General features: G+C 36.6%; 1 pseudogene; it reads right to left on the bottom strand.

The window, feature by feature from the left end:
• Positions 1 to 115,630: 115,630 nt before the first annotated feature.
• Positions 115,631 to 116,514, bottom strand: LOC118594572 (annotated as a pseudogene).
• Between the last annotated feature and the right edge of the window lie 171,844 nt (positions 116,515 to 288,358).

Here is a 288,358-nt window from a genome sequence, read left to right as displayed (position 1 = left end):
TATTAATAGGCCCACCATGCCAGGCTCAAGAGGTCCTTTAAAATCGGTGTCCACCAGCAGGACCCCCTTTTGTGGAGTCAGTACAAATCTGGTGGTGGCACGGAGGTCTAATCCTGCTGAGCCCACAGTGGCTCTCCGCGGTCCCTGGGGTGTCGAAGGGTTGGCCATTGCTCCTGGCTCTATTCCCTGTCCTGGTTCTCGACTACCCCATATATTTGTGGGCCCTAAGGATGGGGGGCCCCCCGCTGTCTGTTTTTTGGACGCGCTCCTGATTGGCCTTGAACCAACGGTTGACCGTTTATGTCCTTTACTGACCAACATTCATTTGCCCAGTGCTTCCCCTTTTTACATCTAGGACACACCCTGGGTTGTGTAGGGCGTTGTCCTTTTTTCGCTTTAGTGGTATTTCCTCTCTCAGGGCATTGTCGCTTTAGATGTCCCATTCTTCCGCATTTAAAACAAGCACCCGAGCTTCCTTTTTTATTTTGAGTCATCTGGACTACAGCCGCTGTCAGACCAGCATTGGTCAGGGGCCCTCCCAGTTCTCTGTAAACCTTCATCTATGCTTCTAGCCCTCTGGTCTTATACGGGGTTCTAGCCCTACATTCCTTAGTACATTGCTCATAGACAAGTTGTTTAATAAGAGGCATAGCTGCATCTGGGTCCCCAAAAATTCTGCCGGCAGCCTCAACCATGCGAGCGACAAAGTCTGAGAATGGCTCCATGGAACCCTACAAAATCTTAGTAAGGTTGCCGCTCACCTCGCCCTTATTGGGCAAGGCCTTCCATGCCTTAATGTCTATCTTATTGATCTGTTCATAGACTTGAACTGGGTACACCGTCTGTTGATTAGCAGATCGGCCCTGACCAAGCAGCATATCTCTGTCCCAAACGGGATTTCCAGCAGCCTGATTGGCTGCAGCCTCTTCGCTGGCAAACTCAAAGAGGCCTTCCAGTCTAGGTACTGTCCTGGGCTCAAGCATGCTCGTGCAAGCCCACTCCAATCACTGGGTGTCATGCAGTGCCTGTTTAAAGCCTGCACCTGGGCTACAGTGAAAGAGGCCTTGATCCCGTAGGTCCGCACAGACTCAGCCAGAGATTTTATCACCTTAAAATCTAAGGGCTTCTCATGTCGGTTTCCTTGTGGATCTTGGAACATTGGGTAAGCCAGACATAATTTCGTTTTGACTGCCTTCCAAACCCCTGGACTGAAAGTGTGCCCTGAACTGCCACCCCCACCCTCCACATAGGGAGGGGGAGCCGAGAGTGCAGCTTGACATGCGGAGGGCGCGCAGCATCCTTCTCTGTCTGGGTCTCCCCCCCTTTTTTTTCTCTGCCTTTTATCCTCGTCTCTTTCATCTGTTCTACAAGTGACCTTATCTCTTCCTCCGAGTCTGTAGACTCCAGACTCTCTATATTAGAAAGGTCGGGGTACAACTTTTCTTTTTCACCCTGTCCCTTCTCATTGCCTGCCTTTTCTGATCTCTCCTCCTGTAATATTTCTAATGCAGCCTGTCCATTCTCCACAGCTTCATTGTATCTATGGTCTTTTATGCACCCACATACTAACTTCCATACAGGACATACGCCTGCCTTAAGTGTCCCTTGCTCATGGGCGAAATCTAGATCTCAACTCAACTTATCCCAAGAGGCAATGGTAAGACTGCCGGAAACAGCAAACCAGGGAGCAACATCACACTCCTCCAAAAATCTCTCTAAGGTGCTTTTCTTAACCTTCAGGTCTCTAGATCTGGCAGCTCATTAAGAGCCAAAAAAATTGGGTGTGAAGTAGAAGCGCCCATGTCTAAAACTTTTTAACCTTTTAAACAATGTTTCACTTTCACTCTAGGCAACCTTTTAAACAATGTTTCACTTTCACTCTCTCTTTGCCTACAGAGAAGAGCAAAAACCTCCTAGCTTTCATTTTCACTTTTGGCTCGTCCCGCTCTCTTTGTCTACAGAGAAGGGCAAAGACCTCCCCGCTTTTGTCGCCGGTTCCCAATTCACCCGGGAATTCCTTTAACCCGGCTTTTGTCGCGGATTCCCACCTTACCTGGGAACTTACCAGTGCACTGCCCTGACTGCAGAAAGTTCTGAGCCCTCCTTGAAAGTAATGAAGTTCCCCATATGGGCCACCACTTGTCACCACCCCCTGGACCAGCAAGGAAGACGCAACACCGAGCTCTTCTTTCAGCAGTTTACTCAGGAACCTTGAACAATCTTCTGACCCTGGGAAAGGCTGGCTCACGACCTAAATAGTCCCTGGGTGGCCAACCCCAGCCTGCCACATGGGCACTGCACATAGGTCCAGGTTCATGGAAGCAAGCCAGATCCTAGGACTAAGCCAAATATGGAGTTGTTTACTCCCGAGAGCACTCACCATCGGGAAGGTGGGGGTGAAAGCCAGCACCATCTTATGGGTGTGGCTGTGCACAGCTCTCTACAATATACTGATATAGCTATAATTACAATATGAAACCATATTAATATATCAATTATAATATTGTTTTTGTTATTACTAATTGTTAATGATAGAACTTCACTGATATTTAAGAGAAAGGGATTTCTGATCCTGAACTCTTATACTAAGATCTTGACTTCTTTACCATAGGCAAACTGCAATGGAATAAACTTTGCTTTTATTTAATTAATTTATTTTTTGTGGGGTAGAGGATCCCACCACTCCACATTATCTATTCTTTCTTTGTTTATCTTTTTTTTTATTATTATGTGTTTTAATTTTATACATCAGCCATAGGTTCCCCTGTCCTCCTCCCTCCCGCACCCACCTCCACCTTCCCCCAGCCCCTCCCACCCATTCCAATGTCCTCCAGGACCAAGACACCCCTGGAGACTCATTTAAACCTGGTGAATTCAGTACAGGCAGGTCCAGTCCCCTCCTTCCAGGCTGAGCATGTGTCTCTGTGTAAGCCCAATGTTCCAAACAGCCAGCTCATGCACCAAGGGCAGGTCCTGGTCCCACAGCCTGGGAGCCTCCCAGACAGTTCAATCTATTCAATTGTCTCACTTATCCAGAGGGCCTGATCCAGCTGGGGGTCCACAGCCGTTGTTTCATAATTCATGTGCTTCCATTTGTTTGGCTATTTGTCCCTGTGCTTTTTCCAATCTTGGTCTCAACAATTCACGCTCTTGCAGACCCTCCTCCTTCTTGACAGTTGGACACCTGGAGCTCCACCTAGGGCCTGGCTGAGGATCTCTGCATCCACTTCCATCAGTTATTGGATGAGAATTCCAGGACGACTGCTAGGGTGTTCAGTCATCTAATCACCAGACTAGGTCAGATCAGGCCCTCCCTCGACCACTGCAAGCAGTCTTCTATAGTGATATTTTATTTGTATTGAAATGTGATTTTATTTGTATGTCAATAAAGTTGCCTTGAGGTCAGAGCAAGCCAGAGCAGAAGCCGAGCAGTAGTGGGGCACGCCCTTAATCCCAGCACTTGGGAGGCAGAGCTAGGCGGATCTCTGTGTGTTCAAGGACACAGCCAGCATAGCAGACACACGCCTTTAATTTCAATACCAACCATAGAAGACCTGGAGGTCTGTACAAACAGGCAGTGACGAGGAGGTCATGTGGCTGGGTTACAACCAATGAGGGAGGAGAACAGAAAGTCTTTAAATAGACAGGACGCACAGAAGTAGGTCTCTTGCGGAGAGGAGGAACCACAGAAGCAGTGAAGGGTAAGGTTTTCTGCTTTGGCTCTGACCTCGTGGTTTTTAACTCTGCAACTGGCTCTGTGTTTCTTATTTAACAAGCAGGATACATCTACAGTCTACAGAGGATGTATCATTGTGGATTTCTGGGGAGCTCTCCAGCACTCTGCCTATTCCTGTTCTCATGTGGTCTTCATTTATCATGGTCTGTTATTCCTTGTTCTCCCTTTCTGTTCTTGATCCAGCTGGGATCTCCTGCTCCCCTAAGCTTTCTTTCCCTCAAATATTGCACTTCATTACTCCCACTGTTGTCCAGGTTGTTTATGTAGATCTCATCCATTTCTCTGTCATTGGGTGATCCCTGGGTCTTTCCTAGGGTCCCGTTTTCTAGGTAGCCTCCCTGGAGTTGTGTAGCAGTCTAGTCATCTTTGTTTTACATCTCCTATGTAAGTGAGTACATACCATGTTTGTCCTTCTGAGTCTGGGTTACCTCACTCAGGATGATTTTTTTCTAGATCCATCCATTTGCCTGCAAACCTCATGATGTCATTGTTTTTCTCTGCTGAGTAGTACTCCATTGTATATGTACCATATTTTCTTTATCCATTCTTCAGTTGCAGGGCATCTAGGTTGTTTCCAGGTTCTGGCTATTACAAACAATGCTAATATGAACATAGCTGAGCAAATGCCCTTGTGGTATGATTGAGCATTCCTTGGGTATATGCCCAAGAGTGCTACAGCTGGGTCTTGGGGGAGATGGATTCCCAATTTTCTCTGTCTACCCTACAAGACTCCCAAAAGTTGCTTGCATACTTCTCCCAGTTCTCAGGTAATAATATATCCTTCTGAGGTCTTTGATGTGGTTGAAGACTAGATAGTTATAATTTCCTCAATTATGATAAAAGCATAAGTTAGATATAAAACCTTAGACTCACAAATATAAGATAGATAGGATATCTTCTTTAATATTGTAACTGTAATTCTTGCTTGATAATTGTTTTGTTATATGTAATTTTACTATGTAAAAGTTAAAACCTTCCTTTAAAAAAAAGAAAAGGGGAAGTGCTGTGGGATGTTCTGTATGTCAAATGTGTTGCTCTGCTTGGTTAAAATAAATAAAGTGCTGATTGGCCAGTAGCCAGGGAAGAAGGATAGGGTAGGTGGGACAAGGAGAAGAGAATTCTGGGAAGTGAAGGCGGGCGCAGGAGAGACACTGCCAGCCACTGCCATGAGAAGCAACGTGTAAAAACACCGGTAAGCCACAAGCCATGTGGCAAAGTATAGATTAATAGAAATGGGCTAAATATAAGAGTAAGAACTAGACAATGGTAGGCCTGAGCTAATGGCCAAGCAGTTTAAATAATATAAATGTCCTTATGATTATTTTATACATGGGTTGTGGGACCACAGGGGCTTGGTGGCACCTGGAGAGAAGCTCTCCAACTACAAATGGCACCCAACATGGGGCGCCATTTGAAAGAGTTAGAGAAATGGCTAGGTGATTAAGTTCTATAAGTGCAAGGATCAGGACCTGGGTTCTGATCCCCAGTACCCATGTGAAAACTAAACACAATGTATGCTTGTGATCTCAGTACTGGGGCAGGTGGAAAGACAAAAGACATAGTTCTTGGATATCATTTGTTAGCTTAACTGAATTGATGAACTCATGTTCAGTGAGAAACATTGTCTTGAAAAATATAAGGTTGGAAATGACCCAAAAACGCACCCAATGTCTACCACTGACATCATACACATGGTAATCTGCACAGAATTGTGTATGCACCCACATGAACAAACAAATATATCATCCTACACAGAGAGAGTGAGAAACAGGGAGATAGGTAGATAGATAGATAGATAGATAGATAGATAGAAAGATAGTGATTGTGGAATCTGTGATTCTTGCAGACCCATCTTTCTTCAAGAACTGGGATGAGAGGAAAGAAGGAAAAGAGCTTTATATGTCCAATATCCTCTTTTAAATCTCCTACCAGATAATGCAACCTTGGTGGAAGAATCAATAGTTAGAGATGAGGAAGGAGAGCAGGCTGGATTGTAATGTCTGAAATGCTTTGCCCCAAACCTCATAAAATTGGCATATGCTAAAACTCAGATCAGCTAAACCCCATCACTGATGGGAGTGTAGAGGCAGTGTAGAGAGAAAAAAAAAGTGACTTATGGCTCATCCTAATACTAAAACACCTGGCCCCTCAGTGGTGATTTAAGATGCTAATTAAATGTATAATGTTTCAACTTTTATTAGTAATTACATGTAATAGAGAGAAAACCCACATTATGCAAAGAGCCACAAAACACATTCTATGTGATACTAAAACGTCCTCTATTCTTTATGCAGTGAGCTACTGATCTTTGTTTTTCTTTGTTTTGTTTTGTTTTGTTTTGGTTTTTTTTTCTGAGCTGAGAATCGAACCCAGGGCCTTGTGCTTGCTAGGCAAGTGCTCTACCACTAGGCTAAATCCCCAACCCCTGATCTTTGTTTTTGCTCCAGCCCACTTCTCAGGAGTGGCTATAACTGTGGAATGAACAGAGCACTTGAAACCCTAGATGTGTCTCATTAGTTGGTGATTCCACCTCTCGCAACATGTAAAGCTTTTAGATTTGCCAGCAGAGGGGAATGAGCCTTCATCCCTGAAGTCCTATCCATCATGAAAACCTGTTCACCTTGATCTTTGAATGACATAAATTAGCATATCAAACTACTAGTAAGGCAGATAAAACATCATATTAAAATTCTATGGATGTAAAAGATAAATGAAACATAAGGGACCCACTTTAGTGATATAAGTACCTTCAAGCCCTTTAAAATAAAGGTAATTAAGATGAATATAAACACTAAATTATGTAAGTCGGAATTAATTAAACTACTAGAGGATAGGCATTGCCAAGGTAACCCTAAGCACAGGGAAATGACTTTCTTAACTCTACAATTATTGTGGGGACCATGAATGCTGTTTAGGATCTACAGAGTCTACATTCTTATAGAAACATAATAAGAGAAAGAAAAAATGGGTTAAGTTCAGAACTTGTATGTGTTAAGCAAATATATTTTAAAATATATGCAATAAAACTAAGTCAGCTAATAATTAATCTGTGTAAACTGATAGATTTAGAAAAATGATAGAATTAGTCTAAAAAAAGAGCATATACTGCTTTTGCAGAGAATCTATGTTCTGTTTCCAATGTATACATCAGGTGGCTCATAAACACCTGTACTTCCAGCACTAGAGGATTCCATACCCTATTTTGACATCCACTTTCACTCATGTATACACTGTGCATATAATCCCTTTACCAAATACATATAATTAAACAAATAAAATAATTGATTTTGCAGGTGACTTTGCTGCTCTTTCAGAAGACCTGAGTTCAGTTCCTAGGACCTATGTTGGGCAGCTCACCACTTCCTATAACTTCCTCTCTAGGCAACCTAACACCTCCTGGCTCCTGAGGCACCTAAACATGTAGCACGTGCACACACACACACACACACACACACACACACACACACACCATAAAAATAAACCTTGGAAAATAAATCTAAAAGGATCAACACTATCTCTAAGTGACTTATATAGTTATTAGATTGCCAATATGCTGACAGTGTCTTGATGTGGAGACCAACAAGCTCATGAAATATCTCTACTTTGCATAGATATCTTAGTTGTCAATTTATCAACCCAGAGATTTCCTTCCTCCCTCTCTTCCTCTCTTCCTTCCTTCCTTCCTTCCTTCCTTCCTTCCTTCTTCTGTCTCTGTCTCTCTCTCTTTCATTTTATCTTTATATTTTAAATAGGAAATTCCTATATAAGATCAGGCCATACATAAGGATTTCCCTTTCAGTAAATGCCATTATTCTTTTACAAAAAGTATCTTTTAGTTGAAAGAGAATTACATTATTTCCCCCACTCCCTTTACTACTCTAGCCTGTTTCAGGAGCCCTCACTCCAAATCCTCCCATGTTCTCCCCCCAACTCTCAAGCAGATAGCCTCTTTTTCTTTGATTGTTATTATAACACACATATTTTATCTCCATATATGTATGTATGTATATGCTCTAGCATCTGCGGTTAACATACTGACATATTTTTGTTGCTTATATGTATATAGTTTCATTATTCTCTTCCTTTTAGAGATGAATTGACATGTTGAAAGGGAGACTGGATCCTGGTTTTGACAGACAGCAATATGTAAAACTGAGCATGGTAGTGTATGCCTATAGTCCTAACACTCCAGAAATAGAACTAGGAAGCCCAGATGATCAAAATTGTTCTCAGCTACATAGACAGTCTGAGGCTAGTCTTTGGGACATAAGATCCTGTCCCTAATACATGCATACACACACACACACACACACACACACACACACACACACACACATATTCACATACAAAAGTATTTATATCCACACATATATATTTGATGTATCTGTAACTTTACATCCTGCTTTGGGTATTTTTTTTATTTTATCTATTACTGATTTTTTTTCTCAAATAACTATAGTTTATAAAACCATATATTGCTCCATATCCTGTCCCCACATCCATCTGCCTGAGACCCCAGCCACTTCCTGAGATTCAGAGACCAGCCTCCAGCTCCCATCTGCCCCAGAACTCCCATCTGGACCAGAGGTGAGTGCCTGGGGTCACACCCAGAGATGCCTGCACCTAGGTCCTGGCCCTGGGCACCAGCCATTCTGGGGAAGACCTGCCAAACTTGGCCCCAGGTTCTGGACATAGGGCAAGTACCCCCAATCCCCACCTGGAAGGTTCCTCCTCTCCAAGACCCTCCTGTGGACCCTACAACCTCCATGCCCTGCTCCCACATCCATTTCCTGGAGACCCCAGCCACTTCCGGAGACTTAGAAATCAGCCTCCAGCTTCCATCCTGCCCTGGAAGTCCCATCTGGACCAGAGGTGAGTGCCTGGTGTTATAGTCAGAGAGCCCCCCTCTCCTGCATCTAGGTCCAACCCCTGGGCACCAGTCATCCCAGAGGAGCTGCCCAACTTGGCCTCAGTTTCTGGCCATTCAGCTGGCCCTGCAGGAAGGCTCCCCTTTTCCAAGACTGCAGGCAGACCCTGCAATCTCCACACCCTGCCTCCACACCCATCTACCCCAGAACCCAGCCACTTCCTGAGACTCAGAGACCAGCCCCCAGCTCCCATCCTGCCCCAGAACTCCCATCTGGACTAGAGCCCCCAGCTACCATCTGTCCCAGAACTCCCATCTGGACCAAAGCTTCCATGCTGCCCCAGAACTCCCATCTGGACAAGAGGAGCTCCCATCTGGACAAGGTAAGGAGACCCCAGGGACATCCTGAGACTCAAAGTCCAGCCCCCCCCCCCCCCCCCCGCTCCCATCCAGCCTGCACTCTCATCTGGACCAGAGCTCCCATCCAGCCCAGAGCTTCTGTCTGGACCACAGAAAGGCTCCCCAAATCTGTCAGCTCTGTCTGGACCAAGTGCACTGATAAGACCAAAAATGGATCCATGAGGAGATGGGCAGATGTCAAAGCAGAAGTACATACAACAAAATAAAGAGCAATACAGCATCACCAGAACCAGGCCTTCTCCAACAGCTGGACCTGAAAATCACAGAATGGAAGAAGCAGAAGGAAACAACCTTATAAGTAACATAATGAAGAGGATAGAGCCTTATATAGAAGAAATCAAAAATAAAGTAGAGGAACAGACAAACAAAAAATGGGAGGAATGCTATAAAAAACTACAGGAAAGGACAATTAAAGCAGAAGAAAACAAGAAGTCCCTGAAAGAAAATCATGAAAAAGCAAGGGAAACAGTTGAAGACCAGAAGAGGGAAAGAGAAAAAAATGAACAAGACACTAGCAGAAGGAATGATGGAAATAGAAAATCTGAGTAAACAAACAGGAACTTCAGATGCAAGTATAACCAACAGAATGCAAGAGATGGAAGAAAAGATCTCTGGTGTTGAAGATATGTTAGAAGAAATAGATTCATTAGTCAAAGAAAACACTAAAGCCAACAAAGTCATGACCCAAAATGTCCAAAAAATTTGGGACACCATGAAAAGACCAAACCTATGAATAATAGGGATAGAGGAAGGAGAAGAATACCAACTGAAAGGCACAGAAAATATATTTAACAAGACCATAGAAGAAAACTTTCCCAACTTAAAGAAGGAAATGCCTATGAAGATACAAGAAGCCTATAGATACCAAACAGACTAGACCCCCCCCCCCCAAAAAGTCCCCTCGCCACATAATAATGAAACAACTAAATGTATAGAATAAAGAAAGAATATTAAGGGCAGCAAAGGAAAAAGGCCAAGTGACTTATAAAGGCAAACCAATCAGAATAACACCTGATTTCTCAATGGAGACTTTGAAAGCCAGAAGGAACTGGACAGATATAATGCAGAAACTAAGACACCTTGGATGCCAGCCTAGACTAATACACCCAGAAAAACTTTCAATCATCATACATGGAGTGAACAAGACCTTCCAAGACAAAACCAGATTTAAACAATACTTATCCACAAACCCAGCCCTACAGAAAGCACTAGAAGGAAAATTCCAACCTTAGGAAGTCAGATTCACCCTTGAAAACACAGGCAATAGATAACACCACAGCAGTAACCAAAACAAGAGAAGTACACACACACTACCACCAAAAAATAAAAATAATAACAGGAACGAATAATAGCTGGTCATTAATATCCCTTAATATCAATGGACTTAATTCACCTATAAAAAGACACTGACAAACAGAATGGATACAAAAGCAGGACCCATCTTTCTGCTGCATATAAGAAACACACCTCAAATTCAAAGATAGACACTTCCTAAGAAAAAAAGACTGGGAAAAGACTTTCCAATCAAATGGTCTTAAGAAGCAAGCTGGGATAGCCATACTAATATCCAGAAAAATACACTTCAAACTAAAATCAATCAAAAGAGATGAGGAAGGACATTACATACACATCGCAAGAAAGATGCACCAAGATGAAGTGTCAATTCTGAACATTTATGCCCCAAACACAAGGGCACCCACATATGTAAAAGAAACATTACTAAAGCTTAAATCACATATAAAACCCCACACATTAATAGTGGGAGACTTCATCACCCCACTTTCACCTCTGGACAGATCTGCCAAATTTAAACTTAATAGAGAAATAATGTACTTAACTGATGCTCTGACTCAAATGGACTTAATCGATATCTACAGAACATTCCACCCAAACAAAAAAGAATATACCTTCTCAGCACCCCATGGAACCTTCTCTAAAATCGACCACATACTTGGCCACAAAGCAAATCTCAACAGATACAAAACAATTGGAATAACCTCCTGTGTTCTATCAGACCACCATAATTTAAAGTTAGATTTCAACAACAGAAATAACTACAGAAATCCTACAATTTCATGGAAACTGAATAATGCTCAACTGAATCACCAATGGGTTAAGGAAGACATAAAGAAAGAAATTAAAGACTTCCTAGACATCAATGAAAATGAATACACCACATACCCAAACTTATGGGATACCATGAAAGCATGCTAAGAGGGAAATTCGTAGCACTGAATGCCCACATAAAGAAGCTGGAGAAATCTCATGCTAATGACTTGACAGCATACCTGAAAGCCCTTGAACAGGAAGAAGCAAAGTCCCCCAGGAGAAACAGACGCCAGGAAATTATCAAATTGAGAGCTGAAATCAATAAAATAGAAATAAAGAGAACAATACAAAGGATTAATGAAACAAAGAGTTGGTTCTTTGAGAAGATCAACAAGATAGACAAGCCCTTATCCAAACTAACCAAAAGACACAGAGAGAGCATCCAAATTAATAAAATCAGAAATGAAAAAGGGGACATAACAACAGACAATGAGGAAATCCAGAGAATATTCAGATCATGCTTCAAAAACCTCTACACCACAAAACTGGAAAATCTAAAAGAAATGGATAATTTTCTGGATAGGTACCACATAATTAAGTTAAATCAAGACCAGATAAACCTTTTAAATAATCCAATAACCCCTAAGGAAATAGAATCAGTCATTAAAAGTCTCCCAACCAAAACAAGCCCTGGACCTGATGGTTTCACTGCAGAATTCTACAAGATCTTCAAAGAAGACTTAATACCAATACTCATTAAATTGTTCCACACAATAGAAGTAGAAGGAATATTACCAAACTCCTTCTATGAAGCTACAATTACCCTGATTCCTAAACCAAACTAAGATGTAATAAAGAAAGATAACTATAGACCAATCTCCCTCATGAACATTGATGCACAAATACTCAATAAAATACTGGCAAACAGACTCCAAGAACACATCAAAACAATTATCCACCATGATCAAGTAGGCTTCATCCCAGGGATGCAAGGGTGGTTCAACATGTGAAAGTCCATCAATGTAATACACCATATAAACAAACTCAAAGAAAAAATCCACATGATCATCTCACTAGATGCAGAAAAGGCATTTGACAAAATCCAACACCCCTTCATGATAAAGGTCTTGGTGTGATCAGGAATGCAGAGAACATACCTAAACATAATAAAGGCAATCTACAGCAACCCAACAGCCAACATCAAATTAAATGGAGAGAAACTCAAAGCAATACCACTAAAATCAGGAACAAGGCAAGGCTGTCCCCTCTCCCCACACTTATTCAATATAGTACTTGAAGTTCTAGCCAGAGGTATTAGACAACATAAGGAGATTAAAGGGATACAAATTGGAATGGAAGAAGTCAAGCTTTCCCTATTTGCAGATGACATGGTAGTATACATGAGTGACTCCAAAAATTCAACCAAGGAACTGATACTGCTTATAAACACCTTCAGCAACATAGCTAGATATAAGATCAACTCAAAAAAATCAGTAGCCCTCCTATATACAATAGACAAACAGGCTGAGAAGGAAATCAGAGATACATCACCCTTTACAATAGTCACAAATGATATAAAATTCCTTGGGGTTACTCTAACTAAGCATGTGAAGGACCTATATGACAAGAACTTTAAGTCCCTGGAAAAAGAAATTTAAGAAGATGTCAGAAAATGGAAAGATCTCCCATGCTCATGTATAGGCATGATTAACATAGTAAAAATGGCGATCTTACCAAAAGCAATCTACAGATTCAACACAATCCCCATCACATTACCAACACAATTCTTCACAGATCCGGAAAGAATAATACTCAACTTCATATGGAAAAAAAAGCAGGATAGCCAAAAGAATCCTGTACAATAAAACAACCTCTGGAGGCATCTCGATCCCTGATCTCATGCTCTACTATAGAGCTATCATAGTAAAAACAGCTTGGTACTGGCATAAAAACTGACATGTGGACTAATGGAATCAAATTGAAGACCCTGACATTAACCTGCACACCTATGAACACATAATTTTTGACAAAGAAGCCAAAAATGTACAATGGAAAAAAGAAAGAATCTTCAACAAATGGTGCTGGCATAACTGGATATCAATGTGTAGAAGGCTGAAAATAGATCCATATCTGTCACCGTGCACAAAACTTAAGTCCAAGTGGATCAAAGACCTCAACATAAATCCAGTTACTCTGAATCTGAAAGAAGAGAAAGTAGGAAGTAGTCTTGAACGCATTGGCACTGGAGTTCACTTTCTAAATATAACACCAGTAGCACAGACACTGAGAGAAACACTCAGTCAATGGGACCTGTTGAAACTGAGAAGCTTTTGTAAAGCAAAGGACACAGTCAACAAGACAAAGTGACAGCCTATAGAATGGGAAAAGGTCTTCACCAACCTCACATCTGACAGAGGGCTGAATATATAAAGAACTCAAGAAATTAGACATCAAAATGCCCAACAGTCCAATTAAGAAATGGTCTATAGAACTAAACAGAGAATTCTCAACAGAGGAGGCTCAAAGGGCTGAAAGACATTTAAGGAATTGCTCAACATCCCTAGTTATCTGGGAAATGCAAATCAAAACGACTCTGAGATACCACCTTACACCTGTCAGAATTGCTAAGATAAAAAACACAGAAGACAGGTTATGCTGGAGAGGATATGGAGCAAAGGGAACTCTCCTCCACTGCTTGTGGGAATGCAAGCTTGTACAGCCACTTTGGAAATCAATATGGTGCTTCCTTAGAAATTGGGAATCCTTCTCCCCCAAGACCCAGCTATAGCACTCTTGGGCATATACCCAAAGAATGTTCAATCATATCACAAGGGCACATGCTCAGCTATGTTCATATCAGCATTGTTTGTAATAGCCAGAACCTGGAAACAACCTAGATGCCCTGCAACTGAAGAATGGGTATAGAAAATATGGTACATATACACAATGGAGTACTACTCAGCAGAGAAAAACAATGACATCATGAGGTTTGCAGGCAAATGGATGGATCTAGAAAAAATCATCTTGAGTGAGGTAACCCAGGCTCAGAATGACTAACATGGTGTGTACTCACTCATAGTAGGATATTAGATGTAGAACAAAGATGACTGCTACACAACTCCAGGGATGCTACCCAGAAAACAGGACCCTAGGAAAGACAAAGGGATTGCCCAATGACAGAGAAATTGATGAGATCTACATGAACAACCTGGACAACTGTGAGAGTAATGAAGGGCAAGTTTAGATGGAAATAGAGCTTAGGGGAGCAGGAGATCCCAGCTGGATCAAGAACAGAGAACAAGGAATAACAGACCATCATAAATGAAGACCACACGAGAACAGGAAGAAGTAAAGTCCTAGAGAGTTCCCCAGAAATCCACAATTATACATCCACTCTAGACTACTGGCAATGTTGGAGAGAAAGCCTGATCTGACCTAGTCTGGTAATCAGATGGCCAAACACCCTAATGGTCGTGCTGGAACTCTCATCCAAAAACTGATGGAAATGGATGCAGATAATCTTGGCCAGGTCCCTGGTAGAGCTCCAGGAGTCCAATTGTTGAGAAAGCGAGGGATTGTAAGTGTGTGAATTGTTGAGACCAAGATTGGAAAAGCACAAGGACAAATAGCCAAAGTTATGGAAACACATGAATTATGAACCAAAAGCTGTGGAGCCCCCAACTGGATCAGGCCCTCTGGATAAATGAGACAATTGAATAGCTTGAACTGTTTGGGAGCTACCCAGGCAGTGGGACCCAGACCTATCCTTAGTGCATGAGCTGGCTGTTTGGAACCTTGGGCTTACACAGGGACACTTTGCTCAGCCTGGAAGGAGGGGACTGGAGCTGCCTATACTGCATCCTTAGGTTGAATTGAATCCTCATGGTCATCTTGGCCCTGGAGGAGATGGGAATGGAGGGGTTGGGCTGTGCGGAAGTTGGGGGGTGGGTGCGGGAGGGGGAAGGACAGGGGAACCCATGGCTGATGTTAAAAAAAAAAAAAAAACCAAACATATATTAAATTCAGACCTGCTACTTTAAACTACCAGATCACAAAGCTAAGAGAAATCCTGGACACGCTGCAGATTATCTGTTTTGTAATGTTAGACGTCAACTTGATGACTGCCCACTTACTTGTTCAAATATGATCAGTGTGAATGTCAATGCATTTTTGATGATGCTGACATTCCGGCCTGTAGACTGAGTAATGTAAAAGACCCTTCCCAAGGTGAGCAGCTCTGTTCCAGTAAAATTAAGGACTAGATATAACAAATCCTGCCTGTTCCATGAGAGATACAGGATTCTTCCACCTGACTACTTCCTGATAGGAACTGTTTCCTGATGTTAGATCGTCTTCTCCCTTCCTGTGTCTCCAACACAACCAAGTGCACTCCTCTACAAATGTGATTTTCTCTGTGTGTGTGTGTCTCTCTCTCCTCTCTCCCTGTGTGTGTGTGTGTGTGTGTGTGTGTGTGTGTGTGTGTTAGTATCTACATATGTATGTGAACACCTATGCACACATCCAGTTAGTTTTGTTTTGTGACTAGACAGTTGTTTGATGGCCATCAAAGAGTCATCTGTGTTGCTAGTCATTAACTTCTACTTTTAGATGAAAAATATACTTGAATTAAAGTACTAGTTATTTTGATTATATTTTTAAAAAGATTGTACCTGTTAGCATAATAACTATTATTTATTCATTTTTTTCCATGAAACTACTCAGAATATTGTTAAGTTAATGCTGTGACAAGATATACATGGTTTATCTATACTGGAATAAGTTTTGAGATATTTTTCTTGTAGGAAGTCAACATGGAAGTTCCTACAAAATATTTGATGAATCACTGAACTTTTAAATGAAGTTGCACAAAACACTAATTTTAAGATACCCATGGTTATGAGATACAAGCTTTAAAAACAGAATATTCCAAACACCAAATAGGTTTGCATGTCAACATTATGAGCTCATTTACTTTAATCTCATTCATGAACGTCAAACTATTATGAAAGAATGATTAAACCCTATATATTAAAAAGCATAATTTCAAGCTATTCTCATATCAAGAGCTAATCGAGATATATAAAGCTGTGAAAAAGTATTATTACATGTATTCATCATGTTTATTTTGAATTAATGACATTTTTGTGTTTTTTTAGCTTTTTGAAATTTTTGAAGTTTGGTCTTTCTCATTCTGAATAAATATTCGTGTTCTTTCCCAAAGTTTCTGTTCCCAAACTGTGAAATCCGAGTTTTTTCCTTTACTTCCTCTAGAGTCCACTAGGTGGCGACCTTTGTCAGCGCACAGTTACTGAAGGGACTTGATAGTGAGAAAATGCATTTTGGTATGAAGGCCATGATTTCACTTGTTTGTCTGCACAGCATAGTCACCCCGACGGTAGAAACAATCTCTGTTTCTCTTGTGGGCTTCTGTGCTATCTGAGGCTATGACACTTGGAAATGATCAGTAGTTACACACATACGGGCTCAATCAGGGTGGGAAATGAAGGCTGTGGGCCTAAGAAGAAATAGTTCAAAAAGCAAATTCACTGACTTTTGGCTTATTTACAAGCACATCCTCCAACCCCACGACATATGCAGCTTTTGCTGATTCTAGATCTCTGCATCGCTCACCCGAAACGGCACAAAGTCCCAAAGAAGAAAGTGGTTTGTTTTGTCAGCTATTACGGCAACAACTACAAAGGTCAAAGGTCAATCTCCTCTTCAAAGATTCTAAGAATATTATATATTAAATGAAGAGTTACAGGTAGCATTAACAAAGTTTAAGCTGCCAAATTAGTGAAAATCTTGTAAAATTGAGCATATCAGGAGTAATTTATTTATATAAAATGCAAGCAGGATTATGGCTACACCTTCAAGTGCACATTTCCACATTAAGAATTTGAGAACTGTGAAATTCCCGGACTCTGAACCTCATTGTCAGGGTTAAATTTTACAACACATGAAGAAGTGAGTGAGTTTTGCATGCTTACTAAAATAGGATGTCAATGGTATGCCTAAGGGTGTAGTGGCTTATGACTATAACTCCAGCATTTGGAGCTGGAGGCTGGAGGAAAAGGAGGTCAAGTCATCCTCTCTTAGTTGAGCTCCAGGCTGTGAGACTATTTCAAGTTCTTCAGTGAGTTCTTTGGGATTTTAGGAAAATTAGCAGGCATATTAACTGCTACAATATTTTTGACTAAAGTAGTCATTGCCTCATAAATACTCTAGTACTCCCACTGAAATACAGTCCACATCTCATAGAATTCACTCACTGAAATCATGTAACCCACTGGCTTGTAACACATGCAGTGTAACATCACTATAGTCGTTGTTAGAGCATTTTTATCAAGTGAAAAGAAACCCAGTATGCATTGGAAGTCATTCTTTTCTCCTCTCTAAGGTTACAGCTTCAGACTAAATTTCAGTCAGTGTGCTAGAATACTTAAGGAGCAAGATTGTTTTAATCATGAAGACTACAGCAGTCACACTCTCTAACTTTGTTGAAAATGATAAAGAACTTCTGTTTGAAGGTTTGCAAGATTTATTTTGTTACTCATTCATTTACTTATTTACTTAGATTACTGTTAGGTAAATTTGAGCTATAGGTTTGCCTGTTTTGAACATATCAGATAATAGAAAGATGGACAGGTTTCTTTATGTATGTTTCTAATTACAGTTTCTGTAATCTGCTATATAGTACCTTTTTCTGTACAGAAGAAAAAAGGAACATGTGATTATGTTTTTAAATGAAAAAAAATTAATTTTTTTTGGAAATTTCTTTAGAAAATGAATATTAGAAAGTCTTTACCATAACAATTGCTAATATTCAAGTGTCTTATTTATGTCTTGTGCAACGGATAATATTTACAAATATGTTTATTAATAGTTGACATTGTGCTTTGACAAAAGTATAGATCATGGAAGCACATTTGTCAGAGGAGGAAGGAGTGAGTGGAAAGCAGAGACACTGTTCTGCATCTAAAGCCACACTCAAGCATCTGTAGGATACTCTTTTATTATGAATGAAACTTAGATTATTTTTTTTGTGGAAGTTAAATGATATACTTCAGCATTAATAAAATACATTCAAACATAAACATTTGATTTTCTCAGCTTTTGTATTATAGTTACAATGGGTCACTTAAGGAAATAATTAAGAATTAAATAGCCCTATCTTTTAGAAAAAGTTGGTTTATCCATAAGCAAACATAAAAGTTTTTCCTGCAATAAAATTTGCTATATTGAAACCTTAGCAACTATTTCAGCTGTACAATATAGTGCTATGGATAAGGGGGTGTCTTAAGGAATAGTCTTCAATGTTTAATAAGTTTATAAGTAATAAGTTAAAATTGAATCACTTAAATGCATAGAAGATGCTGATACATGTCATTTTCCTAAATTCACAATATTGTTTTATTATTTTATAGGTATAATTAATTAAAATAATTAGATAAAATTAGATAATATAACAATTTGATAAAAATGTTTAGAAGGCTTACAAAGTAGCATACTTACTCCTGGTTACTTGAGAGATTAATGAATATCAATCTCTTTGTAAGCAGAAAATAAATGGCAGCTGAAAGAACTCTTTCCTTTGATCAGGAAGAACAAGGAAGCTTCGGGCTGTATTCATAGGGGCATTGCTTCATGTTACAGACAATTATATTGAGAAATAACACAAGGATTAAGATAAAATTAGCAGATAATTATAAATTAATTGTATTTTTTGCCTTTTGTTAAGATCCATTTTTACGTCTACTTTATTTTTAAAATACAAATATTTTCATTTATATACACATTATAAATATATACAGATATTCTTACAGTGTTTTAAATATTAATGTAGAATTTATGTTTCCACAGACATCACTTTCTATGTTCTAGACTATTTGTCCTACATCACTTATTTCCAAGGTTTATCTTACTGCATGTTTTTAAATAGATCCATTTACAGAGCTTGACATGGTTGTAGCCCTTGGAGACTAAGTCAGAAGGAAACATGGGTTTAAGACAACCAGCTCACAAACAATAATAACGACCTCCAAACAATATATAGGATACAAAGTATGTATATATGTATGCTAACCATATTTTTAAAGCACTTGTGGCTTAAACTCTGGGTCACATTATAAATGCTTACTCTTAACTTTCAGTGCTTACTCAACACCTTATGGACAAAACATTAAATCAACTGGGTGCAGAGAAAATTCAAGTTCCTAAAGGCTGCAGAAAGTTTCAAAGTGCGATGGTTCCATAGTTTAATTAGTTCTGTAATGATACACATTATCTCTTTTCAGTCTTTGCTCTTCTGAATAGTGCTGCAATGAAAAACCTTTCCTTATACTATTATCTACTGATGCTTTGATGTTTAGCCTGTTAATTTGATTAATACACTTATGCTGATCTGGTTCAGGAAATGTAATCTTTTCAGGTTTCAATTTAATCCAGTTGTGATCTTTGTCCTATTTTTCCACTTCTGGGTAATTTCTTAAATTTGAGAGCTATATTACTATAGCTTTGTCCGTTTCTAGTTCACATATTTCCTGCAATGTCTGCACTGGTGTGGTCCTTCAGGCCACTACTGAATAACAGCCTGGCACCTTGGTTTAGTTTACACAGAGCTGAACATAAGAGGAGCCCCACAGATTTCACTCTATTGTCAATCACCCTTTGTTCAGTTTACATATTTGGACAACCATCCTTGGTGTGTTTCTCAATGTTTCTTTTCTCTGGCTATGTTAAAGGGTTTTATTTTGTTTTAATAACTGGTTTTTAAACTTCTTGTTATGATGTGTGTTAGGATAGTCTTCATTTTTTGTGTTCTTGGGGCTTGCTTAAATTCTAGAATCTGCAGTGTATACTTTATACTATATTTGGAAATTTTCTGATAATTACTTACTTGTTTTTCAAATAGATCTTACCTTTGCTTAGAGATTTATTTGCAGATAGATCACATATTGCCATGCTATTGACTTATATGTAACTTAACCAGGTGAGCCATTGGAACATAGTGGGAGAATTTAGGAAGGTAGTTTGGTCAATGGAGTTTTTGATCAATGTGAGATATACTTGGGTTTTCTAATGTCATTTTCTTTGGGTAGGCCAGCTCTGTTTGCTAACTGGGGCTCTGCCGCGGACTGGATCTCAGCTAGACCACCAGACCGAGGGAGAACGGGGTGAAGGTACTCAGGATAAGTGGGATTCGGCGAATGACAGACAGCCACAGACACGAGAGTATGTTGTGAAGCTGCTGCAATTTTACTCAGACCAAGTAGTGAATTTTATACAGTTACTTGAGGAAACATGGCAATCGGCTAGTAGGGTGATAGACATAGAATCAACAATGTAGTTACACACTTTTCTCAGAATGATTAACAGATCTCATGAGTACAGCCTTTACTTTTTCTTTTGTGGTTCCTCATCCGGACAGAGAACATTACGGCCCTAGCTGTAGTTTTTCTTCTACACCTTTGTTCTGTATCAAAATTAAACCCTTTCCATCATTGTTTTAACCATGGTTTCATTTGTGTGAAAATATTTTAACCTTTACCTGTGGGTGAGAAGGCACCAGGGGGGTCGGTACCTAGCTAATCTTTCCATGAACTGTAACTTATGCCATTCTGTTTTCATACCATTATGATTCACACATCGGTTCCCATGTACGTCATAAGCTCCCGTAAAAGGTAATGGCTCTAAATAATTATTATATCTAAGATTAAAGTTAGGGGGTTGCCACCATCGACCTTTGATGAGAAACTCTATTTGTCCCTGAATAATTCTTATAGGAATGGCTAATTCCTGTAACTGCTTCCTCGCAGCTGCTGTCGGCTGCGCTGTGAATTGCCTATGAGTGCCTGTACCTTTACTTTCATTCTCTCTTCGCTAGAGTCTTCGTCCTTCTGAATCATAAGTTTTTTCTGCTCTAAATCATTCATGAATTCCTCCAAACTTTAGGGACCCTCTTGAACTGTTGGCCTAAGAGCTCGAATCATAGGTGGGGGTATTGAAGCCACTTTTGAGGAATCATTACTCTCTTTATGGGGCACATCAGGAACATTAAGAGTTAACTTCTTGGAATTAATACACAAGGAAACAACAATAATTACAGCTGCAAAGAGAAGAAGGCAGAGTGCCAGCCAGCCTCTGCAAGCAGATCTGCGTGGTTCCGTGTAGCCTGGCACCTTGATTCGGGCAGATTGATGAGGGGTCGCCGTGGGCATAGACCCGAGGGCCGCGAGCCCCCCTTTCCCACGTAACTACCTCATCCAAGGCATTTGTCATGCGGGCGACACCGTCGTGGGCATGGCAGGGCTCAATGAAGTTAAGTCTACCTTCTCAAGGACAGCTGAGAATTGACCCATTCAGTGTTTGTTTCAAGGAGATGGCTTCTAGGCTTTGAGAAGATTTTTATGACCAGCAAAAGATTATGTTTCACAGGATCAGAGATAAATTTTACAAATACCAGTTTATTGAAAGTTATTTTTCCAAGAAAAATGAAGTCAAGTTTCTATAATTACAAAGCCTTCTAAAGTTTCATCTAGCTAAGGGGAAAATGAAAGCCCTCTTGGTCACTGCTTTTTTTTGGGGGGGGGTGTTTCCTGGATCTCACTCTGTAGACCAGGCTGGTCTCGAACTCACAAAGATCCACCTGCCCCTGCCTCCCAAGTGCTGGGATTAAAGCATGCACCACCACCACCTGGCATCACTGCTTATTATACATTATTATTCAGGGTGAATTTAAAGAACCTAATTTTACCCTTCCTATGGGTCATATTTTCTTATTTGTTTGCATGTCATACAATTCTTAGGGAATTCCTCCTATTAACTATATGTTGTTGCATGATGAATGTTTTCATAATTCTATTAAAGATTCTTTCATTTTAAGTGAGTGTTTCTGTGTGTGTGTGTGTGTGTGTGTGTGTGTGTGTGTGTGTGTGTGTAACACATGTATGTATGCCTGGTGTTAGCTAGCAGATGGCAGAAGAGGCCATTGAAAGCCCTGGAACTGGAGTTAGAGGTTGTGAGTAGCCAATAAGGTACTGGGAAATGAACCTGGATCATCTGTAAGAGCAGCAAGTTCTCCTAACTGCCAAGCCATCTTTTCTAGCTCAAATTCTTTTTGTAATTTTATAATTATCTTCAAGCTTTGCTGTTATGTCTAATTTTATTATTGTAGTAATGATGACACAGAAGTAGGTAACATAAATGGCCACCTATTGCTGTATATCCTGAAGCCTCAGGGTTCTCTTTGTGAAGATCTCCTGCCTTGTAGGAGCTATGCTTTGATATACCCCACCCTCACAGATTCTGAGTTTCACCACTTGGAGAAATCACTGACTGCCTGCTTGCTTTGCTCTGTGCATGCTATAGATTGAAAACACCCTACAAGTGGAGGCTGAGTTATTTCACATCTATTTTGATTTGTTTCTACATGCCCAAATATGGCCCAATAGTCAGTGTATTCTCAAAGGTTTCCTGTATTTTTCCTGTCTTTTGGAAAATTGGTCTCTTGTGACTTTATTCTGGCTAGCAGTTATTGTCATTTGATCATATATTTTTCTTTTCTTTTGTGTTTCCTTTAAAATATGACTTTAAAAACCCTAAAACTTAGGCAGTATTACATATCATGTATTTTATATGTAATATGTATTGTGAATGTTTTGAAGAGCTATGAAAATATCTTTGCATTTTCAAAATATTGATTGGTTGATTAAGATGAAGTTTCAGGTTGCCCAGTCTGACCTTGAACTCATTATGTAGCTGTGAATGACCTTAAGTTCCTGATTTCCATGATACCTCTACTTGTTCCCCTCCATTAAGTGTTAGGATTACTGACAAACACCACCATACCAGGCTCCAGAAGGCATTTTAATTTTTCTCTAGTTAGCAAAGTGTATTACTTTCTTTCATTCAAAATTTTACATTTTCCTTTGTTCTATGACACTGCTCAGTCTTCTGACAATTATTGCCAGGTGTAATTTCAACTCCTCTTTCCTTGGTAAGTTTCTTAGGAGAAAATGGCAAATGTCTTTCTTATTTTGTGGGAAATTTAAAACATCTGACATATTCAAATGTGGTTGAGAGTTTTATTAGGAGCACAGCTAGAGAACAACTCTGATTTGTTTCCAGGGTCCTATTGGGCTGTTCTGCAGTTATATTTAAGGCCAAAATGGTAAAATTTTATCAGGAGCCTACAGAAAAGATACTTATTTTTGTTTGTTAGTATCAAAAGTTATTAGAAATAAACATCATAAATCTTAATGAAATGTTTCTTTATTAAAAATTGGATAAAAGAAAGTACTCAACTTAAAAAAGAATTATATTATCAATAATTTTACAAAGTAACACTTTGAGACTGGTTCTTGTTACAGAGTCCAAACTTGAGTTCATGATTCTTCTCTTCTGCCTCCCAGGTGTTGTGATTAAAAGTGTTGTACAGCATACAAGACTGCCAAGCAACTTCTTTTGTACTAATCAAAGAAGTCTGTTCTTTCAAATAAATATTACATAATTGACAAAATAAGCACACCATGTATTCACTTGTCAGAAGTTATATTTAAAATATATCGGAGATTCTTAAAAACATATAAATTAAAATTCTCAGATCAAAGTTGTTTGCCTGTCATGATTAACCCTCTTTTGACCATGATATCCTTTTTAAACATTTAGATAAGTCTCTTAAGGGCTATAAATAATTCTTCAGTACACTAATTGGTTTTTCTCTGGCTTTTGAGTGACTCTGGATAAAAATGAGCCATCAGCTAAAGTGGATAGTCCTGGGTTATTGAAAGAGCTACTGGACCTTTACCTTTATTATAACCAGGAATCTAGTAATACTAAAAAAATAACTGCACTAAGCAAGGTGCGGGGACCATTTCTTCCACTTTCACATCCTCAGAATCCACTCTTCCACATCTACACCTTCAGAGCCAGCTCTGCTCTGTTGCCCAGGCAAGATGTAGGGACCCCTCTCTCCAGTGCTGCAGCTAATGAGGGGTAGGAACAGCTGTCTCGCTCTTACGACCTCAGGGCCAGCTCTTCCACCTACCTCAGGCATTGATGGGCAGAGGAGAGGAGGTTATTATACGCATCCTATTACATGCATTTTACATGGTTCTATGTTGAAACTCTATCTTTAATAATTTCCAGGGTATTTTAGTGGATTAAAGATATGTGGATTCATAGACAGAAATAAAGGGTGAATCTTTACTCTGGAATTTATAGAGAGATAGAGCACAGACTTTATATGTGAGTATTACAATCTTTAATTTTTTAATATGGAAGATTCCAATAATGTATAAAATTAACAGACTAGTCTGACAAGTCATATATTTTCATTGGTCATTAATAATAATAATTATTAATCCAGAGGTGATCTTTTCTAACCATTCCATCTCCTCCAGGGCCAAGACTCCCCTGGGGATTCATTTAAACCTAGTGGATTCAGTACAGGAAGGTCCAGTCCCCTCCTTCCAGGCTGAGCAAAGTGTCCCTGTGTAAGCCCAAGGTTCCAAACAGCCAGCTCATGCACTAAGGACAGATCCCAGTCCCACTGCCTGGGTGCATCCTAAACAGTTCAAGCTATTCAACTGTCTTAATTACCCAGAGGGTCTGATCCAGTTGGGGGCTCCACAGCCTTTGGTTCATAATTCATGTGCTTCCATTCATTTGGCTATTTGTCCCTGGGCCTCTCCAATCTTGGTATCAACAATTCACACTCTTACAGTCCCTCCTCTTTCTTGACAAGTGGACTCCTGGAGCTCCACCTGGGGCCTGGCTAAGGATCTCTGCATCCACTTCCATCAGTTATTGGATGAGAGTTCCAGCACGACCATTAGGGTGTTTGGCCATCTGATCACCAGACTAGGTCAGATCAGGCTTTTTCTCGACCACTGCCTGCAGTCTTCAGAGGATATATCCTTGTGGATATCTGGGGACCTCTCCAGTACTCTGCTTCTTCTTGTTCTCGTGTGGTCATCATTTATCATGGCCTATTAATCCTGGTTCTCCTTTTCTGTTGTTGATCCAGCTGGGATCTCCTGCTCCCCTAAGCTTTCTTTCCATCAAACCTTGCCCTTCATTACTCCCACTGTCATCCAGGTTGGTCATGTAGATCTCATCCATTTCTCTGTCATTGGGCAATCCCTGTGTCTTTCCTAGGGTCCTGTTTTCTAGGTAGCCTCCCTGGAGTTGTGAGTAGCAGTCTAGTCATCTTTGTTTTACATCTAGTATCCTACTATGAGTGAGTACATACCATGTTAGTCATTCTGAGTCTAGGTTACCTCACTCAGGATGATTTTTTCTAGATCCATCCATTTGCCTGCAAACTTCATGATGTCATTGTTTTTCTCTGCTGAGTAGTACTCCATTGTGTATATGTACCATATTTTCTTTATCCATTCTGCAGTTGCAGGGCATCTAGGTTGTTTCCAGGTTCTGGCTATTACAAACAATGCTGATATGAACATTGCTGAGCAAATGCCCTCTTGGTATGATTGAGCATTCCTTGGGTATATGCCTAAGAGTGCTATAGCTGGGTCTTGGGGGAGATAGATTCCCAATTTCTAAGGAAGCACCATATTGATTTTCAAAGTGGCTGTACAAGCTTGCAATCCCAAAAGAAAAAGAGGAGAGTTCCCCTTGCTCCACATCTTCTCCAGCATAAGCTGTCTTCTGTGTTTTTGATCTTAGCCATTCTGACAGGTGTAAGGTGGTATCTCAGAGTCATTTTGATTTGCATTTCCCAGATAACTAGGGATGTTGAGCAATTCCTTAAATGTCTTTCAGCCATTTGAGCTTCCTCTGGTGAGAATTGTCTGTTTAGTTCTATAGACCATTTCTTAGTTGGACTGTTGGGCATTTTGATGTCTAATTTCTTGAGTTCTTTATATATTCTGGATATCAGCCCTCTGTCAGATGTGGGGTTGGTGAAGACCTTTTCCCATTCTGTAGGCTGTTGCTTTGTCTTGTTGACCATGACCTTTGCTCTACAAAAGTTTCCCAGTTTCAACAGGTCCCATTGACTGAGTGTTTCTCTCAGTGTCTGTGCTACTGGTGTTATATTTAGAAAGTGATCTCCTGTGCCAATGTGTTCAAGACTACTTCCTACTTTCTCTTCTATCAGGTTCAGAGTACCTGAATTTATGTTAAGGTCTTTGATCCACTTGGACTTAAGTTTTGTGCACGGTGACAGATATGGATCTATTTTCAGCCATCTACATGTTGATATCCAGTTATGCCAGCACTGTTTGTTGAAGATGCTTTCTTTTCTTTCATTGTACATTTTTGGTTCTTTGTCTAAAATATGTGTTCATAGGTGTGTGGGTTAATGTCAGGGTCTTCAATGTGATTCCTTCTGTAAACCCAGGCATATTGCTAAAAGAAAAGGTTAAGAGATTCTTGTGTCCAAAATCAGAAGAGCCCTCTGGTGTGGGACAGAGAAACACCAATATTTTTATTTAAAACAGGTTGATTATAAATGTGATCTCTTTCTAAAGAAAAAAAAGGGGGATATGATATAATAGGATGAAAGAGTAGATTAATGAACTTACTTTTAAAAAGCAACAATTTGTTTAAAATGTTTTACATTGGTATTGATTTTAGTTTATTAATACAAACTTGAAGTTTATTTTATTATATTGTGTTTATATTTCTACTCTGCTTAAGGTATTATGTTTGTACAGCACATATAAATTGTAATGGATAATTAAAAATAGAGTAATAATTAGTCATCTATGATTATCATACTCGTAGCCATGTTAGTTAAGTCTTCTAGGTATGCATAGATATATTTCAGATAGATACATAATCTTCAAATACTTCAAAGATTTTCAGAACATGGCATTAAAATATTTTTAATAATTTAGGCTTTCTGGACAGTGAGACATGTCTGCTCCTGGCAGCACCAATTTACTTTAGAGAGGAGAATGGGCATCAAAGACACTCCATATGGAGTTTATCTTCATGTTAGCAAAAATGGCCATTTGGGCATGAAACTGTCTTTGCCTGGACTGCTCGATCAACTGAACATGCAGGACCCATAGAAAGGTGACCACTGAACTTTGCTTGACAAAATGGTCCTTCAGGTCCCTGCTTCACAGAAGAAACTGCCAGACATTCTACAGGACACTAAGAAAAGTGACCAAGAGACTCTAGTCCTGTGGGCTGAAGATAGATGCCCCAACTTTACCAAGGAACATTAGGTGACTATTCAGTCTGCCAGCTGTCTCTGTCTACCCTGCAAGACTCCCAAAAGTTGCTTGCATCCTTCTCCCAGTTCTCAGGTAATATTATATCCTTTTGAGGTCTTTGATGTAGTTGAAGCTAGATAGTTACAATTTTCCTTAGTTATGATAAAAGATAAGTTAGATATAAAAACCTTAGACTCACAAATATAAGATAGATAGGATATCTTCCTTAATATTGTAACTGTAATTCTTGCTTAATAATTGTTTTTTTGTATGTAATTTTACTATGTAAAAGTTAAACTTTCCTTTAAAAAAAAACAAGAAAAGGGGAAGCGCCATGGATATTGCTCTATGTAAATAAAATGCTGATTGGCCAAGTAGCCAGGCAAGAAGTATTGGCGGGACAAGCAGAGAAGGGAATTCTGGGAACAGGAAGGCTGAGGCAGAGAGAGCTGCCAGCCAGCCTCCATGACAAGTGAGATGTAAGGTACAGGTAAGCCATGAGCCACGTGGCAAGTTATAGATTAATAGAAATGGGTTAATTTAAGATAGAAGAAGTAGATAACAAGAAGCCTACCATGGCCATACAGTTCATAAGTAATAGAAGCGTCTGAGTGATTATTTTATACGTGGGTTGTAGGACTGCAGGGACTTGGTGGCACCTGGCAGAAGATCTCCAACTACACTTGTTGAATCTTCAATGTACTGAGCACCAGCTGTTCTAAGGCCTGTAGTTTCTCTGTTGTTAAAGGCCTTTGCTCAACTCATACAAATTTGTCCATTAACCATTTTAAAGGTAGGACTGTTGGTAACTTTGAAAGATCAACAGCTGTTGTGTACTGTTTTTGTAAACCTAAATGGTCTCTGGCTGTTCTTTATAATACCTTTTAATATTTTTCCCAGAAACACACGTTAGTTTATGGTTTGTTCCTGAGAGTGAAGGACTGTTAATCTGTATTCCATTGCTGTACCAAATCATATCACCATACATTCATTGCCATGTTAGCTACATATGGCTTTAATTTTCCCCTCTGTCCTTCTGGCCCTATACATTCAACTCATGTCATGCTCTGTTTTGCCTGAGATAATGTTCCAATCCCTAAAAGCTGAACAATTGCCTCCTGAAGAGGCCAATTTGGATGCCAAGGTTCTGGTGCAATTATTGTTGCATCCACCCATGTGTCTACAAACCTTCAATGACAATGTTGTTTATTTGTATTTTTAATTTTGGTCTTTGTTCATTTATAGAAGTTTGCCAAATTATTTGCTTTATGGTTTATGCTCAATATTTTGTTCTCTCTCTTATAGCTGTTCTATTATCCAGAGCAGTATTTTTTTTTTACAATAGTCATTAGGTTCTTTAGTTGCTCTGAGAAGGAGTTTCCTCCACTGTGGCAGGGAATGACTGAACCTTATTTGACATGGGAACCTACAAGAGGCTCCTTGGGATGTTTCCTGATGGCAGAGGTTTACCTAGATTGTTCCTTGTTGATCTAGAGTCATTAGTTCAGTGTTTGCCTTTACCACACCTTCTGCAAACTCCAGAAGTGAGGGGAGTTCTGTTTGGATTATTCTTAGAAAAATGTATTGTTTCTAGGATCACCCTGTTTACAATCCTTTTTCAGTTGTCCTTGTTTACTGCAGTTGAAACATTTGACATTCCAATTTTTCTTCAAACCTCTGGAAATCATCTCTCCTATCCAAGCATCATAATGGTTATGAGATTCAATATTAACTGTATCTCAGATCCATTCATTCAAGGGTGCTGATCTTGCCTCTAACAGTCTAATTACCCTTTTGCATTGTGTACTAGTATTTTCAAAAGCCAGATATTCAACTACTATTTTTCTAGCTTCTGAATTTGGTATCATTCTATTTATTGCTAAAGTTAATCTTTGTAAGAAATCAGTGAATGTTTCTTTTGAGCCTTTTATAACGTTAGTACATAAATCAGTTTTCTTTCCTGCTTCTTCAATTCTTCCCAAGCATTCAAGGCTGCTATATGGAATAAAGCCAGGGTATGGTCATCATATAGAGATTGCCTTTATACATTAGCATAATCTGCTTATATAAAAAGCTAGTCCTGGAATATTTCCATACCTCTAGCCCTACTTCATTGTTCAAAGGTCTTAGCCTCATGTTTCCACCAGATCATTCACTGTAATTGAGGACCAGGCTCCGAGATTGTTGTAACCAAGTCTCTTCAGTCTTGAGGGATAATTCTCTTACAAGTTGACTATGAGTTTAACATCTGCTTTACAAAAGCTGACTGCATGGCATATGAGACTATCACTTACTTGAATCTCCTTAAATGTAACATTTCCAAGGGAGTCCATTCAGCTCTTACAGAGCCTTGGTTATATCTATCATTTGAGAATTCTTGTAAGGCCACTGGATAAATTAAAGTTGATTGTTTTAAAACTTTAGGCTGTTCCTTTCTAACTTTATAATGAAATGATGAGATTGGTTCTCCTTTAAGTTCCTCTGCCTGGGTCTGAATATCTCTATGATCTGTTTTAATAAGTTTTTTTTAAACTTGTATCCTTAGCATTCATATTAATCAACTTTTTCAATGGTAAAACAAAAATGATAAAACTGATAATGTTTATAATTGGCATTAAATAAATCCCATCTAAATTAATTATTATCATTTAATTGTTCCATTTTCAAACCATCTAGAGTATTATCATACAGAGACCTAACCCCCTCCATTGTAATAGTGCTTCCCATTGTTTAATGTGGGAAAAAAACTCTCTTTTAACTAATTCCTCCCATTAAGAATTCCCAAGTGTCTCACTAAATCTTCTGAAGATGACAATTCATGTGATGCTGAAATGTGAGGCTAACTGCTGCTATATGGAACAGTAGAAGCCTGAGCAGGTGTAAAGGCAGCTACCTAGTATGCAGCCTGAGGAGGGAGTCCAGGGAAAACCCACAACCCATCAAGAGAGGGAACCTGCTGTTTGGGAAACACACAAAGGTGATCATGAGGAAGAAACACATGCAGCAGGAATTGCCTAAAAGCAGAGGTGGCTGGTAGTGAGGGCCTAACTCTGGCAGTATATTGAACCCATGCACCTGTGGAGTTTGGTGCCAAACTTGCTCAGAAGCTTAGGGAAAAAAGAGAGGAAAATGTAGCAAGAATCTTAAAAGGTCTTATTAGTAGAAACAAACCTAGAGCCAGTCATTGGGGTGAATGCTGGAAGATCAGAGAAGTAGAACAAGCTACAGCTACTCACCTCACCAATTCCTCAGCTGATTCTGTTTCCTCAGACTGGAAGCCTCTGTGTCCTCATTCAGAATGAATCTCAGCTGAACTGCTGCTCCAAAGCCTGAATACCTTTCTGCTTTTTGCCATTGCTTCCTGGGATTAAAGGTATGTGTCACCAAGCCTGGCTGTTTTCAGTGTGGCCTTGAACTTACAGAGACCCAGACAGATTTCTGCCTCTGGAATGCGAGAATTAAAGGCATGTGTGCCACTATTTTCTTGCCTCTATATCTAGTGGCTGTTCTGTTCTCTGACTCCAGATAAGTTTATGAGGGTGCACAATATTTTGGGGAACACAATACCACCACAGGAAAATCTAGCCAGCAGGGTAGTGACTCCAGCCACATGCAGCTACATGTGTCTGCAAGCCACAGGCAAGTGGCTTTTTTATGAATTTAGTTGGAAACCAGATGTAGCATGAATTCTAATTGGTTGTAATAATAAAAACCCAGAGTTAGATATGAGTGTAAATTCAAAAAGATCAGAGAAGTAAAGGAGTAGCCACCGTTACTTCTTACCTTCACAATTTCTCAGACCCAAAAGGGCCTGTCTCCACCCATCCTATATTCCTCTCTCCACCCAGCCATATCACTTCCTGTTTCCTGTCTATACGGACTTCCAGACATCTATGGTTTACTCTCCACCCTCTGATTGTCAGGCAAGCTTAAATTGTTAGAGCATAAACAAAATATCACATTTCTCTTTTTTAAATAGTGAAAGCATAACCATATATTAATAGATATTTTAAGGCTAAATTTTGATTCTACTTTTTTGATCTTGTAATTTGAGAAATCCATGGAAGTCTGCTTAAGGGGCAAAAGGAATTTATTAGGAAAGAACACTCATTAAAACAAAATAGGGGGTTGGGGATTGAGCTCAGTGGTAGAGCACTTGCCTAGCAAGCACAAGGCCCTGGGTTTGATCCTCAGCTCAAAAAAAAAAAAAAAAAAAAGAATTATCACAGGGTCCATGGAGGCAGAGGTACTGTCCCATGCCATTCTAACACCTGAGTCAATCCCTACTATCCAAGCCCGTGTGGGAGAGAAGCGAGCAGTGTAGTGTATCTTGGGTCTTAAGCCCCAGGGGCAAGCACTTTAAGGTTATAGGTAGAACAGTTATCCACTATAACCTTGGGCTCACTGTGTTCATTTAGCTATATCATCTAATACATAAAAATATATACAATACAGTATTTTATGATCATACAGAATACTACATCCTGAATTCATAGATCAGTTCTCTAAAGAAACCAGTGTGTGTGTGTGTCTGTGTGTGTGTGTGTGTGTGTGTGTGTGTGTGTGTGTGTGTGTCTGTGTCTGTGTCTGTGTATGTGTTAGAGAAAGTGAGAGGGAGACTGAAAGAACACTAAGGAATTGGCTCATATAAGTATGGAGGCTAAGATCCACTTTTACACCCAGCAAGATGAAATTAAAAAAATATCTGTTCTCTACTCCAATCTGAATAGAGATCTGATATCTCTCTTTTAATTTACTCATATCTTCATTTTATTCAAAAGGGTACATTTACATTAGCATGGAACTTCAGTACTATTTAGTTCACCAACTCAATTATTCATCTTCTTCAGAAATACCTTCAAAGACACACCCAATAGAATGTTCATTCAAACACCTAGGTAAATTATATCTCAGTCAAGTTTACACAAAAAATTAACCATAACACTTAACTTGTATAAGTGTGATGCTATGTTTATATGACACTCAACGTACTGTCCATTTAAAAGGTGTGCAATGACTACAAATAATTAATAAACATTGGACATAAATGTCTATACATAATCAATTTGCATGAAAATGAAGTGTTATATTTGTACACCATTTATTTATTTTTTATTAATTTGTATGTAGGGAGATTTTTTTCCTTTTATTGAAAATAGATTCTTTTCCCACATAATGTATTTTGATTACAATTTCCCTTCCCTCTACTCCTCCCATTTCTTCCCTACTTCCTTGCCCATTCAGAAACACCCCCTTTCTGTCTCTCATCAGAAAATAATATTTCTAAGGGATAATAATAAAATGTAGTAAAATATAATATAATAAGATAAAAACAAAAACTGTCACATCAAACTTGGACAAACCAAACAAACATAAGGAAAAGATCCCAGGAGAAGGCATAAAAATTAGAGACTCATTTGTTCACACACTCAGGAATACCATAAAAACACTAAACTGTAAGTCATAATTATTCACAGAGGACCTGGTACAGACCCATGGAGGCCTTGTACATTCTACTACAGTCTGTGAGTTCATATGAGCTTTGACCATATTTATTTAGAAAGCTTTGCTTTCTTGGTGCCCTCCTTGCCCTCTGGCTTCTGTTTCTGCCTTCTCTTCCTCAGGGTTCCCTGAACCCTGAGGGAATGAATTTGATGGTGATATTCCATATGGCTGAATGTTGCAAGGTCTCTCACTCGCTGCATAATGTCTGGATTTCAGTCTCTCTATTTGTTCCCATCTGCTGCAGGATGAAGCTTCTCTAATGATGGCTGACAACATGTATGCACCTTTCAATATTGACCAATATGTAAAGATTTAAGGCAAATATGTATTTGTTAAACACTATTCTTTTTGGTCTAGTTTTCTATCCATTCTTAATCATGCCCAAATTATATTATTTTATTGTTGATTGATAAAATATTACAAATAATATTTGCCTTGATTTAAAAATCTTCTGCTTCATTTTTCATGCATGCATGTATTTGTGTGTATGTGTTCATGTTTAAGTGCACTAGTTGTGCATGTACATTTTTGTTGCTTGAATGTGGAGACCATACCTAGGGTGTAATACTTAGAAACACTGTCTATCTCCTTTGTGACAGAATCTTTAGTTTCCTAGAGCTCATCAATTAGCTGAGATTTAATGGTCTGTGACCAGGGTGCCACTATCTCTGCATCCATCACACTAGGATTGTAAGTGCACACAACCATGCCTGGCATTACATAGATGTTGGAGAACAAATTCAGATTCTCATGGTTTTGAAGCAAGTGCTTTAACAACTGGGCTATCTCTCCAACCCAGAGTCATTTATATTTAAAGCAATTACTTTTGCAGCCATTTCTGAAAGACCTAAAACCATAAATTCAAAGAAATAGCTAGGTCCAATAGGAAGCTCAGAAATCCCTGGGTTTCTTCAATAATATTTTATTGAGATCAATATTTGGTCACTAATATAAGAATTATTTTACATGAAACTGGGGCATATATATGATGTGTCTCCTTAGCCCTTAGTTTGAAATAAGGTTTCTTGACACTAACATATGAATAATTTTCTGGTTAGACTAATCCTCAGCATCCAGCATTTAAGTTTGAATTAATAGGCCCCATTCTGTTCCTACCTTCACCACAATCTTACCACTATCTTTCATTTAATACAAGTCAGTAAAAAACTCATTGCTACTCAGATAGTAATGAAACAACTATAAATACCACATAACTAGAAATTTTTCTAGAGGTCTGACTGACCATGAGCACTGTTTTCTTATAGTACATCTGAGTGAAGCTGATTTAAATATATTATTCCACCCTCCATAACCTAAAACTTTTTTGAAAGAAATGTGTTGTTCAAGGCACTAACAATTTCCTGGATAAATGATCATGGGCTCCCAGAAGTCATTAAGTTTCCTTATGTTTTAATAAATATAGCTTACATGATAATTTTTATCTTGGGTAATTGGAGTATTCTACATGTGTTTGTCTCAATGATAAACAAGCACAGCCTTCTGTGACTAGTTCTCTCTTCCACTTTTATGGACTCAAATCTATGGCCCTCTCTTATTTCTCTTCTGGTCCTATTCCTTCTTTCTCCTACACTTCTATCTTCATGTCTCACCCTTCCACACATGTATGAATCTATATAAATTTATATTTGCATTCTGAATATGATAGAAAATATGAACACATTTGTTCTGAGTCTCTCTTAACCATTCTGCTTAGCAAAACGAGTCAATCTATCTTCCTCCAAACATTACTTTATATTTTAATGCAGAATAAAATTTCAATGTATATATTAAAAAAAAAGAATGTTAGAAGCTACACCCATAAAGTCATGCCAGCGTGACTGCCTAAACAGGAGCTGAACAAGGACAACACCAATGTACATGATGACTTGGAAATGAGAAACTCTTGGGTCCTCAACTCTAACAAGAACTATAGGAAACCAAAAATCCCAATAGCAAGAGAAATAGTCTTCTCTAAGGAAGAGAACAAAAATTGCTTATACAATACTAAATGGCCAGTCCTGAAAACAGTACATAGAATATATAACATACATATATAACATTATGCAGAATGAGCAGGTTATATTTATGTATTTAGGCATACACACTCTCACACAGAACAAAATTAATATGGAGAAAAAGGCCATCAATTCAGAAAAGAACAAGGGGAGGTTCTGGAAGGAAGAAAGGGGAAATGATGTAAATATATTATAATCTCAAGAAAATAAAATAAATATTGTGAGGAGTCATTTTATTGCTATGATCCTTAAACAAAGCAATTGTAATTCATTTTCCCTTAGGCCCATGGCTTACTTGTGAACCTGAGCAGTGTCAGGCATGGGCTCCATCTGGTGGAGTGGGCCTTGTTCCAATCAGATACTCCTGGATTACTCACACAGGGTCTGGGCCACCATTGCACCAGGATATCATGCAGGCAGACCATCATTTTAGATTACAAGATTTGAACTAGGTTGATGATTATCTTTCTTCTCTTGGAGTGTGCAGAGTACCTTTCCATACTATGAACACTAGTCAGTAGGGGTAAAGGCTCTAGTTAGGAACCAGATTGACTTCTCTGTGTATGATGAGATATATAAATGCTGTGTACTCAATGGTAGTTTTATAGACATTTAGTCTCACATTGCTTTGCTTTGGCATTTTTTTGTCTTACTGGCTTTTTCCTTGTATAGTTTTCTGATTTTGTGTTTTTATGCACTTTGTTTTGTTGTGTTTTTTATTTGTTATAGTTTGTTTGATTTGTTTTACTGTTTCCTAAAGAGAGAGAGAAATAAAGTACATGCAGTTCAGTGGATGAATTGGAGAGGACCTAGGAGGAGTTGGGGGATGGGAAACCATGATTAGAATATATCATCTGAGGAAAAAAGTAATAAAAATTAAAGAGTTAAAAAGCAATAGTAATAATATCTAATAGCCCAGAAGGAGTAATGGGTTTACCTCTTTTGTAGATACTGACTATTGGGATCTGATAGACCCCATACATTACAAGCTATTGCCATTTGCTCTTGATTACCCACCAGAATTTAATGATAAGGACTTGATGGCTAGGACACCACTTGTTTTAGTTGTAGGGCTGGATAAATCAAGCTGGCACTGACCTGGAAGTTCCATACAAACTGGATAGCTTTCATAGTTCTAGAAAGTCCCACACACACTATTGATATAGTCGATATAATAGATAGAAAAATAATCAACTAAAAATGACTAATTTTGGATTGTAATTAAGGCCTCACTATAATCAGGGCAAAGAACCTGTGGTTAACAGGTCAGATATGGAAGAACCAAATAGCAGACTGTAGCATGAGCCAGATCATTCTGATGCATTTCATATATAAATGGATTACCTTATGAGCAGCATTCACCTTCATCATCTGCCAAAACTATTCCCGATATAATTTCATAATTCCAGGTCCTTTTAATATTGTTACATACTCTATCTTTTTAAAAAATTATCTCAAGTTTTTATACAATGTACATTAATCATGTTTGTTCTCTTTTCCCAGCTTCTCCTCACTTTCCTACCCTCCAACTTCATGCCCTTTCATCCTCTGCTCTTAGCTCCTAGACAACTCTACCTTGGCTACTTTGAAATTTAGATTCCTCTTATGTATTTCCTGAAATCTCCTCCTTTTTATTTTTCTGTTGACCATTAATGTCAAACTGTAAAATAAAAGTTTAGACTGCAACCACAGGGCAACAGAAAGGCTGATTCCAGAATATTCTATGTCATATATTATGTTGTTTTAGGTCTTTTTTGGCTGTGTTGATTTTTTTTATGCTACTGTAATAATTGTTGTTGAACCACTTATTAGAAAACTTGTAGGTAAAAATATTTGTTGGTTTTTAGCAAAAGGTCTGCTAAAATCCAAATATCCTATCCATCAGTTGTAAAATTGGCTACAATTACCCACTGCTTAACAGTGGATATCTGATTTCCAGACCAATATTATTCTTGATCTTTTACTACTAAATCTTAGCAACTCAGAATATCCTATAATACTAGATATGTTTATTTTCTGTTAATGATATGTAGTAAATTGATGATAATAGAGACAAAAGCGGTAATAGAACAATACATAGACAGTTCTTGAGCTGTTAAAGTATATGCAGGACATCTACTAACAATACCAGTAAGTTGTCAGAGAATACAACTGTATAAATTTTAGGAGAGTTTAAAAAATACTGGAGGTGCAGAGAGATTATTTACCCAAAGCTATTCTTGTACTTAGTAGAATAATGGACTTTGACAAATATGGGTAAGATGGAGGTGTATTTACATATGCTATTTTTATTAATAGATTATTTGCTAGATTATGTATTGTTTATAGCACTAGAATATATAATATTATTTAATTGTATGATATATGAAAACAAATACCATAGTTCTTAAAAGTACAAATACCACATTGTTGATGATAATTTTATTAATATCAGCAATGTTTTATTACCTAGGAACTAAAGTTAAACATACATATGTATGTATGTGTATATGTTTTTACATGATATGTATGTATGTTGTAGAGGTTTGAATGTGGAGGTTCCAACTAAAACTAACCTGCAAGTGTCCTCTCTCTGGACTAGCTCTTGTAGTAACAGAAGGAGTTATACAAACTTCCAAGTGAGAAAAGTAATCAGCAGACCTACCCATCTGTAAAGTCTGTACTATGCACAAAAATGACCAGCCTGCCAATTCATCCTCAATGGTAAAATAGTGGCAGTTTTAGCTTGAGGGTAAACAACAGGTATATAATTGAACTTAATGCTCACTCAATAAGAAAGAATACATGCCTGGCAATGTAAGCCCAACCAACTTCTCATGGCTGGAGGAGTCATGGACCCTAGAGGATAATCTACTCTCCCCACTTTCCTAAACCAGTATAATTTCTAACTATATTCTAAATAATTACCTTATTAACCACTAAAAATGAAGCTCTTACCTCTCATCTCAGAGACTTCTTTTTATAGTAGACAGACACTACTACAGATATGTACACCTGGTCTAAATACAAAGGATAAGTGACCATGTGATAATCAGTCTCATTTAGTACATCTATAACACAACCTCTACAAATATGACTCAGAGAACATGATAGAAGGGGTGTGGTGTGTGTAGAAATGTTATAAGAGGCAAAAGCCAAGATTTCTGCTTTGAAATACGGTAATCTTAATGTGACAGGAAATTAGTGCACATGAAATCTTAACAATGTAGCTGTCTAAAGGGGACCCACATAATGATCACACCAACATGGATATGGAAAACTTTTACAAAGCCTCACCCCTAAATAGAGCATGGCATTCAATGACTGCTGAGAAATTCATATGTGTGTGTGCATGTATGTTTGTATATGTATACACAAAGAGAAGGAGTATAGAAACAGAAGTGGGAAGAGGGAAGAATGGGAAATTTTTTGAGATTAGAATATAATTATAACATTTCTCCTGTCCCTTTCCTCCCTCCAAACCATCCCATATTCTCTTTGTTGCTCTCTCCCAAATGTATGGCTTCCTTTTACATACATTATTATTACATGTATATGTGTATATGAATATACATACATACTCTAATATAATATATTCTGTTTGTATAATGTTACTTGTATGTTTTTGACCATTTGGTATTGGACAACCAGTTGATATACTCTTCCCTATAGTGGACTATTTTCCTGTTTTTAGCATTTCTTAGTTGCCAGCAGTTCTTTGTGTATTGTTGAGCTCTCATGATTTCTACTCAGCCATGTTAGCATGTATATTGGTGATGCCCTTGTTCAGCTCATGTTTAGATAGTCATGTTGGTGGGACATTTGGGGTATAGCTTCTACCATTCTTGGGAGACACAATTTGACTGCCAACTCCCCAGTCTTCTAGCTCTTACAATCTTTCTGCCTTCTTATCCTCAATGTTCCCTGAAACTTAGTTTGTAAGTTTTTAATAAAAGAAATTAAAGCAATGGTGAAAGCCAATGTTAAGAAATTGAATATGCAGCAGTGGAAAACAGAAAATATTTTTTTTAAAGTGTACAATGTATGGAATAAAAGAGTACATAATTTTAATGTCCATTTATTTTTATTTTATGACTATGAGTGTTATGCCTGCATGTTTGCATGTGTGCCACAGGTATACTGATATCCATGGAAGTTAGAAGAGGGTACCAAATTTCCTGGAACTGGAATTATGGACAGTTGTGACACACTGTGTAAGTGCTAGGAAGTAAACCAGGATCTTCTACAAGAGCATTAGGTGCTATTAACCTCTGAGCCATCACTGTGCCCTGATGTTATGTTTTATTATGATGTTATGTTTTATGTTATGTTTCTTAGTACTTATTGTCTCTTGAAAAAATACAAATATATTATTCTCCTAAATTTCAAATTCTAAATAATATGTACTAATAATTGTAATAACTTGTAATAGAGAAAGTTCAAATTTTCAAATGTAATAATAATCTCAGAAGAAAATAAATGTGATTCCACCTCTTTAAATTTTTATTTGAAGATCAAGTAGATGGAGTAAAATGTTTGAGTTTCCCAAAATTGTCCTGTGCCCCTTTTGCCTTTAGTATTGAATGGTTAATGTGAACTTGGGAAATTTAATGTTACCTAAAATGCTGATAATCTCCACATATTTATCTTCTCATGTATTTTTCCTCCTCGTATTGGATACTCCTATCCTGCTCTGACTTTTCACCTCTGTAGACATTCTAGACTCAGAACTCAGGAAAGTCATGTTCAGAACTTCCCTCAAACTTGTTTTCAGTCTTTGCCATCTCAAGAAACATCGGGTCCATCATTCCTGGTGATGAGGCCAGTATCAGTCTATAACAAGGGACATTTAACTCTATTCTTTCTCATGCTGTTCACACTAAAATCACCCTAGTTTGCTTTCTATTGTTGTGATAAAGAACATTAAATTCAACTTGGAGTAAAGGATTTCTTTAAGTTTAGAGCTTTTTATAGTCCATCATGAAGGGAGCTCAGGGAAGGAACTCAAGTCAGAAACCTGGAAGTAGGATCTGAAGAAAAGACCATAGAGGGATGCTTCTTACTGGATTGCTCCTCATGCTCTTGTTCATTTACCTTTGTTGTACTTTCCAGGACTTCCTGCCCAAAGATGGCACCTCCACAGCATCCTGAGGACTCACACATTAATCATTAATTAATAAAATGACACATTGTCTTACCTACATGCCAACTTGATGGAATTCTTTTTTTTTAATTGAAGTCTCCTCTTCCATGATGATAATAGCTTTTGTAAAATTGATGAAAAACTAACCAGTTACAAATCAATTCAACTTATCCTTAATAGCATATTATCAAGCATATTACTTCTTCCCACTTCCACCACTGCTATTCTTAGCCAAGTTATCATGATGCCTTAGGTCACACATCATATAATAACCTCCATCGTTTCTGTTTCCAAATGAAGCTACCAACCCACTTGTTGAAGACAGTGAGTGTAGAGAACATTTTTTAATTTATCCTTCTCTCATATATTAATTACATACTGATCATAGTTTCCCCTCCCTCTACTCCTCTCAGTACCCCCTACACATACACACACACACACACACACACACACACACACACACACACACATGTCTTCCCTCTCACCCAGATCCACTCCTTCTTCATTTTGCTTCAGAAAATATCAACCAAACATGGCACATAAGAAGAGGCTCACACCATGAGAGGCAGAGGACATTTTAATAAGTAAATCAGATTATGCTAGTTTCCTGTTCAAATCCCTTCAGCAGCTTCCAATCTATTCACAGTGTAAGTGAACATACTTCAGTTCTCTTGGTCCTACAACCCCTCATACTACATTTTCTACCTTAGTCTCTATTCTTCCCTAGCTCTTCTGCCCTGGATAATGTTCTTTGTAGACTCCAGGCACACAACAGCAAAATTACTAAAATTAATGACATGATGCACAGCATATCCTATTGAAACAATGCAATAGAGGAAACTGACATACAAATTAAAGAAAGAATTTACTCCTTTAATAGCTGAACTACTTTTATAATATTCTTAAAATCAACCTTAACTTTTATACTTACCTCTTGAAATTTAGGTTAAAATTAATGGAGTTGTAACAAAATCTATTTGGCAGACAAAAAGTTGCTGACAATAAAATGTAGATGCAAAAGATGATTCACTAGAAGAATCATGAAAACTATCCACAAATGGTAGCTGACACGATTTGACAGGCAATGTAAAAAAACCTAAAGATATTATCTATATACTGATAATAATGTACAACCTGTAAACATAAAAATTTACATGATCAACTATAATACAGAAATGAAATTTCATTTCTAAATTGTAATTGTGTAGCACACAGTATACTTACACAACTTCATGTTTTCATTCTGCCTTTTTTCATCTATCAGGATCATCTGAAACCATTCAGTGATTAATGCAGACAATAAAGTTCAACTCCTTGTGAAATAATATGTGGTATATCTGTGTCACTGCTATTAAAAATGCACATAATTCAGTCTCCTCTGAATGTAAAATTCTCCATTTCTCCCAGAAGGAGTCAATAAATTATTTTGCAGGTTTCTTCTTGGAGAAAGAGCTGTGAATAGTAAAAATCTTCATATGCCTATAACAAATCTATAAATTTGCACACTTCTATGCAAATTTCTTCTTTCCTTAAATCAAAAATTTAAGTAATCCTCTTGGAGCCAAAAGTTAATCATTCTTCTTACATTTGGTTTTATAAAGTTAGAATGTTTGTCACACTAAGAAGTGTTTCTCTTCTGTATCTTCACACCCTTATTTCTCCCATGAAAATGTAGCTGTTCATTTAGGTTATGGAGTAGGACGTAAATGTAGGAGATTTGCTTGTTTTCTGTTTTGGAAACTCTGATACGTTCTTTATTTCCTCCACCAATAGCATGGAGGTATTCACTCAGACCATCACTGACTTCTTCACAATGTCTGACTTTGTAGTTCATGATGATACTTCAATGTTTGGATAAAGTAAAGACTGTTTTGACAAAGTATTTGTTCAAAGACTCTCTGTCTCAGTCTTATGGGAAGAAAGTAATTTTTCATCCATCTTTCACAGTTTTTTTTTTTAATATTTCCCTTTTCTATCTGCTCTAGTTGGGAATAATCCTCCACTCTTTATTTCTTTATTGAATACTCAATATCAGATCACTTATACCTGTAGCTTCATCCATAATCTTTCTACATGTACCTCAGATTTCTCTTTACTAACTGTCTGAAGTCAAGTTTTTATTTAGTGTATAAAATATTGGGCTTCAACAATAAGGACTTACTTTCAACTTCTGAGAGGCAACAAAAGGCAGCTACAATAATCTATATTGCCTTGGGAATCTCTTGGACTTCCCTGACCAACCACTCAAAGTGTTTCTCATGCTTGGAACTTGAATCTATTTCTGAAAACACTATATACTTTGGACACAAAATTCAAAGGATTTTAGCTAGATCTTACACAAAAGACTCCTCTGTGAGGAATAGCTGTTTTACTACCAGAAAGTGAAATGCAAGTTGGCAAGGGATGAAATAAATCAATAGTCCTGGGCTGCTGTGACATCTATAAACCATAATAATGACCATCAAGGCAAGATATCCCTAGTTGTGCAACAGTGGCACTTATATCCTGGTGGTAACCAGTATTTGTCTGATTTGGACTGAAGGTCTGCTCAACAAGAGAGAAATCATGCCTAGTACTAGAAACCTGGCTAACTACCTGGGGCTAGTCCCAGGTCATGGATTTAAGAGAAGAACATAATACTGCTATTTTACTAACTACCATAATTCCTTATTACATTGTAAATGCATATCCTATACCCACATGTGTTGGCTAGTTTTGTGTCAGCTTGACACAAGCTGAAGTCATCTGAGAGGATGGAATCTCAATTAAGAAAATGTCTCCAGAAGATCAGGCTGTAGATAAGTCTGTAGGGCATTTTCTTAATTTGTGATTGATGGGGAGGATGCCTCCCCTGGGTTGATGGTTCTGGATTCTATAAGAAAACAACAGGATAACCAATCCATGAGGAATAAGCCAGTAAGCAGCACTCCTCCATGGACTCTGCATCAGCTCCTGCCTCCTAGTTCCTGCCCTGCCTGAGTTGCTAACTTGACTTCCTCTAATGATGAACAGTGATGTGAAAGTGGAAATAGAAGCCAAAGGAACCCTTTCTTCTCCAAGTTGTTTTTGGTAATGGTGTTTCATCACAGCAATGAAAACCCTAAGACACCACAAAAACATTTTGTTATCACCTCTCACCCAAAAAACCCTTCTTTTTTCTGTAGAAGGAGACCACAACAGAAAGATACAATCAATAAAAATGCAAAGAAAAATCCAATCCATTTGTACATTTTGTGTGAATTTTTTTTGTACACTGTGTGAAAATGTATTGAAGAGTTCGGTGTAATAAAATGCTGAATGGGCAATAGCTAGGCAGGAGGTATAGATGGGACTTCAGAGGAAAGAGGGAACTCTGGAAGGAATCAAGGACAAAGGCCAATTAAGATGTGCAAGAGGAGAATAATAGATATGAGTCACATGAAAGACATAGATTAATATAAATTGATTAATTTAAGTTATAAGAGCTAGTTGGGAACAAGCCTAAGCTATAGGCTGAACTTTCATAAATATGAAAAAGCTTCCATGTCATTATTTGTGAGCTGCTGTGGCAGAGAAAGACTCATTACATATGATGCCCAATGTGGCCCATGTATTTCCACCACATAAGGCCTGAGAAAGATTTTTAAAAGTTTCAAACACACAAACACAGAGACAGACACAGCTTCTAAGTCCTGCAGTCTCTCAGGCAGGTTACAGCACACAGAGACACAGCTCCCAACTTCTGTCTGTGGGCTTAAGCCAGCCTTTGCCATGAGTGGAGCCACATAGTGAGTTTATGGTTCATGTGGTTAGAGAAGGCTGTAGGCATGCAGTAAAGTGGTCCAGACCTAGAAAACCTTTAAATAGATACAATAAAAAATGAGTATAGACAGTCATAGAAAAAATAGTTTAAAAATAATAAAATGAAGTCTTTAAAGAGAGAGTAAAATAACATAAAAAAAGCCACCTAAGGATGGTAAATACTATAACACAGGGAGTTTGGACCTTATATGGTGCTTTGTTAATTTTGCATTTTTAAAATGCTGATGAGTGCTGGGCGGTGGTGGTGCACGCCTTTAATCCCAGCACTTGGGAGACAAAGGCAGGTGGATCTCTATGAGTTTGAGGCCAGCCTGCGCTACCAAGTGAGTTCCAGGAAAGGCACAAAGCTACACAGAGAAACCCTGTCTCAAAAAACCAAAAAAAAAAAAAAAATTGCTGATGAGTGAGTGGCAACTGCTGAGAGACACTGGATTATGGAAAGAACTGCTGAATTATGCCAGCCTGTATACTTTACAGATATCTTGTCTTCATAATGGAAGTTTAAAAATATGTTGCATTGGAGGAAAGGTTATGTCTTTATTTCCACAGGAATGAAAAGCAATGGATCTCTTCAAAATTAATAAAGACCAGATTTGATCAGGGAGACCTCCTAAGGACCTTGGCTGCAGACATGTGGGAAAAAGCCAAGAAAGGCTGCAAGACAGGTGACATATAAGCTATTCCTTTGACATGAAAATAACTCTGAGAGTATATGAGACATGATAAATCTTATTGGCTATTGAGTCCTCATGACTTATTATTATATGCCATCTTTCATATGGAATGGACAGAAGTTTGATTATACAGTCCAAATAGATTTATAAATTTGATAGATGCCTTATACCTGCTCAAACATAAAACAAAAAAATCTTTAACAGATGTGCATACCATACATTCCATACTTGTGTTAATGCAGATGTATATATATATATATATATATATATATATATATATATATGTTACTTTTAAAAGTTTGTGTGTTTTCAGAAAGAAAAAAAGAAAGGATCAAATACCAATAAAGACAAATAGCCCAGGTAATCCAGCTTCTCAGAATGCCTCTGTTACAGTTTCTTCAAAACTCTGAATACATAACAACTTTAAAGCTGCTAGCTGAGATGGTCCAGCCTTGCAAACTACTCTTGCCAGAACTTCAGATAAGCTCTACACTTTTTCCATCACACAGAGACTGGACAATAAATGATTAGTTAGCTCTCCTATGACTTGACCATTATCCCAATATTCTCAGGTCCCCTAAAGAGATCATTGTCCCCAGACAACAGGAAGTAGTCTAGAGAACCCAATGCCTACATTCCTAAGAGGTAGTGTGGGTTGTTTTTGGTCATTCAGTGGGTTATGGATGTCTGTTATCATTTAGTTGTTATTGGTAATGGTTAAAAAAACAAAACAAAGGAGATTAGATGCAGGGATCTCTTTCTGAATGGAAAAAAGGAAGAGATAGAATAGATATGATGACATAAAAGGGTGGATTGTTGAGTCTATTTTTGAACAACTACTAGTTTCAAATATTTTACATTGGTATGGATTTTTGTATATTAGTACAAATTTAAGGTTGTTTTGGTTATACCGTATAGATGTTTCTACTCTTGTTTCAGATATTTTACCTATGCAGCTCATTTAAAAATGTATTGTAAAATTCTAGTCCTTGAAAGCTAATTAGTATAATTAAGAAATACTGGTTAGTAGTTAGTCAACTATAATAATCAAACTTGCAGTTATGTTATGTATGTTTTCAAGGTTAGACAGAGATATATTTTAGATAGATAGGTGGTCTTCCAACATTTCAGAGACCTACAAAACATGGAACTTAAGATGTTTTAATAATATAAGGCTTTTTATGGCCATGAGACATGTCTGCTTCTATTAGCACCAGTTTACTTCAAAAAAGGAATGATGAGTATTGAAGAACCTCCATATGGAGTTGCCTTTGGTGCAAAGCTAGCTACAGGGTAAGAAACTTCCCTTGCCTTGACTGCTGACAGTATGATGTCCAAACTGGACAAGATGAACACAAAAGAAGGAGACTATCAAACTTCGCAAAGACAAGGTCGTAGAGTACTTCAAAATTCCTGCTTCACAGAAAAGTCTGTCAGATATTCTAGGTCTGTAGGCCAAAGATGGATGCTCCAACATTGCAGAGGAAACTTGGCTGACTATCTAGGCATCCAGCTGCTTTTGTCATTTCTATAGTTTTGGAAGTTGTTTGTTCTGTATTTCATGTTTATTCAGTCAATATATCCTTCTTGGGTCTCTGATGGACTTGAAAATGAGATAGATATAGTTACAGTTTTCCTTGTTGCCATATTCAGAAAAGAAACTCACAAAAGAGGTATAAATTGTATAAGGCTGAGAGACATAAGAGCTTAAGTTGTTTATTTAAGAAAATGTTTGAGGTCTATAAAGATAGTTTTGGGTTGGTCATATGAGTTATGATAAAAGGTGGTTTAGGTATAAAACTTTAGATTCATCTCAAAGATAGATAAGATAATAGAGTATGTTTTCTGAAATTGCCAAATACAAATGGATTGGACATTGCAAATGTAATTCTTACCTGGTAATTATTCTTACTATATATAGTTTTACTATGTTAGAGTTAAAACTGTTCCTTTTTATTTAGACAAAAAGGGGGAAATGATGTGAGATATTTGTACATTGTGTGAAAATGTATTGAAGTTACTGGTGTAATAAAAAACTGAATGGCCAATAGCTAGGCAGGAGTTGTAGGTTGGGTATGATATGATGTGGGGTAGAGCTCATGATGTCACTGCTATATCTATACAGTTAAGGGCTTCCTCACTGACATATGGACAATCTTTTGTATGTTGTACTTCAAAGAAATGTCTCACTTAGTAAAGAAAATTATTCAGAAGATTATTTTTTTGTGTGTGATTGTTTTCCAATATGATTCCATTACCAATAAATGGTACAGTTAACTTAAAAAAAATGTTGTACCTAATTAAAATTCCATCCTAACTTGTATTACAAACCCAAAACTATCTTTTGATTTCATTCAAACTTACACACTTTATACTACTTTAGTTAGTATCTTTTCTGAATTTGTTAACAAGGAAAACTATAACTCTAACTATCCAGTCTTCAACTCCATCAGAGACCTTAGAAGGAAATAATATTAACTGTGTAAGCAGGAAGTGCAAACAAGTGACTTCCAAAAAATGTGAGCATTGACAGGTTTTTATTATAAGACCATTAGGATTTGTACAACATCCATATCATAGTCTCAGAGCTGGAGGGACAGAGAAAGATTCATTTGACACATCACAACACAATCCCAATACTGAAGGCTCAGTAGGCAACATGGAGGAGGACAGGGTGATTGTAACAGTCAGAGAACCCAAGAGTCCATGTAAAATTGTGTGTCCTATCTATGACAGGGAAAAATGCAACCATGAAATCTTAGCAATGTAGCTGCTTAAATGAGACTTAAATATGACCACTTTGCATAGCAATGTGAATGGGGACAATCTCAAGGGACTCCATTCCTATTGTCATCTTTCCTTTATATTTTTAAAGTTTGTCTTGAAATAGTTTATTTAGATTAAAATAGAATATTTTAAAATGAAGATGACATACCACATTTTTCTATTAACAATGTTAAAAATTGTAAAGATCTATACTGTCATCTACTAAAAAAGCATATTTTCAGCTATTTCTTGAAATTATATATCAATTTCATTTTCTCCATTTTATCAGGTTATAATATAGTTTCATACTTCAAATTATATAATACAATTAATATATATCTAATAAATACAGAAAACAAAATAATGTTTGTGCTCTTACAAAATATTTTCCATTCATAACTTGTAAAATAAACTTTTCACTGCCTACACTAATAAATGTATAACAAACAGAGACAATTCATATCTCATTCTATCAATAAACAATTTCATCCTTGGATACACAAATTAATTGAAAAGAATCTATTCATCCATCTTATTAAGAGATGCATTTCCTGTAAATGATGAGTTCATATTTAATAGACACCTACCCAAATATGCACTAGTTTTCCAATAACTGCATAGCATTGTAATTATTAATAGCACATTCTAAAAGAAATCTTGATATTTAGAGTGCTATATTATTTTGCAAGCTATGAAGAAATGGAAAATATTTTGAAAGAGCACAGTCATTGTTTTGTTTTTAATCTCCTAGACAAATGCCAAAGCCACATTGCAATGTAATAACAAAATTTATTATTCTCATCTTTAGGACTATTGATTCAGATGGTCTTGTTCCAAGTATTATTGTGAAAAGAAAAATTAGAAACTACCTAAATGCCAAATATTTTGTGACTTATGTTGAATTTGTTTCTCAAAATCAATATTTCAAAATACATCCTTGGTACTCTCATCATTTCCCTTGGCTGACAACATGTATCAAAATAACCCTGGAGTTGGAGATACTTACACCATCCTTATAAAAAGCAAATGGAAATCGACACGGGAAAGGCAAGTATGCTTGAAAACCTCTGTTCTCAAACAGATTGATTTGTAAAAGACCATATATGGGATGTGTAAATATTGGTTTGGAAGTCCTGTGACTATTCCTGTGAAGAACAGAGGCTGTGGTGTGATTGTGGTGATCACTTTGTCCTGTTTGCAGAACTCTCCATAAACAATAAGGCTTACAAAACTTTTAAAACCCTATGGCTATCTAAGGAATTGTGGGACAATTTGTTTTTATGAATCTTAAGCTAAAAGTAAGCAAAAACAATGAAATGACACCACGAATTTCAGTGCATTAACATCTACTTAACACAATTAATGGAATACAACCTGATCTGGTAAAATCCTAAAATTTTTGAATCAACATCCTGGAAAATCTGTATTGAGAAGTCTCAGAAATGATAAATCCAGACAAAAGTGAGGCATGAGTCAGAACCTACACACTTTACAGATTAGTATGGGAAGACCTAGATAAGCTAGTCCATACATTGTTTCATGTTCTACTAAATTTTTATTTCAAGTAAAATTTTATGGAATAGTATTGTTATAAAAGGAAATATAGTAGTCTTCTTATACACAATGAAAATGCAAGGCAACCTAAATTTTTAATATACTGTGATCAGAATTAATGAAATGATAAATAGTCAAAAAATAAGACTAATTTTCATGGAACAACTAGAAGTAAAAGGAAAATCACTTAACCTTTTATTCTAATGAAAATTGTAAAAATGTGGATTAGAACTTAAACATAAATATACCAGTGAACCAAGTTTCTATAAAAACCATATAGCAGTTGTCTCTAGGTGACTTATACTTATCTGTATTTAATGTGTTAAAAAAAATTATAATTGACCTACCTCTGGGTACCACCACTGGGCACCAGCCATCCCAGGGGGACCTGCCCAACTTAGCCCCAGTTTCCAGCCATTCTGTGGGCCCTGTGGGAAGTCTCCCCTTTTCCAAGACTGCAGGCAGACCCTGCATTCTCCACACCCTGCCCCCACATCCATTTGCCCGAGACTCCAGTCACTTCCTCAGACTCAGAGACCAGCCCCCAGCTCCCATCTGCCCCTGAACTCCCATCTGGACCAGAGCCCCCAGGATACATCCTGCCCTGGAACTCCCACATGGACCAGAAAGACCCCAGCCACTTCCAAAGACTTAGAAAGCAGACCCCAGCTTCCATCATGCCCCGGAACTCCCATCTGGACAAGAGGTGAGTGCCTGGGGTTATAGTCAGAGAGGCCCTCCGCATCTAGGTCCAAACCCTGGGCACCAGCCATCGTGGGAGGAGCTGCCCAACTTGGCCTCAATTTCTGGCTATTCAGCTGACCCTGCAGCAAGTCTTCCCTTTTCTAAGACTGTAGGCAGACCCTGAAATCTCCACACCCTGGCACCACACCCATTTGCACATGTCCCAAGCCACTTCCTGAGACTCAGAGACCAGCCCCCAGCTCCCATCTGCCCCAGAACTCCCATCTAGACCAGAAAGACACAACAGTGGACACTACAACCTCACCGACTTGCCCCCACACCCATCTGCCTGAGACCCCAGCCACTTCCGGAGACTTAGAAACCAGCCTCCAGCATTCCAGCCTGCCCCAGAACTCCCATCTAGACCAGAGAGCCCCCAGCTACCATCTGCACCTGAATTCCCATCTGGATCAGAGCTTCCATCTTGCCCCGGAACTTCCATCTGGACAAGAGGAGCTCCCATTTGGACAAGATAAGGAGACCCCAGGGACTTCCTGAGACTCAGACCCCCCAGCTCCTATCCAGCCAGCAATGTCATCTGGACCAGAACTCCCATCTGGCCCAGAGCTTCCATCTGGACCAGAGAGAGGCTCCCTATATCTGTCAGCTCTGTCTGGACCAAGGACACTGAAAAGACCAAGAACATATCCAAGAGGAGATGGGCACACTTCAAGGCAGAGGTACATACAACAAAATAAAGAACAATACACCATCACCAGAACCTACCCTTCTCCAACAGCTAGACCAGAACATCACAGAAAGAAGCAGAAGGAAACAACCTTATAAGTAATATCATGAAGAGGCTAGAGCATTACATAGAAGAAATAAAAAATAAAGTAGAGGAACAAACAAAAAATGGGAAGGATGCTATAAAAAACTAGAAGAAAGGACAATTAAAGCAAAAGAAAAGAATAAGTCCCTGAAAGAAAATCATAAAAAAGCAATGAAACAGATGAGGGAAATAGTACAAGACCTGAAGAGGGAAATGGAAAAATTGAAGAAGACACTAGCAGAAGGAATGCTGGAAATAGAAAATCTGAGTAAACAAACAAAAACTTCAGATGCAAGCATAACCAACAGAATGCAAGAGATAGAAGAGAGGATCTCTGCTGTTGAAGATAAGTTAAAAGAAATAGATTCATCAGTCAAAGAAAATGCTAAAACAAACAAAGTCATGACCCAAAATATCCAAGAAATTTGGGACACCATGAAAAGACCAAACCTATGAATAATAGGGATAGAGAAAGGAGAATACCAACTCAAAGGCACAGAAAATATATTTAACAAGACCATAGAAGAAAACTTCCCCAACTTAAAGAAGGAAATACCTATGAAGATACAAGAAGCCTATAGACCCCTCCAAAAAGTCCCCTCTCCACATAATAAATAAACAACTAAATGTACAGAATAAAGAAAGAATATTAAGGGCAGCAAAGGAAAAAGGCCAAGTGACTTATAAAGGCAAAGCCATCAGAATAACACCCGATTTCTTAATGGAGACTTTGAAAGCCAGAAATACTTGGATATACTGCAGACACTAAGACACCTTGGATGCCAGCCTAGACTAATACACCCAGAAAAACTTTCAATCATCATACATGGAGTGAACAAGACCTTCCAAGACAAAACCAGATTTAAACAATACTTATCCACAAACCCAGCCCTACAGAAAGCACTAGAAGGAAAATTCCAACCTTAGGAAGTCAGATACACCCTCAAAAACACAGGCAATAGATAACACCACAGCAGTAAACCCCAAAGAAGAGAAGTACACACACACTACCACCAAAAAATAAAAGTAATAACAGGAATGAATAATTGCTGGTCATTAATATCCCTTAATATCAATGGACTTAATTCACCTATGGAAAGACACAGACTAACAGAATAGATATAAAAGCAGGACCCATCTTTCTGCTGCATACAAGAAACACACCTCAAATTCAAAGATAGACACCTCCAATCAAATGGTCTTAAGAAGCAAGCTGGTGTAGCCATCATAATATCCAGCAAAATAGACTTCAAACTAAAATCAATCAAAAGAGATGAGGAAGGACATTACATACTAATCACAAGAAAGATCCACCAAGATGAAGTTTCAATTCTGAACATTTATGCCCCAAACACAAGGGCACCCACACATGTAAAAGAAACATTACTAAAGCTTAAATCACATATAAAACCCCACACATTAATAGTGGGAGACTTCATCACCCCACTTTCACCTCTGGACAGATAAGCCAAATTGAAACTTAACAGAGAAATAATGGTCTTAACTGAAGTTATGACTCAAATGGACTTAATTGATATCTACAGAACATTCCACCCAAACAAGTAAGAATATACCTTCTTCTCAGCAACCTGTGGAAACTTCTCTAAAATTGACCACATACTTGGCCACAAAGCAAATCTCAACAGATACAAAACAATTGGAATAACCTCCTGTGTTCTGTTGGACCACCATGGCTTAAAGTTAGATTTCAACAACAACAAAAACTACAGAAATCCTACAATCTCATGGAAACTGAATAATGCTCAACTGAATCACCAATGGGTTAAGGAAGAAATGAAGAAAGAAATTAAAGACTTCCTAGAGATCAATGAAAATGAAAATGCCATATTCCCAAACTTATGGGACACTATGAAAGCAGTGCTAAGAGGGAAATTCATAGCACTAAATGCCCACATAAAGAAGTTGGAGAAATCTCACACTAGTGACTTGACAGAACACCTGAAAGCTCTTGAACAGGAATAAGCAAAGTCTCCCAGGAGGAACAGACACCAGGAAATTATCAAATTGAGAGCTGAAATCACTAAAATAGAAATAAAGAAAATAATTCAAAGGATTAATGAAACAAAGAGTTGGTTCTTTGAAAAGATCAACAAGATGGACAAGGCTTTATCCAAACTAACCAAAAGACAGAGAGAGAGCATCCAAATTAACAAAGTCAGAAATGAAAAGGGGGGCATAACAACAGACAATAGGGAAATCCAGAGAATCATCAGGTCATACTTCAAAAACCTATACTCCACAAAACTGGAAAATCTAAAAAAAATGGATAATTTTCTGGATAGGTACCACATAACTAAGTTAAATCAAGACCAGTTAAAACATTTAAATAGTCCAATAACCCCTAAGGAAATAGAATCAGTCATTAAAATCTCCCAACCAAAAAAAAGGCCAGGACCAGAAGTTTTCAGTGCAGAATTCAACCAGATCTTCAAAGAAGACTTAATATCAATACTCTTTAAATTGTTCCACACAATAGAAGCAGAAGGAATATTACCAAACTCCTTCTATGAGGCTACAGTTACCCTGATTCATAAACCAAACAAAGATGCAACAAAGAAACAGAACTACAAACCGATCTCCCTCATGAACATTGATGCACAAATACTCAATAAAATACTGGCAAACAGACTCCAAGAACACATCAAAACAATTATCCACCATGATCAAGTAGGCCTCATCCCAAAGATGCAAGGGTGGTTAAACATATGAAAGTCCATCCATGTAATACACCATATAAACAAACTCAAAGAAAAAAACCACATGATCATCTCACTAGATGCAGAAAAGGCATTTGACAAAATCCAACACCCCTTCATGATAAAGGTCTTGGAGTGATCAGGAATGCAGAGAACATACCTAAACATAATAAAGGCAATCTACAGCAACCCAACAGCCAACATCAAATTAAATGGAGAGAAACTCAAAGCAATACCACTAAAATCAGGAACAAGGCAAGGCTGTCCCCTCTCCCCATACTTATTAAATATAGTACTTGAAGTTCTAGCCAGAGCTATAAGACAACATAAGGAGATTAAGGGGATACAATTTGGAAAGTAAGAAGTCAATCTTTCCCTGTTTGCAGATGACATGATAGTATACATGAATGACCCCAAAAATTCAACCAAGGAACTTATATAGCTTATAAACCCCTTCAGCAACATAGCAGGATACAAGATCAACTCAAAAAAAGTCAGTAGCCCTCCTATATACAATAGACAAACAGGCTGAGAAGGAAATTAGAGATATATCACCCTTTACAATAGCCACAAATGATATAAAATTCCTTGGGGTTACTCTAACTAAGCATGTGAAGGACCTATATGACAAGAACTTTAAGTCCCTGGAAAAGGAAATTAAGAAGATGTCAGAAAATGGAAAGATCTCCCATGCTCATGTATAGGCATGATTAACATAGTAAAAATGGCGATCTTACCAAAAGCAATCTACAGATTCAACACAATCCCCATCAAATTACCAACACAATTCTTCACAGATCCGGAAAGAATAATACTCAACTTCATATGGAAAAAAAAAAAAAAAAAACAGGATAGCCAAAAGAATCCTGTACAATAAAACAACCTCCGGAGGCATCTCGATCCCTGATCTCATGCTCTACTATAGAGCTATCATAGTAAAAACAGCTTGGTACTGGCATAAAAACTGACATGTGGACTAATGGAATCAAATTGAAGACCCTGACATTAACCCGCACACCTATGAACACATAATTTTTGACAAAGAAGCCAAAAATGTACAATGGAAAAAAGAAAGCATCTTCAACAAATGGTGCTGGCATAACTGGATGTCAACATGTAGAAGGCTGAAAATAGATCCATATCTGTCACCGTGCACAAAACTTAAGTCTAAGTGGATCTAAGACCTCAACATAAATCCCGTTACTCTGAACCTGATAGAAGAGAAAGTAGGAAGTAGTCTTGAATGCATTAGCACAGGAGATCACTTCCTAAAAATAACTCCAGTAGCACAGACACTGAGAGAAACACTCAGTCAATGGGACCTGTTGAAACTGAGAAGATTTTGTAGAGCAAAGGACATGGTCAACAAGACAAAGCAACAGCCTACAGAATGGGAAAAGGTCTTCACCAACCTCACATCTGACAGAGGGCTGATATCCAGAATATATAAAGAACTCAAGAAATTAGACATCAAAATGCCCAACAGTCCAATTAAGAAATGGGCTATAGAACTAAACAGAGAATTCTCAACAGAGGAAGCTCAAATGGCTGAAAGACATTTAAGGAATTGCTCAACATCCCTAATTATCTGGGAAATGCACATCAAAACAACTCTGAGATACCACCTTACACCTGTCAGAATTGCTAAGATCAAAAACCACAGAAGACAGCTTATGCTGGAGAGGATGTGGAGTAAGGGGAACTCTCCTCTTCTTCTTTTGGGATTGCAAGCTTGTACAGCCACTTTGAAAATCAATATGGTGCTTCCTTAGAAATTGGGAATCTATCTCCCCCAAGACCCAGCTATAGCACTCTTAGGCATATACCCAAGGAATGCTCAATCATACCAAGAGGGCATTTGCTCAACAATGTTCATATCAGCATTGTTTGTAATGGCCAGAACCTGGAAACAACCTAGATGCCCTTCAGCTGAAGAATGGATAAACAAAATATGGTACATATACACAATGGAGTACTACTCAGCAGAGAAAAACAAAACAATGACATAAAGTTTGCAGGCAAATGGATGGATGTAGAAAACATCATCCTGAGTGAGGTAACCCAGACTCAGAAGGACAAACATGGTATGTACTCACTCATAGTAGGATACTAAATGTAAAACAAAGATGACTAGACTGCTACTCAGAACTCCAGGGAGGCTACCTTGAAAACAGGACCCTAGGAAAGACACAGGGATCACCCAATGACAAAGAAATGGAAGAGATCTACATGACCAACCTGGATGACAGTGGGAGTAATGAAGGGCAAGGTTTGATGGAAAGAAAGCTTAGGGGAGCAGGAGATCCCTGCTGGATCAACAAAAGAAAAGGAGAACAAGGAATAATAGACCACGATAAATGATGACCACATGAGAACAGGAATAGGCAGTGTGCTGGAGAGGTCCCCAGAAATCCACAATGATACATCCTTTATAGACTGCTGGCAATGTTGGAGAGAAAGCCTGATCTGACCTAGTCTGGTGACCAGATGGCGAAACACCCTAATGGTTTTTGTTAGATTTTTGTCTCTCTTACCCTGCCAGAAAATGTCCCGAACACGACAAGACCACAGAAGTTATTATTAAAAGAGGATAGAAGATGTGACAGTCCTATGTGAAACACACACATGGTTAAGGAGACAAGAAGAGCGTCATGCAAGATGGCGCCAGTTTTATAAAGGTTGGGCTGCACATGCATACAGGAACTCGTGTGGCTACTCCAGGCATGCGTGTAGATTACATGGTTTCTTGCACTTTATGCAACCATGTGAAGCCGTCCTAGCCACTCGAGATGTTTGACCCGGAAATGGCTATTTTGAAGTGGAAATAACTAGGAGGTCTGCAGGGCAATCCAAACCGTGTGGACACGGTGTGATACCCTATCAGTCATGCTGGAACTCTCATCCAATTACTGATGGAAATGGATGCAGAGATCCTCAGCCAGGCTCCAGGTGGAGCTCCACAAGTCCAATTTTCAAGAAAGAGGAGCGACTGTAAGAGTGTGAATTGTTGATACCAAGATTGGATAGGCACAGGGACAAATAGCCAAATGAATGGAAGCACATGATTTATGAACCAAAGGCTATGGAGCCCCCAGCTGGATAAGGCCCTCTGGATAAGTGAGACAATTGAATAGCTTGAACTATTTGGGAGGCATCCAGGCTGTGGGACCAGGACCTGTCCTTAGTGCATGAGCTGGCTGTTTGGAACCTTGGACTTACACAGGGACATTTTTCTCAGCCTGGAAGGAGGGCAATGTCCCTTCCTGTACTGAATCCACCAGGTTTAAATGAATTCCCAGGGGAGTCTTGGCCCTGGAGGAGATGGGAATGGAGGGAAGGGACTAGGGGCAAGGTGGGGCCGGGGGCGGGAGTCAGGAGGACAGGGAAACCCATGGCTGATGTGTAAATTTAAAACACAAATGTAAGAAATATAAATAGAAAAAAAAAAGGAAAAAAAAAAAAACAACTTCCAAAGTCAACACAATCCAGATTCTCTGTGTTTACCATTTCTTTAACGACTTTATTTTTAAAAACTATTTTTTACATAACTGTATATATTCCTTTTTTTTCTCTTCAAGCCTACGTACATTTTTTACACACATTGTAAAGCATTAAAGTCTTGTTCCTTTTGAATTTGTCTTATTGTGAATCAGTTGCTTTAAACTGTAGCATTTCTAAGACTGAAACAGTGCCATGGCTGCTGGCTCTGCCCCTGTTAGCTTCCTAACAAGATGGTGGTATAGTTTACTGCCAGCTCTGGGTCTGGAGCTATGTGTACCATCAGCTATCAAGCAGTTCTATCAAAGCAGCTCATAGCCCAGAAAACTTTTTTTTTAACTTGCAAATGAAAAATCCTCCATGCAGCAGAGTTAAGTGCCTCTTGTAGACTCCTCATTTCTGCCACACTGCAGGTCAGACACAAGGCCAGAAACCCACCATAGTAGGTCAAACTGATAGGCTGCTGCTAACTTGAGAGTGACAACTAGGAAGCTATTTTTAGCTCTGTTTCACAATCTTTTTTTCTCAGGTTTTAGTTGGAAACTCTTGCCAACACATTGGGCGCCATTTGTAGCTGGAGAGCTTTTCTCCAGGTCTCATTAAGCCCCAGCAACCTGGTAGCCCACTGATAAAATGAACACACAGATGTTTTTATTATTTAAACTGTTTGGGCATTAGCTCAGGCCTACCATTGTCACCCTTGGAATTCTCCTGTATTTGTTATTAAAAAGAAATCTGGAAAATTGAGAATGGTAATTAAAGTAAGAGCTGCTAATAAGGTGATTTAGTCAATGGGCTCTCTACAGTCTGTAATTACTTTGCCTTCACTAGTGCCTAAAGGATGGCCTCTTACAGTTATTGATTTAAAAGATTATTTCTTCACTATACCTTTCCAAGAAAAAGACAGAAAAATGTGTGTTCATGGTGCCTACTTATAATAATTCTCAGCCTGTTAAGAGAGATCAATGTAAGATTCTCCTACAGGGAATGTTAAATTGCCCCACCTGTGGTTGGAGACCTACTCTCCTATCCACAGCACCCACCCTCTGCCAATACTTTGTTAAACAGCCATTGGAAATGATAATAAGCAATTTCCTCAGTCTATAGTTTACCATTACATGGATGACATCTTACTAGTTGACTGAAATGTAGATACTTCAGAAAGAATGTTTGAAGAAGTAAAGAAAGTTTTACCTTGTTGGGGATTACAAATTACTCCTGAAAAAATACAAAGAGGAGATTCTATTAATTACTTAGGATATAAAATAGGTATATAAAAAATTGAACCCCAAAAAGTGCAAATTAGAAGAGATCAGTTGTGGACTCTTAATGACTTTCAGAAATTGCTAGGGGATATTGCCCATCTATGGTCCACTGTTGGAGTAACAAATACAGTACTCAGTAATTTGTTCCAAACCTTAAAAGGAGACAAGAACTTAAATAGTCCAAGGAATTATGAGTTGAAGATGAGAGAGAATAGGCTTTGGTGGAAAAGAAGTTACAGGATGCACATGCTGATTGTTTGGATCCAGAGCTTGATTGTATCCTGGTTATTTTGCCCTGAATGCATTCTCCCACAGGAATATTAATGGAGAGAGAAGATATTATCTTAGAATGGATAGTTTTATCACATGAACAGAGTAAAATATTAAAAACTTACATGGAAAAGACCTGTGAGTTGATTCTAAAAGGAAAATTGAGACTTCATCAATTAGCAGGAGTAGATCCAACAGAAATTATAGTAGCTATTACTAATGCTGAAATTGACTCATTATGGGCAGAAAATGAACACTGGTAAAGAGTTTGCAATAATTTTTTGAGAAAGATTAACAACAAATATCCTAAAAGCAAGAGAATTCAATTCAATTTATAAAGAGAACTGACTAGATTCTTTTTCATATTGTACAGGGAACACCAATTTTTTGAACCCCTACATTCTGTACTGGTGCAAAGAAATCAGGAAAGGCAGGTTATAAAGCAGGAAATTTGAATAAAGCACTTATGATTCTGTTCAAAAGTCAGAATTATATGATATTCTCATGGCATAAATGGATTCTATAGAACCTCTTAACATAGTTACTAACTCTCAGTATGCAGAAACAGTTGTTTTACATATTGAAACTGCTAAATTTATTCCTGATGTGTCAGAATTAACTATTAGTTATACAATTACAAGAAATAATCAGGAAAGTTCCAAAATTTTGTAAGACATAGAAAAGAACACTAAATGAAATAAAAAAACAAGCAAACAAAAGAAGTTATGCTATATCTGTGCCATGAGTCTTTTCAGAATATTCCTGGTATCACTTAAAAATAATAATTAACAATCAGTTCAGAAAGGAAGTTGAGGACAATTTATGGTAGTCAGAGAGAAAAGTCAGCAGGGCAGGCAAATAGTGGATCTTAGGAGTTTTAGGGGGAAGGAAGATGGAAGGAATACAGGAAAAGAAAGAATAGCATGAAGATGAACAAGATGGGCACAGCAGGAAAAACAAAACACTGTGATCAAAGCCACAGTTTCTTATAGTTTTATTGAAGGACACACAATTGCCCTCTTCTCAAAGTGTTGGATATTAATAGTTTGAGTATGGGTATAAAAGTAGAATTGAGTAGCTGGTTATGAAAACAATGCCTTATCTTTTGCAGCAAAGGAAAGAAATAATGAACATTATTTGGTTTAGTCTTGAAGTTATCTAAAATTGTTCCAGGTAGCACATAAATCAGGATTTGTCAATTATAATAAAGAGTAATGGCCAACCACTTTTACTAGTGTTGGCTTAACTTCAAGTTTTATTAGCCTTGGATGCCAGCAATGAATAAATAACAATACCTGTTGCTGTCAGTTTTCTTTTTAGTTTTGTTAAATTAGTGTCAGGTAAGTTTAAAGATTCTGCCAATAGTTAATCAGTAAATTTAGGGTTATAACCAGCCTGTGTATTGTTAAGTTTAGAAAGCCCATGCTTGAAAATGAGTTGGAAATAGATTAGAGATTGTTCATTGTAGTATTCTAAATCTGTCTCATTAAAATAAAAGTCAGCCCTTTAGTACAAGGGTATTACTAACAAGCCTGCCATTTTTTCTCAAAGGAAGTTGCTATACCATATCCATGTGCTTCAAATTGTATTTGGGAGTAGATGGATGTTGAGATGCCTTTCTATCTCTTTCTTTATGCTTTGTTTCCCCTATCAATGGCATGCTCTTTAATATGATGTGACTAAATAGTATACTATTCAGTTAAAAATAACATTTTTTTCTAAAAAAAAATACATTAACCATGTTTTTCTTTTTCATGATTTTAAATAATCATGAAACGTTTTAAAGTGTGATTCACAATTTGCATTACAAGAATAGACACTGCATGATGTGTTTCAGGAAATGTGAATTTGAGTTATGTGAGTAGGATGACAGTCAATATCATTGTAAAACAAATACCCAAACTTCAAGCCACACAGCTCGAAGAAAGAATGACCAGTATTAGAATATCCAGTGTCTTTCTTCCCATGGTTTTCCCTCTTATCACCTTTTCTTTTTTCATTTTTTCTTTATGTGTATCATGTGCATGCATGTGTGTTTGGAGGTGTACCGGGGTACGTGTGAGTGTGTGTGTGTGTGTGTGTGTGTGTGTGTGTGTGTGTGTGTGTGTGTGTGTGTGTGTGTGTGTGTGTTTTGTGTTTGTGTGTATGCGTGCATGTGGAAGCCTAAACTTGATATCAGGAGTCATCTTTAATTGTTCTTCCACTTTACTTTGAGACAGGACCTTTCATCCAAATCTGTCTCTCTTTGATATGGCTAATATTGCTAGTCAGCTTGCTCTGAGAATCCCCTATCTCTGCCTTGAGAGACTGGAGTCATAGGCAGGCCAGCCACCATGCCCATCTGACATTTACTTGGCTTCTGGGGATCTAAACACTTATATTTAGTCTTGCACAGCAAGTGATTCAACCACTGAGCCATCTCCCTTTGACCTAAGATGAGCAAGTCTCATTTTATCATTTAATTAATCATAAACTGCAAACACTGACAGTAAATGAAGAAATTTTATAAGAAATAGCAATAAAATATCCCAATATTCTTATTTTTTTTAAACCACAAGTGTTACTTTTAAGAAGACTGTCCATATTGTGCTTCATTCATTAATTTACTTCTAGAATCTATAATGGTTTATGGTGAACTTTGACATAAAGCAGATCAGTAAATGACACATTTAACCCATTTATTCAATTTATTTTCTCAATAAACTCATAATGGAACCAATATATCAATATATATTTCATTTTTAGTATTTTTCTCTTTAAACTGTGTCCATTATATAAAATTACTTATTAATTTAAAAACACAGTATCTTCACAATGAAGAGATTCACACATTTTTCAAGATAAGCCAAGAAGAAGATTACTTCTTTATATGATTACATTACATCAACATAGATATCATCCTTGGCTTTCTTCTCAAAGCCTACTGACAGTTTAGAACAAGTAACTCTGAAAATAGGAGTGTGTTTGTGTATATGAGGGGTGGAACTTGAGCATAGATGGACATACATGTAAAAAGATTTCCAATCATAGATTTCCCTTTTATCCTACAGTCAGGCAACAATTATATGTAGCCCATCAAGGAAAAACAAATACTTGGAAATGTATTCTCTGGGAAAGATTAAACAGATCTCTCCATTGAAAAGTAACATGTAACTTAGTAGTTGGAATATGTGACTCAAAATGTTGATATTTAAGGAAGTTGTGATTACTCAGAAGGAAACAATGGTGTGATTAAGTCATTGAGCTCCAAGAAATTTTGTGTCACAGAGGAACTAAGAATTCCTCTGTGATGACAATGTCTTTTTCAAAGAAAAGTATCTAGAGACATTGCCAGTTACAATATCTTCAGCCCACTGGCTACCTAGCCCTTTCCTTTCTGAACTAATCTTCCATGGAGTGTGATTCATACTTAAATAAGATCTAGCATATAAGATTTCAGTATATAAGACTTTAAAGACGAACATAGAAAATGAAAACTACAGAATGTGAAAAAAACTTTAACGGTAATATCTCTAATAAACAGTATCTAGAATACAAAAGTGAACTCAGCAAATGAACCATCGGGAAAACAAGCTTGAACCAAGTTGAAAATTGAGGAGTAACAAAATATTCTCAAAGAAGAAATATAAATGGCTAAAAATTATTTTAAAAATGCTTAGCATTCTTGGCAATCAGGGAAATGCAATCTAAAACCACTTTGAGATTTCATTTTGCATAAGTCAGAACTGATAAAAAATTATGACAACAAATGCAGGCATGGATGTTGAGGAAGGGAAATACTTACTCACTGTTGATATGAGTGTAAACTGGTACAGTCAGCATGAAAATCAACATGAAGATTTCTTAAAAATCTAGAAATAGATCTGCCATAGGTTTTATTTATTCTGTTCCTGGGTATATGCATAAAATGATTATCTGTGTTACTTTGAAGATATTTGCATATCCCTGTACATTGATGCTTTATTTACAATAGCCAGAGAATTAAAAGAGCATAGATATTTATGAACTGATGCAGGCAAATGGATGTAGCTAAAAATAATCATCCTGAGAGAGGTAAGCCAGATATAGAAAGACTAACAAGTTATATTCTCTCTCATATGTAAATATTGCATTGGATCTTAGATAAGTTTGTTTAAATTTGGTAGACCTACAAGGGTTGTAAAACTAATAAGGACCATCGAAGAATTTCAAGAGAAGAGATGTAGAACAGATAGCAATGAATAAATAATGGTGGTATCAACTAGGAAGCTTCACCACTACTTACTAGTTTTCACAGTGCTGGAGGGGATTATGTACAATACAAGATAAAAAAAATAGCCTTCTTCCCCAGCTTTGAATCCTTTGAGCTATAATAGTGATTGGCTTGGCAAGATTTCCCTATTGGTACAGTAATGGCACAAATGTTATGGAAGTAATGAATCACTTTTTGAAGTGATTTTTGAGGTGTCCCACTTGACAAGACAGAACCAATTCCTGGCATTATTGTCAGGTCAAACCCCCTTGCTAGCCAGATCCTAAGTACTAGCAGGGAACCCTACACTATTAATCTGATAAATGGACATAATAATAAACTACTCTCTAATTTTTTTAATCTGTATACTGCCAGATTAGGGCATATCTCAACCATAAAAGAGAAGTGTATTTGTGAAGTAGATGGCTAAATACAGAGAGTCACCAGTAGTAAATGTGCAGAGAATAAAGTTCATCTCTGAATGGGAAAATTATATCATTCTTCATTTTCCAAGGATCATGGAGTCTCATGGAAGAAGATGCAAAAATGTGTAAGGGCTAGAGATAGTGGAAGTCTGTAGTAAAGCAGTGTTTTTTGAATATGACTGCACTATTCTACACATGGCCACAAGACCAGCCTAAAAGCTAGTCAACTACTGGTAAATGGTAGCTTTTGGGGCAGTTCTGTTGAATTCAGTGCTGTGGTCCTTGAGAGGCTTCCCAAGTTCCAGTAGATGGCCCTATACCCAAGCAAATGCCGGCAGTACTAAGTAGATTCTTTGGATTCAGTAAAAAGCCGGTAAAATTGTAAGGAAGTGGTAGGGAGCGTGGGGAAAATTGCAAGGGAGACACTGGGGACTGGATTTGATTAAAATATGTTAGGTGAATACATGAAATTCTCAAACAATAAGGAATGAATAAAATGGTAAAAGTAGCAATATTGGTGAAATATTGGAGAAATCATGAACACTCTTGATTGATATATAGAATTATGCATCCATGGAAAGAGGGAGTATAGAAGGTCAGAGGGAAAAAAGGGAAGGAGATAAGTTATACAATTGTATTTTAGTTAAAATTTATTTTAAAAAGGAAAGACACAGCTATGAAATGACCCCAGAATACTTCTGAATACATACACAAAGAGAATGAACCTCTCATTATGTAAAGACCTAAGAATGCCTGTGTTCTTTATACACAATGGCTAAGGCCTGGATATAATTTAAGTATGTATTGATGAATAAATGAGTAAAGAAACTGGTGCATCTATGAATCAGAATACGGTGCAGCCCTAAACAGAATGAGAATGTTCTCTGTCAGAGCATAAAGGAGACTGGGAAACTCAAGCTATATGAAATCATCTAGAAAAAAATTATCCATGGTCTTATTTATGCATATAATCTTGAAAAAACTAAGTATGCAGAGACAGAAAACAGACAAGTGGTTGCCATCAGTGAGGGAGGGAAGAAATGAATGTATATACAAGTCAGAATTCACAGATATGACAGTAGACACATGAGTTTAATGGGAATGCTTTGTGCGGTGTAACAACTTGTAGGTACAGTGTGCTTCAGCTCATGACCCTTCATTCCATATACATCCTTTAATGTTACATAACACACACATATAATCATATTTTAAAACCAAGACTACTTATAGTACATGGAAAACTCTAATTTAATAACTTAAAAAGAAAAATGAAATTTAACAAAATTGACAGTTGTATAAGTATATAATAGAGAAATGACAAAAAATTGCTCTTAGAAAATAAAAATACTACATTTATGTACATGTGTTTAACTGTATGTATACTTATTTGAAGTGGAGAGAAATATCTCCTAAAAAGAAAACCACAGAAAAGAGATATTTTATTCCTTATTTTCTATATTCTTAATATTGTTTTAATTTATTTAAGACAGCATTCTACTGATATCACACTGATTTTAATATTATTTTATTTTGTTTACGACGACATCCTGCTATTGATACCACACTGATCTTTAACTCATAGTGCTTCTGATTTAACCTTTCAAGTGCTGAAATTACAAGTGTGAATTACCACATCTAGCTTCAAAAAAATCTTAAAAATATTTATTTAATTAGTCAAAATAAAAGTTAAACAGCAGAATAAATTAAATGGGAGGAAATCAGAAAACAAAATAAAAAAAATCCAATTTAAGAGTTGTTCGTTTTCAGATGAAAATTCACAGTCCATGAGTTAGCATAGTGGTACTCCATTCCATTCAGAAGCGTAGAATAAAGCAGCCAGGCAGACATTAAGAACACATTTAGAATATCAGAATACAGAATGTAATCAAGCTTTTTAACATATAATTGCATATTAACATATAATCCCTGTTTAGCAGATTACTAGGGAAAACTTACCCCACAGCAGAACTTTGAAATGTGTGCTTTGGAGGCTTAGGTCACTGGGCACCACAGGGAGCTCTGACTGCTTAATGGGAAGTAACTACCTGAAGGGACTGAGCAACCAACCACCTTTCTTACCTTTCTTCCTTTTTCTGTCTTCCTACTGCCATTATTAATTTTACTCCTTGAAGAATAGCTTTAATATAAGTGGTACCTTGTGGTTTGTGTGTAAACTTACCAACAAAAAAAAAAAAAGAGGAAAATAATTTTTAGCTATTGGGACATTGAGCTCGAGAGGAGGCTGACCATAAACTTTAATGTGTTTTAGTGCTCACTGAAATTATATCAAGCATATTTTTAATTTTTAAAATTTGTTTCTAAAATTTTTCGTGACATGTATTTTGGTTATATGCTTTTTATTACCCAAACAATCATATATTTTATTCAAAACAAAGTTTCTCTGCTTTGTTTTCATCTAAATGGCCTGCCTAAAGTGGGGTTTTGAAGTCACGTGCCATGGCTGTGTTAGGATTAGTACATGATTTCAGATGTAGTATTTTTTCTTTATGAAATTGCCCTTGTATTTGGTGCATAAATGTTTAAAATTGTAATATTACCCTGGTGGACTTTTTCATTTGATGAGTATGTAGTGTCTTTCCCCATATTTTTCTCAAACCAATTAATTGTGGTTTGAAGCCTGTTTTGTCCATTATTAAGCATCTATGCCTACTTACTTCTTGTTTCTGTCTGCTTGAAATATGTTTTTCTTTTTTTTCAGAATCAAGACCTGAAGTTGTTGTGCCTATAAGTAATTAAACTGACAATCATCACAGGATTCATTTCTAAAAACATGAAAACACTCAATGTTACTGTTTTCTTGGTTAAATCAAATGAAATGATGAATGTGAATGGGTTTTAGAATAGTACCTCCCCCATTAGATACATTTTATTTATTTGAATGTGTGTGTGTGTGTGTGTATGTGTGTATGTGTGCATGTGTATACATGTGTGTATGTGAGAACTTGTCACAGCATACACTCTTGTGGAAGTCAGAAGACAATTTGTCAGGGTCAGTTTTCTGATTTCATCATGTGAATTATAGTACTCAGGTAGTCAGCTTAATGGCAAGTTCATGTACTTACCTCTGGACAGTATTAATAAATATTAGACATTAAAATAGTTTGGTGTATAATAGCCTGTAGAGAGCTGCGCACAGCCGCACCCATAAGATGGTGCTGGCTTCTGCCCCCACCTTCCCGATGGTGAGTGCTCAGGAGTAAATAACTCTGTATTTGGCTTAGTCCTAGGATCTGGCTTGCTTCTGTGAACCTGGACCTATCCGCAGTGTCCACGTGGCAGGCTGGGGTTGGACACCCAGGGTCTATTTAGGTCGTGGGCGGGCTTTCCCCAGGGTCAGAAGATTGTTCAAGGTTCCTGAGTAAACTGCTGAAAGAAGAGCTCGGTGTTGCATCTTCCTTGCTGGTCAAGGCGTCGTGACAATAGCCTACTGAGTGTAACTTTTTTTTGTTCTATCAATGCATATATATGATGAATTCTCACATTAAGTCCAGGATTCTAGAGTTCATACAGAAACATTACAGCTTCAACTGATTGCTATTTATTTTACAAACAAGTTATATTTTAGTATTTGGGGAATATGATGTAAATAATTTGTAATTAATTGTAACAAGGTACTACAAACCCTAGAGGAGTAAAAATTTTGATCAGAGTCTATAATGTGCATATAAGTGACTAGAAATTTTTTATTTAAAATGGATATATAAGATGTATCATTAATATATATTCTTTCGGTAAGTATGAGAAACAGTGTGCTGAAAATAACATAAATGTGATTTGACATTATTGACAAAACTAATTTTAAATGGAAGAAAGTCTTCAACGGAATTTTGTTGACTTGAAGCCTAAATACTTTATAGGCTTAAAAATATCCCCAATGCATTTTAGAATATGTGAGTCATTTTACCTATTTAGCTCTAGTTTTTCTATTGAAATGAACCCACTCAAACTTATCTTTTCCAGAGTCTGTAGAAATTCTTTTTTTTTGTTGTTTCTGAGATTTCATGAGGCTCATTACATACCTCAAATATTATTCCTGTCTTGCCTCTTGTGATGTTGCCACATTAAATGTCATGCATTTTCTATTTTCCTCTTCATATTTATAACTTTATTATTATTATTATTATTATTATTATTATTATTATTATTAGGTTCTTTTGACTTTTACAAAGTTATAGTAGAGTCCTTTGTTGTTTTTTTAATCTTTAAACTTTTCTGTGCTTGTTCTTTCATTCTACCCTTCATCTCTTTAGAGTAAAATGTCCTAGCTTCCATAAAGACGTTTTCCTCCTGTAGCCACTAATCCAAACTGAATTAAAGAAAAATGCTGTACAGAATTTAAAAGGACTTTTCCCTAACTTTAGATGAGTACTGACTATGATTTTCCTTTACAAATTTACAAATTTGTTTAAATTCTGGTCATAAATAATCATTGAAAACTAAATTTGAAAAAGCACTCAAGCATATCCTTGACATTTATCAAATCTTTTGGGGGAATTCCTTCTTCTATCTTAAATGTCTAGGAACTTTTCTCTGAAAGGTCAGGTGAGTTGAAGATTCTTACATAATCGATCCATACACATTGACATTTGTTTTTGAATTTCAACAGATGTTCAGCGTGGACTATGGCTCACTGATATATTTAACTAATCGATCTTTTTAACTGACTTACATCTGAGAAATATTATTTTTCTCCTAGCAGAAAGAATTCAAACCACACTTGAAAAACCCCACACCTTTAATACTGTTTCAAAATTAAAACAATATGTTTGCCAAACATTCCAAGATTCTAATATGCCAGTCAATAAATACTTTAAACACATAAACATGATTAAAATATTATTATGTATAGTGGGGTGGCATATTTTATTTATAATTTGATTTATTTAAGTAGGAATATAAGTTAAATTTTACAAGCAGAATGCAGATAATAGTAGGAGGGCCCTCCTTACTGGTTTCTGGACATATAGCAAATATACTGGGGCAACACCTTTATTGACTTTGGGCCTGATGCAAATATTGGAATTAGAAATACATCACTACACACCTGAAGAATATTCTCCCCTAAACTTGAAAAACCCTGGAGGCTACCAGGCTCAAGTGGATTGTCTGAAACTCATAGTCTAACAGATCATCTTGGATAAACTCAGTGGGACTAAAGAAATCAATGACAACATCAATAACTATACATAGGAACTGTGGAAGAAGACTTGTAGGGAGCAGGGGGAACAAGAGAGGTGAGGAGTTAAAGAGAAGGGGTGATAATGATCAGAATGTTCATTATACATGTATGTATGAAACTGTCAATGAACAATCTCTATACAAATTCTAAAAAAGAAACAGTTCTGAGGCTATCAAGCTAGCCAGTAACATGTAATGTGATATTTGGAAGACTGGCACATCCCTTCACAATATACTCAGTATTCTACTTCATTTCAAATGTGTCCTGGCTTTAGATGATGTTTTACAAGAGTATGGATTCATGGAAAATATCCTTTACGTGTGTTTTTTATTTCTACTTCTCCTTATCCTTCTTTCTTATTTATTATTATTATATTAGATGCCTGATTCTGTTTTAGTGAGAGATAAAGAAAGGGTATGGATTTGACTGGATGGGGAGATGGGAAGGTTCTGGGAAGAGCTAAAGGAGAGGAAACTGTAATTAGACTATATTATATGAAAAAAAAATCTATTTTCAGTAAAAATAATATACTTGACAATCCTATCATGGTGCTAATTGTGATAAGAAAAGAGAAGACAAGCTTAACATTTAGAATAACATAATTCTAGGGAGAGTTAATGATGAAAAGATGATGTTTTAAATCAACTGCTCAACAGAGCAGTTAGATCAGCTTTGTTGAAGAAAGACCACAGCATTGGATCCTGGTGTGACCTTCAACTCAGAAACTCTAATAACTACATGACATGTTATTTAAGTTCCAGCCTTGGCATGAACAAGGCTGGCTAGCAGTCAGTGCGCAGTTCTATTCATATTCTTGACTCTTTGGTTATGAAATATTTTCAGCAAATTTGACATGGAAGTCAAAGGTCCACCCATGTCAAGAACTACACGTGCATATCTATGCCATTGAAAAGATAGCATTTTCCTTCGGCTCCCAGTTTTCTTCTATTAAAGACCCTAGTAGTAGCTAATTGATCACCAGTCCTTGTGTTTTCTGTCTACCTTTATCCCAGGATAATTTTCTCTTCAGTTTACTTCTTGGATTTCTGGAAATATTGTTCCCATTACTGCTTTTCAGTGTCATTACTAAGAAACCACATAATATAACCATCATCTTCACCACATGCTACCCTGTCAAAGTGTCATACTTTAATATTTTCTCAAAATATGATAAGTGTAGATACCACCCACCCACACCTTTAGGGGCTCTCCTGTGAACACAGAAATTAGGCGGTACTGTGTTCTTTACCTGTTTGATGCCAGAAGCACTCTTTAAATATGATTACCAAAAAAAAAAAACCCTCCATATTTTACTAAATATCTCTTTGGGAAAAAATAAATATAGCAGAGTGCCACTCAGTGACACATTATACTTAGGTGAAAATTATTAATGAGAAAAATGAAGACTATTCCAAGCTTTCTTACCATCTCATATTAAGAGAACCATAGTGTCATGTTTTCCCAATATTGGTGATGTCAAAATGTGATCACTTGGTTAAGATATGTAACCAGCTTCCCCCAGTAGAATATTATGCAAAAAAGAAAATGGTAAATTATTTGTGAGATAAATCTATAGCACCTGAAAATTGTGTTCTCTAACATCCTGTAATGAATGAGTTAGCTTCTTTTGTTAACCTTTATGTGAGCTGAGTGTAATCATTGCAGTCCATAGTTGGAAAATTCTGGTTCATATCAATTTCAATTCACTATCTAGCATTCACCTATCTCACCAAAAATAGTTCTACTACTTTATGTGTCTTCTTCATTTTGAATAATATTATGAACCTATCAATTAATTTATGGTACTGCAATGATTATAATATGGATAAAAGTAATTACTGTTCAAAAGGAGAGGCAGAGTGCCAGCTGGGTTCATCTAATATATGAGAATTCAGGCAGAAAATGCCACCTGTGAGCAAGAAGGCAGACCTTCACTATTTACTCAACTTACTAACTTTGCTTTTAGATTTATCTTAATTATTCAACTCATTTGCTATAATACAGTTGCTACAGAATAATTCCCAGATACTGAATAACACTTGATGGTGTATCTTTGGATAAATAAGCCCCTGCTGAATGTACAAGTTACATGCAGAGTACTTCTTCCTAAAGGGTTCTTTACTTATGAATTTTCTCTGAAGATTTCCTCCCTCAGAGAAACCTGGGATTTTTTTTCCATTTCAAAATATCCTATATGTGGAATCATACCATTAAGAGTTGATCCTGCAAGATATTTGTTGATTACATTGGTTTTGGACTCATGCATTTGTTTTATGTATTAATCATTTGCTCTGGTATATTCTGTATGTCAAATGTGTTGATCTGATTGGTTAAAATAAATAAAGTGCTGATTGGCCAGTAGCCAGGCAGGAAGGATAGGGTAGGTGGAACAAGGAGGAGGAGCATTCTGGAAAGTGAAGGCTGGGGCAGTGAGAGACTGCCAGTTACTGCCATTACAAGAAAGAGATAAAGTAATGGTAAGTCACGAGCCACATGGCAAAGTATAGATTAATAAAAATGGGCTAAATATAAGAGTAAGAGCTACTAAATGGTAGGCCTGAGCTAATGGTCAAGCAGTTTAAATAATGTGAATGTCTGTGTGTTTATTTTATAAGTGGGTTGTTGGACTAACAGGACTTGGTGGGAGCTGGAGAGAAGCTCTCCAACTACAAATGGCACAACGTTGGTATAGATTTTAGTCTATTGATACAAACGTAAAGTTAATTTTGTTATACTGTGTGTATATTTTTACTCTTGTTTAAGGAATTATGTTTGTATAGCTCATTTAAAATTGTAATGGATAATTAAAAATAGATTAATAATTAATCATCTGTGATAATCATACTCGTAGCCATGTTAGTTAAGTCTTCTAGGTGTACATAAAGATATTTCAGATACATAGGTAATCTTCAAATACTTCAAAGACTTTTAGAATATGGCAGTTAAAATATTTTTAAAATTTAGACTTTCTGGACAGTGAGACATGTCTGCTCCTGGCAACACTGATTTACTTCAGAGAGGAGGATGGTCATTAAAGACACTTCATATCTTATCTTCACCTTGGCAAAAATAGCCATTTAGGCAAGAAACTGTTCTTGCCTAGACTGCTTGATCGACTGGACATGCAGGACCCATAGAAAGGTGACCACTAAACTTTGCTTGACAAAATGGTCCTTCAGGTACCTGCTTCGCAGAGGAAACTGCCAGACATTCTACAGGACACTGTGAGAAGTGACCAAGAGACTCTAGCCCTGTGGGCTAAAGACAAATGCCCCAACTTTACAAAGGAACATTAGGTAACTGTCCACGCTGCCAGCTGTTGCTGTCTATCCTGCAAGACTCAAGAAAGTTCCTTGCATCCTTCTCCTGGTCCTCAGGTAATATTATATCCTTCTGAGGTCTTTGATGTGGTTGAAGACTATATAGTTATAATTTCCTCAGATATGCTAAAAGATAAGTTATATATAAAACTTTAGACTCACAAATATAAGATAGATAGGATATCTTCTTTAATAATGTAACTGTAATTCTTGCTTGATAATTGTTTTGTTATCTGAAAATTTTACTATATAAAAATTAAAACCTTGCTTTTTGAAAAAAAAGGGGAAGTGCTGTAGGATGTTCTGTATCTGATTGGTTAAAATAAATAAAGTGCTGATTGGCTAGTAGCCAGGCAGGAAGGATAGTAGGTGGAACAAGGAGGAGGAGAATTCTGGAAAGTGAAGGCTGGGGCAGAGAGAGACTGCTAGCCACTGCCATGGCAAGAGAGAGATAAGGTAATGGTAAGCCATGAGCCATGTGGCAAAGTATAGATTAATAGAAATGGGCTAAATATAAGAGTAAGAGCTACAAAATGGTAGGCCTGAGCTAATGGCCAAGCAGTTTAAATAATGTGAATGTCTGTGTGTTTATTTTATAAGTGCGTTGTTGGACTAACAGGGCTTGGTGGGGGCTGGAGAGAAGCTCTCCAACTACAATTATCTGTCAATTTATTTTTAGAACAAGGAATTAGCACCTGATTGTTTTAGTATACTCACATTCATTTATTCATTCTCCTGATTCAAGAACAATGATCTTTCTAATATAGTAACACTATAATACATAACACTGTTATTAAATGTATAATTTTTGTGTGTATGCCTTTATTAATCATGGTAGTGGGACCTCTATCTTATTTGAAAATTTAGTTCATGCTGCAGCTATGAATCTAATGTTTACAGAAAATAATGAAGTCATTTTATGTCATCCATTTTTTACATTTTTATGCATCTATTTTTCTCATAATAAATTTTGTTTTCTAATGATGTTGGTACAATAGTTATTATTTCCTCTTACAATATAAATAGCTTATTAGTACATATGTGCCACACTATTACATATAATAATTCTGATTTGTGAGGTTGCTTTTATTCTGAAAATTTACCCATTGGCTACTATATCAGGGTGTCTGTACAACACCTACTTGACTTATCTGTATATTGTACTTTTGTACTTAAAATTTAACTGTTCCTTGATGTTTAGCCAATCTGGATTTCTTCATTTTTGTCATTTTTTCTGTCTTAATCCAATTTATGTTGGCATGTAGCAATATTTTCTTTCTCTGTCATATGAAGATACTATGAGAAGTAGCTTCAGAAGCTGGACAATTTTTACTCTTATTTTGTTTTTTCACTTTAATGGCTCTGTCTGGATGCTGAATTTCCTTTTCTGTCCATGATAAAGTGGTCCATTAATTTGCTCAGTTTCCATAACAAAACACAGTAGACTAGGTGGCTTTGAAAACAAACATTTTTTTGAGTGATAAGAGATGGAAATGCATGATCCAGATGCCAGCAAATCAATTTCCCTTGTGCTTTCAAAGCTCCCTCATCACAGTTCTTATAGTTGCTTGGGCACTGATGCTCCAGGTTTCAGGTATGTTTAGTATTCTCCACTGTGGAGTGCTTTGGATTTTCCTGTAAGGCATCCACCTTGTCTGTGTTTTTCCCCTTGGACCCTTCTTATTGATTGTTCCCACACTGTAGCCAGAAAATGCTCTGTTGCTCAGTATTTATTGCTCTACTTATGTATAAACCCAAATACATGTTAGTGTGTGTCTGTTCACTGTGAGTTTATGTGTGTGTGCAGAGTGACTTTATCTTTTCCCAGTTTCTGTCTTCAGAGACTTGATAAAAGATTGTGGTTGTGCTCTAAACTATGTAATTACAAGAGGATGATATCTTTTGACCATAGTTGCCATCTGTTATTACATTCATTAAAAATATTGTTTATGTAACTGATTTATTTGTACACTAGAAAACATGAATGTAAGTGACTTATAGGTTAATAAAGGAGTTTAATGGAACTAAAGCCTGAAAGATAAAGTCACTGGAATCTCTAGGGATCCTGCAAAGCCCATGGTTATTTATAACATCAAAGTGTACAGGAGGAAATAGCTGTGTCTGGAATGAGGAAATGCCTTATATATCCTACTTACAAGGAGTGTATTGAAGAAAAAAAATTCTAGCTCCTTCATTCTAAACCAGGCAATAAGACTGTTTTGTACACACATTAATTACTTTTCTTGTTGCTTTGACAAAATGCCTGACATATATACTTAAGGAAGGAAATTTTTAATTTTATTTCTCAGTTTGAAGGTACAGTCCATTATGGTATAGAAAAGCACAGGTGTGAGACAACTGGTCATGTTGCATTTAAGTCAAGAATCAGAGAGATAAATGCTGATGCATAAATAGCTTTCTTGCTCCTTTTTGTTCATTTCTAGAATCCAGCCTTGGAATGGCACCTCTCAGATTCATAGTGGATCTTTCTACCTCAGTTAATTATGTCTAGAAACTCTTGTACAAATGTACCCAGAGGTTTGCCTTTAAGATGATCCTAGATCTGGTTTAGCTGACAATCAGTACTAACCACCACAACAGGCTATTTCTTACTCAAATCAAGCCTTTGTTTCTAGGTATATAATGTGCTTCTGACAGTTCAGTTTGACTCAAGAGCCCCACAGCCTTATCTAACTCTGACTATCCTGCAATGAGCTAGTGAAGAATTCCATTTTCCTTCCTTTTCTGCCTTCCTCCTTCCCCATCTCCTATCCTTTCTTCTACCTTTATTTTTACTTTTCTCCCACTCTCACACATTTCTGAAACAGTTTGACTTCTTCCTATTTATCATATACCTTTCATTTTCACTTGTGAGCATCTTCCTCTAATAAATTTATTTACATTTTTCTTTCACTATATAGTAGAGTTGCTTCTCAGATTACTCAGAAAAACAAAATAAAATATTTTGAGATGTGTAGTGGCTTACACTAGTAAAACTAGTACTTGAAAAATAGAGGAAGATGAATGATATGTTCAGAGTAATAAATAGCTACATAATGTGCTCAGACTCATCTTGGGCTATTTAAAATTTTGACTCAAAACTGAAATAACATAAAATACTAAAATTAATAAATTAACAGTATACTTTGAGAAGCTAATAAGATATTGGCAAGAGAGAAATATAAAGTATTTAGAAAGAGAAAAATAAAGACAATGCTTCCATGGCTGCTCCATGCTGAGAATAAGCTAGCAGAGAACTCTCATCCACCTCACCCCACCCAGCAAGGTGGGAGAAGAATTCCTCTTTCTTGGGGAAGTTAGTTTTTATAGGCAAAACCCACAAAATTCCTTGGAGGGGAGGGGGTTAGTACGGGTCCATCCTTGATTGGTCCAGTTTTTCCCAGGCCTGGACTTTGTCTTATTTCAGCTTATCTGTTTGCCCTGTCAGGAGTTTTACAACCCATCTCTGGGGTCTGGTCATGTTATCTCTGGAGAGGGGCATCTCGTGGTTAATCGGTCACCACCAGACATCCTGTCTTTGTTCTTTTGAAAACTCTTGACTTTACCCTCTCCAGGAAGGGGGAACTGACTCAGTTCTGTTTATTTAAAGATATCTCTTCCCTCAGCTCTTCTGGGTTTCTGTGTCTGGGCCTTTGGTGGGGCTCTTTCAGATACAGTTCTAGTTTCAGTCTTCTATGTTTGGATATCCAGTTTTACCAGAACAATCTGTTAAAAATGCTGTCTTTCTTCAGTGTATGCTTTGGCATCTTTTTTTTTTTTAATTCTTCTCTCATATATTGTATCCTGACCAGAGTTGTTCCTGCCTCTTCTGCCGCCAGTCCTTTCCCCTAGCAACCCTTCTACCCCATATTAAGGGTGGATGAGGCAACCCAGGAGGAAAAGGATCCCAAAAGCAGGCAAAAGAGTCAGAACAACCCTGCTTGCTCCTACAGTTAGGAGTCCCACAGGAATACCAAGCTACACAACCATAAAATATATGCAGAGGATGTAAGTCCAATCCATACAGGCTCCCTAATTGTCCACTGAGTCTCCATGAGACCCTATAACTCCAGGTTAGTTGATTCTGTGGGCTGTTTTCTTATGGTGTCTTGACCCCTCTTGTTGCTACACATCTTCCTCCTTTTTTTTTCTGCAGAATTCCCCCAAGCTCTGCCTAAGGTTTGGCTGTGGGTTTCTGCATCTGTGCCCACCAATTGCTGGATGAATCCTCTACCATGATGATTGTACTAGGCTAGGGTCTACAAGTGTACTAGAGTGTCATTAAAATAATTTCATCAACTTAAAAAAATCTATCACCTGGAACAAAATTCAAGCATTGTTCTTTTTGCTCAGGATTATTTTGGCTCTCTGGGGTCTTTTGTAGTTACATATGAATTTTAGAATATATTTTCTTCCACATCTGTGAAGAATACACTGGGTTTTTGATTGGGATGGCATAAAATATACTAATAATTTCTGGTTAAATGGACATTTTCAGAATATCAGTTCTATAAATTCATAAGCATGGGATGAGTTTATTTTAACTTTTACTGTCTTTCTCATGATTTCCTTAAAAGATTTAATGTTTTCATTGTAGCTGTCCATCATCTCCTTGTTTAGGTTTATTCCTATAAATTTTGTCCTCTTTGAGTCTATTGTAAATGAGAGTATGATCTCTTTATCTGTTTGTTTGTTATTAGTGTATAGAAAAGCTATTTATTTGTCCAAGTTGATTCTCTATTTTGTCACACTGATGAAATTGTTCATCATTTCTAGATGTAGTCTGGTAGAATTTTTTGGGCTCTGTAATGTATAGTGTTCATCAGCAGATAGAGATAATTTGACTTATTTTCTTCTATTTGCATCCATTTAATTTCATTCTATTATCTTATTATTCTAGCTAATATTTTGAGTATAATATTGTAAAGGTATGTGGATATTGGTCATTCCTATTCATTTTTTACTTCAGTGAGATTTCTTTAAGCTTTTCTCTATTTTGGATGGTGTTGGCTGTGAATTTCTCATTTATAGATTTTGTTATGTTGAGGTATGTTTCTTCTAGTCCTACATTCTTTAGGACTTTCATCACAAAGGCATGTTGGAATTTTACAGAAAATTTTCTTCATCTGTAGAGATGATTAATGTATATTTGATTTTAAGGCAATTGATGTGACTTTTTTGTTGTTTAATATTTACTGACTTGGGTATGCTGAACCATCCCTGCATCTTTGGGATAAATCTAATTGGGTCATGGTGGACAACCTTTTTGATATATTTCTGGTTTCATCTTGCAAGTATTTTATTGTGAATTTTTGAATGTAATTCATCAGGGATAGTGGCTTGAGTTTTCTTTGTTAAATCTTTACACAGATTTTGTATTATGGTGGCTTCTGGTTTCATAGAAGAAGTTTGGGAATGTTCCTTCTGTTTCTATTTTCTTTAAATTGTTCTAAGAAGGGCTGACTACAGATCTTATCTGAAAGGCTGATGAAATTCTTCTGTGAACCCATCTGGATCTAGATACTTTTATTTTGGGGGAAGTCTTTATTACTAATTCAGTATCATTATTTGTTATGGGTGTATTTAGGTTTTTGACTTCTTGGTTTAATTTTTGTAGTTTGGATAATTTAGAAACATGTTAATTTTTTCAATTTTCCAGGTTAACAGAGAACAGACTTTTAAAAGCATCCCTTATAATTCTGAATTTCTTTTGTATTTGTTGTAATATTTCCCTGCTCATTTCTGATTTGTGGTGGTATTGTATTCCCCAAAATATTATGCACTCTAATAAACTTATCTGGGGTCAGGAAAAGAACAGCCATAATATTAAACATAGAGGTTGTTAGGCAGTGGTAGCACACGCCTTTGATCCTAGCATTCCAAAGGCAGAAATCTCTCTGGATCTCTGTGAGTTCAAGGCCACATTGAAAACAGCTGGGCATGATGACACACACATTTAATCCCAAGAAGTGAGCCTTTAATCCCAGGGAGTAATGACAGAAAGCAGAAAGATATATAAGGCGTGAAGACCAGAAACTAGAAGCATTTGGTGGTTAAACTTTTAGGCTTTTGAGCAGCAGTTGAACAGAGATCCATTCTGAATGAGGACTCAGAGGCTTCCAGTCTGAGGAAACAGGATCAGCTGAGGAACTGTCAAGGTGAGGAAGCTGTGGCTTGTTCTGCTTCTCCGATCTTCCAGAATTCACCCAATAACTGGCCTCAGGTTTGATTTTATTAATAAATTGATTCCTGCTACACTGATTCTCTTCATTTTGGGTCCTCCATTTATTTTGATTACACAGAGCAGTAGTTGGTCAATCATTTTTATCTCCTCAGAGAATCATCCATTAGATTCAATGCTCATTTGTATTGCTTTTTCTGTTTCTATCTCATTAAATTAATGCTTGATTTTTTATTACTTCTTATCGTCTATTTGATTTAGATTTGGTTTGTTCTTGTCTTCCCACATTTAAAATTTGTATTAGTAAGTCATTTATTTATGATCTTTCTGAAGTTTTTTAATGCATCTCCCCATTTTGCTACATAAGAAGGTTCTAACCTAATACAAGACTATATACAAAGAAATAGTTATCAAATATTGTCCAGGAATAATGAGGAATAATGGTGCTCACATGGGGCAAATTCCAAAGGCCTTGGCGGCTTCCACCCTCAATTATCTTCCCTGGCTGGTGGGTACCTAAACTCGCCTGCAAAGTTCCATTTAACCAGGGAACACCTACATGGTTCCATTCCCCCAAAAGGGAGCAGCTATTCCTGGCTCAGTTCCCTAGTTTCACCCACAGACCAGTGAAAACCACTGTGAGTGAGGCCTTCCCACTCCTCCCTGAGTGCTGACTCCTGGCCATCTTGGCTCCTGCCTTCAGCTGCAGCCAGGCCAAGGTCACCAGCAGGCCCTGCCTTGGAGCTATACCAACACCTCCTGCTGGCTGAAAAGTGCTACTGCACCCCCAAAACCACGGAAAGGTAAGCTTATTTCAAGTAAAAGGACTTGATAATTTTACACCTTAAAACTGACTAACAAATTTTGAATCATTCTTGTAATATGGCAGACAACATTACCTCACAAGAATTTAAAAACCTTTTTGCCTGGATGATGAATGACATTTTCCTGGAAATATACAACTTCCCTAAGGCATATCTGGCCTGTACCATTTTGGCCTTCATCACAATAATTCACACAGTGTTCAAACACTGGTTTAATAATAAGAACAAAGATGAGTCATTATTGGGACTGATACAGGCTTTAAAAGATAGCAATGAAGGTTTACAGAAAAAGAATCTCTCTCTGGAATCTACTAACCAGGATTCACAGGTTTTAAAAGATAGCAATGAAGGCTTACAGAACAAGAATCTCTCTCTGGAATCTGCTAACCAGAATTTACAAAACAGGCTTGTACTCAAAATTGATTTTATGGATAATAAATATGAATATTTAATGGATAGAACACTAACTCTCCAGAATGAAGTTGGAGCTACTCAGACACTATATAAGGAAGAAAAATTATCATTAATTGATAAGATAAAGTCCATGGAATTATGTGTTTCAGAAGAAAATAAAAACTTCCATGATTCCATGAGAAATCTAGAATCCCTTACAAGAGAGGAGGTTTACTCTCTGGAATAGACCCTAGGTGCTTGTTTACAAGCCCTGGAGGAAACTCTCAATAAGCATGACAAGGGACCTGATAAGTAGAAGGGCAAGACCATACAGGTTGTAACATCTCCAAATGGCTCTCATACAATGGCTTATCCTGTTATCATCCATGAGAAGCCATCAGATGACACACACTCTGAGCCATGTACATTACAACCAATTTCAACAAGGGACTTTAAAAATATAAAGGAAGCAGTAGTTACATATGGGATACACTCCGCATACATAAAACAGATGTTAAATTTGTGGTCTACCTCACATAGAATCATTCCAGATGACTGGCATCAATTAATTTCAGCTGTTCTAGAATGTAGCCAGTAGTTACAGTGGAAAAGTTGGTTGAGAGAAGGGGCAAGAAATTTAGAACAACAAGGTAAACTCAGAGGTTTTGTGATCTCCCAAGATCAAATACTTGGTGAGGGATGTTTTGCTGACAGGAATGTACAAGGCACTTATGATGAGCATACAATATCCCTATGCCATACAGGAGCTCTAAATGCTTGGGAAAAAATTCCAGAACCTGGAAAAGCAACTGAGGTATACACAAAGATATTTCAGGGACTGCATGAACCCTTCACTGATTTTTTTTTTTTTTACAAAGGCTGAACACAGCTATAACAAAAGCTGTGTCAGAGTAAGAATTAAGAAAAGTATTAACTGAGTCCTTGGCATTCGACAATGCTAATGCAGAATGCAAAAGAATACTTACACCATTAAAGATCAGATCAGCTCCTTTGGAAGAATGGATTCAGTATACTAATGGTGTTGAGTCTCTTAACTACAGTAATGAAGCTTGGATAGGAGAGACAAATACCAGAGATGAAAGAAGGCTCCATGCTACCAAATGTTTTAAATATGGTACACCAGGTCATATAAGTAAAAACTGTACATGGGGTCATTCTAGAAGTAATACTCCTTCTAGGAATAGCCTAAACAGGAGACCCCAACCACCTCCTGGATTATGTAGAAGATGTGGCAAAGGCTGACATTGGACCAGTGAGTGCAGATCAAAAATAGATATATGAGGCAACCCTTTACTGGAGGTAAATGCCTCAGGGTGCCTCTTGCAGGCCCCCAAATTAAATGTGGTAAGGACATTCCTAGCCACTGTGGAAGACATTCCTCTCCAGGATAACTGAATAAACCAATGCCTAATGTAAAAACCGATACCAATATTGCTATGGATGATAAAACAGCTCTGATAAATGACTCACAGTTTACAAAGAACACAATAAAACAAATATTTTGGCAGACTTCCATAAATGAACAAAGACCAAAGCTTAGAATTCAAATTAATGGCTTGGTTCTGGAAGGCCTGGTAGACACAGGTGCAGATGTGACTATAATTACACCAAAATCATGGCATCCAAATTGGTCTCTTCAAGAGGTAGATGTCCAACTTTTTGGAATTGGCACCCTATCTCAGGTAAAACAGAGTTCGAGATGGGTTGAATGCATAGGGCCAGAAGGATAGAGAGGAAGGCTGAAGCCATATGCAGCAAACATAGCAGTACATCTTTGGGGCCGAGATCTGTTACAACAGTGGAATACCTAGATTAAAATTCCTACATTCTCAGAAAAGGAATACAGGCCAATGCATGTTTCTAGGAATGATATCATAACATGCTATAAAAAACAGTCACCAACCACTCAGGCTGTACACAAACAGAGCACAACTGCTGTTGAACTCTCAGAAATACCAACTGCGTTACCTTTAAAATCGCTAACTAATAAACCTGTCTGGGTTGGACAGTGGCCTTTGACAAAAGAGAAGCTACAAGCTTTAGAACAGCTGGTTCACAAGCAGTTAAATGCTCAACACATTGAAGAATCTACCAGCCCTTGGGATTCTCCTGCATTTGTTATTAAAAAAGTCTGGAGGGCCAAAAAAAAAAATTCTGGTAATTGGAGAATGCTGACAGATCTGAGAGCTATTAGTAAAGTAATTCCACCGATGGGCTCCCTACAGACTGGGATGCCCTTGCCCTCTCTGCTACCCAAAGAATGGCCTATAATAGTTATTGACTTAAAAGACTTTTTCTTTACCATACCCTTACAAGAAAATGATAGAGAAAAATTTGCTTTCACAGTTCCTAATTATAACAATTCTCAGCCAGTCAAGAGATATCAATGGAAGGTCCTCCCACAGGGAATGTTAAACAGCCCTACCTTATGCCGATACTTTGTGCAAAAACCATTGGAGATAATTCGTGTAAAGTTTCCACAATCCATAATTTATCACTATATGGATGATATCCTATTAGCTGTTCCAAAGTTAGACACATCAGAAAGCATGTTTGAAAAAGTAAAAGAAGTTTTGCCTCGCTGGGGACTGCAAATTGCATCTGAAAAAATACAAAGAGAATATTTTATTAATTACTTAGGATATAAGATAGAGTTACAAAAAATTAGACCCCAAAAGGTACAACTGAGGAGAGATTGATTGAAGACTCTTAATGATTTTCAAAAGTTGTTAGGAAGCATTTCCAACTTATTGGCTATCATGGTAATACCCAAAGATGGACTACAAAATTTGGCTAATACTCTAGAAGGGGACAGAGAATTAAATAGTCCAAGAGAATTATCAGCTGAAGCTGAGAAGGAATTGGCTCTAGTAGAAAAGACAATTCCAAAAGCACATGTGGATCATGTGGATCCTGAACTTAAATGCATTCTTGTCATATTCCCCTCCAGACACTCCATCATAGGTATTTTGATGCAGAGGGAAGATATTATATTGGAATGGATATTCCTACCATGTAATCCAAATAAGAAATTAAAGACTTATATAGAAAAGATCTCTGATTTGCTTCAAAAAGGAAAATTAAGACTTTGCCAGTTGACAGGGATGGACCCAGCAGAAATTGTAGTACCTATGACTAATGAGGAAATTTCGTCACTATGGAAAGATAATGAATACAGACAGAGAGCCTGCAGTAACTTTTTGGGATGGATTAACAACAATTATCCCAAAAGCAAGAGGATAGAATTCATAAAGAAGACTGAATGGGTCCTTCCTCACATTGTATGACAAGAGCCAATTTCTGGAGTCCTCGCATTCTATACGGATACAAGTAAATCAAGGAAAGCAGGATACATATCAGGAGACTTAAGTAAAGTGGTACAAAGTCCATACAGCTCTGTACAAAAGGCAGAACTGTATGCCATTTTTATGGTACTGATGGATTTTATGGAACCCCTCAATATGTCTTACTCTCAATATGCTTAGAGAATTTTTTTACATATTGAAACTGCTGAATTTATTCCTGATAATACAGAATTAACTTCATTATTCATACAATTGCAGGAAATCATCAGAAAAAGAGAACATCCTTTTTATATAACATATCAGATCCCATAGAGGTCTGCCAGGACCTCTAGCACAAGGTAATGATGAGATTTATCAGTTACTAATAGGTAATGTGCTAGTAGCCTCAGAATTTCATAAGAAACACCATGTAAATAGGAAAGGTTTGAAGAAGGATTTCTCCATTACTTGGCAACAAGCTAAGGATATTGTGAAAAAAATGTCCTACTTGTTCCTTCTATAACCAAACTCTATTACCTTCAGGGAGCAATCCAAAAGGTATACAAAGAAATGAAATTTGGCAGATGGATGTGTTTCATTTTTCAGAATTTGGAAGATTAAAGTATGTATACCATACCATTGACACCTATTCAGGATTTCAGTGGGCAACTCCTGTGAGTTCTGAAAAGGCTGATTCTGTGATTACACACCTATTAGAAGTTATGGCCATCATGGGAATACCTGTACAACTTAAGACAGACAATGCCCCAGCATATGTCTCCAATAAAATGAGACAGTTCTTTGCTTATTACAATATAAAGCATGTTATAGGAATACCACATAATTCCACAGGCAAAGCAGTCATAGAAAGATCCAATCGAACTTTAAAGGATATGCTAAATAAACAGCAACAGGTAACAATGTCTCCTAGAAATAGATTGCATGGTGCTTTATTAACCTTGAATTTTCTCAGTGCTGATGAGAAAGGAACAACAGCTGTGGAGAGACACTGGATGGCAGAAAAAACTCCTGAGCTAAACCAACTGGTTTATTTCAAAGATGTGTTGACCTCAGACTGGAAACCTGGATATGTCCTACATTGGGGAAGGGGTTTTGCTTTTGTTTCCACAGGAGAAGAAAAGCTATGGATACCAACAAAATTAATAAAAATTCGATTCAAACAGGAGAAACTCCTAGATGATGAGAAGTAAAAGATCATCCACCAATGTGACATCTCTTCAAGTTGTAAGAAAAATTTATCAATCAAATTGGGGTAGGTTGGGGTAGGGTTCTGTTTTTGTCTTTCCAGGATAATGGAAATACCCATCTTCCAGAAATCATAAGGCCTTGGATATCTGGATGTTTACAGCAGAAAGAAAGAATCTATTGGTACCAATCTACACAGGGTAAAATATCACTGTCTAACATCTATATCTCTATCAATCTAGAATAATTGTGGTTCCAATTCAATAATAAACCAAGCTGGCTTTGGAGATGGAAATGGCTCACTCCTTCTCTAAACCCAAGCATATTGATAAAAGAAAGGGTTGAGAGATTCTTCAGTCCCATATCAGGAGAGCCCTCAGGTGTGAGACAGAAGGAAACCAATTATAAGGGACCATTGTCTTCAAGATTTGAATTCTCTCCATGCTTTCTCTTGATTTCTTGGAATCCTTTCTTACATGTCATGTCATCTTTAAATCCAAACCTTCCATTCTGATAAAAAATAAGTTTTTTTCCAATAGCAATCTCTGAAGTCTCCAGAAGGAAGATGGGGCCCCAACAACTACAACTCTACTCAATCCAGAATGATGCCATAGTAATGATCATCATACTATACTTCTTGCCAGAATTTCAGACAATCTTACCCATTACTCTGGGAGTTGCTGCAGAATCTATGGTTAGTGTAACTGTGATTTAACTATCTGAGCTTTCTCATAATACCCAACAGAGATACCATCACCCCTGAAACAGCAGGAAGCAATTCTAAGAAAATGATGTCCCTTCTTCCCAAGGTTTCATATTTCTGAGTTATGGATGATGGTTGTAGGGTTGGGGGTGGAAGAAACTGTTAAAATCAGTACTCTCCTTAAGGAAAGAAAATATGTCTCAAAAAAAGGGAAAAGAAGAAATGGAATAGATAGGTATAAGATATTATGGTAGATTATCATATACATTAGTAAACAAATTTAGTAAAATATCCGCCTTAGATAATTTGCACTGTTATGAATTCTTATATGTTGATACAAATATAAACTTTTTATATTCCTATTTAAGATAATTTGTATATTGATACAAATACAGAACTTTGTTTGTTATAATGTACACATATTTTTACTCTTATTTGAAATATTTGTATATTGATACAAATATAAATTTTTATCTGTCATACTGTATGTATGTTCTACTTCTGTTTAAGATATTCTGTATACTGATATATATTTAGGATTATAATATTACATATTACACTATACATTCCTATCTCTGTTAAAGATATTTTGCATATTGTCACAATTTAAAGTCATTGTCCTTTTATTGTACATTTGTTTACAGACTGTTTGCCTTATTTATATGAAGCCTTAGTCCTTAGGTTGTTTAGGTAGATAAGACTTATAGATTTATTTTCACCTATGCTTGTCATCTCTATAATTATGTTAGTTAGGTTATCCAGATTTATAATACATAGGTCAGATGGACAGGTAATCTTCAAACACTTCATAGACCTAGAGAATATGGCATTTAAATAACTTAGATTTCTGTTGACATGAGACACAATTGCTCCTGGCAGCACCAATTTGATCCCAAGATAATGCTGGGTTTCTAAGACATTTCCATTTGGAAGTTTGTCTTCTTGGCACAAAATGGCCTACTGGGCAAAGAACTGCCCTTGCCTCAACTGCTGACAGTTCAAATGCTGTCCTTTCTGGACAAGCGGGACACAAGGAGAGCAACTGTTGTACTTTGCCAAGACAAGGTAAGATGGTCTTTCAGAATTCTTGCTTCTGAAAATGGTCTGTCAGATACTCTAGGCCTCTAGCCAATTTGAACGCACCAATGATGTTGAGAAACATTTGGTGACTGTCCAGGCTGCCAGCTGTCTCTGTCTACTCTTGCAAGACTCCCAAAAGTTGCTTGTGTCCTTCTCCCATTTCTCAGGTATTATTATATTCCTTCTCAGGCCTTTGATGAGGTTGAAGACTAGTAGTCATAGTTCCAACTTAGTATATATACTATATAATATCTTAGATAGGATATATTAATTATTAGATTCAGGTTTTTTAGGATAGGACACCTTTTGGAATGATCTTTGTAACATGCCACCTACCCACACTCTAGAGTTCCCTGGATTTTAGTATGTGTTTTTTTCTGCTTGATATTGTTTGCATTGATTGTAATTCCAACTTATCTAGGTCATTATCCCTCATTACTCATGGACAATATTTGATAACCATTTCTTTGTATATAGTCTTGTATTAGGTTAGAACCTTCTTATTTAGACAAAAGGGGGAGATGTAGTGGGTAGCCATTCCAGCCTTGGCCTGGAAATTCCAACCCCCATTGAAGCTTCGGTAATGGTCATGCCTACAAGGCAGGGCAGAGAGAGGATGCTGAAGACCTGGAACCAAGAGAAGCCTCTCCTCTTGATCCTGGGTCTTCAGCATCCTCTCTCTGCCCCGCCTTGTAGGCGTGACCATTACCAAAGCCTCATTGGGGCTTGGAACTTCCAGGCCAAGGCTGGAGTGGCTACCCACTATAGATGGGGGAATGGCTTTGTGGTTAAGAGCACTCATTGCCTATAGAGGACCCATATTTGGTTCCCAACACCCACATGTATTGGGGCTTGCCCAACTATAGAATAGTCTTGATGGAGAAATGAGGTTAAGAAATAATACATATGAAAAATAGAGATGCAGACATAAAAGAAAAAAAAAAGTAGAGACACAGAATAGCATTGGGAAGGCTCTGAGTCAATACCACAGTCACTCTGAGTTTATTTCCTAAGGCATTTGTATATCCAAAGCAAGGGGAGGCAAAAGACCACCCCACTCAATGTCATCATGGTTTAAAGTACAAATAAGTGTAAACACTTCCTTAATTCTCAAGACATCTGGTAATCACAACTTTGGCAAAATATCCTGTTATTTATCCTTGAAAGGCAAACAAGCTTGGACTCTCTAAACGAGTCAAGATGGAATAAAAACACACTATAGAGTCTCTGTGGGCCACCCCACACTCCCCCCCATCCCTCACTCTTCACCCCCCACCCCCCACTCCCCCCCCACCCCACCAACACCCTCCCCACTACATGGCACCTTCTGAATGTCTGTAACTCCAATTTTGGGGGATTTGATGTTTCTTGTTACGTCTGTGGCTTCTTGAACATATGTGGTGTATTTATGTATACCTAAATATACAGATACATATAAAATAAAACAAATAAATATTAAAAAGAAAAATATATGCTAACACCAACATATAGTTTAATGATGCATTTTTAAAACATAAAATCCCCAAGCCTATTAACAATCATAAGTTTTAATGATCATCCAATATGTTTGAACATTTAAATACTATTTCTTTGACCATAAAGCCTAAATATTATTTTATAGATGTTGATATTTTAAAATATTAATCGATTGCTATACTATCCTAAACATACCTGATCTCTAATGATGTATTTATTTTCCTACTACAGATTTGGTTCAATATTAAGTATTTGTATATTTTTTCTGGTAGTGTTGCACACTTGGGAAAGTACTGTTGAGTAAAGTTACGTCCTGTTATACAGACCTTGTATAAGCATTTGTTTCCTAAATTCACAGTAACTAGATGTACATTTTAAAGGCCCCATTGTGTCACTGTATTCTGCTTTGAAATTCTGTAACACAATGTATAACATTTCATAGTTTTCTGAGTTTAACAGAAAGTCACTGTAGGACCAGTATCTGCTGTTAGATTTGCAATGAGTCTGTCTTCTGTTTAGTTTCAGGTTTTGACACTTCTCTCTTGTTCTAGGGTGGTCTTTTGGTATAATATTGGCATACTTGTTTGCATTTTTCATTATAATCTTTGTTAGGTTAGGTGTGAATGGTAATTATTTTCTTAAATGAAATTGGGGGTAGTATTGGTGCATTAAATTTTATAGCACCATTAATGTTTTTATAGATCAGTACCAAGTTGTTGCAAATTCAAGGGTACAAAAACACCTATACATACCTTTTTTCTTTGTGCATGTGAATACATTTTTCTACCAGAGCATTAAGTATTTAACTATGCCTTATTTTTCTTATCATTAAATATATATACTTAGCCTTAGACACACTTAGAAATTGCTGACATTGCTTGTGATACATGTGCAGTCTGAAATGCCTTTGTTATTTCTGTTCATATTTAAGTTTGGCATATATTTTGCTTCACAAATGTGAAGCAACTTTTGCTTTCAGAAATTCTCTCATGATTTAAACCTAAACTAAAGCAAGGAAAATAAATGTGACAAATAACTATTACAAAAATACTTTATTGAACTTTTGGTAAAATATGGAGAAAGATGTTATTGGTTGAATTAAATATAGAGTGTTTGGATTAGATATTTTGGTTCTAAAGCATGGATAAAGACCATTGAAATGTGTCAATAGCCACACTGTAAGCTGAGTTAAATTTGAATTGCTAAACTTTAATATGTTTCAAGAGAAATTACTTTTTTCAACAACTTATTTGTTTATATACACAATGAAGAGAATAAACCAAACCAAACAAAAATATAAGCATGGTCTTTTATGTTGCAGGTGATGGGTTTAGAAAATAGTAGGACTATTGCAAGTTTATGTGGTTATTTTCAGTTCTTCTGATACTGTTGAATCAATAACATGAGTTAGGAATAGAATAAGGAAATTTATGGATTCCTTGAGAATTTATTCTTCTTGGCTGTCCAATTTCTTCATATATAACACATCAAATTTTGTAGGATTATTGCGAAGAAGAATTAATACCTACATACCTCTCTACCAGGACTCCATTATGTACTCCAAAGAGGGTAATTACCACAGACTATTTATGTCTTATTGCTAAAAATCAGTCAAGCATCCTTACCTTTTCTTTGCCATGAATCATGAAATATAATGTAATTTTATGGCTGCCTTGGCCAAAATGAAAATTCTAAATATTTGTGCTTTCATGATGGGAGCATCCTTACTGGGCCTAAGTGGTATCTTTCTGCAATTTCATACACTGTATTTTCTTATTTTCTCAGTGATGAAGGACTTTTAGAAGTTATCGTAGTCTTGAGAAAAACAACAAAAATTGAGATGACATTTTGATCTATCAGTCCAGAATGATTGAATTGGGTGTCTATATATTCTTTTCCTTAGGAAAAAAGTTTATGATAGGAAATGCTTATGTTATGTTAAAAAGTTTAATAACCAATTTTTCTTAATGGTTTAATTGTCCCTTATAACACTTCATGCAAAACACTGACCTTGCTTTATTAAAGAAAAATGAAGCCTATTCAGATAGAGAATTTGAACACAAATGTAACTGACTTATTGGAAACAACTGTCATTGAAATATAAATTTTTTTCTAGAGACTGTCTTTGTATTCATTTTACATTTGACAGGTATTTTTGGAACAATGACACTGTATGGAATTGAAATGCAATGTACTCTGCCCAGCTCTCATAAAGTATCCATGCTCACAATGGTATTGATTGCGTTTGGTGATCTGCTTTTCAATAATAGCTGATGAAGGCAGAGTAGATAGAGGAATATTCTTTTTAAATTTTTATATTCATTTATTTTATTTATATGTATGGTTTTTGCCTGTATGTGTTTTATTTGTAGCAAGGTATGTGATGATCACAGAAGTAAAAAGAGAGCATCTGATCCCTTGGAACTGGAGATGGTTATGAGCCACCATATGTGTGCTGCAAATGAAACCCGGGAGAAAGAACAACAAGTGCCCCTAACTGCTGAACCATCTCCCCAGCTTATAGGGATGTTTTTTTAAAAATCACCTAACATTATTTTCCTTAAAAATAATCACATTTTTTCCCAAGACACTCACATAATTTTTACATATATCTTCGCTTTGGCCTGCTTGTCCAATTTCCATTATTGCCACAAATTCTAACAACCCTCCACTAGACACACTGCAAAACATGGATGCTTCTAAGTATATTTTTTTCTCTTTGGATGCTTTTCCTCTTAATATGCTTTTATTCTCTGAAACTTGAAGACATAGCTGGAATACTTTAACTGTTCCATTGACATTTCTAGTTACTCAGTTTAATGTATTTTTGCATCATAAAACATTTTATACACAAAATATGTGTATTTATTTTTATTTTGGCCAGAAGAATAGTATGAGAAAATAACCTATTTTCTTTGTTATTGTTGTTTTTTGTTTTTTTGGAGACAGGGTTTCTCGGTGTTGCTTTGTGCCTTTCCTGGAACTTGCTTTGTAGACCAGGCTGGCCTCAAACTCACAGAGATCCGCCATCCTCTGCCTCCTGAGTGCTGGGATTAAAGGCGTGTGCCACCACCACCTGGCTAAAATAACCAATTTTCAATAAAGAAAAATAATTAACTATAATAAAGTAAAGATGATTAAAACAGAAAATATCCTCAGCATTTCTTTGTTTTCTGATATGTAAAATACATCCAAAAATATTAGCCAAATTAATGAATGATTAGATGTTTATGTATACTTTCTTAATGTTTAGTGTGTATAACATCAAACATCATTAAATTAACATAAATTTAGTATTTAATCTGATCAAAGCATAAATTTCAATTAAAATATTCAGAAAAATATTTTCAGTAATTTCTATTTCAACTGATAGTCAATAGATTATTAAAGTTAGATTTAAAATACTTTTGGGTATTTTCATGATCATCAAAAGAAAATCAATTGAATTTCATTATAGTTTGATAAATTACTCAAAATTTTCACAATAAACTCTGAAAGCTTAAAATAGTATGATTTTTTTTCTTTTACCAATTTAACTTCCATTCTGTTGCTTTTTAAGTAATAGGTTTTCATATAAGTCTTTGGAAAGAATTATCTAACTGATAATTTTATAAAATGATGGCTAAACTAAAACCACTTGTACTTTCATTATGCTCTTATTTTTTTTAACCAGACATTTAATCCTTTTATCTTTGATAAGTAAAATAAATATATATCAAATATTCTGTGCCTTAATTATGTACAAACAAAAATGTCATTATTTGAGGCTTGACATTCCTTTTGTTGAAATAGCTTCTGATTAAATTCTACTTCTAAGATGAAGAGCTTACTTATATAGACTATTATTTATTATTAATAATTTTATGTATCACTTATATATATTATTACTTGTTGAATGATTTGATTTATCTCTAGCAATTTTTCAAATGCCTATAGTTTAACAAAGCTTTTTGCATCAATCATTTTTGCTGTCTTCCCCCAGTACATTTACTCTGTTAACATTAATTTTTCTTCACTAAGTTTATGTTTTTTTGTGGCAGCTTTATAACATTCATTCTGGTAAGTGGTGTAATGATAAAATGTTGAAGCATTGATCCCAATAATTAAGGTAATGTTGTATTGAAAGTGGATTGTGAATTACTATTTACACCTCAAAGCTCCAGACACCCATAAGTTTCAAACATTAAAATTTTATTCTTTATTTATTATAATTAATTTGTAAATAAGATAGAGTGCCAGTAATGTGATTTGACATCCCAGTTTTAGATCTCACCAAACATGAAATAATGATTGCTAAATATGATTGCTTAAACCAGAATATTTATATGACTAATGTTAAAATGTTGTTTTGTCCCATTTTTGTGTTACCTGTTTTAGCCATTCATGTTGGAACAAAATACCTTACAGAAGCTACTTAAAGAAATAAGATTTCATTTGGCATTACATTAAAAAATAAGATACATTTGATCATGGTAAAACATAATGATGGGAATATGAGACATCTGTCTGAATTATGTATGAAGTAAAAAAGCAGATAGAGAGAATGAGAGAGAGGATGAGAGGAGTGGATGAGAGGAAATGAGGGGAAGAGAATGCTGTTGGGGTTCAGCATATAAAACTACAGGCTATGAAATTGTGCTGCTGCCATTTATGGCAGGTTTTCTCTTCTCATTTTAAACTCTCTGGGAAAACCCTTACAGACACGGACAGAAATGTGTCACCTAGATGATTTTCAAGTCCAGATAAATACTATTAATAATCATAAAAGACATTCTCTTCAAATTGACACTCAAACATATGATTTTTTCTTTAGCATAAAAACCTATCCCCAGTCTTCAATCCTCCCAAGATCATGTAGTTCCCTCAGTGTTCAATTCTTTTTATCTGTTATTGACCCCAAAGCTTTATTTCTGTCAACTGTTCAAATTCCAAAGTCTCTTCTGAGACTCATGGTAATATATGAACTGTGAATCCAATGAAATAATTAAAATGTTACACCATGGCACAGAGGAACATTGACATCCTAAAAAGGAGGAATGAAGGATAGCATGGAAATGAGAATCAGAGAATGACCAAAACAAACAAACACCAACAAAACAATAGAACAAATCCAAATGTAGAAATGAAAATAGCAAACTATAAAGTTCTAAGTCAATCCTGGACCCTACAGATTATAATGGTACCATCTGGGTTCCAACAAATGTGAGTAGCCCTGGCCCTCCAGTTCTGCTTTCTGTCACACTTTCAAGCTCTCTTCTGAGTCAGGTTAAAACAGTGCAATTAACTCTTTTAAGCAGTTTTCATATTTTACTGCCCTGGCATATTGAATATCCTGTGGCCCCATTGTAAATTAGGCTCTATTTTCACAGCTTTACACAATGGTCTTTCAGGATCTCCTTCTATGGAATCTGATTCTGTTTCAATTGCTTAATGGAACATTTGTACAAACTTCCATGGTCCCATAATGTTCACATTTTGCATTATTATGAAATCACATATATGATACTACCAAGTTCTACTGCTTGTTCAAGATATAGTCTGACTCCTGTACTACAGCTATACTAGTCTATGGGTACCTTGGCAGCTAAACAGGGAAGATTTTTTTCAGAGGTAGTTGTTTGTGAGCAGGAACATATATCTAGGAGCTTGCCAATTTCAGGCTCGTTCTTTTCAAATGAATTTGCATTTTCACAAGTTATACTATTTGAAGACAGTGTTCTTGTCCTCAGGATACCATCCTCATGACTCAGTGTGCAGAATCAGTTTTCACATTATGACATTATTCTTTTTGACAATTGCAGCTACTTCCTGCCTTGTCTTCCCCTTTAAAATTCCTTCATACTTTTTTCTCCAGCAAACAATACAAATTTAAAGTTTCATTCCTTTCCTTCTCACTATAGATGTGTCTAAGAGCAGTGATGGGTAGACCTGTGACAGATGGGACGTTATTCTATCTTAAAATTTCTTCTGCCAAACAGAAGAATTAATTTTGAGTCTATTAATTTTGAATCCAGAATCACTCACATTTTCATGACAAGGCAGAATGAAACCAGATTCTTTGCCAGAATGTAACATAATTGGTTTCTATCCTAATTCCTGATAGAGTTCTTAATAGTCTCTGAAATTTTATGAGCCTGGTTTATACCATTTACAGTACTGTCAGCACTCTGATCATCCAAACTCCCACAAGAACAATCCATTAAGTTCTATTTACAGAATTTTAGAGCTTATTTATCCAACATCTAAAGTCTCTTTCATATTCCTCCAACAAACCCATTTCAAAGACCTACACATCATTGACTAATGTTTATCAAAGCAATTACCCCAATCCTGACATCAACTTTTGTTATTAGTTACTTTAAAATATTGTGAAAACATACTTGAAGGAAGAAACTTAAGGAAGAAAAGGCTTATTTTGGCACCAAGTTTAGAAGGAGATACAACTATGACCACAATGTCAACACAATAAGCATGAGAAAGTTTGTCACATTGTCCCTGCAATGTAGTTGCAGGTCATAATGAATGCTGATGTTCAGCTTTCTTCCTTCAATCCCCCTTTATTTACTCTGGACTCTAGTTCATGTGATGGCATTATTTATATTTGGGGCATATCTCTCTAGAATCATTTTATATACAAGCTGTAATTGTTATACTTCAAAAAATTATACTCCACAAAATTGGAAAATCTAAAAGAAATAGACAATTTTCTTGATAGATACCACTTACTAAAATTAAATAAAGATCAGAAAACAATTTAAATAGACCTATGACTCCCAAGGAAATAGAAGTAGTCATTAAGTCTCCCCCACCAAAAAAAAAAAAAAAAAACCCATCCCCTAGGACCAGATGGGTTTAGTATAAAATTCAATATGTCTTTCAAAGAAGACCTATTACCAATACTCCTCAAACTATTCCACAGAATAGAAACAGAAAGATCATTGCCAAATTATTTTTTATGAGGCCACAGTTACCCTGATATCCAAACCAAACAAAGATTCAACAAAGAAAGAGAATTATAGACCAATCTCCCACATGAACATTGGCGTAAAAATACTTAATAAAATGCTAGCACATGAATGAGTCCAAGAACATGTCAAAAAGGTCATCTATCATGAGTAAGTAGGCATTATCCCAGAGATGGTGGGATGGTTCAAAATACAAAAATCTGTCAATATAATCCACCACACAAACAAACTGAAAGAAAAAAATGCTGTGGGATAATGCTTTTGTACACTGGTTTAATAAAATGCTGATTGGCCAGTAGCCAGACAGGAAGTATAGGCAGGATAAGCAGACAAGAAACATTCTGGGAAGAGGAAGGCTGACTGAGGAGATGCCAGCCTGCCATCCAGGGAGCAGCATGTAATGACACACAGGTAAAGCCTTGAAAACATAGCAATATATAGATTAACAAACAATGGGCTGAGTTTAAGTGTAAGAGCTAGTCAGTAGGAAGCCTGAGCTAGTGGCCTCTGTGTGTTTATTTGGGTCTGAGCAGCTGCAGACTGGATGGGACACAGGAAAACTTCCAGCTACAGGTGGGAGTGCAAAGTTGTACAGCCACTTTGGAAATGTGTATGGTGACTTCTTAGAAAATTGGGAATCAGTCTACCTCAAGACCCAGTGATATCACACTTGGGCGTGTACCCAAGGAATGCTCAGTCATAACACAAGGATACTTGCTCAACTATGTTCATAGCAGCATTTGTAATAGTCAGAACCTAGAAACAATCTAGATACCCCTCAACTGAAGAATGGATTAAAAAAATGTGGTACATATACACAGCAAAGTATTACTCAGCTTATAAAAAACAATGACATCATGAAATTTGCAGACAGATGGATGAAACTAGAAAAATCAACCTGAGTGAGGTAACCCAGACCCAGAAAGACAAGCATGGTATGTACTCACTCTTAAGTGGATACTTGTTGTAAAGCAAAGGGTCACAAGATCACAGCCCATGGCTCCAGAGAAGCTAGATAACAAGGAAGAACCTAAGAGGGATGCATGGATTGCTCTGGGAAGGGGAAAGAGATGAAATCTTTGAGGAAAACTGGGAGTGGAAGACAGTAAGAGGAGGAGAGGGGGATGAAAACATGAGGGATTGGAATGGTTGGGGGAGGGATGGAGTGGAAGAGCAATGAAAGAGATATCTTGATATAGGGATCCATTAAGAGGTGATGAAGAAATCTGACGCTAGGGAAATTCTCGGGTACACAAGGATGACCCCAACTAATACCCCTAGCAATAGTGGAAAGGGTGTCTGAACTTGCCTTCCCCTGCCATCAGATTGGTGAATACCCTAACTATAATCATAGAACCTTCATCTAGTAACTGATAGAAGCAGATACAGAGACCAACATCCAAGCACCAGGCTGAGCTACAGGAGTCTAATAGAAGAGAGGGAAGAGGGATCATAGGAGCTAGGAGGGTCAAGATCCTGAAGGGGAAACCCACAGAAGCAGATGACCCAAACTTGTGGGAGCAAATGGACACTAGACTGACAGCTAATGAGGCTGCATGGTGCTGAACTAGGACCTCTGCTTGTGGGCAACAGTTTTATAACCTGGTCTGTTTGTGGGACCCCTGGCAGTAGGACCAGGATCTGTCCTTGGTGCATGAGCTGGCATTTTTAGGCCATTCAATCTGTTTGGATGCTTTACTCAGCCTTGATACATGGGGCTGGGAGGTTGGTCCTGCCTCAACTGAAGTTATCAGGCCTTATTGATTCCTCATGGGAGGCCTTACCCTTTTTAAGTAGTAGATGGGGGTGGGTTGGAGAAGTTGGCAGGGAGTGAGTGGAAGGAAGGGAGGGAGAACTGTGAAAGAGAATAAAAACAGGAGAAACAACAATAAAAAGAATCCAATTAAAAATAAAAATAAACTTTAGCTGCAAAAAAAAAGTGGATATTAGCTATAAAGGATAACCATGCTACACTCCACATTCCCAGAGAGACTAGGTTATAACAAGTGCTCAAGGGGAATACTTAGATCTCCATGGAAGAGGAAATAAAAGCAGTGAATTAAAGATGGATTAGAATGGGAACATGAGGTGTGGTTGAATTGGTGGGGGAATACTGAAAGAGCCAACTGGAAAGTGGGTCAAATCCTGGTGCAAGAAAAACTCCCAGAAATCCAGAAGGATTACTCCAGCTAAGACTCCTAGCAATAGGAAATTTATAGCCTGAATTGGCCATCTTCTGTGACCAGGCAAGGCTTCTAGTGGAGGGATTGCAACACTAACACAGTCACATAACCTTCAGTCTTTAGGCCTATGGATGCTGGGATAAGGGTGACACAGAGATTGTGGGAGTGGGTAATCAATGACTGGTCCAGCCTATTACCACAGAGGTAGCCCATCCTGACACTGCCTGGAGCACCAGGACCCAAAGGGTGAATAGTCTAGAGTCATAGGATAGAACCAAATAGGACTGGAGAAAAAAATGTCAATGTAATGATGCCTAATGATACTCTGCTATACTCATTGATGGGTGCCTAACTCAATAGTCGTCAGAGAGACTTCATCCAGCAACTGGTAGAAACAGATGCCAAGAACCACAGCCAAACATTAGGCTGAACTCAGAAAATCCTGCTGAAGAGATGGAGGAATGGTTGTAGGAGCCAGAAGGGTCAAGGACATCACAAGGAAACCCACAGGATCACTATCTTGGGCTCTTAGGTACTCACAGAGACAGAATCAACAACCAGGGAGCCTGCAAGGGACTGACCTAGGCCTTCTTCATTTATGTTACAGTTGTGTAGCTTGTTCTTCTTGTGGGACTCCTAACAGTGGAAGCAATGGCTGTCTCTGACTCTTTTTGCTGGCTTTTGGGACCCTATTCCTCATACTTGGTTGACTTACCCAGACTTAATATAAGGCAAAGTTCTTAGTCCTCCTGCAACCTGATACACCATGTTTTGTTGATACCCTTTAGAGGCCTTCTTTCTTCTAAATAGAAGTGGAGGAGGAGGTGTGGATGTGGGGTAGATGGGCAGAAGGGAGTTGGGGGAGAAACTGGGAAGAGAAGGGGGAGGGGAAACTGGTGGGGATGTAAGATAAATAAATTTAAAAAATTTAAAAACACACATAAACAAAATAATAAAGATAATTTTAATAATTGCTAAACATTACACTCTAAATATTAGTTTAAACAGTTAAATATGAAGGAAAATATACATAGAAACATTTAAATTCACAGTCTAGCACTGTGGTTATCCAAGTGCTGCAGCAAAACCTCCATCCCAGACCTGCTGAATGAGAAACACTATAGGCATAGGATCAGAAATATGTTTGAGAAGTCCTTCAGGTGAAACTAAGGCAATCCTCATATTCACATCCAACTTATTGATGTGTTGGCATATTCTTCTTATTATTATTAAGAAATTTTCTATTCATTTTACATATCAACCATAGATCCCCCTCTTCTCCCTCCTTCCCCCAGCTTCCTCCCTCAACCCACTCCATATTTCTACCTCCTCCAAGGCAAGGCCTCCCATGTGGAGTCAGCAGAGCCTGGTGCACTCAGTTGAGAGAGGTCCAAGCTCCTCCCCCTGCTCTAAGGCTGTGTAAGTTATTCCACCATAGGCAGTGGGCTCCAAAAAGCCTGCTCATGCACCAGGGATGGATCCTGATCCCACTGTTAGGGGATACTTAAAGCAGATCAAACTACACAATTGTCTTGCCTATGCAGAGGACCTAGTAGTCATGGTTTGCAGGGAACCATGGAGTTGGCCTGCCTACTGTGAGAGGCATGTGTCATAGGCTTTTAAGTTTAGAGTCCATGGCTCCTGTGACACAACATGCCTTTCAGTTCCTGAGAGACTGATGTACTTCCTCCCTTGGACAGTAAATTGTTCAGGCCATTGTGTTTCTCTGTATGTTCCCATAGTAGTCAAACAAGCATGGAAACTTGATGAGACAATTAGTCTTAGACATTAATCTTGTGTTCTCTGTATAGCTTGCACACTTCATTGTTTCCTGGCAACTACAACTGTATTGATCTTGGCAATTGCCATTATATTCTGTTTCTGATAAAAGTATAACAAGTCTGATTGCTCTCAATAAAATTGTCACAGTCTCAGTTATGCTGTGGCCCCTTCAACCGGAGCCTGATTTAATTTCTTGTGCTATATCAGGCGACTTTGACCCAGTAAGTAAGCATGGGTACTTAAAAGGGTTCACCATAGAACAGAACTAATAGATCAAATAGAGATACATTCAAAGAGGATTTATTACAGTGGCTTACAGGCTGAGTTCCATCTGGTCAAACAATAGCTGTTCGCTGACCGAAAAGCTTAATGTCTCTGTTGGTCTTCAGTCTATGTTGGAATCTCAAAAGAATGTGTTCTAATACCAGCAAATTAATGCTTCAGAAATGGGATAGATGAACTTGCCAATGAGAGTGAGGGCAAGGAGGCCAAAAAAGCTTCCTTCTTTTGTATCTTTTTATGTGGACTGCCACCAGAAGATGTGGCCAAGATTTAGAGTACGTCTTCCAAACTCAAATGATACAGATTTAGGGTAGATCTTCCCAAATGTAATTATATAATCAAGAAAATCCCACATAGGCATACCTCTTAGGTTTTACATGATTCCAGATACAGTTAAGCTGATAACCAAGATTATTAGCCATTGCAAATCCACACCTTGTCAAGTTGACACATAATCACATCTCCTTACATCATGCTTAGTTTCCAAAATGAAAACAAAATCAAGTCATAATCCCACCTAACATGATATAACTGTCCCACATATAACTGCAAAAGTATGATACATTTCAGAATAGATGGTAATGTACTTTGAGGAATGCTTAGTATTCAGTGTATTATAACTTAACTGTGATAATAACTATGGATATTTTTCAGTTGATGTTATATTACATGACAAAAAATTTAAAAACATAAATATTAATATATATGTACATATATATTCTTAGCAAAATAGTACAGAGACACTTATGTCTATTATGAGCCATATTTCTGCATGAGGTCATGAGGCCTTAGCCGGTATTTATAACTTACTCTGCTATTGTTTTACTATATTACACAATGAACATGGTGACCAATTAACTTGTGATTCAATTTATATTCAGTAGAAAGTTGCACATAATATAAAATTGAAGATGGGAGTTTGAATTAGTAACTAATTCTGTCTGTTGTTGTGACAAAATACTTGACAATGGAAACTTAAGGATAAAAGATTGTTTTGCTCACATATTGACAGTACAGGTCACTATCATGGGACAGTCATACCAATAGGAGGGAAAGGCTGCTCATCACATTGTATGCAAAATTACAAAGCACACAGACTTGAATGCTGTGGCTCAGGTCTTTTCCATATTTTCATAAGACCCCAGTCCAGGGGATGATTCTGTCCACACTTAAGGTGGATCATCCCACCACAGTAAACCCACTTTAGAAGCTCCTTCACAGGCATGCTGAAGTGATTTTTACCATGGTCGTTCTAATTCTGATCAATTTGCCAATCAAGATGAACCATTTTAACATTCTGGTTCTGGAATTATGGTTTATGTTTGACTTATTTGTATCCAGATATATTCTTCACAGTATAGTAAACTTCCATAATTTTTAATGAAAAGTTTGAAATAAATTGCTGAGAGACTTTCCAGTGTCAAGTCTCATGATCTTATTACACTTGCCAAATTTAGCTAGTGAGTTTAAATAAATGACATTAATTTAGTAAAAGAAGACAGTGGGCTATTTCCTTGGAATTTCAGCTTTTTACTAAAATGACTGTTGGCTTATGATATAACTGGGTGTTCTCTTTCCACTTGCTGGATTTTATTTCTTTTTAACCCACACAGTTAAATTTAATATGTTTGTTGACATAATTGAGAGATATTTCATTTCATATTTCTTTGTTGTGGCCATCCGTTTCTGTTTTTCTATCATTTTATTAGGCTTATTTAATGATATTTAAATCTCTATAGCATTTGGCAGCCTCTCTAGTCCTCTAAATTATACAAAACAGAGAAGAGAAACATCATTATATCTGTAACTAGTAAAAACATTTCTTTTCTTTTAACTGATTTGGATTTAATTTTCCATTTCATAGTTTTGTTTCTTTTTCTTTTCAATTTGGTGAGGATGATTTTACTTTAATGCAGTGAATAGGAAGTCAATGATGTTAAAGGAGTAATTTTAGATCACATTCAAATTTTACAATCAGTTCCTTTTCCATCATGTTAAGATAATATTACTGTATAGAGGTCCAATAGATGTTATGGAGTGAAGAAGACAAAACTATAGATAAAGGCAGTGAGTTTTTATTAGGCTTGCCCAGTAGTATTGTAACAACATTTCATAAATTTAGAATTAATAGTTATTTAATTTGGAACCTAATAATATATGTATTTTTAATACCTAGGTAATTTTTATGTACATTAAATGCTAGAGGACACACAAATCAATTCCTTTGTTCTCCAAAAACATTGCAATAGGCTTTGTGAAAAATTAAATTATTTGAGGTTAATCTGCTTTATAATTCTTGAGTGTGTGTGTGTGTGTGTGTGTGTGTGTGTGTGTGTGTGTGTATACTGTAGGGGATATCTTTTTTTAGGAGTAATTTTAAATAAAATATTTTCAAGAATGTGCTATATATCTTAAGATTATATTTAAACAAGTATCACATACAAAGTATATTTCCTAATTCCATGATTGAATTTCTGGATCCCCTTTCTTTGCAGGAAGCTTGGCAGTACCTGCCAGTGGTTCTGTCCTTGGTAAAGTCTAGAAAGATCAGGAAAATGTGAGGAGACTGCCATGCCAAGGTGAGACAGGTGCGGGAATCAGAAGCATATGGGCAAATAATTTCCTCACTGAGTCTGTAGAACAAATTAATGCTACCTAAAGCCTCTTAATTAATTATTTGCCTTATGCCACATAGAAATAACCCCTAAAATGTTTGTTTGGAAAATTTTAGAATTAATGTATGTGGAGTGTGGTTTTCTTACCAGAAATAATCATCAGTCCATATGTTGCCTGCCCTTTGGCTGTATTTATAATACAGATTTAATGAAAATTGAATTTAAAAACTTTGAAAAGTAGAACCAGGAAGCCTGATTGCAGATCTTCATCTCACCTTCTGTTTTCTATTTCCAACTCACCCCTAGTCTCATTCTCATCTTTGAAGCAGAACACGTGTGACAGCCTTCTCTGTCTTCTACTCCCATATCCTGTGAATCCCACAGACTTTTCTTTTCCAAATTCCCTGCTGACACTTCTTAATTTGTACCAGCCCCCAAACCCAGCTAACCTCTTGCTAACCTAAGGGCCACTCCTACCTGGGAGGCAGGTAGGCTGACTGCTTGTCTTTACTTCTCTTTCTGCCCCTCCAGACCCATCAGTTCTGTAGCAGAATACTTACTGTGTTCTTCCTTTCCTTTCTGACCTCATCCCCAATGGAACACAAGATTTTCCTCTCTAACATATCTTCCTTCAACTCATCACATTATACCAGCATATAATACCAGCAGCCATACCCTTGGAAACACCAGCTAAGCAGGCTAGAGAAACAGGTCCACAGAAAATTTCATGCCAGACAGCACACAACCTTCACACTCTCCTAATCCAGGGAGGAAGCAGAAACCAAGGAGCAAAACACTCATCCAATAGACACAAAATGAAAGATGCTTAGATGCCAGTGTAAAAATGCAATCAATAACAGCTAGGAAAATATGTTTCCACTGGAGCCCAGCAACTCTACCACAGCAGGCTTTGAAAATCTCAACATAGTTGAGAACCAAGGGGATAAAACCTTAAAACAGCCCATATGAAGATGATAGAGATCCTTAAAGAGGACATTAATAAATCCCTCAAAGAAACACATGATAAAACAAATAGACAGTAGAAGGACATGAACAAAACTGTTCAAGACCTGAAAATAGAAATAGAATAAAGAAAACACAAACTGTGGGAATTATGAAAATGAAAAATTTAGGAATTTGAATGGGAGCTACAGAGGCAAGCTTCAACAACAGAATACAAGAGATGGAAGAGAGTGTTGTAGCCAATTTTCTGGTTTCCTAGTGGCTTTACCCAGCAGGTCTACATAGAGAGGATGATTGGACCACAGGCCTGACTGAGTACAGGCATTTTGGAACTAGCAAGGGGGAGGTGTTTTGCTCCACCTCTTGGCATTGCTATAAATAGACCTTTGGAATAATGTTCTGGGTCAATGGATAAGGATCCAGGCCAACCTGAGTCTATCCTGTGTTTTCTCTTCCCTCTTTGTTTCTAACTAAGTATCTTATGCTTCATTCCTTAAGAGTTCCTGGGGTATATAAGTGTGGAGGCTGGTCCCCCATAAGAGAGAATCTCAGGCCTTCTATCAGATATGATAGAAGAAATGGATGTATTGGTCAAAGAAAATGATAAATCTAAAAAACTTCTGACATAAAACATCCAGGAAAACTGAGACACTACAAAAAGACCCAAACTAAGAATAATGTGATAAAAGAAGGTGAAGAATTCCAACTCAAAGTCCCAGAAAAATATCTTCAACAAAATCACAGGGAAATTTTCTTTCTTCTTCTTTTTTTTTTTCAGAAATTCAATAAGATAACAAACCCTTATCCAAATTAACTAAAAGGCAAAGAGAGAATGTCCAAATCATCAAAGTCAGAAATAGAAAGGGGTGACATAATAAGAGACACCAAGAAACTCAGAGAATCAGAAGACATACTTTAAACATTTGTACTCCACCAAATTCTAAAATATAAAAGAAATGGATACCACTTAACAAAATTAAATCAAGATCAAATAAGCAGTTTAGCAGACCTATAATCTCATATAAAATAGAAGCAGCCATTAAAAGTTTCCCAACCAAAACCAAAACCAAAACTAAAACAAAACAAAAAAACAAACAAAAACAAAACCAAGACCAGATGGTTTTAGCCCAGAATTCTATCACATTTCAAAGAAAATTAATGCCACTACTCCTTAAATCATTCCACAAAATAGGAATAGACACCTTTAATCCCAGGGAGTGAGGGTAGAAAGAAGAAAGATTATATAAGGCCTGAAGAAGACCAGAAACTAGCAGCATTTGGCTGGTTAAGCATTTGGCTGGTTAAGCTTTTAGGCTTTGGAGAAGCACAGTTCAGCTGAGATCCATTCTGGATGAGGACTCAGAGGCTTCCAGACTGAGGAAACAGGATCAGCTGAGGAACTGGCAAGGTGAGGTAGCTGTAGCTTGTTCTGCTTCTGTGATCTTCCAGCTTTCACTCCAATAATTGGCCTCAGGTTTGATTTTATTAATGACTCTTTAAGATAACTGCTACATCTGGCATCCCACATTCATGGTATGAATTTGCAAAAAAGTTGCTTGCCTGTGGCCTTGCGGGCCCCAGCTCAGACCCAAGCTACCTTCAGCCAGTTGTGGTGATACACGCTGGTAGGATTTACTGAAGAAGGCAGAGGCAGGAGGATCCCAAGTTTGAGGCCAACCCAGGAGAAGCTTCGGCCGGGGGCGGAGCCACAAGCAGTGGTGGGACCATGGAGGCAGCAGCTGCTGGTCCGAGTTGCTGGCTTCTTCACTTTGTGTTGGTGACTGCAGTGGTGCTGCTACCTGGGACAAATGGTTTACTGCTGCTTGTTCAGAGAATTGCCAGGACCATTGTGTTACAAGAGAGCATTGGCAAAGGTCAGTTTGGAAACGTTTGGCAAGACAAATGGTGGGGAGAAATTGCTGTGAAGATATTCTCTTCTAGGGAAGAATGTTTGTGGTTCTGAGAGACAGACATTTATCAGACTGTGATTGCTCCAAACCACAGAGTAGGAAAAAAAAAAATCTACAGGGAACCATGATCACTCCTAACAGTGACTTTGAAATCTTCAAAAGGATGATGATTCCAGATGGACTATGATAAAGCCATTAAGCTGATTAACACCATGGAAAGATCGACTTTGGACTACAAACTACTCAGGACAATTTTGATGGCTAGCTGGGATGATCCAGCCTGACAGACTACTTGAACAAGGACTTGAAACAAGCCCTGCACTTTCTCATTATGCAGCAGCTGGACAAATGATACAGGACTTGACAATTAACCCCAAAATAGAGTTTTTGTTTAAAAAAGAAAAAGGAGAATATAGATATGAGGTAGATCACTGAATCTACCCTGAGAAAAAAGATAAAGAAATAATAGGATAAATGGGTAGATCATTGAATCTACACTAAAAAGAAAAAGGGGAAGATATAAAAAGACAAAAGGTAGATTATTGAAACTTTTATGAAAAGAAAAAAGAGATAATATGAATATGATAAGAAAAAAGATCAGTTTTTGAATCTACTTTTAAAAAGGAGCTACTTGTTTTAAATAGGATAAGTAATGAAAATTTTTTGTCTGAGTTTATCAAATGTTACTGGACTCAACATTGTTATTTATAATGGAGTTTTTCACCTGAATGTGTCAAATGTTAATGGACTAGACATCATTAATGTAATCTTGACTGTGTATATCGTATATACTTAATGGATATGATTTTTCTTGTATTAGTTATAAGCTTTATTAAATTTTAGACAAAAACAGGGGAAATGTGGTGGTATTGTATTCCCAGAAATATTGTGTATTCACCGAAATAAACTTATCTGGGGTCAGAGAACAGGACGGCCACAATATTAAACATGAGGATAGGCAGTGGTAGCACACACCTTTAATCCTAGCATTTCAGAGACAGAAATACCTCTGGATCTCTGAGTTCAAGGCCACATTAGAAACAGCTAGGCATGCTGACACACGCCTTTAATCCCAGAAATCCAGCCTTTAATCCCAGGGAGTGAGGGTAGAAAGTAGAAAGATTATATAAGGCCTGAAGAAGACCAGAAACTAGCAGCATTTGGCTGGTTAAGCATTTGGCTGGTTAAGCTTTTAGGCTTTGGAGAAGCACAGTTCAGCTGAGATCCATTCTGGATGAGGACTCAGAGGCTTCCAGACTGAGGAAACAGGATCAGCTGAGGAACTGGCAAGGTGAGGTAGCTGTGGCTTGTTCTGCTTCTCTGATCTTCCAGCTTTCACTCCAATAATTGGCCTCAGGTTTGTTTTTATTAATAAGACTCTTTAAGATTCCTGATACATCATTGTCCAAATCATTTTATGAGGCCACAATTACCCTGATACCCAAACCACATAAATATCCAACAATGAAAGAGAATTTCACTCCAATTTCCTTTATGAACATAAACCCAAAAGCACTCAATAAAATACTTGCAAACTAAATACACAAATACACAAAATGGTCACCCACCATGCTCATGTATGCTTCATCCCAGAGATCAGGGATGGTTCAATATGTAAAAGCCAATAAATATAATCCATCATATAAACAAACTGAAAGGAAAAAGAAAACATGATCATCTCATTACAGGTAGATTCTGACAAAATCTAACACTTCTCCATGACAAACATTCTGGAAAAATTAATGACACAAAGGTCAGACCTAACCATAATAAAGAAAATTTACACCATACCTATAGCCAATATTTAGTGGAAAGAAATTCAATAAAATTCCACTTAAATGAGGAACAACACAAGGCTGTCCACTCTCTACATACCTATTCAGTTTAGTACATGAAGTCTTAGCTAGCACAATAAGACAAATGAAGGAGATCAAGGGGATACAAATTGGAAAGGAAGAAGTCAAAGTATCTTTATTAGCAAACAACACCTTTCATGATAGCCTCAAATATTTTGGGGTGATTCTAATCAAGCAAGTGAAAGACATGTATAATAAAAATCTCATCTCTGAGGAAATAAATTGGAAAAGATATTAGAAGATGGAAAAATCTCCCATGCTCATAGATTGGTAGGCTTGACATAGTAAAAGTGGTCAAAAGCAATCTACAGGGTCAATGCAATCCCCATGAAATTCCAACACATTCTTCACAGACCTTGAAAGACAATTCTAAATTTCATATGGAAAACCAAAAATCCCAGGACAGTTTAAACAACCATGTACAATAAAAGAACTGCTGGAGGGCTCACCATTCCCAATTTCTAGTTGTAATACAGAGCTATAATAATAAAAACACTGTGGTATTGACATAAATACAGACAGATTGATAAATCGAATCAAATTGAAGGCCTAAGTATAAATTAATTTACCTATGGACACCTGATTATTTTAAATAAAGAAGCCAGAAATGCAGATTGGGATCAAGAAAGCATCTTCAACAAGTGGTACTGATTAAACTGGACGACTGCATGTAGAAGAATACACATAGATCCATACTAATTACTCTGCATAAAACTCAAGTTCAAATTGATAAAAACAATCAACATAAAACCAGATACAGTGAACCTGATAGAATAGAAAAGGGGATAGCCTTGAACTTGTTGACACAGGGAAAGACTTCCTAAACATTATTAGCACAAGCACTAATATCAACAGTTAATAAATCAGACCTCCTGAAGCTGAAAAACTTCTGTAAGGTAAAGGACACTGTCATTAGGACAAGCCACCAGTCTACAGAATGGGAAAAGAATTTTTTTTTTACCTACTCTACATCTGAGAGAGGAATAGTATACAAAACATAGGAAGAACTCAAGAAACCAGGCATCAAAAAACCAATTAAAAATGGGGTACAGATCTAAACAGAGAATTCTCAATAAAGGAAACTCAAATGGCTGAGGGACACTTAATAAAAAATGTTCAACATCCTTAGCCATCATGGAGATGCAAATAAAAAAGATTCCATCTTATACATGTCAGAATGGCTAAGATCAATAACACAAGTGACAGCTCATGCTGGTGAGAATGTGGAACAAGGGAAACTTCCCCCTATTGCTGATGGTAGTGCTAACTTGTTCAGCTGCTATGAAAATCAGTATGATGATTACTTAGCAAGTTGGGAATCAATCTACCTCAGATCCAGTGATATCATTCTTGGGCAAATAGAAAAAGGACATTTCATTCTACCACCAGGACACTTGCTAATCCATGTTCATTGCTGCTCTCTCCATAAAATCCAGAAATTGGAAACATCCTAGATGTCTCTCAACAGAAGAATGGATAAGTGAAATGTGATATTTCTCTATTGCACAGTGGTACAAATTGGGTTCTACAAAAGAGCAGAAGAGAAAGGTAACCATACTGACAACTTAAGAAATTGGCATATTGGATCTTCTTGCATTCTTCTACACGCAGCCATACAATTTGACCAGCACCATTTTCTGATAACACTATTTTTTCCAGTGTATATTTTTGGCTGCTTTATCAAAAATAAGTTGTCCATAGACATGTGGGTTGATTCCTTTGTTCAACCTGTATATTTTATGCCAATATCATGCTGTTTATTTTTTATCACTATAGCTTTAAAGTACAACTTGAGACCAGAAATGGTGAGACCTTCCACTGTGTTAGAAGAATACAAATAGATTCATACCTACCACCCTGCACAAATCTCAACCCCAATTGTATTAAACACCTCAACATAAAACCAGGTAAAACTAAACATTATAGGAGAGAGTGGGGGAAATAGCCTTGATCTCATTGGCACAGTTGAAGACTTTCTGAATGGAACATTGATAGCAGAAGCATTAAGAAAAAAAATTAATGAACAGACCCTCATGAGATTGAAAAGCTTCCACGTGGCAAAGGACAAAATGCTTTGGATAAAGAGGCAGCCTACATAATGGTAAAATTTTTTAAGAATTTCAAATCCAATAGAGGACTAATATCTAAAATATATAAAATACTCAGGAAACTATATATCAAGAAACAAGTAGCCCAACTTAAAAATGAGCCATATATCTAAATAGAGACTTTTCAATAGAGGAAACAGAGAAAAATTCAACAACTTTAGCTATCAGGGAAATGCAAGTCAAAACAACTTTGAGATTACATCTTTCATTTGTCAGAATGGCTAACATCAATAATACAAGGCACAGCTCATGCAAATGAGGATGAGGAGCAAGGGTAACACTCCTTCATTGCTAATGGGAGTGAAAACCACTGTGTATACCACTGTGGAAATCCATATGGAAGTGCCTCAGAAAGATGGAACTCAATCTATCTCAAGATCCAACTATACCACTCTTTTGTATATACACAAAGTACACTTTATCCAACCACAGGGACACTTGCTCAACTATGTTTAATGGTGCTATAATCCTAATAGCCAGAAATCAGAAACAACCTAGATGTCTCTCAACTGAAGAATGTTGAAAGAAATTGTGGTACATGTAGACAATGATGCATTACTCAGATGCTAAAAAATATGACATCCTTGGGTCAGGGATTTAGCTCAGTGGTAGAGTGCTTGCTTAGCAAGCACAAGGCCCTGGGTTTGGTCCTCAGCTCTGGTAAAAAAAAAAAATGACATCCTCCAATTTTTAGACTTTTGGATGGAACTAGAAAAAAATCATCCTGAGTGAGGTAACTCAGACCCAGAAAGATAAATATGGCATGTATTCACTTATATGTGGATACTTAGCCATTGAATGACCAAGTTACAGGCTAAAGATCCAGAGAGGTTAGGCATAAAGGAAGGGACTAGGGAGGAGCCCACAGATCTCCATAGATTGGGAAAATAGAATAGAAAGTAGGGAACAGCCTGATTTCATTGGACAGTTTTTATGGGTGAACTAGGGTAGGGCAATGGGAATGGGAGCATCACATGTTTAGGGAGCTGAGATTGGTTTGAGAGAGGGAATCCAGGGAATGAAGGCTAGAATTAAAAGGCATGCATATAAGGAGTGGTAGGGAAACATGGTGCAGTGGAATCTTCCTAAAATATACAAGGGCAATCCTAATTAAGTCTCCCAATAATGATGGAGATGGAGTGCCAATTGGCAATCTCTTGTCACCAAATGAATCTTGACATACAATCTATCTTGCCTGAAAAATATGCTAGGACAATTGTGGCACAAAGCTGGTGGGAATAACCATTCATTGTCTGGTTTGACTTAAGGCCCGCTCCAAGAGATGAAATCCATACACAACACTGCTAGATGACCAATAATCAGTGACTATATTTTCCACAGACCTAGGGTAAAACCAAGTACTACTAGTCTAAAAAATATTAACAACAAAATGCTCCCTAATTATATTCTGCTATATTCATAGATTTGAGTATTTTTCAGCTATCAGAGATGTTTCCTCCTGTTGCAATAGGGAACAAATGTAGAGATCCACAACCAAACATTTTGAAGAAAGAGAGACAGACAGAGATAGAGAAGGACCTTGCAACTACAGCTCTAAATGGTCTATTTTCATGAAATCCCTCCCTTTAGAGGTCAGAAATCCCTAGGAAGAGGAGTCAGATGAATGTAGGAATCAGAGAGGATGGAGGGAGGATATCAGCATTACAAGGTCCTCTAAATCAGTCAAACAAAGCTCATATGAACTCATAGAGACTGAAGTTGCAATCACAAGGTCTACACAAGTCTGCACCAGATCCTCTGCATATATATTATAACTTTCAGTTTAGTATTCTTATGGGACTTATGAATGTGTGAATGAATGGTTCTCTGATTCCTGTGTCTTCTTTTGGGGCTCTTTTTCTTCTATTTGTTTGCTTTGTCTGACTTTGACTTGATCATTTTTATTTTATCTTATTATATTTTAATTGCTATGATTTGTTGTTTTATAAAAGAATAGAGGTAAAAATATAAAAAGTAAATACAAATTGAAATTTTTAACATGCCCTTTTAATGTGTTTTAACATGTCCTTACATTTGTGTTCTTTTTTTTATTTCAGTGAATCACTGCTGATTAGCCTTATGCCTATTATTTTATTTTTCACTATTCAATCTCAATTACCCATATTTTACCTGGTAACATGCAAGTCATTTAAGAGTCAGTTTTCAGTTATTATGATTGTGATACAAGTATATGAGGAAATTTTGTTTCTTCAAACTGAAGTTAAAACATTTTCAGGATTTTTTCTTTTTTCTTTTTGCCATATGAATTTCAAACATTGTAATCCACTCATTAATTATTTCATGTATTTATTACATGAACTCACAAATGATAAGATAATATTTTAGTGGAGCATTTTCATAATAAGTGTAAACTGTCCATGTAGGTAAAATAAATTTCATGTAAATCAAATAGCATCTACTCTGTCACTTTATTCACTTACATGATAAACAAATGTTGGGATGTAGGTTAATAACATTTACCTAGATATGAATCAAAAGTTCTGGTGTGCTGTTACAGTGGTTTTGTATAGGCAACAACTGAATAATTCAAAATTTAAAGTGCTAATAGATAGTAATTTTGAATGTTTCCACCACAAAATATTTAATGATATGTATGTATGTGACATCATTTAACAATTATATCATTTAACATGTATTAAGGTATCATCTACAACCTCATTCATATGTGTAAATTTTACATTTTCGGCTGCAAATAGATCCATATCTGTCACCGTGCACAAAACTTAAGTCCAAGTGGATAAAAGACATCAACATATATCCAGTTACTCTGAACCTGATAGAAGAGAGAGTAGGATATAGTGATATTTTATTTGTATTGAGATGTGATTTTATTTGTATGTCAATAAAGTTGCCTTGAGGTCAGAGCAAGCCAGAGCAGAAGCTGAGCAGTAGTGGGGCACGCCTTTAATCCCAGCACTTGGGAGGCAGAGCTAGGCAGATTTCTGTGTGTTCAAGGACACAGCCAGCATGGCAGACACATGCCTTTAATCTCAATACCAACCATAGAAGACCTGGAGGTTTGTACAAACAGGCAGTGATGAGGAGGTCATGTGGCTGGGTTTACAACCAATGAGAAAACAGAACAGAAAGTCTTTAAATAGACAGGACACACAGAAGTAGGTCTGTGGCAGAGAGGAAGAACAGCAGAAGCACTGAAGGGTAAGGTTTTCTGCTCTTGCTCCGACCTTGTGGTTTTTAACTCTGCAATCAGTTCTGTGTTTCTTATTTAACAAGCCGGTTACATCTACAGTAGGAAGTAGTCTTGAACACATTGGCACAGGCGATCACTTCCTAAATATAACACCAGTAGCACAGACACAGAGAGAAACAATCAATCAATGGGACCTGTTGAAACTGAGAAGCTTTTGCAGAGCAAAGGACATGGTCAACAAGACAAAGAGACAGCCTACAGAATGGGAAAAGGTCTTCACCAACCCCACATCTGACAGAGGGCTGATATGCAGAATATATAAAGAACTCAAGAAATTAGACATCAAAATGCCCAACAGTCCAATTAAGAAATGGGCTATAGAGGTAAACAGAGAATTCTCAAGAGAGGAAGTTCAAATGGCTGAAAGACATTTAAGGAATTGCTCAACATCCCTAATTATCCAGGAAATGCAAATCAAAACGACTCTGAGATACCACCTTACACCTGTCAGAAAGGCTAAGATCAAAAACACAGAAGACAGCTTATGCTGGAGAGGATGTGGAGCAAGGATCCTCCACTGCTGGTGGGAATGCAAGCTTGTACAGCCACTTTGGAAATCAATATGGCACATCCTTAGAAAATTGGGAATCCATCTCTCCCAAGACCCAGCTGTAGCACTCTTGGGCATATACCCAAGGAATGCTCAATCATACCACAAGGGCATTTGCTCAGCTATGTTCATATCAGCAATGTTTGTAATAGCCAGAACCTGGAAACAACCTAGATGCCCTTCAACTGAAGAATGGATAAAGAAAATATGGTACATATATGCAATGGAGTACTACTCAGCAGAGAAAAACAATGACATCATGAGGTTTGCAGGCAAATGGATGGATCTAGAAAAAAATCATCCTGAGTGAGGTAACCCAGACTCAGAAAGACATACATGGTATGTACTCACTCATAGTAGAATACTAGATGTATGTAAAACAAAGATTACTAGACTGCTACTCACAACTCCAGGGAGGCTACCTAAAAAAAACAGGAACCTAAGAAAGACACAGGGATCACCCAATGACAGAGAAATGGATGAGATCTACATGAACAACCTGGATGACATTTGAAGTAATGAAGGGCAAGGTTCAAGGGAAAGAGCGCTTAGGGGAGGAGATCCCAGCTGGATCAAGAACAGAAAGGGAGAACAAGGAATAAGAGACCATGATAAATGAAGGCCATATGAGAACAGGAATAGGCAGAGTGATAGAGAGGTCCCCAGAAATCCACAATGATACATCCTCTGTAGACTACTGGCAATGGTCAAGAGAAAGCCTGATCTGATCTAGTCTGGTGATCAGATGGCCAAACACCCTAAGGGTCATGCTTGAACTCTCATCCAATAACTGATGGAAGTGGATGCAGAGATCCTCAGCCAGGCCCCAGGTGGAGCTCCAGGATTCCAATTGTTGAGAAAGAGGAGGGAATGTAAGAGTGTGAATTGTTGAGACCAAGATCAAAAAAAGCACAGGGACAAATAGCCAAACTAATGGAAACACATGAATTATGAACCAAAAGCTGTGGAGCCCCCAACTGGATCAGGCCCTCTGGATAAGTGAGCTTACCATAGTTTACCATAATCAGGAAGGCAATTTGGACTTTAGTCCTACAAACACAAGGGCATAATTTCTGTGACTAACCTGGATTATCAAGAAAGTGAATAACTTTTGAGGGTATGGGAAAAAGTAAAATATAGTTCTCTTCAAATGGGATTCATGCCAAATTTTTGACTTCCAGGATATATTTACATCCCAATGGCAGTTCCCTGTAGCAGGTTTTTTTCTTTTAGCTCCCAAATCATGACACAGATACTTGTTATTATTTATGAATCCTTGGCCTCATCTTAGGCTCATTTCTGGCTAGCTCTTATAACTTAATCAGTTTCTTTTCATCTATGTTTTGTTTGGGGCTTTTTACTTTTCTTCTTTTCTGTACGTCTTACTTTCCTGCTGTCTACATAGCTGATTGGCTGGCTGGTGGCTGCAGGCTTCTGGCCCTGGGCATGTCCATCTTTCTCCCTCATATTCTTCCCCTTCTCTCTTGAGCCTAGATTTCTCCCCCTACTTACTCTCTTTGCCTGCCATCCCTGCCTATTTCTCCTCTGCCTAGCTATTGGCTGTTCAGCTTTTTATTAGATTATCAGGTGCCTTAAGCAGGCATGGTGAAACAGCAACACATTTTTGCCTAATTAAACAAATGCAGCATAAACAAATGTAATGCATCTTTACATTGTTAACCCAGGCAGAAGAAACAAATGTAACACTTTTACATGGTTAAAGTAATATTCTGCAACATAGTCAAATGCATAACATCTTTGCCTAGTTAAAATAATACTCTACAACAGTTTCCCCTCCCTCCTCTCCTCCTAGTCCTTTCCCCCAGCTCCCACCCATTTCCACGCCCCCAATCCACTCTTCTTCCATTTCTATTTAGGAAAGGTCAGTGTACCATTCCAGGATTCTAAGAGATCAATGTACATTTGTTTGTTTAATTTTAAACCATACATATGTATTTAGTGTTTTGCTGTGACTGGTGATTCAGTTTGAAGGTACATCCATATCTACATGAAACTTTTTCTTCAGTGGGACCAAGACAGAGAAATTTTTGGTATATGAGCTATTATTTCTAAGACTATTGCTGAATATTAATACTCTCTTGTCCTTTTACACTCCTCAAATCTCAAGTGTTTACTTGCAGGTTTTGGTGATGCCACACTTGAAGGCTATTTCTTTATGACCATACTGGCCATGCATTAAAACCCATCCTTTGTCTCCATTTAGACCTTTTGTCTCATGAATCAAAGAGCATATATTTGGTATGAAAATAAGATTCACATTGGAAGAAAGATATTTACTGAGAACCAGATATGTGTTTCTTCATTATACTGTTTTTTATGAGTTTGTATTTATCTACATACTCTGTCATCTATCATCTATCATCTATTTCTTACAAATAGAAGCTGAAAACCATGAAAGGTTAAATGACTGCCTTAAGTCTAACACCATTAAGCCTTTCAAGTCTGTTACCTGACAGATGGCTGGCAGTGAAGAAACACTCCACACAATAAAGTGAGTGAGTCAAGGTGGTCTAGTATCTCATGTCCCATCTCATAATGTGATGTTTTAAGTCTTCCCCAAAAACTATAATGGAGACTTTGTTAACCTAAAAGATAAGTACAGATGCACATAGACAATAGTCTCCATTGAAAAACTTAGAAAATCATTTAGTAACTGCATAGACTCCTGAAATAGTTTTGTTTTGTTTTGTTTTTTGAGACAGGGCTTCTCTGTAGCTTTGGAGTCTGTCTTGGACTAGCTCTGTAGACCAGGGTGGCCTCAAACTCACAAAGATCCACCTGCCTCTGCCTCCTGAGTGCTGGGATTACAGGTGTGTGCCACCACCGCCTGGCCTGAAATAGTTTTTTAGATATAAAATTAAATTGACTGGGGATATAGCTCATTGGTACAATACAGGCTTAAATTAACATGAGTAAAGCTTTGAATTTTATCTCCTGTGCAAAAAGAAAAAAATGACTATTGTATAAAAATGTCATAAGACTCAGACTTTAAAATATAGAAATTAGTATATAAAATGATTTGTATGCATCTAAGTATCACTTCATGGAAGTACTTTTATGCAGTTTTTATGGTGCTAAGGTATATTTTTTTTCCAGGAGAGTTTTACCTCCATTCTCTACAGATAGAGAGAACAAAGTGAAAAGAATTGATTCCTTCCAAGTCCAGCATGGTGAAACAATGTTATAGGTATTATGTACAGGGTGATTGATACAGCTACCTACAGAATTTTAGATTATTTAAGGGCAGCTGCTTTACCAAAAAGCTTACCAAAGCATGAGTGAGGACTAATAGGTGCATCAGTGAAAGTTCCTGTCCAAAAAATAGCATCTGTATAGCCACACCCCCTCTGACATTTGTTTCTTGCTTATGTACTCTTAGGAAGGGTCTTTGTGAGTCTTTTAAGTTTCCCGACCTTCTAGTGAGTCTCCTCAGCTTCTCTCATCCACCCAGGAGGGAAGGTTTTAAGGCAGGGTAAAGCTATACACAGTGTAATTATATAACTTTCATTAATTTATAAATTATCTTATCTCCAACCAATTTGGAACTTATAATATACAGAGCTTTTTAAATTAGGTACAGTAGAATAATGGGTTTATGGTATTTTTCTTTCATCATCCTACAGATGAGAAATCCGAAAACTTTCAAGTTTAAATATTAATTCTGAGTAAAGGACATCGCATTCAAACATGGCTTGCACTGCACAGGAAAGAAAGCATTATTTCTTTTCTGTGAACCAGAAATTAAAACAATAGAGACAATCTTGGAAGCAGAATTGCATTAGGCTTTCTGTCCTTACATCACCTAAAAAACAATATCACACATGAGTAGTCAGTCACCAATAAAGGCTATTGCACTCTAGACAGCCTGTGTTTTCATAGGCTAGATTCATGATAATGAATCTATGGCTCCTCAGGGAATGATTTCAATTTACTAAATATGTCAGGGATCTGCAACCATCATCAGCAAAACTTGCAGATTGTCTCAAGGATGCTTTCATGAACTGCTGAATCATCATGTTCTATGTTCATTGCTGTGCTTGGCATCATTTCCAGCCAAGAGGCTCTCTTAAGATTATTGCTAGTGTAATACCTATTTTACCAAAATTTCCTGTTTCTATAGCATCATTTCTACTTCTCTCTTTTTTTTCAAGGCACATTTAATTTAATATCAAGAATTCGATACAAAAGGCCCAAATACAATGAAGGAACACATTCCCCATTTCATACCAACAACAATGCTGTTCAACATGTGCCTGCTGAGTGAGATGAGGGTTTACTGAGTAACGGGAGTCTCTTCACGGCCCATTCTTATACAATCTAGTTGTGAAATGAATACCCAGAATGCTTCAAACCACACCTTCACATTTGTACAGTCCTCCATTAAGGTTATCTATAGTTTCCACGGCCATTCAAAGAACAAACCATTGACAGAAACCAGATAGATTTAAGGCTCCATTATATAATATAGAGCTCAGAGCTAATGGATAAATATATACTGGTGATTATGACTTGCTTGTCTCACAGCTTATTAGAAGTTGGTTCTTAGCATGTAAACCCTTTAAAGGCAAAATTCTCTTCATTTGAGTTTTGACCCAGTAGTTCAACAATCATGAAGTCCACAGTCTTATTGGCATAACTGGTGTACAGTGTCTCTAAGTCTCTATGCTCAAGGTTAAGAGCAATGCATATTCCACAATTACATTTTACTGGAATTTTACATGTTTAATTCATGATTTAAAACCTCTAGGTTTTCAGTCCTCCAAACTGTCTGAAGACACAGTGTGCCACAGACTTGACTTCTGTTTTCCCCTCTATTTTCTTCAAACAGAAACATTTCTCAAGTATCTACATGTCCTAGAAGGGGAATTTTTCGGAGGTGGCCCGTTCTTCGAAATAGTCCGACTGCATCAGGCCTCTGAAGCAAGGGGAAAGGGAAGAGAAAAGCTGAAACACAAGGTTCATCTGGTAAGTTTTACATTAACCATTACAAGCTTGACAGTATAAGAATGTGGCTTTTTTGGCTCAAAAAGTCTGAGTCTTGGTGTGGAAACGAGTACTTGGCTGTCACACCACAGCTTTCTCGAGGTGGGACTGTCAGGGAAGCCTTGACTGGGGAGTATGATTTGTTTACTTACCGGGCGTAAACTCCCAGGCACTCAGTTCATTTTGGTCTTGTTCCAGTTTGTCTTTAGTCTGTTCCAGTTCACCTTTCATTTTTAGGAAAAACAAGTTGATCGCTGGGTCTATCATTGTTGATCGCAGTTGGGCAACACTTGGCTCTGGACTTGCTTGAGTACTGGATTTGAGTAGTACATTCTTGCATCTCCTGTTCCTTGGTTGCTAATCGTATGACAAGAATGTTTTCTCTGCGTGCAGGCTCCTGCTGTTGCTGCTTTAGTTTTTCTTCAGATTCCCTTAAGCCAGTCACATTGTTTGAATTAAGGCCTGTGTACTTTCCCTCCAAAGCTTGAACGCGTGCTTCATATTGTTTCCATCTTAGAATCAACTCATCCCGTGCCATGACTTTGAAGTCTGTTTCGCTCAATCAGAACCTTTTAGGAAGAGGGTCTTTGTTGGTTATCTTGCACCCCAAGATGTGCCTCTTGGCCCTGGTCACCCCGCTGGGCGCCTCCAGGGAGGAGGAGAGGCAAAGGGAGGCGGGCCAGCCTGCTCGGGGCCTCTGGGTGTGGAGGAGCTGCTACAGGGCCACCCTTTGCAGAGTCCCTCACCTGCCACATGGAGGGTCTGCAAGCTCGGCTGCTCTACTCTTTTTACCTCTCTTTCTCTTTTTTTTCTAACACAATTAAAAACACTTCTTTTCCTATTATTACATTACTTACTTTCTCTTGTATATAAAATATATTCAGATCTGGTTGTAGATATGAATGTGAGCTCAGCATTAAGGTCCTAGTTGATAATACTATTATTTTGTTAAAGATATAGCATTAAATGGACACTTAGTTGCTTATCACTATATCCATAGACTCTTGCATCTCACAACTCTTGTCAGAAAAGCTGTTTTTTGATGTGGAAGGTGATTAAAGAGATTGTAATTGGCCATGTACAAAGAACAAGAGATGGTGGAATGCTCAGCCCTACATGGGCTTCCAGGCCTCCCAAGACTCAGGGATCATCATGGATAAAGAGGTGGGAAGATTGTAAGAACCATAAGAGGCTGATGACTCAATAGAAGGTTTTCCAGACACAATAGGGAAGTTGCATATATGATCTCACAAGAATTATGATAGCATGCACTAAAATCTGAACAAAATCAAGTGAAATAAAATACCATCATGGGAAAGGGAGGTGGACATATAGTCCTACACTTGTCTAATGAACTAGTGCAATTGATAGCTTTAGGGGAAGAGAGACTCAGTTCTTTTAAGGGTATGGACCCTAATAGATTGACCATGCTACAGAGTAGGATCCACTTCTAAGGGTTTATTTGGTGGGTTTATAGGAAAATTGAAAACATAAACTTGAGTGGGTAAGGAAGTAGATGGAATGTGAGAGGAGCTGGGTGAGAGGTTAAAGAATGATCAAAATACATTGTATGAAATTCTCAAAGAATTAATTAAAATATTTTAATGAATCTAGACTCTTAGAAGAGAATTAATTACCACCACTTTGCTAGGCCAATTCCTTACTACATTCTAAGTCTTATCCTTATACCCAAAGATAAGTGTAGCCCATCAAAGAAGTTTCTTGCTGTGGGATGTTCTGTATGTCAAATGTGTTGCTCCGATTGGTTAAAATAAATAAAGTGCTGATTTGCCAGTAGCTAGGCAGGAAGGATAGGATAGGCAGGACAAGGAACAGGAGAAGGCTGGAGACAGGAAGGCTGAGGAGAGAGATACTGCCAGCCGCGGCCATGACAAGATGTAAAGACACCGGTAAGCCACAAGCCATGTGGCAAAGTATAGACTAACAGAAATGGGTTAATTTAAGATAGAAGAAGTAGATAACAAGAAGCCTGCCACGGCCATACAGTTTGCAAACAATATAAGTCTCTGTGTGCTTTCTTGGTTGGGTCTGAGTGACTGTGGGACTGGCGGGCAAGAGAGATTTGTCCTAACTGTGGGCCAGGCAGGAAAAATCTAACTACAGTTTCTCTTTACAGTAAAGGGAGACCATCACAGACAACTACATTGGATATAATACAGAAATCAACAGATTGTGGGTGTCCCAGCCCAAATGGGTACATCTACATCTGTTGCCGATTATTCCTTTATATTTTTGGTTGTGAGCCTAGCCTTTAACGGCTGAGCCATCTCTCCAGCCCCAATTATTCCTTTACACTGTGTGAAGATGTGTCACTGTAATTGGTTTAATAAAGAGCTGGATGGCCAAAAATTAGGCAGGAAGAAGTTAGACAGGCTTTGGAGGGACAGAGAGGACAAGGAGAAGAATAAAAGTAGGGTCTCCAGCCAGATGCAGAGAAAGCAGCAGGAGCAATATGGAGAGATGAAGTAACAAGTGATGTGACAGAACACAGAACAAATGGGTTAATTTAAGTTATAGGAGCTACTGGGACAAGCCTAAGTTAAGGCCAAGCTTTTATAATTAGTAATAAATCTTCATGTCATTATTTTTGAAAACTGGTGGTACAGAGAAAGACTACATAAATTACAGTTCCTACATCTATGGCTCAGGGACTGTTGTGAAACAGGGGCTGGGTGCAGAAGAAGGTCCAGGAAGAATCTAAGAACCAGAACATCAGGAAGTCTGCTGGTTCTCATAAAAATGGCTGCATAAATAAGATATAAACAATGCCAATATCATTAGACATGCTAATGCAAAATGGGGGAAATTTTATGAGGTTATACCCCTGGAACAGGCAACTGATCACTGATGAGAGACGAAGAGTTAGCTTTACTCAAGGATGAGCCCCCTTACTGATCACCCAATACAGAGAGGTCAATCCTGAAACCATTTACACAAATAACAAAAGCACACTTGGTAGGTTGTATTTATGTATTTGTTTATATGTTTACACAGATATGTAACAATAAAAATCAGGGACAAAGAGGTTATCAATTTGAGAGTGAGATGGGGAATGTGGAACAAGTTGGAGGGAGGAGACTTGGGAGAGGGTGGGTGAGGAAAGTGAAGGGGTAAAATGATATAATTCTGTTTTAATTAAAAATTCAAAAAATAAAATAAAGACATTTGGGACACATAGCTTTTAAACTGTAAAGGAAATCTTTGTGGAGACATGTGAAAGGTACATCAGCTCTTAACCACGATTACTCACCCTGGTTTCCTTACATGGTTCCATACCCATTTACATTATAACACAAACCAATCTTCACTAAAAAGTTTTGGCTAATAACCACACAAGTGAATTACTCTATTTGAGCCCATTACCCAATATCTTAGTAATGTCTGTGGTGTTCAAGTTTGAGAGAGTTCCCAGATCCCAGAGGGCTTATTAAGTACAGGTCATTGGTTACCACTCATAGCCTTGCTGTCTCTGGGAACATGGTCAAGTTTACAGTAGCAAGTATGATTAAAAAAAACAGACAAAAATTAAAATTTAAAAATATAGAAGGAACCTGGAGTGATTGCTAAATGGTAAGAGAACTGGGTGCTCTTCAAGAGGTTTGTGTTTGGTTTCTAACATCTACCTGGCAGCTCACAAATGTCTATAAATTATGTTCTAGAGAATCCCATGCCCTTGTCTGGCCTCTGTAGGTGCCAGGAACACATGTGATGAAAAGACATATAAAACTGCCACATACAAGACAAAAACATAGTAACAACAAAAATAATAAAAAAAATAATGGAAGGAAGGTATTACTTTGAAACAATATCTTTCAGGGAAGAAATCCTGTTGGTTCACAAGTACACTTGTCTGGATATTCTAAGACAAAGGTGCTCACTCATGAGCATTAAATCGGGAATAATTTTACAATAGATGCAGACCTATTCTAATGAGTCAGGATCTTCTTTTGACAATCAAAATAAAAGATTAATAAGGAACCACCAATTTTTTATTTGACACTGGGTTTTATTTATTTATTTATTTTTGTTCTTTGTTTTAGTTTTTGAAACTTAGGTCTCTCTCTACATAGTGCTGGTTGACCTGGAATTCACAATGTTGACCAGGGTGGCCTGGAGCTCACCTGCCTCTGACTCCCAAGTGCTGGGGTGAAAGGCATGGCCCCATCACCCAAATACTTGTTTTCTTTATATATTCATATTATTCAATGGAAAAATAGTCTCATCTAAATTACATCTAAACTTAATTGTAGGGGCTAAGAGAGATGGTTTGGTGGTTATAAAAAGATGCTTTTAGCTACAACAGAGGACCCTGTTTCAGTTCCCAGCACTAATACTAGGTGGCACAGAATTGCCTTTAACTCCATATCCAGGAAGTCTAACACCGCCTTTGGACCTAAATTGGCACCTGTATTCACACAGCACACATACAGACATGTAAGCATATATATATACACACACACACAAACAAACAAAACTAAATACAAATTTAAAATATGCATTGTAGAATTTCCTCAAATCCATGAATTAATTAGTTGTCATAAATTAACAAATATTACAAAATTGAAAAAGTATGAAATTGGATGAGGTGTGGGATGCAAGACTGATAGCATTTTCCCCATTTTCATGTGAATTTGGTGTATGAGTATATGTGTGTTGTGTATGTGGGAGGGCATATGTGTGTGAAGTTGAGAATGTGTGCATGTATGATAAAGTCTAAGGTTGGTGTTGGAATCATCTTCTACTGCTTGCCCACCTTATTCATTGAGACAAGGTCTCTCAGTCAAAGCCAGAACTTGCCAATGTGGCTAGTCTTGTTAGTCAGCTTGTACCAAAAACTACTTCAAAGACAGGGATGCCAGACACAGACCACCATGCCCACCCAGAACTGACATAGTTTCTGAGCATCCAACGTCTGGTCCTATTGCTTGTGTGGCAAGTGCTGAACCATGGATCCATCTCTTCAGCCTGAAATTATTTTTTAACAATGAATGGAAAAGCTATCAGAGAAATATTTTGTAATCCTTCCTTAAATACTGGATATTATAGTTATTCTTGTATTAATTATGATCATTATAATTTATGAACAGAACATAAATTTTTCAGAATTTAAACTGTAATGACAATTAGGATAAATAGAAATGAATTTTTAGATGTTCTAAACTATTCAGTCCATTGCATCAATAGCTGTAGTTTTAAGTTAACCATGCTTTAACTTTTAAAATGTTTCTTACATTTGTACCATAATAGTGTTAAAAATTTATAAAACATCAATTGGAGAAGCATTAAAAATGTTTATTAAAGTCTCTTTTTTGTCTTATTTTAACTATCTTCTTTTAAAAACAGTCTCATCAGAAGGAGGTAGGAACTAAGTAGAATGTGAACATTACTGTAGAGACAACCCTAATATATATTGGTTCAATTGATTTGAAGTTAAGATATGCCTCAGTATTGTTTCGTAAACAGCAAAATTGAAGTATAACATTAATAGTGTTTAAATATTTTAAAATTGGCTGTTCTTGCCATTTCTTCCATATGTTTATCCTTGTACTTCATTACATGAATATGAGGTGATTTTCATTATTGGTTTTCTCAAATTTATATTAATATTTTATACAATAAAATACAGTAGCAACATTTATTTCTAAGTAAAATTTTAAAATGACTATATGAGGAGAAGTTGGTGAAAAAGTGGAAATGACTTATGAAAGCTTTATCTTATTCTCTCTTTCTATTAGGGAAGGAATTGAGACAGGTTCTTACACTGTAGCTCAGATTGTTACTCAGGCCAGCCTTGTAATTATTGCAATCCTTTCATCTCAGCCTTTTCAAATATTTGGATTATAGATGTTAGCCACACATATGGCTAATTATACCTTAATTTTAAGAGCAAACTCAGATAATATCATTTAAATAATGTCTTATATAGAGATCATTCAGTGATGAGTCAAACATCCTTTAAAAATTGCATTCTAAGAAAATTAGAATGAAATTAGCCAGTACAATGGAATGGAGTGTAGTGCAGAAAGAGAGTAATCTTTATAAAGGCACATTTGTTTCACCAACATTTTGAAAAACACATCAATATCAGGTTTCTGATTGAAATTCTTTATAAGAACTCTGTGAAAGTATAAGATCATTTGCATATTATGTCAATAAAAGTTGTTTGATTGAATTATTGCAGAATTTATTCATCAAATGTCCTATGATCAGCTGTAACATGACACTCTGGTGGGCACAAACTGTGCCTTGTTAATAAGATCAACACATTTCTGTCTAAGAGTATAAATAAAATGCTCATTTTTTTTAGTACCACCACTATCCCTTGTCACTTTAATTATTCCATTTATTCAATATGTGATATTGAGTTAGGTGGAAATTTTCTAAATGAGAAGTAGTTCAATAATTTTCAGAAGTGACATTGAGAAGTGTACTATAGATTTAAATTGCAATTGTTACACATGGTAAACATAATTCATAGAACTACTCTACTGGAGCAATTAAAAAGTTAAATAGCACCTGTAGTGATGTATTGCATCCCCAAATAAAATTTGCCTGGAGATCAGAGGAAAAAGCTAGACACTATATAGAAGACAATGGTAGCACATATCTTTAATCCTATCACTTTAGCAGGCAGGAATCTGTCTGGATCTCTATGAGTTTAAGGCCACACCGGGAACAAAACCAAGCATGGTGGCACATGCCTTAAACTCCAACACTAGTTAACCATGGAGGTCTGGAGGTCTGTACAGACAGACATGAAGTGACAGATCTGGGTAGGAAGAGGAAGTGATGTAGCTGGACAAGAGAGAGCAAATCAGATGGCAGAACAACAAGGCATATAGACATGAGTAGACAGGAAGCAGCTCACTTTGGAAGCTATGGAGTTGGTGAGGTAATGTTAGCTGTGGCTTTCCATATTTCCTTGATCTCTCAGGTTTGCAACCCTATATCTGGCTCTGTTTTTTTTTTTAAATTATTATATTTGTGTTTTAATTTTACACGTCAGCCATGGGTTCCCCTGTCCTCCCCCCTCTGGCCCCTGCCCCAACCTTCCCCTCATCCCCTCCCCTCCATTCCCATCTCCTCCAGGGCCAAGACTCCCCTGGGGATTCATTTAAACCTGGTGGATTCAGTACAGGCAGGACCAGTGCCCTCCTTCCAGGCTGAGCAAAGTGTACCTGTGTAAGCCCAAGGTTCCAAACAGCCAGCTCATGCACTAAGGACAGGTCCTGGACCCACAGCATGGATGCCTCCCAAACAGTTCAAGTTATTCAGTTATCTCACTTATCCAGAGGGTCTAATCCAGTTGGGGGCACCACAGCCTTTGGTTCATAATCCATGTGCTTCCATTCATTTGGCTATTTGTCCCTGTGCTTTTTCCAATCTTGGTCTCAACAATTCACAATCTTACACTCCCTCCTTTTTCTTTAAAATTTGACTCCTGGAGCTCCACCTGGGACCTGGCTGAGGATCTCTGCATCCACTTCCATCAGTTATTAGATGAGAGTTCAAGCATGACCCTTAGGGTGTTTGGCCATCTGATCACCAGACTAGATCAGATCAGGCTTTCTCTTGACCATTGCCAGCAATCTACAGAGGATGTATCATTGTGGATTTCTGGGGACCTCTCTAGCACTCTGCTTATTCCTGTTCTCATGTGGTCATCATTTATCATGGTCTGTTATTCCTTGTTCTCCCTTTCTGTTCTTGATCCAGATGGGATCTCATGCTCCCCTAAGCTCTCTATCCCTCAAACCTTGCCCTTCATTATTCCCACTGTCATCCAGATTGTTTATGTAGATCTCATTCATTTCTCCATCATTGGGTGATCCCTGTGTCTTTCCTAGGGTCCTGTTTTCTAGGCAGCTTCCTTGGAGTTGTGTAGCAGTCTAGTCATCTTTGTTTTACATCTAGTATCCTACTATGAGTGAGTACATACCATGTTTGTCCTTCTGAGTCTGGGTTATCTCACTCAGGATGATTTTTTTCTAGATCCATCCATTTGCCTGCAAACCTCATGATGTCATTGTTTTTTCTCTGCCGAGTAGTACTCCATTGTGTATATGTACCACATTTTCTTTATCCATTCTTCAGTTGAAGGGCAACTAGGTTGTTTCCAGGTTCTGGCTATTACAAACATTGCTGATATGAACATAGCTGAGCAAATGCCCTTGTGGTATGATTGAGCATTCTTTGGGTTTATGCCCAAGAGTGCTACAGCTGGGTCTTGGGGGAGATGGATTCCCAATTTTCTAAGGATGTGCCATATTGCTTTCCAAAGTGGCTGTACAAGCTTGCATTCCCACCAGCAGTGGAGGAGAGTTCCCCTTGCTCCACATCCTCTCCAGCATAAGCTGTCTTCTGTGTTTTGATCTTAGCCATTCTGACAGGTATAAGTGGTATCTCAGAGTCATTTTGATTTGCATTTCCCAGATAATTAGAGATGTTGAGCAATTCCTTAAATGTCTTTCAGCCATTTGAACTTCCTCTCTTGAGAATTCTCTGTTTACCTCTATAGCCCATTTCTTAATTGGACTGTTGGGCATTTTGATGTCTAATTTCTTGTGTTCTTTATATATTCTGGATATCAGCCCTCTGTCAGATGTGGGGTTGGTGAAGACCTTTTCCCATTCTGTAGGCTGTCACTTTGTCTTGTTGACTGTGTCCTTTGCTCTGCAAAAGCTTCTCAGTTTCAACAGGTCCCATTGATTGATTGTTTTTCTCAGTGTCTGTGCTGGTGTTATATTTAGAAAGTGATATCCTGTTCCAATGCATTCAGGAGCACTTCCTAGTTTCTCTTCTATCAGGTTCAGAGTAACTGGATTTGTGTTGAGGTCTTTGATCCACTTGGACTTAAGTTTGTGCATAGTGACAGATATGGATCTGTTTGCAGCCTTCTACGCATTGACATCCAGTTATGCCAGCACCATTTGTTGAAGATGCTTTCTTTTTTTTTCCTTTGTACATTTTTGGCTTCTTTGTCAAAAATTATATGTTCATAGGTGTGCAGGTTAATGTCAGGGTCTTCAATTCGATTCCATTGGTGCACATGTCAGTTTTTATCTGTGAAGAATTGTGTTGGTTATTTGATGGGGATTGCGTTGAATCTGTAGTTTACTTTTGGTAAGATCACCATTTTTACTATGTTAATCCTGCCTGTCCATGAGCATGGGAGATCTTTCCATTTGCTGACATCTTCTTCAATTTCTTTTTTTCAGGGACTTAAAGTTCTTGTCATATAGGTCCTACACATGCTTAGTTAGAGTAACCCCAAGGTATTTTATATCATTTGTGCTGATTTTAAAGGGTGATGTATCTCTGATTTCCTTCTCAGCCTGTTTGTCTATTGTATATGGGAGAGCTACTATTTATTTTTTTTTAGTTGATCTTGTATCCTGCTATGTAGCTGAAGGTGTTTATAAGCTGTATCAGTTCCTTGGTTGCATTTTGGGGGTCACTCATGTATACTATCATGCCATCTGCAAATAGGGAAAGCTTGACTTCTTCCTTTCCAATTTGTATCCCCTTAATCTCCTTATGTTGTCTTATAGCTCTGCCTAGAACTGCAAGTACTATATTGAATAAGTATGGGGAGAGGGGACAGCCTTGCCTTGTTCCTGATTTTAGTGGTATTGCTTTGAGTTTCTCTCCATTTAATTTGATGTTGTCTGTTGGCTTGCTGTAGATTGCCTTTATTATGTTTAGGTATGTTCCCTGTATTTTTTTTTATTTAATAAGAGCATTTAGAAATTTGCCTATAAGCACCTAATACTTTCTCTGCCTATGAGGCTGTCATTGTGATTAAGAAGCAAATGCAAATGAGCTGGAAGAAGAGGAGTGTCACAAAACTACAGATTGTGGAATGACTAGAAGCACTCAGAAAAGGGAAGAGTTGGTTGTACAACTGGATGAAAGTGGAGTTTCTTATAAAAATAATGGAGTATGCGGGCACTGGCAAGGCAATGATTTTTTTTTTTAGAACGAGTATGTATATTGGGAAAGACTAGTAGGGTTTTCTGTATCACTTCCAGGTATACTTGATGTATAAGATAACATTTATCGAAGTAAATGGTGGAATATAATATAGTTTACTAACACTTATGATTGTATATGTATGTATACCCTGCAAGCACATGTGCATACATAGGTCTATAAGTATACAGGTAATTTTAGAGAGATTTATAAGAAAGTAGTAGCCCAGGATGGTAGTAGGAGGGGATCTATGAGACTAGAGTCAAAGTATGTAGAATCCTAATGTTTTTTACTACATATCTTTTTACTTTTAAAAATTATATACTTTATTTTGTACATATGATCTATAACATATGTTACAGATTTGGAGCAAAACAAGCACCTAATTTTCAGGAGACAAGTGGGAATTCAGATGACACTTAAAAACTCAATTGGGTGGTTTAGATTGAGTTCTCCACCTTCCATGTGTTCTATGATATCTCTAAAGTGATAATAATAGAGCCTCCAAGAGGATTAACTGAGATAATTTAGTAGTAGTCAGACTTTCCTTTGTGCCACCAGCTCACAAATAATGACACATAGACTTATTATTAATTATGAAAACTTGACCTTAGGTTAGGCTTCTTCCCAACTAACTCTTAAAATTAAATTAAATTAAATTAACCTGTTTCTATTAATCTATGTTCTGTCATGTGGCTCAGTTACCTCTCCTTTGTACCATATGTCTGATTTCTTCAGTGTCTTGCTGGATCCCCTGATATGTCTAGATTCATCCCAAGTCCCTCTCTCTGCCTCAAAGTCACACTTATTCTCTCCTGTTTAGCTATTGGCCATTAAGTTCTTTATTAAACCAATCAGAGGTGCTTTAGGTAGGGACACATCTTTCCAGTGTATAAAAAGATTATCCCACAAATATGAGTGATTATCTTCAAGACAGACACACAGTAAGGGCTCCAAACATTACATTTATTAAGCTTTTGTCCTATTATACATATCTGTGGATCAGAAGCATTGTATAAATTATATGTGGATTTCAGAATCTTTGGTGATATGGTGAAAAATTATTGATGGTAGACCAAGAATAAAAAAAAGTGATGTTGGACAATCGGTGAGAAAAAGTAGATACCTGTATCTAATCCCAATAATGTTCTAGTTTCTTTCTGTTGATATAATAAAACACTGACCAAAAACAACTCAGGGGAAGAGAAGGTTTATTTGGCTTAGACTTCCACAGCAGTCTATCACTGAGGGAAGTCAAGCAATAACTGAAGCAGAGACCTTCAATATTCAACAAAAGAACCAAGAAATATCCAACATATATGTCCACAGGCAATTCAAATCAAAGTAATTCTTCAATAAAGGGTCCTTCTTCCCAAGTGTGTCAAGTTAACATTAAAATTAACCAGGAAAAATAATAAGGCAGTGGTGGTGGAGACATTTATAAGTACATGGGATGAAAGTTAGTATAGTATTTAAAAGGAGGGATGAATGTTCATACAGGTAATATTTAAATAGCAACGCTGGGCAGTAGTAAAACATTAGAGATGTAAGATTAGAAGATGTGTACACTTGGTATTTTGTAAATTGAGTGATTTTGTGCATGTGTGCTTACCTGAGTAAGCCATAATATTATTATGTTGAAACCTCATTGCAAATGTTTAGATCAAAGCAGAAGTTTCTCATAATTTAAGCAAATAAAAGAAACAAAGAAAAAAAGTTGTTCAACAAAAGCTTCTTTGAAATTTTACACAAGGGTTCATCAAAGCTAGTAAAGCCTCAATTTCACCTTCCAGTGTCTCAGAAGACTAAAAAAATCCAATTTTGATAAACGGATGAAAAAAGTCTTAAGAGATTTCCATTGGAAATGGAAAAATTTTGTCCTTACTGTGGGTTGTCAATTGCCAAAGCATCCCCCTCCCCCCATAGCATTTGCATTGTTTTTGCTGTGTGACAGGATAGGTCTTAGGGTAGTTCTGCTGAGTTCCTCTCAGGCATAGGATGAATTTAGACCTGTGAGAGCAAGAGGGGGCTGAGGGATAAGGCAGAGAATTCAATTTAGAGCTTTAGTCTTCTCATTTCCATCTTTCTTAAAAAGTCCTTGCAGCTAATGTGTTCTGCAACTTCAGTATCTTACCTTCCTTTCAGATTATCAATCAGTAGACATCTCAACAATTTCAAAATGTTTCTTAGAGAACTTGTTTTTCAACACTTGGTAAAGTTCATGGGGTCTTTGTTAGACCAAACAGAAAATACCTGTATTGAAGAATTTGGCTACTAAATGTAATAAACAATATAAATTCATAAATATATGTTAAGATCACATATACACCCAAACACACACACACACACACAATGTGATATGTTTAGAGTGATCAATGTGTTATTAATGTAGGAGGTAGATTGTCTTTGAGTGTACTATGGAAAGCTGAAGAGTTTGACACAAACACAGCTCTGAGAACATTAATCTAATGAAAGTTATGAAAAGTAAGGAAGTATTTAAGCATTGAATTACATACATTATCTGCCTCTGACCTAACCATTATTTTTTCCTTGGAGAGTTTTGTGATGGAGTAGATATACTTACAATATGGTGATGCTGTGGTTAGATGCTTTTCAAGGCAAGTGTCAACTGTAAATCATTATTGTCTGGAGAAATTCCTTATTTGATTGAGGGGGTGGTTTGTAATGAGATTTTACCATCTGCTATTGATTTTAGCTGACTGTTGGATCCTCTAAGTAGGCACAGAACTTACTACACTTTATTTAAATATCCTTTAAGTCATCTCCATTGCTTAGGATGGCCTAACATGCAATAAAATATTGGATTCGGAATATGTATTGACTCACTAAATTCAATTTGTACTGTGTTCACATAGCTATCTAAATTATACCCAGGAAGCTTGCACTCATTTCTGGATAACATCCCACGGTGTGGATTTTCAGTTTATGTCATATCATGCAAGAAAATAAGTTGCATTTTTAAAATTCAACTAATTTTACATTTATTAATTATTTGTGCCCCCTCTTGTCTCTCCTCTCTCTCCCCCTCTGTCTCTGTCTCTGTCTCTCTCTCTCTCTCTCTCTCTCTCTCTCTCTGTGTGTGTGTGTGTGTGTGTGTGTGTGTGTGTGTTTGGCAGTGTACACATGCCAAGTGTACCTGAATGGACAATTTGTAGGAGTCAGTTCTCTCTTTCCACTTTGTGGTTCTTGGCAATCAACGTCAGGTTGTCTTGATGTCAAGAACCCTTACCTACCAAGTGATTTCACCAGCCCTGTTTTGATTTTTGAGGAAGCTGAGTAAACAAAATTTTAGATATCACTAGAGATTTTGGTCCTACAAAGATGATCAGATACAGTGTATACTTGGTGTTTTTATAAATATGGAGAACTAAACAAAAGGTGCAAGAAAAGGTAGATGAGAGAAGGTATAAAAGTGGCTAAGAATCCTAGTTACTATTCTGTTGTTGTGAAGAGACATCATGACCAAGTCAGCTCACAGAAGAAAGCATTTACTCAGAGGCCTTCTTACACTTTCAGAGGATTGGTCCATGATCATTGGGGTGGGAAGCATGGCACCAGAAAAGCATGGCATTGGAGTACTAGCTGAGAGCTCAAATCTGATCTGAAAGTTGAAGTCATCTTCAAATCTCAAAGCTCATCCCTTGTGACATATCTCCTTCAACACACACCTCTTAATCCTTCCTCAACAGGACACCAAACATTCAATTAGACTTAAAATCAACTTTGTGTCATAGGTATCAGAGCTAGGTTGGACTGTTGGTTGCCTTCCTCCTATGGACATTTGTGTGGGACTTTCTAGTACTATGAAAGCTAGTCCTCAGGGATGGGCTTTCAGGTCAGATCCAGCTTAGAGGCCTCTGAGACCCTTTGCTGAAGTGCATGGTGTCTTTAGCAATAGGGATTGCACTTCCATGCCTGGGGAGTAACCAAGGGCAACAAAAATAGGCTGTATATTTTGGCACACCAATTGTTTGTTCAGTGTCAACTAATCAACCCTGAAAGAATACATAAAAATGACACTATAGGAGCTCAAGAGGTTGTATTGGGAATAAATATGTGTATGCCAATACACATATGCATTCAATAACAATTGCTGAAAAAAGAGGCCATGAATTTCAATAAGAGTCTGGAGTGGTATATGAGAGGGTTTGGAAGGAGGAAAAGGAAATGAAAACTGTTGTATTTAAAATAAAATCTCAAAATAAACACAATTGTTTCACAGAATCACCACTAGTATGATCCTTGGGTTGGAATTAATTCTTGCTTTAATCCATTTTATATAACACAGTCTTCTGAAGCAAGTACTAGGCTTTCATCCATTTACTCTGTCAAAAGTATATATTTGGGGATTAGATTTGATACAATAAAATTTGGAAAAATAGAAAAGAAAAAAAACCACTGTTTATGAGAGGCAAGATGCATAGGCAGAAGCTCTTTCCTCGGTGTACATACTGATCATTGGGCTAGTCTATGTTTCATTTGCTTCAGAAACAAAGGGAGAGGCTTCCTGTTCCCACCTCTGTGATCTGCCTTTTTTACTGATGACCAGGACAGAAAGGATTCCTCTCTCTAAACATGCTTTCCAACCTTAGGAGTAATATAAATAAGTTTACTGTCCAGTATGCATCTGGAAACCTCTTGGTCTTATTATTGAACTGGCATTACTTTTCATTCAGTATTTACTATAGAAAATGTGGTGCACATTTATTTTAACAATTTTTTTTCCAAAATTGGTTAAACAACAATTCCCCTTGTCTGCATTTTTTTTTTTTGAGGCAGGGTTTCTCTGCTTTGCACCTTTCCTGGAACTTGCTTTATAGACCAGGCTGGCCTTGAACTCACAGAGATCCACCTGCCTCTGCCTCCCAAGTGCTTGTCTGCATTTTTAATATCATAGCTGTAGTGTATTCTCTCTCTCTCTTTTAGTTTTCACTTTTAAAAGGAGAAAACTGGTGTAGAGAAGAATCAAATTTTCTATGTACAGAGTAGAACCAGGCTAGTCTGATACAAAAGACACTTCACTACACTTTTAACTTACTTCCTACAGAAACTTAAAATAAGCATTTGACAAAGGGTGCATTCTTTGAGCTAATTTGTTTACAAGTTGATGCTGAACATTAAGTAGATACACTTATTTTGAAATCTTGTTTTTAACTTAAGACTTTTGGATTATAAATATTGATTTTTAACATAATAAGACAACTTAAATTTATCATTTGAAAACTATCTCATCAATAATTTTTAGGTAGTGACTTTAATGGATTTCTGTATTGTAACATACTCAGAGCTTTGAAGATATGACAAAATTGATTAATATTCATACAGATAATTTTCAAAACATAACCTCTTTAGTCTGCTCAAGTTTATTTTATAATGAAATACTTGAAGTAAATTTCAGTTTGAATATTTAATGTTACATTGTAGAGTCAGACTTTATTTAAAATATATCAGCTCCAAACTGTGTAAAAGGTAATGTTCTATGTTTTGTGTGGTGGTGAAATGTAAATTCAGTTAAAGGGATTGTCATCAGTTGGGACTTTATATACTCCTTAAATCTGCGTTAAAAAAAAAAAAATCTACTGAAGATCAAAGAAGCAAGACAAGCCATCCAAACAAAAATAAATCACTTACAATTTAATCTCTAAATATTGCAAAGGAACATTTGACAGCCAGAGCAGCTGTTTATTATTATAACTAAAATTAAGCTTCATTTTAAATAATGCATTAAAGATTTTTATATGCTATTAGAAGATTATCCTCTCAGCTATGACTGTTTAGTATTAATGAAAGTGATGTCACCAAAGCATCTGACAGTCAGGACTTGTTGGAATAGGTTCCAGGCTCTCTCAAGGCTATCCTGTATTTTCTATCTGTTTATCTCCATACTCTAAATCCTTCTATCTAATATTTCCTGCTGCTCTCACTCAAGAAAACTCTGGGGGACTGTGGGATTGCTGGGTAAACGCCCAGCAGAATGGCACCATGAACAGGGACTGAAGACAAAGGAACAGGGACTAAAAACAATTGAATAGGGACTAAAGACAAAGGAAAATAACAGTAATATGTAGTTTTATATGGTGTTTTGGTGAAAGTGAGATTAAGGGTCTGCCAGTTGAATAATGATAGAACAATGACTTTTCTTTGCTATCTTTTAGTAAATAGTGTAATAAACCTATTTTACCATATGATTGTGAGATTTTGTGGATAGATTTAAATTTTTTTAGACTTTAAGCTTCATTCAACAGATACTTATTAAACAGTTATTATCAAGAATCTGGGGGGGGGGACTGGAGGGATATCTGTGTGGTTAAGATCACTTCCTGATCTTGCAAAGGGCACAGCTTCAGTTCTTAGCACACAAAAATAAACCAATGCTTATTACTTCAATTAACTGATAACTCCAGCACCAGAAATCTGATACTATTTTCTGGCCTCATAGGCACCCATACACACTTAATACACACAGACACACAGACACACACACAGACACACACACACACACACACACACACAGACACACACACATGAATGCACACAAAAATAATTTTTTTAAATCAAGATGAAGAATTAGTAGCTTAGAAATGCTTATTGTGAATAATTTTGATTTCCAAAATATAGCAAGTAAAGCAGAAAACATACTGATCTGTTTCCTCTTTCATTTTAATTTTAGAAGCACCAACAATATCCCACAAATCACTCCATTTATAGACACAAATTATTTCTGTACATCAGTGACTCCCATTGCAAGTAGGGAAAATCATGTTATGAAGTCGGTGTTATTTTATGGTTCATTACATGAAATGCCTTCTAAGTATTTGATTATGTATAAATTTTGTTTCTGGAAAATCTAAGAATGAATCTTGTAAAATACAAGCTAAGGAAGCCTCATTAAGAGTGATCACATTTACAATTATGTTAAAATTTTTCTTTGTTTTTGAAAACGAGAGAATAAAGCATTATTTTATTTGAGTATCTAAAATTTAGTTTTATTAGTAAACCAGTAATTTACACTGGGAGAATCCTGAACTTTGTAATAGTGACCATCTAAATATTCACTTCTTTTAAAAAAAATGTAAAATTCTAGAATTAATGTATAGAGTGCAGTTTTAGGGCAATCATTATAATCCAGGTACTTTTTTAAATGTACAGTATTCAATGAAGTAGCTTTTTCAGAAAACAGTTCATTTTTGTGCTGAACAGTTTTATTTCTAAGGTTGAGCCTCAGCTCAAAGTATTAGTGATTGAAATAGATTAGAGAGAGCACTTATTAAGAAAGTGAACTATTTTTTTTTACCAGAGAGCTTTATAATATTGTAATATATAATCAAAATTATTTTGAAATTTAAATAGAATGTCTATATATAAAACTGCATGAAATCTCAGCACTTAACAGTCGTCTTCATTTCTCGATCCTTCTCCTACCCACCCACACATCAAAAAGAGTCTTTTAAAATAGCTTAACCTTAGGGAGCATCTGACAGTTTGTCTTTAAATGTTAAGTATTTCTTTTTATTTATGAGAATGGTTGTGTGTAGTTACGTGCACATGAGAGCACAGGTGCTTACAGAGTTCAGAAGATGTTTGGAAATACCTTGGAACTGAGCTCACAGGTGGTTGTTAGCTATCCAAGATAGGTTCTTGGGTGAAATCCTTGTCCTTAACAAGAGCAATTCTTGCTCTTATCCACTGAGCTGTTTCTCCTACCTCAAAAGGAGTAAAGAAGCACTAACCATTTTTTTAAAAGATTTATTGATTTGTGTGTGTGTGTGTGTGTGTGTGTGTGTGTGTGTGTGTGTGTGTGTATCACATGCACACAGATGCCCTTTGAGGCCAGAAGGGGTCATCAAATAACCTGGAACTGGAGATAGGAATGGTGATGGAGTTACAGATTCTGAGCTTCCCTATTGGTGCTTGGAGCCAAAACCAGGTCCTCTGCAAGAAACAGCAAGTGCTTTTAACTACTGGGCTATCTTTCCAGCCTCACATCTAACTTTTAAAATAGGCATTAAAGATAAGGAAAATGAGGTAACCTGATTATAACTATTATAATAAGAAGAAAGAGGCAAGGAACCCAGAAATTCAAAGGATTCTTATTTTGGGGTACTAGTTAAGATTCATTTGACTACTGAGTAATAACATTCTGCTTTATCTGTTGATTTAGAGTTTGTGTTATTTACTGAAACTCTGGCCTCAAAGTTTGAGTACATGCTTTTGAATATATGATAAAAATAAGTCTAAATTCATTATTTCAAATGTTTTTGTATAATAGTCATTGTATGAAATAATACCCTTAAATATGTGTGTTAGATAAAACACATCTGTTAGACGTAGCTTTCACCTGAACTGTATTATATTTCCTACACTGATGCACAAAATGACAAGGTTCCTTTTTGGTGTTAGTGACAATGCTTGGGAACTAGCAGAGGCCAGTTTGACATTAAGAAGTTCCGTTAGTGTTAACAAATTACACATGGAGAACTATCCATGATTGCTAGGCTTTGGTTTAAATGCTTGAGTTTATTAAGAATACAGCAAGTATCAGTAAAATAATAAAATATTAGTAGCAGAAATATAGAGCATCAAATCAGACCCACCATCCAGCAGAAAACAGCCGAATGTGCCTTGATCCAAAGCCAGCTAGAGTCTCTGATTGACCAGTGTTCCAAGGAAGAGCACCTTCTCCTAAATGAGACTTTTCATGGCAGAACTTCTAACTTCTCTTCCCCACTAAGGCTTTTTCATGCCATAAGATCTTTCCAGCCATTCTTTTTGTTTGTTTGTTTTTGTTTTTGGAGACAGGGTTTCTCTGTGTAGCTTTGCGCCTTTCCTGGAACTCACTTGGTGGCCCAGGCTGGCCTCCAACTCTGAGAGATCCGCGCCCCCTCTACCTCCTGAGTGCTGGAATTAGAGGCATGCACCACCACCACTGCCCAACAATTTTTGGTATTTTCGTTTTTGAAATGAGCACCATTTTCGAATGTTGCACGTCTCTGTTTCCCGAGTGCTGGGACTAAAGCCATGCGCCACCACCGCCTGGCTCTTCCCAGCCATTCTTAAGGACACAGTATTTTTACTCAGGTTGTTTTTCTGTTCTCTTCCTTCCCTCTTACAGTTAAGGGAACAAACCAATCAGTCTCCAAAGAATGGGCTTTGAAGGAAGCTTGGCAAAAATATGTTTAGATTGAAGAGGGAAACTTTACTGAGAGCCAGCTTCTCAGGGTTTTATATAGAATCATCATTAAAACACAATGTTATTGTCAATTTAGAATACCAAGGAATTTTTTTTTCTCAAAATCCAATGAAATAAACTTGATAGTATTTTATGTTCAATGACATGAGTCACAGATGTAAAATTTTGTTTTTATGGTATTTGGTGTGTCATTTTAACTATTAAGATGTTGTTTGTATTTCTCCCTATTCCCCTTTTCTGATCCATGAGCTCCTGAAGACAAGCATAATGATTGTCAATTGTCCTGATTGTTGCCAAACAAACAACTTCACTAAACTTCAGCCCACACTCAAATAACTCACATACTATTTTGTAAAATATTAATACATCATCATAGTAGAGTGAACTACATAGGAACAGAATGGAATGGATGTATAGGCATAGGATTAGAAAGTAAGAGTTATATTTCAATTTGTGTTAAAGATATCTCGATTATCTACAAATCTACAAGAAGAAAGAATTCACTAGTTTTATGAACCATATGAGCCTGTATACTTCATGAGTTATGAATTTCTGATAGCACTAAAATATTATTAAGTTTTCTTTGTAATTGAATCCTATCTGTCCTATTGGAGAGCAAGCATAATGTAAGCTTAGTGAAAAAGAAAAGACCCATTCTTTTATAAATGGCTATTGTGGCACTCTTTTTAGGATTATAAGGATTATTACTAATACAAATAATTAAATGTTCACTTTTACACCATTGAAAGTAAATTAAACAGATTTTTTGAGTTATTCAATAAGCAAATCTGTTTATGTAACATTATGCTATTAGCATGTTAAGGCTTCTGTAATAAAACACCACAGATTAAGTGGCTTAAGAACAATGATAAGTGTTTGTATTATACCTGGGGACTAGAAATCCACATTCAGGAGGCCATCAGACCCAACACATGGTGCAGGCTTGCTCCCTTATTTTCAGAGCTTATTGAGTGATGTAAAGAACAGAACAAATCTCAGTGACATCTTTCAAGACTACTTATTCCACATATGGCCTGTAGCCTAACTTCTAAACTGTCACCTGGGCTCTTAGGTGTCTATCTATCTATCTATCTATCTATCTATCTATCTATCATCTATCTATCATTGAGAATAGAGTCTTCTCTCATCCAATATACCCCAACTACAATTGTCCCTCCCTCTACTCCTCTCAGTTCCCCAGCACCTCCCTTCTTCCCCAGATACACTCCCCCTCTGTTTCTTCTTCAGAAAAGAGCAGGCCTCTAAGAGATTACAGCCAAATAGGACAAGACAAAATACAGTAAAACAAGACAAATGCCTTCTTAGCTTTTTCACACAGGACTTTGAGGAGAAAATTAATAATAATTCAGAAAACAGTAAATAATATTAACAATATTAGTTATCAATATATTACTAAACATGCTGCTAGAACATCAATGTAGCTATGAAATTTGATCATCATTGTGGAGCTGACAAGTTGTAGACTGATAGGATCCATGACTGACTGACTCCATAACCAGTAGAAATTGGTTGTGATCATCATTACGATGATGCCCTCAACTGGACAGGATTCTCCCCTGTCTCCCTCTGTTTCCTTTCATAGAAGTCATCTACTACTGGATCTTGTTGATATCTACTCACAATAAACTGGCTGGCTGAGGGGAACATTGACTCTGAAAATAGTGAAACATATGTTAAAGAATCTGTAGTTCTCACCACCACCCACCCACCTATCAATATGACCACCTTCTGAGACACACATAACAGAAAAAGAGGGAGAGTGAGGCTCAATCTAGCATATGTCCTTCCCATCCCCAGCAAGGAACATTCAGTTGTTTATAGGAATTGAATGAATATATAATTCATTATAATCACCTCTTTCTTTAACATACTAGAGGGAGATGTAAAGAAATTACTTCCATTTTTATTTAAAAAAATACACAGCAATTACTGAGCAATCACTAGCACTGGATGTCTGTCTTATAATTCATCATAATTTAAAACTGGTTAACTTAACAAAGTGCAAAATGCAAAGCATATAATATTCTTCCCATGAGCTAATCGAAACTTTAAAAACAAGTTTATATTTCTTCACCCCTCCCTTCAATATGTAAAATTATTTTATTACTTGTAATTTTAATTTCAAAATTATCAAAAACATCTATGAATGTTAATTTTCATTTGCCCTGGTTTTCTTTTGCTGTTTGGTAAAGTGTTTTATAGTTTGTTGATTTCCAATAGATAATAGATGGAAGTATTTTAATGGTATTGGTTACTGAAGCATGATGTTGCAATGTTACCTTAAGGTGTTTGTATAAACATTGTTGAAAAAAATCTCTTGTACAGCATTGGAAAAGCAATTTGTCTTCATTTATTCTTAGAAGAGTAAATATACACACTGCTCCTGTGTAAAGTTATGCAAAATTGTTCTTTTTCATTTTTACATTGCAATATGATCACTTTCTGCTAATACTACTAGTCTTTCTTACTTGGTATAAAGGTTTTAAAAACAGTTGACTTTAGATGTGACCACTATGGGGAGAAGGTATTTGTAAATATAGGTTTCTCTAAATGGTCACTTTATTATTTCTTTATTTTACTTTTCTAGCACCTCAAGTATCTATTTTTATTTTGCTCTTTTTCAATATAATTTACTTTCTGTGTACTCTTAATTGTTTATAAGTAACTTAGCTGCCCAGAATTGCATAATTTCTCCATAGTTTTTTTATATCTTTAAATTTGTGGTAAAATAAATTGCAATATATTTGAATGCAAGTAAACCATATAGACAAAACCACCTGATATAAGTGTTATGTGTGTTTGAATCCTTTTCTACATTTATGTATACAGATATTCACACACACACACACATTTGCATGCTGAAGAATACCTATAGAAAGTGTTCTTATTTATCACCCAGGAACATGTATTCATCTACATCAAACACTTGGAACATACTTGAATAAATTATAAATACTTACTACATACAAACACATTTGCACATATGCTGTGAATATAAATATAAAATATTCAACTACTGGAGAAATATATCAAACAGAAAATTTGAGAATGCAGTTTCCAAACTCCTAAGTTTGAAGTTATAGTCAATCATGAGTCAGGAGCATGAGCCAGCTGAGACTATTGCACCCACATTCAAGAAACAGAGATTAATGGGTGCCTATACTCATAGATCTATCTCCTTCAGACCAAAGGATAGTTTGGTCCACATTTATGGTTGGTCTTTGTATTTTAAATAATAGAATCTAGAAAAATCCTTCATAGATATGCTCAGAGGCTTTTCATTTGGATGATTTTTACAACTTGTCAAGTTGACTATAAATATTCACAATCAGACCAGATATTTCTGGTTATTTGAAGTGTGTTGAAACTACATTTTAATTGTCAAGTGTTGAGATTTTTCCTGACTGGGGAGTTCTTGTTTAGCCAAACTCGTGGGTTCTAAAAGTAAAATGAACTGGTGAACTGTATTTAAATATGGTTACTAAAAATACATTCAGTACTGGGCAAATATTTTTGAAGCTTTGACCCCTGATCATGGACCATTTATATGGAAATGGAATGATTTGTGATTATAATTAAGCAAACTTATATATATATATATATATATATATATATATATATATATATATATATATATATTTAAAATAATCATCCAGAAGTATACTCATTATAGGATGGCACAGAACTTACTATGTGAGATAGTATTTTATGGGAAATGGAGATTTCAATATATAATGTGGGCTTCAGGACAAAAATCAGATTACATAGCCATCATATAAACAATGCCTTCACATAAAATTTTAAAAACAATTTATGATAATGAATGTATATGCCTTGAAACTTCTGTGTGCAAGAAAGTATTTATTCTCCAAGACATCAGAAAATTTGATTTGAACTCCTTTTTGGAAACTGTTCCTCAAATGAATTCATCTTTGGGAGATATCACTCATAATCAGTATTTTGTCAATTCAATTCATTTCTTGATGCATGCAGTAAGGTCTTAGAATAGTTGAAAGAAAATGAAAGCTAGAGGGTTAATGGACTCTGGACCACACATTTGTAATATTCTTAGTACTAACATAGAAGGGTCACACACACGGCAGAGGTGATTCCAGTTATGTTTTGTCAGTTATGTTTTCTCTCTACCAAATGAAGACATGGAAGGAGAAGGACAATTACATGTGTTTATCATGTAATAGGCCTAATGTTAGTAACTCAGACTCCTTTGTGCACACTAAAAAACTTATCTGGGGTCAGAGAACAGAACAGCCACAATATTAAACATAGAGGATAGACAGTGGTAGCACACACCTTTAATCCTAGCATTCCAGAGGCAGAGATCTACCTGGATCTCTCTGTGTAAAAGGATATAGCCAAGCTTTGTGACTCATACCTTTAATCCCAGGGAGTGATGACAGAAAGCAGAAAGGTATATAAGGCATGAAGACCAGAAACTAGAAGCTTTTGGCCTGGTTAGGCTTTCATGCTTTTGAGAAACAGTTCAGCTGAAATATATTTGGATAAGGACTCAGAGGCTTCCAGTCTGAGGAGACAGGATCAGCTGATGTACTGATGAGGTGAGGTAGCTGTGGCTTGTTCCGCTTCTCTGATCTTCCAGCATTCACCCCAATAACTGGCCTCAGGTTTGATTTTATTAAGACCATTTAAGATTCCTGCTACAGACTCCAGTTCCTTATTTTTACATTCATTGCTCAGTTGTTCATAAATATTCAGGAAATCAAGTATGATATGTCTGTTGATATGTTAATTGTTCAATCTCCAGCCTTTCTTTTATAAGTTCCTTCTGTCAAACCTGAACATATTTTACATTTTCTCACTGGGCACAAATGGAAACTTCATCTATCATTGCTTTGTTTTGCAGTAATTTTATTTACATTATGATAGTACTAAAACATATTGAAGTATGACCAAAATTATGATTTTTTTTTAAATTTAGTGAGGACAGTGGTAGCACACACTTTTAATCCTAGCATTCCAGAACATATGGTTCTATGGGTGCCTGTGGTAACACAGGCAACAGACATCAACACAGACCCCAGCCATAACAGGACCACAGACCCACACATGGCCATCAGCAGCGGCTTAGGCCTGGATGTCACCATGGCCCCGAGTGACCACACAGGACAATCAGATAAGCATTGTGCCAATGGCAGAGTGGTCCTCAGACTCCAACATAGGCACATGTTTTGGCCTAGGCTCCAAAAAGCATCCTCAAGGCCCTTGGTGGCAACAGGGCCCAAAGACATCAACATAGAACACATTTGCAGCAGAGCCATGGACCCGGACATGGTCCCTGGCAGCAAACCAAACCCAGATAATACCAAAGCCCCAGTGGCAAGCATCCCAAATCCAGCCTTTGTTTCTTCAGATCTGCCTCTCTCCACAAGACATGAACCATTCTGCCACACACTCTATCATTTATTTCCTCCATAATGGTAGCAGACTGCTCAGTGATGAGCCACTGGGTAGGCTCATGGTTTCTCTTACTCGCAAGACCAGGTGACCCTAGGTGGGAATGTTGGTGTCCTTTGAGAGTTTTTTTTTCTTATGTGAAAGATTCTATATGAAAATTTCAATTACTTAGGCATATCAAGTTTTATAATAATACAAATATTTATATTTTATGCATTATACTTATTTTAATAATTTGAAATAATTTTGTAGTATATATATAATTTCCTTGACTTTGTTAAAAGGCTTTAACATGTTTTACTATCAAGTAGCTACCCAGTGTACAAGAGTGTTTATATGCTAAAGCTAAGTGGAATGCTATGGATTCTGCAGTGTTATGTAGCATATAAGATATTAGCACCTGTGTCCTCCTAATACCAATAATTTAAAGAAAATAAAATTCTTATTATGGCAAATTGTTGATTGAAAGGTAATTTCTTTACCTTTGTTTCTTAGTTCTGGAATATCAATGTTTCTATCTTTGATCTAAAATTTATGGTTTTATTTAGCACTGTAGAATTTATGAACACTACACATCATAGTAATCACTGACATAACTTTTTTCTTATATTTGAAATATAATATATCCAATATTTGTAATTTACATAATATATTCTCTTATTTCTGTATTTCTTATAACCAGAGCAAACAATAATAACCATGTAAAAAAGTCAGTGGAGTATGAAACATTAAGTTGATATTCCCACAGCATCAGCATTTTTCTGGTGAGTCCAAGTCTTTTTGGATCTTTTATGGATATAACCATACTGCTTTTGGATTGTCTCAGAATTTTTCCTTTCAAACTCTTTCTGCTGTTCTAAAGAATCTGATATGCTTGCTTCCCACATTTGCCAGGTGAATATTGCTGCACACACACACACACACACACACACACACACACACACACTATATGACCTTGTATAAATATTTATTGAGTATCTGCTGGCAATACACCAGTGGTTCTAGGTACTCAATGTAACTATAACATAACATTGTCTCACCTTATAAAAAGATCACTGTTCTGTGACTGGGAAGCTGCCCAGTTGCTAAAATTGCAAAATTATGATTTCAGATCTCCAGCACTCTCATTAAAGTAGCCTCTGCCCATAACACTGAGACTAGGAGGCAGAGGAGGAGGATCTCTGGAGCTCATTGATCAGACAGTCTAGCCAAATTAGTGATCCATAGCTTTTGTAAGAGGCTCGGTGTCAAAGAGGTAAGTTCCATAGCCACTGAGAAAGTAACCTGATATCAACGTCTGGCCTCAAAACACATGTGCAAAAATGGTGTACACCATCACCACACACAAATAAGTACAAACATACACACACACACACACACACACACACACACACACACACAATTGAGAGAGAGAGAGAGAGAGAGAGAGATCATTACCAATAAACCTGTGCCATGCTCAGTCATGATAAATTAGTGAAAATTAAAACAAATTATGAGGAATACAATGTCATAGCTGTGCCTTTTGCTTGGGGTAGATGATTTGCAGAGAGATGTGAAGAAAATAAGAAAGTGATCCTAGGAGATCTGATGTCAGAGATATTTCATTTGGAAACATCATCAAATATAGATTCTAAAGAAAGGAGCACACTTAGCTTACACACAGAAATGTTCCCATTTCATGTAAAAATAACTTCCCTTAAGAGCTTACCTAACCATCCTGTCATTCATTTTATGATTTACAGCATCATATATTTTTGTTGGCTTTGGGCTAAATGGCTAAAATACCCCAAATCATTTCCCTAAAAGTTTGTCCTTCCATCAAGAATAGCAAGTCCTTCTACATATAAATATTTGCTCTGATATTATCTTTATATTAGATATGTTCTTATCATATTCTTTTTTTGGTATTTCCCACCATCATGCTCTAATCATAAAATACTGTGAAATAAAATGTTAAGAAAAACTACTCTAAAGGTATATCTCCTTCTCACTAATGAATATCCTAGACAGAATCTATTATTAAAGAGCGGCTGAAAAAAAGACATTTGAACAAGCAGATATGCTTTATATTAATCACTGAATGAGCTATGTAGGGGAAACATTGGTAGGTACTGTATTGATTCAAACTACCAAGGAAAATAGCAGTTATTTCACTGCCAAGAGACTTTTATTCTTCTGCTAAGTTATAGTTCACCGATTCTATATACTAATATATTATACAGAAAGATGGATTAGGATTATATCTTTTTAATGTAAGTACAACATCTGGTGTTTACTCTAGAAATGAGATCCATTCTTACTATCCTATGTTGCAAAAATGAATATGACTATTTGGAGTGCTTTCTTCCTAATGTATTTTTATCTGATATACACATGAGTAACTTTTAAAATTAGAAGGGTTTCAAAGTTAGACTGATGATAACATTCAGAATTTCTCATCTAAATTCATCATTTTGGAGACTGTAAGACTTCTACATTCTGCTGCAGAGACTTTGGTAGTTTGATAGAAAATATAAAATAAAAATAGACTAAGGGAAAATAAGATAGCATATTAGAGTGAAACATGATAGCATATGGGCACAAGTCAGAACATTCTAAGGTTTTATTTGTGCTAAATAATATTCCAAATGTTAATTGTTAATATTATTTAATTTGGAATTTCTATGCAATGGAATTTTACTATCTGAAGTCAGTCCTTGCTCCATTCATGTGACCAATGAGATATTTGGAACTACTTCATTATATAATACTACATTTTAACAACTTAATGAAAGTAAAAGATGAAGCATTCCTCGACTTTGAGCTTTTTTACCATATGACAACAACAGACAAGCCAAAGTGGATGGAGGAAAGACCACGTGCCTCAACCCTACACAAGGAACTACAGGCTACTAAGAATGCTGAGAGTGGGAAAACAATCTTTCATGGTGAAGAGCACAAGTGGTTATTCTGTACCAAATGGTCAGCCATGAAAATGAGCATACAAGTAACATTACACAGACTAATCAGATTTAATTTAGGAATGAATATGTATATGTATGCATGCAGTGCATGCAGTACCAATTAGTGAAATTGGAGGCTGTGAATCTGAAAGAGAACAAGGAAAAGTATGTGTAAGAGTTCTAGGAATAAAAGGGGAAGGAGAAATAATGTAACTATAATCCTAAAAATAAATTAAAAATATTGTGCATGTACCTTGTATTTTATGAATATAAAATAACATTGGGATTAGTAAGCAATTTGAGAGATGATATGCTGATCACCTGAGAGAATAAACTCATTTGTATGCGTAAAAATTAAGCCACCTGATTTAGTTGATCTATGAGGTGAATTAACTCAGGTTCCTTATAGTTCTTCATATAAGAAACAGTACTTAAAAAAATAAAGAGAGGCAGGTAGGCCCAGCAGCAGAGCTGCATAGGCAGGCAGGCCCAGCAGGGCGGCAGCCTAGACACAATTGTAATAAAAACCAGAAACTGAGCTACCATCTGCTGAGGAGTTAGTGAAAACAAACTCCTAATCAAGAGCTTGGAACAAGGACACTTTTAATCCCATCACCTGGGGAAGGAGCCATCTCTGTGGGAAGAGACCAGAGTGGATCTGAACACTGTATGAGGCCAACCCAGGACCCAGCTGCCAATCCTGTGAAACCCAACAACTTGGAGGTGTTACTGAGACTACCCCACTCAGCTGAAATCTATCTGGGAGAGGAATCAGCAACGTACAGTTTGCAGTCTGAGGAAACAAGAGCAGGTGAGGAGTTGACAAAAGAGCAAAATGTGATGTGAGAACACAAAAGAAGGCACTGCCCAGCCACCTAACCAGAGCATCAGAATCATAAGTATACACTTCACTGACTGAGAAGAGGTAAGTTCCCATCTCCAGACCACCAGATCAGGTCTCTAATTCCTAGGCCCTACCCATTGGAGTCCCAGCGACCAGACAGCTACTTTTTACTACTCCCCCCAAAAAACCCAAAACAAAAAACTAACCCCTACCAACCTACCAACCACTGAAACCATAAGCACACCCTACACCAACCAGGAGCAACTGCTCCCAAAGACAGAACCCACTAACACTGATTTGACTAAGCTGATCCCAAACAAACAGAGACCAACAGCACCAATTTAACAAAGAAATCCTAGTGAACCAAGACTAACAATTAGAACAAGAGAGGCACCTTCAGACACAGACACTGCCTGCACTGAACAGAGGAAGAGATGAATAGATGCCAGTGCAAAAACACAGGCAACAACATGAAGACCTATATGACAACATCACAACCTAGTGATTCTACACCTACAAGACCTGAATATATACCAAGGCAGAAGAAACAGAAGAAATCAACCCTAAAAATGACTTTAAGAAGATGATAGAGGCCCTTAAAGAGGAAATGAAAAACTCCCTTAAAGAGGAAATAAAAAAATTCCCTTAAAGAGCAAATGAAAAACTTCATCAAAGAGGAAGTGAAAATCTCCCTTAGAGAGGAAATAAATGATTTCCTTAAAGAAATGAAAAAAAAAAAAAAAAACAAAAAATTGGAAGAAATCAAAGAAAGCCAAGAAAAAGTAATTAAACAGAGGAAGGAAAAATCCAAGATCTGAAAAATGAAATTGAGACAATAAAGAAAACACAAACTGAGGGAATGCTGGAAATAGAAATCCTGACTAAATGAACAGGAACTACAGAAACAAGCATAACCAACTGAATGCAAGAGATGGAACAGAGAATCTCAGACAATGAAGACACAATAGAGAAAATAGATGTATCATTCAAAGAAAACACTAAAGACAAAAAAGTTGTAACACAAAACATCCAAGAAATGTGGGACACCATGAAAAGACCAAATCTAAGAATAATAGGGATAGAAGAAGGAGAAGAATACCAACTCAAAGGCCAGAAACCATATTCAACAAAATCATAGAAGAAAACTTTCCTAACCTAAAGAAAGAAATACCTATGAAGATACAAGATGCTTTCAGAACACCAAATAGGCTGGATCCAAAAAAAAAAAAAAAAAAAAAAAGTCCCTTCTCCACATAATAATCAAAACACTAAACATACAGAACAAAGAAAAAATATTAAGAGCCACAAAGGAAGGGTTGGGGATTTAGCTCAGTGGTAGAGCACTTGCCTAGCAATTGCAAGGCCTGGGTTCAATCCTCAGCTCTAGCAAAAAAAAAAAAAAAAAAAAGAGCCACAAAGGAAAAAGACCAAGTAACATATAAAGGCAAACCCATCAGAATAACACCAGACTTCTCAATAGAGACTATGAAAGCTAGAAGGTCCTGGACAAATGTTATGCAGACACTAAGAGACCATGGATGCCAAACCAGACTATTATACCCAGCAAAACTCTCAATCAACATAGACAGAGTAAACAAAATATTCCAAGATAAAACCAACTTTAAACAATACTTGTCCACAAATCCAGCCATACAGAAAGAACTAGAAGGAAAAATCCAATCTAAAGAAGCTAAACACACCTATGAAAACTCAGGCAACAGATAATCAAACACCAAAGAAGGACAACACAACTCAACCACAAAAATAACAGGAACTAACAATCACTGGTCATTAGTATCCATCAATATCAATGGTTTCAACTCACCTATAAAAAGACACAGACTAACAGAATGGATAAGAAAACAGGATCCATCCTTCTGCTGCATACAAGAAACACACCTCAACTTCAAAGACAGATGCTTCCTCAGAGTAAAGGGCTGGGAAAAGGCTTTCCAAGCAAATGGACCTAAGAAACAAGCTGGTGTAGCTATCCTTATATCTAATAAAATACAAACTAAAATCAATCAAAAGAGATCTAGATGGACATTACATATTTATCATAGGAAAAATACACCAAGATGAAGTCTCAATCCTGAACATTTATGCCCCAAATACAAAGGCACCCACATTCATAAAAGAAACTCTACTAAAGCTTAAAACACACATCAAACCCCACACATTACTAGTGGGAGATTTCAACACATCACTCTCACCAAAAGATAGATCTACCAGACTGAAACTGAACAAAGAAATAAAGGACCTAACAGACGTTATGAATCAAATGGACTTAATAGATATCTACAGAACATTCCATCCTAATACAAAAGGGTATACCTTCTTCTCAGCACCCCATGCAACCTTCTCAAAAATTGACCACATGCTTGGTCACAAAACAAATCTCAACAGATACAAAAACATGGGAATAACCCCCTGTACCTTATCAGACCACCATGCCTTAAAGTTAGACTTTAACAACAACAAAAATTATAGCAAGCCTACAATCTCATGGAAACTGAATAATGCTCACCTGAAACATCAATGGGTCAAGGAAGAAATCAAGAAAGAAATTAAAGATTTCCTAGAATTCAATGAAAATGAAAGTACAACATACCCAAACTTAAGGGACATTATGAAAGCAGTACTAAAAGGAAAATTCATGGCCCTGAATGCACACATAAAGAAGATGGAGAAATCTCATACCAATGAATTAACAGCACAACTGAAAGTGCTAGAACAAAAAGAAACAAACTCACCCAGGAGAAATAGATGCCAGGAAATAATCAAATTGAAGGCTGAAATCAATGAAGTAGAAACCAAGAGAACAATACAAAAAAAAAAAAATCAATGAAACAAAGAATTGGTTCTTTGAAAAAATCAACAAGATAGACAAACCCCTAGCAAAATTAACCCTAACCAAATTAACCAAAAGGGAAAGAGAGAGCACCCAAATTAACAAAATCAGAAATGAAAAGGGAACAGACAACAAGGAAATCCAGAGAGTCATCAGGTCATACTTCAAAAAACTATACTCCACAAAATTGGAAAATCGAGAAGAAATGGACAATTTCTGGATAGATACCACATACCAAAGTTAAATCAAGACCAGAGAAACCATTTAAATAGACCAATAATCCCTAAGGAAATAGAATCAGTCATCAAAAGTCTCCCAACCAAAAAAGGCCCAGGACCAGATGGTTTCAGTGAAGAATTCTACCAGACTTTCGAAGAAGAACTAATACCAATACTCTTCAAATTGTTCCACACAATAGAAACAGAAGGAACACTACCAAACTCTTTCTATGAAGCTACAAATACCCTGACACCCAAACCAAACAAAGATGCAACAAAGAAATAAAATTACAGACCAATCTCCCTCATGAACATTGATGGAAAAATACTCAACAAAATATTGGCAAACCAAATCCAAAAATACATAAAAAAAAAATTATCCATCATGACCAAGTAGGTTTCATCCCAGAGATTCAAGGAGGTTTAACATATGAAAATCTGTCAATGTAATACACCATATAAACAAACTCAAAGAAAAAAACCCACATGATCATCTCATTAGATGCTGAAAAAGCCTTTGACAAAACGCAACATCCCTTCTTGATAAGGGTCTTAGAGAGATCAGGAATACAAGGAACATTCCTAAACATAATAAAGGCAATTACATCAAGCCAGCAGCCACTGTCAAATTAAATGGAGAGAAACTCAAACTGATACCACTAAAATCAGGAACAAGACTAGGCTGTGCACTCTCCCCATATTTATTCAATATAGTACTAGAAGTTCTAGCTAGAGCAATAAGAAAACAAAAAGAGAGATCAAAGGGATACAAATTGGAAAGGAAGAAGTTAAACTTTCACTATTTGCAGATGATATGATAGTATACATAAGTCACCCCAAAAATTCTTCTAGGGAACTCCTACAGCTGATAAACTCCTTCAGTAAAATGGCAGGATATCAGATCAACTAAAAAAATCAGTAGCCCTCCTATACACAAATGATAAAAGGGCTGAGAAAGAAGTCAGAGAAAAATCAACCTTTACAACAGCCACAAACATAAAATACCTTGGGATAACACTAACTATCAAGTGAAGGACCTTTTCAATAAAAACTTTAAATCTCTAAAGAAAGAAATTGAAGAAGATATCAGAAAATGGAAGGATATCCCATGCTCATGGATAGGTAGGATTAACATAGTAAAAATGGCAATCTTACCAAAAGCAATCTACAGATTCAATGTAATCCCCATCAAAATCCCAACACAATTCTTCACAAACTTGGAAAGAATAATACTCAACTTCATATGGAAAAACAAAAGACCCAAGATAGCTAAAAGAATCCTGTATGATAAAGCAACCTCTGGAGGCATCACTATCCCTGACCTCAAGCTCTAGTATAGAGCTATAGTAATAAAAACTGCCTGGTACTGATATCAAAACTGACATATGCACCAATGGAATTGAATTGAAGACCCTGACATTAATATACACACATATGAACACCTGATTTTTGTCAAAGAAGCCAAAACTATACAATGGAAAAAAGAAAGTATCTTCAACAGATGGTGTTGGCATAACTGGATGTCAATATGTAAAATATTACAAATAGATCCATATCTGTCAATATGCACAAAACTCAAGTCCAAGTGGATCAAAGAACTCAATATATATCCTGTTACATTAAATTTCTTAATAGAAGAGAAAGTAGGAAATACTCTTGAACGCATCGGCACTGGAGATCACTTCCTAAATATAACACCAACAGCACAAACACTGAGCACAACAATTAATAAATGAGACCTCTTGAAACGGAGAAGCTTTTGCAGGTCAAAAGATATGGTCAATAAGACAAAAAGACAGCCTACAGAATGGGAAAAGATCTTCACCAACCCCACATCTGACAGAGGATTGATCTCCACAGTATATAAAGAACTCAAGAAATTAGACATCAAAATACTGAACAATCCAATTACAAAATGGGCTAAAGAGCTAAACTGACAATTCACAAAACAAGAAACACAAATGGCTGAATGACATTTAAAGAAATGCTCAACATCCTTAATCATCAGAGAATTGCAAATCAAAACGACTCTGAGATACCACCTTATACATGGCAGAATGGCTATGATCAAAAACACTAATGACAGTCAATGTTGGAGAGGATGCTCTTTCAAGTATGTTTGAGAATGTGTCACCCAGATACCTAGGAGACTAAGGATAACACTGAAGATCACTGACCTCCATTTATTAACAGTAGCATGCCAGCTAAGCGTGTTCCATCTCACAACCCTATTCAAGCTGGAGTAGTACCTACTTCTCAGGAGTGGCTCTGTGCAACATTTTTTTGCCTCCTGAAATTCATTTAGTCCCCCTTGAAGATACCTTAAAATTTGTGAGTCTGAATGTAGTCATTATGAGACCATTAATTCTATTCCTTGTGAGCTGCCTGTTTTTTCTTTATTGTCCTTAATTGTTCTTTTGCAGAACTGACAGCTTGGGTTGTGCTGGGATCAAGAATAATGGACCTTGGTGGTTCATGTTCCTGGAGTTGCGTTCATGCCAATGGATACCCACAAGCTCCAGAAGAGAATTTGACATCGCTGCTGCCATTGTTGCTGTTATAACAGTGGCAACCACTGCTACTACTGTTTTGGGGATTGCCATTTCATAATTGGTTACTACAGCTAGCACAGTGGAGATCCTGGCAGCAAAAGTAGCTTCCACAGTTAATTAATCTTTCATTCTATTGGGCATGACAAATTTAAATCAATAGTTATATACATTTCAATTGGCCTTGAAAGCTATAAATTTACAAACTCAAGTTCCATTTACTCTCAGGATACCATCTTACAAGGTTTCCAATTTGCAGTAAGGCCCTTTAAGGACGGGAATAGCTCAGTTGCCTTTAACCTACTGGCTATGGGTGGGTTAAGACTTCTGTTGGTCTTTTCTGTGTCAAACACACAGATTGCAAGCCCAGCGCCACTTAGAGATCTTTGGCAACAGTTAACTCTGCAGCTCTCACACAATTGAGCCTGTATGATAATGAGTATTCAGAGACAGGTAATACCTGGGGGGTGCTCACCAACCTAAGACAGAACACCTGTGTGGCCTGGACAGGTGTCTCCATGAAGGGTAAGGTGACCTGCTGATGTCCCATGCAACCTAAGTCAGAAGCTCATTTTTTAGTTAAAGGGGGGGGGACCTGTAGGTCCCTGGCCCCTGTTTTGGGTAACTGTTGCATTGCTTGCTGACCTTGACCTTGATATCCTCCCTATGCTAATTCCCTGCGAGATTCTACCCTCCTGAATGCTTAAGGGAATCTCCTTGTGTGTATCCAGCATATTGGGCGTTAACTGCTTAGATGCAAGATTGTAAAACATCAGGAGCGGGGGTGGGGATACAACTCAATGGTAGAGCACTTGCCTAGCAAGTGCAAGGCCTGGGGTTCGATCCTCATATCAAAAAAAAAAAAAAAATCAGAAGTGAACTTCTGCCATCCAGGTTTCCCCCATTGTGCTGTAAGCCTGTATTTAAGACCTCCTCCCTCCTTCAATAAAAAAGAAGAGGGTGTCAAGAACATTATGGGGAAATCCACAGAGACAGCTGACTGGTGCTAGTTGGAGCTCACTGACTCTAGACTGACAGCTCGGAAACCTACATGGGACCAAACTAGGCCCGCTGAATGTGGGTGACAGCTATGTGGCTCCATCTGTTTGTGGGGTCCCTGGCAGCAGGACCAGGACTTATCCCAGGTGCATGAACTAGCTTTTTGGAGCCCATTCCCTGTGGTGGGATACCTTGCTCAGCCTTGATACAATGGAGAGGGCCTAGGCTCTCCTTCAGCTTGGTATGCCAGACTTTGTTGACTACCATGGGAGGCCTTACCCACTCTGAGGAGTGGATGGGGCCAGAGTGGAAGGGAGGTGAGGAGGTGGGAGAAGGGGAGGGAGGGAGAACTGGGGTTGGTATGTAAAATGGAAAAATTTTTAATAAATAAATATATTTTTTTAAAAAACTAATTTTTTATAAAAAAATTCAACATAGCTGGGTGGCAGTGGTGCATGCCTTTAATCCCAGCACTTGGGAGGCAGAGCCAGATGGCTCTCTGTGCGTTTGAGGCCAGCCTGGGCTACCAAGTGAGCTCCAGGAAAGGCGCAAAGCTACACAGGGAAACCCTGTCTCAAAAACCAAAAAAACAAACAAAGAAAGAAAAATCAACATCAAGTAAGGGTCAAAATTCTCTTAGTTCTGAAAATGTAGCGTAAAATAAAAATTAAATTTCAATAGATTAAATAATTAGTGGACACAGGAAGTTAGATACATGTGCCTGAGAAGAGAGCAACTTGAGCCATGGTTGGAATGTCAGAAGGAGTTGAATTGAGTTTAAATTAGTGAGATGATTTCAGGGCAGTCCTGATAAAGAAGAAAAAACTATATCGGAAGAGAAAAACAGCTGAGAATTATGATTTGTTTCCAAAGAAATTGTCTGGAAATCTGTCCCCATCTGAAGGATATGCAGATAATTTAGAAAGTAAGTTTAGACTAGTAAGAAGACCTCAGATATTATTTGCTCATTCAATGGCTGCATTGCTCAAAAAATACATTTTCACTTGTAAAGGATAAAATGTTCCAAACCAAGGATGATCCTAACTCTACTCACCATTGTTGAAAAGACTGAACCACAGCAAAGCAATGCACTTAGTGCTTTTCATTTTTTACCTGAACAAACTGTCACTTATTTTTCTTATAATGGAGAACAAAATCAGCACATTCACATAGATTTCTACATCTACAGAAAACACTCCTGAAACAATTTCCTGGTCAGAGAAAGATGCTGATTCCCATCATTTGATTTCATCTCAATTAGTATCTATCCACATGTAAAAACTTTAAAAAGAAAATTTAAAACCAATGGTCACATGAAATTTCACTGATGATAAGTGTGTTCTAAAATGTGGGATAAGAAATATATTGGCTTTCCTCCATGCGATATTTTAAATGAATAAATGTATCAGTGGTCTATAAAAATAGATTCTTCTGTGTTGTACCGCTGAATGGTCAATTAAAAGGAATAGAAAAGAGCCAGCTCTTATGCTCCTCCTCTCACTGATAAACTGACAATTGGCAAATAACTAAATATGACAAACCATGTGTCCCTCTTTAAAATAGGTTAATTAGAAATAAGTTAGATTCCTCACTACTGCAACTAGGATTTATTAAAATACATGGAAAGCTTTAGTTTGTTTGGAGAATATGAAGAATTTTACTTTTGATTTATTTTAGAGGAGTGTTGGCTCTAATTGACTTCATAATTTTGAAGAAAGCATGAATAAGAATGTGTAGAAATGGAGCATAGCACAGGTACATGTTTATAATGCAGGAGCTAGGAATGCAAATGTAAAGCGTGAGAACTTGGGGCTGGGGATTTAGCTCAGTGGTAGGCCCTGGGTTTGGTCCTCAGCTTCAAAAAAAAAAAGAGCACTTAATGGAACTTACACTACCCTTTATCTCAAAGCTGTAGTTTGTTTGTTTGTTTTTTTCAGTTAGTCATAAGATAGAATTTAGGGGCATGTGGTGAAGATAAAAGTTAGAGTAGGTGTTGGTCAGGCCATATTCCAATGCTTAAGACATATCTGGGTTTAACAATATAGTATTATCACTAGAAAACAATTATAAATCTTGAGACCCACAACTGTCTTCAAGAATGTGTGTGAGCAAAGGCCACTACACATTAGTGTTGGGAGGATGTTCTGCTGAAACCTCCTTATTTTCTTGTTGGGCTTTACATTGCTCATGAATAAATAGTTTCGGCACTAGACTACCAATTCTACGGTACTCTTATACAGATAAAGAAAACATAAGCTAGTACTATGCTGTATTCAACAAGTACTTGACATAGAAAAATATAAAAGCAAATAACTCTGAAAAGCATTATGGGAAATGATTTGAGATATAGAGAGTGATGGAATATTTTAAATGTTATTTGTTTTATGAGTCTGAGTGTTTTGCCTGTGTTTATGTATATCATGTGCACACTTTGTGCACATGGAAGACAGCAGAGGGAATCAGATCCTCTAGAATTGGAGTTTCAATTATTGTGAGCCACCATGTAGATGCTGGGAATTAAACTCAGGTTCTTTGCAACAGCAGTAAGTGTCTTTAACCATTAAGCTGAATCTCTAGACCAACAATGGGATATTTTAGCATAAAACAATTTCATGTACCAGAGATGGGTGTTAGAAAAATCTATAAGCTGATTTCAAAAATAATTATTAGGAGCTGAAAAGATGGTTCAGTGGTTCATAGCACTTGCTACTCTTGTCAAGAATCTAGGTTTGGTTTCCAGTATTTAAATAGTGGCTCAGACTGTCTGAAGTACCTGTTCCAGAGTATCAGGCACCACATGCACATGTGACCCACATATACACACACAAACACTCACACATAAAATAAAAATACATAAAATTTCAGTGAACAATTTTTAGAATATTAATTTGGTGACTATATTTTTAGGAATACCAAGGGAAATATAAATGTAGGATATTACAAAGTTGTTTACATATATGGGATAATTTGATGTTTAAAAATCTTAAGGGATTCCAGCATGTGAGGCTCAGGGATCATCATGGAAGAGGGGCAGAAAGATTATAAAAATCAGAGGATCAGGCATTTTTTTGTGAGATTGTGTTTCCTAGGAATTTCAGAACATACAGCCATAAATCTTACCAGTATGGCTACCCAAACATGATCCAAACAAGGATAAGAAACAGATGTGGAAATGTCAACTGAGTAAAGCCTAACAGTCCTCAACCTACAAAAACAACTACAAGCAACTAAGGAATGAGAAAAGTGTTCCCTGGTGAAGACACACCAATTGATTATCCTACACCTAGTGATCAGCCCTGAAAACATATACAAGTAACATTATATGTACTGAATAGTCTGCTTCTATGTATTAGGAATATATATCTATATACACACACATATATGTATGTAACAACAATTAATGAAAAAGAGGCTATGAATTTAAAAGACAGCAGGGATGAGTAAATGGTAGGATTTGGAGGAAGGAAAGCGAAGGGGAAAGTGATGTGAAACTATATTATAATCTCAAAAATAAAAGAAATAATTAAAAATCATTCTAGATTCCACATGTGAGAGACAGCATAAAAAAAGTTAAAGAATGCCTTTCCTATAGTTCTTGCAAAGCTTTTCCTTTCCACCGAAAATGTACAGATGTTTCAGAATCTCCCATCCTTGTTAATAATAACCCCCTTCCTTACGTTTCCTGCTCCTACTCTCACATTGATTTGTTCAGTTGGAACTTCTGGCTTGTTCCTGCACAAGTTGGAAAACCCTGTCTGCCTTACCTCCCCCAACCCGCCTATGCTGAAAAATTCTGAGCAAAGGAATGGCATGCAAGTGTCCACACAGGGACCTAGCTTTTGACCATACTTGAGCACAGTCCCAGCTCCTGGTTGGAATATCATTACCCCTTATGTAAGGTCTATAATGCCTTCCAGCCTTGGCTCGTTCTTTGAGGCCAGTGTATTTGCCTGGAAGTTGCCTGGTTCCCAACAGTTCTGTTGTTTTACATGTAATTTGGCTTGATCTGGCTTACTGTGTCAATGGGGAAACATATAATTGGGAAAACTTACTATCTGGAAAAACAAATACTTATAACTATTCTTGCTTCTTTCCCCTCTCCCCATTTTTTCTGTGTTCATCTTCTGATAATAGCAATCCTATCTCATGTGTGGTGATTCCTTCCTTACAGTTTCTCTGATGAAAGGCACCGAAAAGTATCTTCTCATATATATGCTCACTATTTTTATTACTCTTCACAGAAATGTTCACTCAAGTCATTTACCGATTTTACTGTTATTACATTTATTTCCCTTTGGTTTGTACAAATTATTCATATTATTTGCCAATTATTACATTTGTGAGACATATGCCTAGGAAATATTATCTATAATTCTGAAGTCATTTTTTCATTCTGTTGACCATTTCTTCTGCTGATTAGATACCTTTGCTATTGCCTCATTTATTTACTTGGTTTTTGTTGCCTTTTCTCTTGGATTATATCTCTGAATATTTGTCAAAAATAATTTTAAAAGATCTCTTATGCTTCATCTATCTATTTATTTTGAACTGAGAGTTGGATAAAATGACTTCTGTAATTAAGGTAAATTTCAGTTTTTTGTGGACACTCAGTTTTCCATCTCTACTGACTGAAAATACTATCAATGTTACTTTGTATACTGTAGCTCAAGTTTTCCTGGTCCTGCCCTACTCCTCCAGCCCTGCGGCCCTTTAATCCAAATAAAACACACAGAGGCTTATATTAATCAAGACTGTTCAGCCATTAGCTCAGGCTAGCTATTGACTAGCTCTTACACTTAAATTAATCCATAATTCTTATTTATGTTAGCCACATGGCTTGGTGCCTTTTCTCAGTTTTGCTTTCACATCTTGCTTCCTCAGTGTCTGGCTGGCAACTCCTGACTCAGCCTTCCTCTTCCCAGAATTCTCCTCTCTGCTTATCCTGCCTATACTATACTTCCTGCCTGGCTACTGGCCAGTCAGCATTTTATTTATCAACCAAATTAGAGCAACACACATTCACAGCATACAGAATGACATTCCCATCAGTATATTATTGAAGTCATTTTCAAAGATGAAATAATTGTGCACTAGTTATTTACCTCAGTTCTTCCTCCTGTATTCTTATTTATACATCTTTTTAAAAATCACTATTATGCTTCTTACCTGGGAAGTTTTAATACATTTTGAAATTGGAATTCCTTTACCCTTGATCCAATCATTTAAGTCCTTAATTTTTACCTGCCCCAAAGAATTTCTGTCCAATCTTAATGAAATGCAACCATGACCATTTCTATTTCAACACTATTTATAGTGCTCAAGTAAATTTTAAAAAACTTGAATGCCAAATGATGAGTGAACAGATAATGAAAACAAGACACAATACAGTAGGATACTGTATTATTACAAAAGGAGGAGATCCTGTAATAGGTAACATCTTCAATGAAATTGGGAAAACCATGTTGATTGAATTAACAAAGAAAATGTGATTATCTTTAAATGAGGGAAAACTAATAAAATCAGATTAGAGAGTAGTATGGTATTGTATTTTTGTGATATTTGATTTTAGTCTTAGATGTATGCATTAAGATATTGCAATGTAACTAACAAATTTCCATTGTTCAGTTAAAAGTCTTGTCAAGAATACCTTATGTTAAACACTCTCAAAATAAAAGTCTTAAGAACAGTGAGTATAAAATTCAAGGTGGTGTTTTCTTTGAGGAGATGCAAATGAGGTTCAATCACGCTTAACACATGGGTAGCTGTAAAAATACTAGCATTGTTCTACTTTTCAAGCTTATTGTCTTCCACTAAGTATTTTATAACTTTGTTTCATTTTAAATAAATGTAATGTTAAATTAAAAATTGGGTGAGAGTTGCATGCTATATTACCATCTTTTTGAAGATTGAGGCAGAAGAATCATTTCAAGTTCAAGGTCAGGCACTGGGTACATGGTGAGACTATGTCAGGAAACAAAACAAACAAACAAAGAAAAATCTCAAGAGCTCAAAGTCAACATATTTATAACAGACACAACAAATACCACAGGAGATGGGCTGGAGAGATGGCTTAGCGGTTAAGAGCACTGCTTGTTCTTCCAAAGGTCCTGAGTTCAATTCCCAGCAACCACATGGTGGCTCATAACCATCTGTAATGAAGTCTGGTGTCTTCTTCTGGCCTGCAGGGATATGTACAGATAGGACACTGTTTACATAATAAATAAATAAATAAATCTTTGCCAGGTGGTGGTGCATGCCTTTAATCCCAGCACTTGGGAGGTAGAGGCAGGTAGATCTCTATGAGTTCGAGGCCAGCATGGTCTACAGAGTGGGTTTCAGGAAAGGCGCAAAGCTACACAGAGAAACTTTGTCTCAAAAAAACCAACCAACCAAACAAACAAACAGCCAAAACCAAAAACCCAAATACCATAGGAGAGATATTTATTCCCCATTTATTCTATAGAGAATAAGGAGAATTTCATTTATTGGACAAGAGGTTTTATTAACAAGGAGACATGTTTAAATTTAAGAATTTGTTTAAATGACCAATTACCCAGTTGTAAGAAGTAAATAGAAGCAAATAAAGGAGTTGAGTCTTATTCTGGGATCCATTTTATGTTTTGATTAGACTAGTTTAATTCATTGTGTTGTTAAAGTTTTATTTTACAGTCCTTAAATTGCTGTTATAGTAGTGGTTAAATGAGAATAAGGCTGTTTCTGAGGCAATTCAAGGGCATGTAGAAGCTCAAAACACCCGAAGACTTTTGAACAAGTTTTATTTTCCAGAGAGCATCTCTGATTATTACCAGTGGTATCTCATGAAGCTTTAAGGACACACAACTTTCATAATTATTTCATAAATTCTTTAACAGTATGTGAATCTACCTACTTACATGACATTTAAATACCCAAGTGATTGGATCAGAGTTCCAAGACGACTGTTTGGGTGTTTAGTCATCTGATCACCAGACTAGGTCAGATCAGGCTTTCTCTTGACCATTGCCAGCAGACTACAGAGGATATATCATTGTGGATTTCTGGGGACCTCTCGAGCACTCTGGAAGTGGATGCAGAGATCCTCAGCCAGGCCCCAGGTGGAGCTCCAGGTGTCCAACTGTTGAGAAAGAGGAGGGTCTGCAAGAGCGTGAATTGTTGAATCCAAGATTCCAAAAAGCACAGGGACAAATAGCCAAACGAATGGAAGCACATAAATTATGAACCAAAGGCTGTGGGGCCCCCAGCTGGAGCAGGCCCTCTGGATAAGTGAGACAATTGAATAGCTTGATCTGTTTGGGAGGCACCCAGTCTGTGGGACCAGAATCTGTCCTTAGTGCATGAGCTGGCTGTTTGAAACCTTGGGCTTACACAGGGACACTTTGCTCAGTCTGGAATTAGGTGACAGGACCTGCCTGTACTGAATCCCCCAGGTTTAAATGAATCCCCAGGGGTGCCTTGATCCTGGAGGACATGGGAATGGAGGGGAGGGGCTGGGGGGAAGGTGGGGGTGGGGGCGGGATGGGGGAGGACAGGGGAACCCATGGCTGATGTATAAAATTTAAAACACATAATAATAAAGAAAAGAAAAAAGAAAAAAAATACCCAAGTGATTTTCATTGAATTGCTTCTGACTTTAATGTCTTACTAGTGGTTTCACTGTCTTGTCATTGGAGTTCAACTTGAATATCTGCACTTACAACTTCTCAGTATGAAAAATTCATAATTCCTTTGTTAGATAACATCAGAGACACCAAGCCTCTACATAGGTGCTGAATCAACAGTCATAGGAAGGGTGACCTGTGAATGTAACTTACCTGCTGTTAAATCCCAAAACAGAACTACTCCCATGTCTCTGTTCATCCTGTCCATCTGTCTAAAAACTACCAAATAGCTGTGATGGTTACATGCAAAATCATCACTGTATTAGATTTCTCTGAAGTGGGGTTTAATCTTATTCTAACACTAGCTTTATACAGTTACAATGAAAATGTTGTTTATTTTGTAGTAACAAGGGCTCTATCAAAGGTCTAATGTACATTCTGATAGTACAGAAATAATGCTGAAATAAAAGCAGAGAAGAGTGTCACCCACGACTTTCTCGATCTCAGTCAAGACATTTGGATGTCACATAATTTAATATTTATAAGTGCAATAAACTAGTAGAGTTACTAATAAAATCTGGTTTACAGAGAAAAAAACTTGAAATTTGAAGTTATTAAATGTTCTATGAGAATAATACTCACAGAGTAGAGTATATTAATTTGAACTTAAATTTCCAGATAAAACTAATCATAATTCTCTCTAGCAATGACACTGTGGAAGGAAAGGATAAGTAACAGTGTGAGATATTTTTATGAGTATAGCATTGAAGATATTGGAAATCACTACTAATTACAGAAGTCAGAATTATAAATTTCTTCAAATTATTTTTTATGGTTTTGTACCATCTGGTCTACTGGGGAAACCATTTGTCAAAGCTCAGCACTTCTAGATATTTCTGATGAAAGGATTTATAATTCATCAATGGAGGTTTTAATATTAGTGATCAACATTTCTATTTCTTATTTTTAACATCATGAGGACACTTCTGTTGTGGTCAGTTTATGAAAACTAATTCCTGCAAAGATTAACTGAAGTGCACCTCCTTTGTTTCTCTCATTTTTCCAGAACTGTATAACAGGCTGAAGATTAAATATCAGGAGCATGACTTCTTTTTAAAAGGTTGACTTAAAATGTATTTCTAATGACAATAAAGGCATGTTGTCACATTGCTAGTTTTCTGAGATCAATCTTGTTCATAGGTAACTTATTAAATAAAATTACTGAAGTGTTATGGATAGCTGTTACAGGTAGAGTTTTGTCCCAATATAGAAACACATGGAAATCTGTTTTCATATGGAAGAACATGTGAGAGATAGAGAAATTCTCAATACCATTCTAAAGGTCTTTTTGAAAAGCTGGTGTGACAGGTCAAGACTTTTACTAATTAGAGTAATTAAATATATTCATTTTTATTAAGAACTTCTTGCTTTCCAGCCATGCACTGACAGGGCTTTATGGTATCTCTTTTAGAAGAAGAAACCTCAGCCTGTCTGTCTCCCAGACATATTTCTCCCCTCCCTTCCTCCCTGTCAAGTCTCCCTCCCTCTTTTCTTATCTTATTTCTTTCCCCTTCTTTCCTCATATCTTTCCTTTATCTCTCTCTCCTTTGGTAGTCCCTCTTCTCACAAACATGATTTGGAAAGTTTGTCCATAAACAGCCAATCATCATGCACTAAAATGATGGTAAAACACTAAGTTTCATTCAGAGAAAGTCCTATTTTTTTCTTATTCTAGAGTACATTGTTATGTTTATAGGACTCTGGAAGAAAATTCCTTTCCTTCCACATACTGTATAGAGCACCTTCCACTGTCTATTAGAATTATTTTGTCTCACATGAAATCAGAACATTTACCTGTTTGAAAACAAGTGTACTGAGTTAATTTAAATTTTTATATAATGGAGTTAAGCTCATTTATCATTCCCCACAATACGTATTAGTTTAAAAAGACATGCACTTTATAACTCTGATATGTGTTCATAACTGCACAACTGCATACATGTCAAGAAAGAAGGAGGGACTTGAAATATTTTAAGCCTGGAACCAATACAGTATGTTTAAAGCATAACATTCTAGGTGGATACTTTCCCAACACATTATGAGTTCCAATGCATTTTATTCAATAGGCTGTGGGTATCAGTTTCCTTAACAGGCATGAGGCTATCAGTGGGCTGGTAATGTAGAGAACTACTGAGTCTCAACCCAAAGAGGCTATAATTGAATATATTAAGTAATATATTAAAGGCTGAGCAAATTTTGAAAGTTTTTTTTTCTGATATTTAAATCTGTTTATTTAAAATGTATCCCTTTACAGTTACATTTACTTCTTTTTAAATTAATTTTTAGGTTTTTTTTAGAGCTTCATACATAAGAATTATATTGCCATTACTTGCGCTGCCCTTCCCCACTCCCATATCCCTCTTCCCAAAATCCTGAACTCTTTTTTAACTGTAATTGTTTAACACTTATATGTACTTAGAAATATATATGTATATACAGTGTACTGAGTCCATTTACCACTGCTTATCTATACATGTGTCCAGTGCATGACCATTTGGGTTTGCTCATGCCTGGAAGAAACCAATTTTTCTCTTTCTGAGCAACTATTGACCTTATGTAGCTTTTTATCTAAGAGTAGGACCTTATGTTATTTTACTTGTTTGTGATTTAAAGATTAAACAACAGTATTATTCAATTTGCAGAACATTTTCTGGGCATCACTTATAAAAAATCTAGGATTCACCTATAAAATACTTACGCTATTCCATCAACAAAATTGTTAGTTGAAATGACTAGTATCTTACACTAAATACTGATCTTGAAATTCATATTGCATGTTTTTCATTCTATAAATTGTGTTGTGTTTTGTATTTGAAGATTTTGTACCTATAATTTTATGCTGATATAAAATTAAATTTGTTGAAATGCTATTGTTCTTCAGGTTCTCTAAGAGGTAGGCATAGAACACCATTTTGACAATATTAAAAGAAAAAGAATAATGCCTTCTTTTATATAATATTCTCTGTTATACTGTAAGTTCTTTTATTTTGAACATTTCATAACATGTAGGATGTTTGAATATTTTACTTTAGTTTTTATTTTTATATGGAGTCTATGTCTTCCTCTTTGTCCTGATTTGTTCTAATTAAAAAAAAAAAACAAAAACTAATTACTTGTAGAGCAAATCAGGACAAAGAGGAAGACTCAAAATGAACTTGGGGGTTGTTTTATTTTTCTTGCCTATTTGAGGTACACCCGTTCAGTGTTCCCTGCCTCACTGAGAGCAATTGAAAGGATTCTGCCCACCTTGAGTGTGGCAGGCATGGCTCTAACAGACTAGCCTTTTCCCCCCTTTCCCTCTGCCTTGCTAAAAACTATTAGATCACATTCCTGAAGCTAGTCCTCAAGGTCCATTGCCTTATTTGACCAATCTCTCCTCCTGAGACTGACTACCATGGTCTAGTTTTCAAAGTATTGAAATCCAGCAACCAAAACACCCTTTGGCTCACATAATTAACATGCCCAATTAAAATTAAACTCCTAATCCTAACACAGGGTTTCCCGTTGTACCTTTATAAATTGTATTTTCCTATGGGCCATGTATGTCTGTCTTTGTTCTATCCAGAGGCAGGCCTTCTTTCCCTCCAGGACAAATAATCTCCTTTCTTTGTTCCCTTCTCCCTTTTCTCTTATCCTCTGTCTCCTGCCTTTGTCTCTTATCCCTTGTACTCTGTCCCTCCTGGGTAAATAAATCTCCTTTGTGCTGAGAACTTGGTCTTGGGGTGTTTTGAGCCAGCTTTGATGTTTCCAATAGCAATGACTCATCAATTCTCTCTCTTTGTCAGAATAAAGAAAGGTTTAATTTGGCTTAAGTTCAAGGTCCTTGAATTTTTAGAGAATATTTCTGTAAGTTTCTGACTTGTCTACCTGGCTGAAGTATTTGTACAGAGTAACTCTAATCTTGTCCCAGGATAAGGAAATATTTTTATAAATCATGTTTGTACAGGATAGAAATCATGCTCTCCCACCAAATGCTAGCTCTCTTTCCTTTGATCCCCTGTCTTCTCTTCTGGTTTGCTGTGTGAGGACCCCTTACTTCTTACTATGCAAAGAATTTCCCTTAGGTCCTTGCCAATCACTAGTTCCCAATCTCTCCAGATCCCCAGCAGAAACCAGAGGGAAGAGTAGTTAGCACTGCCTTCACTCTCCTGTACAGAGCTTGACGAATGTAAAATTCATCTGCTCAGTATCCTAATCCCTCCATCCTTTATCTTTTTGCTTTGTCTTCAGCTTTTTTCTTTTTTCCCTTTTTATTGAAAATATATTATTTTCTCACACAGTATATCCTGGTTACAATTTCCTTTCCCTCTGGTCCTTTCACTTCTTCCCTACCGCCTCTTCTCCCTGGATCCAATCCTTTTCTGTCTCTCATTAGAAAAGAAGAGGCTTCTAAGAGACAACAAGCAAACATAACAAAATAAAATATAGTAAGATAAAACAAAACCTATTGCATTTAGGATAGACAAGGCAACAAAGCAGAAGGGAAAGAGTCGAAAGAGGAGACCAAGAATCAGAGACTCACTCACACACTCAGGAGTCCCATAGAAACAGTAAGTTGAAAGATAGAGTACATAGAGGACCTGTTGCAGACCCATGGAGGTCCTTTGCTGCTGCTCCAGCCTCTGTGAGTTCATATAAACTTTGCTTAGTTAATTCAGAGGACCTTGCTCTTATGGTGTCCTCTATCCCCTTTAGCTCATACACTCTTTCTATCTCATTTATAGCGTTTTCTGAGCTCTGAGATGAGGGATTTGATGGAGACACCTCTTTTAGAGCTGTGTGTTCCAAGGACTCTCACTCAGCATAATGTTTGGCTGTTTCCATATGCTCTAGGAGAAAGCTTCTCATACGCTGGTTGAATAAGGCCATGAGCATAATCTATATGTATAGAAGAATATCATTAGAGCCATTTTACTAATACTTTTCATTTTTTTTTTTAGACCAGTAGTATTTTGTTTTATCTTAGATCTCTTGGCTATCTACTCTCTGGTTTTGGTCACCCAAATAATGTCAGATACCAGTGCCTTCTCATGGAGTATGCCATAAGTCAAATCAAACTTTGGTTGGCTATTTGAAGAAATTCTGGACCAACATTTCCTTAGCATATCTTGCAGGCAGGACAGACTGTAGGTCAAAGATTTTGTGTCTGGGTTGAGGTTTACACTTCTCTTTTGGTAGCCTGAAGGGTACTTTCCCAAAGCAAAGACACTATATAGTAGGGGTGAAGGCTCTTTGTAGGTATTAGATTAACTTCTTTATGTTTAATGACTTGTATGGGTGTTGCCCTTGGCAGTTTTCAGGGAGCAACCCATTGTCTTAGCAAAAACCTCAGTTGCTTATGAATTTCCATGGGACTTCCTTGGCCAAAACCTCAATTGAATGCAAGCCAGTCCTAGTACTGGAAGCCCTCTTGGTGACAAGAGATGGCCATTTGAGATTCTTTCTCTCCCCATTATTAGGAGACCTTGTTAGGATTACCTTCATATATTTTAGGAAGTTTCCACTGCACTAGTTTTCCATATCATCCCTCAAAAGCCCTTCAATTATAGCTGTCTCTCCCTAAATTCTTTTCCTCAACCTCATTTTTCCTCCACCTCCACACCTGATCTGCCTATTCCTGTCTCTACCCACTCCCAGTTCTCCCACAAAATCTATTCTACTTCCCCCTCCTAGGGAGATCCATGTGTCCTCCCCACAACCTAGTCCCTTCCCCTATACCTAACCTATCTGGTTCTACAGATTATATCTTGGTTTTCATTTATTTAACAGCTAATATTTACATATAATTGAATAATACCATATTTATCTTCCTGGGTCTGGATTACCTCACTCAAGTTTTTTTTTCTAGTTCTGTCTACTTTCCTGCACATTTCATGATGTTATTTTTAAATACCTGAGTAACATTCTATGGTATAAATGTACTGCACTTTATCCATCCTTCTGTTGAGGAACAAGTAAGTTGTTTCCAGTATCTGACTATTATAGATAGTGCAGTATTGAATATGGATGAACAAGTGTCCTGGTGGTAGGATGAAGCATCCTTTGGTTACATTCCCAAGAATGATATAGCTGGATCTTGAGGTAGATTGATTCTCATATTGCTGAAGAACCATCATACTAATTTTTATAATGGCTGAACAAGCTTGCAGTCCCACCAACAATATTGTGATCTTTCCCTTGCTTCACATTCTCACCAGTATGATCTGTCACTTGTATTATTGATCTTAGCCATTCTGATAGGTATAAGATGGAATCTTGTATTTTCATCTCCATGATGGCTAAGGATGTTAAACATTTCTATTTTTTCTTTTTATAAATTACTCAGCAAAACAAAGTATTTTTATTATACTGAGAAATTAACTTCAATACCCACAAAGAATATATGAGTGCACATTATTCTTTGTAAAATGTTGTCAAAATACAGAAATATCAAATAAAATATGCAAAGCCATTTTGAATGTGATATACTATGTATGCAGATAAATAATTCTAAGAAAGTTCCCCCCTTCCATCTGTATTATCACTCAGAACTCCTAATACTCATGATGGAAGACAAATTACCTAGATTTTTCATGTAAACCCAGTCAGTCAATGATGAGTAATCCAGGCTGAGGAATGAATAAAATGTGAAATTCTGCTCTTTGCTTTCCTTCTAATTTTCCTCACAATGTCCCATAGTGAACCCAGTTCTGGGCAACATTTCCTATCCTGGAGGAAAAGGAACCTTCATCCATGCTTATTTCTACCTCTGCTTGTTAGATTCCAGTAAAATACATGACCCATAAAGAACTTTATTGTCATGCATTGAGAGGACTTTGATGTTTCTGTGTTTGTTTGTTTGTTTGTTTGTTTGTTTGTTTCATCAGTGTGATTCTTGTACTTTAATGGAATTTTTCCAAAGGCCTGGCCTGAGAAAATCCCTTTCAGGGTCCTGGGGAAGGTGCTGTGTCTGGTGGTGGTTTATCTGAAGGAAAAGAATCTATGTATACCATGCTCTTTCATCCATTATTTTATTTATCTAAGACAAAATTCTATCTATATAGCTTCAGCTCCATTCTCATATTCAGCTCCTCTATGTACCTACTGGGCCTGCTGTAGTGGATAGCCATCCCAGCATTGGCCTGGAAGTTCCAACCCCCATTGAGGCTTCGGTAATTGTCACGCCCACAAGGCAGGGTGGAGGAGGAAGCGGAAGACCAAGGATCGGGAAGAGGTCTCTCTCTTGGTTCCCGGACCCTGGACGCTGGAGGTAGACCAAGCAGAGTTCTCCAGAGAACACCACCGAATTGCGCTATACCTTTGCCAGACCCTGCAACCTACCCCTTCATTTGTAAGTTAGCCCACAAAATAAACCTCCCTTTTAACTACGTGGAGTGGCCTTAATAATTTCGCCAAAAGCCTGCCCTGTCATAGTCCTAAGTTCTTATGCTTTTGACCTCATCTTCATCCTAGGTTCCTTCATCCTCCATCTTTCCTTCCTTACTCCTTACCCCTGGCTCTGAGAAACTCTGCCTTCTTTTCTCTCTGGCCACAGGACTCTGTCTACCATCTATAGAAACTGCTTTCTTCTTTCTTTCTTTCTTTCTTTCTTTCTTTCTTTCTTTCTTTCTTTCTTTCTTTCTTTTTTTTTGTTCCATTGGTATATATATTTTTTTTAATTTATTATATTTGTGTTTTAATTTTACACATCAGCCATGGGTTCCCCTGTCCTCCCCCTTACACCCTCTACCCCACCTTCTTCTCAGCCCCTCCCCTCCATTCCCATCTCCTCCAGGGACAAGACTCCCCTGGGGATTCATTTAAACCTGGGGGATTCAGTACAGGCAGGTCCAGTCCCCTCCTTCCAGGCTGAGCAAAGTGTCCCTGTGTAAGCCCAAGGTTCCAAACAGCCAGCTCATGCACTAAGGACAGATTCTGGTCCCACAGCCTGGGTGCCTCCCAAACAGTTCAAGCTATTCAATTATCTCACTTATCCAGAGAGCCTGATCCAGCTGGGGGATTCACAGCCTTTTGTTCATAATTCATGTGCTTCCATTCATTTGGCTATTTGTCCCTATGCTTTTCCAATCTTGGGCTCAACAATTCACACTCTTACAGTCCCTCCTCTTTCTTGACAATTGGACTCCTGGAACACCACCTGGGGACTGGCTGAGGATCTCTGCATCCACTTCCATCAGTTATTGGATGAGAGTTCAAGCACAACCGTTAGTTAGGGTGGTTGGCCATCTGATCTTCAGACTAGGTCAGATCAGGCTTTCTCTTGACCATTGCCAGCAGTCTACAGAGGATGTATCATTGTGGATTTCTGGGGACCTCTGGAGCACTCTGCCTATTCCTGTTCTCATGTGGTCATCATTTATCATGGTCTGTTATTTCTCGTTCTCCCTTTCTGTTCTTGATCCAGCTGGGATCTCCTGCTCCCCTAAGCTTTCTTTGCCTCAAACCTTGCCCTTCATTACTCCCACTGTTGTCCATGTTGTTCATGTAGATCTCATCCATTTCTCTGTCATTGGATGATCCCTGTGTCTTTCTTAGGGTCCCCTTTTCTAGGTAGCCTCCCTGGAGTTGTGAGTAGCAGTCTAGTCATCTTTGTTTTACATCTAGTATCCTCCTATGAGTGAGTACATACCATGTTCGTCCTTCTGAGTCTGGGTTACCTCACTCAGGATGATTTTTTCTAGATCTATCCATTTATCTGCAAACGTCATGATGTCATTGTTTTTCTCTGCTGAGCAGTACTCCATTGTGTATATGTACCACATTTTCTTTATCCATTCTTCAGTTGAAGGGCATCTAGGTTGTTTCCAGGTTCTGGCTATTACAAACAATGCTGATATGAACATAGCTGAGCAAATGTCCTTGTGGTATGATTGAACATTCCTTGGGTATATGCCCATGAGTGCTATAGCTGGGTCTTGGGGGAGATGGATTCCCAGTTTTCTAAGGAAGCACCATATTGATTTCCAAAGTGGCTGTACAAGCTTGCATTCCCACCAGCAGTGGAGGAGAGTTTCTCTTGCTCCATATCCTCTCCAGCATAAGCTGTCTTCTTTGTTTTTGATCTTTGCCATTCTGAGAGGTGCAAGGTGGTATCTCAGAGTTGTTTTGATTTGCATTTCCCAGATAATTAGAGATGTTGAGCAATTCCTTAAATGTCTTTCAGCCATTTGAGCTTCCTCTGTTGAGAATTCTCTGTTTAGTTCTATAGCCCATTTCTTAATTGGACTGTTGGGCATTTTGATGTCTAATTTCTTGAGTTCTTTATATATTCTGGATATCAGCCCTCTGTCAGATGTGGGGTTGGTGAAGACCTTTTCCCATTCTGTAGGCTGTCGCTTTGTCTTGTTGACTGTGTCTTTTGCTCTACAAAAGCTTCTCAGTTTCAACAGGTCCCATGGATTGATTGTTTCTCTCAGTGTCTGTGCTACTGGTGTTATATTTAGAAAGTGATCTCCTGTGCCAATGTGTTCAAGACTACGTCCTACTTTCTCTTCTATCAGGTTCAGAGTAACTGAATTTATGTTGATGTCTTTGATCCACTTGGACTTAAGTTTTGTGCACGTTGACAGATATGGATGTATTTGCAGCCTTCTACATGTTGACATCTAGTTATGCCAGCACCATTTGTTGAAGATGCTTTCTTTTTTCCATTGTACATTTTTGGCTTCTGTGTCAAAAATTATATGTTCATAGGTGGACGGTTTAATGTCAGGGTGTTCAATTCGATTCCATTGGTCCACATGTCAGTTTTTATGCCAGTACCAAGCTGTTTTTATTACGGTAACTCTATAGTAGAGCTTGAGGTCGGGGATCGTGGTGCCTCCTGAGGTTGTTTTATTGTACAGGATTTTTTGAGTTGATCTTGTATCCTGATATGTTGCTTAAGGTGTTTATAAGCTGTACCAGTTCCTTGGTTGAAATGTTGGGGTCACTCATGTATACTATCATGTCATCTGCAAATAGGCAAAGCTTGACTTATTCCTTTCCAATTTGTATCCCCTTAATCTCCTTATGTTGTTTTATTGTTCTGGCTAGATCTTCAAGTACTATATTGAATAAGTATGGGGAGAGGGGATAGCCTTGCCTTGTTCCTGATTTTAGTGGTATTGCTTTGAGTTACTCTCCATTTAATTTAATGTTGGCTGTTGGCTTGCTGTAGATTGCCTTTATTATGTTTAGGTATGTCCCCTATATTCCTGATGGCTCCAAGACCTTTATTATGAAGGGTGTTGAATTTTGTTAAATGCCTTTTCTTCATCTAGTGAGATGATCATATGTTTTTTTTTCCCTTTGAGTTTGTTTATATGGTGTATTACATTGATGGACTTTCATATGTTGAACCACCCTTGCATCCCTGGGATGAAGCCTACTTGATCATGGTGGATAATTGTTTTGATGTGTTCTTGGAGTCTGTTTGCCAGAATTTTATTGAGTATTTTTGCATCAATGTTCTTGAGGGAGATTGGTCTGTAGTTCTCTTTCTTTGTTGCATCTTTGTTTGGTTTAGGAACCAGGGTAATTGTAGCCTCATAGAAAGAGTTTGGTAATATTCCTTCTGCTTCTATTGTGTGGAACAATTTAAAGAGTATTGATATTAAGTCTTCTTTGAAGATCTGGTTGAATTCTGCACTGAAACCATCTGGTCCTGGCGTGTTTTTGTTGGGAGACTTTTAATGACTGATTCTATTTCCTTAGGGGTTATTGGACTATTTAAATGGTTTATCTCATCTTGATTTAACTTAGGTATGTGGTATCTATCCAGAAAATTATCCATTTCTTTTAGATTTTCCGATTTTGTGGAGTAGAGGTTTTTGAAGTGTGACCTGATGATTCTCTGGATTTCCTCATTGTCTGTTGTTATGTCCCCCTTTTCATTTCTGAGTTTGTTAATTTGGATGCTCTCCCTCTGTCTTTTGGTTAGTTTGGATAAGGGCTTGTCTATCTTGTTGATCTTTTCAAAGAACCAACTCTTTGTTTCATTAATCCTTTGTATTGTTCTCTTTATTTCTATTTTATTGATTTCATCTCTCAATTTGATAATTTCCTGGCATCTGTTCCTCCTGGGAGACTTTGCTTCTTCCTGTTCAAGAGCTTTCAGGTGTGCTGTCAAGTCACAATTGTGAGATTTTTCCAGCTTCTTTATGTGGGCATTTAGTGCTATGAATTTCCCTCTTAGCACTGCTTTCATAGTGTCCCATAAGATTGGGTATGTAGTGTTTTCATTTTCATTGATCTCTAGGAAGTCTTTAATTTCTGCCTTTATTTCTTCCTTAACCCATTGGTGATTCAGTTGAGCATTATTCAGTTTCTATGAGATTGTAGGATTTTTGTAGTTTTTTTTTTTTGTTGTTGACATCTAACTTTAAACCATGGTTGTCTGATAGATCACAGGAGGTTATTCCAATTGTTTCGTATCTGTTGAGATTTGCTTATTAAATATATTTTCTGTGCCTTTGAGTTGGCATTCTTCTCCTTCCTCTATCCCTATTATTTGTATGTGTGGTCTTTTCATGGTGTCTCAAATTTCTTGGACATTTTGGGTCATGACTTTGTTGATTTTAGTGTTTTCTTTGACTGATGAATCTATTTCTTCTATTGTATCTTCAACACCAGAGATCCTCTCTTCCATCTCTTGCATTCTGTTGGTTATACTGGCCTCTGAAGTTCCTGTTTGTTTACTCAGATTTTCTGTTTCCAGCATTCCTTCTGCTAGTGTCTTCTTCATTTTTTCTATTTCCCTTTTCAGGTCTTGGACTGTTTCCCTCATCTGTTTTGTTGCTTTTTCATGATTTTCTTTCAGGGACTTATTGTTTTCTTCTGCTTTAATTGTCCTTTCCTCTAGCTTTTTATAGCATCCTTCCCATTTTTTGTTTGTCTTTTCCTCCACTTTATTTTTGATTTCTTCTATATAAGGCTCTAGCCTCTTCATGATGTTACTTATAAGGTTGTTTTTTTCTTCTTCTTCCATTCTGTGATATTCAGGGCGTACCTTCCTGGTGGGGATGGGGGTTCCTTCCCTATGGCCAGAACCAGGGCTAGGTTCTGGTATTGCTGTATTGCTCTTTATTTTGTTGTATGTACTTCTGCTTTGATGTCTGCCCTTCTCCTCATGGATTCTTCCTTGGTCTTATCAGTGCACTTGGTCCAGACAGAGCTGACAGATTTAGAGAGCCTCTCTCTGTTCCAGATGGAAGCTCTGGGCTGGAAGGGAGATCTAGTCCAGATGAGAGTGCTGGCTGGATGGGAGCTTGGGGCTGGACTCTGAGTCTCAGGAAGTCCTTGGGGTCTCCTTATCTTGTCCAAATGGGAGCTCCTCTTGTCCAGATGGGAGTTGCAGGGCAGGATGGAAGCTCTGGTCCAGATGGGAGTTCCGGGGCAGATGGGAGCTGGGGGCTTGTCTCTGAGTCTCAGGAAGTGGCTGGGGTCTTGGGCAGATGGGTGTGGGGGCATGGTATGGAGATTGCAGTGTCTGCCAGCAGTCTTGGAAAAGGGGAGCCTTCCTGCAGGGCCAGCCAAATGGCTGGAAACTGGGGCCAAGTTGAGCAGGTCTTCTTTGGATGGCTGGTGCCCAGGAGTAGCCCCAGAAGTGGGTGCCTCTCTGACTATAGCCCAGGCACTCACCTCTGGTCCAGTTGGGAGTTCTGGGGTAGAATGGAAGCTGGGGGCTGGTTTCAAAGCCTCAGCAAGTGGCTGGGGTCTTGGGCAAATGGGTGTGGTGGCAGGGCGTGAAGGGTGTATGGTCCACAGGAGGATCTTGGAGAGGGCGTACCTTCCTGGTGGGGATGGGGGTTCCTGCCCTATGGCCAGAACCTGAGGCCCAGTTGGGCAGGTCTTCCCTGGAGTGGCTGGTGCCCAGGGCTGTGACCTAAGTGTGGGCCTCTCTAGGTGTGACCCCAGGTACTTACCTCTGGTCCACATGAGATTTCTGGGGTGAATGGGAACTGGGGGCTGGTCTCTGAGTCTCAGGAAGTGGCTGGGGTCTCAGGCAGATGGGTGTGGGGGCAGGGTGTGGAGGTTGCAGGGTCTGCCTGCAGTATTGGAAAAGGGGAGCATTCCTGCAGGGCTTGACAAATGGTGGGAAACTGGAGCCAAGTTGGGCAGGTCTTCTGGGGATGGACAGTGCCCAGGTGTGGGACCCAAAGGCGGGTGCCTCTCTGACTAAACCCCAGGCACTCACCTCTGGTCCAGATGGGAGTTCTGGGACATAATGTGAGCTGGGGGCTGGTCTTTGAGTCTCAGGAAGTGGCTGGGGTCTTGGGTAGATGGGTGTGGGGGCAGGGTGTGGAGATTGCAGAGTCTGACTCTGGTGGAGATGGGAGTTTGGGGCAGGATCGCCTTGTTCTTTCTTTCCTAGCCACATGACTCTGCTCTGGCCAGGAATCCTGTCCCACTCTTCACTCCACCTGGATATGCAAAAACCTCCTTTGTTCTGATTCAGTGGGTCTCAAATGTTATTTTTCCTGTCTAGATAAGGGAGGTCTGAGCTTCATTTGCACAAGAAACAAAGCTATGCATCTTCAGCTTACCTGTCTCCTAGGCCCTTCAGGGGTATTACCTAATGGATCAGCAGTAGGTCTGAGAAGCTTACACTATTTGCCATATGGCATAGTAGTATATGGCAACATAAGATTTTCATAGCAGAAGACAGTTGATACATATTAATAGGCTAAATAACATCAAATATTCCTTGATAAGTGGCTTCCTCTTGAAGAACTTCTTCGTCCATCAAGGTATAGCTTATTATATACAGCTGAATCTCTATAATATATTCTTGTGGCTCACTGCAATAATTCATGTCTTACTTTTGGACAGCCAGAGGCCATTCTACATAGACCATGCCTCCATCACCTTCTTATAGTCTTAGACTGTATTTGTGGTCCTGTGATGTAGTGAACTACAGCCAACTTGGTATCCTCAAACCATCTGCCTAACACCTCACTCACCTACCCTTTCCTGCCAGGACTCAAGCTTTTCTGAGAGGCTTCTTAAAGTGTCTCTTAGCTATTTGAGTTTCTTTTATTGAGAATTCTGTATTTAGATCTATACCCATTTGTTATAGGATTGTTAGGTTTTTTAATATCTAGTTTCTTAAGTTCTTATATATTTTGATATTATTCCTCTCTCACATGTGAAATTGGGAAAAATATTTTCCCATTCTGTAAGTTGGTGCCTTGTCCTAATGACAGTATCCTTTGCCTTACAAAAGCTTTTCAGTTTCAGGAGGTCCTATTTATTAATTGTTGATCTTAGTGCTTGTGCTAATCTATTCTGAAAATCTTCTGTGGAAATGAATTTAAGACTATTCCCCCTTTCTCTCCTATCAGGTTCAGTATATGTAGTTTTATGTTGAGGTCCTTGATCCATTTGGACTTGAGTTGTATACAAAGTGATAAATATGGATCTATTTGCATCTTCTACATGCAGACATCCAGTTTGACCAGCACCATTTGTTGAAGATGCTTTCATTTTTCAGTGTATATTCTGGCTTCTGGCTTAATCCTATTTTCTAAAGTTTCAGCATAATGCTTTTATGCTATTAATTTATTTTTATCTCTTTGAAGTCATTAATCATACCAAAGGATTTGAGTTCCCTTTCCTCTCTCTTCTCTAGTTGGATAGCCTTTAGTGTAGCTTCAATTTCCTGGTTTACTAGCAGTGTCTCCAATTGTAGAATATGCTTTGTTCTTGATGCATGAACACTACTTCATTCCTGAGAGCAGTCACATAGCCAAACTTGCCAAATTGAATGCTTTCATTATGGGCATACAATTATACTTAATGGCACAAAAATAGTACGGTTTATGTCTTTATTTTTGTGTACTTGAAGATCATAGATTGATTACCACAGTTCATTACAAGGTAGAGACTCTCACATGGGCCTAAATTTTGGATATGTTTAGAGACAATTAACTTACTTTACAGGACAATGAATGCCATCCAAATGTAATGAAAACATAGCTCATGGGGATCCCAGACCCCACTGAGGTATTCTTCTTCACTGCTACTCTTTGAAACAAACCAAAGTGCTGAAAGAGTCTCCATAGCTCACTGTATTGGCCCAGATTTCACTTAGCTTGGGCCTTAGATCTATCTTTGTCCTTACCTTATATCCACAAGTGTTTGGAGTTTCTCCCTAATTTTTTCTAGTACAATCATAGATGCTGCACTGAATGGTCTTCTGAAAGTTTTATATCAACATTACCACTCAGTCTAACATTTCTACCATGTTGATATCTTACCATTGTACTGTTTTTCATTCCCTGTGGGAAACCATTAGTTCTGTGGTTGGTTTTCTACTTATTATGGTAGGCTATATTTGCCTAAGTAATACTTGTTAAACAATACAATAATAATTATTACAATATGAACAGTGACAAAATGTGGGTGGTTGTTATGTTTTTGTCTTATTCTTTTCCAGTTTGAGAACTGAACCATGCTGTTTTTTCATTTTAAGCTATGATCATGTTTGTATTTTATTATCAATATGCAGTACATGATATTTTATTGATGTATGACATTCTGCCTATTTTAAATGAACAATTTTTAAAGCATATAATTATTTAAAATATTAGAGATCAAATTATTTAAATTACTTTCTCTGGATAAAGTTATTTTCTCATTGCACATACAATTTTTTTCTAGTAGAAACAAATTAAGCAACCAAGATGTGTAATATCATTACCTTTCAACAAACCTTGCATTATATAACCCCATAATAGCTATATTTTTAATTAAATGTGAGAATGAGAAATTCCAGCTTCTTTTAAGCTGTCAGTATGGAAGAGTTTCATAATATATGTTAATAAATGAGAAATATTGAGTATATTTTTTTCTGTGAAAATAACAACTGTATGTATTTGCTTAGTAAACACCATAGTATTAGAAATAGATCATTAAAGGACATTTAGTAATTTATCTTCCAAGTTCTTTGCATATCTCTTACCAGATACAGAGATAATATATTCAAGAGGGTTCTTTATAGAAAAAAAAGTGTCATAATGTAAAGAACAGGGATTTCTATAAAATAAAATTTGTCTTTTATAATTATCTACTTAAAACTAGTCAGTAGTCTTAGTAATCTTATTGGTTTTATATTCATGTCAACTAAGATAATGACATTTACTGAAATATATGGTTTGTTTTCTTTAAAAATAATTTTGAAGCAATAAGTTCTAATGGTTATGTTTTAAATCTTAAAACCTGGCAGCCCGAGGCAAGTGGATCTCTGTTAATTTTGAGACCACTTTGGTCTACACAGAATGCTAAGACAACCAGAGTTACCTAGAGGGAGCCTTTTGAAATTTATCTATGAGAAGTCTATTTAATTTTATTTGGCTGTTTTTTTGTGCCTCATTGATAACCCTATCTTTCTCATCATGTCTGTAAGCACATATAACTTGTTTTTAACCTTGTTTTCCTTATCTGTAAAATGATGACATAATCATAAACTGATTATTGGGACAATTAGATTATTTCAGTGCTAAGAACTTAGAACCTTTCCAGAACTTTGGAAATCAACACATTCATTACCATTGTTTTCTGAAACAATATGCTTTATGAATCCTTTCTGAATAATACTATCACTGAATACAAACTATTCAATGAAACAATGCTTGTACACTATGTAATATTTTTGTTATTAGGTAACTAAGTAACACCTGCCCTCTATACTTAGGTTCTATTTTTAAAAATGCCTTTCTATGTACATAGGCTTCATGATTTTACCCCACATAATAGAAAAGTACGTATTATTTTGCTTTGCAGCATACATGTGAATGTCCATAAGTTCAGATGTGATATCTGAAAACAAACATTTGAGTGTAGTCAAGATAGGAAAGTTCAAGAATGTCAATTTCATATTTGTAATAAAAATTACTTTCATAGGAGTTACATATTTAGATATGGCAATAAAACATATAACATCTCTTTATCAACATTCATCTTTAAGATTTTAATCACATTAATTGTTCCTAATTTTTCCATATTCCCTTTTGTTTCTCAAGAAATCTCAAAGGTTAAAGAAAGTCTCTGAAACTGACTAGAATCACTAGGCCCCTTGCTCCCAATGTAGAGAAAAGCAAAATATGTTCTGCTGGCAGACACTCTGAGACCAATCAAGATACTTGAAAGGATTCACTTGTGGTTGCAGTGATATTCAATTAGTGCTCTTCTATTTTGTGGATGCCTCATGCATGTCATTGTGTACATTGTTTCTTTTACAGTTTTTACTCATTTTTTTCCTCATTTAAGATTCGTTCTCACACAAATTAATCAATTCTATTAATGTACCTATTTATCTAGGAAGCTGTATTCATAGATTTATGTACAAATACTTCTATAACAATAAATATTCTAAAATAAGGCTCATTTCAATAAGGATGATCATCTTCAGGATTCATAGTTATCTTTACAAAATGTTACTTTTTGAATGACATCTGAACAGGTAACTTATTTGTACACATATAGTAAGAGGAAAAATAAGAGAGGAAACAAACTGTTAAATTTGTGATTTTGAAAACCACCAGGCATCTTTTTTTTTTAAAAAAAAATATATTTATTTTATTTTTTCATATGGATATTTGTGTTTTAATTTTACATATTAGCCATGGGTTCCCCTGTACTCCTCTCTCCTGCCCCCCGCCATCCTCCCAGCCCCTTTACCCCATTCCCATTCCTCCAGGGCAAAGACTCCCCGGGGATTCAGCTCAACCTGGTAGATTCAGTACAGGCAGGTCCAGTCCCATCCTTCCAGGCTGAGCAAAGAGTCCCCTCATAAGCACCAGGTTCCAAACAGCCAGCTCATGCACTAAGACAGGTCCAGGTCCCACTGCCGAGATGCCTCCCAAACAGTTCAAGCTATTCAATTGTCTCACTTATCCAGAGGGCCTGATCCAGTTGGGGGCTCCAAACTACCAGGCATCTTATGAGCAGACATAATTGTCTGGGACATCGCAAGAACAAATGATGCATTTACTTTTTTAGATGATTCTCTCATTGCATTGAAGTCTTTTGTCTTCCTGCAAAACACCCAGTGATAAGTCACAAGTTGGTATAATTCATATTGTGCCAGCATTAATAATTTATGTCCCTGACTTCTATGCTAAGCCTCTCACATGCCTCTTGGAAGAAATATTAACTAAATCTAACTTAGACTGCTAAAATATAAAAAATAAGAATATAGGCTGTCATTTCTCTCAGTTCCCTTCTCCCTTCCCCTCATGTTCCCCCATCTGCGGATTTCAACATCTATATGCTCTTTCTGAAAATAGAAATAAAAATATTATAGTGGATGATGATTTATCTTTGCTTCCTATTTCTATTTAGCTTGCTCACCATGGAAAAGGAAGAAGAGAGGCATTATTGAGTTTTTCTTTGCAGGAATTGGGTTTTTCACATTTTGGTTTTTTGTTTTGTTTTGTTTTTCAAATTTCTCCAAGGTAAGTCATGGGATTTATTAAGAGGAGGTGAAAATGTTTCCATACTGTGGGGAAGCTACTGAAGACAAGTATGTTAATAGAGGAGTAAAACATTTCATCTACAAAAGCTCATTAAGTCACAGGATATTTTAAGAGGAAGTGAAACATTCTAGTCTGCAGAGAAGATCATTAAGCTCAGAGAGTAAAAAAATCTCAAATCTTAAAGGCTCTGAAATTGACTAGATTCACAGGGCCACTTCCTCCCTATGTAGAGAAAAGTGTCTGCTAGCAGACACTCTGAAACCAATCAAGATGCTAGAAAGAAACAGGCCAGCTGAGCTGCCTGATAGAGGATCAGAAAAACATTAAGTCCCTGTTAAAGACATTCCCCAAACTGCTGAGTTTCCTTGGGGTTTTGTAGAATACTCTCAGTTTACAGCTTCTGTGAGCTGTCCCCTATGTTTCAATTATAGGTAACCCCTTTTCTGTGAATCTCAAGGGCTCACCAAACTGAACTTTCATGGCATCATTACTGTGCTGACAGGTTTTGTGTCATCTTGACACAGGCTAGAGTCATTAGGGTAGAGGGAACCTCAGTTGAGAAAATTTCCTCACTGAGTACCATAAGAAAGAAGAATGAGAAGTCCTGGGAATCAAACCACTTAACAGCATTTCTCTGTGGCTTCTTATTCAGGACATGCCTCCAGATTCCTGTCTTGAACTCCTGCCCCATTTTCATTTACTAACAGTATATAATTGTAAGCTGGCTTAATTTTAATTGTAAACTCAACTTAATTTTGGTCATGGTGTTTAATCACAGTAACAGTAACCCTAGCTAAGATACTTCGGTCTGTCATTAATTATGTATCTGAGTTGACATTTGTTCATGTCTCTTCAGGAATATAGTTTTAAACATCAATCAGGTATCCATAGGCCTTTCCCTGCCATCTGCCCACAAAACAAGTTTCTCAACTGTGCTGCTATTCACACTAGTCTGTAAACACATTGAGAATATGATGAAGCCAATTATTAATATGCTTCTTAGCAAAATTACTTAACCACAGTTCTTTTAATATTTTGTTTCTGTCAGTTCAAATCGGTCTACATTTATTGTCTTCTAATAATAAAGCAAAAGCAGTTGACAGGTATGAGCTGCTCAGTAAATATTTTTTAATAAATGTACCATGAATTGATAAACTGATAATTTGGCTTTAGAAATATGCATATGATACAGGTACCAAACATAGTAGTTATTAGTGGGAATTTACCTGAACATAAATAATAATAAAACCTTAAGGGTGCTCTTCCAATGACTGTTAAAATTTAAATAAAATACCATTGTGAATTTTACTCTTATTTTTAAAACCCTCATCTTTCCACTATGTATAACATTCTTCCCTCCATAATCAACACTGTTTTCTGATTGTATAAAGAGATATTCAACATGGAGGTCTGCATTAGTAAAGTGGAGGACTGAATATTTACAAATTGATGTAAGGTGTTCATGAATTCTTTAGTCATGGGATATTATTATTTAGACAGAATGGCAGTAGAAGCAATAGAGTTCTAAGTATCTTTTTGTGAAATTTAGATAGTAGAACCATTTCTGGAAATGAATTCAAATTGTTCAGTCCATGTATGATTTGCTTATTGATGTGTTATGCAATGAAGTTCTTAGTCCTTAACAGTCTGAGCACATACATCCTGGAAAAATGTTCATAACTTAAGTATTGCATTTTCCAAGCTTCTTGTTTGAAATAGGGAACTAGTCTAGTATTATTAATATCAAGGTCAGGTAATTAAAAATCAAACACATACTGTTTATTTAGAGCATCTTTAATTCTCTGTGCCTAAAGCAGTGTAGAAAATAAGGATTAGGGATGGCCCTGGTAGATATTTATATGATCATCTCCTTTATGATAGTTCTTCTATGTTTACTCTAGAATGTAAAAAATCCTATGGGTTTCTAGGTATTTGCTTTGCAACATATAATCGCAAAAAACTTTGTGAGCTTTTATGAGGTTCAGTTTATAATCTTGATGTTCACTTGTTTACATTCATAAAAAAACTATGTTTTATTCTTCAAATTAAAAAATGTGAAATGCTTAATATTGTTTTAAACAATATTTAAATAACAATGCTAAAATAGTCATCCTTAATGTTTTCCTTATTTTTATGTTATGGTAAAGATTTTTTATTTTGTCTTATTAAATTGTGTGTGTGTGTGTGTGTGTGTGTGTGTGTGTGTGTGTGTGTGTGTATACATATGTACATTCACACGTCTGGGCAATACATACAGAGACCAGAGTATGTCAAGTATCTACCTCTTCTTGTCTTTATTCCTTTGAAACAAGGTCTCTCATTGATCTGGAGACTCATGCCATTCCTATACTGGCTCATAAGACCTCTGAACCTAAAGGCTTGGGTTATAGGCACCCATGTTAACGCTGAATATCCAAACTCAGGATCTCATGCTTGCACAGCAAGCCCATTACAACCACTAAGCCATTTCCTCAGTCCTGTAATGATAGAGTTTGGCATAAAATAAATGCTGCTGCTAATAACAGTTATGGTGAATCATAGGTTCTGTGTAGGAGTTCATGAAATATCTTGCTCATTCAATTTTATGTTTTGAAATAGATTTTATAATTTCATTAAGTTCCATTTGGGCCTACATTGAAACAATTTAAAGGTTTTTTTCTTTCCATTTAGCAATTTGTATTAGGAACATTTCCTAATCCTGGAAAAACAGTTTTTAAGTTATGTTGTATTACTCATTTAATTTACTGCTGACTTCCATTTTCTAACAGTTTACTTAGGATTCATTAATTTATTATTAAGTTGTTTTCACCTAAGCTGAAAATAATTCTTTTCATTAAAAGAATTTTCACTAGTTTCAATGGCTTTGAGGACTCAATTCATTATCAAGAATAAGAGCACCAATTACTCTACATATGGAAATATGTAAGGATAATTTATACTACAAAATTTTAATGGCCCAATTGCTTTCTCTAAAGAATTTTGATTTTATTTCATATGGTCCATAAATAAATTCTATAGTTTGTGAACACTGGCAGATAGCATTTACTGCTTATTTAGGTGAAGCACAATTTCTAGAAACTTTGAAATAATATAAAATTCACTATGGGCATCAATTCTGTCAACATTTATATTTCTGGCAAAGACAGAGTTTATTAAAGATTATCAATCTTTGTTTTTTTTCCAACTCATTCAAATAGACACATGACCACTATTAGCCCAAATGCAAGACATCCAAATATAAGCATTAGAGAAATAGGCTTGTTTGGCCCACTCATTGTGTAGAAATTTTTGAGTGCGTATACACTGTAAGTACAACATAGTGTCAATACTTCAAGTCCTGGTGTCAAACTATAAAATCACATACCTAAACAAGTAATAAATGGTTGCTTGTGTTAATGCTTTTGTTATTTTCCAATTCTTCTGTGATGGAGTCTGAGCACAAAATTACTTGCTGAACTCTTAGACAGACAGCAACTATTTTAAAGCAAATTAATAACTTTTTTTTGCAATTTATTCAATGGGATATATACCTAACAATGTTTCATATCATCTCCCCATATTGTTTACATATAATTAAGCTGTTTCTAGAAAATCTAACAGGATATAATACAACAAAACTTAACCACAAGTGTTTATACAATAACATCTTTAAAGCATACATCAAGTTACTGTTTTAAATAACTGTGACAGAAACAAAAAACAATTATTCACTGTGTAATTATTCCAATATTTATAAAATTACCCATAAAAATCCATCTATCCAAAAAAAGTCATGCAAAATTTTTCAAATGACTAATTCAATATGTCTAAATCAAATGTGATAATATATACTGGTGGGACAGAAAACTATATAATAATGTTGAATAAAACATATAAGAACATATAAGGATATATATTGGGGTGTTAGCTAGCCTGCATGAAACCCTGGTTTGACCCCTATAATCACATAAACTAGAGGTAGTGCATACACTTTTAATCCCAGCACTCAGGAGAGGTGTACTAAAAGATCAGAAGTTGAAATTTATCCATAAGATGGTGGTTTGAAAAAAGAATATCTCTTATGGCTCATGTATTTGAGGACTTGATCCCTTGGTGGTGGTGCTATTTGGGAGGAAGTTTAGGATCTTTAGGAAGTCAAGTTTCCCTGGAGAAAGTATAGAGTTTGTAGTCTCACTCCACTTCCAGTTCATGTTCTCTGCTCCTTTCACATGGTTGATGATGTGACCTCTCATTTATTGTTCTATCTGCTTGCTTCCATGCCTCCATCACCATTATGGATCTCACCTTTTGAGCTGTTTCAAAATAAATGTTTTGCCTTTAGCTGCTTCTGTGACATCATGGTATTTTATCACAGCAAAAAAGTAATAGATATGCTGATCTACAAATCAAGTTTAATGTCAGTCTAGAATACAAAAACCCTGTTCCAAAAAAAAAAAACAAAACAAAATCATAACAAACATTACCACATCTAATGATAACAGTTTTGAGTCAATTAAAAGATGAGCTCTTTCACAGAATCATCAAACAGGTAAACAGAATTTTAATAAATGGAGTCAAGATTGTGCTCAATATGAAGGTAAAGGGTACAGAAGGATTCTATGTATATAGGTTCTTTGTCTTGATCTGGAGAGATGGTTTAGGCACATCTTCAGTTTGAACAGATATTAATAGCTTAGCATTTATGTACTTTGTTCTGTGTAAGAAAATATGTATTTCAAATAATAATTTTAAAGTTTTGTATGTATTCAGAAGGTAATTTGGCAGTAGCATTAGCAGTTCACTCAAGTAAATATATAGTTTGTCATATTCCTGAAGAAAAATATTAATATATAATATTAATATATGCCAATTTAAATTAGTATTTTCCTTTAGGCAAGTAATTGCAGACAATTTTAAACTCCAAAAATAAAATGGAAAATACTTTAGCTATCTCATTTAACAATAGGAAACAACATGTCAACAGATGAAAGTAAGAGTAGGTAGAATGTGGGTAGATGCTATAAACAGATAGAGATGCATCTCTAATTCTCCACTCCTCTGAGATGTCCTGAACCCATTATAAAGATTTGAAAAACTTTGAAAAAAGGTTTCTGAGCTATATAATTTCTGAGGATTTATTTTTTATTTACAAGGCAGAGACTAAACTGCATCTGTAGGTTGTCCCTTCCTTCCACATGGACAGTCTACAGAAACAAGATAAGGAAGCATCTGTGTGAACATACCAGTGTATTCCAGAGAGAGAAAGAGAGAGAGAGAGAGAGAGAGAGAGAGAGAGAGAGAGAGAGAGAGAGAGAGAGAAGATGAAAAACTTGTTTGTTACTTGATTACTTGATATTGGTTATTTTCCATAACCTGATTAAAGCCCTATTGCTGAAGTCACAAATACCATGCCTGTGACCTAAAACAGTGGCCTGCCTGCAAGATACACTGGCACAGTAGTGACACAAATTAGTGGAGTAAACAAGAATTTTTGTTTGATTTCAAGACCACTCTAAGATGGAGTCGATACCTAACACAGTTAAATTAGCCTAGAACCTGAGACTACATGGCTCATGGGATATAGGGGACTATTCTGCTAAAAACTGAGGGAGGGAAGTAGATGTGGGATTCCATGTCTGAACAAGAAGCTATGTGCAATTGATACCTGTAAAGGAAAAGTTACTTTTCTTCCAATGGATTGTCACTGGGTATCTCGCCTACATTTCAGGTTGGGCATCATGCCTAGGAGTTGTTGGCCAACACAAAATGGACTTTGTGCATTTTGTTTTGTTTGACATATTTTAATCTTTTTTAGTTTTTGTTTTCTTTTTTTTTTTTTTGAGAGGGAGAAAAAGAATATTTTTATGTACTCATGTGCTGCGACCACCTCGACCAGCAAGGAAGACGCGACACCAGGCTCTTCTTTCAGCAGTTTATTCAGGAACCTTGAACAATCTTCTGACTTCTGACCCCAGGGAAACCCGCTCACAGCCTTAAGTAATTGCTGGGTAGCCAACCCTGATATGCCACGTGGGCACTACCAATAGGTCCAGGTGTGCGGAAGCAAGCCAGATTCTCAGCCTTAGCCAATTAAGGATTTGTTTACCACTTCGAGCACTCGCCATCAGGAGGGCGGAGGGCGGAAGCCAATGCCATCTTTAATGTGTGGCTGCATGCAGCTCTCTACAGTTCCCCCTTTTTGTTTTGCAAAGCTACAGGAAAGAGTAGAGGTCTGACCTCTGTCAAAACTGGACATGTACTAGTGTCTGTCCAGGCGTCATCCACCCAGAGGACACCTGACCTGTCCGATGCCCTTTTTACAGAGGTGGGAGTTGGGGCATCAACCCACATGCTATCAGACATGCTCTTCTCAAAATCGTATTTACCAATCTTGAGTGCAGTGCACAAGCCTCACATCCTGTGCTTAATACTCTTTAAGGTTCAACAACCAGGCTTGGGGAGACTGCCCTGCCTCAATGGCTGTAAAGGCTTGGATGATCAGGGCTGCATTGCGATGCTGAGAACCTCTGATCTGGCAAATGCACCACAGGCATACTAGGGAGACTAACACCAGAAGGCCCATCAAGGCTTCCAGACCCGCCCACTCCTTAAGATGATCCATGGCATTAGAGATCCACGAAGACAATCCCTCCGCCAGTCCGGTGTCCACCTGGGTCGAGTTCACCGTGACGATGGCCACCCTCAGCTGCTCCATCAGGCTGTCGAATTCTCCCATCCAATTTCCTAAAAGATAACTGGACAACTGTTTAGACAGATTTACGGGTAAAGTTTTCATACTGGATACTAGTCACACACTACCCAGCATATTTCCATTGACAGCCGAGCTGGGCAATCTGTCAAAGAGTATCAGTTTGCTCTTATTGGCCGCAGCCTCTTCATTAGCAAACTCAATCAGGAAGGCCTTCCAATCTAAGTATTGGCCTGGGCGCAAGCACGCTCGTGCAAGCCCGCTCCAATCACTGGATGTCATGCAGTGCCTGTTTAAGGCCTCCACCTGGGCTACAGTGAAAGAGGCTGTGATCCCGTAGGTCCACACAGACTCAGCCAAGGATTTTATCACCTTAAAATCTAAAGGCTCATGATACCACTGTCCCTGTGGATCCTGGAATACTGGACAGGCTAGGTGTAACTCAGTTCTGACTGTTTTCCATACGTCTGGGCTGAAAGAGCGTCCGGAGCTACCATTTCCAGGGCCCTCCGCATAGGGCAGAGGAGCCGAGGGTGCAGTGTGGCGTGGTGGGGGGTGCGCATTCTCCTTTGTCTGGGTCTTCTTTCTCCTTCCCTTTCTTCCTCTTTCTTATCTCTGTCTTTTCTATTTGTTCTATGAGTGATTGCAGTTCCTCTGAGTCTATAGACTCAGAGGTCTCTACTTCAGTAAGGTCAGGGTATAACCCCCCTCTTTTCTTCCCCTTTTCACTGTTTGCCTTTTCCAATCTCTCCTCCTGCAGCATTTCTAGGGCAGCCTGACCATTCTCTACCGCTTCACTGTAACGCTGATCCTCAAGACAGCCTCTTACCAATTCCCAGACTGGTCTTACCCCACTCTTAAGTGTCCCTTGTTCAAAAGCAAAATCTAGATCCCTTCCCAGTTTCTCCCAGGAGGATATCGTGAGGCTTCTGGATATCACCATCGGGCAACAATATCACACTTGTCTAAAAATCTCTCTAAGGTACTTTTCTTTATCTTGGATTTCTTTGAGTGCAATAGTTTGTTAAGAGCCAGAAAAATTGGGTGCAAAGAAGAAGCGCCCATGTCTAAGACTTTTCAATCTTTTAGACAATCTTTCACTTTCACTTTTGGCTCGTCTATCAACTAGCCCTTGGTTCCCACTCTCTCTCTTTATCTACAGAGAAGAGCAAAAACCTCCCCGCTTTTGTCGCGGGTTCCCAATTTACCTGGCATTTACCGGTGCACCACCCTGACTGCAGAAAGTTCTGAGCCCTCGTTGAAAGTAGTGAAGTTCCCGGTACGGGCCACCACTTGTCGCGACCGCCTCGACCAGCAAGGAAGATGCGACACCAGGCTCTTCTTTCTGCAGTTTATTCAGGACCTTGTTACAAGCATGTCTTTCCCAGCCCTTAAGTAGGCATGGGCTGCCAACCCTGAGCAGCCACGTAGGCGCTGTCCATTGGTCCATGCAAACACAAGCAACACTCGATTCCAGCCACAGCCAAATAAGGATTTGTTTACCACTTCGAGCACTTGCCATCTGGAGTGCAGAGGGCAGAAGCCAGCGCCATCCTTAAGGTGCGGCTGCACGCAGCTCTCTACACTCATGTATGTGGTTTATAATCTCCTATTTTAGGCATTAAGTGCATCCTGTCTTCTAGTCTGTGTCCATATCAATGACCTCTGACTTTCTATCAGCTTATTCTTCATGATTCTCTCTACTGTTCAGTGTTTAAAATGTTTTACTCTAGATTCAGACTAGAAAGGAATGAGTGTATTTTGTTTACAGCTGGCAGAGTTTATTCTCCATGTTGGAGTAACAGTAGATTCATTATTTTTATTGTAATGGTACTGGTGACCTTCCGGTTTTACAAAAGCCATTTGGATACTCCCTCCTGTAAACAAAGACAGGCATGCATGATGATTACCCACTTGCTCTTTATGGCTGTTCTTCTATACTTACACACAAAAGAACAGCAAAAATGGGCAACACGGGGGTGAGAAGAGGTCACTGTGTCAGAGTTCACACTGTTTTTAGCCTGAAGGGCTGCCAACTTTGACGAGAACAGATGGAAAAGGTGACCTGGGTATGTTGGATTGCTACTGTGTACTGGGACTTTTTAGGACAAATTCACACCCACCTCTTTTTTTTTTTTTTTTTGGCTTTTCGAGACAGGGTCTCTCTGTGTAGCTTTGTGCCTTTCCTGGAACTCGCAGAGATCCACCTGGCTCTGCCTCCAGAGTGCTGAGATTAAAGGCATGCACCAACACCGCTGCCTGGCCGCACCCACCTCTTAACTTTACCATCTTTCTAAGCATACATAGTGGATTTTTTTTTTCAAGACAGGGTTTCTCTGTAGCTTTGGAGCCTGTCCTGGACTAGCTCTGTAGACCAGGCTGGCCTTGAACTCACAGAGATCCACCTGCCTCTGCCTGCCAAGTGCTGGGATTACAGGAGTGAGCCAGCACCGCCCAGCAATGAATTTTTAATACATGCATTTGGAAGAGAAACAAATTGTGTCACAAGAAACTAAAGTAGCTTTTCCAACTAGTGAAAGGCCATAGGAGGGAAGGAAAGGAATGATGCAGTAAAATATTATTTTACATTTGTTTAGTGATGCAAAGTTGTGTTGTATTTGTTTATGTCATATCTGTTTAACTCTGTGAAACTGTGTTACTGTGTCTGTCTAAAAGACCTGACGATCTAATAAAGAGCTGAACAGCCAGGAGTGAGGCAGAGGAAAGGATAGGCAGGACTGACAGGCAGAGAGAATAATAGATAGAAGGAGATTTCTGGGAGAGAAACAAAGAAACATGAGAACAAAAAGAGGAGAACACAGAATACATGGCAACATATAGATTAACAGAAATGGGCTGCATTTAAGTGTAAGAGCTGGTCACTGGTAGGCCTGAGCTAATGGTTGAGCAGTTTTAATTAATATAAGCCTGTGTGTGTTCATTTGGGTCTGAGTGGCTGCAGACTGGGTGGAACACAGGAAAACTTCAGCTACACCACAGCATTTACCCCTTTTGATATAATTAAAAAGGAAGGTTTTAAATTTAATATAGTAAAATTATGTACAACAAAAACAGTTATCAGTAAGAACTATAGTTACAATATCCAGTCTATTTGTATTTGGCAAATTTAGAGAAAATATTCTATTATCTATCTTATCTTTGTGAGTCTAAAGTTATACTTAATTTGCCTTTTATCATAACTAAGGAAAACTATAAGTCTAACTATTTAGTCTCTAACTCTATCAAAGACCCTGGGAGTTTGTAGTATTAACTAATGACAGGGACATCTGGCTGCTTGGACAGTCATTCAAAGTTCATTTACAATGTGGGGCATCTATCTTTGGCTTACAGGGCTAGAAAATCTGACAGACTGTTTTATATGAAGCAGTAATTTCTAAGGACTGGCCCTCCTTATCTTGGCAAATTATGGCAGTCACATTTTTTTGTGTCCTGCTTGTCCAGTTTGGACAGTACACTGTCAGAAATTGAGGCAAGGGCAGTTTCCTTGCCCAGGGGCTAGCTTTTGACAGAAAAAAGGTACAGATATGTCTTGCTGTCATGAAGTCTCAGGTTATTAAACATCTTAAATGCCATATTCTGTAGGTCTTTGAAGTGTTTGAACACCATCTATCTATCTATCTATCTATCTATCTATCTATCATCTATCTATCATCTATCTATCTATCTATCTATCTATCTATCTATCTATCTATCTATCTAAATATATCTATTTAACCTAGAAAACATACTTAATATGATACAAATTTTATTATTATAGATGACCAACTACTAACCTGTAATTTTTAAATTATACATTACATTTTTAAATGAGTTGCATAAGTATAATACTCCCAAAAAGAGTAGAAACATACATACAGTATAATAAAAATAACTTTAAATTTGTATCAGTAAACCAAAATTCATATCAATGTAAAATATTTTGAGATTAATAGTTATTTTTTGGATTGAAGTGGATTCAATAATCTACCCTTTTATCTTACCACTTATATATTATATCCTTTTTTCCTTTATAAAATGATTATTGAATTTAACTCTTTTCTTTAGCTTTTTCCTGACCATGACCAATAACAACTTATAATCAATCCCCATTAAATCATGACAAACATTCATAACACATCTAATGGGAATGTGGGCATTGTTTTCTCTAACCTGCTTCCTGTTGTCTAGGGGGTCCTGGTATCTTTGGAGCAACCTGAGAAAATTCAGGATTATGGTCAAGTCTTGGATGGACTAGTTTGTGAGGCTGGACCATCTCGGTCAGCAGGCTTGAAGCTGATCTGAATGCAGAACTCTTAAGGAAACAGAAACAGAGGTGCTCTGAGATGTTTGATCACCTGGGCCATCCATTTTTATTGGTGTCTGAATCCCTTGCTTTGAAAATACATAAACTTTCAAAGGTAACATACATAGCTGCATTAGTACAAGTATAGACTATGTGTTGTACATAATTAGCCAAAGATGATTTTTTTTTGTTTTATGTTTGTGTAGGTAAAATATACAATACATGTCTTGTAGTTTTTCTAGGTTTATTTCTTTATGTCTATAGCCAAGATTTTCAGGGGTCTCTCCCAATCAAACTTGATCTTCAACCCTGAACAAATCCACAGCCTTTCTTTTTCTGTGGGAACAAAAGCAAAACCTCTAACCCAAGCAACCCACCTTTTCATTTCCAATTTGAAGTAAAGACATTTTTAAATTATATAGGTTGGTTTAATCAAGCAACTTTCATAATTCAATGTCTCTCCACAGTTATCACTCATTCATCAGCAATCATTACAGATGGTTGTGAGCGGTTGCTGGGAATTGAACTCAGGACCCTTGGAAGAGCAAACAGTGCTTTTAACCTCTGAGCCATCTCTCCAGCCCATCATCAGCAATCAAAAAGTTTAAAGTCAATACAGCACCATACAGGTTCCAGACTCCCTGTGTATTTTCCATCTTTATGTGGCTTTTTTCCTTTATATTACTTTACTCTTTCTTTCTTCCTATCTTTCTATCTTTCTTTCTTTCTTTCTTTCTTTCTTTCTTTCTTTCTTTCTTTCTTTCTTTCTTTTTAATTTTTGAGACAGGGTTTCTCTGTGTAGCTTTGGAGCCTGTCCTGGAACTCACTCTGTAGCCAAGGTTGGCCTTGAACTCACAGAGATCTGCCTACCTCTGCCTCCTGAGTGCTGGGATTAAAGACGTGCACCACCACTGCCCGGCTACTTTACTTTTTCTTCAAAGACATTATTTTATTATTTTAAAATTATTTTATGACTGTCCATATCCTTTCTCCTTTCCTTTTTAAGCTTATGCGTGTTTTTAAACATACTGTAACTTGTTTCAGAGATTTTTGTTTGTTTTTATATTTTTTAATCCAGATTTATTTATATTGAGCATCTGCATTGTTCTATATTGCATGAGATGAATCTTAAAATATCATGTCAGCTGCTTGTGCAGCTCAGCTTATTGCATGATGTTAGCATGTGGTGGCTGGCAGCTGGAGGCTGGCTCCATCCTGCATTTAGTTGCTGGGAGATTTATATTGCAGCTAGCATGAGACCATGAGACCAGGAAGCCATATTTGGTTCCATTTTTGTGTGTTTGGAACATTTTCTTTATCTTTTTCAGGTTTTATATGGATTTACATGGCCGGACTTTGGTTGCCATTTGTAGATTGAAATTTTGTTGGAAATGATGGCTCTCCAATAACCACACAGAGACTTATTATTAATTATAAATGTTCAGCCACCTCACTAAAGGTGTTTATCAGATGTAGGAGTTCCGTGGTAGAATTTTTGGCATTGCTTATATAAACTACTGTGCCATCTGTAAATAAAGATACTTTGATTTCTTCCTTTCCAAGCTGTATCCCCTTGATCTCTGTTAGTTGTCTTATTGTTCTAGCTAGAATTTCAAGTACTATATTAAGTAGATATGGAGGGAATGTACAGCCTGTGTTGTTCATAATTTTAGTGGAATTGCTTTTAATTTCTCTACATTTAATTTGATATTGGCTATCAGCTTGCTGTTTGTACCTCTTATTATGATTAGGTATTTTCCTTGTATCCCTGATCTATCTAAAACTTTAATGGTAAAAGAGTTTTAGATTTTGTCAAAGGTTTCTTTTTCAGCATTTAAGGAGATGATCGTGTATGCTTTGTTTTTCTTTCAATTTGTTTATATGGTGGATTACACTGACAGATTTTCCTATGTTAAACCGTCTGTGCATATCTGGGATGAAGCCTACTTGATCTTTTTGATTTGGTTTACAAATACTTTATTGCGTTCTTTTGCATCAACATTCATAAAGGAGATTGGTCTGTAATAATTCTCTTTTTCTGTTGAGTCTTTGTGTGGTTTGGGTACTAGGGTAACTGTAGCTTTATAAAATTAGTTTGACAATCTTCCTTCTGTTTCTACTTAGTGGAATAATTTGAGGAGTATTGGAATTAACTCTTCTTTAAATGACTAGTAGAATTCTGTGCTCAAACCATCTGGCCCTGGGCTTTTTTTTTTTTTTTTGGTTAGAAGGTATTCAATGACTGCTGCTTCTATTTCCTTAAGTGACATGGATCAATTTAAATTGTTTATCTGATTCAAGGCATATTTAAAAAGCAAGGTTTCTCCTATAATTATTAATATGTCTAACTTTTGGAACTTTGATTTTGCCATTCAATTTTTCAAGTGTTGTTTATATACATCTTACTTCATTTTTGGATTATATTTACAAAATTTAAGCCATACTAATAGTTTAGTTTTTAATAATTAAATATATAACAAAATATTTTACTAAAGACTATCACGGAAGTAATGACATTTAAGTTTTTCGTGTATTTATTTAGCTCCTATTTTAGCAAAAAATGTTAAAATAGAGAAGTATTAGTAATCCATCATTATGGATTGACATATGTGTATAACTTCAACTTCAGAAATGTTCATTTGCTTTCATATCACTTATTATAAAGAGAATAACTGACAAGCAAAACATTTTGGCAGGAGGAGAGGTGTGTCTTCAGTTCATTTAACATCTAGTATTTGAAGATATCTTCTTGGTAATCCATTCTTACAATTAAAATGTTTCTTACAGTTTTGCCAGGTGCATAAAACTCTCTACTGCAATTAATTAAAACTATATTAAGGCCTCTTAATTTATCATTGTACATAGTCTCAACGGAACCAGAAACAATATGGTAACTTTTCATCAGGGACACTTATTCCTCTTTGTTTGAAAGTGAATATTCAAAAATCTTTGTGTCATAATTAAATTATGTCATTTATGAATGGATTACAATTTTATCTTTCCTATATAAATTTTTTTCTAACTCTGAAATATGAATTTGAATAGCATACATGCACTCCTTATTTGGTCAATGTCATGTCTTTAAACCCTGAACTGTGAGATGTAATGTAATGGATGATTTGCATAACAATCCAATAGGTAGCAGACTAGAGCAAACTCATTGCCACAAATGGGCAGCTTAAACCTGAATCAGGATGATCGATGTGGATCTGAGCCAGAATCTGCTAGCATTGGATTTAAAGAAGATGCCACATTGGCACATTTTTAATCTGTAAGTTTTTTTTTGTTAAATGAAACTTGGCAAGTTTTTTAGTTATAAAAAAAATAACTTGATATAAGAAGTTGAAATTAATTTCCAGGTATTGACACTCATAATTATCAGATGAGGCTTACTTCCTATATCTTTAGGACAATTTTCCATTTTACTGTTTGGCTCTTTCTGTAGTACATTGCTTCTATCTTTTACAGTAGTAGATGCCATTAAATGTTGCAATGTCTAAATAATGCCATACATTTAGTAAATATCAATTCTTTGTTCTTTCAAAATGGTTCATAAATTTATCATAAAATTTTTTTAAAGGAGTGAAAAACAGATATAATTTGATAGTCTACTAGATGACATTTCTAGTTCTCTTTAAATATCATGCTCCACTGGTTTGGAAAATAGTATTTCACTCTATATGTGAACTGCTCTCTTTAAACATATGTATGTGTTAACAATTACTTGAATGACTACAAGTAGATCTTGGAAAGTCACAAAATGAACTAAGATTTTTAATTGATAATGTAGGAAAATATCAACATAATTTTCAAGGACCACAGAACAAATTGCATGCCCATTAATTAACCAAGCACTGATTTTCTGGGAACTTTAATTCAATTAGCAAATACTGTCCAATTAAGCAGAAATATGAGAGATTGGATGTGTTATTTAGTTACATACTTTGAATGTGTTCTTACAGAAGGATAAAATTAATCTAATTTTCCAATGAAAATTACAATGAAATTGAAAATTAGAACATGGAATACGTTCACCAAGTTTTCTTATGAAATCAACTTTTAAATTAATTTCAAAAAGGTGTTTATATTTTTTGAGAAGTCATATTTTTCCCTTTTGTAAAAGTCCTTTAACAAACAAACAGTATTATGCTATTAGAATGACAGGTAATTCACTGTAACTGAATTTCTAGTAGCACAGAATTTATGGTAATAAAAGAAGATTATAGGAGCTTTTAGTAAAAGAGATAAGGTATATTGATAGACTTTGTGTCTTAATGTCATTTTAAATGTAAATAATTACTCACAGGATTGGCCATTTCTATAAAAAATGGAGATTATTTTCTGCTATAGTTATTAGAAAATAAAATTAAACAATAATGGTAAATGCATTAAAAGAAAATTTAAGATTAAATAAATAAAAATATCCCCCTATATAATTTGCTTTGAATTCAAACAAATGTTAATCAAAATAACTTTTTGGATAAGTAATCTGCATATTTAGTAACTACATAGGACAGTACTTACTTCATTTATAGTATCAAGGTTGTCTTTTCACATTATATATTGTGTCTTTTGATAATGTGTTTCCACAAGTATCTTATTAGCTAATGTTTTGCCAGCAAATTTAACGCACATTTTATTAAATCAGTTATGTAAAGAAATGATATTCTTGTTGTAGGTGATAATCCAAAATCTTGATCAAAATTTGCAGGTATTGTTGGTCATGTTCTATACAGAGTATTTCAACTACATTGACCATTTAAAGAAATTACAATTTTTATGGGAACATGGCATTTTTAGTTCAGTCAACAAGGAGGAAACTAAATAGTGATAAGCAGTTGTTAACCAGTGCTTATCTATAATCATGAATTTATTTGATATATCATATCAAAAAAATTCAGTTGTTCTATTTCCAATTGAATTCCTTTCTGATATATGTTCTTCTGGAAAAATGAAAAATAGCATCTATAAAATTATATAAATTTTATTGCAAAAATCAATTTAGTTTTCTTAAAAATATGCACTGGGTGAAGGGAAGAATAAGATTAAAATATATTAAATTTTGAAAATTGTTTTAAATAATAGAAATATAATAAATTATATTGCAGTAATTAAAATATGTATTTATAATTTCTTCTATTTATTGAATATGGAACCTGAATTTTTATATATATATATATATATATATATATATATATATATATATATATATCTGTATATTACACTTAAAAATGTAATGAAATAGTCAAAAATTTTAAACACTGGATCACAGAAATAAAAATAGAAATCATCTTAAGGACCATAAATAAATCCTCAATCTTAAAATTAGAGAAACACAAATTTAAATAAATAACATCCATAATATTTTAAAGATAAAATAGCAAATAATTGCCAGGAGGTGGTGACACATGCTTTTTATCCCAGAATTTGGGAGGCAGAGGCAGCCATATCTCTGTGAATTTGAGGCCAGCTTGGTCTACAAAGCGAGTACAGGACAGCCAGAGCTGTCAGTCAGAGATACCATACTTATAATAATTCTCAACTAGTTAAGAGATATCAATGGAGTGTTCTCCCACAGGGAATGTTGAAAAGTCCAACCCTGTGCCAATATTTTGTACAACAGCCATTAGAAGTGATATGTAAAAAATTTCCTAAATCTATAATTTATCATTATATGGATGTTTTACTAGCTGACTAAAATGCAGATACATTAGAAAGAATGTTTGGAGAAGTAAGGAAAATTTAGCCTTGTTGGGGATTACAAATTGCTCCTGAAAAGATACAAAGAGGAGATTCTAATAATTACTTAGGATATAAAATAGAGCTACAAAAAATTAGACCCGAAAGGTGCAAATTAGGAGAGATCAATTATGGACTCTTAATGACTTTCAAAGATTATTTGGAGACATTTCCCATCTATGAACTATTGCTGGAGTAAAAAACGAGTAATTTGTTCAAACCTTAAAAGGCAACAAAGACTTAAATAGTCCAAGAGAATTATCACCTGAAGCTGAGAGAGAATTGGTCTTGGTGGAAAAGAAAGTACAGGATAGACCTGTGAATGATGTGGATCCAAAGCTGGATTGCATTTTGGTTGTTTTACCCTCTAGGCATTTTCCTACAGGAATTTTAATGCAGAGGGAAGATATTGTATTGAAATGGATATTTCTTACCAAATAAAGAGTAAAAAAATTAAAAACTCATGTGGAAAAGGTCTCTAACTTGATTTTAAAAGAAAAATTGAGACTTTGTCAATTAGCTGGATAGACCCAGCAGAAATTGTAGACCCAGATGAAATAGACATATTATAGGCAGAAAGTGAACCGTGGCAAAGAGCTTGAAGTAATTTTTTGGGAGAGATTAACAGCAAATACACCCAAAGAGATAGAATTGAACTTATAAAGTGAGCTGATTGGATTTTGCCTTTAATTGTTCAGGAAACACCCATGGAATTTTATACAGATGCAAACAAACAAGGAAAGGCAGGTTACAAATCAGAAAATTTAAGTAAAGTGGTTCAAAGTCCTTATAATTCGGCTCAAAAATTGGAATTATATGCTATTCTGTTGGTATTAATGGATTTTTCAGAATCTGTCAACATTGTTACTGACTCTCAATATACAGAAAGAGTGGTATTACATATTGAGACTGCAGAATTTATCCCTGATGCTTCAGAATTAAATTCACTATTAATTTGGTCACAAGATATAATCAGGAATAGGAAACATCCCTTATATATAATTCACATCCAATCCCATATGGGTGTGCCAGGCCCTCTAGCACAAGGTAAAAACAAGATTGATAAACTATTGATAGGAAATATGCTGGAGGCCTCAGAATTTCATAAAAAACAGCATGTCAATATTAAAAGTTTATAAAAAGATTTTTCCATAACCTGGCAACAAGACACAGAAATTGTAAGGAAATGTCCTACTTGTTCCTCTTACAACCAGAGTCCATTACCAGAAGGATGTAACCCAAAAGGTACTCAGAGGAATAAAATCTGTCAGATGGATGTGTTTCACTTTGAAGAATATGGAAAATTGAAATATGTACTCCATACCATTGGTACTTATTCAGGATTTCAGTGGGCAACTGCTTTGACTTCTGAAAAAGTAGAATTCTGTAATCACACATTTGCTAGAAGTTATGGCCATCATGGGTGTACCTACACAAATTAAAACTGACAATACTCATGCATATGTCTTTGTTAAAATGAAACAGTTTTTTGCTTATTACAATATAAAGCATATTACAGGTATAACACATAATCCTACAGGCCAAGCAGTTATAGAAAGATCAAACAGAACTCTAAAGAATATGCTAAATAAACAGAAAGTGGTAACAAACCCCCCAGAAATAGATTACATAATGCTCTATTAACTTTGAATTTTCTCAGTGCTAATGAGAAAGGAAAACAGCAGCAGAGAGACATTGGATAATAGAAAAAAACTACATAATTAAATCATCCAATATACTTTAAGGATGTGCTGGCCTCAGAATGGAAACCAGGATATGTGTTATGTTGGGGATGAGGTTTTGCTTTTGTTTCTACAGGAGAAGATAATCTATGGATACCATCAAAATCAATAAAGGTTCAATTTGAACAAGAGAGACCTTTTAATTAGAAGAGGAGATAGTTCATCAACCAGCATGACCATCCAATTTAAATTCTCTTATACAATTAACACATGCCTTTTCATTTAATCAGATATAACTTGCCAAAAGGGAACCTCCCCAAAGTTAGTCTTGGTGCAAGGTTTTTGTTTTTGTCTTTCAGTAGAATGAAGGCTAAGGAATCTGAAGAACATTGGACAAATGAAACATCTGAAGAAAAAGGACAAATCATCTAGAAAAAATGTCCCAAAAAAGGAGTAAATTGGTCTATTGATATATCATCTATAAAATATCAGAAGTCTTCCTAAACTTTTGTTTATGCCTTTCTCTAAAGATACTTAACACAAATGGTCTTTTTGTCGTCACAGTTCAATTAAAAATTAACACTGGTTTTGGAGTTGGAGAATGGCTCTCTCCTTCTTTAAACCAAAGCATGTTCTTAAAAGAAAAATGCAAAATCTCTGTATCATGCCAGAAGAGTCATATTCTGATATGGGGCAGAAGAAAAACAAAAAAATTAAGGGACTATATTCTATTGCCACTAATCTCACAATTCTTTGGTTCTATTTTGATTCTTTAAACTTTTCTTAAGATAAGAATTTATATCAAAATTTATAAGATATGTGTATGTATATGTATATATTTTAAACTTTTGTTATAGTATTAATGGTCACATAAAGTACTAACTAATTCTAGAAAAAAAGGCTTCAGTTAGCTGCCTATATATGTTTTTGAGTTCGAATCTCTATCAGTTTTTCTGCAGGGAATCATGACCAGGCCTAACATGGAATTTAAAGTCTCCAGAAAGATGATGGGGTCCCACAACAATGATTCCATGTGGATAATAATAATACCATTAAGCTGACAAACATCACCCATGGATCAGCTTTGGACTACAAACTGCTCAGAAAAATTTCAAGATGGCTAGCTGAGATGATCCAGTTTCACGGACTACTTGAACAAGGACTTGAGATAAGCCTCTGTATGTTTACTTGGGGGACACAAGTGGGAGAGACACAGGAAAACTTTGAGTTACAGAACTGTATTAAATCACACATTTATAAGGTTATTTCTGGTGGGACTATGTCTAACATCAAGAGTTCAAAGGACATATGATGTGAGATGTCCCTCTGTATGCTGTGAATATGTGTTGCTTTTATTGGTTGACAAACAAAGCTGTAGAGTCTAGGTAGATGCCATCCAGTTGTCCATGGAGCAAGATGCCAACAAACTGGTAACACCATGGTCACGTGGCAAAATATGGATTAGTAGAAATGGGTTAATTCATGTTGTAAGAGATAGTTAGTAATAAGCCTGAACTACCAGATAATCATTTGTAAATAATATTAAGCCTCTGAGTAAATTACTTGGGAAGTAGCTGCAGGGTATTGGGAGTTGCTCGTGGGACAGAAACTTCTGTCTACACATATAAATGTGAATAATTAGATACTGATAGAAGAGAGTATGACACATATAGTCATTTCCCTCCAATACATAAATACTCATGCATATTCTTTTAAGCAGCTCATTAAAACTCAATGCTTCACCCACGTGGACTTTTATGGTATCCTTCCTTTGGCCTATCATTGATTCCCTATCTGAGATGAATACACACACACACACACACACACACACACACACACACACAAAAACCATATATTTATATGTATCACTCATTTGGGAGAAACTATTTTTCATAGGTTGATAGACAATGGTCTCCAAAAGAAATTGAATGGCGAAAAGGCCAAGTTGTACAGAAGAGTGTATATCATGCTGCCATTTGTTTTAAGGAAAAAACACAGTCAATGTGAGGATGTACTTACATATTTATATATGCATAAAGTAAGTGTATAAAAATTTGGATGAGTTCACAACGGGGCCTGTAAATCAATCAGGTGCCTAGCTTATTTCGTAAATGATGGCAACACAATAACTGAGACATCTTTCCCAGCCTCCTCTTTAGTTAATTTTCTTTTTATTTCTTCCCTAATTTTTTAAAATTTTGTTTTATGAACTGATGTTCACATCTAAATCTTCACATATACCAAGACAATGCTTAATCAATGAGCTTTATCTTGCGTCTTTTAGAAAAAAATATTTTGACTCTAAGTTACTCAGCATGGCCTTGAAATCTCTCTGTAATGCTCCCAGGTCTTGATAGCCTTGAACTTGTTACCATACTTCCTCAGCATCTTGAGCAACTATGAATTGCAAGCTTACCCTTTCTGGGCTGGCCTTATTCTCAGTTGTGTATCAAAGTGCACAGGATGATGCAGTTTAACTTTTCATTTATGATCACTTCTTACCAGTGAATTCTAGGTATGTTGTCCAAGATGTGGTAAGATGCATCCTCAGGTTTTGTGTAATGTTCAAGCAGATGAAGGAAAGATAAAGTGATACATAAGGTCCTGTGTATTTCTGCAATACTCTTGAAGTTGAAATCAGTGGAAAAGATACAACAAACAACCCTGTGAATTAAATTAATAAAATGTGATCTATGATATATTGAATTTGACCTAAATGCCTTTATAACATAAATATATGTGAATCTCAAAGATATAGTACATCATTCTGTGTAGGTATTTATATGTTAGATACTTTTTGTTGTAAGATATACATACAAAGTATATATTAGAAAATAGGTGAACTTGTAAATATTTAAATATAACTACAGTAGTCAGAATGTATTGAAGAGCCAGAAGGTAAACCCCACATACCTAAAGTTAACAGATTTTCAACAAAGATGCTAAGAATGCACATTGGAGAAAGGACAGTCATCTGAAAATGAATTGCATATGCAGAAAGTGAATTAGTTTTCTGTGTATTTTCTGACACTATTCCTGGTGAAATGTGAACATATGTTTATTCATCTCAGATAGAGAACCTGTGATAAACCAAAGGAAGGATACCAACAAAGTCCACCTGAGTGAACCATTGAGTTTTATTGGGTTACTTAAAAGAATATGCATGAGTGTTTGCATATTGGAGGGAAATGACTCAAAAGACAGCTGCATCACTAAAATTCCATCACAGGATACATGATAGTCCATGAAAGTACTGCACAATTTACAGGCAGCTCTACAGGCTGGAGAGTATCTCTCAGTAGTCCTTACCACTAATATGTGCTTAGAGAGGGAGGAGCTAAGTATAGTTAAAACCAAAAGTAGGTAACAGGTTACCAAACGAAAAACATCTAGCAAAAAAGATGAAATACAAAAGTATTTGGAGGATGTGCTGCAAAAGGAAGACATGAACACTGAGGGTGAGGCTGTAAGTTATAATAGCTATTATGGTAATCCATATGGAAAGTCCTACAAAAGTTCAATTAGAATTGTGACACAAACCAGGAGTTTCACTGTGGGTATATACCAAACAACAACAACCAAAAGAAGGAAAAACTGAAAGAGCTGAATCAATTTGGGGAAAAGAAATAGAAATGATTTTGAAAGTTTTTACCATAATAAAATCAAATGATTGAAGATACATAAATATATGCACCAATTCAACCATCAAATAATATATACATGACATGCATCAAGTATTATATTGTGCCCCATTAATAGGTGCAAGATTTATGTCTTCACAAATCAATTAATATTTGAAAATTAAACTGCTTCTTCTCCTCCTTCTTCCTTTATAACACACAGAATGCAATTAATGCTGGGTATATTTGAATGGGGTATAGGCGTAGCAAATAAAGCCTAAAGTATGGTCAATGTACCATGGATCATACTACTAAAGAAACTGATTCTACCTCCCCAAAGTAGCCATCACCTGCCCATAACTCCTCATCTACAATTGATGCCCTCTGAGCCCCTTTCCTACCACATTTATTTTTATTTTATTGCATTGGTGTTTTGCCTGAATGTATTTCTGTGTGAAGATGTCAAATTCCCTGAAGCTGGGCTCACAGAAAGTTGTGAGATGCCATATGGGTGCTGGGAATTGAACCCCGGTCATCTGGGAGGGCAGTCAGTGCTCTTAGTCACAGAGCCATCGCTCCAGCTCTCTTGACCACATTTAAATATTGACTGACTTATTTCTGTAGCGTTCTCATGCAGGCAAACAAAGTTACTATGAATTCATAAGTGCAATGGCCTGGCCATGTCCAGAAGAGATTTTTGGTTTTTTTTTGCTTCAGTTTTCTGCAATGTGGCTTCTGCAATCTTTCTGCCTGTTCTTCATGACATATGGTTGGAGGATGATTTGAAGGGGTGTGATGTTTTGAATTAGAAATATCCTCTAAAGGCTCATATATGTAAACTCTTGATCCCAAGTTGGTGGTGCTGTGGGAGAGGTATTAGACCTATATAGGAAATGTGACTTTGTTGGAGAAAGTGCATCACTAGAGGTGGGCTTTGGGGGTTAGTAGATTCTGTCTCTCATCTTCCTGCACCAGCTGCCAAGCCTTCACCATTGAGGATAACTAGCAATCACAGACCATATACCAAATAAATTCTCTCTTCCTAGAGTTGATTGAGGCCATGGTATTTTCTCATTGCAAGTGAAAAGTAATCAACAGAGGAGATGGAAGCGGACAAAGGGGGATGATATGTCTTAATACATTGGACTCATGTATTTAATTACCAAATGATTTATTTTAAAAAAATCAAAGCAATCAAGATTGATAATATACAAATTCAAAAAATATATTTTAATATTATCCCAGATACAATCTATACACATATATATTTGTGTAGCATGAATCTTAAAAGGTCTTATTAATAAAAACAAACCTGGAGCCAGGTATTGGGGTGAACACAGAAAGATTAGAGAAACAGAACCAGCCACAGCTAACCTCACCTTGCCAGTTCCTCAACTGATCTCATTTTCTCAAACTGGAAACCTCTATGTCCTCATCCAAATGGATCTCAGCTGAACTGCTGCTTAAAAGCCTAAAATCTTAACAGACTTTCATTCCTGGTTTTCACACCTTATATACCTTTCTGCTCCCTGTCATCACTTCCTGGGATTAAAGGTGTCTGTTACCATTCCTGGCTGTTTCCAGTGTGGCTTTGAACTCACAGAGACCTGGATGGATCTCTGTCTCCAGAAGGCTAGGGTTAAAGGTGTGTGTGCCACCATTTTCTGGCCTCTGTCTATGTAGTGGCTGTTCTGTTCTCTGACCCCAGATATGTTTATTAATGTGCACAACATATTGGGGGACTCAATATCACCACATATTTGCTCATTGATAAGCATAGTATTTACATACATATACATTTATAAAACTGTACGCATATTAAATATGTGGAAAAATTCCTAAGGAGACTAGTTCATGACTACCAATATTTGTTTATAAGAGTACATGTGTGTGTATCTGTATGTGCATGTATATTCATGTATGTATTTTTATGAAAATGTGTACACACTTGCATATTCATCTGTGTACAAATTTGTGTGTGTACATGTATATGGGGTGAGCATTTGTGTGCACATGTGTTTTTATAAACATGTTTGTGCTTATGTGTGTGTCTTAGCCATCTAAACAAACTACCCAGGCTTCTAAATATATTTTGTCTAAATAATACATCCTTTATGGAATATTAGCTTTATTTTAATTTTAATTTTACTGACTATCCTTCTTACCTTCATGTCAACACCACTATGGTTCAATATGAAGGAAGGCTCTCTAAAAGTTCCTGCCACCTTCATCTAGATGGCCATGAACTACTAAAAATTATACCATGCAGAGAATAATAGATTGTTACTTGGTATACATAAAGTAATTAAAATGTTGTTATCAAATCAGTAGTCACTCTATCAGGAATTGTCTGTAGTTAAAAGAACAATTCATATGACACATATGATAAAATAGATATGCATTAACGACTTAGGAATTGTGCCTTTACTGATTTCTCAGGGTTTGTATTTGTTCTTTAAATCTTACATTGCTAAACACTTTCCTTCTTTATAAAAGGAGGATTTTTAATAATATTCTTTGATTCAAAGGCTGCATTGTTCTATCACATTCTGCTACTGTTTTTTTTTAAAGATTTATTTATGTATTATGTACACAGAAGAGGGCATCAGATCTCATTACAGATGTGTGTTTTTGTTTTTTTTTTTTGTTTTTTTTTTTGAGCCATTATGTGGTTGCTGGGAATTGAACTCAGGACCTCTGGAAGAGCAGTCAGTGCTCTTAACCTCTGAGCCAACTCTCCAGCCCTCTGCTCCTGTTTTTTAAAAACCAGAAAGATTTTTTTTTTTTTTTTTGGTTTTTCAAGACAGGGTTTCTCTGTAGCTTTGCACCTTTCCTGGAACTCACTTGGTAGCCCAGGCTGGCCTTGAACTCACAGAGATCCGCCTGGCTCTGCCTCCTGAGTGCTGGGCTTAAAGGCATGCCCCACCACCGAAAGATTGTCTTTTTAAAAGTAGCATTAAAAAAAAGACAAATTCTCTTCAGACATCATCACTGAGGTGCCTGACCCTGTTAAGGGGTTGCAAGGCTACAGAATCAACCAGAGTTGGAATGTTGAGACTGTATAGCTGGTGTTAACAGACAAGTGCTAACCCAAAGCTGCTTGGTGGTCTACCTGAAATGAGGCAGTAGAAGTTATTTGTTCTTCACTATTTAAGGTCTATAATAAGAAAACAAAGGCCAAGTCAAACAAATAATATGTGGTTCCATAAAGCATTTTATGCAATTGCCAATTCCCTTAAACTGAGTTTGTCAGTTCCTTCTGTCTCTTAGCTATTAATCATGAAGTCACCCAACTTACCATTAAAACAAAATAAAAGCGGAAGGAAAACATGTAGATAGTTAGATTTCTTGGTACTTACCATAATCATGTAAAACCTAATATAAATGAGACAGATGTATTGGGATCTACCTCTTCCAGATACTGCTGGAGACCTGTTAATATTTTTTTAATTAAGAAACTTTTTATTTATTTTACATACTGATCACAGATCCCCCTCTTCCCTTCTCATGCCTCTCCAGCCTCCTTCCCCCAACCCACCCCTCATTCCCTCCTACAAGAAGGTAAGGCTTCCCATGGGGAGTCAACAGAGCCTGGTACATTCAGTAGAGGCAGGTCCAAGCCTCTCCCCCTGCCTCAAGGCTGTGCAAGGTGTCCCACCATAGGTAGTGGGCTCCAAAATGCCAGCTTGTACACTGGGGATGGATCCTGATCCTACTGGGGGGGGGGATTAAGCAGATCAAGCTATACAACTGTGTCACTTAGCAGAGGGCCTAGTCCAGTTCCATGGAGGCTCCACAGATGTTGGGCTACACTTCATGAGTTCCCACTAGTTTGGTTTGGTTGTCTCTGTAGGTTTCCCTGTCATGATCTTGATGCCCCTTGTTCATGGAATCTCTCTTCTCTCTCTTCAACTGGACTTCTGGAGGTCAGCCTGGTGTTTGGCTGTGTCTGTCTAGGGGGCTTGGAGGATATAGACAGAGAAGTAACAGAAAGGCTTGAGAATAATGTACTCTGTTGAGAGAAAATAATACTCTATAAAACAGCATACATATCAGAACTTTTCTTCAAATCCTAACAAAACACATGTTACCTAGGAGGCTATTTCAGAGTAACATAGAATAAACAGATCATCCATCACTCTCAGAGATTACAACTAAAATCAGAGCACAGAATCCACTAACCAATCAAAGAAAGACTCTAAAAAGCAAAGGGAAGGACTGGGGAGGAAATAAAAACATTATGACATAAAAAAGAAAGAGAGAAAGAAAGAAAGGAAAGAAAGAAAGAAAGGAAAAGCAACAAAATCTATGACTTTTGTCTTAAAAATCCCTTTACTGTTGACCTTCCATAGCTGAAATTGTTGTGTGCGTGGGGTTATTATCCTTAATAAAGTATACAGTTTCACCTGGAACACTTAGACAGTTAAACATCTTAGAATATGCTAAGGCATTATTGAAATTAGGAGATGGATTTTAAAAACTTTTCTAAAAACACACACATACAAAAGCAACTATGTAAAATCATTGTGATTGCACAAGTTTAGAAACTATTGCATGAAATAAATTCCTTTTATATTCCATTATAATGACATACATAGATGTCACAATTATTAATCTTTCAAATTGTGATATTTTAAAATTAGATCAGAGTAAGCATATCACCATGGCAAAGTTAGTCTTTTCCTTATTTCTATGTTTATCTTTATTTAATTGTTATACTTCAATATTTGTATATCTGAAGACTTTTTTTTAAAGGTAAATGATTAAAAAGATAAAAGATATGCTTCATATATTGTGGCTGATATATTGTGTATTAGATAAACTTATCTGAGGGTCAGAGAACACTAGAAACTAGCCACTAGATTATATATAGAGGCCCGAAAATGGTGGCACACACCTTTAATCCTATCACTTGGGAGTCAGAGATCTGTCTGGATCTGTGAGTTCAGGGCCACACTGGAAACAACTAGGCATGATGACACACACCTTTAATCCCAGCACTTGAGATCTCATGTCTTGCTTGGGAAAGACACACACCTTTAATCCCAGAAAGTGACTGCAAGAAGCAGAAAGGAATATGAGGCATGAAAACCAGGAACTAAGGCCCTTTAAGCTTTGAGGCTTTTAGCAGAAGTTCAGCTGAGATCCATTTCAGATGAAGACTCAGAGGCTTCCAGTTTGAGGAAACAGGATTGGCTGAGGAGCTGGTGATGTGAGGTCAGCTGTGGCTTGTTCTGCTTCTCTGATCTTTCTGCGTTCACCCCTATATCTGGCTCCAGGTTTGTTTTTATTAATAAGACCTTTTAGAAATTCGTGCTACAATATATGCTTGGACTGGCCAAATGAAATCAAACAGGAAAAATACCTATTCCTTTTTATAAGTTCATATTCTAATACAAGTACAAAGCGCTCTCTCTCTCTCTCTCTCTCTCTCTCTCTCTCTCTCTCTCTCTCTTTCTCTGTGTGTGTGTGGGGGGGGGCACACACGACTGTGCGGCGAAGTACAAATATAGAAACTGTAAAAGAACACAGATTTTATGTTTCTCCTCTAAGCTGACATTCACTTTTTTTTATTATCAAAATGCAACCTAATATTTCACACGAGGTGAACAAACCTGATTCCCATTAAATGTTTTCTACATTGATTTGATCTTTGCATTTCTTACCTAGCCATATTTTGTCCTGCATTGAACTGTCCAAACCAGAAAGTATATATAGACTCCAAGATTAGAACTCCATAAAAGACAAAGAAGAAATATAAGTAAAGGCCAGATCATTTCTAATAAAAACTGATTTTGTTCTTGCTTTCATTTAATAAATCATCAAGAATGCAGCATTATCTTGGGGAAGTAGTTAGAACCAGGTCACCATTACAGGCTTTGAGCTACATTCCAAAGTGATGCAAGTGGAAAAAAAATACTTCAAATGAATAAAAAATGAATAAATTTGCATAATTAACTGCCCTGCTTCTCTGTAGTCAGGGAAACAGCATTGTCTGAGAGTTGTAAAATTACATTCCTCTTTATTCCTGTGAACCTGAAAGATGAAACTTTATAAATTTCATCTGTAGGATTGGTGCCTTACTTAAGATCCTGATGCCCTGAAAGAAGACTGTTATGTCAAATCTAGCTGTATTGTAGTCAAAATTTATACTGATAAATGTAAGGGTGGTGCCACCACTTGACTTTTATTGAAAGAAGACGGGAGGAGGTACTGCTATGGCAGCTTATAAGAGGAGCAGTAATGTAACTTGACATGTTGTGGGAGGACCAGGCTATTGAAGAACAACTGAAGGATGGCAGACAGAATCACAGATGCTGCTCAGCAGACAGGGTGGTATAGGAGAGAAAGTGGAGTGACAGGGTAGTGACAGAGAGCAAATCAGATTGCGATATTTTAATCAATCAAAAGCCCAGTTTTATGTGATGTGACAGGAAGAAATAGGCTGTAGGGGACAGGAGAGAACACTCAGTGGTTAAGACTGCATACTAGTCTTCCAGAGGACCCCAGCTCAGTTCCTACCCCCACATTCGATGGCTCACAACCACCTGTACCTCCAGCTTCAAGTTATCTGATACTCTGTTCTGGACTCCATGGGTACTTGCACTTATGGGCATATACCCTTCCTCCATACATAAATAAATTTTAAAAATGAAATGAGTTTATAGATCACACTATTTTTGTCCCTAATCACTTCAGGGATGGACATGACATTATTTGAGATGGCAAAAGCTGTTGATGCTTTCTCTCCGGATAGATAAAACAGTATTGGAACTAGGCATGTTGAGTTTAAAATACATATTTGATTTTCTCATAGAAAACTTAATGAATTATGAAATATAAACACGAATAAGAGAGGACAAAAAGCCAACAAGTACCTGAAGGTCACAGGAATATCGCAGATTTATATTCATCTGATATCCAACACCATTTATATAATGTTTAAATAAATGGAAGTCAAACATAATGAATCTAGGTGCAATATAGACATAGAATATATATATATAAATATAAATTTTAGGGACTTGGGGTAATAGATCAGTATTCAGCATGTAGGAGACCCTTAGTTCATTTTCCAGCTTCAAATACATAATAAATAAGAGAATAATTAAAAAATAGATTTATAAAATCATTGATTTTTCTGTGAATATTGTATTGTGATATCACTGTTCTCAAAGAAAAAGTGACTATATTCTATTTTAACACATATTCTAGTGTAACTTTTGTTATTCCTAGATTTATCAAAATGTAATTATAATGAAATTCATTTAGTTGATGTGTAAATCTTATATTTTTACCAACATTACTAACTAGAAAAACTGTTACATCAATTTTGGAAGTTTTAATTATTCAGGAAGGCCAGTCTTAGCTCTCTAGAATGAATGTATGCTCTTATAATGTATGCAGAATACCCAATAATGTGCACCCTTTGTGTAGTTAGTGTTCTAGTGATGCATGTCTAGAAGTTTGCTTTATTTCAATAAAAATATGTGATTAAAAAAATCAATGTGTCTACATCTTTGAAATCATGATCCAGTTTATTCTACATTTATTCTGGCTTTATTCTAGGCCTGTAAGCTTGGTTTACAGTATAGATCTTTGAAAGTATCATTGGATACTTTCTAGACATGCAACATTCAAAAATGGTGTTCATCCCAAAAATGAAAATATCAAAAATTGCTGGGCAGTGGTGGTGGTGCATGGCTTTAATTCCAGCACTTGGGAGGCAGAGGAACGTGGATCTTTCAAGGCCAGCCTGGGCTATAGAGTGAGTTCCAGCAAAGGCACAAAGCTACACAGAGAAACCATGTTTCTAAAAAAAAAAAAGCAAATACCAAAAATGAGTATCAAAATACTAAATGGTTTTGCAATACCGTCAATATTGCATGAAAACACTCCCTCCATAAACATTTACCAAGCAATCATAACTCCCCAGATACAGGATTCCTGTTTACTATTGTGTGCATTTACATTATGCTAGCTGGAAGTGATGTTAATCATTTTGTTGTTACTTTTCTGTTGATGTGTTTGATGATGATCCATAGACAATATACTTGTTTAGCTCTTTTAATTTATGGGCTTTTAATTTTTTTTATTTCTTTAGACATATGGGAACTCATAATTATATTTGTCACATCTGTTGTTGTTTTCTTCCTTTTATGTTCTCTTTGAGATTTTTATAACACAGAAAATTTTAATTTATGTGGTGAAAACATTAATCTGTGATTAGACTGAATTTTATTATTGTTGTTGCTACAAAAACACATCTCCTTTAACAATTTTTCATGCTTTTGCTGTTTGTTTTCTTTCATTTCTTTTCTCTCATTTTCTTTAATTCTTTTGTTTTTTTTTTTTCATTTTTTTACTGAAATGACATTTCACTATGTAATATAAACTAAGATCAACGCCATGGCAATCCTCCTGCCCCAGCTTCTTGAGTGCTGGAATTACAGGTATGAGCCACAACCTTGCTCTTAGTTTAGTATATCATTATCAATCATTCCACATAATGAAAAAAATACTATTTCTAGTCTCTCATAAGGAATTTTTGTTGGTAGAGAGGTGAATATTCAGATAAAAAGCCTAGAATAGTATTGCACTAACTCTACCTTTGATAGTTTTAACTTAGTTCTACTATGTAGGATGCCTGTCAGAGGAAATATGAATCATCCTTTAAATTTGTACTTCTCACCTTTAAAATATGATGAGTTTAAGTTGTATTAGTCCAACTGGCTGTTAGCTACTATCAACTGTTCACATATTTATTTTCTCTTCATTTACCATGTTATATGTATAGAACACCTCTAGCCATTTGGAAGGCTTCGTTATAAGGCAGTATAAGATAGATGACTCTGTATCTATAGAAAGTATTTCTATAATTGCTTGATACAGTATAAACTGTCCTTTGATTCTAAATTATCACTAATATGATATAATTAACACAATATAATATGTATGTGTGAGTGTCTCTATGAATCCCATATTTGAACTAATATGGTATTCTCATTTTATTATCAACAAAATCTCTGATCTTTAATTAGATATGAACATCTCTCTTCATTATGAATACAACAAATTTTAGTTATTTCTGAATAAACCATATGGTAAATGGCATATAAATGACAGCTTCTATTAAACATCTTTTTTTGTTGTTCTCTTTGTAAACACAATTCAAGCTCCAAAACTTTATATGAAGTGTTTATTGTCACCATAAATAGTATGTGTACCTTAATTATTATGTAAAATTTAAAAGCTTAAAAGCTAGCATGAGGTTGTTTTGTTCTAATCCAAGCCTAGAGACAGTTCACAACACTCTCTGAAAGAATTATGTGGCCTGTGAGGTGATAGAATGCTAACTAAAACTGCTGTAAGATGTAGATTACACTTTGAGAACAAATTTGTGACCACAGGCCACAGATGTCTAAAATCTTCATATTTTTCATGAAATGTACTCTGATTTTATTTACAGGCATATTAACTTTTGAAGCAAATTACAACGTACAGTTCACTGTATTCTTTGGAAACAAATTGTATAGATTTTATATAATTAAACTACCAGTTTTCATTTCAAAATTTGCTAATGAAAGAATATGAATCTTCTGAGTTATAATTACATTACATATATGCTTAGTGATTTAAGGAATATTCATAAACTCAATTCATCCTAAATTAGTTTGGATGTGTTTTATGATTTTGTGTTTTCAAATTTACTAGATGAAGAAATTAATTCTAATCTGATACCTGTTTTGTATTTGTTTCATTTATGCAGGCACAAATGCTGCTAGTAGGGTCCCAGAGCTTTGCACTATTTTTGTGTCTTGCTTTACCTATATATTCCTTTCATACAAAAATAGGATGCAGTTAAGACACATTTCATATTTATCAAGCAGAATTTTTCTTTTTCCCTGTGAGTTGTGAATGTGGTTTTAGTTCTATCACACACACACACACACACACACACACACACACACACACACACTCACACACACACACACATAATGCCAATACACATACAAGTACATACCAATAAGATCCATCATGATCCAGTTGGCTTTATTCTAGACATGCAAGCTTGATTTACCAAATGCAAGCCAATAAATAAAATAAATATTGTTCTTAGACATAGTTCCAGATAATGTTCTTAAATAATTTTATTTATTAGCTTATCAATAATTTTAGAATTTAATCTCAGCTTCTTATTCAACTCTGAACTATTATTTTCATTCTTTCAAATATATTACCAAGTTAGTGGAGATTTAGCTCATTGTTTACAAAACTGTAAATGTAATAGTGCCTTGGTCTTCTCATCCTTTTCATACCTACTATTTTTCTGCTTGGTTTATTGGTGGATGATGCTATCCAGTATACTTTTTTTTTTTAAAAAAAAGATTTATTTATTTATTATGTATACACCATGTATGACTACAGACTAGAAGAGGGCATCAGATCTTATTACAGATGGTTGTGAACCACCATGTGGTTGCTGGGAATTGAACTCAGGGCCTCTGGAAGAGCAGTCAGTGCTCTTAACCTCTGAGCCATCTCTCCAGCCTCAGTGTACCTTTTATCTGATGTATTGATGGTTGACATTTTCATTTCCAGAATTTTTATTTGGTTCTTTTTCAGCATTTCTTAACTTGCTGGGTTTTTTGTCATTGTTTGCTTGTTTGTTTTTGTCTGTGTTTTCAATTTTTGCTTACTTTTTTTTTTATCTACTTGGCTTTCTGTTTACTTTTTGAACTAACTTCCTCACTGACATGCTTGATGATCATTAGCCCTTTGTAAAAATTGGAATTCTGAAAGTTTTCTATGACATTTCAGCTATTTCATTATCTTTGCTTTAACTTGTTGAGATATTGTGAGGCTTATCTCTATCATCATATAGTTTGTTTCTTGTCTTCTATGTTTGTTAGGATAAACCTGATCTCTGTATTTTTATAATTTCCTCAATATTTTTGCAAGCATCTTGGTGAATTTCCTTTTGGGGCCTCATTTGCACCCCTAACTACCACTTAACAAGGAAATCAACTACAGTAGCTGTAACAATGTTGTGAGGAGTTCATCATCAACATATAAATGAAAATAAAGACCTTAAGTATTTTAATTAGATTTCAAAAGTTTCAGAGAAAATGTTATAGTACATCAGTGGGACAAATGTAGGTTATAGTTTGCTAGAATAAAGGATAAAGAAGTATAAAGACATGCTGTAGAGAAAGCTTGATGTTTGAGAACACTTGCATTTCTAATGTAAGGACTAGAATTCAAGTTCCAGAAACCAGATAGCATGCCTAACCACACCTGCAACCTTAGTTCCAAGGAATTCAAGGAAAGGAGAGTTGCTGGTGCTTGCTAACACTCAGCTTCTCTGATGAATGCACACTCTTAAGTTCAGAGGGAGGCACTCCATCAGAAGGATGGGCAAAAGGTGACAAACACAATGCTCTCTTTTGGCCTCTCTGAACACACAGTTGCAACCCTCCATGCACATGATCCATTTCCACATTCACACACATACTCACACACACACACACACACACACACACACACACACACACACACACACGTAGTATAAAGGTAAATGAATCAGGAAAGAGGAAATTAAAGGGTAAAGTAGGGATGAGAAGAAAAATATATGGGTTAGGGGAGTGCAAAAGAGAAATATTGGAGTTGTTTCATTTCAGCTACTATGAAGGTAATTTCTCATTCAATACAAAGTTACTAGAACTTTTAATCACAGAGAACAGTATTTAATGCTTTTGGTTATTTTAGGTAGACTGTGTCCTCACACAATACTGAGGTGAATTTTATGAATATGAGATAATTTTTGAGCTGAGAATCAATGTGTTCCTGACATGTTAGTTTTCTTTTAATGATACTATTTTATTAAATTCTTTTAGTTGCTAAGAGTATTAACAAATGTAATGAAACCTAAAAGTTAAGAAAATGTAGAACTGCTTTGTATCTAAAAAATAAATAAATCCAATGAAATATGAGAGCTCCAATTTAGAGTCTTTATTTCTGCATGTCTGCCTTGTTCTCTTTTGAAAGAAACATAAAACTTTGGAGTCTTTGGTTTCCTAAGCAATGTATCCCACATACCCAATGACCAATGATCCAATTTTTTTGAGTAATCACAAGGATAGAGAATATAAAGTTGAATGTCCAAGCATTTCAGCCCAAAGCTATATGAGTACCATTGGCATCATCCAGATATCAAAACTTTGAGTGAGAGCACCTCCAAAGATTCCAGATATCAGCTCCATATTTTCAATCAAGACTGTAAATGGATATATGAAGACAGTCTACTTTCTTGTACTAAATGATAATAATAAATGATGATTATATCTCAATACCTGTGTACACATCTGCTTTATAGGTGCTGGAACATAATGTGGTAATATATTTTTATGAAAATTATTTTCTTAAAACAGCAAATAAGTCAAAAGTGACCTTATATTTAAATATCCATCTTAAATTCTGGAGAAGCACATGGATAATGCTTGATAGAGTTATATTTATAATACTGGATGTTTGGGGTCAGTTGGAATAAATAATACCATCCTTGGTAAGACTCCTTAAAGATTTCTGTAAAGTATATCACATTCTAATCGCATGTGATGCTTTCTCTATGGTTCATTCCTTTCTTAGGGACAGTCAGTTTCATGGTCAGACATCAGGCAGATGGACAAGGTGGCACACAGAGCTACAACAAGATGTTTGGATTCACAGTCAGACATCAGGCATACATATGAATACATAAAAGACACAGACACGGACAGATCCATCAGCAACATTCAGACAGAAAGAAAGACTGTCAGACATCAGGTAGGCATAGACAGACACACAACGGACGCACTGAAGACAAGTCAGAAACCACAAACTACAGACAAATGGAAGACAGAGGGAGAAAAGTGGTAAATTCAAACTCATGTTTACTCTTGGCCAAATTAATCCAAAGGGAAATGATTTGCTTTCTTTCTTCAATGTGATGCAGATGCATTTAAGTGCCTTTGAGGCTATCTTTAATAATTTTAACTGACACAATACCAAATCCACTGTTTATTGATAGAGGAAACAGCTATCATTTGAAAAAAGTTCTCATGTGACACACAACCAGTGCTTAGAGATAACTTTGGCATGAGGATAATTATAATGGAGATATTCTTGTGCCTTATTTAAATGCTTTTATGTAATATATAATACTAACAAATATTATAGTATGAAATTCCTTAACATTTCAGAATATTAAATTTAAATCTCATATTTAACAGTCTTCTCAATTTTATGCTCTAATTAGTTCATTAGCTAATTAAAATTAATACTAAAATTTCAAAGTTTTAATGTGTTAAACAACTGTTCCCATGCACGAAGGTAAAATAAGACTTTTGGAACTATCTGTGAAATGTTTTGCTATCAAGAAGTATAAAATGATATAGCAGTGTAAAATAAAGTATTAACAACTTTTACTCATTTACTTTTATGGAGTACTCTCTTGCTTATTATTCTCTGAATAAAAATATCTTGGCCATAAACAACATATGGCTAAATTCCCCTGTGCGAACTCAAGCCACAGGTAGGAACATTACATTCCACTTCAATTCTTAGCACGACTGAGCAGAAATGTGTGAGATACTTTGCATATTTTATTATGTACTTATTTTTCCAAAGTTCTTTTCTAAACTGGTTTCAAAAGAAAAGATCTCTTCCACAAGTATCAAGCTGACAGTCATCAGACATCTGAAAATTAATTTTGCTTGTCAATCAACTTCATTAATAAGTGTATCATAAAAATAGGAATAAATATCAGAACAGATAGAATTTTGATTGTAGCTATCCTACTGTGAGTTGCTTCTACAGCTTTATATAGAGTCTCTCTTTAACCTAACAGTGAGTAGGGCAATGGTGGAAGGGACCAGAAAAAAAGAATTTATGAGAGGAAAGGTCTTCAGAGACGACTGAACAGATAGCTTTGGTTTTGGCTACTACACAATTACTTACAGATTAGAAATACTAAATACTCTGTGCCTAGAAATAATTTTGTTGGTTTGATGACATTTTCCTTATTTACAATTTTATCTATTCATTATGAATTATTTACTTCTGTAATTCCAATGAGAGATCAACATTACTTTGTCTTAACAGTTTTTTTACATTAAAATTGCATAGACACTAATAGTTATTTCTAAGCAAACCTTACAACCTCTTAAATATTACCATTTTTCAAGATTTAGAATTGTGAAAAAGACATTGAGAGATAACATCTAAAATAAATAAAATACTATAATGAGTTTCTTGCTTGTAAAGGTTATTTTAATGGCTGTTTATCTATGTGAATCAAATTTATTTCCTATATATAGTCCTTTGATATTGTGTGCAGACACTTGATGAAATTTTCAGTAGAGGTGTTTCAGCTATCTGTAAGGAAGCAAGAGGAGATGCTCATAACTGCCCAGGGCAGCATCAACCCACCGTAACTTACTTCTGATTTGGTTCCTATGTCAGGATTTAAAGTACAATTCTTAAGGCAGTAGATTATCTAGAATCTCTGTATGATTCACTCATTTTCAAATGTATAAGCATTTCAAAGGTATGTTCTAGAGCTGACTCCAGTAACCTGTCAGTTTTTTGTGACTGTGATTTTACCAACATTAGCGCTTCTCTAAACTTACCATTAGGAAGTAGTAAACTGTCAAGGAATAAGTTCAAAGGGTGACAGACACTGGACACACAGTTTCCACTGCATGCTGTGTGTGTTGCATAGTTTTATGTCAGCTCCACACATGCTAAAATTATCTGAGAAGAGGGAACCTCAGTTAAGAAAATGCCTCCCATAAGAAGGAACTGTATACAAGTCTGCAGGGAATTTTATTAATTAGTGATTAATGGGTAAGGACCCAGCCCATTGTGGGTGGTACTATCCCTGAGTAGGTAGGTTCTATAAGAAAGCAGAAAGCAGACTAAGCAAGCCACTATGAGCAAGCCAGTAGCAACACCCTTCTATGACATTTGCATCAGCCCCTGCCTCCAGATTCCTCCCTTTATTTCCTTAGATGAGGGACTACAATGTGTAAATATAAGCCAAAAACAAAACAAACAAACAACAACAAACCCTTTCCACTCCAACTTGCTTTTAGTAGTGGTATTTTATCACAGCAACAGTAACTGTAACTAATTTAATGTGTATGCCTGAGTTTCCACTAAGGCAAGTGAATGGATGTTGTTTAACAAAGTCTCTATTGTTCTATTGTTTATCAATAAGGACTTTAGAGCCAGATGATGCTATGATGAAGACCTGCTAGCTCAGAGAGGCAGAAAAACACCCAGATGCTTGCTTTCTTCTTTTGCCATCATCCCAGAAAGAGAGCTTTCTCCTACACTGTCTCAAACAAAAACTCTTCCAACAAGATGTCTCTCCCTTTATTTCCTGTATCTCTCTCTCTCTCTCTCTCTCTCTCTCTCTCTCTCTCTCTCTCTCCCCCTGTCTTCCTCTTTCTCTCTACGGTTTTTCCCGTCAACTGGTTGCTTGCTCCACCTCTCAACCTATGGTTGATTTTATTTAATCCTATTTACAATATTAAAGCAGAAAGTTCTTGGATTAAAGGTGTGCAATAGGGATGGGTCACACCACAGCTAGAAGCATATTCCTCCAGTATGTATGAGTGTGCACATATGCCTACATTTGTATGGGACATGCATGTATAAGTAGTTCTATGGTATGCATTTGCACATGTATGTAGGAGATTAAGAGACCAGAGATCTACATCAAGTTTCTTCTTCAATAACTCTCCATCTTATTGTTTGATACAGGGCCTCTCAACTGCACTGGCAACTAACCATGGTAGATAAATGGCTAGCCAGTGGTTTACAGGGATCCATCTCTCTTTCCCTGAAATCTCCAGGCACTGGGATTACAAACACTGCTGTTCAGTCCATTTTCATGTGTTTCAGTGGATCTAAAAGTAGCTCCCAGTAAGCTACCTCCTAGCTATACTTCTGGCATACTTGATGCAGGTTGTGAGGTGAGTCTGCCTCTTTACAGTCCTGTCTCAGATGAAAAGATTCATTAATCTTCACCAAAACATATCAGACTCTACTCAAAGTAAACTAAACTATTTACTCAAAGGATTTGCCATTTTTCTAGGTGGTATAAATAGCAAAATGAAATTTCTCCACCGTATTTATCTATGTAAATTTTGTCCACAACTGCAACATAGAGAATGATTTCTTTCATGTGACAACAAAATGCTATTTTTATTATTGGACAGTTGGACATGAAATAGAGGGAATACAGCTTTATTTATTCTTAAACATACATTGTTTATGTTTTTGCAGTGACAGACTAGAAAACACAAAATCCCATGTAGACGTTTTAGAATTTTAACAGTGTTGAAATAGTAAGCCAATTTAATGACTTAGACTTATATTTGATCATTACCATCAGTCATAGTTAGAGTTACTGCTGGTGTAATAAAACACCACAACCAAAACACCTTAGGAAGGAAAGGGTGTATTCCACTTATACTTCCATGGCACTGTTCATCATCAAAGGAAGTCAGGACAGAAACTCAAACAGGACAGGAACCTGGAGGCAGGAGCTGATACAGAGGCCATGAAGGGGTTCTGCCTACTGGCTTGCTCCAGATGGATTGTTCAGCCTGCTATTTTATAGAACCCATGACTACCAGCCCAGATATGGAACCACTCACAATGGGCTGGGCTCTCCCCCATCAATTACTAATTAACAAAGTGCTCTAAAACTGGCTCTTATGGCGACATTTTCTCAATTGAGATTACCTTCTTTCAGATAAGTCTTTCTTGTGTCAAGTTGATATAAAACTATCTATGTCACCAACTACTGTGTGAATTTTGAGATGTTTTTCTAGACAAGTCAATACAGCCTCCAACTTTCATGATTTTTCCCTGGCCTCCAGAGTAGTAAGATTATAAGGGTTTAATACATTTTGTATCTCTATTTCAAAAGACCATGGGAATAGTATAACTATATACTTTCAAAGTAAAGATAATATGATAAATACAGAATTTTCCATTTGCTTTAAAATTCTTATTAAGAATTCTAAGCTGAATTAATATGTCACAAAATATGGAGCTACAGGACTGACCCAATATGAATAAATGGTGTGTTACTCAGCCTTCTTTTGCTTATTAAAGCCCTGCAGGAATTAGTTATAGCTTTCAATCAGAGAGCAATTACATCACCCACAGATAGCAAAGGAAATGTGTGGTGAAATATTGTGTACCCTAATAAAGCTTGCCTGAGGATCAGAGGACAGAGCCACCACTATGTTAGACAGTGAGGTCAGGAAGTGGTGACACACACCATTTATCCTATCACTTGGAAGGCAGAGATCCAGCTGGATCTCTATGAGTTCAAGGCCACACTGGAAACAGAGTGAGGCAATGATGGCACATACCTTTAATCCCTGGAAGTGACAGCAGGGCAGAGAAAGGTATGTAAGGTGTGAGGAAACAGAAACTCAAGCAGTTCAGCTGAAACCCTTTTGGATGAAGAGTCAGAGGATTTCAGTCAGAGGATTCATGAAATTGGTGAGGTAATAGGTGGTGGCTGTGGCTTGCTCTGCTTCTCTGATCTTTCAGGTTTTGCCCCAATATCTTGTACCAGATTTTTTATTAAAAGACCATCTAGGTTTGAACAATATCTGGGACCCAACTTGTGGGGCATAGGTTTGCCAAAAAACCACTTGCCTGTGGCTTTACAGGTGCCGGCATAGGCCCAAGATGCAAGCAGCTGGAGTCTCCACTCAGCATGGGCCAGAGTCCCTTAACTGAATGGCTAAGTTTCTGTTGCAACCTCTCTGCAGCAAACTCCCCAGGCTCAAGCTCCAAACACCCCAGAATTAGCTGCTTTCACAGGTTCCACAGTGCAGAAAGCTGGCTTTTTAGCTTCTTTCCTCTCCTGCTGGGTTCTGGCTTTCCTTGGGCTCCTTCCTTGGCTGCTGCCACACCATCATCTCAATAGTCATTATCAGCAGATCTGGTGAGTCAATTGAGATTTCTTAAAGGGAGGAATTAGTTAAAAGAAAGTATTTCCCACATTAAAACATGGGAAACATTTTTATAATGGAGAGTGTTTGGTCTCTGTTTGATAATAGGATTCATGTTCTGAAAATGGAACAATTAAATGAGAGGATAATTAATGATGGGATAGATGTAATGTCAATTAAAAATACTGTTTGATCATTTTTGTTTTATCATTAAAAAAATTGGTAATATGAGTGCCAAGATAAAAGTTTTAGAAAAAAAACTTGTTAAAACACATCATAGAGATATTCAGACCCAGACAGAAGAATTTAAAGGTGAACCAATTTCAGCATTGTATTATATAGTTACAGTGAAACAGCCTAAGGCATTCAAACAGCCAACCTTCATCTATCTAGTAACCTTACAGGAACTGTGAAATGCTCAAGGCTGTGTAAGAGCTGAATGGATTCCTGTGCAATTATTAGATTTGAGGAGATTCAAAGAACATATAGTGTCATGTGGTATGCATTCCCCATTTGTGAAGCAGATGTTAAACTCATGGTCAACTTGTAATAGAATTACCCCTCAAGACTGGAGAGATTTGGTTATAGCTGTTCTAGAAGCTGGTCCACAGTTACAATAGAGGATCTGGTAGAAGGATGAAACTAAGACCATTAAACAACAAAGTAGGGCTAGAGGTATGGAAATCTCCCAAGATCAACTTCTTAGAGAAGGTGATTATGCTGATATACAAAGACAATCTCTATATGATGACCACACTCTGGATTTATGATGAATGGCAGCCTTGAATGCTTGGGACAGAATTGAAGAAGTAGGAAAAAAATGAGTCATTTACAAAAGTTATACATGGACCAAAAGAAACCTTCACTGATTTCTTACAAAGGCTGTCTTCAGCAGTAAATGATACCAAATTCAGAAGCTAGACAAATAATAATTGAATTTCTGGCTTTTGAAAATGCTAATGCACAATGCAAAAGGGTAATTAGGCCACTAAAGGCAAATCAGCACCCCTAGAGGAATGGATTTGCGATACAATGAATACTGAATTTTATGACCATGATGATACTTGGATAGGAGAGGTGATTTCCAGAGGTTTGAAGAAAAATAGTAATGTCAGATATTTCAAATGTGATTAACAAGGTCACCTAAAAAGGTGACTGTAAATAGGGTGTTACTAGAAACAATGTTTTCTCAAGGAATAATCCCAACACAATGTCCCTCCCTTCTGGAATATGCAGAAGGTGTGGAAAAGGCAAACATTGAACTAATGAATGTAGATCAACAAGAGACAGTCAAGGTAATCCTTTGCCTTTGCCACTGGGAAACTCCCTGAAGGGTTTCTCACAGGCCTCCATGACAAATTCCTTTCAGTCCTTTCCTGTCACTATGGAAGAAACTCCTTCACAGAGCAATTAAAGAACCTAATGACTATTGTAAAAAACCATATTGCTTGGGGTGATAGAACAGCTATAGAAGAGAGAACAAAAATTTAAGGAGAAACTATAAATCAAAATTGATAAAGATTAGAAAAGGGAACTTCCCCAAAGTTAGGGTTAGGGAAGAGTTTTGTTTTTGTCTTTCAGGAGAATGAAGGCGAAGGAATCTGAAGAATACTGGACAAATGAAACTTCTGAAGAAAAAGGAAAAATCATCCAGAAAAAAAAATGTCCCACAAAAAAGATTTCCTGCAGTGAATCATGACCACACCTAACAGTGACTTTGAAGTCTCCAAAAAGATGATGCAACCACACAAAGACAATTCTATGAGGATGATGATAATCCCACTAAACTGACAAACATCACCCCAAAATCGGCTTGGACTACAAACGGCTCAGGACAATTTTGAGATGGCTAGCTGAGATGATCCAGCCTCACAGACTACTCAAGCAAGGACTTGAGATGAGCCCTGCTATAGCACAAATTGTTAGAAGGTCTTATTAATAAAAATAAACCCGGGGCCAGGTTTTGAGGTGAACGTGGAAAGATTAGAGAAACAGAACCAGCCACAGTTAACCTCACATCACCAGTTCCTCAACTGATCTCATTTCCTCAACCTAGAAGTCTCTGAGTTCTCATCCAAATGAATCTCAGCTGAACTGCTACTCAAAAGCCTAAAAGCTTAACCAGACTCTAGTTCCTGGTACTCATGTCTTATATATCTTTCTGCTTTCTGCCATCACTTCCTGGGATTAAAGGTGTGTGTCACCATGCCTGGCTGTTTCTAGTGTGGCTTTGAACTCACAGAGATCTGGATGGATCTCTGCCTCCAGAATGGTAGGATTAAAGTTGTGTGTGCCACCATTTTCTAGCTTCTATGTCTATCTAGTGGCTGTTCTGTTCTCTGACCCTAAATAAGTTTATTAAGGTATATAATATATTGGGGGACACAGTGTCACCACACACTGCACTTTCCCATTATGCAGATACTGCACAATAAATAATATAGCTAACTCTCCCAGGACTTGGCAATTAACACAAAAATCTTCTTTTCAGGATTCCCTAAAGATACTTTTGTCCCTAGACAGCAGGAAATAATTTTAAGAAAATGATACCCACATTCTCAAGAGGTAGGGTGGGTGGTTTGGGGTCATTCAATGGGTTATGGATAATTGTCATTGTTTAGGATGGTTGATTAGAAGTTGTTAATTGATAGTGATCAGGGAAAAAAGCTAAACAAGAAGATTAGATTCAGGGTTCTTGTTTGAAAAAAAAGAGGATATAGATAAGAAGTAGATTGAATCTACTCTGAAATAAAAGAGATATAGAAATGTTAGGATAAAATGGTATATTATTATATCTACTCTAAAAAGAGAAAAAGAAGATATAGTTATGATAAGGTAGATTATTAAATATACTCTGGAAAAATATAGAAATGATGGCTAATGGGTAGATTATTGAATCTACTCTTTTTAAAAAAAGAAGAGGATAGCTGGGCAATGTTGGCGCACTCCTTTAATCCCAGCACTTTGGAGGCAGAGTCAGGCAGATCTCTGTAAGTTTGAGGCCAGCCTGGGCTACCAAGTGAGTTCCAGGAAAGATGCAATGCTACACAGGGAAACCCTGTCTCAACCCACCCCCCCAAAAAAGAAGAGGATATAGATATGTTAAGATAAAAGGTAGATTATTAAATCTACTCTGAAAAAAAAGAGGATATGAATATTATTAGATTAAAATGGTTCATTATAGAATCTACTTTTAAAAAGCAACTACTAGTTTTATATATTTTACATTGGATTGATTTTTGTATATTGTATAAAATTATGTATGTTGAAACAAATTTGAAATTAATTTTGTTAGAAAATATTGTACATATATTTCTAATCTTGTTCAAGGTATTGCACCTATACAGCTCATTTAACAATGACCTTGCATGGCACAGCCGAGACATTTGATAGTTTGGCTCTTCTTAAAATATCTAGAGATTAATTCTCCTATTAAAGTTGCATAATAAGTATGGAATTGAATATCAGTTGTATTTCTAACGCATTCATCTATATGTGCTGAGCTTGCCTTTAAAGACCTAATCACCAGTTTTCATTTTGAATTAGCATATTCAAAAGTTAAAGATTCAATTAATATTTTTCTGACTTCTGGATATGATACTATTCCATTCAGAGATGAAATCAATCTTTGCAAATAATCAGTGAAGGCTTCTTTTGGATCTTGTATAATTTTACTAAATGACTCAGACCTCTTTCTTGATTCTTCAAATTTGTTTCAAGCATTTAAGCTGCTAAATGATTTAGCACCAAGGTGTGGTCACCAAATTCAAACTCTTTTTGCAATTCAGCATATTGGCCTTGATTTAGAAACTGATCTTGGGAACTATCAAAACTTCTAGCCCTATTTCATTGGTCTATCTCCTTAGTTTCTTCCTTCCACCATGATTACCATTGTAGCTGAGGACCAGCTTCTAGTATTTATTTTGTCATATATTTTTCAGTTTTGGGGGATTACTCTATTTTGAACCACCCAAGAAATTATTATCTGTTTCATGAATACTGAATGCATACCATATGTAATTTTTGCTTTAATTTTTTTTAAATCTGACATTTTAACAGGATGTCATCCAAATTCTTTATAATCTTGGGAGTGCCTATCATCTGCTGGCACTTGTTGTACAGTAACTGGATAAGCTAAGGTTGGTTTTCTAGCAACTTTTGGCTAACCTTCTTTTATTTCATTATATGGTGGTGTGGTAGGCCCTTGTCTTAATCCCTATGTCTCTGTCTTAGTATCTTACTTATTTTTATTTATGGCTTTCTAATTTTTTCTACAGCATGTCTTTTATCAATACATATTTTATATTTTTCTCCTTCCTTTATCTCTAAAGCATTTTTTTTCCTTTAAAAGGGTAAAGAAAGCCACCATGGCTATTGAAAATAAAATATGAAACACCAGAGTAATAGTAATCATAATCAGTATTAAGCCAATCTCAGTTAAGTTAATTTATCTTTTCAATTTGTGTTTTTATTTTTAAATCATCTAATGTAGCAAATGCCCTATGTTACAGTATTTCCCACCCTTGTATGGTTTTTATATTACTTTACTCTCTCTTTAAGAACTTCATTTTATTGTTTTCAACCTATTTTTTTCTATGACTGTTTATACCCATTTTCTTTTCTTTCTTGAGCACCTAAGCACATTTTCAAGAATACTGGAATACTGTTCATAGGTTTTTTTTTGTTGTTGTTGTTTGTTTGTTTGTTTTTTTGTCTGGATTTGGCAGAAAGCATTCTGGGAAAATGTAAAACTGTTTAAAAGAATGTCTGTGCATCTGCAGGCTCCTTGTATGGCTCCACTTAGTTCCTTGTGCTTGCAGCTGGCTCAGTACAGGCACTGCCTGGTAACACACCTACCTGCCCCAACTCTGGGAAGTTGTTGGGCCCATGCTCTGGAAGGGTTTTCTACTTAGTCTCCTGCAAAGTTGCACACCAGATGCTCACAAGCCTTATTCAAGTGCTCAACTGCACAGCAGGATCTCTTAAATGAGCCAAGCCTCTGCATGCTTCAAACACTGGGATTGCCTAGGAGACCTTGTCCAGATCTTTTCTAAGCTTTCTTAGGCCCTATACTTGGATATTCATATTGCACATTGGATGTCAAATATAGCAGATCTTTCTTTGTACTGCCTGTTCCCAAATAATGACATGGAGACATTTTATTAATTATGAAAGGTTGGACTTTGTTTAGGCTTGTTCCCTATTGTATGTTAGTCCATCAATAATAAATGAATAGAAATAAGGAAAACTGATCATTAGACACAGCACACAACTCATTTTTGTTACTCTCTTAAATAATTCTCCAATGCAGGAGATATAAATGACACAGAATGGCATATTGTAATGTAAGGAAACCATCTTAAAGTACAGTGATTTTAGAAGTAGAAAAAGCTGATGCCAATATTTTTCCCACAGATTAGAGTGATGTTTCTGTGGTACTCACTGGGTCTGTGTTCCACCAGGAACACTGACTTAGAAACACGTTTGGTCTCAGGAATCTACAGCTAAATATTAAAGTCAATGGGACAAAACTGAGTCTCTAAATTAAAGAGGTTTGAAGGAGCCTTATAATGTCACTGTTTAGTTTTTACAGCATTTAAAACAAAAGCTATTTATGTATGTATGAAAGGAACAATTTCTATAGTTCAAACATGGAAAATGATGCCAGTGGTTTTTCAAACAGAAAATTTTAAGGAAAATTATCCAACTTCTTTGAAAATAACATATAATATACGCTATGGTGATATTTTATTTGTGCTTTAATAAATAAAGCTTGCCTGGAGATCAGAGGAAAATCCAGCCACAAAACAGAAGTCATACAATGTTAGCACGTGCCTTTAATCCTATCACTTGGCAGGCAGGATCTCTGTGTGTTCAAGGCCACACTGGAAACAGAGCCAGTTGTGGTGTCACATGCCTTAATTCCAAAATTAGTTAACCATGGAGGTCTGGAGGTCTGTACAGACATACAGGAAGTGACAGAGCTGTGTAGGAAGAGCAAGTGATGTAGCTGAACAGAGAGAGCAAATCAGATGGCAGAACAGCAAGGCATATAGACATGGGTAGACAGGAAGTAACTCACATTTGGAAGCTGCAGAGTTGGTGAGGTGAGGTTGGCTGGTGGCTTTCCATATTTCCCTGATCTCTATAAGTCTTTCACCCCAATATTTGGCTCTGTGTTTTTTATTTAATAAGACTACTTAGAAATTCATCTACAATACACATATCCTGAGACTAATCAGAAAACTCATAGCTCCTCAGAAAGTATCATTTCTTGTCCAGTCTCCTGAGTGTCTCTAAAGGCATAGCATCACAATTTTAGGATACAGGGAGCTTGCTCAATACATGCATGATTAAGCAGGTAAACAGAGCTCTATCAGAGGTTCTGTTTTTTCAAGTGCTGACAACTCCCTTTATAAATCTGGGAAAGAAAAATGGTCCTATTTTATCACAGTTATGGAAATAGTACTGAAATTTAGCATATATACAAAAATGAACATCTGTGAAATATTTTTAAAAAGAGTTATAATATAAAGCACCACATAAAATCTGAAATGAGGAAGCGCCTCTTTAAAAAAATTCAGAATAGGTATTTTTGCAATTTTCACATATTGTAAAAATATGTGAAAGATTTTGTTTTAACTCTAAATACCTCTTTGCTAGTTTTGTCATTGACCCTAACCACTTAGAAGAGATTACTGTGATTTTTAAAGATGGACTGAAACTATTTTTAATTCATAAAGAACAAAACAAGATAATTATAGTGTACTTCTGGGAATGTCTAAAGCAAATTTAGTATCTTTCACATGGTATATATATGCTCTCAGGTTGATGAGTTTAGAAATCCCTGTTTTATAGAGACAGAAAATATGGAGCCATAAAATCTATTATTAACCATGTTTTCAGTTTTAGGGGTATTATATCAAATAAAAGGAATAATCTTGGTTTAGTGACTCAATCATACACACCAAACTTCAGATATGATCATTAGTTACTTGGAAATAATTATTTCTTTTCTATATTCATTGTGATCTGACAGGCTTCTGAAAAAAACTAGGATAACTTGATTCAGAGTAGTCTGTCATTAATAAATACTTAGGTGCATAAACAAATAGAAACATATGTTTTTACCAGTATGGGATGCTTACCAACATACCTAAAAACCTAACAGGCCATAATGCAAGCAGAGGAAAAGAATGGTAATCCAGGATCCCTACTATGCTTTCCCTTCAATTTCTGCCTTTCTGTTAATTCTTGGGACAATTTGATACACTTAAATTTCATTTTATGTTATTTTAGGCAGAGTTTTTATATTTGCAAACTCAAATACATAACTGAGTCTATTCTTTATTATCTTCAAATCCAAGTGAATAAAAAAATTTTCAGATTAAAATAAACTTAGATTTACAGACATATTTTAGCCTTCTAGAATACTTATAATTTACTGAAATTATAAAACTTCTGTTAAGATTTTTCTATAATACATAACATGAGTATAAACATGATCATTAATTTCAATAATAATTCACATATGTCTGATTTTTCAAAGAAGACAAAATTAAGAATGTAGATGTTTAAACAGACTACATCAGACAGGTGTACATAATTAATGTAAATATGCTATTCTAGTTTTGCTTCCATGTGTGTTAATGAAAACAACTTTTGTTTAAAAGTTAGGTTTATATATTTAGATAAATAAAAGAAAATATTCACTGTTAATGATTTTAAGATCACTGTACAAATACATTATAACTAATTTTTTTGGTGAGATAATATATTAATTTAATAGCATTTTCAAACATCCTAAAATTATGGACACTTACTATATACTTTCCTTAGAAAATATCCCCTCCATTTCTCTGTATTCACCTGTGACTCATAACTACTTCTATTATGGTTAACTTAGTCTATACTAACTACCAACACTCACATATAAATTTTGCTTCTTGATATAAAAGTCTTCCTTATATAGGAATTTTAAATGTTTTATTTATTCTTTGATAATGTATACATACATACAATGTAGATTCATAATATCTACACCTTCTCTCCACCTCTAATTCCTCCCAGACCTCCACCAATACTTCTCCTTTCCAACTTAATGTCATTTTTAATTTTTGTTTAGTTTTACCTACTAAGTCCAATTAGGGAACATACACTAGAGCATGGACGATTTACTGAAGGCAACATCCTTGAGTAAAAATGATCCCACCTCCCACAGCAGGCATCACATTTCAAAAATTCCTCAGGTAGGTATAATATCTTCTCTATCCAGGGTGAAATGTTGAAATCCTTATTCTTGTGCAGATTTCACATACTGTGAGTTCAAAGTGATAAAGAAACAGGTATATAAATTATCAAACATGCTAAATTAGGAAAACTCTCTGTGGGTATACATGCCAAATACACGAGAAACACACGCATAGGCAAAAATGTCCATACACTTCCTATCAAGACATCATAAACTTCATCTCTTGACATTTTGTTAGATATCAATATCTTTTGTTTTTGTTTTTGTTTTTGTTTTTTTTCGAGACAGGGTTTCTCTGTGTAGCTTTGCGCCTTTCCTGGAACTCACTTGGTAGCCCAGGCTGGCCTCAAACTCACAGAGATCTGTCTGGCTCTGCCTCCCGAGTGCTGGATTTAAGGTGTGCGCCACCACCGTCAGGCAATTATCAATCAATATCTTAATCCTTGTTTTTCAGTCAAAATCTAACAAAGCTAGTTAGGGGTGCTAATTAATGTGCAAGAAGAAAGCACGATTATGACAATAGACTCAGGAAAGTCTTTTGACAAAACATGCCTTAAAGATAAAATTCCTGGAGAGAAAGTCTAGAAAGAAAACACCTCAACAGAATAAATGCTGTATGTGGCAAACCTACAGCCAACACCACCCCAAATGTAAAAATACCTGAAGCAATCCCATTAGAATCAGGAATAGGGAAATAGCTGTCCAGGTATCCCTCATTTTAAAATACAATACTATAAGATCTGCATGCAGAACAATAAGAAAGGAACACCAAAAGATACTAGGGGAAAAAAGTCAAGTTATCCCTACTTGCACGTGATTAGATACTATGTAGGAGATCCCAAATTTAAACCAGAAAATTTATATAATCTATCAACACTTTCATCAAAATATCAGGTCATAAAATCAGCTTTCAACGGTAGTTATTTTTTTCTATAAATCAATAACAAACATGGTAGGAAAGATATCAGTAAAACCTTCCCATTCAAAGTAGCCACAAACAAACACATTATTTAGGAATAAACCTAATTAAAGTAGTTAAAACCTCTAAAATGGAAACGTTAAGTCTTCAAAGAAGTAAACTTAGGAATACATTAAAATATAGAAAGCTCCCTCAAGCTCACAAAGTGGTAAAATTAATATTGTGAAAAATGATCACTCTACCTCAAGCAGTTTACAGACTCAGTGCATCCCCTCCACAAAGAAATACCCACAATATTCTTCACATAAATTAAAAAAATTCTAAATGGAATCACAAATACACAAGTACACAGATAGCAGAAGCTGTCCTGAGCCAAAAGAATAATGCTGGTTTGACTGCAGATTTTCAGTTACATTACAGGCTATAGTAATAAAAATGAGGTATAAGCACAGAAGCAGACATATAGGTAGGAATGGATAGAGGACCCAAAGATGTGAAAACATAAGCACAGCTATCTGATATTTTACAAAGATATCAGAAACACACACTTGGGGGAACACATCATCGTCAATGAATTTTGATAGAAAAATTCAGTATCTATAAAGAAGTATAAAATTAGACCCATGCATAGCACCATGCACAAAAGTCAACTCTGGATGGATAAAGGACTTCAATATAAAATCTGAAGTGCTGAAATTGCTAGAAAAAAATTGATTAAAAAAATTGCTTTGTTAAGGCAGCACCCTACAATAAATAGGTGTAGGAAAGGACTTTCTGAATAGGAATCAACTTACTAAAGAATACAGGCCAACAATTGACAAATGGGGCCTCATAACTTAATAAATGAAACATGATTTAGTAAATGAAACAACCATTTCAGGGAAGAGGAAGTCCTCAGGGTGAGAAGGAATCTTTCAAGTTGTATGTCTGATAGAGGGATATTTTTCAGAATATGCCAACTAAAATAAAATTTTAAGGAAATGACCTCAGCAAAGAATGGACTACCAGTCTGAACAAAGAGTAGTCAAAAGAAGAATAAAAATTTGTAGGAAATATCTTTAAATGAACTGTATATTTATTTTTAGATTTATTTTTGAAAACTTCATATGTGAACATCTACATCACTCCCACAGTAAACTCCTCTGCTCAAAGGCCTCTTATTCTTCCTCCAAATTGAGGAAGAATTCTCTTCTTTAAATATATATGCATATGTACACATACATATGCATGCACATATGTATATGAACATGTGTGTGAATATATCTCTCTATATATATATAGATATATACACACACATACATATGCAACCTGATTCTATTTAACATTGCTCATATGTTCATTTGTCCAGGGCTAACCACTGGAGATTGGACACCATTTGGGAAATTGTTCCTGGTGGCAATCAATTCTCTCTCTCTCTTCATCAGGAGGTGGGAACATGGGGAATTTCCCCTTTCCAATAGGCATGAGTGGTGGTGTAGTAGAATTTATGATAAACAGTGTGTGTGTGTGTGTGTGTGTGTGTGTGTGTGTGTGTGTATGTGTGTGTGTGTGTGTGTGTGTGTGTACATGTGATCCAATGAAATTGAAAGAAACAAACTACTTCACAGTGCTCTGTAGCACTTTTTAGAATTTTAACACACAATAAGGTAAAGGTATTCAATGACTTTCATAATCTATTACTAATGTAGATGTTGGAAATGATTTGAAATCCTTTTACCAGAAAGATTTTATGCATATTGTATGAGTATTTAAAATATTCACCAAAATACTATATTAGAAATTTACATTGTACTTTATTAATAGTTTCAGTTTTCCAATATAGAATGATACTCAATATTTTGTCAGAGGATAATTATACATTTACAGATCTATTTTCATCTCATTGTCAAGAGCCAACTACACGATTTTTATATGCATTTTGCTTAATTTATTAGAACCAGTTGTTTATTTTCTATCTGAGTGTGTTTATGTTCCAGAAATACTCATAATAGCAACAATGCAACACTATTACTTTTTAACCTTTTTATTAACATTTTTATTCACTATATTTTGATAATTTTTTCCCTCCCTTAACTCATTTCATATACTTCATACCACCCTAAACACCCAAATTTTTATTTCCTTCAGTTATTTTGCTGATCTAGCTCAGATGTCAAGTATTATATTGAGGAAATATGGAGAAAGTGGACATTCTTGTTTCTGATTTTAGTTGAAATGCCTTGAGCCATTTACACTTACAATGATGTTTAAATTTTATACATCAGCCATGGGTTCCCCTGTCCTTCCCCCTCCCGCCCCCCCACCTTCCCCCCAGCCCCTGCCCTCCATTCCCATGTCCTCCAGGATCAAGGCACCCCTGGGGATTCATGTAAACCTGGTGGATTCAGTACAGGCAGGCCCTGTCACCTCCTTCCAGACTGAGCAAAGTGTCCCTGTGTAAGCCAAAGGTTTCAAACAGCCAGCTCATGCACTAAGGACAGATCCTGGTCCCACAGACTGGGTGCCTCCCAAGCAGATCAAACTTTTCAATTGTCTTACGTATCCAGAGGGCCTGATCCAGGTGGGGGCGCCACAGCCTTTGCTTCATAATTGATGTGCTTCCATTCGTTTGGATATTTGTCCCTGTGCTTTTTGCAATCTTGGATTCAACAATTAATGCTCTTGCAGACCCTCCTCTTTCTCAACAGTTGGACACCTGGAGCTCCACCTGTGGCCTGGCTGAGGATCTCTGCATCCACTTCCATCAGTTGGAATGAGAGTTCCAGCACGACAGTTAGGGTGTTAGCCATCTGATCACTGGACTAGGTCAGATCAGGCTTTCTCTCAACCATTGCCAGCAGTCTACAGAGGATGTTTCATTGTGGATTTTTGGGGACCTCTACAGCAATCTACCTAGTCCTCTTCTTATGTGGTCTTCATTTATCATGGTCTGTTATTCCTTGTTCACCCTTTCTGTTCTTGATCCAGCTGGGATCTCCTGCTCCCCTAAGCTTTCTTTCCCTCAAACCTTGCCCTATATTACTCCCACTGTCGTCCAGGTTGTTCATGTAGATCTCATCCATTTCTCTGTCATTGGGTGATCCTTGGGTCTTTCCTAAGGTCCTGTTTTCTAGGTAGCCTCCCTGGAGTTGTATAGCAGTCTAGTCATCTTTGTTTTATGTCTAGTATCCTCCTATGAGTGAGTGCATACAGTGTTTGTCCTTCTGAGTCTGGGTTACCTCACTCAGGATGATTTTTTCTAGATCCATCCATTTGCCTGCAAACCTCATGATGTCATTGTTTTTCTCTGCTGAGTAGTACTCCATTGTGTATATGTACCACATTTTCTTTATCCATTCTTCAGTTGAAGGGCATCTAGGTTGTTTCCAGGTTCTGGCTATTACAAACAAAGCTGATACGAACATAGCTGAGCAAATGCCCTTGTGGTATGATTGAGCATTCCTTGGGTATATGCCCAAGAGTGCTACAGCTGGGTCTTGGGGGAGATGGATTCCCAATTTTCTAAGGAAGTGCCATATTGATGTCCAAAGTGGCTGTACAAGCTTGCATTCCCACCAGCAGTGGAGGAGAGTTCCCCTTGCTCCATATCCTCTACAGCATAAGCTGTCTTCTGTGCTTTTAATCTTCGCCATTCTGATAGATGTAAGGTGGTATCTCAGAGTCGTTTTGATTTGCATTTCCTGGATAATTAGGGGTGTTGAGCAATTCCTTAAATGGCTTTCATCCATTTGAACTTCCTCTGTGGAGAATTTTCGGTTTAGTTCTATAGCCCATTTCTTAATTGGACTGTTGGGCATTTTGATGTCTAATTTCTTGAGTTCTTTATGTATTCTGGATATCAGCCCTCTGTCAGATGTGGGGTTAGTGAAGACCTTTTCCTATTCTGTAGGCTGTCGCTTTGTCTTGTTGACCATGTCCTTTGCTCTCAGTTTCAACAGCTTCTCAGTTTCAACAGGTCCCATTGATTGATTGTTTCTCTCTGTATCTGTGCTATTAGTGTTATATTTAGAAAGTGACCTCCAGGTTCAGAGAAACTGGATTTATGTTGAGGTCTTTGATCCACTTGGATTTAAGTTTTGTGCACAGTGACAGATATGGATCTATTTGCAGCTTTCTACACATTGACATCCAGTTGTGTCAGCACCATTTGTTGAAGATGCTTTCTTTTTTCCCTTGTACATTTTTGGCTTCTTTGTCAAAAATTATATGTTCATAGGTGTGCGGGTTAATGTCAGGGTCTTCAATTTGATTCTATTGGTCCACATGTCATTTTTTATGCCAGTTCCAAGCTGTTTTTATTATGGTAGCTCCATAGTAGAGCTTGAGGTCAAGGATTGTGATGCCTCCAGAAGTTGTTTTATTGTACAGGATTCTTGGCTATCCTGGTTTTTTTGTTTTTCCATATGAAGTTGAGTATTATTCTTTCCAGATCTGTGAAGAATTGTGTTGGAAATTTGATGGGAATTGTGTTGAATCTGTAGATTGCTTTTGGTAGGATCACTATTTTTACTATGGTAAGCCTGTCTATCCATGAGCATGGGAGATCTTTCCATTGTCTGACATTTTCTTCAATTTCTTTTTTCAGGGACTTAAAGTTCTTGTCATATAGGTCCTTCACATGCTTAGTTAGTATAACCCCAAGGTACTTTATATCATTTGTGCCTATTGTAAAGGGTGATGTATCTCTGATTTCCTTCTCAGCCTGTTTGTCTACTGAATATAGGAGGGCTACTGATTTTTTTGAGTTGATCTTTTATCCTGCAATGTTGCTGAAGGTTTTTCTTAGCTACATCAGTTCCTTGGTTGAATTTTTGGGGTCACTCATGTATACTATCATGTCATCTGCAAATAGGGAGAGCCTGACTTCTTCCTTTCCAATTTGTATCCCCTAAATCTCTTTATGTTGTTGTATAGCTCTTGCTAGAACTTCAACTACTATATTGAATAAATAGGGAGAGAGGGGACAGCCTTGCCTTGTTCCTGATTTTAGTGGTATTGCTTTGAGTTTCTCTCCATTTAATTTGATGTTGGCTGTTGGCTTGCTGTAGATTACCTTTATTATGTTTAGGTATGTTCCCTGTATTCTTGATCTCTCCAAGACCTTTATCATGAATGGGTGTTGGAATTTGTCAAGTGCCTTTTCTGCATCTAGTGAGATGATCATGTGTTTTTTTGTTTTGTGTTTGTTTATATGGTGTATTACATTGACGGACTTTCGTATGTTGAACCATCCTTGCATCCCTGGGATGAAGCCTACTTGATCATGGTGGATGATTGTTTTGATGTGTGCTTGGAGTCTGTTTGCCAGAATTTTATTGAGTATTTGTGCATCAATGTTCATGAGGGAGATCGGTCTGTAGTTCTCTTTCTTTGTTGCATCTTTGTTTGGTTTAGGAATCAGGGTAATTGTAGCCTCATAGAAGGAGTTTGGTAATATACCTTCTGCTTCTATTGTGTGGAACAATTTAAAGAGTATTGGTATTAAGTCTTCTTTGAAGATCTGGTAGAATTCTGCACTGAAACCATCAGCTCTAGGGCTTTTTTTGGTTGGCAGATTTGTAATGACTGATTCTATTTCCTTAGGGGCTATTGGACTATTTAAATGGTTTATCTAGTCTTGATTTAACATAGGTATATGGTACCTATCCAGAAAATTATCCATTCCTTTTAGATTTTCCAGTTTTGCGGAGTAGAGTTTTTTGAAGTATGACCTGATGATTCTCTGGATTTTCTCATTGTCTGTTGTTATGTCCCCCTTTTCATTTCTGATTTCATCAATTTGGATGCTCTCTCTGTGTCTTTTGTTTAGTTTGGATAAGGCCTTCTCTATCTTGTTGATCTTCTCAAAGAACCAACTCTTTGTTTCATTATTCCTTTGTATTGTTCTCTTTATTTCTATTTTATTGACTTCAGCTCTCAATTTGATAATTTCCTGGCATCTGTTCCTCCTGGGAGACTTTGCTTCTTCCTGTTTAAGGGCTTTCACTTGTGCTGTCAAGTCACTAGCGTGAGATTTCTCCAGCTTCTTTATGTGGGCATTCAGTGCTATGAATTTCCCTCTTAGCACTGCTTTCATAGTATCCCATAAGTTTGGGTATGTGGTGTATTCATTTTCATTGATCTCTAGGAAGTCTTTAATTTCTTTCTTTATGTCTTCCTTAAGCCATTGATGATTCAGTTGAGCATTATTCAGTTTCCATGAGATTGTAGGTTTTCTGTATTTTTTTCTGTTGTTGAAATCTAACTTTAAACCATGGTGGTCTGATAGAACACAGGAGGTTATTCCAATTGTTTTGTATCTGTTGAGCTTTGCTTTGTGGCCAAGTATTTGGTCGATTTTAAAGAAGGTTCCTTGGGGTGCTGAGAAGAAGGTATATTTCTTTTTTGTGGAATGTTCTGTAGATATCGATTAAGTCCATTTAAGCCATAACATCAGTTAAGACCATTATGTCTCTGTTAAGTTTCAATTTGGCCGATCTGTCCAGAGGTGAAAGTGGGGTGTTGAAGTCTCCCACTATTAATGTGTGGGGTTTTATATGTGATTTAAGCTTTAGTAATGTTTCTTTTACATTTGTGGATGCCCTTGTGTTTGGGGCATAAATGTTCAGAATTGAGACTTCATCTTGGTGGATCTTTCCTGGGATGACCATGTAATGTCCTTCATCATCTCTTTTGTTTGATTTTAGTTTGAAGTCTATTTTGCTGGATATTAGGATGGCTACACCAGCTTGCTTCTTAAGACAATTTGATTGGAAAGTCTTTTCCCAGCCTTTTATTCTTAGGAGGTGTCTGTCTTTGAATTTGAGGTGTGTTTCTTGTATGCAGCAGAAAGATGGGTCCTGTTTTCGTATCCATTCTGTTAGTCTGTGTCTTTTTTATAGGTGAATTAAGTCCATTGATATTAAGGGATATTAATGACCAGTGACTGTTCATTCCTGTTGTTATTTTTAGTTTTTGGTGGTAGTGTGTGTGTACTTCTCTCTTTTGGGGTTTACTGCTGTGGTGTTATCTATTGCCTGTGTTTTCATGGGTGTATCTGCCTTTCTGAGGTTGGAATTTTATTTCTAGTGCTTTCTGTAGGGCTGGGTTTGTGGATTAGTATTGTTTAAATCTGGTTTTGCCTTGGAAGGTCTTGTTTACTCCATCTATGATGATTGAAAGTTTTGCTGGGTATATTAGTCTAGTCTGGCATCCATGGTCTCTTAGTGTCTGCATTATATCTGTCCAGGTCCTTCTGGCTTTCAAAGTCTCCATTGAGAAATCGGGTGTTATTCTGATGGGTTTGCCTTTATAAGTCACTTGGCCTTTTTCCTTTGCTGCCCTTAATATTCTTTCTTTATTCTGTACATTTAGTTGTTTAATTATTATGTTACAAGGGGACTTTTTTGGGGGGTCTAGTCTGTTTGGTGTTCTATAGGCTTCTTGTATCTTCATAGGCATTTCCTTCTTTAATTTGGGAAAGTTTTCTTCTATGATCTTGTTAAATATATTTTCTGTGCCTTTGAGTTGGTATTCTTGTCCTTCCTCTATCCCTATTATTCATAATTTTGGTCTTTTCATGGTTTCCCAAATTTCTTGGATATTTTGGTCATGACTTTGTTGGTTTTAGTGTTTTCTTTGACTGATGAATCTATTTCTTCTACTGTATCTTCAACACCAGAGATCCTTTCTTCCATCTCTTGCATTCTGTTGTTTATACTTGCCTCTGAAGTTCCTGTTTGTTTACTCAGTTTTTCTATTTCCAACATATCTTCTGCTAGTGTCTTCTTCATTTTTTCTATTTCCCTCTTCAGGTCTTGGATTGTCTCCCTTGCTTTTTCATGATTTTCATTCAAGGACTTATTGTTTTCTTGTGCTTTAATTGTCCTTCCCTCTAGTTTTTTTATAGCCTTCTTCCCATTTTTTGTTTGTCTGTTCCTCTACTTTATTTTTGATTTCTTCTATATAAGGCTCCAGCCTCTTCATGATGTTCATTATAAGGTTGTTTTCTTCTTCTTCTTCCATTCTGTGATGTTCAGTTCTAGCTGTTGGAGAAAGGCTAGGTTCTGGTGATGCTGTATTGCTCTTTATTTTGTTGTATGTTCTTCTGCCTTGATGTCTGCACATCTCCTCTTGTGTTCGTTCTTGGTCTTATCAGTATACTTGATCCAGAGAGAGTTGACAGAATTAGGGAGTCTCTCTCTGGTCCAGATGGAAGCTCTGGGCCAGATGGAAGTGCTGGTCCAGATGAGAGTGCTGGCCGGATAGGAGCTGGGGGGCTGGACTCTGCATCCTGGGAAGTCCCTGGGGTCTCCTTATTTTGTCCAGGTGGGAGCTCCTCTTGTCCAGATGGGAGTTCCTCTGGTCTCTGGTCCAGATGGGAGTTCCAGGCCAGGATGGAAGCTTGGGGCTGGTCTCTGATTCTCAGGAAGTGGCTGGGGTCTCCAGCAGATGGGTGTGGGGGCAGGGTATGGAGACTGCAGGGTATATCTGCAGTCTTGGAAAAGGGGAGTCTTCCCACAGTGCCCGCTGATTGGCAGGAAACTGGGGCCAAGTATGTCAGATCCTCCCGGGGTGGTCTGTGTCCATTGGTGGGACCCAGGCGCAGTTGTCTCTCTGACTATCAGAATTACAGTGACTTCTCAGTTGAGAATTTAAAAATCAGAAGGGCCTGGAGATATGTGCAGAAGACTCTAAGTAACCACAGATGCCAGCCCAAACTACTATACCCAGAAAAAGTTTCAATCACCGAGGTTGAAGAGAACATAATATTCCATGATAAAGTAAAATATAAGCAGTATCTGTCTACAAATCCAGCAAGCCCTACAGAATGTGTTAGAAGGAAAACTCCAAGCTAAGGAGGTTAACAACACCTATGAAAACACAAGAAATAAAAAATCTCACACCAGCAAAATCAGAAGGAAATCTCTCTCTCTCTCTCTCTCTCTCTCTCTCTCTCTCTCTCACACACACACACACACACACACACACACACACACACACACACTACCAACAACAAAATAGCAGGAGTTAACAATCTTTGGTCATTAATATCCCTCAATATTAATGGATCCAGCTCCCCAATAAAAAGTTACAGGCTAACAGAATGGACATGAAAATAGGATCCATTTTTGCTGCATACAAGAAACACACCTCAACATCAAAGACAGAATTACCTTAGAGTAAAAGGTTTGAAAAGGTTTCCTGAGCAAATAGATCCAAGAAGCAAACTGGTGTAGTGATTTTATTATCTACCAAAAATTAATCGAAAGAGATGGAGAAGGACACTGCAAACTCATCAAAGAAAAATCCACTAAGATGACATTTGAATTCTGAACATCAATGCCCTAAATGCAAGGGCACACACATTTGTAAAAGAAACATTACTAAGCTTAAATCATATATTAAACCACATACATCAATAGTAGGAGACTTCAATATCACACTCTCACAAACTAACAGGTCATCCAGACAGAAACTAAACAGAAAAATAATGGAACTAATAGAGGTTATGACTCAAATGGATATAACAGATACCTACAGAATATTTCACCCAAACACAAAATATACATTCTTCTCAGCACCTCATTGGACCTTCTCCAAAACTGATCATATACTTGGTTACAAAGTTTCAACAGATACAAGAAAATTGAAGTAATCCCCTGATTTTATCAGACCTCCATGGGTTAAAGATCGATTTCAACAACAATAGAAACAACAGAAAGTCTACAAACTCATGGAAAGTGATCAATTTGGTATTTAGATTCCATGTCTAGTGAATCAAATTTCTATTAGTCACAATGATATTTTAGTCTTATTTTACATGCTAAATATCATAATATATGTAGTTAATATATGATATGTATATAATATAAACACACACACACACACACACACACACACACACACACACACACACACATATATGGTTCATGTATCAGGAAAGCTTTTAATTTCTCTACCTTTTAAAACATTTCTTAGTCATTAGAATGAAAGTTGACAACAATTAATTACTTTTCAATATTTCTAGGTTATCATGTCTAGGTAGATATCATCACATCAAAGCTGTTCTTTGCTGCCTATCAGTATGATACTTGATAGAGCTTAGATGTACTGTCTTAGTCTGTTTATGAATTGAACTGACAGATTTATACTTTTAACAGTGTATTCAGGCTCCCTCACTAAATATATCTACCCCACAGAAGAGGACGAAGGTGTCAATTTTATTACTTAACTCTTCTCAAAATATCTCAAAACAAAACAATGCTCTGATTTATTGGGGCTACGGAAAACTGTGGAACAAATGTGTACTTATGGAAGTCAAGGCTTTGTTACAAAGTGTATGATCTTCTTACTAAACTTAAGACAATAATTCTTTATCACAATCTTAGTAGAAGGGCACATTTTCTGATACTCAGAAGTGGAAGCCAATATAAAGGCAACCATGTGTTACGAATTAAACCAAAGGCAGTAATTAGCCACCTGTTAATTTATGTGACACATAATATTGATATTACATATCCTTACACTGCTTTCTTGAGATTGAATTATCTTTAGTTTTAACCACATCATTTGCCAATACTGTTTAGACTAACTTTGTGATTTACACAAAACCTTTTTGTTGTAATTGTTCCCTGAAACCAGGATACAGATTTTTTTAAATAAATGCTTTTAAATTTGTATGCATTATTATTAACATATGTGGATTCTCTTCACCCCTTTTATCTTTACAAAAGTTTCAGGAATTGGATGTTTATCTTCAAGTTTGTAAGTTGTGTGCCTTCACCAGCTGAGTCATCATCATGGCATCTGGGTTTCTTTTTCTTTTTAATGTGCCCAGTCTTTGATTTTTTTCAGTTGTTTCATGGGTGCATAAATATTTCTAGGTATTTTTGTTTTGTTTTGTTTTTAGTATTCATTTTCTCTTTTGGCTTTCTCTAGAATTTAAGAGACACCACCTGAAGCTATTTGTTTGTGCATCTTTTTTAATTTGTATTTTTATCAGTGCATCTTATTTCTTTCAAGTTTCTGAAACCCTTATAGGTAAGCTAAAATTAAGACAGATATTTATTCTATGGTTTAATTCATTAAGACGAAATAACTCCAATTTTAGAAAAGCATGCTAAAATAATCATATATATATATATATATATAATTATATAAGACACTGAAGATAGTGAGGTCAAATACTGATAGATAGGCATGCAATTTCCTGTCAGAAAGAATGTAATTTTACTAGATATAAAAATGTTATTCATCTTAAAATAAACTGCAGAGGCCCCTAGTAAGAGGATCCTGAGGCAGTTTCACAGTAAGGAAAACTGTTAGCATGTTGAATTCTAACTAACAAAGGAATCATATTACCAGGCATGAAACTAAGCCAGGCAGGAGGTATGGTGGCATTCAGCCATATAGTACATCCCTATGGGAGCAAGTTAGCAAGTGGTATCTGTCTTGTTCCAATGACCACTTATCCTAAAAGGGTTTTGACATTATAGTGGAAATGCAGGAGCATGCAAAAAAAGGGATTGTATAACTTTTTTAAAACACAGTTTTATTTGTCTTTACTTTGACTTGGAAGTCAGTTAATTTTACAAACTAAGAAAGAGAAAAAAATTAGTCATAAATTCAGGTTGTCTCTGAAGTTCTGAGTCTAAAAGTAATTAAAAGTCTAAACTTTAAAGTAGGGAAGGGATTGCCAATGGGACAGATGTTATCCTTGGATGCCCTCCTCCCTGATTTTGGATAGCATCTTCATGGATAGCTTACCAAATAACGAAAAATAAAACAATCGTTATGTGTAGTCTTCACAAATCAAGGAATCAAGTATACACACAAACTAATGTGCATGGAATAAAAACAAGTATTTAAAGCCTTCATATGCATAGTCAAAATGAGGCACAATAATTTTTCAGCTATTTCACCAGTGTTTGACTGACGAGCAATATTATATAACCTTACCCTAGTTATATGTAGATGTGTATGTAGATGCCAAGATGAAATCCATTGCTTTGTATGTTACCCTAAACTTTTAATTAAATTAATGACATGTATAGAACAAACTCATTGTAGTGTATTTTGTTTTCATTGGCATAAAAGTTTATGAAAATATTATATTTGAAATAAAAATGCATAGTATAAATTACATGGCCTTTATGCTCAAGAATATCTGAAATTGAATTCACAAATCTCCTTCTTAGCTATGAAAATGAAGAAATATGTCTAGATATTTAATCAAGTGGAAAAATAAGTAACCCTTAGAAAATTTTCAATAACTAAGAGCTATTGTGATTTTTTTCATTTTATAGATACATATTTAAACTTACAACTTAAAAATTTATTAGGATACCAATGAAATAAATAATAAAAGTTTCATTGTGATACCAAGTGTTTATACCAAAAACAAATCTGAGTTTGTATATAAAAGCAGCAATAAAAGTTTATTTGTGGGTTTAGGTGACAGGAGCATGAAAAGGCACAGGTTGGCAGGAAATTTGGCATATGCCTGCTCCACCTGGATGCTATGTGGTGGTACCTTAATCACCCTCCCAATGTCATTACAGAACATGAATATTGGAAGACTTATGATATTTTTCACCTTGGCTGTGCTTTGCCATCATAGATTCTATTGACAGTTATTCTCTATTACATTTTATATGAGGGCATTGACTATAAAATTCATCTGTTCAAAAGAACAATCCTTGGCATTTGACATGACCTTCCTTTACTGGAATCAACTTTTATCAGGAATTTCACAATCAATGGTTTGCTTTCCCTCCAAAGAAAAATCTTATTAAAATAATTATCTTTTTCTGTATACATGCAACTTAAAAAAAGCGATATTGTTCTGCAATCATAGACCATGAATAATTATACTGAAAGCCTTCTTTATGATTTGTTCATACAATGCAGACATTTTATAAATCTTCCAGAAAATACCATATTATTTTACTTGGAAAAGTTCCAGAGATCTTTTGGATGTATTTAAATCCTGCTTAAGGGGACAGCAACATGACTCTTCAGGTTAAGGCATTTGGCCCTAAGCCTGATGACCCAAGTTTGATGATCTCCAGAACCTACATGGTTAGAAGAGAAAATTGATTGCTGTAAGTTCTTATCTGACCTCCACATGCATGTTACATGGTGTGAAGGCCTAGACTTAACTTTACAGGCTCAAGAATATGCCGTGATAACTCAAACGGATACACAGCAGTATCCTCCTGCAGACATCCTGTCTGCCATTTAAAGGAAAGCTTAACAGGAACCAGATACTTCTGCAGACATCCTGTCTGCTATTATACAGGAAAGGAAAGCTTAACAGGATCTTGTCTGTGGTTTATGGCCCTTGGAGATATCTAGATAATCCTGCTGAGCAGTCCAGATAATCCTGTTCAGCAGGTTATGGTTCCCGCCAAAAGTCTAGTCCAATAGTTTCAAAAAATCACCTTGCCCCTTCTACCCAATCCAAAGTTGCCAATTCCCAGCATGTGGTTTTTCCCTATCAAACCCCTCTACACCTGGGCTCATGGCTGTCACCACATTTCCTTCCATCTGCTGTGCGGTGGACCAGGTTGAACCTGAATAAAAGGACCCTTATATGCTTGCATTGGGAACTGGCTCCTTGGTGGTCTCTGGGGGTTTTGCGAAACAGATACAATAGTAGCTCATAAGCACACACACACACACACACACACACATACACACACACACACACACACACCACCACCACCACCACCACCACCACCACCATCACCACCCCAAGACCTTTGTGAACTTCAGTATCCATTTCAGTTAGCAGCACACTGTGAAAAGGAAAGGAATAAAACAGGTTTGCCATGTTTTCTGCTGGGCTCAGCATTAACAAGTGAATATGACATACCCTCTCTTTCTTATTCTAATGCTAGAGTCAGGGAAAACTTTCCATTTCCAGCATTTTTGTTTGTTTGTTTTGTTTTTCGAGACCTGGTTTCTGTAGATGTAACCATCTTGTTAAATAAGAAACACAGATCCAATTGCAGAGTTAAAAGCCACGAGGTCAGAGCAAGAGCTGAAAACCTTACCCCTCACTGCTTCTGCTGTCTTTCCTCTCTGCAAGAGACCTACTTCTGTGTGTTTTTTTTTCTTTTTATAGACTTTCTGTTCTGCTTTCTCATTGGTTGTAAACTGAGCCACATGGCCTCCTCATCACTGCCTGTCTGTACAGACCTCCAGGTCTTCTATGGTTGGTATTGAGATTAAAGGCCTGTGTCACCATGCTAGGTGTATCTTTGAACACACAGAGATCTGCCTAGCTCTGCCTTCCAAGTGCTGGGATTAAAGGCATGCACAACCACCACCCAGCTTCTGCTTTGGCTTGCTCTGACCCCAAGGCAACTTTATTAACATACAAATAAAATCACATTTCAATACAAATAAAATATCACTATAGGTTTCTCTGTGTAGCTTTGTGCCTTTCCTGGAACTCACTTTGGAGACCAGGTTGGCCTTGAACTCACAGACATCAGCCTGGCTCTGCCTACCGAGTGCTGGGATTAAAGGTGTGCACCACCACCAGGCCCAGCTCATTTCCAGCATTTGTTTGGGAGTCTAATGACAGTGTGACAGAGAGTAAGGACTTAATGGGGAGTGAAGACTAAGGTTAGGAAACCAAGCATTCCTGGGATGTAGAACTGCCTCAGGACCAGGCTGGTGCAACTAATAGTAAAGAGGGCAGGCTTGCTTCTGATTCCTGAATCAAGACCTGAGTTTAAGTTAGTTTACTTTAGTGTAGTATATTTTAGTTTTCCTTGAGGCAGGAATTTACTGTGTAGTCCAGTGCAGCTTGGAACTCATTTTCTTCTTATTTAAAACTTCAAATGTTAGGATTGCAAAACGTGATCCACTGCCAACTAACAGTTTGTATTAGCAGTTCCTGAGTATGAATAACTAACAAACCATAGATACAGTCCAACATCTTTCTGATACAGAATTTAATTCAGATATACTAATATTTGCATTATGGTGGAAGCTTCACCTCAACTCCCCTGCCCTGTCTCTCCCCAAACCCTGCCCTGTCTCAAGCCCACCAAACACCAATCCTCCCCAAGAGATGCTCCAGACCACTCCCACAGGATATGTAAACTGCACCCCAGAAAACAAATAGGTAGCTTTTTGGGCCCCTCTTCCCCTGCTCCTCTCTGAGGGGCCAGAAAATCATCCGGGAGTGCTTTACCCATTAAACTGGGGCTTTTTCTAATTCAGTCTGATTTGGTATGATATGGATTGTTGCATCATAGAGAGGCTTATCAGGGTGCAGAAACTTTTCAATTTGGACATAGAATTTTTAGATATATAGCTATTTATTAAATAAAACAGATTCCTAAAACAAATAAAGCTCATTTTGAATGACATGTCACTGGTTTGTATCTGACCATTCCCAACTCAACTCACATATGAGACTGATGATATCCCCCTTATGAAAATGGAAGGGAATTTATTCCCATTTTTCTTGTTGGAGATTTTTCTTGGGAGGGGATGACATTGAGTTTCTGAAAATAAAAATGCAAGAGACAAGAAAAACCATATAAAAGAAATAGCTGCAGACCTTAGCTAACGAAGTCTCCATTTAATGAAATCTTGAAAATGGTTGCTATAGAGAAACCATCTTCATTTATCCACTTGAATCAATGACAGTTCAGGGAAAGAAAGCACAGCATGAATTTGAACAAGGAAATTTTAATATAAAGATATTTTTGCTAATGAAAGGTGGTTATCCAATGAAACAGGAAAAAAATAACACTCCAAATGCTAAGCAGATATGGTAGTAGGAGAATACACAACAAATTCACAGTGTGGTAACCTTCAGCAAGATATTGAGAAATTTAATGCTGCAGTTTGTATAGATGTGCCCTGGCAGAGGACTCATATGCTAAAGGATTACTATCCAGCTGGGGGCACTGCTGAATACTGATTGATATATGAATTTGCTAATCTCATCAATGAGTTCATCTATTATAGCATAATAGGATGTGAGGTCTACTTGGAGGAAGTAGGATGTAGAGGGATAATCTTTGACGTTTGTTTTTTGTCTCTGGCTCTTTCCTGGCTCTCTTAGATTCCAGACCAATAAGTGAGGAATTTTGCTCTACCAACCTTCCATCTTCCTGCTTCTACAAATGCAAACAAGACATTTTTTTAGGGACTGAAACATCTTCAAATGTTATGTTACCAAAAAGCAACTCCTGTTCTTTGATGTGGTTTATTCTGTCATTTTGTAAAAGCAATGGCAAATTAAATGGAACAGTCCCAAATCAGAAGACAACGTGCTTGCTGTGAAAGAATATCACTAATCAATCTCATATTGACATATATGGCTGATGACTGTCCACTGCCTCAGGGATCACTAAGAGACACTCCCTACCACATTGTGAAGGAGCAGAGAAAACAGAAAGAAAAGGAGGAGCCCTCAGATTCTGAATTGCCCAGGTATCCTTGAAGAAGAGCCTTGCCAGGAGTAACCAGGTTAAAGGGAAATGGTAGTTTAGACATAGGATATAAAAGTTGAAAACAAAAAATAAATGTCTGGGCTAAGGAGGAAAAAAAAAACTTAACTGACAAATGCTCTACATGAAAATAATGATTTGGAAAGTATTATTGTCTCTTCTTGTTTGGTGATTGGCACAGTGTTACATTGTTCTATATAATTTGTTCTTCCAGTCTACTCATAAATTAACCCATTACACATTCTCGTGTACTTTTTTTTTGATGTTAGTAAAAATAAAATAGAAAACTTAAAAAATATTTCCTGCAACTGAATTTTCAAAATTAGGGCAAAATCATCCCAGTGACCAAAGCATAGCCAACTAATAATATTAGTAATTGTGGCACTTCTACCATAGGGATGTTAATGTTATCATGGCACATCTACCATAGGAATGTTACTATTATTACGCATTTATACAGTAACAATTGTGATGGTTTGAATGAGAAATCTCCTTCGTAGATTCAGGCATTTGAACACTTGTCCCCCAGATGGTAGTGCGTTTGGGGAGGTTTAAGTGATATGATCTTAATGGAAGAAGTATACCACTGGGAACAGGATTTAGGAGTTCATATTCTCAACCCACCTCCAGTTCTTTCCCTCTGATTCCTACTTGTGTTTGAAGATGTGCCTCTCCACTTCCTGATCATGCTACCATCCCTATGTTTGCTGATAAGTCTCCCTGCTATGATGGACTCTTTCCCTCTGGAACTATAAGCCCAAAAAGGTCTTCTATAAGTTATTTTGTTCTTTTGTTACAACAGAATAGAAACTAACAAAGAGAGTCTACTGTTATCATGGGGCATGGAGATGCCAGTAAGCTTCCTCCAATCCAATGTGTCCTAAATAGTTGAAATTACAGGATTATAGCTGTTATATTTGCTACTATTTTTCCTGCTTCTTTAAGGTATATTTTGGCTTTATTGTTTTAAAATAAAGTAAATTAGTAATACAAATGAAAAGACTCTGTGAAATGCTATCCCAGAGAGGGCTAATTACCAATGTTCCCTGATGGCCAGATTCATATTATCCAATAAACAATATGATGATATAATGTTGTATTATAATCTTATTATTTTCTTGTTAATACTAAAATAAAATAGTTCCTACCTCAAGCCAAAACATAATTAATTTGTTAAAATGATACTATGTTTAACTAACTTTTTAATATGGTATTATGATATTATATGTAAAATATTTGGTGCTCTGGGGGTAGTAGCTAGAGAACTGAATGCTTGTGATCCTTTATTTTATTAAGTAACATGTCACATGTTTCTTTTATGGAATCTTTGATACAAAACAAGAGCAGGTTTTGGCTACATTCTTTGTTTTCTGTTCACAGCCTAGTCCTATTAAGTATTTTAAATTTTTTAAATATTTCTTTCTTTCCAGTAAATGTCTAGAAAGTGTACCTTGAAAAGGAAATATGTTATTTATTTCTTATTTGATACTAAATATTATATTAGCTATGCAGACATTTTCAGTTGTTCAAATGCTGCATATTTTCTCTCACATATGGTTTCCAGCTCAAAATCTTTAGATGTGAGTATACAACTGGGAGACACAAAAGAAACTAGAAAAGTATAAAGGGATCATGATGGAAATGGCTAGAGGGAAAAATAGAAGGGTACAGGTGGTATGGAAGAAAATGAGAAAAATAATTTGAGCTGAGTATTTGATTGAGGAGGGGAGAGGAAAATCAATATAGTAGGATGAAGGTGGAGAAATTAATAGCACTAAGGATGTTTTTAAAAGCCTTAAGGAATCATATTACTTATATAGCTAAAATTACATATAATACATGCATATATACACACATAGTTTAAATGATGTTATACTACTGGGGCTCACAGTGTTCCTCTAAAGTGCCACAGAGTATCTAAAACAAACAAACAAAACAAAACAAATGTGGTGATATATTGTGTACCCCAATAAAGCTTGTCTGAGGATCAAAGGACAGATCCAGCCACTAGATTAGACATAGAGGCTAGACAGTGGTAGCACACACCCTTAAACCTATCATCATGAGGCAAAGATCGGTCTGCATCTCTGTGAGTTCAAGGCCACACTGGAAACATAGCCAGGCAGTGGTGGCAGGCATCCTTAACTCCAGTACTGGGAAGCATGCATGCCTTTCATCCCAGGAAGTGACAGCAGGGCAGAGAAAGGCATTTTAGGTGTGGGGAAACAGGATCTAAGGCAGTGCAGCTGAGAACCTTTTGGATGAAGACTGGGAGGATTTCAGTAAGAGGATTCATGGAGTTGGTGAGGTAATAGGTGATGGTTGTGGCTTGCTCTGCTTCTCTGATCTTTCAGCTTTTACCCGATATCTGGTTCTGGGGTTTTGTTTGTTTGTTTGTTTTTATTGAAAGACCATCTAAGATTTAAACAACAAACAAACAACAAAACCACCAATCCAGTACTATGAGAAATCTCCTTTCAAGTTTTTATTGGTTAACCCTCCAGAGGTTGAAAGTAAATCCCTATGGCTGAAGACAGGACATGCTTCAGATACAGGACATAGGTGCTTCAGATGATTCTCACTCAATCTGACCTAAATAAAACCTCTCCTCCCTAAGGACTAGTTTTATAGGATAAGAAGGTGGTATTAAAGGAAGGGAGAAATCAATTTAGTCCTACCCTGTTATAAGCTGAGGAAGTCTTGAGTGAGTGTGTAGAGAGCAAGTACAGTCCCCAGAGAATGTCTACTGTTGACATGGATGTGGCCATGTCAAGGACCAATGCCTCAAATCCGTGGAAACCTGGCAAAACCTTCCCTTGAGGTGTGGTTCAGAAGATGGCAAAGCCTTCCTCTTGTCTTGTCTGAGTGTTAATATTTACATTATATTCAAAAAGTGTTCGTGAAAACTAGTAACTGCCACCTCCTGCTTCCCTACAGACACCTCCTACACGCACTGGTTAAAACCTTCCCCTGTGCTACACATAATAAAATTGCTGAGGTTCCAGGTAATTGAGTAATTAACCTCCTTCTTCAGAGCAAACACAGCCAAATTGATCCCAGATTTTTTGTATGTGTAACTGTGCCTGAAATTTCTTCATTCCCTTACCACCCCATTCAGGTTTCCAGGATGAAACTTGGCACTACCCATCTGTATTGCCTATGACCCATTATGGTCCTAAAGGTACAGTAGTGGCACTGATATCTGTGTAATAACCAACAGCTGTCTAATTGGACTCAAAAGAGCTGCAAAACAGGAGGGAAGTCATACTTGGTGCTTGAAACCTAGCCAACTACTCCGGGCTACCTTGATCATACTGAAAGGGCTTCCTAGCACAACAGTATCTTAGCCATCAAGAACCAAGAAATAACACGCAGTCACACCACACAACCACACAAGAGAAACACAGAATGCCAACTGTTTCTAAGCAGGAACAGAGACGGCAGCCAGATGAAAGGAGAGGGCAGGCATGATAGGATCTTTGGAACATATGCAGTGAGCTAGTGCCTTTAACCTGGAGTTAAGGGTTCAGGGACAGACCAGGGGCAGGGCAATTTTCTTCTGGCATGTTACCCTACTGGTAGCTCTTAAAGGAGAAGCTCCTCCTGCCACTTTACTAGACCAGTATAATTAATAACTGCATTTTAAAACTTTTCCTAATACCCAAAGATAACTGGAGCATCCACCTCTCATCAAAGAAGGTTCCTCTTTGTAACAGATGGAGACCATTTGTTGTTTTTCATTTTCCTCTGAATTGCTACATTCAGAAATATTTCCTCCAGGAGGAAGGAGAAAGTTAGGAGCCTTTGTGGTAAACAGGAGGTAAATAAAAGGTCACAAGTCTAGAAGAACAAAATCTTGGAAGATTCTTGTGAGTCCTACCAACTGTATAAAAAAAGAGTACATTTGCTGGGGTAGAGATTCTGATGATTCAAATTGCAAGCAAGAGAGATGTTCAGACTCTGGAGCTGCTTGAAAGTTGCATACAGAGCCCATGTGTTGCAGTTTTCAGGAGTCATCACCCATGTGGGGCTGAGATTTTTCATAACGGAGCTGCTTTATACTTATCCCTGTTCCAGAGATCAAATAATCACAGGATACCCAGCCCCAATGATATACAACACAACTCCTTTAATTAAGGTCCATAAAACATCACAATACAACTAAATGAAGGATTGTAAGAGCTAGAGGACTAAGAAGTCTTCTGTGATACTGTGTCTCCTAAAAATGACATGGGTGGTCCAATGATACATTAATAAATGGGTGAATAAATAAGACCTGAATATTAATATGTTCAGTAGACATGCTAGCACAGAAGGGGAAAATCTCACAGGGCCTTACCCCTAAACAAAGAACTATAGGTAATTAAGAATTGAGGAGAGAAGGAGAATTAGTCTTTCCCTGGGATGAGCTCCCTGATTAGTTACCCAATACCAGGTGGTCAACCTTGAAAACATACACAGAAGTAATAGTAAAGAGACTCAGCAGGTTTTATTTATGTATGTATGTGTGAGTGTGTGAGTGTGTGTGTGTGTGTGTGTGTGTGTGTGTGTGTGTGTGTTAATAATCAAAGAAAAAGAGGGCATGAATATAAGAGGGAGTAAGAGAGAGATATGGGAAAATTTCAAGGGCAAGGACATGAGAAAGTTTGGAGCAAAGAAAGGCAATGGGGAATAATATAACCATATGTAGGGGAAAAATGATCTCTTGACAGTTTATTTCCCATTCAAGTATTATTTGATAGCTTTCCATTCTTGACATTTCTGCATGAAATAATGGTTTCTTCTCATTTTGAAATTCCACTATGTTTTTCATTCCAGTGATATTCTTGTATAAATATTGCCTATCTGCATAATCACCAGATAGTGAAGACCAAGACATGGGAATTGGGTTTGGATGAGTACATACAGTTTTCCTTCAGTAAGAGAAATGGAGATATCCACTTAGCTAATAAAATGAAATAAGAGACAAAACTGACAGAATTTAAAATTCATATATCCTATTATATACAATATATTCTCTAAAATTAATCATCCTCAAGCACAGCTGTAAACTAGACAACTCTTTCTTAAAGTGACTTTGAGTATCTTTGTTCAATATTTTTTTTTTAATAGAAGCATCCTTCTGCTTAATTTGAATCAATTTGTTGTAACACAAATTTCTAAATGGTCTTAATAAAAAACCCAGAGACAGTTATTGGAGTAAATGCTGAAAGATCAGAGAGACAATGGAACAAGTCACTGCCATATCTCACCTCACCAATTCCACGAATCCTCTGAGTCCTCATCTGAAATATTCCAGCCCCAAAAGCCTGTGTCCTCAGCCAAAAGGCTTCAGCTAAAAGAGCCTCTAGTTAAAATGGACACTTCTGCCAAAAAGCCTTTAGTTGCTGTCTCCTCATGCCTTATATACCTTTCTCTGCCCAGTCATCACTTCATGTGGTTAAAGGTATGTATGCTTCCCAGTACTGGGATTAAAGGTGTGTTCCATCATTGCCTGGCTCTGTTTTCTTTCCTAGGCTGAGTGAATCTCATGTAGTTCAGGGTGACTTTGAATTCAGAGATCCCAATGGATCTCTGCCTCCTGAGTGCTAGGATTAAAGGTGTGTGTGCCACCACTGCCTGGTTTCTATGTTTAATCTAGTACTTGTTCTGTCCTCTGATCATCAGGGAAATTTTATTAAGGTACACAATATATCACCAGAATTTGTGATAATAACTCTAGTATCCTACATGTAGATATAGCCTTCAATACTGAGGTATTCTTAACTGATAAAAATCAGTTAAGTAGTTAATATTGACCCCTTACAACTAAGAAATGTATTATCCTGGTTATTCATGCATATCTCCATATGAAGAAATTCAAAACTAAATTGTGACCTTGCTTAATTAATTAATTAATTTATTATTTTATTTGTGTTTTAATTTTACACATCAGCCACGGGTTCCCCTGTCTTCCTCCCTCCTGCCCCTGCTCCCACCTTCCCCCCAGCCCCTCCATTCCCATCTCCTCCAGGGCCAAGACTCCCCTTGGGATTCATTTAAACCTGGTGGATTCAATACAGGCAGGTCCTGTCCCCTCCTTCCAGGCTGAGCAAAGTGTCCCTGTGTAAGCCCAAGGTTCCAAACAGCCAGCTCATGCACTAAGGACAGGTCCCAGTCCCACAGCCTGGGTGACTTCCAAACAGTTCAAGCTATTCAATTGTCTCACTTATCCAGAGGGCCTGCTCCAGTTGGCGGCTGCACAGCCTTTGGTTCATAATTCATGTGCTTCCATTTGTTTGGCTATTTGTCCCTGTGTTTTTCCTTGCTTTATCTTGGATAAAATGAAGGACTATTCACTCCCACAAATATTGCTAAATACCCACTCCCTTTGTGTTCTCACATTTTCATTTTGAGGCTGCAGAATGATTAATGCAGAAACATAAGGGGTTACAGTAAGTGATGACTCAGAGGAAGGACTGAGGGTGCTAGGAAAAGCTAAGTGAAAAATAGAACACGTATATTTATACATTGATTCCAATGGAAAGTGTAGGAACCTGAAAGAGAGGGAAGGAATTTTAACCAAGTCAGTCTTCAGATATGATAGTTCTGATGAGAAATTCACATGCCCCACCATGATTTATAGAGAGGAGAAAAAATGAGATGCTTTCTCTGAGTCCACATGACCCATTAGAAGTTTGGGAAGATGAGCCAATGTCTTTTGCAAAATCATAATAAATAATGATATTACTACTAATAAAATCCTGAAATCATATAACATGTCTTAATAGAAGAATACAGAATGAGTCTTTGCAGATGTTGCAGAATAACAAAGAGACATAAGGGGTATAATAGGAATATTCTACCACCCTTCTCAGAGGCATCTTATACATATTGAGGTGTGGTGGTATTGTGTTCCCCAAAATATTGTGTGTTCCCTGAAATAAACTTATCTGGGGTCAGAGAGCAGGATGGCCACAATATTAAACATGAGGATAGGCAGTGGTAGCACACACCTTTAATCCTAGCATTTCAGAGAGAGAAATACCTCTGGATCTCTGAGTTCAAGGCCACATTAGAAAGAGCCAGGCTTGGTGACACTTGCCTTTAATCTCAGAAATCCAGCCTTTAATCCCAGGAAGTGATGGCAGAAGGTAGAAAGATATATAAGGCATGAATATCAGAAACTAGAAGAATTTGGCTGGTTAAACTTTTTTTTTTTTTTAAGCTAAGGATCGAACCCAGGGCCTTGCACTTGCTAGGCAAGTGTTCTATCACTGAGCTAAATCCCCAACCCATGGCTGGTTAAGCTTTAAGGCTTTGGAGCAACACAGTTCAGCTGAGATTCATTCTGGATGAGGACTCAGAAGCTTGCAGTCTGAGGAAACAAGACCAGCCTAGGAACTGGTGAGGTGAGGTAGCTGTGGCTTGTTCTGTGTCTCTGATCTTCCAGCATTCACCCCAATAACTGACCTCAGGTTTAATTTTATTAATAAGAACTCTTTAAGATTCATGCTACATTGAAGAAATACTTCACGAAAGAAAAGTGAGCATAAAGATGTGTTTCTGAGAAATCTTCTGTTTGGTGTCACACTTTTTCCATTCACCAGCATGGCTGATATGTGAGCCTTCTAAAACAAATTTTATAGATATGTCTTAGCTCAAACTGCCACAAGTGATTGTTTCCTAGCTTCATATTAAATTCCAATCTTTAATGGGGTTACCATAGTCAGAGGGGCCATGCCTCCTCCTACTGTGTGCTTGTGTGGGAAGCAGGGATGGAACTTCTGATCTGTATTGGACCTTGTTAATGAGCTATGTATTTGGTTCTTCCTTCTCATGATCAGCCCCAGCACTAGCCCTGGCCACATTCCGGTGCCAAGCATCCATCATCAAGCTTGGTCTCTAACTCCTGGACATCTGTCTTTTCAGATTGCTTTTCTATTTTCCTCATGTCCTCTATTATTACAACACTTCTTTGCTCTTTCCTTCATCCTACAAATTTTTCAGGAGTGTACAAGAAGGTGAACTTTGTGAAACTGTGTTTGCTCTATCATGGAATAAATAGTCCTATAACTGTTTCTACACTCTGTATTCTTACAGTGCTTTTCTCATTATCTTTAATGTACTTTATTTAATAATGTCTCCTGTAAAAACCAAGGAGAGCTTTAAAACCAGGTTGTGTTATCCATCTTGGTATTTTCAATGACAAGTACAGTTCTTGCCATAAAACTATTTTACATATAAAATTTTATTAATTGAAATTAAATTTAACTGAATAATCTTCCAAGCCTTTCTTTAGTAATGTCAAAATTGTCTGAGAATCCTACACTTATATACAACTATTTGGCATGGAGACATTTATTTCCTTGTTAAATGGAAATGATTTCTTAACTTACTAATATGGTGTTTTAATGCACTGTTTTGGTTAATTTAATCCACTGATTGTTTTTATATTTCTTAAGACCATGAATTGTCGAAGAACTGCAGAATAGATACAAACCAGTCTTGAATGCTTTTGGCTGTACTGCCAAATACCTGTGGCTGTACACTGGTTTGATACAATCCCGATTCCTCTATCCACAAGTCAAAGAGATGGAGGTGATCTCTGGGAGTCCATCTGAATCTAATATTTTGCCTGAAATTGAAGGATAATAGTATGCAAATACATTATTTTAAATGTGTGATATGAATGTACATAAAATTTCCTAATTTAGCTAAATGCTCCAAAACAGCAGAAATATCCTGGCAAAATGTCCAAAATAACATCATAAAACAAAATCTATGTACTTGGTTTTGTTTTGTTTTGTTTTGTTTTGTTCTGTTCTTGTTTTTTGAGACAGGGTTTCTCTGTGTCATTTTGGTGCCTGTCCTGGATCTTGCTCTGTAGACCAGGCTGGCCTTGAACTCACAGAGATCCTCCTGGCTCTCCCTCCTGAGTGCTGGGACTAAAGGCATATGCCACCACCACCCGGCCTTGTTTATCATTTTATGTCACTTTTTAAAATCATATTATTAAGATGAAGACAATAATTTTGTTTTGAATCTCTATTATAAGTAAATGTTGACTATTCTAACAATTTATGCTTATAGAATAATTAAATTATATAGCATTTCTAAGTAAATTTTCTAGATTGCTACATCAAATTACTTAATTTTTAAATATTTTTGTCATTCCAAAAATTTATTTTATTTTTAATTGTGTGTGTGCATGTGCACACATGTACAAGTGTGTGTGTCTATGTGGTTTTATGTATTTGAGTGAGGTACCTTCTGAGACTGAGGAGGGTGTTTAATCCCAGGAACTGGAGTTACAGGAAATGTTGATTTCCCCTGGAAAATGATCTCAGGTCCTCTGCAAGAGCAGAATGTGCTCTTCAACATTGACCCATCTCACTAGCCCCTGTTTGAAACTTTTCGATGATTATGTGCACTTTGCTTACTAGGATGATGGAGATAGAAAAGACAAACACAGGCCGCCTTAGAGATATGAGAACGATTTTAGTTGGTATGCTATGGAAAGGAAAAGATTTTTGCTATTATGAGCAGTAGATTGTGTTTCACCAAATGACCCTATTGCCAATTACCAAATGTATCATGGGAGATGGAATATGAAGTGGAGCTTATATGACTTTAACTGAATTTCTGATAAAAGCTGCAGGGAGCCATTCAGCAATCTCATTCTTAAAGTGTATTTACAGCAGAAATGAGATTTCAAGCCTCTTTCTATATAGACAGCTCTATGGAAGCAAATCCATAGTTTTATCTGTTTCATCATTGTAGCATGTTTAGTAGAATTTCCTAGTTTAGACTTGTTTTTTTCTTATAGTCATAAGAGATCATTTACAGCACACAAAGGATACAATAGCTCTGCTTACTTAGAGAAATTTCTAAAGGCTTCATGGATTTCTCCCAAGACCAGGAACAGCCACTTTCTAAGTCTCTGAATGGTGCTGTTTGTGATAAAAGCACTTTCCTCTTTTGGAAAAATCTTATGATTGCCTGAATTTTAAATAAAGTTGCATATTCAGTTACAGTTTAGCAGGCACTTGACCATATGAATTGGAGTGGATCCACCACTAGTGTGTCATTTTTCAATGTATGTTCAGTTTGTTATAAAATATATTGATTAGATTGTAATTTCAAATAATCCTCAGGTTTTATGTTAATGCTTGCCAAAGCTGGCCATATTGGGCTCTCAATCGCCATTGGCATCAGAAGGAGGGTTTTTCATGAAGGCTCAATAGGTTTCTGCCATGTTGGGCTTCCGCAGCAGCCACAGGGTGCACACACAGCGCTCAGGAATCCAAAGAGGAACCTCATTGTCCTGAGGAAAGACATAAACAGAACCCCGGGCCCACACTAACACCAGATCGGGTCCCCTACAAGTGCCAGTAGAAAGATCCTTCTATTGCTCCAGAGGGTGATTTGCAACAGGAGCCCTCCAGTGCTTATCTGCAGCAGATACTCCAGCAGAATCCACCAATAAAAAATTTTAAATATATAAAACAAGGGAAAGAATAGAATGTGGAGAGGAATGATGAGCCCCTAGTTCCCCTTTTTAATTTAGCATGCTGGGATTACCATTTCATAATTGGTTAGTTACTACAGCTAGCACAGTGGAGAACCTGGCAGCAAAAGTAGCTACCACAGTTAGTTAATCTTTCATTCTATTGATCATGATAAATTTAATTCATTAGTTATATACATTTCAATTGGCTTTGAAAATTATAAATTTATAAACTCAAGTTCCATTTGCTTTTGGGATACCATCTTACAAGGACTCCAATTTGTAGTAAGTGATAGGAAATCACAACATGTCCACATGGTTGGGCTTTCCCAGTGGACCACCTAATTATTTCTGGTTCAAAACAGCCATTTCCAGGTCAGCACATCTCGCATGGCTAGGAGTGTAAAGCGTGAGCGGCCATGTAATCTACACGCATGTGTGGAGTAGCTACATGTGGTCTTGTATGCATGCACAGCTCACTCTTTAAAAAGCCTGCACCATTTTGTGCAGGTCTCTCTCTTCTCTCTCTCCTCTCTCTCTTCTTCTTCTCTTCTCTCCTCTCCTCACTCACGTGTGTGCTTCACACAGGCCTGTCACGTTTTTTCTATCCTCTATTCTCATTAATAAACAGCTCTTCTATGGATTTGTTGTGTTGGGGACGTGTTCCTCACAGGTAAGAGCTCTGCCTAAATAACTAACTGTAAGGCTCATAAAGGAAGGGAATGGCTCAGATACCTTTAGCCTACAGGCTATGGGTGGGTTAGGACTTCTGTTGGTCTTTTCTGTGTCAAACACACAGATTGCAAGCCCAGCGCCACTTTGAGATCATTGGCAGCAGTTAACTAACTCTACAGCTCTCACATGATTGAGTCTGTATGATAATGAGTATTCAGAGACTGGTAATATCTGGGGGGGGGGGCACTCACCAACCTAAGAATTATATGTATAATTCAGCTAATATTTGGCTTAAAAGGGCAGGCGTCTCCATGATGGATAAGGTGACCTGCTGATGTCCTATGCAACCTAAGTCAGAAGCTTATTTTTAGTAAAAGGGGGGACCTGTAGGGCCCTGCCCCCCCCACACACTTTGGGTAACTGTTGCCATGCTTGCTGACCTTGACCTAATTCCCTGCCAGGTTCCACCCTCCTGAATGCTTAAGGAAGTTCCTTGTCTGTGTATCCTGTAATGGGGGCATTAACAGCTTAGATGCAAGATTGTAAAGCATCTGTAGCTAACTTCTGCCCTCCAGGGTTCTCCCATTGTGCTGTAAACCTGTATTTAAGACCTCCTCTCTCCTTCAATAAACAGCATTCAACATTAAAAAAAAAGAAGAAAGAATATACTGGCTATAGTTCCAGGAGGGGAGGCTAAAATCTTTTTAGATTATGGATTATCCTATAGAAAAATGTCTTCTGTAAATCAAACAGTGAAGGGGAAGATTAAGAATCTCACTTATACAATTTAAGTAAAACATAGCTCTCTGAACAGATGAAGATAGGTTTCTTCTGTATCCCAGAATCTAATCAATATTTATATGTATAATTCAGCTAATATTTGGCTTAAAAGGGCTAATTGGGGAATGTTATCATTTTTACTATTTTCTACAGAGAAAATATTTTCCAGTTTCAAATAACCATGGACTTTTTAATTATAACCAGTTTTTCTGTTTAAAAAAAAGTCTGTATGAAAAGAAATAATCCTCTTACTTGAAGAATAGTGTAAACACATGGAATTTTCATAAGTGATAAGCTATGTTTTTTTTTTAATGGAAGTAAGAAGACAGTTTTTATTGAAAATAAGCCAGAAGTATTTCTTAATGAACATCCAAATGGGAAAAAATTCTCATCATTAGTTGTAACTCTTCCCTAAAGAGCTGTTTCTGCTTCTTTTTATCATATCTTTATTTCCTTGTTTTAACTATGAATTCGTGTGAAGATAATGACATATTCAGATTAAAGAAACAGGTGGCCAGAGGACACATTTCACCACTACCACCCCATCACATTCTCCTCCACCTTTATACAGACATGCTGAGCAAATTCATTTCCTTGTATTTGTGGTTTTTTCATATACTTTTTATATATGGATGTGTCCATAAATAATACTCACATAAAGATTATGTCATCATCTGACTTTTCCCCATTATGTTCTTCAATCATTTGAAAATTTGTGTTTGTAAATTGTTTTTGATATAACACATTTCATTCACTTAATTTGGTTTAGTCTCCTTTTTAAACATAGTACATTATTTACAGAGACAAATCTAGATTTTTCACATACAGTTTATTAATAATAATTCTGATTAGGTATATTAGTACAGTTCAAAGATGTGAATATGGTATGTATTAAATTGTTACAGATTTCTTTGGGTAAATGTAATGACTCTCTGTTTCTAAATATGATGACCAGTAACAATTTTACATTCACAATTTAGTCTTTTCTCTTCCATTAAAAGTAAATAAATGAAAGAGATTTAAGACTTATTATTAAAGAGAGAGTAATGTTTTGGGAGTCTAATTGGAAAATACTGTACTCTGTGATCATCATGGTTATTTCTTCTGTAAAATGTCCTTTCTTGGATCATAACCAGATAAAAGACAGTGAGGTTTTCTGCAAAGCAATGATCCAGTCTGCAATCTGGCTAATGACAATTTCATTGCCGTTAAATATATCAGTGCCCCTATGCTGCTCTGTAACATGCGTCTCTTACAGTGGGTGAGCTGAGTGGGAAGTGCAGATGTTGCAAGGCTGCTTTGCTGGCACAGTTCATGTGTACAAAAGCCAAAACCTGGAAAAAAAAAACCTGCCATTTCTAACACTAATGGTATTCTCTCTAATGAGAAATCATCTGGGTCTTTCTCTGGATGTGTCAGGAAGTCTAAGTTTTAAGAGGCTCATAAGTTATATTTAATATTTCCAACAAGTAGTACTATAAGCTAAAATATTTTCAAATATAAAATTTAAGTGACTACAAAATTAAATGTTTTTTGTAAGTCAGTAAACATACACAAGAACAACAAATTAGCCTCTAAGATTCTTCTAGATCTGATCTATTCAGGTAAAGGACTACTTCAGGATAAAAAACACAAAAACAAAAAACAAAAAAACAAAAAACCCTGAAATTTCCTAAACAATAATTAGTTCTCTTTCTAGACCAGAATATGGAAATGATACCTGATTTCAGTCTTGGCAGGAGCACCGAGTTCTAGTTATCAGTTATATTTTGAGTATGCTAATCACAGAAATAGCTTCAGCAACAGTATTGACTATTGTAAAGATGTACTTGCCCCTTGCTGTCACAACAAATAAGTTCAAATGCCTAGAATTGGACATTAATTGTTGCTTGCTCCAGAGAGTAGAATATGAATACAAGATTTTCATATTCCTTTTTGGTTAATATCACATCATTGTTTATGGAAGACTAGAGGTTTGAAAGCATAGACCTGCATTTCTTTCCACATGCCTCGTGGAATAGCCACCATATGCAACACAACTCAAGTGATATCAGCATGATGATACATCATAGTTTTCTTTGAACTTTGTACATGTCTAATTGCTTATAAAGCAGTTGCAATTTTGTATGTAATTATTCAACCCAGATGTTGCTCAGTTTGGGAACAATTTATTTTGATGTGTGCATGCTTCTTCAGTTCTGGTAAACCCCTTGTGTTATTTTCTGTTTCACAAAATTGGGGGAAATTTTAGTTTACACGTTGTCAAACATTTTCTTTTAACCACTTTATTTTTCATTTCTTTTCTTAGGAAATTATATACCACGTTTGTATAGATTTAGTGAAATTACCCCACAAAACACTGATGCTTGGTTAACCTGCCACTCTGCGCTCCCTTGGATGGAAGGATAATGGTGTTAATCTATTTTCCAGTTTTTGATGTTTCATTTGCCATATAAAAACATCAATAAAGTCTATATTTTTCCAGATTTTTTTCTGTTCTAAAATTTCCGTGTTTCCTTTTAATAAGGTCCATTTTACTTCTGGATTTTTCTGTATTTTTATTTACTTTGAGCAGTATTCCCTTATATTATTTTTTGAGACCAAACAAGAAGTCTTTAATGTTCAAAGATAAAATTTAAATGTCATATTTGCACAACATCATTGTCATCATAGCCATTACTGAAAATAATGGGGAACTATGAATATGTTTTTAGTATTTATTTATTTATTTTACACCCTGACCTCTGTTTCCCCTCCCTTCTTTCCTCTCAGCCCCTCCTCCCCACCTCCCATCTGCACCCTCCAATCCATTCCTCCTGCATTTATATTAAGAAAAGGGCAGGCATCACATGGATATTGACAAAACATTGTATATCATGTTTCAGTAAGACTAAGCACTCCTCTTAAGGCTGGGCAAGGCTATCTAGTATGAGGAATAGGATCCCAAAAGCCAGCAAAACAGTCAGGGACAGACCCTGCTCACACTTTTAGGATTCCCACAATAAGACCAAGCTATATAACTGTCCTATATATGCAGAGGGCCTAAGTCAGTCCCATGCAGGCCTCTTGGTTGCCAGTTTAGTTTCTGTGAGCTCCTATAAGCCCAGGTTAGTTGATTCCATGGATTTTCTTATGATGTCCTTATTCCCTCTGGCTTCCTCTCTTCAGCAGGATTCCCCAAAGGGTACTCAATCATACCACAAAGACACTTGCTCAATATGTTCATAGAAGCTCTATTCATAATAGCCAGAACCTGGAAATAATCTACACACCCCTCAACTGAAGAATGGATAAAGAAAATATGGTACATTTGCATAATGGAGTATTACTAAGTTATTAAAAACAATGACATTGTGAAATTTGAAGGCAAATAAATGGAACTAGAGAAAATTATCTTTTTTTGTTGTTTGTTTGTTTTTTTGAGACAGGGTTTCTCTGTGTAGCTTTGCTCCTTTTCTGGAACTCACTTGGTAGCCCAGGCTGGCCTCAAACTCACAGAGACCCGCCTGGCTCTGCCTCCCGAGTGCTGGGATTAAAGGCGTGCACCACCACTGCCCAGCGAGAAAATTATCTTGAATGAGGTAACTCAGATTCAGAAAGACAAACATGGTATGTACTCACTTATAAATGGATGTTAGCTGTAAAGTAAAGGATAACCATGCTACAATTCACAGACACAGAGAGGCTAGGTAACAAGGAGGGCTCAAGGGAGGACACTTGGGTCTCCCTGGGAAGGGGAAATAGAAGAGATTCTGTGGGTAGACTGGTGGCATGTGGGGATGGGAACATGGGGGATCAGGTGGGGATGGGAACATGGGGGATCAGGTGGGGAGGTGGGTGGGGGGAGTACTGAAAGAGAAGACCGGAAAGGGGGACATTTCAGAGTCAGATAGAAACCTGGTACAAGGAAAACTCACAGGAATCTACAAGGATAACCCAAGTTTCTTTATATTGTTAAGCAGAGTCAAGTAAAAACTAGAGTCAGATTGCTGTGGGATGTCCTTCTGTATGCTGTGAATATGTGTTGCTCTCATTGGTTGGTAGTAAAGCAGTTTTGGCCAATGGTGAGGCAAGATAAGGTTAGGCGGTACAATCAAACTGAGGATGGATACAGATGAAGAAGGGGAGATTCAGGGCAGGTGCCAGCCAGCCAGTGAGCAAGCAAGATTTGTAAAAACATGAGGTAAGAAGCCAGGAATCACATGGGAAAGCACTGATGAGAAATATGGGTTAATTTAAATGTAAGAGAAAGCTAGTAATAAGCCTGAGCCATAGGCCAACATTTATAATTAATACAAGCCTCTGAGTTGTGTTCAGGAATTGACAGGTGGGAAAGAACCGTCCCATTTACACTAAAATTCCAACACTGTGATCATTAGATTGATTTCTTTGATTGGTTATTATCCTGTGTATGGAACTGTTCATGGTGCTCATATTTGTGTATATAATACCTACATAACCAAATGCAGTACATTGCCATCTTACTGAACCAAAAGTTATAACAAACTCATTCAAAATATAAAAGGAGAGTCACTTTTTTTTCCTACAATAGGCAATAAAACCAGAGGCAGCATGCTTCTAAAATAAAAGATGCATGGAGATTTTAGTCAAGAAACCTACACATAGGAATTTTTTAGCTGGTCATTTCTTAGCTTGTCTATCTCAATATATTCCTGAGTAAGCACAGTTTAAGGTCATAATGAAAAGATAGGAGACATATTTTGAAGCATTAGTCTAGGAGTTTGCACCTGAAGTTTCCTGCTTCTGTTAGTGGCTAGCACATATAGTACTGTGTTTCATATATATAATATTAATTTTGAATTTTATAGTGAGAATTCCTTTTGACACATTTGAAGACTGAAAAAATTACTTTATTATGAAGGAAATGCTTTAAAATTTCTATTTAAATTTTGCAAAAGTAGACAGGGTACAGTTTGTGAAGCCTCAACCCTACACAAAAAACTACAGGCAGCTATGGAAAGTGGAGAGTAGGAGAAATTATTTTTCCTAGAGAATTGCATACCAACTGATTATCCAATAACAAGTGTCCAGCAATGTAAACACATATACAATATATACATATATGGGCCAAGCAGATTATATTTAGGACTGTATATGGATATGTGTCATGTACATATGTGCCTGCAATAGCAATTAATGGGAAAAGAAGCCATAATTTGAAAGAGAGTAAGGAAGTGTATTCAGCAGGCTTTGGAGTGAGGCAAGGAAAAGGAGAAATGTAATTATGTTATAATCTCAAAAAAAGGTAAACAACTAAAAGATTCCCTTCAAATTTAAAATCTCAGAACCTCAACTATTTTCTGTTCTTTCTTTCTTTTTTTAAATTTCTTTTTGCCCTGAATTTAACCACAACGTATGTAGTTCAACTGTCTGTCATGGTGTCAGGCAGCATTTCTTCCCAGAATCTAATGACCTAATTTGTCGCTTGCTGTTGTCCAGACTATTTGAAACTCCTTTGTTCATGATGACTGTCCTTTGTATTTTTGAGCTAACATAATTTTTTTAAAATCTCTGACTTGTAAATATCCTTTACAGATCTGCCCAGAGCTGAGCCCATTTTTCTTCCTTAAAGGTTCAGTGTAACCTCCTGCCTGACTCTACTCACTATCAGTGCGTTTGATGACTCTGCCTGTTCGATTTTACCCACAGTATGAAGCTGTTATATGCAGAAGCCTTGATCTTCTACGAAGCAGGAAGCCTTCTATCAAATTAAAAAATTACATTACACAGATTATTTTAGTTTTGCCTTTCACTTCTCACATCTTTAGTAACCCAGTTCTAGGAGAGAAAAATCTAGTTGCTAACAAATAAGCAAGAATTTAATCTCTTTATAAGAAAATTACAAATGTTTGTGAAATCATCCACTAATGTTACCTCTGTCATAGATATATCAAACCCACCATAAAGCCCATCAACCATTGAAATCAGACTCATCAATCTGTAATTATAAATTCAATGTATAGTTTTAACTAGATTTTAAAAGCTCTAATATACAGATACTTACTAAATTCTGTTTTCCTGAAGTATCCCTGGCTGATTTCAATGACTAGAACAGACTAGAGCAAAACATTGCTCTTAGGATGCAAAGGCTGCCAGGCTGAGGTTGAGCCTGAGACCCCAGTGGTTTGCTTTCACTGCTGTTATGGACTTCAGGCTTGTGTGTCTTCAAGTTGAATAAGAGGAAGCCCCAGACACATACTGTGGTGGAACACTTCACTTATGCCTTAAGAACAATAGTCCAATCTACAGTTGGAACATTAATTATGATTTACTGATATTATTTTTTTCCATCCTACAATTTCTCTATTTTTTCCAGCCAGTTTGATATGTAGAACTAGCAATAAAATTCCTTATGAAAATTTAAGCTTCTTTCAGACATTATTATATTTTCCCTATCTTGCTACAGTTAATGTTTCAACCAAGTTCTCATGAAACACTTTTGAACCTATCTCTTTTATTAAGGATTATTTTCCCTCTGATTGCTTTAATGTGGAACTAACAGAATCACATCATATTTTTACAAATTAAAAGACAGAAGTATAATGTAGTTTAAACAATATTTAATCCATTAAATTTCATTTCCTTTTGACTATATCTAATATATAACTCTTTCTACTAGAATATCCTCATTATTTATTCACCTACTATGATTATGCCATTGCTTATATTTATCAAAAGTGCATTTATGTTGATAAATTCATCCTATAGAACATGTAGGTAAGGTATTGTATGCTACAGATTAATTTTTATCTTCATGATGTAGCAAGGTTAATTGCTAATTAATGAAAACCATTTATTTTACCTAAACAATCAGCAGGAATTTCCCTACTAATTAATGGTGACATATTATATGAACTTCATCTGGTATTTTTGAACCTAATTTAAGGTAGTTTCAGAGATTAATAATCCACAGTATATTTCAATATGTTTCTGCCAGCTGTGATAATAAATCCTGCTGAAGAATATTGCATAAATAAACAGCACCTAGTAATGGCTTCAAGTAATTTCATTTTCCTAATAAATAGTAAATATAAGTTGAAGATATATAAATTTCTTTGCCTCAAAATTTGACATGAAAATTTTGGTTTATCACATAAGCTTTATTTTATTCTTCTATTGCACTATTCTCAAGTTTAAACATTAGAATTTAATACTGAGGGCTGGAGAGATGGCTCAGCCATTAAAGGCTAGGCTCACAACCAAAATAGAATTTAATACTGACCTATTTACAAGGTAGACATATTTCTTTTCAAAAGCATAACAAAAACATTAATATTATTTCTCCTTACATAAAAATGATTTAATATTTGCCTGTTTGTTAACTGGGACTATATGTAGAATTTTTCTCATCTGTGTTCTTCCTGTATATATGCCAACATTTTGTATTCTTTTATCTAACTTTTTTGTGTTTGAAGACTCCATGTTTAGATAATTCTTCAACTCTGGGTGTTAAGTCCTATTTCTAGCATTTTCTATATCTATTCATACATGTATATTTGACTAGATTATTTGAATAAAGCTGGCCTCTTGTGTGACTTCCTGAGCGCTCTGCTGAGGGGCCTTTTGTCCCTTGGATAGCTGTAGGCTTGTGGGGTTCCACTTCTGATTCATTCCATCTGCCTCTGGCACTATCTACTGGAGTCCATCCACCAGTTGTCCACAAATTGCCAGCATATCTTTTGAAGCATTCCTTTGTGTGAACACACACACACACACACACACACACACACACACACACACACACACAGTTTCCCCTTCCAGATCCTCCCTACTTCTACACCCAACCTAATCCACACTAATTCTGTTTCTTTCTATTTAGAAAACAAACAGCAAATCTAAAATAAGCAGACAAAACAGATTTTTAAAAAAAATTTAATGCACAAGAAACACATACACAAAGATACACACCCACATATACCCACAAACAAAACCCATGAAAACACAAATGACAAACCAAAATATACAAGCAAGACAAGTAAGACGAAAATGCCCAAACAAAAAAATATGTTATAAAAAGTCTACAAAATACCATTGAGTTTAATTTGTGTTTACCTTCTATAGCTGGGTGTGAGGCCTAACTTTAAGAGCAGATATTGTATCTAGGGAGATTGTTTTGGGAAAAAAACTCATGTTTCCTTTGAAAGCACATATCATTTGAGGATAGCTTGTTGGTTAGGCATCAGAATTTACTGCTGCATTTCAGGGCTGGGACCCCATATGGCTTCAACCTGTGCAGGCCTTGTGACTGATGCCACAGTCTCATTCCTGGCACTGGAGATTTCATTTTGTAGTGAGAAATGTATAGTTGTGTCTTTGTCTCTCTCACTCTTTGGCAACTACATTTTGATTTCTTTCTTACATATACATATATTTTAAGAAGCTTCTACTATAGTAGATTTTCATAGAATAATTTTTAACAGCTGAATAATATTCTACTGTGTAATTGTACTACATTTCATCATCCATTCATTCACTGATTGCTTCATAGGCTATTTCCAATTTATATACTATGAATATGGAATCAACAAACAAGTATGAACAAGTATCTTTATGGTATGATATAGAGTCCTTTGGGTATATGCCCAATGATTGTGGGCTGGATTTTGAGGTATATCTATTCCCAGCTTGATGAGGAACTGACATATTGGTTTCAAAGTGCCGGTACAAGTTTGAACTTCCACCTACAATGAATAAATGTTTCCATTTCCCCACATCCTTGCCATTGGGAGCTACCATTTGGTCTTTGACCTTGGCCATTCAAACTGGTGTAAGATGAAATCTCAAAGTAATTTTAATCTAAATTTCCCTTGTGACTAACTAATTCTTAAAGTATCTTTCAACCATTTTTTCATATTTTGAGAAATCTGTTTAATCCCATAACTCATATTTTAATTGGGTATTTTTTTCCTTGATGGTCAGTTTTTTTTTGTTTGTTGTTGTTTTATAAATACTTTGGGTTTAAACCCTCTTGGATGTGTAATTGTTAAAAATCTTTTTCCATTTCATAGGCTTCCACTTTGATCAAACAATAGTGTCATTTTCCATACAGAAAATTTTCGTTTTTGTGAGGTCCCATTTATTAATTGTTGATCTTAGTGCCTGTGCTACTGATATTTTGTTCAGAAAGTCTTTTCCTATGCTAATGAGTTTAATAATATTCCCACTTTTTCTTCTATCATATTCAGTGTGTATCTGGTTTTATGTTGAGGTCTTTGATCTGTTTGGAACTGAGTTTTGTGCAAGGTGATAAGTATGGACCTAATTGTATTATGCAAGATGATAAGTATGGATCTAAATATATTTTTCTTCCTATAGCCATGAAGTTTTACCAGCACCGAGTTGAAGCTGCTGACATTTTTGTCACTTTTACAGTGTGTGTTGTTGGCTTCTTTGTTAAAAAAAAAAAAAAATCAGGAGTCCATATGTGTGGACTTATGTCTGGGTCCTCAATTTGATTCCGTTGATCAACATGTCTGCTTTTATGCCAATCCTGTGCTGTTTTTATTGCTCTAGCTTTATAGTTCATCTTGGAATTGCAACTCTTCTAGCAGTTCTTTTATTATTCAGGATTATTTTAGCTATTCTAGGTTTATTGTGTTTCCATATTAAGGTGAAAATTGTCTTTTCAATTTCTTTGAAAAATTGTTTTGGAATTTCAATGGGGATTATGCTAAATCTGTAGATAGATTTTGGTTGCATGGTTATTTTTATATTAATCTTACCAATACATGTGAATAGTAGATCATTTCATCTTCTGGTGTTTTTCTCAATTTATTTCATCAAAGTTGTAAGGGTTTTATCACATAAGTCTTTCACTTGCTTGGTTAAACTCACCCTAAGTTACCCAAAATGTATATACATATATACATTTGATGCCATGGTAAAATATATTGCTTCCATAATTTCTTTCTCAGACTGATTGGCACTTGTATATAGGAAGGCTACTGATTTTTATGTGCTAATTTTGTATCCTGATTTTGTATGCTGATAATTTGCTATAGCTGTTTATCAGCTTTAAGAAATTTCCTGATGGGATTTTTAGTTTAACTTATATATACTACCAGTTCATCTGCAAATAAAGATATTTGACTTGTTTCCTTTCCTATTTGTGTTCCCTTGACTTCCTTCCTTTACCTTATTGTTCTAGCTAAGACTTCTAGCACTATATTGAAAAGATATGGAGAAAGTGGACTTTCTTGTCTGGGTCCTGATTTTAGTTGCAAATATTTGAGTTTCTCTCTATTTAGAATGATGTGGACTTACTGTAAATTGTCTTTATTATGTTTAGGTAAGTTCATTTTATCCCTAGTTTCTCAAGGACTTTAATCATGAAGGGATGTTGGATTTTCTCAAATGCCTTTTCTGCATTTAATAAGATGCTAAGATGGGCTTTGTCTATCAGTGTGTTTATATGGTAAATTATGTTTATTGATTTACATATTTTTGATGTCCTCTTGGATTTGGATTACACATATTTTATTTCTATCATTTTTCCTCACATAATATATCCTGATTATGGCTTCCCCTCCCTTTACTCCTTCCATTTTCTCCCTACTTTCCTCCCATCCAGATTCACCCCTTTCCTGTCTCTCATTAGAAAACAAGCATACTTCTAAATGAGTATAATAAAATAAAATATAAGACAAAACAAAAGCTAAGACTTTGTAATTGAACAAAACAAACAAACAGAATGAAAAGATCCCAAGAGAAAGTGCAAGAAACAGTGATCATCTCATTCACATACTTAGGATATGTATATGTATATATAAATAAAATAAAATAAAAATAAGAGCATAATATAATAAAATTTAAAGAAAAAAGGAAAACCCTTGACATATTATGAGAAAAGGAACATCCAGAGATGCCATTGAGTTTCTTTTCTGTTGGCTATCTGCTGCCTGGCAAGCAGCTTACACTAAAAGCAGTTTTTAATCTCAGTGATACACCCTTGGAGAAAACTAAATTTTCATTTGCAAGTGGTAATCAATTGGAAATTCCTTCAGGGTTTGGGATGGGAGCACATGTCCACTTCTTTCAGTTCTAGGGTCCTGTATAGGACGTGTGTGTGCTGACTCAGTCTCTGTGAGTTCCTATGTACATTGATCAAGATGATTTGGAAGGCTATGTTTTCATTGCCTGGGGTCCTCCTAAACAGATCAAGCTAATCAACTGTCTCACTTATTTAGAGGGCCTGGTCCAGTTCCATGGGGGCTCCTCAGCTATTGGTTTATAGTTCATGTGTTTCCACTAGCTTGGCTATTTGTCCCTAGGCATGAGCTGGCTTTTTGGAACCTAGGGCCTATGCTGAGACACTTTGCTCAGCCTTGGTGTTGGGAGGAGGGGACTAGACCTGCCTAAACTGAATCTACCAGGCTTGGCTGGCTCCCCAGGGGAGACCTTGCCCTGTAGGAGATGGGAATGGAGGGTGGATTGGGGGGAGCAAGACTGGGGGGGGGGAGGAGGGAGGACAGGGGAATCTGTGGCTAATATGTAAAATTAAATTAATTATAAAATAAAAATATTTTAAAAAAGAAAAAGAGAGTGATGTCTAAATGGGAAATGAGTCATCTTCCCACAAATCTACATTCAATCAGTTCTTGTGTAGCAGTCAATACTAACAGAGAATTAAAGACAGATATTCCACCTTCAAAAAAAAAAAAAAAAAAGGCTATGTTTTCTTGCTGTACTCAATATTCCCTGCCTCTTATACTCTTTCTGCCTTGTCTTCTTCGGGTTCACTGAGCCTTGAAAGTAGGGATATAATGGAGACACCCCATTTAGAGCTGAGTGTTCCAAGCTATTTTACACACTGCATAATATCTAGCTGTGAGTCTCTGTGTTTGTTGCCATCTGCTGTAGGGGGAAGCTTGTCTGATGTCGGCTGAACAGGGCACCAATCTTTGAGTGTAGCAGAACATTAGTACGAGTCATTTTATTGCTAGTTTTTTTTGAGTGTGCATGTGTATTTATGTTTGATATTTGAGAACAGTAGTATTTGGTTTTGTCTAGTGTTACTGCCTTGGCCACCAAGGCAGTGTCAAGTGTGGGTTCTATCTCACGGAGTAGGTATTAAATCAAACCAGATATTGGTTAGTCACTCCCATAAGCTTTGTTCCACTGTTGAAGTAGAATGTCTTATGTTCAGGATATCATTTTAGGTCAAAGGATCTGTGGTTGAGTTGACGTTTTTGTTTCTCCTTTGGTAGCATACAGAGTACAATCCTTTACTAAAGATGCTAGAAGTAAGGATGAAGGCTCTATATGAGGCACCAGCTTGACTTCCTTCCCTATGTTCAATGACTTGTGTTGAGCATTCCCTTAACTGTTTTTCAGCTATTTCATTTTCTCTTTTGAGAATCCTCTGTTTAAATCTGTACCACATTTTTTAAATTGGGTTATTTATTTTCTTGATATTTAGTTTAAGTTCCTTGTATATTTTGGATACTAGCCTTCTATTGGATGTATTGTAAGTATTTTTCCCCTTTTTGATAGACTATTCCTTCTTTTGGTTATTGGAATTTCCTTCTATAATTTTGTCCAAAGTATTTTCTTTGTTTTTGGCCTGAGGTTCTTCTCCTTCCTCTATTACTAATATACATAGATTTGATCTTTTCACACTGTCCCAGATTTTCTGGTTGCTTTGTGCCTGGAATATTTTACATCTAACATTGCTTTGACTGAAGTATCCACTTATTCCACCTTGTCTCCAGTGCCTGAGATTCTCTCTCTCCTATGTCTTGTGCTATGCTGAAAAGGCTTACCAATGAGGTTTATGTTTGACTTCCTAAATTTTTTCTTTTCCAGTTTTATTTCAGTTTGCGTTTTCTTTAGTTTTAGTCAGATGTTTTCTTGTGTACCACCCAGTCCCACAGTTGCTCAGACTCAAATTAACACAGAGATACTTATATTAATCACAAACTCTATGGCCATGGCCTATGGCTCAAGCTTCTTGCTAGCTAGCTCTTACAACTAAACTCAGCCCATTTATATTAATAAATATTTTGCCACGTGTTTTGTGGCTTTACCTGTGTGCCATTACAAGCTGCTCCCTGGATGGCAAGATAGCGTCTTTTCTTCTCTGACTTTCTTTTTCCTGTCTCTCTCTTCAGTTTCCTGCCTGGCTATAACTTCACTTGCCATAGGCCCAACAGCTTTATTTATTCACCAATCAAAGCAACACATATTCATAGTGTACAGAAAGACAATCCACAGCACTTCTTTTCTTTCTAATAAAAAAGGTTTTAATTTTAACATAGTAAAAATACATATAATAGAACAGTTATCAAGCAAGAATTATAGTTACAATATCTAGTTTATTTGTATTTAAGAAAATTAGAGAAAACATAATATTATCTATCCTATTTTTGTGAGTCTAAAGTTTCATATCTAATTTATGTTTTATTATAACCAAGGAGAATTTTAACTATAACTATTTAGTCTTCAACTACATCAAAGACCCCAGAAGAATATAATATAATACTACCTAAGTAAGCAGGAAGGGTATTATAAGCAACTTCCAAAATTTCTGAAAATGATAGAGATAGCTGCATGCCTGGACAGTCATTCAAAGTTCCTCTCTAATCTGGGGTATCTGTCTTCTGCCTCTAGGTCTAGAGTCTCTCAGTTGCTTCTCTCTGTATCCTATAGAATATCTGGCAGTCTCCTCTGTGAAACAGGAACCTGAAGAACCATTTTGTCCCATTTTGGCAAATTTCAGTGGTCATTTTCCTATGGGTCCTGCATGTCTAGTTTATACAACATATTATCAGCAGTCCAGGCAAGAGAAGCCTCTTGCCCAAATGGCTATTTTTGCCAGGAAGAAGATAAACTCCTTATAAATGCCCATCCTCTTTTCTGAAGTAAATTGGTGCTGCCAGGAACAGAAGTGTCTCATTGTATAGTTTTTAAAACATTTTAAATGCCATATTCTGAAGTTTTTAAAGTGTTTGAAGATTACCTACCTAATTGAAATATACCTTTATATGCCTAAAAAACTTAACTAAAATGACTATGAGTTTGACTATCCAAGATGACTATTAATCTTCATTTTAAATTCTACAATTTCAAATGAACTGCACAAACATAATTCCTTAAACAAGAGTAGAAATATAGAAACAGTATAACAAAATTAACTTTAAATTTGTATCAGTAAAACTAAAATAATCACTTAGAGGCTAATATTAATTACAAACTGTATGGTCTAAGGCTCTGGCATATCATTAACTAGCATGTATAACTTAATTCAACCCATTTCTATTATTTTATAAGTGGCTCTGGGACTGCAGAGCTGGGTGGGACCAGGCAAACTTTCATCTATATTACCTCAGTTCCTTTTCTCTCCCTGCTCTCTGTGAAGATAAAATTTGCTCTCTGTTTCCTGATCCTACTACCATGCCTTGTCTTTCACCCATGATCCATTCTATTCCTTTGGAACCATAAGCCAAGATTAATACTATCTTCAGTATGTTGTTTTTTTGTGGCATTTATTACACTGACAAAAAAATAACTATTATACAATATTAGGTGACAACTCCTAAAATGTTTTAGAACTTATTTTGATATAATTTTAACTACTATAGAATTACATCATTTCCTCCATCCATCCCCTCCCCATTACAACTCTTAGCTCTCCTATTCCCCCTCTCAAATCTGTGACCTCTTTTTCTTTAATGGTTATTGTTGCATACACAAATACACACATATATGTCTGGTCTTGTTTGTGTGCACATGGTTTCAGGTCTGATCATTTTCTGATGTATTACTAATTAGGTGACACACCCTTGGAGAGGTTAATTTTCCCTCTCCCAGCAGTCATCAGTTACTTGTAATTCCTTGTTTAGGGGTGGGTCTCCATGAAACTTTCTCCTTCCACATTAGCTTGTCTATTGATAATGGCTCTATTGTGGTCTTGCTTATACAACCATTTAAAGACAGACTGTATCCCATTAGACTTTTTGTATACTGGCTCTTACATACTTCTTCCTTGATGTTCCTTAACCATAGATATAAGATCTGTAATGTAGATGTATTTATTGTGGTAGAGTACCTCATGATTTTTAATCTCTGTATTGTGTCCATGTTGTTTTTAATGATTTTCTCCATTTGTTGTAAAGAGAAGAATCTTTGATGAGGTGTATTTTCTCCAATACCTATAATTTTAAGGATAGATTTAGAATGTAGCAAGGGATTATCACTAGCTTTGCAAAGTAAGCTACACTGTCAGTACTGGCCTTGGTCCCCCTCCTATTGGCTTAAGTCCAATTAGACAGCTTTTGGTTACCACCTACATGTGAGTATCATTTATTGCACAAGATACATATACATATATGTATATGTATCTTGCCAAGCTTCTCATTGTTGTAAATATTATTTTTAATGTTAGGAACTAAAAGATGTTTTAAAAACATAAAGCAAACTATACTGAAAGTTCTGTTTCTGTTTTCCCCAGATTCATGTTTGTTTTGTTTTTAGATTCACCTTTATAACAGATTATTGCCAAGGATTATTGCAGGCGGCCATATCAGAAGAGCAGCAGATGGCAGTTGATTTCAGGGTGTCAGCCCACCAGAAGGAGAATCCCTGATGGGTAAATCTCAATTAGACAAGGCCCAGAGACCACAGACTCCAGAATGTCTTTTGCTTTTGTTTTGCCTTCACATGCTTGCTGTTGCCATCATTCTCTGGTTTCTGGTATAATGTAAATGGGTGCGGGGAGATCCCCACTGCCTTAAATGTAGTATGTTTATCTCATGGAAACATCCTGTTCTACTGGGCATTTTTACATGTGGATTATTATGAAGATTATTCCTTCCTCAGCTGTACTGTCTAATTGATAACAACAATGTTAGTTTAAATAGAGTTTTGATGGTGAAAAATAAAACAAGGAAGTGTCACATGAGCTAGAACACATGAGTTTCTCTTGAAGAGCCATATAGAATGCAGTTTAGGTTAATGATTAAAAAAACAGTTGAGTTCCATTAGTCCAGATAGTTTAAATTCTATAAAAGATAATGTTGGGAGGTGTGTTCATAGGTTTCTCAGTGCATCATAGCTTAAACAAAGCTTTGAAAATAACTCAGACAAAGAAGTTTTTGACAAATAGCTTTGAGGTGAAACACCCAAGAAGACAATCTAAACTTATAGAATGGCATGTAATTGAATGAGGAACTCATTAAGGTCAGGGAAAAAGAACAAAGCAGCCCAATTGTCATTAACTGATGTGCTTTACTTGCTAGGATTGGTTGATGACCAAAGGTGACAATTAATTCCTTATAACCATTTCTACCTCAAATCTCCTGATTTAAAAAAAAAAAAACCCTATTGGGAACTCCCATCTGGACCAGAGGTGAGTGCCTTGGCTTATAGTCAGAGAGGCAACATCCCTTAGGTCCTACCCCTGGGCACCATCCTGGGAGGACCTGGCCAACTTGGACCCAGTTTCCTAACAATCTGCAGGCCCTGTGGGAAGGCTCCCCTTGTCCAAGACTGCAGGCAGACCTTGCAGTCTCCACACCCTGCCCCCACGCCAATTTGCCCCAGAACCCAGCCACTTCCTGAGACTCAGAGAGCAGCCCCCAGCTCCCATCAACCCTGGAACTCCCATCTGGACCAAAGAGACCCTCCAGTAGATACTACAACCTCAACGCCTTGCCCCCACATCCATCCGCTGGAGAACCCAGCCACTTGAGAGACTTAGTGACCAGTGTCCAGCATTCCATCCTGCCCCGGAACTCCCATCTGGACCAGAGAGCCCCCAGCTCCCATCCGCCCCAGAACTCCCATCTGGACCAGAGCTTCCATCCTGTCCCCAAACTCCCATCTGGAAAAGAGGAGCTCATATCTGGACAAGATAAGGAGACCCCAGGGACTTCCTGAGACTCAGAGTCCAGCCCCCCAGATCCTATCTGGCCAGCACTTTCATCTGGACCAGAGCTCCCATCAGGCCCAGAGCTTTCATCTGGACCAGAGAGACGCTCACTAAATCTGTCAGCTCTCTCTGGACCAAGTACACTGATAAGAGCAAGAACAAATCCACAAGGAGATGGACAGACACCAAGGCAGATACATACAACAAAATAAAGACCAATACAGCATCACCAGAACCTAGCCTTTCTCCAACAGCTAGAACTGAACATCACGGAATGGAAGACGAAGAAGAAAACAACCTTATAATGAACATCATGAAGAGGCTAGAGCCTTATATAGAAGAAATCAAAAATAAAGTTGAGGAACAGACAAACAAAAAATGGGAAGAACACTATAAAACACTAGAGGAAAGGACAAATAAAGCACAAGAAAGCAATAAGTCCCTGAAAGAAAATCATGAAAAAGCAATGAAACAGACTAGGGAAACAGTCCAAGATCTAAAGGGGCAAATAGAAAAAATGAAGAAGAAACTAGCAAAAGGAATGCTGGAAATAGAAAATCTGAGTAAACAAACAGGAACTTCAGATGAAAGTATAACCAACAGAATGCAAGAGATGGAAGAGAGGATCTCTGGTGTTGAAGAAACGGTAGAAGAAATACATTCATCAGTCAAAGAAAACGCTAAAACCAACGAAGTCATGACCCAAAATATCCAAGAAACTTGGGACACCAAGAAAAGACCAAACCTACAAATAATAGGGATAGAGGAAAGAGAAGAATACCAACTCAAAGGCACAGAAAATATATTTAACAAGATCATAGAAGAAAACTTTCCCACCTTAAAGAACAAAATGCATATGAAGATACAAGAAGACTATAGAACACCAAACAGACTAGACCCCGCAAAAAAAGTCCCCTTGCCACATAACAATTAAACAACCAAACATACAGAATAAAGAAAGAATATTAAGGGCAGCAAAGGAAAAAGGCCAAGTGACTTATAAAGGCAAACCCATCAGAGTAACACCCGATTTCTCAATGGAGACTTTGAAAGCCAGAAGGACCTGGACAGATATAATGCAGACACTAAGAGACCATGAATGCCAGCCTAGACTAATATATCCAGCAAAATTTTCAATCATCATAGATGGAGTAAACAAGACTTTCCAAGACAAAACCAGATTTAAACAAAACTTATCCACAAACCCAGCCCTACAGAAAGCACTAGAAGGAAAATTCCAATGGAAGGAAGGTAGATACACCCATGAAAACACAGGCAAGAGATAACACCACAGCAGTAAACCCCAAAGAAGAGAAGTACACAAACACTACCACCAAAAAATAAAAATAATAAAAGGAATGAACAATCACTGGTCATTAATATCCCTTAATATCAATGGACTTAATTCACCTATAAAAAGACACAGACTAACAGAATGGATACAAAAACAGGACCCATCTTTCTGCTGCATACAAGAAACACACCTCAAATTCAAAGACAGACACCTCCTAAGAATAAAAGGCTGGGAAAAGACTTTCCAATCAAATTGTCTTAAGAAGCAAGCTGGTGTAGCCATCTTAATATCCAGCAAAATAGACTTCAAACTAAAATCAATCAAAAGAGATGATGAAGGACATTACATACTCATCGCAAGAAAGATCCACCAAGATGAAGTCTCAATTCTGAACATTTATGCCCAAACACATGGGCACGCACATATGTAAAAGAAACATTACTAAAGCTTAAATAACATATAAAACACCACACATTAATAGTAGGAGACTTCACCCCACTTTCACCTCTGGACAGATTGGCCAAAGTGAAACTTACCAGAGACATAATGGTCTTAACTGATGTTATGGCTAAAATGGATTTAATCAATAGCTACAGAACATTCCACCCAAACAAAAAAGAATATAACTTCTTCTCAGAACCCCATGGAACCTTCTCTAAAATCGACCACATACTTGGCCACAAAGCAAATCTCAACAGATACAAAACAATTGGAATAACCTCCTGTATTCTATCAGACCACCATGGTTTAAAGTTAGATTTCAACAACAAAAAAAATTACAGAAATCCTACAATCTCATGGAAACTGAATAATGCTCAACTGAATCATCAATGGCTTAAGGAAGACATAAAGAAAGAAATTAAAGACTTCCTAGAGTCAATGAAAATGAAAACACCACATACCCAAACTTATGAGACACTATGAAAGCAGTGCTAAGAGGGAAATTCATAGCACTAAATGCCTACATAAAGAAGCTGGAGAAATCTCACACTAGTGACTTGACAGCAAACCTGAAAGTCCTTGAACAGGAATATGCAAAGTCTCCCAGGAGGAACAGATGCCAGGAAATTATCAAATTGAGAGCTGAAATCAATAAAATAGAAATAAAGAGAATAATACAAAGGATTAATGAAACAAAGAGTTGGTTCTTTGAGAAGATCTACAAGATAGACAAGCCCTTATCCAAACTAACCAACCAAAAGACAGAGAGAGAGCAAATAAATTAACAAAATCAGAAATGAAAAGGGGGACATAACAACAGACAATGAGAAAATCCAGAGAATCATCAGGTCATACTTCAAAAAACTCTACTCCACAAAACTGGAAAATCTAAAAGGAATGGATAATTTTCTGGAAAGGTACCACATATCTAAGTTAAATCAAGACCAGATAACCATTTAAATAGGCCAATGACCCCTAAGGAAATAGAATCAGTCATTAAAAGTCTCCCAACCAAAAAAAGCCCAGGACTAGATGGTTTCAGTGCAGAATTCTAAAAGATCATCAAAGAAGACTTAATACCAATACTCTTTAAATTGTTCCACACAATAGAAGCAGAAGGTATATTACCAAACTCCTTCTATGAGGCTACAATTACCCTGATTCCTAAAACAAACAAAGATGCAACAAAGAAAGAGAACTATAGACCGATCTTCCTCATGAACATTGATGCACAAATACTCAATAAAATTCTGGCAAACAGACTCCAAGCACACATCAAAACAATTATCCACCATGATCAAGTAGGCTTCATCCCAGGGATGCAAGGGTGGTTCAACATACAAAAGTCCGTCAATGTAATACATCATATAATCAAACTCAAAAAAAAAAAAAAAAAAAAACCACATGAACATCTCACTAGATACAGAAAAGGCATTTGACAAAATCCAACACCCCTTCATGATAAAGGTCTTGGCCCAATCAGGAATACAGGGAACATACCTAAACATAATAAAGGCAATCTACAGCAAGCCAACAGCCAACATCAACTTAAATGGAGAGAAACTCAAAGCAATACCACTAAAATCAGGAACAAGGCAAGGCTGTCCCCTCTCCCCCTACTTATTCAATATAGTACTTGAAGATCTATCCAGACCTATAAGACAGCATAAGGAGATTAAGGGGATACAAATTGGAAAGGAAAACGTCAAGCTTTCGCTATTTGCAGATGATATGGTAGTATACATGAGTGACCCCAAACTTTCAACCAAGGAACTGATACAGCTAATAAAAACCTTCAGCAACATAGCAGGATACAAGATCAACTCAAAAAATCAGTAGCCCTCCTATATACAATAGAAAAACAGGTTGAGAAGAAAATCAGAGATATATCACCCTTTACAATAGCCACAAATGATATAAAATACCTTGGGGTTATGCTAACTAAGCATGTGAACGTCCTATATGACAAGAACTTTAAGTCCCTGAAAAAAGAAATTGAAGATGTCAGAAAATGGAAAGACCTCCAATGCTCATGGATAGGCAGGTTTAACATAGTAAAAATGGAGATCTTACCAAAAGCTATCTACAGATTCAAGGCAATCACCATCAAATTACCAACACAATTCTTCACAGATCAGGAAGGAATAATACGCAACTTCATATGGAAAAACAAAAAACCCATGGTAGCCAAAAGAATCCTGTACAATAAAACAACCTCTGATGGCATCACAATCCTTGACCTCAAGCTCTACTATATAGCTACCATAATAAAAACAGCTTGGTACTGGCATAAAAACCGACATGTGGACCAATGGAATCGAATTGAAGACCCTGACATTAACCCGCAAACCTATGAACATATAATTTTTGACAAAGAGGCCAAACATGTACAATGGAAAATAGAAAGCATCTTCAACAAATGGTGCTGGCATAACTGGATGTCAATGTGTAGAAGGCTGCTAATAGATCCATATCTGTCACCGTGCACAAAACTTAAGTTCAAGTGGATCAAAGATCTCAACATAAATCCAGTTACTTTGAACCTGATAGAAGAGGAAGTAGGAAGTACTCTTGAACGCATTGGAACCAGAGATCACTTTCTAAATATAACATGAGTAGCACAGACACTGAAAGAAACAATCAATCAATGGGACCTGTTGAAACTGAGAAGCTTTTGTAGAGCAAAGGACATGGTCAACAAGACAAAGCGAGAGCCTACAGAATGGGAAAAGGTGTTCACCAACCCCACATCTGACAGAGGGCTGATATCCAGAATATATAAAGAACTCAGGAAATTAGACATCAAAATGCCTAACAGTCCAATTATGAAATGGGCTATAGAACTAAACAGAGAATTCTCTACAGAGGAAGTTCAAATGGCTGAAAGACATTTAAGGAATTGCTCAACATCCCTAGTTATCCGGGAAATGCAAATCAAAATGACACTGAGATACCACCTTATACCTGTCAGAATGGGTAAGATCAAAAACACAGAAGACAGATTACACTGGAAAGGATATGGAGCAAGGGGAACTCTCCTCCACTGCTGGTGGGAATGCAAGCTTGTACAGCCACTTTGGAAATCAATATGGTGCTTCCTTAGAAAATTGGGAATCCATCTCCCCCAAGACCCAGCTGTAGCACTCTTGGGCCTATACTCAAGGAATGCTCAATCATACCACAAGGGCATTTGCTCAGCTATGTTCATATCAGCATTGTTTGTAAAAGCCAAAACCTGGAAACAACCTAGTGGCCCTTCAACTGAAGAATGGATAAAGAAAATATGGTACATATACACAATGGAGTACTACTGAGCAGAGAAAAACAATGACATCCTGAGTTTTGCAGGCAAATGGATGGATCTAGAAAAAATCATCCTGAGTGAGGTAACCCTGAGTCAGAAGTACAAACATCGTATGTACTCACTCATAGTAGGATACTAGATGTAAAACAAAAATGACTAGACTGCTACACAACTCCAGGGAGGCTACCTAGAAAACAGGACCCTATGAAACACACAGGGATCACCCAATGACAGAGAAATGGATGAGATCTACATGAACAGCCTGGATGACAGTGGGAGTAATGAAGGGCAAGGTTTGAGGTAAAGAAAGCTTAGGGGAGCAGGAGATCCCAGCTGGGTCAAGAACAGAGAGGGAGAACAAGGAATAACAGACCATGATAAATGAAGACCACATGAGAACAGGAATAGGGAGAGTGCTGGAAATCCACAATGATACATCCTCTGTAGTTTGCTGGCAATGATGGAAAGAAAGTGTGATCTGACCTAGTCTGGTTATTAGATGGCCAAACACCCTAATGGTCATGCTGGAACTCTCACCCAATAACTTATGGAAGTGGATGTAGAGATCCTTGGCCAGTCCCCAGGTTGGGCTCCAGGAGTGTAATTGTCAGGAAACAGGAGGGACTGTAAGAGTGTTAATTGTTGAGACCAAGTTTGCAGAGGCACAGGGACAAATAGCCAAACAAATGGAAGCACATGAATTATGTACCAAAGGCTGTGTAGCCCCCAGCTGGATCAGGCCCTCTGGATATGTGAGACAATTGAATAGCTTGAACTGTTTGGGAGGCACCCAGGCTGTGGGACCAGGACCTGTCCTTAGTGCATGAGCTGGCTGTTTGGAACCTTGGGCTTACCCAGGGACACTTTGCTCAGCCTGGAAGGAGGGACTGGACTTGCCTATATTGAATCCACCAGGTATTAAATGAATCCCCAGGGGAGTCTTGGCCCTGGAGGAGATGAAAATGGAGGGGAGAGCATGGGGGGAATGTGGGGGTGGGTGTGGGATGGGGGAGGACAGGGGAAGCCATGGCTGATGTGTAAAATTATAACACAAATATAATAAATAACAAAACAAACAAACAATTGATGAGTGAGTATGTACCCTAAAGATTTAAAGTAGAACTGATTGATTGTTTTTCATGTATAAAAGTTTAGATTTATGATTCCTTTAATATTCCTTATAAGCTTACCTTTCAAGATAACTAATAAAGGGATTGGTCCTTTCTTTGTAACCACAAAATGCAGCTTGCCAGTAAAATAATATCTTGCTTACACACTGTTATTCTATAGTAAGTTTCTTAAGTGTGATTGTATGTGAGTTCTTGGGGATAATTTGTCTTTCACCTGTAATACATAAAATGTTTTATCATGTAAGAGATATGGAAAGCATGTGTTTTTTACTTGTATTCATTGTAATCTTTCTCTTAAAAAGAAGAATGTAACCACATTGTAATTTTTATATTGCTTGAAAAATTTTATTGGGGTATATAAGCTGTAATGGAAAGAATAAAGATAGAGTCAAAATAAGTTAGAAGAAAAACATCAAGTATGAGAGAATAAGGAAGAGTGAAGACAGAGGTAGAAGGGAAATATCAGGAACTAGAGAAGGAAAAATCTATGAAAATAAAGAACAGAGAATGCAAAAGAAGAATAAAGAAAAGGTCTGAAGAAAATCATGAAGAGAGTGTGTGTCTTTTCCCTTTACCCTCTCAGATAAAGTCGTCATAGTGTGTGTCCACTCCATGGACTACCTTTGAGCCCTGTGCTGCTGCCCCCACCCCCAGTCAGCAATAGATTATATATTGCTTGAGATCTTTATAAACTTTGTGTTTATAAAACTTATAAATTATACTCCTATAATTAAAAAACAAATGTTAAGTGTAAATCCACATTTGGTTTATTTTTCAATTAACCTTGTTCCTTGTTCTTTTTTTGATTAACCTAATTGTTAACATTAATAAAATTTGCCACTTAAGTGTGTAAATCATACAATGAAAGTAAGTACCTTTGCATAAATTAGTTTGAAAACCCTAGGCTCATGGGAGCAGATGACACTAATTTTCTTTTACCTTTTGAATTCATACAACTCTAAGGGCCCTGAGACAAACTCTCTGATGTATTAGAAAAAGTGGAAGTTGTTTCATAACTGTCAAAAACTTCTGATCCTTAATTTTACTATATTCAAATTATAAATTAATAATTCTGTCCTAAATGAAGCCACCTGAAACTGGGTGGGGAAAAGTCCACATGTTCTCAACTATACACAAACAACTATAGGAAACTGAGTAAGCTTGGAGAGGGAGAGGTTGTCCTCCACTGGGAAGAGCACATCAACTGGTTGTCCTGTGTCAGATGGTCAGCTCTATAAGCATGCATTCAAGTAACATTATATGGAATCAACAGGCCATATTTTGAAATATATGTATAAAAATATATGTAAGCATAAATAACAATTAGTGATAAACAAGGCCATAAATTTGGAAGGAACAAAAGGAAATAGAAAAGAGGTTCATAAGAGAGGTTGGGAGGAAGAAAGGGAAGGAAGAGATGTAGATAACTGATAGTATCAAAAATAAACAAAAACAAAAGATGAAAAGGAAAATAAATAGGTACATTTTTTCTACATTATAGCCCAATAAGCTAGAATTTGCCATAAATATGCAAAAGATAATTTTTTCAAGGGAGGTGATAATGGATAATAAAATCACTTATGTTAACATTGATTCCATTTCCTAATTCCTCTTTTTAATTAAATACTAGTTAAAAGGATAGTGATAAAGGAACATTCTTCATTATACGAAGCAGTTTTTTTTTTTATTATAACCTGTATGTAATCATTAAAGAACTCTGGATGAGGCACACTTTACCATCCACATTTAAATTTGAAGAAAATATTGTCTAATAAAGTTAGGGGATTTGTCTGTGAATATATATTGAATAAGTGGTACAACTTAGAGTAAAATTCTTGTTTGGATGATTCTAAAATATATGTATATGTGCTGGCTAGTTTCATGTCATCTTAACGCAAGCTAGAGTCATCAGAGAAGAGATAGCCTCAATTGAGGATATTTCCTCCATAAGATCAGAGGGCAGGGAAGCCACTAGGGCATTTTATTGATTACTGATTATTGTGGGAAGATCCAGGCCATTATGGATGGGGTCATCCGTGGGCTGGTGGTCCTGGGTTCTAGAAGAAAGCAGACTGAGCAAGTCATGGGGAGCCAGCCCACCAGTAAGCAACACTCATCCGTTGTCTCTGCATCAGCCTCTGCACAAGACCCTTCTTTGTTTGAGTTTCTACCTTTGACTTCCATCAATGGTATGCGAGATATAAACCAAATAAACCCCTTTTTTCCCAAATTTATTTGGTCATGATGTTTCACCATAACATTAGAAACCCAAAATAAGACAGTATGCAACAATACTATTCACCCAACTACTCTTGAATTCTGGATCACTTCACTTCTAGTACTTGGAGTTTGAAAAGTAGATTGTATGTTCAAATACAAGTTATTGTTAGTATAAAATCCACAGTGTGAAAGTGCAAACTATATATTCCTGGCCATCTATTATTTGCTGTGACCATAAGATGCTCTGTTAGGGTGCCGTTGACTGTAAAATGCCAGCTATAGATGTGATGCACAGTCTTTAATAATGATTCTTAATGTAAAAATATTAGACCCTTGCCCTCAGAGTCCCCCAGAAACACTCTAAAATAAATGAGTTTCTCTACTCAAATTATTGTCACAGAAAATATTATTCTAAAAGTCATAACAGATGAGTCATAAACACACGAAACTCTCCTCTAAATTATTTACTTTATTTCAATACATGATGTGTTATACATTAATATAGAGCAATGGCTCTTTTTAATTCTTCAGACAGCCAAGATATGACTTGAATAGTTTCAGCCAGATAAACAGCAAGGTCTGTCATCATTTGTCCACACAGTTCCAAACTCGATTTTCTTGGCAATATTTCATAAGTTCACTTCTCATAAAGCCCAAATAACAGTTTTAAAGTATATTAATGTGTTTTATAATTGTTCTCAACAACATGAGTTTCACTTATTTCAAAAATAATGAAATATATGATAAATATTAAAAAAATGGGACTATTGAGAAGAAGCTAAAGTGAGTTTTAAAAAATTCACGGTTCCAGGATAGACCAAGTTGGATAGAAATTGACTTCACCAGGAAGAGATATTCTAAGCTGCCAAGAGGAAAAGATAGAAGGAATATGAGAATTTACATTCAAGTGAAAAAGATGACTGTTATGAGGAGATTATGATAATGTCAGTCTCTAAAGGCTAAGCTTTTGATAATGGCAAAGAAAATATATAGTTTGAAAGCTGTTATGAATGTTGTCAAGAAACTAGCCAAATCAGACTTATGGAAGATTTATTTTTCTTCTTTCTTTTTTTAAATTGATATACATGATGTTTTCTCTGAAGACCATGTTTTCATGAATGTTCCATGTTCTGATCATGTTCATTCCTGTGCCCTTCTTTCCTATTCCCCTTTCTAATTAGTTTCTTCCTTCCTCTAAATCTGCCTTCAGCTTTTATGTCATCTTAATACAAATGGTTTAACTAATCTATATATAATCTATTATCCACAAATACAAGAAAAAATGCTGTCTTTCTATCATTATTATTTTGTTTAATATGGTGATAACAATTTGCATGTATTTTCCAGAAAGCAATATAATTTCCTACTTCTTTCTGGTCAAATGTAATTCCATTGTGTCTCTAAATTTTATATGCATTTATCTGTTGACTGGCATATGAACTGTTTTTGAAACTTGGTTATTGTGAATAATGAAATAAATACATATGTGAAGGAATATCTGTAGAATTTTTCTTCATTTACTTGGACTATTGCTAAGGTGTGGTTTATTTTTAATCAAATAAGAGGCATCAAAATGGAATGATTCATATATCATACACAATACTTTCGAAGAATATCCAAACCTGGTGAAGAAGTGATTGCCATCTTAAGCCAGTTCATGTCTTAAAAAGAAAGTAAAAGGATTTGACTTCTCCCTGAATTGGCTTAGAAACAGAGTCACACTCTGAATTAAGGTGGGAAGAAGTAAATCATGCAAATGTTATGTACTTCATTTTGTTTTCACATACATGTTTAATGAAATTATTTTATTTCAACTAAAATTCAATGTCAAAGCTTTTAAAACTAAAATATCATGTTTAACAAAGCTTGCTTCTATTCTAATAGAAATTAATTGTGGATTTGACTTAGCACTAAAATGAATATTATTCTTATAAATTTATATTAATATAAATATAGGATAAATCCTTATTATTTAAGCTGAAGATTATTAGGTATATAAAAGATATGAAAAGATTACAAAAATTATAAAATAAAAATTAAATATTATAAAGTAATACAAATTGATCTGTGTTTTAATATTATTCTACATTGAACAGATTATAAAAATTATAAAAGTTAAACATTATAAAGTAATATAAACTGATCTGTGTTTAATATTATTCCACACATTGAAATCATAAAAATCACAAAAAATGGATTTCCCAAAGACTGATCATGATTACAACCCTCTCATGAGAAGCAATACAAATACAAATGAAACATTTTATCTATACTTACTTGCTTGTAAAACGTTCATAAATAAAATCAATAAAACTAAATAAAATTTATGTAGTGGAATAGTACATTGTAATAATCACAAATACACTACACATATATACAACATCAAATTGTGTTCCTAACTTTTAGTAGAAAATGTTAGACATAATAAAATACAAAGTTTCATTTATATTGAGTTCACAGATAAAGTTGTCTTTGGCATTAACACTCTGGTATTTGCCATTAGATTACCCAAAATACAAGCTTTTAAGCTTCAACTACTGTTCTCTCTAGTTTCTGGACACACATAAGTGTGTTATTATTTAATAAAAATTTGCTTTCATTTATTTGTTTGTATTTCAATGCTGGAGATTGAACCCAGGATTTTGTGCATGAAATTCATTCTCCAATGAACCCTCTCTGAGATTCATTTTGTTTTCAAATTTTGCGGTAAATTGAGCAAAATTTAGTTTGTATTGTAATAAGATAATATTTAAAGAATTTTTAGGGAATAAGAATGAGCAAATATCTAATCACAGTCATATAGATGTGTCTGTCATTAAAACTGAGAAGATCTTGATGGACTAAATTTAAATTTTATTTTGTAAGTTTCAAAATCTATTTCAGTTGTGTTATTATTAGCAGATGTGTGATTTGTTGTTAGTAGGTACTATAGATATCTTCAAGCTACAGTAGTTGTCTTGGAGATTATGGGATATTTTTTCTTTTTCTTTTTTTATTAAATACTTTTTTATTCATTTTACATACCAACCACAGATTCCACTTTCTTCCCTCCTCCTGCCCCTCTAGCCTTCCTTCCCAACCCACCCCCCATTCCTTCTTCCAACAAGGTTTCTCATTCTCTGAGAGTAAACCCAACATTAAATCATTCCTTGTAATTATAAAGTGTATGTGGAAATTGTAATCTCTTTTTCATATGTTGGTAATTGATATATAATAAATATTACTTGAGAAACTGTGCAATTTATTCTATGGAAATAAGGTCCCATACTTCACATAGACATAAAATGTTATTAGTTGATGAGTTTGATAACTGACAATGTCTTTCACCAGTTGCTCTTCATTTAAGTGAAGCAGAAAAACAAGACATCAATATTTCATTTGTTTTGCTTTTGGTATCTAATTTTTGAGACAGAGTCCCACTATGGAGTTATAGTTCAATAGTGCTTATTATGTAGCTCAGGGTGTACTCAAATTTGCAATCCTTTTCCTCTGCCACCCAACTTCCTGGATTACAGGATATGCCATCATATCCATACATTTTAATGACTGACAAAAACAGACAATTCTATAAGGTTTATATTTTAATCAATTATGATTGACTTATTTCAAAGTAAACAACATGCTTTAGGTAGATGTCATAAGACTTTTCTACCTCATGGATTTAACTAAAGTTAATTACAAAACTCCACACTGGCTGTCAAAGCACCAAGGCTCTTGACAAGCACACTCGTTGCAATTCTAATTTTTAGCTTCATCTCTCTACTGCTTTCCATCACTGTTGCTGCTAAGATGGCTCCAGTTCCTTATATTTAGCAATTTTGAAATTTTTTCTCTTTGGCTCAGCTACTCCTAAAAGTTCGTTGGCAGAAAGGAGACTTTAATCACCACATATCCTACTAATTAATCTTACATTTGGCAAGCTCACTTTAAAGCAAAACAAAACAAAATAAGGACCTCAAATTAGCAGGTCTTGCTGATGAGGATAAATTTTGCATGATTTATTGTTGATCTAAAACAAAACATTCTGATTTGTCATTCTGATTCCTATCTCTCCTTGCCAAATCATAATATTATAATAACTGGAAGTATTCCAATGTTCTAGCCAGATATTTTTTCTTGTAATTTGTGTTTTTTTAAAAGAATTATATATATATATATATATATATATATATATATATATATATATATATATTTAGAATACTATAGAATAAACTATTGTGCATATAAAAAGCTTAAATCTAGATGACCAGTAAAGTGTTTATTCAAAAAATAATGACAATCAACTGTTACCATAGTTACTCAAGACATTTGTGGTATAGCGGTATACTACATTGTAGGTACACAGTCCTCAATTGAGTCCCCAAAGCAAGGTAGGGTAGGTTTTTTCCATAGCCAAACTTCTTACCATGCCAGTGTCATCTGTGTATAAGTTGGCAAAACAGCCACATGTGGCCTTGTAATTAGAACCTTGAGTTATTTTTATATCCTATCATTATTGTCTTGAAATCCTTCAGAACTTTCCAAGAGTTCCAACACTTCTGTTGAGCCCCCAACGTTCAACAATCAAATTAGACTTGCTCTCACTCTCCATGAAGGAGGCATTGTTGATAGCTTCTTTAAATGAATTTGTAATTAAAGTTGAATTATGTGAGGAAAATTTGGCTCAAATGTTTCAATTAGGGTTGGGGGTTTAGCTCAGTGGTAGAGCGTTTGCCTAGCAAGCGCAAGGCCCTGGGTTTGATCCTCAGCTCCTAAACAAAAAGTTTCAAATAAGGTTATTTTCATATTTTTCTCTTATCTCAATGATAATTTTTCCTTAAGTATTATCTCTTTATTGATCTTTTTTCCTCTAGGCCATTTGGGACTTATTTTTCTTGTGTTTTTATTGAGGCCCTTTAATATGGGAAATCTGCTCTTATGATTTGCATGATTTCAGGTCCAGTTTTATTTCAGGTTGTTCCCCATTCTCTGCTTTAAAATTTAGAGGAGTGGAGATGAGAAGTAGCTTAGGGAATACTCTCTGCAGAGCATTTGGAAAGCCAAGTGCTCAGTTCCCAGTACCACCCAAAAATATTACGTTCACTTAAAAACATAGATGTTAAAAGAGAAGTGTACCTATGAAATCATTTCTGACAAAAAAAAAACTATGGAGTTATTTTAGTAGTGTTGTAGAATATTATTTTAAGAGGTGTTACGTTTGTTTGATGACGTAAAGATGTGTTGTATTCTTTTACGTTGCATTTGTTTAACTCTGTGAAGCTGTGTTACTGTATCTGTCCAAAACACCTGATGGTCTGATAAAGAGCTGAATGGCCAAAAGCAAGGCAGGAGAAAGGCATTGGCAGACAGAGAGAATAAATAGAAGGAGAAAGCTGGGGGGAGAAGAAAAAAAGAGCAAGAGAACAAGGAGAGGAGGGCATCAGTTGCCAGTCACACAGCCACACAGCCAGTCACAGAGTAAGAGTGAAAATAAGATATACCGAAGTAAGAAAACAAAAAAGCCCAGAGGCAAAAGGTAGACAGGATAATTTGAGTTAAGAAAAGCTGGGTAGCAATAAGCCAAGCTAAGACTGGGCATTTAAAAGTAATAATAAGCCTCTTGTATGATTTATTTGGGAGCTGAATAGCAGGCCATCAAAAGAGCAAAAACAAACACCAACATTTTGCCAATGTGGGGGTCGTATTTCCAGCCACATAGTAGTTAAAAATTAAAAAATTATGAACTTCCTTAACTTTTCCTCGTCCTGTATTGCCAGATTCTATGTCCCTTCCACTATTCAAATGAATAGTGTAAGTGGTACCTCTCAGCCGTGTGGAGATCAACTGATTGTATAGGTAAAGTGTAGTAAATTATCTGGACTGCACTTGCAAGATATTGCAGTTCAGCTGATTTTAGATAATAGCAAGCATTAGTATTTTTTAAATATTCAACTTCCAATTTCTAACAACACAGGAAAGGAGTTTGAAATTCTCCAATTTTTCCTAATAAGTAAAATATGGATCCTATTGCAATAAAATAACACACTGTTAACACTCCAACATTGAGAACCAGACAGGGAAATATGAATAAAGTTCTGAGCAAACAATTCAGAAATGAAAGCTCCAGGGATGCAGCTTTTCTGAGTTTTATCTCTAGGACCTTAACAATATTTTTACATAAATGTCATAAAAATAACTGATATTTATCATATCAAAATATGTTTGAGCACTTTTTTGAATGAATGTTTTCCCTTGCACTCATTCTTCACAGTAATTAACATAAAATGTATCAAAGATAAATATAAAAATATAAATCTAGAAATTCCTGAAGAATACAGTCGGGAAAAGCCTTGATGACCTTGGATATAGCAATAAAGGCACAATTTCATATGGAAAAAGGTGATGTGCGGCACTTTGTTAAAAGTAAAAGCTTCTCTGAGAAGTGTCAAGAAAATGAGAAGACAAGCCATAAAGAAAAATAATATTTGAAAAAGGCTCTTCTGATGAAGGATGGTTTTCTTATTTGTGAAAAATAGTCTTACAACAAGAACAAATCTGGATAAAAACTAGCCCTATCATTAGTGCTGTGATTAATTGATCTTACTCAAGTAAATAACACTTCACCCATGCTCATACAAGCAACTCTAATTATATATCAGAAAATAGAAAGCTCTCCCATGCTCATTAATTTTTAGGATTAATAGAGTAAAATGGCTATCCTACCAAAAACAATCTATAAAATTCAATGGAATTTCTGTCAAAATTTTAACACAATTCTTCACAGATCTTGAAAGGAAAATTTCACCTTCATATTGAAACAAAAAAAAACCAGGATAGCTAAAACAATTATGAATAATTTAAAACAAACAAACGAACAATAAATTGCTGGAGGTATCACCACCCCCAATCTCAAGTTATACTACAAAGATATAGTAATAAAAACAGCATGTTATTGGAACAAAAACAGACATTTTGATCAATGGAACAGAACTGAAGACCTATCCACAATTCCACACAATTATGGGCACCTGATAAAGAAGTCAGATATGCACACTGGGAAAAAGACAGCATCTTCTCTAAATGATTGATCCTAGTAAAACTGGGCATCTGCATGTAGAAAAATTCAAATAGATCCATACTTACCACCTAGCCCAAAATTTAACTCAAAATTGGTAAAACAAAAGAAAACAAAAAACTCAATACAAGCCCAGATTCACTAAATCTGATAGAAGAGAAAATGAACTCATTGGCATAAGAAAAGGCATCCTAAACAGAACACCAGTAGCAAAGGCACTGATAAGAGCAATTAACAAATGGACCTCTTTGTGTTGTGGAGGATGCAGAGTAAGGGGAATGTTTATCCATTGATAGTGAGATTGCATGCAAACATGGACAGCTACTATGGAAATTAGTGTGGCAGTTCATTAGGAATCTAGGAATGTACCTCAAGAACCAGTTATACCATTATAGACTGCCAGCCGTGGCCATGATAAGATGTAAGGTACTGGTAAGCCACGAGCCACGTGGCAAAGTATAGATTAATAAAAATGGGCTAAATATAAGAGTAAGAGATAGACAATGGTAGGCCTGAGCTATTGTCCAAGCAGTTTAAATAATATAAGTGTCTGTGTGATTATTTTATACGTGGGTTATGGGACCACGGGGGCTTGGTGGCACCTGGAGAGAAGCTCTCCAACTACAACCATTCTTGGGCACATGCCTAAAGGGAACGTTATTCTCCTACAGAGGCATATTCTAAACTATGTTTACTGCTGTTCTAGTCATAATAAACAGATATTGAGAACAGCTTTAATGTCCATCAACAGATGGTTGTATAAATAAAATGTGGTGCATTTACACAATGGAAAATTACTCACTCATTAAAAGGGAATAATCATTAAATTCACAGGTAAATGGATGGAGTTAAAAAAAAATCATCTTGAGTTAAACAAACCAGACTCAAAAAGACAAACATGGTATGGTAGTTTGAATGTAATTGACCCTGTAAGCTCACAGGGAATGGCATTATTAGCAGGTGTGCCTTTGTTAGAATAGGTGTGACATTGTTCGAGGAAGTGTGTCACTGTGGGGTGGGCTTTGAGGTCACCTTTGCTCAAGCTTTGCTCAGTGTGACACTGAGACAACTGTCTGTTGCCTGTGGGTCAAGATGTAGCACTCTCAACTCTTTCTCTAGTACCATGTATACCTGCCTGCTACCATGTCAAACCATGATGATAATGGGCTAAACCTTTAAAAAATGTAAGTCACCCCAGTTAAATGTGTATTCCCTTAAAAAAGGATGTTAAGTCTTCAGTAAGCAAGCTACAATACAGGTTAGGTACAAAGTTAATGAGTAGTAGGGAAGAATGGATCTCCCTAGGAAAATAAAACAAAACAAAAGTTATAAATTTATGGGGGGCTGGAATGGAGGGATCAAATGGGGAGGGTGAGGAAAGAAGAGAGCAAGGGGGAAAATATGGAGATGGACAGCTAAGACTAGGGGTCCTTTGATACACTGTATGGAAATAAATAATAAA

The sequence above is a fragment of the Onychomys torridus genome, chromosome 13, assembly GCF_903995425.1.
Source record: "Onychomys torridus chromosome 13, mOncTor1.1, whole genome shotgun sequence".
Lineage (NCBI taxonomy): Eukaryota > Metazoa > Chordata > Mammalia > Rodentia > Cricetidae > Onychomys > Onychomys torridus.
The sequence above is the reverse complement of the archived record's forward strand: the minus strand, read 5'-3'. Positions and strand labels throughout refer to the sequence as shown.